Here is a 235,508-nt window from a genome sequence, read left to right on the forward strand (position 1 = left end):
AAGCATATAAATATATATTAAAAACTGTGTTAATCTGACACAGCATATAATGTTTTTCACACTGATCATTTCATCGTCACTAATCATAGAATAGCAGTATCCGAGCCAGGTGTATGGAGCTTGTCTGAGTTAATATCCAAGCAAAAACATGTCTCCCTTCTGTGTGATATCCTGAATCCTGAGCCAGTTAACCTGATGGCTGCATTCTTCAAAAAATAGCAGGGGATCAGTTATTCAAAAGTCCCTCTCTGTATGTGGGAGTGCTTTAAAGGTAACCTGGGTTGTGTTTAAATCATTGCTGCGTCCTCAGAATGGTGACTCAGTGGCTGCAAACATGAGGGTTTGTAACTAACAGCATGTTGGCACAGATTTGAGGAATTCTGGTATTTTATGTTCTTAAAATAATACACTGTTCACTTTCATATACCTCCGATTTCCCTAACTTACGATATTTAAACCTAAAACAACAGTGCTACATACAGTAGTTAGCAAATACATTAAACATCTTTAACATCACAGCATCGTTAAAACCTTTAAAGCTAATGTGTTAGCACATCTGGGGAATAAGTCCTAAATTACTTTCTTTTAGCTGTGTGTTGGGTCTCTACTGACCCCTGAGGGAAATATGTGGCTTTCCACTGTAGCTGTAAAATGTATCATGTGGTCACCAGCTAGTTGATAACTTTGCTTGTTTGCTGCAGGTTCTGGACAGGTAGTGCACAATGAGTTGTCAAAGAACTGGGCAGCCAAAGAATGAGCTGAAACTCACTGTCAGGTGTTGAAAAGTGGATGAGAGCTCCAGATTCAGCTGATAATTATCTGCAGTTAATCAATGAAATCGATCCATTCCACATTGTTTTCACATTGTCATCTGATGTAAAATATGGATTATAGCCACCTTAAGGACAAGTGTAGCATTTGAAACTGATAAATGGAGAATGGCTAGATGAATGATGTCATTTTCCATGTTTCATTTGTTCTTGTTCAACAAGGTGGTGATGTTTTCTCCATGCAGCCTTGCTTTTCTCAGCACCTGCATGAGTCAAGTGAGCGTAGTGTATTTTCATGTGATTACAGGTGTCCCCAACATCCTTTGCTGTCAGGCTTCACACTCATTTCTCAAACAGCAGGAGCTAAAGGTTTGTTTTTGAAGGAAAAGTCACGGAGAGAAAAAGCTGTCCCATTTGTACCCGAGTCAAAGTCTAACACCAGTCTGTGTATGCTCACTCAGGGAGTTGGTCATGACATTACTGAGAGCCATTTAATTGGGAGAGTGTAATCAACATGTTTATCAGTTTGTTCTTGGTCAACAAAGATATTTGCTTCAAGACTTTGATGACTTTATCAAGCACAACACAGTCTGTTTTGGGCACAAAGGGTAATGCTGTGCTGAGATGACTAACAGCTTTCTTTGGGCTGTCAGCTCATGAGAAAGCATGAAAATGCTACACCAGATGGATGCAGCATGAAAATATGCCTTTCAATGCATTTGCCACTCCTGTAGTCATCACTATAGCTTCTTGGCCTGCTGCACTAACAGCACAGGAGCAATCTGCCTTGTAAGAAACACCAAAGTACATCCGACTGAATTTGTTCCTCCTATATCCCCTGGTTCCAGTGTTCACTGCAGGGGGAAACCAATCCAATCTCCTAGGTGTGATAAAGGTTGGGCCCTTGGAATAGTTGACAGCTAACAGGGGAGAAATAAGAGAAGATTAGTCTACTTTTTTGTCATCCACCCTTTCTTTATGTGTGGAACAAAGTGTCATAGTTAATTGGACTGGATCCTGGAAGCGGGGTCAAATAAGGCAGGGACAGGCAACGACTAAGAATTCAGTTTCCAAGGACTGATTTCAACAAGGCAGGAGAAAGTGCAATTGAGAAAAGACATTGATAGATAAATGGAAGTGTTTCATGAGAGGAAGCTTTGCTATCATGTGATACCCCAATGGGACGCTGGTGGACCAGTGACTCCAATGAAGATGGAAACTGGAGACAAAATAGTGTCAGTGGAGCACAAATACTCTTCTCTTGAGCTCTTGTCTCATAAGGACACATATTTTACAGGAACTTTCTCATTTAGCAACTTCTTTTCACACATAAACTCAACAGGTATTAAAATGCTTTAGCGCTGGTAGATATTATAAGCTGTACCCCCTAATTATTAAAAGTTGTGAGGAAAATTTCAATGAAGATAAAAGGTTATTCTGAGAGTCTTTTTGATTCACAATAAAGGTCAGATTCCCTGTCGACCTTAATCATGCACCGCATTGCTGTTTTCAAGCAAGGTTTACTGTACATTGACAAAACATTTCTGCAGTGATTAATGATTTGTACTGTGCTGCATAATGATTGTCGGTATTTACTTTGAGAGCAGCTCCAGAGAAAGCCTCAGCCTTCATAACTCATATTCAAGGTTGACTGCGAATATGAATTGTAAATCCATCAAGTGCCCAAGTGAAATTTGTAAGACAATGACTGCTGCAGTGTGGGCTTTAAATGATATTCACAGGAGGTTGGTATTTAGATTAACATAATATCGTTTGACTGGCTGCCAGACGCTGCAGGCATGCACTTGGGATGCAGGTAACAGAAATATTGCAGTTTTGAGTTGAGACTGATGCTCTAGGCAGATGGTTGGGACTGACAGACTTGGATCTGCACTTATTGGAGGCAAAAAGCTGCAGCTATTTTTTGTCCAACAAATATTTATTAATCTATAGTAAGAGCAACAAAAGCAGTACCATCTCACATTTAAAAACCTGAAGTCAAGCTATAAAAAAAATTACCAGATGATGGCTGGTGCTGGAGCTTTCAAGGCTGTGGTCACAGGTAAACACTCAGACTGGTTACCTGACCCAATACAGTGGCTGGGAATGAAACTTTATTTGTACTTCTCAAAAAAAACTGAAACAAACATCTATAAAAATGAGTGTTTATTTCCAAACTAGTGCCCCTGTTATTTTGGAAGCTCCACAGATCTTCCTGTGAATTAGAAAGGGCAAAAAACAGTGTTTTGTTTCACTCTCACCCCTGTGATTGCTTTGTTTTCAGTTCAACAGGGAAACTTTCAATGAATAAAAGCTCTAAATGATCACTGCACACTATCTGATCATCATGAGCAGTAAACAGACAAAATTAGCAAATAGCTACTGAACATAGTGGAGCATTTACGAGACAGATAGTTCCCATGGGATAATCAGTACAGACTAAAAACAGAGAAAAAGTCTGGTGTGTTTGCTAACAAGTTCACATCAGTTTCAAACGTGACAAATGCCCTAAGTGGCCAAATAATTGCAGATTTAACATGGCTATGATCCAAATTTGCATATTAACAATAGATCACATACCCACTTTGGTAGCTAAATAAAACAGAATTCTATTTAAATGTTCATTTAGAAATCTTTCACATTTTACATCTTGTTTTTAGTGTCTGATAAAGATTAACCATAATCATAATGCCCAGAACCAGAGTTCATATAACAAGACATTAGGAAAAAATCAATATATTTAATTTTTCATTTAATTCAATTAGCTAAATTTCTACATAGCAAAATGAAATTCTTAATAAATAATTAACCAAAGACCATAAATTGAGATGGCTTTTTGGACCCAGAGTCTGGGGCTGAGACTGGCTCTAGAATGAAAACCTCATGTCTCGCATTGCACTGCAGCTGCTGTGAATTTGAGTCTGCTGTTTATCTGTCTCCTTTTATTTCAGATTATTTAAATCCTATTTATATGTGCCTTATTATATTAGTTTGTGCTTCTGTTCCACTTTATCTTAATGCTATTTTATGCCTTATGTAAAACACTTTGGATTGCCTTGCCTTTGGAAAGTACAGAAATAAACTGAACTATCAAAAGATGCCAATGGATGCTTGGGAACCAGTTGGAAAGTGATAGCTGCAGAAAGTGGAGGATAGCTGCAAGAAAAGCATGTCTAAACACAACAAAAACAGGCACATTTTGAAAAACGACAAACAGCATTCATGTCTCACGGTGTTTAAAAGATACACTTTAGAAGGAGCAAGAGGTGTCTAGGGCAGAGGCCGGTTTATAGAAGACTGCATATTGGCACTGAGGTCCTGGGAAAAGACAGGATGTACAGCGATCACAACATATGGTAAATAAAACATAAAATCCCATACTTAAGGTATGTGATTTTCCTGTTAGGTGGGGTCAGGTAACAGCTAAACATGTTAGTTGATGTGAACTGATAATTTCTATCTGAACTGTAAGGCAGAACTTTAAATCAGAACTGTAACTGACAATCACCCTGTTAGCTTTGTCAATAATTACTGTATCTTTCTGACATGTAGATTACCTCCATGTTCACACAATGTGTCAGTAATCACTAGCAGCTTCTCCTGACAACATAATCGATAGCTACTTACACATGTACCCATTCATTCTTGACCACTGAGTACACATCATCCCTCCCTTTACCCTTGATCAGTGAGTTCATATAGGACTACACAGTGTCAGTTCAATGAATGTCAAAGTTTTCTTCATGTGTCTTCTTCCCAGAAAAATGAATGTGCATGCCACTTACTGAGAGATTACCTGCCACAATGTCAGCAGATTAGGAAAGTGAGATTTTACTGGGAAAACATGTTTTTTAATTAGTAAGAATACAGCAGTTTATGAACAGTTTATGATTTTTTTTTCTTGCTTTTATCAATAAAAATAAGAGAAACACATCTCTGGCACCACCACTTGCTGGATTAAAAATTCTCACCCGTTTTCATTGATCAGCAGACTACACAAGACGCGTGAAGGAGAGAGATCCACAGTAACAGGAAGTAGGGGGAGAGAGTGTAGAGACATAAGTGCTGATTGACCGTGACCTTGAGTTGTGAAGTGACGTCTTCAATAATAGAGATGCCACTTGGGATTTGACGAGGCAGATGATGGATACTTCAGGCTCAGCTCTCACCACATACACAGAAAAAGGTCATTTTTACACACACACATACATGGCGCAGTGGATGAGGTCAGCACTCATACTCTGTTCATTGGAGCCACTGAAGCCACGTGTTCACACTCTAACTGAACAAGTCCACACTAAAAGTGTGAGGAACAGCAGGTGTAGGTGGTTTGGAGTACCTGGGTCTAAGAACAAATCAGCATGGACCACTTTACCTGACAAACATGGTTCTTTGGGTTATGAAAGGGCAAGCAGTATTTAATCATCATAGATCGATAGATAGATAGATAGATAGATAGATAGATAGATAGATAGATAGATAGATAGATAGATAGATAGATAGATAGATAGATAGATAGATAGATAGATAGATAGATAGATAGATAGATAGATAGATAGATAGATATAGTGGCTAAGAGGATTATTGTAATAAACAGTCTCTACAGCAGATGGAGTTTATTAGTACATAGGAATAACATTTTAATCATTACTCTAAGTTTGTCAGCCCAAAATCTACAACTGACAATAACACTTATCAAGAAACTCTCTGTATCCCTATTATTCATGTTCAGTTTGTCGCTGCGCCTCATTTGTTTCATTTAAATAGTGTAGTAGAATGCTGAGATTTCACAGGATTGCTCTAATATTATAAATAATGCAAAACTATAAAAAATGCATTCAAAATGAATGATGATGGAAACCCTGAGCTTTAATTAATTGTACAGACACTGACATCTCTGATAGCACTGATATACAGATAACAAAATTATCATACAAAAGACATCTGAAAATACCAACAGAGAATATACTGTAACTCTGAGCAGTGCTGTGGGACAATACCCTTATTTTAATTTAAAAGAAATTTAAAATGTGAAACAAATTTAATCTCGTATTGGGAGAAATTAAAAAACCACAAAAGACGCCATGGCAAAGAAAGTTATGTTTTACATGGAGACTTCTTGGTCACTTGATGTAATTGAGAGAGGATGTGCAGAAAGCTCACACTCCATATTACTCACTTCCACTCCAGATCCTTTTGCTTTACAAGGTTTCATCTTCACAGTGTTATTGAGTCCTAAAACACACCTGCTCCCACAGCCTTGCTCTGCCACTAAACACTAAGTGGTCCAACATTTCTTTAAGACCATGACCTCTGTGGGAACTGTTGCTCCATTATAGCACTGCATAAAATTTTAGAAGGTCTAGTGTTTATTTTTTCAAAATGATGCTGTAATGCACTTTGAAATAGGTTAGATGTAAGAGTAAGTGTATTTCAGAGCTACCAATACAGTGACATTTTCACAAGCTGCAAAAAAAAAGCAAAATACAATGTGTTGTATTAATGTTACGAGCTTGCCTCCCACATGCAGCAAGGCTGTGAGATTACGGTTTTACATTATTTATTAATATTTTTTTTCATGAAAAGTCTGAGTCCATTTATAAAATAATGAAACACTAAATATCTGCGCTCCAGCTCGAGTGGATATAAACAGAGAACTAAAACCATCTATAATTTATTTGCACTAATTAAAATAAATAGTCAGTCAGCAGTCAGAGTAAGGCCTCAGTATGCTTCATGTGAAGTGCTGGATGGATCATTTTATTGTGGGCTCTGGTACATGCTAGCTTAGCATAAGGGTTGGATGTGAGAGGGCAGGTACCATAAACTGAAAGGGGGAAACAATCAATGGCTTATATTAAGCTAGCCATTGACTGTCAGTTAGTACCGCCAAACCGTTAGCTACTCTCTTTCAATACATGTTAAATACAACAAATGTGGCGTGGAATATTTAAGGATTTGACAGAGCTGGGCTCAGTAATGACGGCACAGTAACAGCCAAGATAGAGGTGATGTCATGATAATCCCTTAAATTAGTTCAAATCCTTTTAGAATTTAGAACCAGCTGCAAAAAAGGAAAAAGAACATTGGCTCAAGCAAAGAGAAAGTGTTGACACTGTGGAGCAAACATGAAGAGATGGGTGACTTTCTCCTAGTCAGCAGAAATGAAACTTTTTAGTAATATTTGATAAATGAAGAAAGCAGGACTAAACTGAACTTTAGGTTTAAAATTAATATAAGAATTAAACAGCATTCCTAATTTTTTAGCAACAGGTTTGACATACACCTGTCACAGGCCCTAGTTTGTATGAAGCTGAGGCCATTATCATTATCAGACCTAAAGATTCCTCTTTACATATTTTTAACAGCAACTGAAGCATCTTCTTTTGTTAGATGCCTTTCACACAGGCCTGCTGAAAAACAGAATTACCATTTCAGTTAGTCTGATGGTAAAACATAAACCCACTTCCTCTTTTGGATGCATTTGGGCTGCAAACATGTTGAGGCAAAAGCCTAATGAGGAAAATATTGTTTTTGGACAGTGTCCAACAAGGCCAATACAGCGGCTTGATGAACAGCACTGTCGTAGCAAAAGCATTAATGTGCAGGCTTTGGAGAATTATCATGAGGTTATCTTAACACCTAGTGAAATGCATAATGCCGATAGTGCTTGTTTATGTCACTTTGGGTTGTAATGAGAGGGAAATAATGACTCTCTGGTGTGGCTGGTTGTCGAAAAGTGTTCCAGTCTGAGAAGTTATGAGAAATTGACTGTGGAAGTGCAGAGCAACTGATAATCATTCAGTCCTGTGTCTCATATACATTCATGGATGAAGCTATTTACAGTGTCGAGTTTGTATGAGTGTTAGTGCATGACTTGAAACCACTGCTCATAAGAATGGAAGGCTGTGTGCATTCTTCTTACTGTACCCAGTATCTCCTGTCTGTAATTCTGTCCCTGGTGGGAACACATGCAAAGGCAGCATCAGACTACTCCACAGTGCAGCCATCCCATTGGACAAGTCTCTCCTGACTCCCCCTTCATCTCCCTCTCATGAAATGGAGACATCAGTGCGGCAGAGACAGCAGGGTTGCTGCACTGAGGCTTCAGTTACCTGCCAGCACATCTTCATTTTCAGCAGTCAAAAGTGAAGAAGTAAAGTGTACAGAGAGAGGACGTGAAGCTAACTTTGTGGAACCTTGACAAAACAAACAATGAGAGCAAGTTAACAAAAGCAACTGCAGAAAGAGAATAAAAGTTGATTCAAGGTAAAGAAAGCTAGAGTGTTCTGAAATTTGGGCATATAAAAGATTGTTTTGTATTATATCTAAAGACAAACTATATCTAACATGCTCTATTCCCAATCTGCATCTTCTCTCTCTGTCTCTCTGCTCTTGTAGATGTTGGATAAATAAGCAAGTAGTTTGGAGCCAGTGTGTGAAATGGTTCTTATCTATCTCTGCCATTAGAGAGTGGGTTCTATTAAAAAGCTTTGCATTATTCAGTGAGCCTGAGAGACTGATCATTATGGATTTCAGCCCTTTTCCACACCAGTCCCTGGAGTCCAGTGCGGCCTGCCAGTTGATGCATGCGCAGATCTGACCTTGTGCTCTGGACACTCTGTACACTGGAGTGGAAGGAGGAACAAGTGAGCTAGAGGTTGTGCGTATTCCCTGCCAAACACGAAAGATAACATACCGCAATCTGGCTGCAAAATTGCAAGTCTCACCAGCATACTTTGTTTCTGGAAAGACAGAAAGGATTTGTAAAAATAAAGTCAATTTTAACAATATCCCTGAAAGACTGCCACAATTTCAAAAGTTCCTGGCAACAAATTAGATTAGTTACACTCTGGAAAGCTCAGTAAAAACTGATTGACATCTAATATAATTTATCTCAGTGTTACAGCAGACTAAGTGGCAGACACATGGAGAGAATGAGAGAAAGCATAGCTGAACATATTGTACTTACTATACATGGGATGGGGGATTAATACTGAATATATATATACAAGCTGCTCATTTCTTACAGTAGCCTGATGGCATCCGATGTGGACTCTATCTGTGAGAAGCACTATTCAACTTGAACACTGACATTGACTTCTGTGAAAATTTCCATGCATATCCTGGGTCTGACAATAAGACATTGCCATTAACCATTAAATCTGATGTTTCTGGCCTACAGCCTGGCACTTTACTGATTACAACGAACTGGATCGATAATTAAACAAATTAAAGCAGACTGCTGGGTCAATTTTCATCCCATCTTAGCCAGCGGCCCCTCAAACAACATGTGCAAGTCTAGTGTTAAAAAGTAACAGAACAAAATAAAAGGCTGGGTAGAAATGCTTGGACTACACATTTGTTCCCTGTTTGATGGCACAGTTTTACGCAGCGCTCTGCCACACAGCAAGGGAGAAGTGATTTGTTTCATAGCAGGTGGTAACTCTTCAGTTGGCGGTGACTTTTATATTAAGAGTCCACTATGGGACCTACAGTCCAGTGGATGATGACTGTGAATATAGCCCATGGTTGCTGGCAGAGGTGAAGAAATAAGATGAGACAGAAGCTTATGGACAGAAGAATCATAAGAGAAATTTGACAGTTGTGTTTTGCCTCCAGGTTTAGTGAGGATCAAGTTTTGTGGCTCGGTTCTGTCAGAGGGACCTGGACGATGCTCTACTCTGGATGATGCTTCAATACACATTTGACATTCAGAATGTCCATATTGTAAATCTACTATGTTGATTTATTCTGTGCATCCAGTATCTATTACATGTCTGTCTATCCAGAGTTATCCCTCTTCGTTTGATTTTCCTGAGGTTTCTTCCAATTTATTTCTTTATAGATATTTTGGGGGATTTTTGAGGGTCTAAGGACATAAGGACAAAGGGTGGTGTGTACTCTACAAGCTGTGTACAGCCTCTCTGCTTCTTTTTCACTCACATGAGGGTTTAGGTAAATATACAACAACATAAAATAAAACTGTGCTTACTTACTTTGCCAGTTAGTGAGTGTCTAATTTTAATGACTGCAAGGCTTTTATGTTTAATTAAAAAATAGTATATAGTTTTACTGACTTAAAGTTGCCATGTGTAACCAGTGAAAGACTTAGCAGCATCTAGTGGTAACACTGCAGAATGCAACCTTCTTCTGAGCACGCCATCTCCCATTTTCACCACCTAATGAGAATTAAAGATGGGGGGGGGGGGGGGTGCTGCTGACCTATAAAACAAAAAAAGGTTTCCCTGTCTAGCTTTGTCTATTCTTGACCACTGTAGAAATATGACAGTGCAACATGGCTGCCTCCATGAAAGGAGACCTGCTTCTTATGGAAAAGACATGCCTGTAAAGATTAAGAAAGTGGAACAGTTGGTATTTTTCGGCTGCGATGGACAGGTGACCTGTCCAGGGTGTACTCCTGCCTTTCACCCAAAGAGACCCAGGGGTAAGGCTCCAGCCGGTCCCTGTGATCCTAAATAGGACTAAGATGGATGGATGGTATTTTTCGGCTATTACACACAAATGACAAATAACATCACGTAAATATACTTCCACTATTTATACATAACCCACACCTGATGTGAAAACTTGGTTAAAAAAGCAAAAATGACACATTAGTTACGTTAAAGTAGTGAGACCTTTTTGACTTGTGACCCTTAAAAGTCTGACATTACATCTTTAAATAGCTTTGTTTTAACAGTTTCAGGCTTACAAATGGGGCAAAGGCAATGTGTTGCAGAGACAAATTTATTTTCTTCTTATTATATATTGCTTTATGCACCTTGGTGCTGAATGTTTACAGATGGTTAGGCCTTACACTGAAAGATCAGATAAAATGAGTTCATGGTCAGGCAGTTTCCAAACAGTTTCCTTGCTATAGCTATCACTGCCATCACTAGGGGTTTCTTTATCCTAACATGATCTATGTCAGAGGGTTGTGTATCTTGTTTATTAATACCACAGTCGCGGGAGCAGTTATGTAACCGTGTGTTTAATTATTTGGAAACTTTCCTTCTAGCGCCTCCGTGTTGTAGTGGTGAGACTTGGTAGGCTATAACTGTCAGCACATCACAGGGATCCAAACAGCTCTATCAGGCTGTATACTTTGGGCTCTTTGACTGCCAACACTTTGTGTTTGTATGGAGGATCTAACGCAACTGCAACACCTGTAAGATGAACAACTCGTTCTCGCCGTAGGTTGTAGGGCAGATGCCAGTCTTGGGAAATTAGAATAATCAAGCGTCTCTGATATAACACAAGTAAACTGATTGAAAAAAAAAAAAAAACAATCTTCAACAACTCAGCAGCACCAGCGCAAAGTGAGAGAATCAGAAAGGAGCCCTGGGGCCACCGGAGTAACCCCACTGACAAGCAGAGGTTGTAAAACGTGTGAGCCACATTTTTCCACAGGATGTACGAGAGAGCGACCATGGGGTAGACTTCTCTAAGGTGCTTTCATTTAAGGTGGACCACTATCCTCGCCACGATACAGCTTCCAATTTGCCATGTGAAGCATGAAGGGAAGGCAACTAAGCACATTTCAGCATTTAAATGTGGATTATGGCGGATGCTGAATGTAGTATTCCCGTTTTCTATTTTTTTTATGCTTCTGCTCTACTATATTTCAGAAAGAAATGTTGACATGACTTTACCTGACAATTACTCCCCGCCGTTATCAGAGCCGTTAAAGGTGCATTTTATTATAATTAAAATGAACAATATATGCGTAATTCAGCCTGTTTTCAGTGAAATCCATGACCAACCATTTAAACACAATGGTTTTAAGTAAAAACTATTTCAGATAGTCTTTATGCACAGAAACCGAGATTTTAAGACTCCGTCACGGAAGAAAGGTCTTTGAAGGATGGACGTTTTGCATGTGACACAGTCAAACACTAATATATGGGCAACGAACCTAAAACAAACTGTATATAACAGTACCATAGAGATACTATACTATAATGTATCGTGTAGCCTGGTTTGTGCTAATCATCTTTACTTTTACTATGAGTAATGATCTGAATCCCTCTCCCACCACTGATTGAACCGTATGAAAGCTGATGTGAACTGGTCTGCATCACGTCTTTTTTTCCTTACAATGCAGGTTTAGTCCAACAGTCCGTAGCAAACAGTGAGTACGACCTTAAAAAAGGGGCTGGACTCTGTAGGTACAGCAGAACCCGCTGCCTCCCTCTTGTGATGCAGAGAACCTGCGCTGCGTTATGTCCGCTATATAAACTGCGCACAGCGGCCGGAGAGCACAGCCTCAGTGGACAGCTCCGTGGTGCTGAAATCTCAGAGACACCACACGCACGCTTACGCACACACTCACACACACTCCAGCCACGCTACACGCCTGGAACCATGGACGGATTCTCGTGGAAACTTTTTCTACTTTCTTGCCTGGTTGTTAAGGAGAGCTCCGCGCAAGACTTCGGACAGACGCAGTTTATTTGCACGTCGGTGCCCAAGGATATGGACTTGTGTACGGCTACGATGCAGAACAGCGGTCCGGCGGAGGACCTGAAGACCACGGTCATGCAGCTGAGGGAGACCGTGCTGCAGCAAAAGGAGACCATTATGAATCAAAAGGAGACAATCAGGGAACTAACGTCCAAGTTGAGCCGCTGCGAGAGCCAGAGCTTCCCGGCGGCGGCGGGACCCGGTGGGAGGCGGCCGGGGTCGAAGAACACGATGGGGGATGTGTCCCGGGGCACCGCAGACACTCTGGCCCAGTTGGGACAGACTTTACAAACGCTCAAACAGAGACTGGAGAATCTGGAGGTAGGAAAGTCGAGAAGTGCAGTGCTGACCCGGGTCAAAATTGTTTACATTTAGCTGCCCTGGTTGGTCAATTACAATGAGTGTTAGGCCTGTTCTGCAGTGCTGCAGTATTGTTCTGGCTTTGAGGAGTCTGTGCTTGGAACCACATGTGTAAATCTTTTAAATGACAGAAGCATTGTGTGAAGTAAACCAGCTGCGTTTTAAATCGTAAGACGCAGAGCGCACGCACAAACACATAGTAGGTAACGCAGTTAGGGCAGGTCTGTATGTGATCCAAGTGGACTAGAGGGAACATGTGTCAGGGAGTTTAGGAGCAGAGAAAGTCTTCCCTGTCCTCCTTTAACCCAGTGCTTGTTTCCCTCTGCCCGATGCAGCAATACAGCCGAGGGAACAACACCGTGCAAGCCAACAGCCTGAAAGATCTGCTCCAAAACAAGATAGATGACATGGAGAAGCAGGTCCTGTCCCGGGTCAACACTTTAGAGGAGACCAAACCTGGCTCCAGGAACGACAGTGAGCAGCGGAACAGAGTGGAGACCACGCTCACCTCTCTGCACCACCGGCTCACAGACCTGGAGAAAGGTGCGTTTGGATTTCAGAGCGCACACGCTCAGTGTTGCTTTTCCGCTATTCAGTGGGGCTCCATGGGCGTTCTCAATAAGATGAGGTGTAATTAATTAGGATTGGAAACTTAAGGGCGCCTCAGCCTTTATAAAAAACAGTGCTACAGTGCTTAAATGCTACAGCACTTATTTGGAATCGCTTACAGTGTCGCAACCTTGCAACATTGCGCACAGCTACCTTGAGCGAGGAGACAAGAACCGCATTGCTTTGCATATTTCAAAACCTGTTTTTCAGGTCCAAAACCTGTCAAACGCCCAGGTGATCCAACATGAAAACTGTGATTTCTTGCAGAGGTCAGAAACTTGGCAGGGTGCTCCTCGCACTGACGCGTTTTGGAGCATATATCAAAAGCCTGGTTCAGCGTTTCAACACGTGCAAATGCGCGTGCGTATGATGTATGTGAGCGTGACAGAAGGATAAGGAGAAGGCAGAGCCCTTGGACAAAAACGCGCATCAGACAAAAAATGATCGCAAAACAGTGGTTGATACAAAATCTGATAGAGGAGTGATCACTTAAAGGGTTCAAGCTAACTTTTCTAGAATTAAAATGGACTCGAATCACACAAATCTCATATTGTTTCACGAGTTCATGTATATAAGCATATGAGAGTTTATGAAGATTTATCCTCCATGCAATGTCCAAATATATAGGCAAACTTTAGAAATAACCCTCATTTCTATTAAAATGACAGTATCTGACTCACAAAACACTTTATTAACTGACCTAAATCTCATTTTCACACAAAGACTCCAGGCCAGCAGATAAGTTCCAGCTCACATTCCCCCTGAGAACTAACTACATGTACGCTAAAGCCAAGAGGAGCCTCCCTGAGATGTACTCCTTCAGCGTGTGTCTGTGGATCAAGTCCAACGCCTCTCCTGGGGTGGGGACGCCCTTCTCCTACGCTGTCCCGGGTCAGGCCAACGAGCTGGTCCTGATCGAGTGGGGCAACAACCCGATGGAGATCCTCATTAATGACAAGGTAATGGCAAAATGCGTATTTCCACATCTCTTACCTTTGCAGTGCATACCTGTGACCTTTACGTAGACTACGTATGGGGTTAATATGGAGAACTTACAGTGAGAAAAGCCTACAAGAGGCCACTCTGTGCTTGGATGCGTCAGAGTAACCTGACGAGTTCTCAGCACCACATGGGTTTTTAGGTGGGGAGTGACTCTGTTACTAAGGTGTGAAAGACAGATTGTTAACCGGAGAGAAAGACGTGACTTGGTCTCTGTCTCTGTTGCAGGTTGCCAAGCTGCCGTTCCTCATCAATGACGGCAAATGGCATCACCTCTGCATCACGTGGACCACCCGTGACGGGATGTGGGAGGCCTTCCAGGACGGAGTGATGCGGGGCAGCGGGGAAAATCTGGCACCATACCACCCCATCAAACCAGAGGGAGTGCTGGTCCTGGGACAAGAGCAGGTGGAGACACATTTTTTAAAGCAGTACAGCTATTACCCTAAACCCCCATACATATACTTGGAAACAGCCCTGAGCCAATTGAGAATGAGAGGAGATTAATGGTGGATATATTTATAAAATTAGATTGTGGAAACACAGAGAGGTGGCCAATAAAAGCTTTCCAATCTAATTAGTGAGTCATCATCCTGTTTTTTTTTTTTTTTTTACACAGATAATGTGTGTTATACACAGCCAGACCACACTACATTAAACCATGTCACGCATGCCTGTAAAAATGAAAGGTTACCAGACTGAAGTGTAGTAAAATCTTTTTAAAAAAATAGATTTGCTTCGGAATCTCACTATGCAGTCGCATCTAGATGGTGTGAAATTAATGGAAAATGCGCGTCTGGACCTGAAAACAATAGCCAACTTAATGATTAGTCGGGTAATAAATCAAAAGAAGCGAAGTGAGCATCTGTTTTGACAATTTATCCATCAATATAAATCGGTTTTCAAGCAAAAATGCCCAATATCTGATGGTTACAGATTGTAAAAGGTGAGGACTTGCTGCTGTTTTATTCACTGTACAATATATGATGCTGAATTTAATATTTTAATCTCGAATGATGTTTTCTAAAACATCTTAAGATCGCTGTTTAATGGTATCATATGTTAGGGACCCATGGCAGGAACAGACATTGTTGTATCCCTGATGAGATGACCTTCCATTACAGCAGCCCTGATGTTCAACATCTGTCTGCTTCCTTCCGCAGGACACCCTGGGTGGAGGCTTTGATGCGACACAAGCTTTCGTAGGCGAGTTAGCAAACTTGAATATCTGGAATAGGAAGCTTTCCATCGCCGAGATCTACAACTTGGCGACCTGCAACAGCAAAGCACCAGCTGGCAACGTCTTCTCCTGGACGGAGAGCAACATCGAAATATTTGGAGGCGCAACCAAATGGACCTTCGAGCCGTGCCGTTCGCTCAACTGAACTGCGCTCCGACTTTCAACAAAGGCCTCTCTGTATTTCTGAGCTTTTGTCGTTCTTGTCTTCATTTTGACGTTTGTTAGAGACTATTTGCGTTATTGGTAAGCTTAAATCTGGGATTTCTATCATTCTTAGGTATTTATGTGCAAAACAATACTTTTCATCTTGAGGGAAAAAAAAAAAATCTAGTTCGTCTTTGGAAACCTCAGTGAGAAATTATCGGTATCTGTTGCTCCTTTTGTTGTTGTTGTTTTTTTCTCGGACGTTGAGTTAAAAGCACACCTAAGCTTTTCGTTTTGGCTTATTTCGTCTTGGACTGGCAGCTGGCAATCTGCGCCTTACGTCTGGGCAATTCACATCCAGGTGAGGAATAACCACTCCCAGCCCACTTCCCCCACGGACAAGTGGGAGATTACGCTGTCCATCCAGTTCTTGTCAGTGTTTTGGCGCTGTGAAGTGATGTCTGACGCGGTACAGCTCCCTGCCAACCCACCTAACCACCCAACCCACCCACTCCCACCCCTCCAACCCCCGCCCACCTCCCCCACCCGTCCGGAACTTGCACTGTGACTGACGAAAAGGGACGCCGGGAGAGGAGGGGACGCTGAAGGACACTGCAAAGTCAGACTGTGGTACAAGCCAATCTGTAATCGCTGTTCGCTTCAAGTGTTTTCTGTAAGAATGTCGTTAACTTGCCAACATTGCTACAAAGCCTGGGTGCCTTGGGCTGGTACAAACATTCAGCACATTCGGTCTGTTTTCAGTTGCAATTTCAATGTTTACTGGTTTGTCTTTCTTTCTGAGGCGGGTTGAGTTTCTTGTTCTTCTGGTAAATGTCATTTAATTCCAGTTTGTTATCTGACATGACGTGTTTTGGCAGGTGTTTGTACTCCTCTGTATTAGGAATGTTACAGTATCTGTATAGTAACAGCATGAATGACAGAGTGCTGTGAAAGCATTGTTGAAATCTGCTTTACTATCTTCTCTGGGTCTGGGTTTTTTACTGTATTGTTATATGCTCCAAGCATGGCAAAAACTGAAAGATCAAGAATTTAATTTTTGTAATAAAATTGTGATACTTAATGTCACAGAGCATTCCTGGCTTTGGTTGTGTGCGTCAAAAGGGGAGCGTGATCACATATAATACTTCTAGCAGTGAAGAGGAGGAGCAGACTGCCATATAAGTGAAATATCTGAGGGCAGTGAAGGTCATAGAGCGAGGGCTGTGGGTGCCTCTGTGCAAGGACTCTTTTTAAACTGACTGCAGAAGAACCATCTCGCTGCTTTGCTGTTGCTGCTGTGAGATGCAGTGCATGCACTAAAGGCAGTGAGCTGTCAGGGGAGGAAAGTGCCTAGTCATATCAGCCTTTCAAAGGTCCCGTCGTACTGAGTTCAGCCTAAACTAAAACCACAGCACTTTTAAGTTTGACTCTAGATGTGAGTTCAGCCAGATGACCTGTTGCCGTGGCGTCAAACGGTTCCACGAGAAAAGATGTGTCACTGGTTACAGCTCTGCGTTTAAATTGGATACACATGTTGTATCTGAAGCATCAAGTGGTGAAAGCATTTGTTCTCCCTGTCAGCGGGCCTACCATCAGATATTTTACTTTCAGAAAACATTTCAGAAAAGCTTTTCACAGTGGGCAGCTATTTATTTTTTTAGTATTTTCTTCAAGAAACTCGCTGTCATGTTGTGCTGAATCATTTCACGTCTTTCATCACGCTGTGTTTTAAGTTCTGCTCTTCAGAGTTCAGCTAATAATGAATTCAGTGAGTGTTTGGGGTCAATTCATTTTTGTCTTAAGCTTGACCCTGAAATGGGCTTTTTTTTTTTTTTTTAGCTGTCTTTACATACAAACTGAAATCTCACCTGGATTATGTGAACTATTTCCAACTCGATTCTTTCAGCAAGCTTTTTTTATTGTTTAATTCTAAGTGAGGCACTGCCTAAACAGCTGTCAAACCTGACCTCAAGCAGACTTACTTTAACTCTGCCCAAGTGACATTTCAGCTACTTTCTGGCTGTCGCCTGACTTTAATATTTCCTCTGCTGTCACTGCTTAGATACCAGCTGCTTACACTTCAACTCTTTTGAACTTTGCCTGAAAATTCATATCCTGACACTGTTTATGATTCAATCAATATTTCCCCTGTGATCAGCTTTTATTGTCAATGTTCAGTTCAACTAGCTTTAATGTTTACATTCTGTATGATGGTGATAGTTCAACTAGCTACAGGGCAAGGCCTTAAACTAAAACCTCCTAGACTCATTTCAAAAATCTTACATTTTCATTTTTCAGTGCTTCAAAGTCAACTGTTTTTACTGTTTCATCTTGAAATGTAACTCTTATACAACATACTGGATTACATAAAAGGAAATATATTTACTTATTCATTCATCATCTATACCCGCTTATTCCTATTTATCTGCTGGAGCCTATCCCAGCTCTCTCTGGGTGGAAGGCAGGGGTACACCCTGGACAGGTCACCAGTCCATCACAGGGCCACATAGAGACAAACAACCTCACACACTCACACTCACTCCTATGGGCAATTTAGAGTCACCAATCAACCTGACATACATGTTTTTGGACTGTGGGAGGAAACCAGAGTACCTGGAGAAAACCCACACAAGCACAGGGAGAACATGCAAACTCCACACAGAAAGGACCCTGATGGGTTTTGAACCAGGAACCTTCTTGCTGTGAGGCAACAGTGCTAACCACTCATCCACCTTGCTGCTCTAAGGTAAATATTAAGTCATTTTAATTTATTTACAATGTTTGCATCTGCAACCGTCAGCAGAGAATGTAGTCTCACAGAGAAATACAAATTTCTAGGCCCCAGCAAGGTTATCTGTACGTTTTTGTCTTGCCCTTGAAGTGGATTTTCTTTAGCTGAGTAAGGACCTGCATGAGCATAATCTTCCACAGCAGCCATCAGCCAGGGTCACGAGCCTGTTGAAAGAATGACAAGGCATTAAGGCAAAGACCAACCTCTTGCAGCAACAATAAACATGCACAAACAGCAGAAAACAGTTTTATTTTGTCCCTTGGCAGATTACGCTCAAAAGAGCCATGACATTATTTTTAGAAAATACTGGTACAGCTGACAGATGATGATTGAGTACTGGCCATAGTGGCTGTCATTGTACTTCCAAGAATTTTCTTCCCATATTTATAAAGAAGTTTGTCTCGTCCATTGGCAACAAAAGTACACACTAAAAGCCTTAATATAAGTGGGCACATTGCGAGTCAGATTGTCATTTTTTGGTTTAGCTGTTTTGATGAACATAGAGATCTCATTAATTTGATGATTCATATTGACTAAGTGCACTTACAGTCACTAAAGATAAAAACACAAGAAAGAAGTATTTCCAGTGGGGTCCTCACTGTGCAACAAACATCATCACAAAAAGCAATACGCCACAAACAGATACATACCACACTACTTGGAATACTAAGAATAGCAAAGCAACAGGGCCTATATGTTCTGAGAGCCACTCATTACGGAAATCGAGTCATGAACAGCCAAGGAACCATCATTTCAAGATCACCTTGAATATACAGTATGTTTCAATGTACTCTAAATAATTCTGGGATTCATGGAAGTTTTTTTTTTTCACTTAGAAATATATTTTTACTTTTCATAGTCACATAATATATCCACAATGCTTTAAGACAGAGGTACCTTGTTTTTTTTAGATAGCAGAATGGCATACAGTATTGAGCTATAACCTCTGCAGTATGCCTTATGAAGTTATTGGGTAACCCATCAAATCTGGCTGCTTTTTTGGGGTGTTGACTTTCTCTAATTCCACTGTTACATTAGAGAAGGAGAGTGGAAATTTATTAACCAGATTCCTAGCCACCAATGAAAAGAATAAAAATAATTAGCCATTTTTAAATGTTTTTTTCTGATGTCACTACTGATATCCAAAGATTGTTATTTGATTTAGTTCTCACTTCTGAACTACACCGCAGGTTGATAAGGGATTTCTACAGTTTTCTTGGATTGTTCCTGCTTTCAGTAATTCAATCTGTGAAGAAATCCTTCTTGGCTTTGGAGACCATTTTTTGGACTAATTTTTCAATTTCCTAAACTTCTGAAAACTGATATTTAGCATGACTTGCATTTCTCAACCTTATTTCCTCTAGTATGTCATAATTTATCCATGCCTGCCATTTTAACTCTCTCCTTTTTTCATTAGTCCTAACTTATCCAGTACCACTTAAAAAAAAATCACATTATCTCAGGTTTACCAAATAGGGAATCCATCTAATATTTTAGATGAGCTGTTTACTCTATAACTGCTGAGTGAAGCGAGGCTCAGATGGGCTTCAGCAGGGGGATGACTGAACCATGGCTCATTTTGACACTACCACATGCAACACCTGTCAATGAGCATAGAGTCATAATCACTAGGTTTTCTTACTACACGCAGCTAATGCCTTGCTGGCGTAATGCTGCTAAGCCCTGAAAGACTATATTGCTGCAGCACAATTGCATTTGTACCCCATACACAGCTTGGTGAAGATTTTAAAGCAGACAGACTAAAATAGATCCAGGCAGCCTGAAGGATGATCTTACACTTTGTATACACAAAGATCAAGCTACTGCTCACATGTACGATCTCAACAGACATTACATGATGAAATGGTTGGGGTTATGCCTAGCTTTGCTGGAGCAGACAGTCAAGTGATTACAGTGTAATTTCTCCATAAAGCCTTGACATAAGCATTAGAAAGGTCGCATGTGAAGGACACTGAATACAAAGTAACCTCTGAAGGGTTTTTAGTAATTTTCTGCATCTAATCTACAATGCATTACATTATTACCATAATGCTAAAGCTTAGCAATGCTCATATTCTAGGATACTTCCTCACCTGGAAATGTAAACAGATGCTGTGGCTCATCTCATACTCGTTAATGCCTTTGTCACCTCTCGTTTGGACTACTGTAACTCACTCCTCACTGGTCTACCTCTCAAATCACTTCATAAACTACAACTTGTCCAGAACTCTGCTGCCCGAATCATCACCAGAACTCCATTCTCACATCATATTACCCCTGTCCTTAAACAACTTCACTGGCTCCCTGTGTCCTTCCGTATAAACTATAAAATCCTCCTTCTCACCTACAAAGCCCTCCACTCTATTGCCCCACCATACATCACTGATCTACTTCACATCTATTCTCCGCCTCGTACTCTCCGTTCCTCCAGTTCCACTCTCCTCTGCACCCCTACAGTGCGCCTGGCCACCATGGGCGCTAGATCCTTCAGCCACACTGCGCCCCGCCTTTGGAACATTCTCCCTCATCGCATCCGGTCGTCTCCGGACTTATCAACTTTTAAATCATCACTCAAAACGTATCTGTTCCGTATAGCGTTTTCCACCTAACTGTCTTAACTTCTCAAAGCAGCCCGTGATGTTCTACCACCCTCCGCCTATTTCATATTGTCTCATATTGTTTCATATTTGTTGTTCTGTCATCTGGGTTTCTGTGTTTCAATTTGCTTTTGCTGTACATCGCCCACTTCCTGGATGCTCCGCACTTTTGCCTTTACTTTCTGGCCCTCTGTTAATGCATTGTTGATTTTATTGTTGTTTTAATGCACTCTATGTATTTCATGCTGTATGCTTCCTTTTTCTCTCTGTAAGGTGACCTTGAGAGTTTGAAAGGCGCCATGAAATAAAATGTATTATTATTATTATTATCTAAGAGATTAGGTGGAAAGTGCCCCTACTTGACTTGTAATTACATTACCTTACTGTATATCTTTAATTAAAGTGACAATGTCACATTCAGAGAAACCGAATAACTGATGGGTATTTCAAGGAATTGTTTTGGGAAGCACACTTAACTTTCTTGTTGGCACTTAGAGCTGCATTGTTGCATTGAGCTCCTGGCTAATCAGATTCCAAAACACACTGGATCCCCACTAAGCCATTCAGCTGGCCCCACTCAAATCAAAAGGTATATATGAAGTCAGAACCAGGACATGGTTTGCTTATCTTAGCACAAAAATCCCCAAATAAATAAATAAATAAAAAAAATCTACCTAACAGCTTCACTAATTAACATTAAATCCACACAAATCTGAAGTGGTTTTGTTTTTGATAGAATTTTAGCACATATTTGTGCTAATGAGTGTGCTTAGGCTAACATCTCCTGGCTTCTCATCTGACTCTCAGCAAGAAAGAAAATCAACATACAGTATTTCCTGACATTGTATGTAAGTTAAAAATCAGAATGAGGATTAATAGTAAGAACCATTATAAAGCTCTGGAGGTTAACCAGGCCACACTCTACATACAAGGAGAAATAAGCACAACTTACCCAACAGCCAAGCAAGCTAAATTTCCTATCCATATATACAGTTTACAGCTAAAATTAGAAGCCAACCTCCAATCAACTACACAGTGAGCTGTCATCCATCAATAGATTCAATCAAATTCAGAATGAACTGTCATTGATTAGATTAGATTAGTTTCCATTGATTTATTCCATTTTCAAACATACTGTATGACATAACAAAACAGAAGGGCCGAGCATTTTAAAAGATGAAGCTCTCTGAGTCAAACCAAAGACACATGAGATTCATGGTGCTACATTATATCAATTTATCTGTGGAGATTGTTTTTTTCTTTTGGAGAGACTGAGTGGATGAAGACGTGACATCTTTCCTGACATCTCATTAATTCATAAGCTGTTCCCTGTGGCACAACAGGAATAATGGTTCAGTTCAGAACTGCAGCAGTTTCTCTTGTTAATATTGGGATGACAAAGCGGTGCCATGTAATGGGAGTTTTGGGGTTACCATGTTCAACAAATAAAAACTGACTTGCAACAGGTGCCTGAAAGTGAAGTACCAATATCACGCTTTCTTCTTAATAAAAGAGAAGAAAAAGACATAAGGAAATCCTCATATCTTTCTCTGCTCTCCTCCACTCTGTCCTCCTCCCATGGGGAGGGCTCTCAGAGACAGCGGGGAGTGGAACTTGTGGCATTTACTGATCAGCAGAAGCTTCCAGGAAGGATGCAAGGAGGATAATGAGGCTTCCTGGGATCAAGGTGGATATAGGCCACACCAGGAGGCAGCTACTGACACTAAAGTGTAATTTTCTTCAATATATATCCAGAACTTCACACATGTGAGTGGGTTTCACACACCCACAACAACAGTTTTCAGCTCAATACAAATCTGCATTTTCTTATTTTACCTTAATTACCTCTTTATGTTTCATCAGTTTCATATTATGTTGCTGACGAAGAGCGGCTCAGGTCTTACACTGCATGGTTGCGGCAGTACTAAGTATCTTCTATGTTGATGATGTCTGAGTGATGATTTTATAGTGAGCACATGATGCATATTTTTATATAAAGTTGTTTCAAAGTGGAGGTGAGAATGGGTCTGTGGGGGCAGTAAGAGATTTATTCCTTATCCCTAAAAGTAAAGAAATGTCTTTAAAACATCAGTTAAAAGCAAAGATAAGTGCAGCGGAGAATCAGCTAATGCACAGATGAAATTTGAAGCACACTGAAGTTCATCAGCAGGATGCTTTGTCTGTGTGTAGCATTGTACTGTAGCTACAAACAACTTCACTGTGGTCGGTTTGCTCAGCAAAATTATAATTTAATCCTCGTTTGAACTCAGAGCATTTCCTGATTGTTTTGATTGATCTTTCCACCTCGTATTATTATAACAAGCTGATTGATTTTGCTCATTAACACTCTTCACTCGGCTGTAAGGGCTGGTCTGGTCTGTCTCCCTCAATTAATCATCCACAAGTAAACTTTGTGAAGGAAAAATAAAAAAGATCTTCTTCGAGGTATCAGTATTTATGTGAGTTTAACTCCATCCCACACAAGTCTGAACAATCTAAACAGTTTAGGCCATTCTCCGAGATGTGGCAGCCTTTTGAAGTGCGTGTTTGATGTGAAATCCAACTGAGTAATAACTGAGCTCTCCAGAGACGGAGGCTCTTGCCCGTGGTTGTGGGACCACTCAGGTGTTTCCTCTCTCTGTCTGTGATGCTTTTCTCCCAGGAAAATCATTGGACTTCTGTATTAAGTGTGGTTTTCATGAAAATTTTAAATGATTTTTCAGCTCAGTTTAGTTTTTCAAGGGACCAGTATTGGACTGTGTAAAGTTTTAGTTCAAACAGAAAGAAGAAAAAACATTAATGCATCACCAACTCTGCATCAGCTCCCACCACCACCACATCCGATCTGCTTTGATTTATTAATGTGCCTAGCCCTAACCTACTGCCACTTACCCCTCGCTGAATCCTCAATGAAATATGTATGGCTGATGCACGACAACAGGATGTCAAAGAAGAAGCTGGAGGAAAACTGAGGTCGGTGAAGGGGAGGAGTCATCGCCTAGAGTCCTGACCTCATTTAAAAGGTCATCTTGGGTGAACTCCCCTGAGGAAACCAGTCTGTGAGGCAGACAAATATGAGTGAGCTTGGATCTGGCACAAGGTTACGGGTATTAGTATTGTGCTGTAGAATAGATGTGTTTACTGATCTACTGCTCCTGAATTAACATATACACTTACTTATGTCAGCACTGACAGCAGTTAATAAAAGCTGAATACCAAATATAATACAGACCTGTATTAACAGACATAAAGTGAATTATTATGCATATAAAAGTAATTCAAAATTACAGTGAATACAATAACAACTTAAATCATATTTTAAAAATATAAAATTGATATTAGCACCAAAAGTAGAATACCATTGAACATAATCAAGAAAATAATTGAACAACAATCTGTTGTAAATTTGCTTAAAAACTGGCCCATGAAAAAAAAAGTACATTTAATGTTGGTAAATGAATGTCTTATAATGGAGTACATGTCATGGAAGTTCTTAAACTGGGTTAAAAAGTGAATAAATGATTCTCTCTGTTGGAGAAAAGTACTGAGATGCCCTTGAGCAAAGCACTTAACCTCTAGCACATAGCTTTTCCACAAAAAATAAATTATATAGCTGGGAGACAAATTAATTACCTTCAATACAATTATTTCCCTTTTATGAACTTGACTTCATGAAAGGCAGATATTTATTAAAAGTATAATATCACACAATGGAACAAATATTTAAAGTATGTACTTTTAAAAAATCTTTGTGAATTGGAAACAGCAGTTTAATTCCTATACAATGTAAGGGACCACCACTTCATGAGAGATGTGACCCTGCTCTTTCTATTTCTATTATTTGATTATTTTATTTGATAACATGTTTCAGAAGCCTGCTATATATTTTGTTTAGGGTCTCACAGGACTAAGCTTACAGTGCATGGATGTCACTGCCTAGCTATCTTTTCAGTGTACACTGTATTTGTAAATTCATCAGTGTGTGTGTCAGTTATAGTTACATCTTGTCAATTGTTTGGAAATCTGTATTGTGCAATTTGGCAACATAATAATAAATAATATATACATTTTGAGCACATATTCTGTCATAACTGCCAGGCTTTTGATAATTCAGCAACAAAACTAATAAAGTCAATAAAAGATGTTTTTCTTACTATTAGCTGCTCTAAATTGTTTCCAGATTAATTGTGGATCTAAAACAATTCTCCCAGTAGTTCAATTAACATCAAAGGCAAAAATCATTTGCACAGCTATACCATTTAGTTTCATTTGCTAGGCAGATAATCATCATCACTGGTAATCATATATTTATATTCTAATCAATTACTTTTGTAATAATTAACATTATAATAGCTAATAACATTTCCTCTATGAAGACACCATGAATTAGGCTTTCATTAGAAATGCAAAAACTGTGACATGTCAGTTAGACCAAATCAGACACTTAGTGCTTGTGTTTGTGAATATATATCAAAAATTAATAAAACATCACCTTATGAAGAAGTAATAAATACTAGTAAGTTACATTTCAGAACAGAATATAGGTTGTTTATACATACATATATAGATTACTTGTATTTATTTACAAGATAAATTATTGGATCAGCCACAATGACTGTGAAGATGATAAAGTGCACGCATCTCAGTAAAGGGATGGATCTTTGTAATTGAACTTCTTATCAGTTCCACCTAAGGCAGTGTTCGTGACATACCAATTTCAAGTCAAGGTTAACTTATTTGTTTTACTTTCAGCCATGCCACATTTATAAATAATAAAAGTTGTAAACAACAACTTTATTGGTTATTTTAAGTTAATACATTTTTGCTTTCAGCTTATGTTATGACCATCAGTAGCAACAACTCTAGGGTTGCCAAAAGAAATCACTCATAAGTCACAATATCAGCAAAAATAAATGTTAGTAAGTCATTAAGAAATGCACATTTATTCTCTTTTTAATAATTCATTGACACTGCTGTTTAACAAGCCATTAATCACGGGGGGTATCTTATTTTTTAATTAGAAACTAAGTCTGTAGTAATTAATGAAAGGCAGTTGCAGTGATCTGTGTTTAATAAAATGTTAAAGACATTTTAGTGTGTACATTTTAAATGGGTGAAGAGTCACTGGATGTTTTTTTCCTATATTTTTAAGTGCTATTTAAAAAAATAACCAAAGAAAGTTTGCACAACCTGGCAACCACAAATGCTGTTCTTGTTAAAGGTCCTTAATATTTTGCTTGGTATTTCAAATGAACATATAATTTTCTGTTAAAGCTAGGAACATTTATTATTATTGTACATGAGAGATATCTGTGTTTATTTATTTATTTATTTCAAATCTGTTCTTCTCACTGGCTTGAAGTAGTTGGAGTTCAGCTGGGAAATGGTGATGTCACGTATTTTATTTCATGCATTATGAACTCAACTAAGCATGCACATGTTCACCCACCCACTCTTCTTACTTTCTCTCTTCTGTTTCCTCCCTAGTGGCATTTTCTCCCTCTTTGTTTCACTGGGGAACAAGTTACAACCCCTATCTCACAGAAATGTGCCATCCACAAGAGAAGACCAGTGAGGGGGGGGTCAAGAATCTTGCAGTGGTCTGCTGCATTGAGAAAGGCTCCAAGACGAGGATGAAAATGAGGTTCCTGGTGACTAGCAGGTCAAAAGAATTGAGGTGATCCCCAACACACACACACACATTCTTGCATAGCTATCTTTGTGACATAAACTCATAGACATAATACTTTTCCTAGACCCTAACCCTAACCCTAACCATCACAACTAAATGCTTCAACCTAACCCTAAATCTAACCTAAACCTAATTATAACCCCAGCCCTAAAACCAAGTCTTAACCCTCAAACAGGAGTCTGAAAAAAGTGAGGACCAGGAAAATGTCCTCACTTTTTCAAAAATGTCCTCACTTTGATAGAAATATGCTAAAAATGGTACTCACAAAGATGGCTATGCAAGTACACACACACACACACACACACACACACACACACACCAGTACTAAATTGGGCTAATGAAATGTGGAATGAAATGTAAATAGGACAGTGTAACCTCCCATGTGGGGTTATGTACCGGAATGACTACATACAGTGGCAAGAAGAAGTAAGTGGACCACACTTATGAATATGTTTGTTTACATACAAACATAAATACATACATACATATGTTTAAAGTTATGAACAAACACAATATATTCTACTGAGTAACACAATTCATCGTATTGTTCATCAATCAAACAAAAATTAGAGGTGCAGCTTAGGGCTACTTTAACCTTTAAAACAATCCTCAAACATTTTGGGCCTGACATTAACAAGCAGCATCTGCTGTTGTTAACTATTCCTCACATATATCACATTTATATGTGAAGACTTGATTTGGACAAACCGAGAGTTAGAGTTAAAATATTTCCCCAATTAAAGAAATTGTTTAGAACTTTAGCTGATTTCAGTTGTGCATGAAACTGAGGTTGAATTGTCTGGAAAGAATGTGTTGCTCTACATATTTTGTGAACGGCTGCTGTATTACCTCAACACAACCCTAAACATCCAGGGCCTAAAAATAAAGCTGAGTTACAGCAGTTCTGCCACAGAAGAATGGTCCAGGGTTGTACAAGAAGTGCTTTTTTTAGGTTATTGCCGCCAAAGGAGGTTCAACCTGTTATTAAATCCAAGGGTTCACTTACTTTTCCACCAGCACTGTCAATGTTTAATGGGTGTGTTCGAAAAAGACACATAAGTGCATCTTTATACTGTCACCTGTGTAGGCCATCCAAAAGCTTCGACTGAAAATACAAAGCTCCTATCAGAGCACTGTCTACAAAAGCCTTACTCATAAATCGATTCTTCAGCATAATCTGGATATGGTGGGTTTGTGTGAAACATTGCTTAAACTAAATGTTTTCTTACCATTAAATCACACTTTCTCACCAAGTGTAATAGTGTCCATTTTGCTTGGGGCAGTAAGCATATTGGTGGTGTATACAAACCTACTTTCAATTAAAATGCTCAATTTATATGTAGAGTGATCTATTAGCAGAAATGGAATGTAGTATTCATAAAAATATGTTGACATTAGTCTGTGATCACTGGAAAACACCAACCGTTGTATTGGTCTCCTTTCATGGAGTCAGCCATGTTGCACTGCCACTTTTCAACAGTAGCATAGTACATTTTACACATTGCACCTTTAGCTTCCAATTTTGCTAATACTTTTACAACTTTGAATATCTTGTATACCATCCCCATCAACTATAAATTTCTTTATCCAGTAGGCCATTCTACCCTGTGGCCCTCTGCAGACCACCTGAAGAATTTGAAGAAGTCAACTCTGTTAGACACTGTGATGAGATTCTTTTTATAGTTGCTTTAGGTATTCACCAGAATATGACCCATGAAGACCCTCCAAGCTCTTCTGTCACTCACTGATATTTTTGGCTTCATCCTCTTTGTGAGCTTACTTACTGCAATAGCAACACCCTTGACCTGATTCTATGCCAAGAGATAGTGGGCTCTGATCTGATTGTCCCTTCAGACACAACAGTTGTGTAAGACCACTTTCTTATCAAACTTGAATCATGTCTTAAACAAAATTCTGTGTAGTCTCTTGGAATGAGTTGCACCTCATAATACCAAACCTAATTTACATCCTGGTTTAGTGAGGAAACAAGTGCCCTCAAAGGATAGGGCAAGTCATTTTCAACAATCCACAAACAGAGACTAAAGCCAGCAATGAATTGCCTATACTCATGCTTAATGCCTGTCGGCCTCCAACTTGGCTTAGCTTATTTGACTGTGCCTTAGACCTCTGTTTTTATTCAGGGGTTTCTGTCTGCTGGCTGCAGTGCCGTTTTCTGTCATGTCCCTTTCCACTGGAATTACCTGCCTGCTGACCAAAGACACTATGTCTCATTTGAGGCTATTAAAACCAAAAACCAAGCTTTAAACTTTACACCCAAAGACCAGCTTTATACTTGTCACTATTCTCCTGTCGAGGGGTTGGTCTTAGTCTCAGTGATTCTACTAGTTGTCCACTCTTTCACTCAGGTTCTCTGTGCTGGGCCATCCTGAGGGCTCTCTCTCTGACTGTCTTTCAGATGTTTGGACCTGGATCTTCAGCCTCCAGGAGATGATGTCTCTTCTTTGTTTCTCTCTCTCTCTCTTCCTGCGCTCACATTTTACTTTCCATTGTCTGTTTTCTTCTTTCTTCTATGTGCATGGATTGTGTGCTTGAGGTTTGCTTATTGTGTCTTTGTGTAGTCTGTCCTTCTTCAGGGTCTTTGCCTCTGGGGGTATCATGTAGCTTGGGTCTTTTTGGCAGTACAAGGAAGTTGGTCGCCCTCCTGGATATATTGTTTACAATCTCTAATTTTTGTCATTCTGACTGTCCATAGTGGAGTTCTACTATGACTACTAGACACACATCTACAGCATTGCATCACTGTGTCCTGAAAGACGGGGCATTCCTCTTTCTTTCTCCAGATTTTGCTTCCATTTTTTCCCCCTGAAAGGGTCAGAGGACAGACGGTGTCATATACTGTATAGATCAGAGAGCCTCTTGAGGCATATGCATGATTTGTGACATTGGGCTCACTCAAAGCAAGAAAAAGAAAGAGGGTGGATGAAAGTAGTGCAAGTGAAGTAGAGAGCAACAGAGGAGGTAACAGAAAAGACACTGGACGAGTCTCTGAAAGAGTTAGGATGAGAAGATTTGAATGGGAATGATGGATCAAATTGGGCAAAAGAAGGAAAGAAAAGGGTTGAAGGAGACACAAAAGATTGTACAGAGAGGCAGATGAGGTTAGTGTGGCGGGATGGCCACTGGGTATACATACTGTACATATTCCATCTGTAAAGCTTCTTTTCTTAGGAAACACCAACTCCCACTCTTCACTTCAGCTTTCCTCTTTCTGCCTCTTCCTCCCCACCCCAGTCCCTCTTGCCTTCTCCCCCCCTCCAGCCAAAGCAACCGCAATAGCAGTATGAATAATTAAACAAGCCTGAATCGGGATTGAGAATTTCTGTTGCGGTTGCGTTTGGTGGTGCAGCAGGCAGGGAGGCATTCATGACAGAAACAAAACAAAAATCACAAACACAATCTCTGACTGCCGTGCCTGCTTCAGTATCAATGTCAGAATATCCTTGAAGACATCTGAACACACACTATTACATGAACATGGCCAGAGCTTGCACTCAGTGTAAACAGCCCATGTTGCTGTCTCACTGTGGGGATTTAAGGAAAGGAGAATATTCGGCTACAGCTGTACTGGAGCTTTTCGCAGCCTTGTATGACATTGAGCTGATGTTCAGAGTCAGAGCCCGCAGGAGAGAAAGAACAGGCAACATTTGATATGAATACTTTCAAGCAAATTTTTGCTGGAGGGGAATCGGTTTTCCCAGAGGTGAAAAAAAAAATGCATGTACAGGATAAAAATTAGAAATATACTGCAGTAGATATGTATGTATGTTATATGTGAGAGGGGAAAAAAAGAGTACTGCAGTGAGGGAGGGACAGAGATGCTGCAGTGGATGTGTATGCATAGAGTATGTGTGTACTTGTGTGGACCAAAAAAGCGCATAAGAGTACCTGCATAAGTGCCTGTGAGATGAGGAAAATGTATCTGTGTGTATGAAAGAACAGGAGGGTGTATCTGTAGGGTGCTATCAGGCTAGGCCAGAGCTACAGCTACAAGGTGTGTGTGTGTATGAATTTTTGTATATATGCTCCAGTTCGAGCTTAATTGGCCCAAATCTGCCATTCAGTGAGCCCAGTTCCTCACCCTTCCATGTGGCCTCCTGGGAGAGAAAGAAATAGGCGACATATAACACTAGCGCTCTATCTCTCTCTAATACACACACACACACACACACACACACACACGCACACACACCTATTCACCTGCCTCCATCTGGGAACACAGCCAACGGATGTGAAAAGTAATTAGGTTAACAGTGAATTGTTTAAATGCATATTCACAGACACAAAACACACACACATAAGAACACACACCTTGATGACATAACATTTTACCTGACATATCCAACGGTGGTCTGGGAAATACAGTTTCATTAAAATTGGGTACAAATGATCAGTGTGCAGGACTGCATCCCTGTGCCACATTCTGAGCTGGATGGACTCAAAAAGTATCCAGCAACACACCAGGGGGAAGCTGAGGAAGGTTTAATTTCAGCTGTTGTCATGTTATTGAATAAGCATTATTAATGTACATCAGTCCCATATATACAGTATAGGCCACCAGGGCCCTACTACACCTACTGGAGGCAATGAGAGTCAGCAATCAGTGAGATCAGCAACATTAGCATTGACATAAACCTAGTTCAGGAGATTGTTACAATCAATTAATGTGCACCCATGGTCTGTAGTGTCCTGTGGTGGCTGTAGAGAGACATAATACAAGTCATAATCTTTTCCAAACCCTATCCACGTAGTTTTAATGCCTAAACATAACCAAGATGGTTTTAATGCCTAAACATGAGAGAGTAGTCTTAATGTCTGAACATAACTGAGTAGCTATAATACTTATTGTAAGGGGGTAACTTACATGTTGATGACAGTGAAGATCTATGGGATAATAATGACCTACTAAACCTTTCAGTAGGTTCCAGAAGGTGAGTTGGGATCTACTGAGCCATAACTATAGTCTGATAAGAAGCCCAAATTGGATTTTGAATAGTATGACAACATTTCAACTGCGTGTTAACTTTGTGCAAATATCTTCTGAAGCAGTGTGGGCAACAGCCAGGAGAGAGCCAATCATAATGATATTAATTCCAGTAGACATTAAAACACAAAGTTGTTCATTACATCAAAGAATTTTAAACAAAATGTAGAAGCAGAGAGTAGTGGGTTTGGTTTCCCTGTTCGCTACAACGTGTCTGAGTTACCTGGATATTAAAAGGAAGAACGACATGTGGAAACAAAGCATCGCCATTGTTGGTGTGTTTGGCAGCGGCAGATTGATCAACAAAAAAAACAAACAAAAAAAACCAAACAAAAACTGTCCAGTCAGAGCAGAGTATGTAAATGACATGCTCAACACAACACAACCCCAGAACTACAGATTCATGAGACACCGGATACTGACAACTGCTTTGTATCCATATATGTGAAAACCCTAAATTAATGGTTATTTGCTTTCATTCCTTTAAATTGACTTGCTGTTCACTACTTGTCTAACCATAACTCTAACCTAACCTTAGACCATAACCATAACTCTGATTTCCCACATGACATTGGTGAACAAAAAAGTTGAGGGATCGGTTATTATTCTACATAATATGATGTAATTTCCCAAACAGTTGGTCTGAGTCACATTTATTGTGAAGCAGGCTGTCTACAGGCTGTCTCACAATGCATCCTAAAATAATTTTTTTTCAGTCAGTTCCTTTCAAGACAGCAAACCTAGGTTTGGAACAGCTTAAAACTGCACAGTGTGGTGGAAAAACAGTCGTCAAAGTTGATGCAGCAGAGCACAATCTGGACTTATCCTGGATTCCAGATCCCATGATGACTTGAGTGGGTCTTTAATTTAGATGCTCCCTGCCTGTTACACAGCCTGGTCTTTCAGACTCCATGCCCACAGTTTGTAAGACTGTCCAGCTGTAAATGTGCAGTCTTTAAGTCCAAGTTGAGGTGAGATCATCAGGGTTATTTTCTAAAACTCTTTTAGAAGTACATCAAATTGGTGCAGCATGAAAATGAAAGCAAAATCTCAGTTTTTGAAGGGGCCTTATTAAAATGCTGGTTGCATACTACCAAGTCAAATCAAACTAGTAGGGGGCAGCGGAGCTAGCTAGCCCACCAGTGCTGCTATAATACTTTACTAATGCCCTCACGGCAATAACCATCACTGCTGCACATTAGTCGTGATGAATGTTCAGTTCAACATTATTCATCTCGGCATAAAGCCTTACTGGCAAAGATATTGTTTTGAGCATTGCTACTGCAGCAAAACATTACATAATATAACATATAAATAATTTGGAGTTACATAAGCAGGCACAGAGCAACTTTTTCTTGGATCTGCGGCTGGGGACTGAGAGCTGGCAGATGACGCTGGAAACGGACAGAAAAAAGAGAATCAAAGTGATGATTCAGCAGTTGAATGAAAACCAAGCAGAAAGCCATGTGGCTGTGAAGCTCACAATGACAAAGCAGAGAAAGGCGAGGCTTCAATTACAACCTTGAGGAAAATACTTAGGTTCTCCTCCGATAGATGAGCTCCATGCTAAGAGACTGAAAGAACATGAGAGGAGAGAAAAAACAGGTGAATTGGACAGAAGAGGAAGTGGGAGAAAAGAGGAGAGTGCAAGGAGGAGAAAAGAAAACACAGTCCATACTGATATGTATCTAATGTCCTGTGCTCACCAATGCATGTTCTTGTGTAAAAGCCATTATTACAGTCTTGTGTTGGAGAATGAAATTATAGGGTTTTACAATGAGATTTCCTGCATTCCCTTAGTGTTTTACAGAGGCATCACTGTAGCTAGAATATACTGTTTTCAAGAAACTGCAGTCACTCCATATATTTGCAATTTTCTGCATCCTAAAAAGCATTAGGAAGCAATGTCTATTGGTAAAACAAAACATTGCATAACAATTTAGAGCTAAATGTTTTTCTCAAGAAAACCTATAAAATGACAACGCAACTGTAAAAATAATCCTACTAACAATTACTGCCGTAAGTGTGATATGGCTTATTTTGTGCCGCTGTTGTTCAAAAACTATTCACACTGTGTGCGCAGTAGTTAAGTCAATCCCCTACACTGTCCTGCTGCTGTAAATATTCAGTACAACACCATATGCATATTAATCCACATCCAATCCAAACATTTTCTTTTTTAAAAAAAAAATTTCCATGTTGGTGACTTTGAGGGTTCACCTTGTCCCTCAAAGGAAAAGGGTCTGAAAAGCCTTTGAGTCATGAAAGCAGACTAGAGCGTTTTTAGTTGAGGTCAGACATTTGACACTAACATAAACTGTATCAGAGGGGGCCATGCAGCTCACAATGAATGTGATCTGCACATTAATATTGTGACTGTATTGACAGTAATATTATCGTGTTGATTGAAATGTTTTAAAAATGTGAGAAGTCTAGTGTTATATTGTTATGGAGTGAGGTTTAGTTCCAGTTTTGGACTTTTATTTTGGTTAGTTTCCTGTTGTTCTCCTGTGTCGATTTTGGTTAGTTTTATGTTCATTAGTTTGATCAGTTTCACCTGTGTTAGATTAGTCCTTCTTTCTGAGTGTATTTAGATCTCCCGAGTTTCTTTGTTCTTTGTTGGAGCATTAACTTAATGTATGTGAGTTACCTTTGTTCAAGGATGGTGTAGTTTAGTTTAGTTTTGTGTTTCGAACGCTGAGTAGCGAATCTGTTTGTACCCGCCTGTACGCCGAGTGGCGGAGACATTATGTACAGTGTCTTGCCCGAGCCTGGTCGATCCAGGCTTAATAAAGCTTGTGTCTGCACTTGGGTCCTCTCCTCTCCTCCTTCATCACCATCACCAACCACATCTTAACATATATTAAAGTTCCATTACAAGTCAGCCAAAGACAGCTTATGCACAGCAAATGAACCACATGAAATTAATGATCCCTAGCAGTCACAAAGCGATTTAGAAATTTTATTTAGGTACATGCACTGAAGTCTGAAAGGAAGACAAATAATAAAAATTAGCGAAAACATCCAGTCAAGTTGCAATCACCCTCTATGGAAATCAACATGTGTCTACAGTGTAGCACCCTTTGTCAAGACAGCTCCACATAGGTTAAAGGTCAACCGATTCCCTGTCGGTTTCTCCCTGGCCTTCCTACCAATTACTGCAGTGATATCCCAAGGAAAGACAACTTGAGCCCTATTCATACTGAAAAAATCCCTTGCCTTCCTTTAACCACACACAGGTACCTCGCAACTCATTAAAAGTCTTTCTTCTGGTCTGTACTCCCCACCTAAGGGAATTCTGAGAATCTCTTCTGCATTGAACTGGGTCTCAAACTGATCCTCACATATAGGCAGGGGAGTCTCCTTATCAAGGTATTCACCAACATGCAAAACATATCCACTGCTTTGCAGCTGCATGCATTTTCTTGGAAAAATACCTAAAATGAGCTTAGCAGACACATATTACATGTGTAAAAACCAAGAAACAGTATTAAAAAGTAATATTTGTATAAAAAACAAGTGAAGGGCGGGTTTAAAATGTAAACTTTAAACACAGTAACATATAGGTTACTAATGTAAACATTAATACAACTGTATTTAATTCATGTGAGTCGGTTCAAGGGTCTTGGTATTGAGCATGCTCCCTCACTGTCAGACACTCAATGTGATTAGTTAGACCTGCGCATTTTCTGCTATGACAAGTTAAAATGTCTGAAAAAGATCACAAATATACATCTATTACAAAAGCTTTTATGTTGGGGGTGGATGTTTTTATCACTCTGAATCTATTTTTCTCCTAACCTTAGCAAGTTTTTTTGAAACCTAGTCAAACCTTATAGCAGTTACAATCAATATGTTTGGGTTTGGATGAAATCCATTTACAGTATGTACTGGATGTCAAAATGTCACTTGTAGTGATAAACCCACCTGACTCTGCAGTTCCCTTCAGCTTCATTTAATGCTTGAACATCTTTTCTTTTATTGTTCTGGTTTCACTGTTACTGCTCTCACCACCTTCTTTTACATACACAATATGCAGCTCTGATAAACTGTATGCACTGTATGCTACTTGTCCAGCATTAAACAGCAGAATTAGTGACTAACTGATGGACATCATGGGGTATTTAGTAGGTAAGTAGGTAGAAATGTCTCTAATGACATGGATGGGGGCCAAAAACAGAACTCAAGAAAGAAAGATATTTGTACTTACATCATAAACCTGGTCCTGGTCCTGTTTTTTTCTGGAGTTTTCCCTAACCTCCCACTACCCATCTGGTCTTCTGATGGACATTCCCTCTGACTCTGCTAACATGGCCTCATCCCAGAGCAATAAATACTGACAGTCTCCTGAATGACAGTCAAATGCGCTACATACCGATCCTAACCTACACCTCCACACCCTAAAGTTCAGTTTCATGAAAGGGCACACAAACTGTCAAATTTACATCTAAGTCCTTGTATGATGGGCTGCACAAGCAATATCATCTGGCTGATAGAAGCTTTGGATCAGGAAAGGCTGCTATGGGTCATTGTGGCAGCCAGTGACAAATTATGTATTTTGCCATGCAGCACTTGTTTTAATCTGCTGCTGAAAACTCATTTTCAGTAGTAAAAAGAACATGAAAAAGGACCTCCCAAAGTCCTCTGGTATTTCAGTATATTTCCACCACAATTATTGTCAATTTTACTTAATTGTCCTTGTGAAACACAGATTGCACCTGTACAGTCTCAAATTATACATCATCTGCTAAGAGGTAAACAGCAGCATGGGAGCCCTACTTGGGTGCAGGAGAGACCACCAGGAAACAGGCAAGGATGCAGATCAATCTCTTCACCAAACAGAATCCCTAAATGGATTCCTGCACGAGACCTATGGGGATTCTCAGCTGGTGTCACTTGACACACTAATACAGGTGTCACTTGACACACTAATACACACAAGCACATATTAAACCTGTACATGAGCAAACAGTGCCCCTAATGCATCAAAGATCATGACCTTCAGCCAGAAAGGCACAAAGGGAGGAGGTGTGTTCTTTCTGTTCTTCTTCTGTGTGGTTCTTATATGATGCAGTTCCTATCTCAGCTCCTTTAATAGTCATCAAGCTGAAAACCACCACGAGGTCCAGGTATACTGTAGCTTTTCCAGGGGAGAGATACCAACAGACAGTTAATATTTTATGTCTGCTGAGTCTTTCAGTGCACAAAGACCTAGGGACCACATGAAACTATTTGATGATCAAACCAACGAGTGGGAAATCAGCTGTATGAAACCCCCCAGGACAGAAAGGGACTGAAAGCACTATATCTCTTCATTCTCTTGGAAGCCAGTCTGCCAGAATTGGAAATTGCCAAACAAACAAGCAAAGTGTAAATCTGTATCCAGTCTCTGTGCTGCTGTGCAGTTAAGCACATATGATAGCACGTGTGTTTATTCACCAACATACTGACCTGAGAACAGGTAAGGGTTAGCATTATGCAGAACAGAGGAAGAATCTTTAGACTCAGAGCAGAGACAAATTTAAGCCATAAAGATAACGACTTGACTGATCCAAACTGAGCCAAGACCCACAATTAGAAAAGAAAATCATCTTAAGGCACTTTACATAGAAACCCATCAAATTCCTTTTGAGCAACCACTTGGTGACAGTGGGTAGGAAAAACTCCCTTTAACAAAAGAATCCTCCAGCACAAATAAGCTCAGTTTGGGCGGCCACCTGCCTTGACCGGTTGGGGTGAGTGGATCGAGAGAGAAAACAACAGCAAAAACAACAACAACAAAACACAGGACAGCATCAACCACTAAGAATATAAAAAATAATAGTAGGCCTTCTGTACTGAAAGAGCTTGGTCAAAAAGATGTAAACAACATTGAAACACAACTTTGAAAGGAAGGCCGTCGTTTATAGTTTTAAAAATGTAGATGTTGCAGTTCTGTTATGAAGACTTGGGACCTCATTCTGGGTTTTTGCACAGAATGAAAACCACCGTTTACAGCACAGACACGTTCTCAGTGGAAAAATCCAGTATCAGAGTGGAAAGCAGGAGAAATGACAAGTACTATGACCTATTCTCACATACAAAAAGATATATGAATATTGTAATACCACAAGTTTTGTCATTTGACTTGACACTTTACCTCCACTTTGTGACTGATGGCATAATTTGATGGCGTCCTAAATGACAGAAGACTTGGGTTAAACCTATTACATCTGAAATGACCTGATTGACTTGAGACTTGACCAGTATCTGTTTGGATCAATGTTTAAAGGGCAGTATTAACCCCTCTCTCTGTGTGATAAATATTACATATGACATTGGAAGTTTGTGCCTGTTTTCTAGAGGCTATCAGAGGTAATTATAGGAAATGTAAGAAATCACAAACTGATGCAGAAATAGAGGAGAGCGGTTAATACACAAAGAAAGCAATGATTACAAAATGCCCTCAGTAACTCACCTTTCTGGGACTTCTTTAATCTCTCATTTGCTTCTCTACATCTTTGTTTCTCTTTAAAGAGCTAAAGAAATTCCTCATGCTGCTGCAGAAGCCTGTGCAAACTTTTGCTCTCTATCTATGTAGCTCGTCTGCGCCAATCAAAAGAGAACTGAGCACGCTTCTCTCTACAGCCTGCCAGCATGGCCCTCACTCTTTCTCACTCAGCAACGTTTGTTTGGCTTTGCTGCAGTGAGAACATTTTCAAGGGCAGCCATACTTCTGGGCAACTTCTCATTTGGCAGAACGTGAAAACTTAGACAGATTGACCTCTTAAGCTTTTCTTTAATTCTTGTCCCAGGCTATCACAGACTGTTTCTCCTCATTACGTAAGGTATGATACAGAAGACAGGTGTCACTCCTCCCCATATTACTGTATTGTCCCAGTATAGTCCATTGATGCACTGTTTTTCTATGATTATAAAGATCAAGGATATGGCCTTGTAAAAAACCACAGGCACAAGTCAGAAAATCACTTTTTTTTTTAACAACAAATGAAACCTGCAGCAAGGGACAGCTAAAAAGCAATTAAAAAGCTCTAAGATGTTGAAAAGAGGAACAAATTGTGACATTGATTATCAGTTCCTTCCTGGCCAGTGAAGTACACAATCAAAGCAGAAATCCAGTTAAACAGGTCTACTAAAACAGCCATATATCATGATGTTAAATCCTGTAGCTTTAACACTCCTTAGTGATTAGCTTTTTTACCTTGTGAATAATAGAGAGAGGGATTAGAAATGACTTAGACTTTCAGTGGGTAGAACATAAGAACACATTCTGTTCAAATGCTGCTGTGGTAAGTTGCTGTTATGAGACAGCAAAAAGCTTTCAAAGTGGATCAGAAAGCTTTGGATTCACCCCGATGAAAAGCATGCTGGATGGAACTGTGCTAAACAAAAAAGCACAGTTATCATTATAAACTGCAGATTGTATGTGCCTTATGTAAAAAACCTTGTCCAAGGTATTTAAGGACCACTGGGCACAGCAGGGACTGGCACCATAGGGTCTCCACTCAAATGACTCAGTGTCATGCGGAAAAAAGTTGGATCTGTACACTGTACACTAAGAGCATGCAGGAGGAAATTATCCACCCTCCTCCCTCGAATGTCACAGTCTGTCCATACTCTACAGTGTGGTAGTGTCCTACGCTCTATACATTGCTCTGATGTGAGACTAGTCTGAATTCTCCACAAGCTGATCCTCTGACCCCTCCTGTTGATCAATACTGCCCCATCTGACCAATGCTATTCCTGGCCACCATCCCTGCAGAGTCAGCCCCCTCCTGCCCTGCCCTTCTTTTCCGCTTGCCTCACTGGGACCGGCCTGCCACAGCGGTTCCCACTGCCAAGCCTGACTCATTTTCAGAGAGACACTCGGTGACAGCACATTATGCACAAGGCCTGTGACTGGATGTGCGATACCTTGTTTATTGCTCCCGCATGCGGCAGTATGGGAACAGCTCACATGTATGTGTAATTCGACACAGTTCACATGCCCCACAGATATTAACAAATGACCACTAATCTAAAGCAGATCAAGGACAGTAATGATTTATTTACCAGACTCCCAGTGTAAAAAAGCTGACTGACCCAAAATGCAATGAGAACAGTATATAAAAAGAGTTGGTCTGACCCATATCCATCTTAAATATGGGGTGAGTGCATAAAAAGACCCAGTTAATCTGACAATTTTGTCTTTGCCCTGACCAAAAAAGCTACGTTTTTAAAACCACGTGAACATTACTGCACTCTCTCTCATTCCCTCACACAATCACACAAACACACAAACGCACACACACACACACGCACGCACGCACACACACACACACACACACACACACAAAGGAGTTGTAGTGGTCCTCTGTAGCTGCTGGTCTTTAGAGTTCTTGAGATCCTTCACTGCATCATTTGCAACCTGTAACAAGAGCAGAAGAGATAAAGAACAAATCTTTCATACCAATAAAAATAATACAGCACTCATGTTACTGTGTCAACAATGTCCAAAGACAAACAACAACCAAACTGCAAAGCTTTAAAGCTCTTAAACCAGACTCCATCCAACCAAAAACAGATAAAATTGCCCTTGAGAGTCAGTGTGAGTGTGTTTGTTTCTCAATGTGGCCCTGAGATGGACTGGTGACCTGTCCAGGGTGTACCCCTGCCTTTCACCCAAAGAGAGCTGGGATAGGCTCCAGCTGATCCCTGTGAACCTAAATAGGAATAAGTGGGTATAGATGATTGATGGATGGAACATAATAAGATCTACAACTTCATCAAAATATGTTATCTGTTGTAATTAAACCATGTTATCTGTTATTATAGAGCAGATACCCAGCCAGAGGACCCTCACCCTGTGCATCATCTCAAAGTTGGACTTCTGACTAATTTTTCCTGTTAGAATAAAGAGAAACTTTGGTTTCAGGTCAGGTCAGTCTTACATATTTTTGTCAAAAAAATTAAGATGTCATCAGGCATTCTCAAAATATCTTCCTTTTCACATACCCCATCTCCTGGCACCTTCTGACAGGTCCAAACTTCTGTGGAGCTCATCTCATCAGCAGAGATGATTAAATTAATTAAAACTGCATTTACTCTAAATTGATTTTACTAGTACTAAAAGTAGAAAATGTGTCACTGTGAATTTCTGGCAAGTTATTTCCTACACTGTGATGCTTGATAACCCTGACCCGGATCCATTACATGGAAAGCTTCCAGATGAAACAGAAGAGCTAGTTTAACTTCAAGGTGAGTTTAAACCAAGGGCCTTGTCACACAGTAGTGTACACATAACACATGAGGCCCATCAGCAGCACCTGTCATTATTTTCCCCCTGCACAGGCCTCAACCTGCCTCCACAGTCCAGTTAGTTTAGGCAATACAGCGACACAACATGAAGCAATTTGCTCCAGATATCCACCCAGAACATTTTTAGTGCATTACAGAGGCAATCACCATCAGCAAGTAAACTGGAGGATAGTGACACTGAGTGACAGAGCAGCGGAGAGAAAATAGAATCAGAGACTGTGTGAGAAAGACATTAATAAAACAGAAACGAGTGAGCTGGATAGGGAATGAGACAGAGAGCTGTGATCATGTTACAGGCAACCATAGTGCTGGTCAAGGTGCTGAATCGGCAATAAAGGGACAGCATAATAGAGTTGTAATGGCAAAAGGGTGGACATTGCATGAAGCTGACCCAGGGTCAGTGTTAGAGGAAAGACCCCGAGGCCCTCAATGTGCAGCTGCAGGGGGCTTTCACTGAACCTGAAGTCAATATACTACAGGACATATTAGTTTGTTAGATATGGGAATAATATGTCAAGACTGGTGATTATGGAGAAATGTTATTAGTTCTTTTGGGATTTATGTGCATGTGTGTTTGATGACTCAAGTGGCCATATTGTTTTCTGCAAAATCATCTCTGCAGGTGGAGCCTTTAAAAATACACACACAGCACCCTGGAATCTGTCCTGGCACAACACAAAACAGCTGGGTTTGTTTCTCCTCTTTTGTTACGAGTCGCTTTGCAGATAAAAGCGTTGCACTATTATAATTAATACTGTTGCTTATTTTCTCAGACACCTTCACAATAAAAGCTATTCAATAATAAGAATGCACAATTTGTTGCTGAAGCAGGTCTGCATATTTCGTACTGTGGCTTTAAAAAGTATAACTTGACATTTTGTTCACGTTATTGTAGTGGAGAGAAAATTTTTAACAGGTTAATTTCAAAAACAAATCTTCAACACAATAGAGTGTGCAAAAGGTAAAGGGGTATGAATACTTTCTGAAGCCAATGTAAAAGCATTTCTGTGCTTTTGGCTTTCTCTGTTTTGTTTTATCTTTTCGCTGGCTTGAAGTGAGCTAAGTCAAACTGTAAAAGGTGGTGTCACAAATTTCTATGAACCAATTGAAATTTAAAATTTAAATCAGCATCTGCTGACAACTGAGGGTCTATTTGCTCACATTTTCAGGCTGCAGTCAATCAAATACCTGCTGTTAACTGAACGTTAACGCGACTGTTGTTTTTTTATGTTGAATATAATTTAAAAAAACTATGTGAGACTTGAAAGTTTCACAGGCCTTAATATACAATAAAATTGCCTTCAGAGTTTATTAATAAGTAATAAGGTGATTTACTGCTTTGCTGTGGTTTCCCCAAACGCTTCCTGTTGTCACAGAGTAAAGACACTGCAGCTGATCAGAACTTAGCTAATGCAGGAGGTGGGCGAACAAAGAGGAAAACACAGCAAGAGAGCATCACTTCCTGCTCTTGCATAAAATATCAGTCTGACAACCAGTGTAGATCATACAACAAAGAAAATTTCTGTTTCACAAAGAAACATTTCTTGTTTTTGTTTGTTGTAACAGATGTAAAGTTGCTTGTATGTCATGTTGCAAGTCATTGATTTTTAATGTGTAGAGCACACAAAACTGGAAAAAATAAAGTAAACCTCGCTTAAAATACACACTAATAAGAACATCCTCAATGTCCAGTGAGGCGTCATTCACATGTGTGAATGGTGACACATGAAATTACACGTGTATGAGAAATACCAAGTGTTGCTTTATGGAACCAAAACCTTCTTTAAAGGGCTTTGAAGGATTATGACTCAGGCAATTAAAGCGGTGGCGTGTTACTCTAATAGGTTATTATGCATCTTTTCTAATTAGATATATGACACGATGATGCACGAGGGTGGCAATTCAAACATTTTACTTTATATAATTATATATTATTAATCCAAGGATTACAAGCATGCAGCCCTAATAAAGGATTGCAGCAAGCAGAAAGTGAATGTAGCAGGCAATGTTCAGTATCACTGGGTTTCTTTGCTCCAGTCTTCCTTGTACTGCTGACAGCACACACCACATGAGCTCTGTGTTAAGAGATACTGTGTGATCTACAAAGTGCCACATTGTTGATGCTAGAGATAACTTTTAAATTGAAACAAAAAAATAAATAACTAATAGAAAAATACCAAACAGCAGAACCACATTATCCTGGATATGCATCCTGTGATGCAAAAATCTCTCTAACTTTGGTCATCTTCAAGCTCCAGCTTTTTTAGGATTTTTTTCACATGAAAGAAAACCAAGTGCTGCAACTGCAACAACATATGATTCCAAAACATTCTGTGCCTGAAAGAAACCTGTTCCTGGTTTCTATTGGAGTTTGGAAAGACTTGATGTTGCTGTTTGACTGCTGATATAGCCAAATACCCCAAAAAACTCAACATTTGATATATTCTTAGTGCTGGACCAAGGTATACTGTGGAAACACAACACAGCAATAATTTATGTGCATACCCTTGGCCACAAACTTATCTTGATGACATCCAACTTTTCTCTCTACCTTAATAAGTCTCTACCGACTCTGATCAACTGCTGGGTGTGGTGGCAGAGACTCTGCAAAGGTTTGCACTTGCACCTTTTGGGTCCTTGTCCAACAGTGAAAACTCACAGTCTGTTATGAATGGGCTGGATTACTGGACATCTCCTTTAATTGATATTCCTACTAAAATCATTAATGGACTGCAGCTTATTTGACATTATTCTCAGAAACCAGTCTTGGCTAGTCCTTACTTTTAATATTGAATTCCATTTAAGATCCTCCCACTTTTGTCCAAAGTGGGACAACAAATCTGCACCACAAATCAGACATCCTTGCCTAGATCATTCACATCTAAAGGCATCCATGTGCTCCATCTTCCTTGAGTTCTCCTCAAATCTTAAGGCCTTTAAAATGTATGGATCTAAAAATAGAGGGCCTAATACTTTTGGAGTATCCTTTTTAATTCTCCATGCTAAGAGTTTGAGTCTCCCCCTTGTTTGTAGATCATAAATGGCTAGTTTGTAAGAACAGTATGTATTTTATTTTGTCTTATGTTGGAATTGTGTTCTTTTAAATGCAACCTTTATATTACATTTATTGTCCTCATAAAGTACTGTAAGAACTGTGCTTGTGTCTGGTGCCTATGATTCTTGAGCAGTTCTGGAGGAAAAGAGAATAAGAAAAAGAAGAAAAGGTTTAATCTTTGACCTTCAGCAGCCAGGTGCACCATCATCTCTGCTAACCTGTCTGGCCCTTGTGTCTGCACTGGACAGCCAAGGTCAGCTTTGCTTTCATGGAATGCCACAGTCGAACTGCATGTCAGATACACAACGTAAACACTTTAAAATACTTTTCATTTTGTTTTACGCCTTCATCTTAAATATCTAACCATCTTAAATAATTTTTATCTTACAGCATGGTTCTAGGGACGGCAGTGTTTGTCTATTAAGTTCCCCACTTAATTTCTTTCCTTACTACATAGAGAGTATTTCAGTCCAAACTGCAATACTCTATATATTAGCGGACTGACATTTGTGATTTTTGAAAGATGAATCTGACTGTTTTTCATGATCAGCTGATCAATATAAGGTTCATCTGTAATTATAATTTCCTTATCGAGCTTTCACACAGAATGCGTCAACAGCACTGCGGCGCTCTGACAGTCTAGCTATTTTGCCAGCTCAGTGCAAACATTGTGTGGGCCATGCGTTGAATCTAGTGGTGACGTCAGCACATGCCTGTTCTGTCTGAAAGGGCCTTTATGATTTAAATTATGATCAAGAACCTGTACAGCATATCTTCAAAGTATGCCTCAACTGTACTTTATGTTTAGTGATAATGAGCAAACATTAGCATGCTGACAATGAATATGTTACTATTGTCACTGTGAGCATTAAGCTGAATTTGTCCTTCTGCATTACCAAATTACATAACATCTATGGTGGCTACACAGGACCAGAGCTTACACCCCAGGCTACTGCATAACTTTTGTGCACCTCCTCAAAAACCTAACTACATGTCAGGCATTGATGAAGACACCCCATGAGGAATTCAAGAACTGTGAGTGGCTGCTTGTGTTATCCTCTGCCAATTTGTGACGCTGGCGCAGTTGGTTGAAAGTGAAGTCAACATTGAGAAGACTCTTCATAGTCTTCTCCATCTCAGCGACAACATCCAACAACGCAGCTGTTCTGCAAACCTTGCACTGAATAAATGAAGATAAATACAGTGGTTACATGGTGGTAGTTCCATTCAATAATGAGACCCAGCAAAACAACAATGTATGCTACCTGGATGTAACTCCAGTTCTACAAATCTGTGTGCGAAAGAATGTAACCATAGTTTGTGCAATATGGCAAGCACACATAAAACACATGCATCTAGTGTTACAGAAGCAATATCAATAGGTGAGGGCGACTTCTGCATTTTTTAACAGATTTGATCTTTAAGTATTTATACTGTGACTTCAACATACTTTGACAGAGGGCAAATGCACATCCCTTCTTGCACCACTTACATGTACGCCAGTAATTAAAGCAACTACTCTGAAAATGTGTTCAAAATCCGTATGCTACTTTAGAGGGCAGTCTTGATATAGGATGACCCTATTCTATTAAGAAGCTATAATTTACATGATAGATCACTATATCAGCCTGCATTCCTCACACAGGGTTACAAGCTAATGAGCAGAACACCACTGGGATTTTGTGAGCTTGGTAGTGCAGGTTGAAAAGAGTCTCAGTACTGTTTCAGTCATAACAAAAGGAGTAAAGCCAACAAATAGAAAACGAAAAAGAATGAAACTCAAAGTACCACACAACATGCCTGAACAGATTTCAGCTAGCCCCTGGATTTACTAATGTGCAATAATAAATTTTCACATGGTGACACATCCACGGCCACATGCACACAGACACAGGAGGGTACTTCTGCAAACACACGCAATTGCACACAACCCTCACTGAAGTCAGCACATTTCTAGATGGCCAACAGTTGCTTAGCCATGCTGGTCAGGCTTCAGGCATTACAATAGTACTGCACATAATATGAACCCACATACACGCACATTCACAAAGCTGTAAACATTAGCAATATTTTCCAATTTCCTCTGCAGGGCAGATGGGAGAGCAGTAGATCTTCAGGGGGGCTGAGCCTTTTACTGGTAATAATCTCCTTTACACTTCACACTGCCATGGAGATGAATCATGGTGTACAGAGTCACTGTGTGAGAGGAAGAAGGAAGGGGGCCCTGATGTGCCCTGCGAAGGCTGGACTTTACGGTGTGTGTGTGTGTGTGTGTGTGTGTGTGTGGCTTCAGAGGAGCAGAGAGAGGCCAAGGACCCTGTTCAGATATTGTCAGAGAATTAAGTGATGCAGATAAGGTCACCTGGAGTTGTATATACAACCCTGCAGTTGAGTATGATTTTTAGGCAGACCACAGATTCTGAATGTGTTTTTTGAGCTGTGAATACAAATATTTTGGTCTTTCTTATTGAAGTTCAGAGAGATACAGCACTGCATATACAAACTATTACATACAAACTATTAACTAGCATTAAAAAATAAAAAAATAAAATTATGTGTTTGTGTGTAGCTGCAGCTCTGCTTTCTCAATTGTGTGGGTTCATGAAAACCTTTTAAAAATGCTCACACACCAATATTTGGCCTCAAGGTCTTTTCATTTCACTACAGATCCACACCACTTTCAACTTCATCACACATTTTTCAACCTTTAACTAACCAAACAGCAACCTGACTCATAGTGAGTTTCTTTCATGCTCAAGTTTATCTAAAATGTCTGATTCTCAAGTAAAAGCAGACAGCTGATAGACATTAACTATAATATAGCTGATTTATTAATGAATGTAAGGAAGAAGAGTATGAAAAACATTTGATTGGCCACATCACTGAAACATTTACAGATGCAGATGTGAGGGAACTACTGAGACATCAACCATGGCAAACTAGATTTTGGACTGTATGAGCTGATGCAGTGTCAGGTCTCAGGTCTCCTCTGTGTGACGTTAGCAGTGACCTCATTGGTGAGGACATGGCAATGTGACAGAGACAGACACCTGCCAGGGAGCTGGTTCCCAGGAGATTGCTTCCAACCTACGCAAACCGGTGCATGACTTATGAAGAAAAAGACAGTAACTCCTAAATTTATAGGCGACATCTGCAGTGTGGTGACAGGCCGCAAGTCAAGATCAGAGGCTGAGTTTTCAGAATTTGTGTCTTCATGATTCAAAATTACACCAACTGCATATTTCACAGGAGTTGACATCTGTGCTAAATATTTATGACAGACATTTACAGTCACAGTAATACTTGTAGTACCAGTAGATGTAAATTCATTTACTGAAGCAGTGAAGCACAGATACACCCTTGTACAATATTTTCTGGTAACACCAAAGTAAGCAGCAGTAACCAGACCCTGTTTTTGGCAGTATTAAATTCAACAGCTTGCCTGCTGAAGCCCAATGGCTCTACCCTCAAGAGAAAGTACTGCTTTCTATTCAACCAGTGGAAGTGAAAAGGAACAGTCTGCTGTTGTGATGGTTGACACTGAGGGATTTGTACTACAGCATATTTTTTTATAAAATATTCTGGTTGTTCCTGAAGGTTCATACTATCTGAATGTTGCACTGCTCATCACCCAGTGCTCAATAAACTAACTTTTCTCAGAACAATTTCTTTGATGATATCCACTAACCTCACACCTCACCAGTCTCATTTGACTGAAGTCTTCCTAAAAAACACAACACACAGTCCCTGCTTCCTCTCATCTGTCTGTCTCTCTCCAGTTTCTGCTCCAAAGAAGCTGCTTACCAACGGCCGAGAATGGCTTTGAAGAGATGCCCCCTCATACTGAAATCTGATTGGGTCAGTATGATATGATTCACTGCCTAGTCTGACAGCTGTGAGAGAAAAATAGAAAGAGGGAAAAAGGCAGTCCAAAAAGACAGAAAGAAAAAAATAAAAGATAGATGTAGATGGAAAAAGACAGGATGTCTGAAGCTGCCTGTCTGACATTAAAGCACAGGCTTCTTAAGGCAGCTGAGCCTTGATACTGAAGGGTAGGATGAGGGGGTGGAGATGAGATGAAGGGTCCCTTTGTTACATCCAGTCAGTGAAGAGAATTGACACAACATAACGAATAGTACAATCTGTGCACACCACTGCATTTTTAACAGCCAGAATTTACCAGTGCCTACAGTATGTACTATACATTCTGCAACTATGCAGCATTATCCCAGGGTGTCATTCATAAATTTATGAAGACAGCAGAAGTTTGCATACACAAAGAAAAAAAAAACATATTAGTGTGACATTTCAGTTCGAAGTCAAATACCAACATCACTGATTCACTGCTCATCCCACCACCAAATCAACTCTCTTTTACTTCCCTGTAGTAAAACACCATGATGCGAATGAGCTGTAGTGGCCTTGACGCATGAAACTGGATGCTGTATCTTCGGTAAACTCGTGGGCAATACAAGCCACCACCACTCATGTTGATCTACTCTGTAGCAACACGCACATTTCAGCTTATGAATAGCCTGGGAGATGGGGCATTACAGTGAAATTACAGTGAAAGGAGCCCAGGGGCCACAAGTTCTTTATAGTAAGTAATGACGTGCGTGCATGCGTGGTGTGTGTGTGTGTGTGTGTGTGTTTCTAGAGGGTGGGAGGTGGGATATAGTTACTACAAAGGGTGACAGCATATTATAGAAAAAAAAACATATTGAGCACAAACACATACATGCAGAAAGATTGTGAAATGTCAGTGAAGAAGCACATGTGTGTGAGCGACACTGGAGCTACTGATGTGTCTGGGCTGAGACGCGGCTGATGCCACTGATCAGCATGTGATTATTTCAGGGGCTTGAACCTGTGAACTGCATCCATTATTTCCTCAGGGGTTATGATGAGTGTTTGTGGGGATAAGAGTGTGTAATAGAATAACTGAATGGGAGCATGCACAGTAGAGTGTGGAGGAGTATTATGTGAATTAATATGACGGAGCAACTGATAGAGACAATAGTTAGAGAGTCGGCTGGACAAACTGATTACTTCTGCTTTTGAGTCCAAGTTCATCTTCTGCACTGACCCCTCCTAACACCAAAAATAATATACAAACATTGTTCAAATGGTTTATATTTTTAATATATAATCTATTTTTTAACTGTTTAAGTGTATTTTTGATTATATTTCCCAGAATGATCCCAATAGTTGTTTTCTGGCCATTTTCAGAGTGAATCAATTGAGTGATGAGTGAGTGGTCAATTGAAGGAAGAAAATCCTTTTTTTCTTCTTGGCTAAATAAGTGATCTAAATACTGAAAAAATACTAAATATGATTATTACTGCAAAAGGTTTGCAAAATAAAACAATACATTTTTATTATAGAATGTTAACTTGCTAAAATCCCCAAATGCCCAGAAAAATGCATAAAACAAGACCTCAGCAACCTCAATAGTAGTTTGACAGCTCGATAAACAGACACAGGCAGTCAGATGGATAATGTAGCTGGAAGAATAACCGTCTGTTCCTCTAGCTTCTGCAACTCCATGCTATCTTTCATTTAGTGTTTCTTTTAGTCCTCCAAAAAATAAAGCAAGTCCTGGGATTTTACTTTGTAAGGCTATACAACTACACAACCAGTGTTAGGACTGTCTTTTTTTTTTTTTTTCGCATGATTTTGAACTTCACACTTCATTTGATAATCCTTTTCATTTATTTGCTTAGTGATACAACAGGTAAAACTGATCAGCAAACTATGCTCTGTTGTAATTTTGCAATTAAACAAGTTATTATAGTGAAAAATTAAATTTTGCTGAAAGGTCAAATCTTGACTAAAAGGTGACAGCCCTATCCACTATAACACTACAGAAACCTACTGAAAATACCTTTTTGACTTGACACAGTTTTTGACTGAGCTGTTTCAGCTGGCTACTTCTGAGCTGTCTAAAAACGTCAACACTTCAGTCATCCTGTGTGAACACAGTGCGACCCACTGTCTTGCTGTTCGACTTGCATCTTTAGTCAGGCTATGATGTTTAGCCCATAAAGTTCTTGGGCTCATGGGAAACAGTGTTCTTTTAAAACATAAAGACTATAACAAAATTGGATACATTTTTCAAAACAGTTGTTGGGTTGGCATTTGGTTTCATCCTGTGACAATAAACACTCATGAAAACACATAAATAATGCAACATGGTATACAGGGGATTAACAAATGTAAAATAAGCTATGCTATCTCACACAGGCATTTGTGTTTTAAAAATCAAGTACTACCCCAACTACACTGACATACAAAGAGAAGAACGGGCACACAGAGCTCCATTCAGTGAATAATGCGTGGCTCAGTTCACTGAGATGAGGTGCTCTGAAGTGCACTGTGCAGCTGTCTATCTAATGCCCTCATTAGGATTATTAATATTCAACAGCGTCAGCCAACTTTGATCCATTGCACAAGTTCACAAAGACATTGAAATGTGTGCACAGTTAAACAAAGAAAGAAAATAATCGTTCTTGGGTATTACTGCTCGAAATCTCAGGACAGCAAACATTGTGTATGAGACTACACTCTGCCTGCAAACTTAAAAGAAAAAAAAAAAAAACAGATACAGGAGAGCCGAGTACACAGCACTCTGAGGAAGCCTGAGCCATAGTAATCAAACATGTCTAAATATTTTGAAAGGTGAATGCTGGAATGGGAGAGGAGTTTAAAGGAGGAAGCATGAAATATTTCGGCTAACATAATACTGACAATTTTGCCTTTCAGCCTTACAAGTAGTGAGAAATTGTAATGTTTTCCTGAGGCTGGCCTGGGGAAAGTGATGAGAATTGTGTGGAACCTGCGAATGTCAAATTTATGTCAAATTTAATCACAATACAGCCACTAGTTGTGGGAGATATCAAATGCAGAGCCATCACTGGGCAGAGCAGGTAACTGCTTTAGGTCACCAGATGCTGAGGGGCCCTCAAAAGCCCCACGTGCAATGTGTAGCAACAGGCTTGTGGAAATATATTTCAGCATAGAAAATACACCAAGTGATGCACAAGGTAATTACAGTTATACTATGCGGTTCCACACCTCGTGAATGATGACTGATGCCGATTCAGTGACACTTCTGAAAGTTTACCTGACCTGAATATTAACCGCAGTTACCACACCCAATATTGCGGAGAGTATAAAAAGGCTTTGCATAATTGTTAAAGACGAACGTTCTCCTTGTCTTGCATAACACTGGACAGAAACAGCCACAGCACCTAATCTAGCCATGGGGACATTTTACTCTGGAGCATGTGGATTCAACAAACTGCTAGACCAATGCAGTGTCATTGTCTCTTTCCAGTAAACAGCTCATACAATGTAGGGCCATAAAGTTAAAATTCTGATCAGGATGCAGCAGACGACTGGCAGAGAGCTCCTGAATAGTTTAATACACAGTTTGGTGTTACACAATAGAACTAAGGTGGAAATCTCATTAATGTCTAACGCCTCCAGTCAGTGCGAAAGGCTTCTGAGAGCGTTAATCCCACTCCTGACTAAGTCAAGCATGACTGCAGACTGAAGCACCTTACAAGAGGATCATAGAGGCTGATGGCAGTGGGGATGGAGTGACTAAACAGGGATGGACTTTGCACACCAAACACTCATGAAAACAAAAGCCCTGGTGCTGTCTACTGAGCCTCTCTTCCCTTCCCCTTATGTCCTTATTACCACACATCGGCCTCAGTTGATTAATTCTCTGGTTTACAGCCAGGGCATGTGAGCAGTTTACGCTCATGGGGAAGTGGATAGCAAGACACCTGAGTATGACTTCTGCGCTTTGTGCCAAGGCTTCTATTGGAGATAAACAAGGCCATTTGTCTGATACTGCAGCACCTCACCTGTCATTATAACTCAAGTGCCAGGCGATGTCGGCCCAGTCATCTATCAATCACACGCACGTCAAGATGCCACAACAGAACACGAGGCTGCTGGAAACAGCGGAGATATGATACAATGCCACAGAGACAAAATACAAAACACACACAGTGTCTTCTGTTTGTTTGCCTCGATGAATAAATACTCTACCCTATTAAAACATCCTTTCAGGGCATCATGCTTTCTTTCGCTTCAGTGCAGTTTATAATTTACCTTTTCGGATTCTTCTGACCAGAGTGACTGAACACAACAATGCTATGTCAGCATGGAAGGCAGCATGAAGGACTAAACAATAATAGCTAAACAGATCATCACAACTACTTTGTTTAAGACTGACATGAGTTGTCACACTGACTCATCCATCTCCATGCCCACAGTTTTGTAAGGCTGAATATCTGTCAGTATCTGAAGACTCAAGCCTAACTGTGACATGGTCAGGGTCACTTTCTCATACTTTCTAAGCTCCCTTCAGAGCCACAGGAGATATTACACAACTGCTTTCACAGGCTGAATAGCACTTTCCATAGTGACTAAACCAAGCAATTTCATTTGACAGAAAAAATGTTTTATGTTGTATTAACTTGTGGGTAAACCTTGTATAAAATGTTGTTACATAAAAGTTTCGACATATTCAGTTTTGTCCTTGTTTTTAGTTCATAGTTCATAGCTCTAAGCTCTAATTCTCTGGTTGACTGGAGGCAGATAATGGGGAGTGGCACCATGAGATGAATGATTTGTCTACAGTACGGTGAGCAGAAGCAAGACCCTAAAGGTCAAGGGGTATTTGACCTTCAGGTTCAAGTCTACAGCCCTCCTGTATCACATCATCTCCTACAGTATTTTTTTCACTGCATGGAAGTGTAAAAAAAGGTTTTCGCAATGTTGGGCTTTTTCCTCTCAGTTTCTTCAATTTCTAATTATTTTAATAAAAAATTCCTTTAAGGCACACGATGGGAATGTACTTAAAAACAAGAAAAAATTCTTTACGCATTAATGTCACACCTGAGCACTAAGTAGCCAAAATTGTGGATCGACTCTTCAGATAATCCTGTAATGACAGCAGCAAAATCAAAATGGCTTGAAAACTAAAGTGTTATGGCACAGTCCACCTTTTATTAAGAAACATACAAATAAGACCTTTCCCCGCTGTCATTTGTAAGACAGGGTGATCTGTATATAAACCCCAGGCTAACTATGGCAACTTTTATCTATGACATATCTACTACGACAAAAAACAGTCAGAGGAAAAGGTCAAAGACTGGTGGGAGCAAAGACACATAGACTGATTCACTTGTCGGTGTCCTTCCACAACTCTGTGTCACCTCCAGACCTTTCTCCTGACGTAGTGTCCTCTGAACCATCAGTGTGCAGCATGAATCTATGGCGTGACTCAACCCTTCTGACACAACTGCCTCGCTGTGTGATTTACAGTAACACCGGCGCTGGAAATGACAGCATTATTACAACAAGGTGCTGCTGGGTAACTCCATCGTTGTGTGTGAGCATGCTGATGCAGTGACACTGTTAGGTGTTTATCAGATAAAGGGAATTTTTTTAAGGGCCACACCCTCTTGGCCTTGATTGTTTTGAAAAACAGCATTATGAAATAAAACCCAGCACTGGAAAAATGACATTAAGAAATAAAAACTGCGCAATTTAAAAAGGAGGATTTGCAATGAACCATGTTATTGTGAAAATAAGCATAATGTAATAATATTTTATAATAATGAGCACCATTATAAGAAAATAAAAACAATATATAGTTTATAATAAAGAGCTGAATTGCATAGATGTGTTGCATTATTTTACAATTTGATGGTCATATTATAAAATTGCCTTTATTTTTTCACATCATGTGTGTAATAATTAGTCATTCCATAATGTCCTATTTATTTATTTAATTTTGAACACTAAGGGTCTCCATAGAATGCAGGGGGTTTCGTGTCATTGCATTTGATGACACAGCTTCAGTGAAAAACAAGGCAAGTGGTGGCAATTTATCAATACTTGAGCACCGTGAGGCAGAGAGAGGCGAGGCGACAGGCAGCACGACACTGCATGTTTTTCTGCGTGAGGCCAAAATCGATGAAAAATGTGGTTTCTCCTCTGCAGCAACGGGAAGACAGGCGAGAGAATGAATAAACAGAGGAAGAGAAAGCGTCTTTCCTGGCCACCTGCCTCTCTTACACTCTGCCCTTTTATCTCTTTTCCTATTATCCCATCATGTCTTTCTCCAATGCTCTACTTCAATGCATGAACACAAAATCCACACAGAATGTGGAGTCTGCAACTGTGCCACTCTCTCTACTGGGAGAAATGTGTGGATGGAGAACTATCAAGGCAATGGAGGGTCAAGTAATAAAAAGCAACAAACAAATAAACAAAACAAACAAAAACCAAAATGTCAGAGTCAGTTAATTAAAAAAAAAAAAAAATTATCTTGGCTTAATGTTGGTCTTCACTAGTTCAAAATTACTGTACTAATGACTCCATCTGCTAAAGTCTCAACACAAATCAGAATGTGCCAGTGATTTCATCTTGCTGCCAATTAAGGGAGGAGTCACACAGAACAGATTAGAAACAGCTGAATATATACCAGCTAAAAACTATTTTCATGAAGCCAAGCCACTGAAACCAAATGAGGGAACAATTAATGGTGGTGGTGAAACATGGACAAATAAGATAAATAAACAAGAGAGCAATAGGAGAAATGTCTGCTGGGATTCTTAAGTAGAGAAAAGTGTTTATTGTAACTCCAGCTTCCAATTCAACATCACATTGAACTGGGAGTATTTTCTAAGACTAACACATTCTTCCATACTTTATGTACAAACAAACAAAGAGGGGACAAATTGGGTGAGAAAAAGCAGAATGAACTGCAGTGATACACTCACATTTACTGGAAATCACTTTGCACTTCGTATTCAAACAGGATGTGATACAGAGAATTAAGGGGTCTTTGAAGAAAAACCCTGTTCTTCAAGTTCAGCTGCTTTACTGCAATTTCAGCAGCCCGCTGCTGCTAGAAATAACAGACTCTCCGTGTAGCTCAGCCTCGTATATTTGTTGTTTTCACCGAAAATGCACAAAACTGGCCAAAAGCATGGATTGACAACAATTATGTTCATTAGATAGTTGCCAGCTTTGTCTTTGTACCATTTAGTGCAGGGCAGGTAAGTAAGGTTTATCAGAACTTTCTGAAAACTGTGGACCCAAAAACCAAAATAATGAGCTAGAAGAAGATAAAACACACATTTCATATTACACACAGTCATTTGACCCATTGTTGACAGCTCTGGTTTAATAAAACCCTTTGCTTTTTCTTGCCAACCACTTCTGTCTGTTATGATGCCTCTGCCACTAAGGTGACTGCTGGGATTGGGGAATAAAAGAAGACATGGACAGGAGCACAAGCGATCAGACAGACAGACAGTGAGAGGCAAAACTGAAAGTGCATACAGCCAACATATTGGTAATAAGCCCTAGTTGCATGTTAAACATGTGGATGTTTTCATTTCTATCAGTGAGGTTTGTTTAAAACCTGTCTGGTTATTCGATCAGATCTGCCCAGTCTCTGTATAAAAGATGCAGTGCTCCCACATCTCAGCAATTAACTTCGTGAGTAGAATATTCTTAGTTCTAGGAGTGATGAGGAAAACTACCAAAATAAGACACAAGTTGCAACAAATCAGATTTACAGTGGGTACGGAAAGTATTCAGACCCCTTTAAATTTTTCACTCTTTGTGTCATTGCAGCCATTTGCCAAAATCCAAAAAGTTCATTTTATTTCTCATTAATGTACACTCAGCACCCCATCTTGACAGAAAAAAACAGAAATGTAGAAATTTTTGCAAATTTATTAAAAAAGAAAAACTGAAATATCACATGGTCATAAGTATTCAGACCCTGTGCTCAGTATTGAGTAGAAGCACCCTTTTGAGCTAGTACAGCCATGAGTCTTCTTGGGAATGATGCAACAAGTTTTTCACACCTGGATTTGGGGATCCTCTGCCATTCTTCCTTGCAGATCCTCTCCAGTTCTGTCAGGTTGGATGGTGAACGTTGGTGGACAGCCATTTTCAGGTCTCTCCAGAGATGCTCAATTGGGTTTAGGTCAGGGCTCTGGCTGGGCCAGTCAAGAACGGTCACAGAGTTGTTCCGAAGCCACTCCTTTGTTATTTTAGCTGTGTGCTTAGGGTCATTGTCCTGTTCAAAGGTGAACCTTCGGCCCAGTCTGAGGTCCTGAGCACTCTGGAAGAGGTTTTCTTCCAGGATATCTCTGTACTTGGCCTCATTCATCTTTCCTTCAATTGCAACCAGTCGTCCTGTCCCTGCAGCTGAAAAACACCCCCACAACATGATGCTCCCACCACCATGTTTCACTGTAGGGATTGTATTGGGCAGGTGATGAGCAGTGCCTGGTTTTCTCCACACATACCGCTTAGAATTAACGCCAAAAAGTTCAATCTTGGTCTCATCAGACCAGAGAATCTTATTTCTCATAGTCTGGGAGTCCTTCATGTGTTTTTTGGCAAACTCTATGCAGGCTTTCATGTGTCTTGCACTGAGGAGAGGCTTCCGTCGGGCCACTCTGCCATAAAGCCCCGACTGGTGGAGGGCTGCAGTGATAGTTGACTTTGTGGAACTTTCTCCCATCTCCCTACTGCATCTCTGGAGCTCAGCCACAGTGATCTTTGGGTTCTTCTTTACCTCTCTCACCAAGGCTCTTCTCCCACGATTGCTCAGTTTGGCTGGACGGCCAGGTCTAGGAAGAGTTCTGGTCGTCCCAAACTTTTTCCATTTGAGGATTATGGAGGCCACTGTGCTCTTAGGAACCTTGAGTGCTGCAGAAATTCTTTTGTAACCTTGGCCAGATCTGTGCCTTGCCACAATTCTGTCTCTGAGCTCCTTGGGCAGTTCCTTCGACCTCATGATTCTCATTTGCTCTGACATGCACTGTGAGCTGTAAGGTCTTATATAGACAGGTGTGTGCCTTTCCTAATCAAGTCCAATCAGTTTAATTAAACACAGCTGGACTCCAATGAAGGAGCAGAACCATCTCAAGGAGGTTCAGAAGAAATGGACAGCATGTGAGTTAAATATGAGTGTCACTGCAAAGGGTCTGAATACTTATGACCATGTGATATTTCAGTTTTTCTTTTTTAATAAATTTGCAAAAATTTCTACATTTCTGTTTTTTTCTGTCAAGATGGGGTGCTGAGTGAACATTAATGAGAAATAAAATGAACTTTTTTGATTTTGGCAAATGGCTGCAATGACACAAAGAGTGAAAACTTTAAAGGGGTCTGAATACTTTCCGTACCCACTGTATCCTTTAATAGCAGTATGAAACCGGCAAAGTCACAGAGGTCAATGCCAACGTGCACTGCTATTCCATGTGGTGACCAACACCTTACTAACACACTTGTGCTGGTTTTTCCATAATTTCTCACTTAATTACATATAAAGAGGAAACGTATTATTAAATCTTTGTGCCCCTGAGTCACTTTAACATGTTTTATTTACTGTCCCCTAAAAGCAGAGCTGGCATTGGAACTGTTTGCCCTACAGTCTGGGTCAGTCCTAGGCTCAGCACCCACACACAGCTAGAGGCTACAGGCACAAACTCACATACAGACTTGATAATAGATCAAACTTTGAGATTTTGGGTTGACTTTTATTTTCTAAATAAATTATAACAGACTAACCTCACCTCTGTCTCTGTCCCAATTAAGACTAACACATTCTTCCTTAAACGGTTAAAGCTAAATTCATCAGCAATAAAATGCTCCCTTGCTTGATTCTTCAATTTACTCAGGGGATTTGCTTTAAGACCAATTAACAAACCAAACCAGTTTACATCATGCTAAATAAATGAATGCATAAAGCTGAGCTCTCAAATGATCTAATAAATGTGCAGATAAGGACAGATATGATGTAAAAAGCATTCACATTTTAATCGATGGTTAATGGGTGGCAAAGACAGCATAGATCACACATCTATGTTATACAAATTATGTGCATGTTTCTCTGTTAATAAGCAAAACATGCAAACTGTATGGAAAAATTAATTGTATGCATTAAAAGAGTCTCAGGTGACACCTGCAAGGTTCTATAGAAATCAAAACTTTTGATATCAGCTTCATATTTAAAAGCAGGCACATACACACCACTGTCTGTGTGCTAATGCACTGAAAACTGCGGGGAAGTGGAGTGAATGGCACCAGACACCTTAATAAATGTAGACACCAAACTGTTCTGAGCTGCACAGCCGTGACAGTTCTGTCTATTTTTGCCGCCGTCATACACACTGTGACCCAACTTGTTAATAACTCAACCTTAACAGGTTAACTGTTAACCAGCCAAAGTGAGATGAGGTGGGGTCACGACGTTTTAAAAAACATTACGCAGACACTCGGTGATATGTGGTGGAATTGGTGTTTCTGAAATGAGGAATGAGGGGGCATAGGAGGCCAGTGAAGCATTGACTGCCTCTGCAGCACAGTCCTCCAGCTAATACTGATGCTGAATAGAACCTCCAGCAACAAGCTGGGTCCTTGTTCTGCTATAAGTTTTTAATGAGAGCAGCTGCTCCCGGCAGAGCTCATCGGTCCAACTTTGGGCAACATTTTCCATGGCATTTTAGAAATGTTTTTGAAAAGGGCAGCAAAGTTTGTATAACAGCATGAAGTTGATTGCAACCATAATTGAATAGCTCCCTAATGGCTTACAAAAAACCCATACAAATATAACTCAAACATAGTTCCAATCGAAATTGTATAAAAAACACTAATGAAAGTCTTAAAGTCAAGATGTTCAATTCCAGTTAAGATCTATCATCATCCCACTAGTTGCTCTGTGTTTCCTGTTTAAATAGACGGTCTCACCATAAAATTCAGGCAAAATCACCACAGAAATACTTATTTAAAACAACTTGTTCGAACCGCACTAATAGTTCTTTGTAAAAGAAAAAGTAGAAAATACATTTCCTCTTAGAAATATTTAGCTCAAAGCTTTTGCAGAGTTTTAAATTTGTATCATTTTGTTTGCTGATATAGACTTTAACTTCAGGTCTTATACAACCTTATTGAAGTAATGTTTTCTGTTTTCTGTTTTCTCACTGCTTGTTCACTGCGTGTCCTTTCAAAAAAGGTATCCCCGCTGTGTGTGTGAGGATTTGATGCTTTTCTCAAGTTTTATCTGACTGTAAATTGAATCTTTGGGGCTCGGGTTGTTGCTTTAACAAAAAACATCACCTTAGTTTCGCACAAAATGAAAAATAAATAAACAATGATAATATGTCAAAATAGAAAATGAAAAATAATGGTTTGTTGCAGCTAGGGTTGTAACTGTTCAACTTCTTCCCATAATTTCAATGCGGATGGTTACCTGCTTTGTGATGAGGGCATGTCAGATGCAGATAATATGATGACTGAGGAGACCACACCCTGTGTCATTATAAAAAGCTTCCAGATGGAGGTTTGGACCAAATCAAAGTTGTGTGCACATATTGCAGTGATGAAATATCCTTCCACCAAAGCATAACAAGCATGAGGTACCACTGTGGTGACCTCTGTGGTGTTTTGACAGCTCATGTCACCTGATCAACAGGATATTCATTAGTGCCTGTTGATAGCACCTGGGCCAGATGCTCCTATGAAAGTTTAGTTCTGTGAATCATTCTTCTCTCCTCTCTTCCTGCAGGATCGTTGTTGCCTGAGATGTGTTTTCTTCTACAACATACACTCACCAGGTTTACACTCACACACATCCAACATTACTGATGTTACTGATTTCCACACTCCTTTTTTGGGGTTTTATGCTCTGCTGATTTATGTAGCTTTGCTTAATAAATTAGTTTATTTGTTCAGTTGTATGGTGTGTCTTCTATCACGTTTTGTGTCTTTTGTATACTTTTAAACCGAATATTGCAAAAGAAGCCAACTTGTACATTTAGAGCAACAAAACAAGTGACAAGGAAAAGTCACGGGTCACAAAGTCATGTCTGAAAGTCATGATTACGTGGGTTTCTGTGAGGTCTTGTGTCTGTGGAGTCGCAGGTGTGTGTTCTCACAACCTGGCTGAATTGTCCAGTGTGTGTCCTTATGTCTGTGGTCTGCCACGTTTTTAAAATTAGTTATGATTTGAACATTTTTTTTGTTTTTACCAGCTTAACCGTGATTACCTCAGTGTAACAGCACACTGAGTCAATGACATACAGCAACTACACTCATTTCTTTATTCCAACGCTGCACATGTATAATAAAGAAAATGTTTTGGTTGTCTCTGTGTATCAGTTTTCTGTTGTTCGTATACTGGTTCCCTTGTATAGTACAAATCCAGAAACAACCAGCTACAGCATAACTCAATCACTCTAACCACTGATACATTTTTATTCTCTTTCCTTTTCTCTCATGCAGTCATTGATTTTTCCACACTTTTACTCTTTCTCTTCCTCCCCCTGCACCCCTATTGTTCGCCTCTCTTTGGATCTTCATTTCCTCTCCTGCTGGTCTATCTTTCATGTCTCTCTTTCACACAGGCAGCAACATTGTGTCGCTTCCTGTGCCACCCACTGACACAGCCGCTGGCTCACTGAGCATATCTGTAGATCTTCAGGTGAATGCTGGAATAAGTTCACCCATGTACTGTGAAGCTGAAGGTGGATTTTCAATCTTCTTGTTTTGTCGTGACACTTGTGTTTTTTAATTCAGATCTGTGTTCAGAATGTGTTCAAACAGCTCTTCAAAAAGAAAAATCATTGACAGTAATATACTAATACTACTACATACATAATATGTACATCAGCCACTTTCTTAGAAGCCTTCTCTACAGTCACGCTGTGTCAGCAACTATAGGAAGTTGACAAACTAAAAGAAAAACCAACATAAAGTGTGTGTGTGTGTGTATGTGTTGGGCCTCCACATGCCACCAGAGTTGTGCCAGTGCACCTTGGCATTGGCTCTGCAGGTCTCTGAACTCGACTGAAGGGATAAACACCATTTTTTCCACAGATAATCCCTTATTTACTGTTTTGATAATGACTGCTAAGACCGTCCAAAATCTATCTCAGGTGTTCAGTTCGGTTCAATCCATCTCTTTTTTTAATCCACATTTTACAAGTGAAGTCTAAATGCACAACTGCTTAACATATTCACTTAAACTATGACAAAAAACAAGGTACCCGACACCAAATAGTCTTTTTTTAAATGTTTAAGGAAAGTGTACTCAGAGAGATCTTCCAAGATTTGAGGAAAATCTAAATTTTGCTTTTACTCTTGAGAGTTCAAATGTTACAAGTCAAAAAATTAAAGAAAAACTCCATGGATTTTAAACACCAAAGTCTGTTTACTACTACAACTTGTGGAAAAAAGGCTCTATCAAGTCTGTTGTGTCTCTTGAGGGAACTGTGCAAAGTCAGATAAATGTCAGGTTGCATTAGCCACTACAAAGATAACACGCACGAATCTCTACACAAACTGTCAGCTGTCGTAGTGCATCGTGGAAAATTGGGGGTGGGTTCCAGCTATAACAAGGGGTAAAAAATGCACTGGTATAAAAAAGAATAGATGTGTCTGTCTCTGCTGCATCCATTTGGATTGTTTTTTTAAACTGTATAATGCTAAATCAGTCAGTACATTAGGAAAATACCTAACTAAAGAACTTTTATCGTCTATGGTATTAGTTTCATCTGACCTTCTGTGAAGTACTGAAGATAATTTTTAAGATATCCTGCCAAGACAGAGATAAACCTACCTAATTAGTGATCCATCCATCCTTATCTATAACACCATTTCCTAACCAGGGTGGCAAATGGGCTGGAGCCAATCCCACTTGACACTAGAGTACAGCCTGAACAGATCATCAGCCTGTTACAGGACTGACACATAGAGACAGACAAACACTCACGCTCACGTTCACACCTATGGGCAATTTAAAGTTGCCAATTAACCCACAAACACAAGGACATGAAAATTCCAGACAGAAAGGCCCCAGGCTGACCAGGGTTCAAACCCAAAACCTTCTTGCTGTGATAGTGCTAACCACTGCAACACCATGTTACCCCTTAATTAGTCATACTAACCAGAACAAACCTTCTTGGTAATGATAATGTAAATTATAATCCTGCAAAAATAATTTAAAGGAATAACATGAGTCAGGTGTAGGACTCACCCACTGTGCTATGGTACAGTGTGTCTGTGTCTGTCTGCCTAAGGCCTTCAGGAACCTGCAGCGGCTCTGCCTGCTCAGCACAAAGCCTGTCTCACTCTCTTTGCAGAGAGGTTGATCAAAGAGCGGGACGCACTTTGAGGATTCACCACATAAGCGAGCCATCCTCATCAGGATGAACACGGACATCCCATTATGCTTCCCAGTGGGGTAAGCTGAGAGCACACACAGCCTAGTGTGTTTGTGAGCAACTGTGAACAATCCAGTGAGTGTGAGCTCACACGAGCGGCTGCTCTTCAGCCCTGGATGCTGGATTCTGGACACGTCTGACAATTCTTCAGTTTGGAGGAGAGTAGCGAATGATGATGAGTGTTTTTTGAAGCATCAGAATGTGCTAACAGCCTGCAGCTTTGATCCATAATGAGGAAGGTAAGGTTGATCTGTGCAGTGATGCCTGTTTTTTTTTTTTCAGATGAGAATCACAGCATCAAAGGTTTTTTTCTCTCTCCTCATCATTGCCTCTGTCTTTCTGTCTGTGTCTCTGCTTAACCTCAGGCATCCACAGCTCGCCTCTGCCCTGTCCACGCCCCACCAAATATGAAGGGAAGGTGTCAGAGGCTCTTAAACTCTCAAACAAACTGAGGCAGGACGAAGCTGTGTACTGTCAATGAAACATCCCAACCGGATGGATGCGCTCCCATGACCTCTGACCTCCTTACTGACAGGGGGATAAAACTAAAACATTGTTTGGGGCCATGTAGACTACATGATGCATGGGTTTAATTTCATGATTCAAACCTTTCTCCCATGTTATTCTTTCTCTGTCCCTACTGTGCTCCTGCTAATAAGCCGGAAAGAAAATACTTTCTTTAAAAAATCCAGCCCATTCTGCAACGTCTTCCTACACTAATCTGTTATCCGATTGTTTATCCTCGTCTACAATAAATTTGCTTAGTTTAAACAGCAAATTAGATGAGAATAATTAGACTTACTACTAACACACTCAGCTTTACATTGGGATTTGGGGAAATTCCTAGATGAGTCACTTGCTGTGGCTTTTAATTCTATTTTAAGACTGTGTAAATCACTACTCTCACTGGGTGCCAAGGCACCACATAGTTATTTGTGTGCATGTATGTGTGAGTGTGTGCCCTGGCATGCAAGAACGCACACGTGTACGCCGTACATTTTGTCACTTACCTCATTCTTTGATTCCTGTACCAGCAGCTGGGAAGTGAGTGCGAAGGTATTCTCTGGAGTGGCAGTCAGCCTGCGGAAGAGGCGAGAGGAGGATGGGGATGGTGGGAGAGAGAGAGAGAAATGAAAGTGAGGGAGAACAAAAGTGAAACGTGGTCTATATTTAACAAGTTGCAACAAACTGCTTTCAGTTTCTGAGCTGTGATCAGAGGTGAGCAGGAACGCCCTTACACATATCTTCTGAAGTTCAAAATTAAAACGAAGTTCCTTGAAGCTGACGTTACACAGGACAAACTAACTCTTCAGTTTGCTGCCAAATCTGACAAACGACATAAATTACTGTGTACAAATGTCTCTGAGAAAGTACAAATAAAATACACATCATTATATCTTCAAAAGTCTTCAAATACACATCATTATATCGCAGTGCCCCATCGTGTGCCATCATTTAAACATCCCTCTTTATGATCTCTTTTTAAGCTTCCTCATATGACCATTTATTATCAAAGTTTTGCTGTGGGCTACTCGATCTTAATAATGGCTGGTCACAAGCCAAAATTGTGAGGATATGAGGCTCAACACAGGCAACACTCCATCAGGGCTGTGATGATCACTTCTGTCCTGAAGTGCAGGCATCTGATTTTCATGCTGGATACATTTTATAATGGAATAATTTGTGCAATTCTGAATGCATTTGTGCAAATGTGAATCTGTAGTTGCTGTAAGGTTTGCACTTGTCTTCAGTCTCTTAAACACTGAAGCCAAATGGCAGCGGCTTAGAGGTGTGGTTCACCTGCAAAAAATCACTGAAAAAGTGATGACAGTTTTATAACTAATAGCAATTTTGCTGGCAACAAATATCTTAAATTGGATTTGGTAGGTGCAGCCTTAGTTTGCAACTTGCAGTTCTCTCCCCCACAACAGTGTGCAGTCAGTGTTTTAGCTGGACGTTTTGTACAGTTGTCATTGCAGGACCTGGCTTTATTTTATTATTTTTTTAATTTATTTTTCTTCAGTACCTCCTGACATTTCTATTAGTCATTAGTCATTTTGCCTGTTCTACTTGGTATGGTAGTTTGACAGGGGAACTGTGCTCCTGACGTTTTGCACCGTACTTCACAAAAACCTGTTGGATTTATGTTTTGAAAATATATAAACAAATAAAGTAATTAATCAAGTCCCTGAAATGAGAGAAAGGGACAACTCTCCTAATATTAACTGCCATAATGACAAAAAGTATAAGAGTTTTTGTATGTGTCTTCTTCCCAAAAGCAGAAGCAGTAACCACCAGCTTCTGATCAAGACCATGATTCATAAATCTGGTCTCCTCTGATCACACACACATTCATCAGATGACAGCGATTTAGATGTGAATTGATGGGAAGGACCCATTTCTGTGTGTGTGTGTGTGTGTGTGTGTGTGTGTGTGTGTGTGTGTGCATAGAGTATGTGTTTGAATATCCACACAGATTTCAATGACAGTCTTTGTTTTATGAGAGAGAAACACATGGGCACCACAGAAGAAAAGCTTGGATATCAAAACAACCAAATAAAAGACGACACACACACACAGTGCAAATCCCAATTCTCTTATTTTATCATTCCTCGGTCCTGGGTTGACCTGGAAGTTGTTCCACTCAACCATGATAAAGGACATCCCAAAACTCTTATTTCTGCTATGACGAACGAGAAAGCTACTTGGAGGAGATATAACCCAGGATATATGAGTGCATCCATTGTGGAAGTCTGTTACAGATTAAAACATCACTTTATCAGAAATCAGTTTGTGGTTTGACACTGCACATTAAGGATCAGAGGAAAGGATGTCTCATGTCTAGAAAAACATGTTTGCTGGCTTCTCTGCCCTTGCTTCTTTTCTTTGCAGGTTACATCGATGGGACTAAGATGCAAGGAAAAGACACAAGTGAGGGGAAACATGGATGCAATTAGTGGAATTGGGACTTACCCACAGTCATGTTTCTATTACTTCAAAGAACATTACACTGACTTACATCATTTCCTGGAGACCTCCCCTAATAATATTAACCATAGCGACTTGTTGCCTCATCCTCACCCTTACCAAATCATCACCCTCAAATTTGATGGTTTCCATTATGCTTTTCGTCTCCAAAAAGAGAGCAAATCTCCAGAGTAAGATTTATGTACACACACACACACACATGCACACAGACCACACACTTACTGAATTGTCCCTTCAATGCGAGAAAATGATGAATAATACTTATTACGTTTGTTGAACCGTCTATATGTAAAGTGCCTCACTCTGGCAAACCCTGTTGAACCTGCAGTGACTAACAAACTAACTTGCCGTACTCTGGGTAAAAATACTCTTAGTTGATAGGTAGATCCAGGCAGAAGCTAAAACTGTATCGGAAACCCCAAAACAGAAGAGAACAGAACAGCAGGTTTCAGAGCGCTTATTTACATAATGCGCTAAAGGGGGAAAAAAAAATCCCCATAGCTACTTGGCCTGGGCTTACATGCAGACACACACACACAGACCACATTTAACAATAAGCCTGCACCAACCACCCATCCAGTCATGGCTTGGACACACCTGTAAACTCAGAGACCTTTTGTTCAGTGTCAGCAAAACCACACCAATGTGTACCATTTATCATGACAATATTCATTATCGCTGGATCAGCTTTTAGCCATGTTAGGTACAAGCTCCGACTGTCAGGTGTGAAACTTTGAATGAAAGAGGAAATAACTTTTACAAATGAAAAGCTGATTTAATACACAATTGCATTTTGCCGTTGTGCTATAACTTATGTTAAATGATCCTGTAACATTTATCCATATCTTCACTTGATCACTAATACTATTACTATGCTTACTTTATTACTATTACTGTTCAGCAAGTTGCTTCAGCTGTGTCTGAAATCACTCACAGTGTGGAAATATGTCCTTTATGTTTGCATGAGACTCTGACTACACTGGGCAGCTCTGTCAGTGACAGACTGCTCCATCCCCCGTGTGTGACGGAGCACAGGTCCTTCTTTCCTGCTGACTGTACAACCAGCACTGCTCCCAGAAGACCCCCAACTGACCTCATCACCCCCAGATCTGTAAATATACAATATACCTGAGTGCAATATTGTCCGATTTTACTTGGTATATATATATTTTTTTTTTTTTTTGTAAAAAGCTTTTTTTCTATTCTGCTTTTATTGCTTTATCTTTCGCTGTACTGGCTGCTGTGAAGATGTAATATTTCCTGCTGTGGGACAAATAAAGGTTCTTCTTATCTTATTTTATGATGTAGTACATTAAAAAATTACACAAGGATGTGATTGCTTGGATACTGTAGTAGAAAGTACATGTGTATACAGTCTCACAATGCAGTGTTCTGTGTCTTGCAGATGATTACGGATGGGATGTCCTGGAATACCTTCGCTAAGCGAAGCTAACAGCCTGACGGCCCCAGCTTTATACTGAACAGACAGACATGTTAAAACACCTGTCAAGAAAACAAATAAGCCCCTTTCACAGAATATCATCTATTCCTTCATAGCAAGAGGAAGTACCTGCAAGAAAGGAATTAAATGTTTAGACTCGTCTTTTCGCCAAATACTCTAGACCTGGCAAGCTGACAGAAATTTGTCCAATAAACAAACTAGCCTCTTAGCTCCTAGAACATTTATTTACAAGCCTGTCCGCTCTGTAATTGGACATTGCAGACCAGAACAAGAATAAACAGATTTTTCACTCTGTTTTGTCAGACTGACAAAGAAAAACTGTGGTAAACTAAAGAGACTGCATTGCTGCAGAACAAAGAAAATACTTAAGCCTGGTCAGTTCAGAACTGGTTTCCTCTGGCTCCGGTCTATGGAAAGGTGAGGATGCACAGCTGAACAGATGTGCATTGCTGGCTCTCAGCTGTGCTTTTGGTACATTCAGGCCATACACAAGTACATGCAGAGATGTCGGAGTCCTGGATTTGGTCCAGTAGCCTGGGGCAGGTCTTTATCCTCCAGGCTCTCAAAGCCCCTTAAGCCCTGAAGCTATGCCGGTATGCTCTACCCGCTCTTTTTTTCTATATCTCCTTCCCAAATCATTTTTATAACTCTTCTTCTCCGTGGAATCACCTTCCCTTTCTTTTCTTCTTCAAGCCAAATCTTTTTCATCACTCTAATCATTAAACTCTACTCTCCTTCATTTTCTCTCCTCCCCCCTCAAACCTCAATCTCACCTCTTATACCTCTCAGTAGCTCCCATATCCACCCCAGGGCTGCTCTTTCATCTCTCTTCAACCTTACTGCAACCTCTCTGTGGAGGTCCAGCACCAGTGGCTGCAGCGCCAGAATGTCAGACAGGTATATATTAACATTTAGACAGCCTTGGGCCTGAATGGGAACCCCGGTTGAAATCAGTCATATCCTCTAGGCACACTAGGAAAAGCCAACTGGTACAGCTGTCACTGGCAGAGCATCAGTGTCAGTCTTCTTCACAGATGTTTTACCCTGACGTGACTGTTTATGCATGCTTCTCTTCCTCTCTCTTTCTCTCACATTTTCATCTAAGACTTGTCTGATCCCTTCAAATTCCACCAAACATATTGTGTTATGCTGCCATCAATGTCAAGTAAATGTATTTATTTTAGCTGGTCCACAGAGAATCTGGTTTTAAAAGAACGACCAGGGTACCACTGCTACCACTGTGGCTGACACAAATTGTTCTCATTAATAATTAACTTGTCAGTTATTTTCTATAAAATATATTACAAAATGTCACGTAACTATGAGAAATACCCATTTTCCAGAGCTGAAGGTGACACTCTTCAGATTGCTTTCGTCTGACCAACTGTTCAAAACCCAAAGATCTTCAATTTGAGAACAACAGTAAATCTACACAATTGAGAGCCTGGAGCAATGTTGGTCAGTCAAACAGCGGCTCCACCACATTGGACCAGAATGAAATATATCAATAAATATTGGATGAATTGGAATGAACTTGGAAAATAAATCAAAATGATTGTGGTGGTCTCCAAACTTTTCCACTATTGTTGCCAGCAAAATTTCCAGTTTGTCCAACACTTTGGTTTATGACAAATACTGCTACAGTATGTTGCAGCATTTCTAAACAGTGGCAGCTTCAGCTCATGTTTTACTTGTGCTACATCCTTATAAACATGGTCTGAACCCTACTTTTATTTTTAAAGTCTATGTTATTCTATTTTACCTATGTAAATACCATGATTGCACACTGGACTTCCAAAATACAGGGTAGCTACAAGTCAATACTGTGCCTGAACTCATCCTATGTATCTACAAAAGCAGCAATACAGCAGAGATCCATGGGAGACTCACTACATTACAAATCATCATCACACTCTGCTAAACAACACAACAGAAAATACAAACTACTGACTATTCAAAAGATTTTTTGAATTTTCTTAGCCATCAACCCAACATAGAATATTATGTTGACTTTAAAGTGGTGTTAAGTTTAGTTGTGGTGTTAAGTTTAGCTCGCTGTTTTGATTTGGGCTTTTTGGGCTCACATAAACATTGTTTCCAGATGCAAGACTTCCAGACTGATAACTAACCATACCGTTGTACAGTATGTACTTATATTGCACTGTGTATTTGTTTTTATTTTCTGTCTGGCATTCTATCTATCATGTTTGTCCTTTTATTGTGTAAAATAAAAGTCCTCTTAAAAATAACGTCCCCACAGAGCAAAATCTGCAGTGTTAAACCAACACTCTCAGAGTTTGTCGTTTAATTAACACTGGTGATTTTGCTGTATATACAGCTACAAAGTGCAATTGCCAATACTTTGATACATGTCAGTAAAATATTTCCAGCCAACATAATTTTTTTCTGCCAAAGTATCTGATCCTCCAGCAGAAAGTTTTCAAACTATAGCTTAAATTTTATGTACCTAAATATTTATTATGTGCAGAGTCTTGCAGCAAAAATTAAAAGTAATTCTCATTCCAAAGTGGGAGCAAAGTCACATCTACTGTATAAAAGTACGGCGCTGTTTATCTCCACCTACATTCCTACAGTATCTAAGTGTTAGGGAATTAAGTAAGTTTAAGTTTACTGTTGCTGTAAGAAAAGGTAGAACATCATTCATTTAGGAAGTGCGTTATATTGGAATATAATCAAACAATCTGTTTGTTACAAAACATGTCTATGTTTGCAGTTTAGATGAACAGCAATATTTCCTCACACAAATTCTACAGTCAAACTTTGCAAAACTGAGGAAGACACAGAGAAGTGAGACATTATTATTCATTGCTGGGAAAACAGTGCAGAGATGAGGTGGAGCACAGTTATGGTGTGAAATCCCTGTTAGGATAATTTTTTGTAGTTAGTGCATCTCAGCAGACTGCAGTATGTCTGTTTTTTTGTCCACAGCCTTATTTGTGTGAATCTGCATTTGTGTGCATGTGCGTGCTGGCAAGCCTGGCTGTGTGTATGTGTGTGTGTGTGTGTGTGTTCGCTAGTAAGGGCTGTGTTTGTGTTACTGGAGAAGTGACAACAACCAAAAATACACTAAATCTACAGGCCTGAATTATTCAGAGAGTGAGACTGAGCAGCGGGGGGTGGAGGTGGAGATAGATGGATGGATGGATGAGAGATGGTGGTGAGAGGACAGAAAAACAGTATCATGAAGAAAAGAAATTTCGGGGAGATGGGGAAGTGAGAGAAAGTTGAAAAAGTGCAGATTTATTAAAAGCAAGCCACACAGGGGGGTAGCATAAGCAACAAAACACACATATCTACAAAAAGATACATTTGGTTAGGGTTGTTGTGGTACATGACAATTTCTTCCATCTGTCAACTAAAAAAAATAAAAAAATAAAAATAAAAATCTAAGCCAATAAAACAAGAAATCCTTGATTCCCACATAAATATACCCTGGTCTTAAATAAGTTGCTCACAAAACACACTGTATACTTCCTAATCCTAGTGCACAAATCCACACTCAAACACACACACCACACACACGCACACACACACTTTTAGGCAATGTATGCAGACTCCCATCGCTTATCACTCACATTGAAATTCCATCTGTTTTTGCACTCTGGGAGTACAGCTGTGGTGATTGTACATTCCTGTCTTCCTGCCTGGCATGCAGGATCAGGGGACGACTGGACTGAAGTGGAACTGAAGTGGGACTGGAGTATGGAACCATATTGATTGTTATTTAGCAGGTAGACTGTACATACGTGCTATGCATAGAGTCTTATAATACAGTGAAGGAAGATGTTTTTAGCTCAGGAGGATCTGTAGGGAGATGGTTTTAATGCCCCTATGCAGCCACGCAAATCTAGAAAACATCTGACTAAATATTGCGGTTTAAGGTCCTATAGGAACTGATTTTACAGAAAGGTATACTGGACTGCACAGAGAATCAGCAGTGCATAGGTGACTGCTGTAGAAGTAGAGGGAACATAATTAGTGACTTCCGCTCAGTACAAAGCACTCAGACAGAGAACAGAGGTCTGAAAACAGGCTGTTACTCTACATCCCAGTCAGCTCCTCCGAGTCCCATTACCAGTAGATCTCTTCCCATCAGTGGATGTTGAGGAGGAAGAGGGGGTGGGACTGAGACTAATAGATTTCAGCCTGCAGATAATGACCAGTGGACCAAATGTGGGCCAAGTATACACACATGACACAATAATGTACGGTACACCAAGCTGTGGGGTGAAAACCAGTGCTAGAATTTCCCTTGAAGTTTCTCAGAGAACAAGATGGCAGGATTTCATTCATTCATTCACTATCTATACCTGGTTATTACTACTCAGGGTCACAGGGACCTGCTGGAGCCTATCCCAGCTCTCTTTGGGTGAAAGGCAGGGGTACACCCTGGACAGGTCACCAGTCCATCACAGGTCCACACACAGCCTCACACACTCACACTCACTCCTATTGGCAATTTAGAGTCACCAATCAACCTGACATACATGTTTTTGGACTGTGGGAGGAAACCAGAGTACCTGGAGAAAACCCACACAAGCACAGGGAGAACATGCAAACTCCACACAGAAAGGTCCCTGCGAGGTTTCCTTGTTGCTGTGAGGCAACAGTGCTAACCATTAAACCACCGTGCTGCATAGCTTTCAGACAGTTTCCTGAAATTATCAGAGGGGGGGCTTTATTTGTGGCTGCATAGGGGCGTTCAAACAATCTCCCTACAGAGGTAAAAAACAACAGTTTTAGGCAGGTGTGAAGATTACTGAAAACTAAGAATGCTTTCAAAAATATAAATAATAAATGTTTATTCTTATCAATTTACAAATGTATGATCAACCAATTATACCAAACAGGTGTTAATGATCATCAATTTCACATGTAGGTTGAAACATAGTCATTAACTGAAGCAGAAACAGCTGTGTAGGGTGAGGAACAGCCAAACTCTGCTAACAAGGTGAGATTGTGGAAGACAGTTTCATGTCACAGGTCATACACCGTGTCAAGACAGAGCACAGCAAGATGCAAAGTAGATATACTGCATCACCAAGGTCTCTCCCAGACAAGGATTTCAAAGCAGACTGGGGTTTCAAGGTGTGCTATTGAAGTTCTTTTGAAGAAACACAAAGAAAGGGGCAAAACTGAGAATCGTAGAAGCAGTGGTCGGCCAGAGAAACTTAGTGCAGCAGATGAAAAACATATGAAGCTCATTTCCCTTCAGAATAGGAAGATGTCCAGCAGTTCCATCAGCTCAGAACTAGCAGAAACCAGTTGGACCCAGGTACACCCATCTACTGTCTGGCCAGAAGTGGTCTTCATGGAAGAGTTGCATCTAAAAAGCCAAACCGCCAACCTGGAAACAAGGCCAACTACGCACAAAAACACAGGAACTGTGCAGAAAAATGGCAGCTGGTGTTCTGGACTGATTTGAAATTTGAAATATTTAGCTGTAGCAGAAGGCATTTTGTTCACTGAAGGGCTGGAGAGCAGTGCAATAATGAGAGTGAAGCATGGTGGAGATTCCTTGCAAGTTTGGGGCTACATTTCTGCAAATGGAGTTTTGCAAATGGTCAGGATTAATGGTATCGTCAATGCTGAGAAAAACAGGCAGATACTTATCCATCATGTGGTACCATTAGGGAGGCGTATGATTGGCACCAAATTTATTCTGGGACAGGACAACAACCCCAAACATACAGCCTGTCATTAAGAGCTGTCTCCAGCGTAAGGAACGAGTCCTGGAAGTAATAGTATGGCACCCACAGAGCCCTGATCTCAACATCTAGTCTGTCTGGGATTACATGAAGAGACAAAAAGATTTGAGGAAGCCTACATCCACAAAGGATCTGTGGTTAGTTCTCCAGGATGTGTGGAACAATCTACCAGCCGAGTTCCTTCAAAAACTGTGTGCAAGTATACCTAGAAGAATTGATGGTCTTTTGAAGGTAAAGGGTGGTCACACCAAATATTGATTTGATTTAGCTTTCTCTTCTGTTCATTCACTGCATTTTGTTAATTGATGAAAATAAACTATTAACACTTCCATTTTTGAAAGCATTCTTAGTTTACATTTTTTCACATGCACCTAAAATTCTTGCAGAGTACTATATAAGGAAAATGTTTATTACCTACGACTTTGTTTTTCACATATGTTGACCTGTGTGATTGCCTAGACCAGAAGTGTCCAAACTTTTTTCACTGAGGGCTACATACAGAAAAATATATGAAGGACTGGGCCGTCCACTATAGGTGAGGTATATTGCCTCACCTCCAGTGTATTTAGTTAGTAAAATCAATCAAATGAAAAAAACATTACCACATCTCTCCATTAATGGGTTTTCATTTATTATATTACAAAAAGGCTTGGTAGCTTATTCTCATAACAGTGTCCTCCTCACCATAACAGGACGATGATTCCACCCGTCACAGTTGAGATTTCACAACAGTGTTCATCACATCGTCAAGCTGGACTGTCTTGGCACAGAGGCTTCTTCGTGGATGATACAGTGCATATTAACAGCCTCACCTCCACTCTCTTGCACCTTAGTGCACACCATAGATGCCATTGCTGGAGCCCCATCTGTTGTAAATCCACATAGCTTGGCCCATTTATGTCCCATCTTGCCAAGTGCAGTTGACCCACAGGCCATAGTTTGAACACCCCTGGCCTAGACAAACTGTACATTTGCATGGTGCTTGACCTGCATTGTACCCTTTGGTTAAACTAGCTTAATAGTTCACTGGAGTGAATTAGAAGTGTACCAACACTATCATCTTTCCACAAAGATCATAGGGAATTATAAGGAAATATAGCCCTGTAAAATAAGGGCTATTGTACAGCTGCTCACTGGTTGACATTAGACAGTACACAGTGACCTGTGAATGTCAAACAGAGCCTTGTAGAAGAAGAGCATACATGCTTGACCAGAGAGGTTACCTTCATAAACTGAAGGTGTGTACCAACATCAATCCCAGTAAACAGAACTAGACAATACAGGTATTTAGTGATGCTTGTTTGTGCACCTGAAGCACATCTGAGCTCAGTTTCATCATTTCAAGGCTTCTAGTTAAATTTGCTTATAAGTGGTTATGTATTCTAACAATGCTGCAAGCTTGAGGTCAACTCTGCTAATTAGAATGATCACACCAACACGAGTCAGTCCCACCTCAGATGAGGGCAGCATGCCAGTAAAGTAAAGTACTGTATAACTAAGATACTTCTAAGTTTTGAGGTATTAGTTTCTATGAGAGGCCCTGTGATGAGAGCTGCGATAGGCTCCAGCAGATCCCTATCCCCTGGTTAGGAATAAGCGGGTATAGATGATGGATGGATGGATGGATAGCTTCTATGAGACAACAAACTAAAACGCACTAAATGTTTTCTACAGGGATTGGACTAGTGATCTTTGGACTAACACAATATCCCTGTGATGTATCTGACCTCTACTTGTTCCTCTCTCACTGTCACAATAACCACAGAATAAAAAAGCAGAGAATGTCTGTCTGACTTCTACTTCCCATCACATGTTCTCCTAGGCTTTATCAAGTGAAGCGTGGGATTCAGAAGGAGGGTGAGAATTTAATGGTGTGAGGGAGCACAACTGAGATGGGGTGTGAATTAGTCTGAGCTCCCGTGTGTGTGTGTGTGTGTGTGTGTGTGTGTGCGCGCGCGCGTGTGTGTTTGTGCGCACGTGTGTGTGTTTGTGTGCGCGCATATTGTATGTGTTTAGCTTTTCCACTGTAGTATATAGAATTCTGCTGCAGTACATTCACACATCAGCCTTCACTGCAGAAACCTACCATGATGTCATCTTTCCCTTTCATCTTTCTATCTCGGAAAATGTGGAAGGAGGGGTTTGCTTCGCTCATGATGTAAGGTGAGAGGATCTTATTAAAGGGCAGAGACAGAGGGGTGTAGAATAAGGCAAAAAGAAAGTGTTCATTTGTTTCAGAAATGAACAGCCAGCTGCTCTGACATTATGGCAAAGCGGTAAATCATGTTACCTCTGTCATAATTACTGATTATTACAATTATTATGCCCCAAGTACTGTATGTTACAATCCAGATAAGAAAAACTGAAAAATAAATTACCTCTTATTATATTAGATACAGTTTATATAGCGCTAAAGGAGTGTGCATGCTTTTTGATTTAAAATGAAAATATCTACTGTATTTTCTCAGATTTACATACAGAATGATGAAGCAAACAGTCAAAAACACCACATTTTATACCTACATAAAACTATGTGGATGATAGAACTCCTTGATATCCCCAGCCAAATCAAAGCTACAGGAGGGCGATAAACAACAAATTCAGATGCTTCTCTCCAGGTCATAAGGGCTCTCTCAGTGGTCCACTAATGCAGCATAGCTTGACTTGCAGAATCTACAGGGAGTGATGAACCTGCTCTACCCATCTACAGTATACAGTAAAAGATTATCAGTACATCTCCTGGCACAAGCCTTTTGTGCTGTAAAAACCTTTCATTGTTAATACAGTACCACGCTCTGTTCACATGGATGCCATATCTGCTACACAGCCTGCTCCTCCACAGCCTAGTTGATGCCATTTAACACAACTCACACAACTACTGTACACACAACCCACGGAACATGGTTTGTTCCTGAGACCCTGGAAACATTTAGTCTCGTCCTGACCAATTGCATATGTCAATCCATGACTGACAACGCAGGGACATGTTCATTTGAGTGTGGACAACTACACATCTGTAATTCAACCTCTCTAGCCCATGCCTGATGTTGACTATGGTGAGCATCTGGCAGCTTCTCTTCTTGTCTCTTCAAACTTCAAAAACATGACTGTTATGTAATCTGGGGGGTCTTCCTGTCAGATAGACAGCCTTTTCACAGTTTTATCCACAAGTTGGGACTGAGGTTTCACAGGCCTGAGGGACATGAATCTTGTTCTGCTCACAAAAGAGCGACATAAACGGAGAGTTCAACTTTGAACATGACACTCAACAGAGCTGGATCTGTGAGGGTTTTTTTCTATGATGTCAGCAATAAAGAGAATAAAAATCTGTGGCAGAGACAGAGACAGAAAGCACAGGGCAAATAGGAAGATGGAGAGAAAAAGGGTAATGTGGATGTCAGAGAGAAACAAAAAGAGTTGCATGGACAGAAACTGAAAGAAGTGTCAGCAAATAGGCAGAGGCGAGTGAGACTGTCCCAGGTTCTCTGTCCACATTCAGTCCCTGCCGCTGCTGCCACTGCCACCTCCTCCTCCTACTCCTCCTCCTCCCACCTGCTAAACACATCACACTCATACTTTGAAGAAATAAACACACACAGGAGGGGATGAGTTAGCCACTGCTACTGCAGCTCCCCTGGTGAAAACTGATTTTGAGACGTGTGCATGTGTGTTTTCTGTGCACTGGAAGTTAAAACATGTCGAACAGCAGAGACACAGCACAGCCTAGCGGCAGTGAGGGGGGAAGAAAAGCCAGAGGTAGGAGGAGGGATCAGTGCAGAAAGTGAAAACCTTTACATTTTCACAGATTCTGGATGTTTCAACGAGGGAAGAGTAGCAGGTGTGATTTTACACATTTTTTAAAAAGGGAAAACCATATCAGTACATATCATATGAGGATAAAAAGTCAGGTGTAAGAAACACTCTGCACCTCTGTGACAGTTGTGGTGAGTCAAAGATCAGGACAAGTGTTTAAAACTATTTCTAAAGCTTTCTAAAGCAACAGCCTATCTAACAGCACTTCAGAAATCCTCTGCAGAGTTGAAGAATCTGCTGGAAGGACGACCATCTCAGCAGCTCGACCATCAATCAGGCATTTACGGTAGAGAGGGCAGACAGATGTAAAAAACAATACATGTGACACTTTGCTTGTTGAAGTTTGTCAACAGCATTTAAAGCACTCAAAGCCTGTGAGAAAAAATTCTGTAGTCTGAAAAAAATTGAACACCAAACCCTGCCAACCTTAGCAGCGACAGCAGGGACAGTGAGACTGTTCAGAGCATGAATGCAGTCAAACACAGAGAGGAAGTTAAGGAAAACCTGCTTCATAGTCCACAGGACCTGAGACTGACACTGAGCAGTACCATGAGAGAAATAAGGAGTGGTTCGACCGAAAGTTGCCAAAAACCAAAGCAGTCACCACAGACAGGTGGACAACAGACCATATTCCACTAAAAGTTTATGTTGGATATGGAGTGACACCGAGTTGTATAAACAAGCTGAGATGCTGCTGGACTGAAAAGTTTCTCAAAAACTACAGAATTATAGCATCAAAACTATTAAAGAGACAATAAAAAACAATCTGTGTTTTGTTTCATCTGCTCACTGAATCATTTGCTTCTTTGCCTTTTCTCCAGAACAGGCTTCTCTTCAGTTGCCCTGGCATTAACTCAACAGGAAGTACATACATGTGTCTGTGTGTGTGTGTGTGTGTGTGTGTGTGTGTCTGTCTGTCTGTGTGCATGTGTGTGTGTGTGTGTGTGTGTGTGTGTGTACGTGTTTGTTTGTACCTGTCTGATGGGTTCAGGGACCCGGTAGCGGCAGCAGGAGTATGTGAGGCGAACAGCTGTGTCCAGACTGATCTTGTGGCCGACCGACACGTACACAGGCTTAGAGCTCTTGTCCGAGCTTCGTAATGCCTGTACACAGAGAAAGGTCTAGAGGAACTTCTCAGCATTCAACTCTCTCAGATTGTGATTATCATACACTTTGTTGAGTCATGCTTTTAGCAGGGTGGAAATTATTTGACGTGAGCGGCAACAAAACAACATATTTGTTAAAAGTATGTGTTTTTATTTTTTTGTGCATCTGTCCTTTGCTGCACCTTTCCGAGCACTTTGCCTGAGGCAGCTGTGAGTGGGAAGCTGTCTCCTCCTTTTTGCAGAGCAGCGATCTGCAAACAAAAAAATCAAAGTCAAAAAAAATGCACAGCGTGTCAAAACAAATAGCAGTGAACTGAAACAAACTATTAACCTGCTGTGGAGGCTTCACACACTCTTCTGTTTCTCTTTAACCTCTGTGCAACTTGACTTTCATGTTCAGCTACGTTTCAAAATTATAAAATAGGAACAAACTGTCTGTCCATCCATTAAGAACACCCTCTTATGTTTAGATGTTTACAGGGATGGTGGGGGGTGGTGAAAGCGGTGGGGCACACCCTGGACATATTGTTGGAAAACTGGCGATCAGCTAACACAAAGACTGACAACCACTCCCTTACATGCCTTCTTATGGACAATTTCGAATCACCAGTTAGCCTAACCCAAATGTCTTTGGACTGTGGGAAGAAGCTGAAGTACCTGGAGAAAATGCACATAGTCTGGGGGAGAAAAAGATGGCTTCAGTCTGAGTGGGATTCAAACCCTGAACCTTCTTGCTGTGAGTCTGCATGTTCTCCCTGTGTCTATGTGGATTTTCTCCAGGTTCACCAGGTCCAAAGACATGATGTTTGGGCATAATTGGTGACTCTAAATTGCCTGTAGGTGTGAATGTGAGTGTTTATCTGTCTCAGTGTGTCAGCCCGTAAAATTTCAGCCAAATCAAACATGCAAATCACAAATATGACTTCCATACCAGATCGGTCACAGCCCCGGTTAACAACGACCGCCACTGGTGCTGATGACTTACAGGATGCCAGTGGAAATTGGACTATTGTTGGTCTAAGAAGGAGAGGAGGAAGGCATGTTCGTAGGGAAAGAGAGAAGAGGAAGAGCAGGAGTGTAGGACTTAGAGTAGGGACTTTGAATGTAGGGACTTTGTCAGGGAAAACTAGAGAGTTGGCTGATATGATGGAGAGAAGAAAGATGGATATCTTGTGTGTTCAGGAGACCAGGTGGAAAGGTAGCAAGGCCTATAGATTAGGAGCAGGGTTCAGGCTGTGTTATCATGGTGTGGATGGAAAGAGGAATGGGGTAGGAGTTATCCTGAAGGAGGATTTTACTAGGAATGTTCTGGAGGTGAAGAGAGTGTCAGACAGGGTGATGAGTCTGAAGCTGGAAGTTGAAGGTGTGATGTTGAATGTTGTCAGTGGTTATGCCCCACAGGTAGGATGTGAGTTAGAAGAGAAGGAGAAATTCTGGAGGGAGATGGATGAGGTGATTCAGGGTGTCCCTAGTGGTGAGAGAGTGGTGACTGGGGCAAACTTCAACGGACAAGTTGGTGAGGCAAACAGAGGTGATGAGGAAGTGATGGGTAAGTTTGGTATGCAGGACAGGAATGCAGAAGGACAGATGATGGTAGACTTCGCAAAAAGGATGGAAATGGATGTAGTGAACACATTTTTCCAGAAAAGGGAGGAGCATAGGGGGACATATAAGAGTGGAGGCAGGAGCACACAAGGTGATTAGGTCTTGTGCAGACGTTACAACCTAAAAGAGATCAGTGACTGCAAAGTAGTGGTTAAGGAGAGTGTAGCCAGACAGCATAGGATGGTGGCGTGTAGGATGACTGGTGGTGAGGAAGATGAAGAGGACAAGGGCAGAGGGGAGGAAGTTGAAAAAGGAAGAGTGTTGTGTGGCTTTCAGGGAAGAGCTGAAACAGGCTCTGGGAGGTCAGGAGGTTCTTCCAGATGACTGGACAGCTAGGCCTACAGCTAAAATGATCAGGGAGACAGGTAGGAGGGTACTTGGTGTGTCATCTGGAAAGAGGAAAGCAGATAAGGAGACTTGGTGGTGGAATGAGGAAGTTCAGAAGTGTGTTAAGAGGAAAAGGTTAGCTAAGAAGAAGTGGGACACTGAGAAGACAGAAGAGAACAGACAGGAGTACAGGGAGATGCAGCGTAAAGTGAAGGTAGAGATGGCAGGTGTACAGGTTGGCGAGGCAGAGAGACAGAGCTGGGAAGGATGTGCAGCAGGTTAGGGTGATTAACAACAGGGATGGAAATGTGTTGACAGGTGCCACAAGTGTGATGGAAAGATGGAAGGAATACTTTGAAGAGTTGATGGATGAGGAAAATGTTAGAGAGCACAGAGTAGAAAAGGTGACTGCTGTGGACCAGGAAGTAGCAAAGATCAGTAAGGATGAAGTGAGGAAGGTGTTGAAGAGGATGAAGAGTGGAAAGGCAGTTGGTCCTGACCACATACCTGTGGAGGTATGGAAGTGTTTAGGAGAGGTGGCAGTAGATTTTTTGACTGGGCTACTTAACAAGATCTTGGCGAGTGAGAGGATGCCTAAGGAATGGAGAAGAACTGTACTGGTGCCCATCTTTAAGAACAAGGGAGACGTGCAGAGTTGTGGAAACTACAGAGGAATAAAGCTGATGAGTCACACAATGAAGTTATGGGAAAGAGCAGTGGAGGCTAGGCTGAGGTCAGAAGTGAGCATTTGTGAGCAGCAATATGGTTTCATGCCAAGAAAGAGAACCACAGATGCAATACTTGCTTTGAGAATGCTGATGGAGAAGTACAGAGAAGGCCAGAAGGAGCTGCATTGTGTCTTTGTAGATTTGGAAAAAGCATATGACAGGGTGCTGAGAGAGGAGCTGTGGTTTTGTATGAGGAAGTCTGGAGTGGCAGAGAAGTATGTTCGAGTGGTGCAGGACATGTATGAGAGCTGTAAGACAGTGGTGAGGTGTGCTGTAGGGGTGACAGAGGAGTTCAAGGTGGAGGTGGGACTGCACCAAGGATCGGCTTTGAGCCCCTTCTTGTTTGCTGTGGTGATGGACAGGCTGACAGATGAGGTTAGACAGGAATCTCCATGGACCATGATGTTTTCAGATGACATTGTCATCTGTAGTGAGAGCAGGGAGCAGGTGGAGGAAAATCTAGAGAGGTGGAGGTTTGCTCTGGAAAGGAGAGGAATGAAGCTGAGCCGCAGTAAAACAGAGTACATGTGTGTAAATGAGAGGGACTCAAGTAGAACGGTGTGGTTACAGGGAGTAGAGGTGAAGAAGGTGGATGATTTTAAGTACCTGGGGTCAACAGTCCAGAGCAACGGAGAGTGTGGAAAAGAAGTGAAGAGACATGTGCAAGCAGGTTGGAACAGGTGGAGGAAAGTGTCAGGTGTGATGTGTGACAAAAGAGTGTCAGCAAGAATGAAAGAAAAGGTGGACAAGACAGTGGTGAGACCAGCAATGTTGTCTGGTTTAGAGACAGTGGCACTGAGTGTCATGAACTAGGACACGGTCGGGAGTACACTTCACCCACACAGGACACAGAAGTGAAGGAAAAGGGACTTTATTGAGCAAAAACAAGGCTAAACAAGAACAAACACTTGGCTAATCAGGGACAGGTCAAGGCAGGGATACACTTGGACATGAAACGTGAACACGAAGACAAAGACAGGGACTCAAGGAGACAAGGCATACGGGTCTACATGAAAACAGGAACGTGGGACAAGAACATGAACACTAAGGGGGACAAGGCATGAGGGTCTGGGTCACACACACTGAGGACTCACAGACCTAGGGGAAAACATGAACATGAAAAAGAGGGAACAAGGCTTGAGGGTCTGGGTCACACACACTGAGGGGACACACCAGACCAAAAGGGGAACATGAACATGAACGAAGGGAGTTAACATAGACAAGGTAACAAAGCAAAACTGGAACACATGAGCACACAAGACATGTTGAGAGCACAGACAAAAAACCAGAGCACTTAACACAAGGTGAAAATCCAAGAACGAAAACCCAGGAAGGAAATCCAAAATGTGAAACAACGAAGGCAAGGCACACTAGAAAACTCTTTCTCACTGGCAGTGGTAGGCAGACGACCTGGCGAGGAAACAGTGACTCAACAGAGGTATATGAACAGAAACAACAAAACAAGGAACAGGTGAGATAAATCAACTAATCAGGTCAAAGTAAAGTGAACCAAAATGAAACAAAACTAGATCCTGTCATGACCCTTCAAAGTAAAACCAAAACAGGAAGTCAAGAATACGGATCATGACACAGAAAAAGACTGGAGGCAGAGCTGGAGGTAGCAGAGCTGAAGATGTTGAGGTTCTCTCTGGGAGTGACGAGGACGGATGGGATCAGGAATGAGGACATCAGAGGGACAGCTCATGTTAGATGTTTTGGAGAAAAAGCCAGGGAAGCCAGATTGAGATGGTTTGGACATGTTCAGAGGAGGGACAGTGAATACATTGGTAAATGGATGCTGAGGTTAGAGCTGCCAGGAAGGAGGCCTATGAGGATAGTTGGTGTGGGTGAGGAGGATACAGAGGATAGGGTTAAATGGAGGCAGATGATTCGCTGTGGCGACCCCTGAAGGGAGCAACCGAAAGGAAAAGAAATCATATGCTTCATATTTATAAGTATTTCTTCAACGGGAACTAAAGTTTTGATCTCACAGTTGAAGAGACAGTGCAAAGTCATATGTAGTGATGCAGGCCACTGTTGACAGGTGTGCTGTGGGTTATGGGCCAGAGCGATGAAGGCTGTTTAGCTTCCGTGATGGATGGGGTGTCTGCTCTACTGTGACTGATTACAGCAAGCAGCCAGTGGGGAGACTGGAGTGGGTCACACAGGGCCTATGATCCCAGCTGGGATGAGGCCAACAATGTGTGCTTGTGCGTGTGTGTGCATGCGTGTGTGTGCGAGGTTTGGCTCATATGAAGCATGAGTAGGACTGAAGCCAGAACAGCAGAAGTCAGAAAGACAGAGCAAGTCATCAATAACGCACCAGTCTGAGTGCAGCAAGGCTATCAGTGAGAAAAGAAAGAGAGCTAAAGGGGGGAAGAAGAGATGAAAAGGGAGAAAACAATGTGATGTGGGTGGTGTAGGAGAGAATTGGGAGCTACACTGGCGGTAAAAACAGAGAGGAAGAAAGAGACACGGGAAAGACAAATACAGAGGACCTGAGATCTGAAGGATGCTGAGCAAAAAGGAACTTCAACAACGATGTTTTCCAAAGTGAATCAAGGACAAAAAAGAATAAATGAAACATTTTCTCTCTTTGAACCTTTTTTTTTTTTTTTTTTCGTCTTATACTCGGCACAGACAGAAACACAGTGCACTACCCTGTCTCTACTCAAGCACAGACGCAGTGCATTTACATCTGCTGGGCATTCATCCTCAAGTAACCCAGAGAGACTAGAGAGCAGCTGAAGATGAAGGGTTTTCTTCAAGGACACTTCAACAGGATGCATGTATGCTTTTTAATGGGCACAGTGGTTGTTGAGGGGACTAAGCATTTTTACCTTGACAAGTCATCTGGTCCAGTATTTAGTACTAAAGCAAAAAAATATATATTTTATACTGTTTTTTCCAGAGTGAAACAGGACGACAAAACACCACTCCTACGTCTGTCCTTAGAACCATAATCTTGTTATTGTCCATTTCAGCCTGCAAGCTGTAATAAAAAAGTATCACAAATTTCTGACAGCTAAACCGTCTTACATTTGGAAAAAAAAATTAAAGTGTCAACAAAATGTGGCAAAATGGCTGCAAAGCCAACACTGCTGGCAAGTATATCAAAATGCAACTAAAAGCCTTTATTAATGCTAATATAATTGTGTCAACTCATTAAAAATGTAACGAAAAAAAAAAAAAAAAATCTGATTTCACTCGATAATCACCTGCTTCAAATCTGTGATAGCATAAAATTAGTTGATTTCCATCTCATTCTTGCAAAGAAAACAAATAAATATATTTCCTAAAATTCTGAACTATTCCTTTAAGTCCGAAAAATGAGTACAGCCCAAAATGAAATGAGTATTTTCGGCAGCATTTTGAACACAGAACAACCTCACTAACTACGAGGCCATCCTGCCAAAAATGAGCAGAGATATTTCCACAATGTAGGCACACAATACTTTTCACCTAAGCATTATATTTCCATTTGAATTCCTGCTGCGTGCACCTGCACCTTTATTCTACACACACACACACCTTTATTCTGGAGGTCCACACATTAAATTACTGCAACAAAAAGAAAGTTCTGTCTGTAACCTTCAGAGACACCTCTCAAGCGACATATTGGATTTTGAAAAGTCTCTTGTGCTGGCAGTGTTTTTGGAAACTCTTTCTTGATATCTAATTGAGTAGCATTATATGGGAGCATGCACATAGATCCAGTGATGGCTAATCTTATTTCGAAATGACTAATTTCCTAAAATTTGGTACAGAGCCTAATACGTCTTGTGTTTCACCGAATACTTCACATCTCATTTCCCACCAAACAATCAAATGCTGAAGCTGGTGTTCAGTCGAGGCGTTGCGATTCTGTGCGTGCCTGTGGACAAATTAAACAGAGCCCCAGAGAGGGACAATTACATCAGTATGGACAGGCAGGAGTTCTAACATTTCATGCACAGCAACTGATTCAAAGCTACACGGAACAGCCCAAAACACTGTTGATGCTACCTGACACCGAAATTGAACATGTCCGAGCCACTGGGATTTTGGCCCAGATTGTATCCGTAGGTGTGTGTGAGACAACATTCCTCAGAGGTGACCGTGTTCTGTGTAAACAGAACGATCAGATTCCTCCCTGCAGCAGAGACAAACCAGCAATTTCTGCCACCAAAGCAAATAACACTAATTGACAGAGATGGATACACTCCTACAGAGAATTGAATTTGCATGTTACACTACTACAAAAGACTGTTGGGGTTCTAAACACAGTGTATTGCCTAACTGCTAACTGAGTTTGCAGCGGATCAAACGAGTACTAGAGTTGTCCACTCTTGGTTCCTTGGGAAACATTTGAAAAGCACTTGTCATCAGCATTACACTGCTCTGCTACAGATCACATCATCTACTGAGCTGCATATTGACATTTTCCTCTGGGGAAGAGAGAAAAAAAACCCCTTTAAAGTGAATCTAGATCCACATAGATAGTTATCAAAATCTGGTCAAAAATGCAAGTATTTACAAGTATAAATTGTGTAACAGCCTGAATTCTGATATGTATAGCAAAGACAGCATACACATCAAAAGTTTAGATGATTTTTCTTTTTTTGAACGTCTGTGAAGAAAGACTTTTTCTCCTACACCTTCCTAAATAACAAAAATATATATATTTACTATGTTTACAGCACTATTTATGAGAGCAGCCAGATGCCTGTTCATCAGGCAGATTTAACTTCAGCTTGTTTTTGTTCTTTCCTCAACAGGTCACTGAGGCTCCAGACTAAAACAGAGTGAACATTTGCATATTAATGACATCCAGATTTTTTGCTGTCCCACAGGTATACTCTGACCAATAGGTATTTGTTCCAGCTTGATTTGTATTCAAAAAGTCACATTAGCATTAGCCACACAAGGAGGCCTTGGCTTGCAATAAAAGTCACATTGTCAAAACAGGGTACAAACCAACGCACACACATAACAAATAGATGTGTAAGTTCACGTACACACACGTGCACACCAGTGCACACTGAAAGCAATTGAGGATTCTGCCCTTTGTTTTGTCCCTCCCTGACATTTCTTTGCATTTTTTTTTTTGAATAGAAAGAACAAAACACACAACCAAAAAAGTGATTACACTAAAACTTAAATAATTCAACTATTGTCACTTGTTAAATTTGGCAGCTCTTTTACAAGAGAAACATTTGCACACAGCTGCAGAACATCAACATCATCAGCTTTTTATCATGTTAGACTAATGACAAACCATGGAATCCCAAAATGAATAAAAGAAGCACATCTTTGTCAAATATTCATTCAAATCGGCTTAAAAAGCAATATAACATTAAAGAGGAGACATCTCACCTGTGACCGGTGCTCCTCGTTCTTACACACCCCCTGCACCTGCAGCAGGTTCTTGGCCACGCCCACACAGGGAAGCCCTGAAAACACTCCCAGATGACACGCCAGGCCGAACTCTGCAGTGTCCAAGCAGTGACAATCTCAAATCTAGACCAAAACATTCAGATAACCTACAGAACTTGCTGGGCTCAACTTGAACTATTTGCATGTAACATTTCATGACGTAAATTACTTGTTAAATTATTTGTCATGTATTACCTGCAGGCAAAATTGATGAACACATATTTAAAAGTGTGCATTATTGTCTAGTCCTCCCTCTCCGAGTCTCGATGTTATACACTTGCATATAGGAATACAGTAGATCAACATTATGAGAAATGGGTTTGTTTGCTTTCCTTATTAGTCAACTAATCCTATTATAAAGCAGAACAACAACCTGTAATAATCCATTTCTCTCATCCTGTGTGTCCAACTCGGCAATGCCCACTAGGTGAAGTGGGCAATCTGTTAATCAAAAACAACTAAAATTTAAACTACAACTGGACAACTGCAATTTCAAACAAGCATCACTCAAACAGAAGTAAAAGCTGGGACTACATTCAGTCACAGATTAACACATTCTTTGTTCCTGTAGTGAGCATTTCCACTAAGCACACGTTAAGGACAGTGCATGTGTGACTGACTCAAAATAAATAACAGTGCCCATGTTTGTGTTACTAAAGGGACATGTTCAGTGAGGTGGTATGGCTCTTTATAGTTATTTAGGACAATGGAGCTCCATGGCACAGGGGAATAAAATATATCAGGCCTTGGCAATACTGTTATCAGTCACTGTTGGTTTTGGCCTTTCCTTAAGATTTGTTGATAACAGAAGAAATGTAGAATATCACCAGTCTCCATCTTTTATGTAGGAGTCAGGACAAGGTTATTTTATCTTAGCTTAGCTTAAAGACGCGAAAGGGAAAACAATCAGGCTGACTACTACTGATTTTTTCATTGTACTCTCTGGAAAGAAACCTTCCACAAAACATAATCCTTCAATAAATCAAAAAGAAGCACTATCAGTTCAAAAACTTTCCCTGGGTCAGTACAGACACACCTGACTTACCTCTATAGTGGAAAAGACCATTCCCATCCACAAACACCACCTGTTGACAGGACACACAACATATATGCAACTGACACTCATTTGTCTTTAAATAGTAAGAGCTATAACTGTTAACAGATTTTTTGTAAATATAATGCATAGCAAAGAAAATGAGGCTTTCTTAGCCATGTCAGTTCCAGGTTTCACTGTCACACTTGAGGCATTTTTTTCATGTGAGCACTTTTTCAGGTATTTTGTACAGCATACATTTTAACACATCATATTAAAAAGGATTGGTGTAATGTGTGTGTTTGTCTAAACTGCTCATAAAAATGAAAGGAACACATGTTCATCAGTCTAACACCAAGTCAGTCCACTTAGGAAGCACAAGTGACCAGAAATCAGTTTCTGCGTTTGTGCAAATGAAAGTGACAAGTACAATGGAGATGCAAAAGCAAGACAAACCCCAAAAAGAGAATGGTTTTCTGTGTGGTAGTCATAGACAAATGCTCTCTCCTTATACTTCATGGCTGAATCTTCTCATGTTTTGTGTTTTTCTAGAATCCTTAATAAGGTTGCACAGATAGGCCAGTTACTCCAAGATGGCTTATATAGACGCAGTTGCAAGAAGATTTACTGTGTCTCCCACCACAATCTCAAGAGCACTGAGGAGATACCAGGAGACCAACAATTACACCAGGAGAGCTGAACAGAGCTGGAGATGAGCAACAATCCAGCAGCAAGACCGGTATCTGCTCCTTTGTGCGACTGTAAGAGCCCTACAAAATGACCTTCAGCAGGCTGTTGTGTGCAGGATGCTGACCAAACTGTCAGAAACAGACTCCATGAGCGTGGCATGAGGACTCAACATCCTCTTGTGCATCCTGTGCTCACAGCACTGTGCAGCCTGATTGGCATTCACCAGAGAATGCCAGAACTGACAGGTCCTCCACTGGTGCCTCAATCTATTCAGATGAGAGCTGGTTCACACTGAGCACACGTGACAGGTGTGAAAGAGGTGGAGATGCTGCGGTGAATGTAACATTATCAAGTAGAACAGGTTTAGTGGTGGGTCAGTGATGGTCTGGGGAGACATATCCTTGGAAGGCCTCAAAGACGTCCATGTCATAGCCAACAGTACTCTGACTGCTGTGAGGTACCAGAATTAAATCCTCAGAGTGACTGGTGCAGTGACAAAGGCATGGATGCCACTGGCCCTTATGTTCGCTTGACCTAAATCTGACTGAGCACCTATGGGACATTCTGTCTCAGTGTATCTGACCGCACCAAATAGTAACAGACTGTCCAGGAGCTCAGTGATGCCCTGATCCAGGTCTGGGAGGAGATCCCCCAGGACACCATCCACAGGCTCATCAGGAGTAGCCCACCTGGGAGTTTGGGAGTGCGTATAGGCACGTAGAAGCCATACACACTTCTCAGTCACATTATGTGTAGCTGTGATGAAATTGACACAACTTGGATGAATCTGTGATTTTAATTTTTCACTTTGATTTCCAGTGTGACTTTGAATACAGTCCTCCATGGGTTAATGGTTTTGGTTTCCACTGTTGTTGTTGTTCTAAAAAAATTATATAATGCACATTAGTGAAGATTTTCAACTTAAATAGTGTGTTCATCAACATAAAATGTGTGATATATATGTTCCTTAATTTTTTAGAGCAGTATATATTTTATGGTCATGACTCTGACTATTGTCTGGTTACATAGATGTAGAGTGTGAGATAGCACACTTTATCTGTATCCTGACCTTCAAAAGAATAAAGCTAGAAAGAGATAAGATCCTCACACTGATATATTAACTCTCCCTGCTCCAGTACATCAATGAATTTTTGCAGCCAAAGGTGATTCTACAGACATTTTTTTTTGGGAGCCATAAATCACAGAAAAAAAAAACTCACTTCAAAGTTTACAGATAAAGAGGCTACAGTGACTGCGTCTGTCCAAGGCTAAATGTCAGCTGAGGTTAAACCGTGTGTGTGTGTGTGTGTGTGTGTGTGTGTTTGTGTGTATGTGTGTACCAGTATGGCCATACCATATATTGTGATGACCAGCTTGAGTTTGAAACTATGGGAGTGAGGACATTCAAATGTTTTTGGGTTAAGACTGTTAGGGTTGGAATTAGTTGTGATGGTAAGGTGGGAACGCTGTATATCAACCTATGCTGGGTTTCTGCCACTGGGTAGACAGTGGGAGGAAACAAGGAGGCATATAGGCTGCAGCAAACAGCAAACAGAAATGAGTGGGTGACAATGAATGAGAGGTGATGTTTTGTGAAACAGCAAGAGAGGAAGAACAAAGGAGCTGTGTCACAGAGGCTGAAATTCATTCAGTGTTTTTTAATGACACCATCTGACACTGACATCTGACTGACTCACCTCATTCTTTTAATATAAGAATTCTCATTTCTTACTAATGTAAGAAAAAAAAATATCCAGCACACCAATGATATATATATATATAAAAATTCCCGTCTCACCCCTATGGGTGGTGTGTCTTCCTCAATCTCGGGTCCTCTACCAGAGGCCTGGGAGTTTGAGGGTTCTTCGCAGTATCTTAGCTGTTCCTAGCACTGCACTCTTCTGGACTGAGATCTCTGATGTTGTTCCTGGGATCTGTTGGAGCCACTCTCCCAGTTTGGGGGTCACAGCCCCGAGGGTGCCGATTACCACGGGGACCACTGTTGCCTTCACCTTCCACATCTTTTCTAGCTCTTCTTTAAGCCCTTGGTATTTCTCCAGCTTCTCATGTTCCTTCTTTCTGATGTTGCTGTCACTTGGGATCGCTACATCTACCACTACGGCTTTCTTCTGTTGTTTGTCCACCACTACTATGTCCGGTTGGTTAGCCATCACCTGTTTGTCGGTCTGTATCTGGAAGTCCCACAGGATCTTAGCTCGGTCATTCTCCCTCACCTTTGGAGGTGTGTCCCATTTTGACCTTGGGACCTCCAGCCCATACTCGGCACAGATGTTCCTGTACACTATGCAGGCCACTTGGTTATGGCGTTCCATGTATGCTCTGCCTGCTAGCATCTTACAACCTGCTGTTATGTGCTGGATTGTCTCAGGGGCATCTTTGCACAGCCTGCACCTGGGGTCCTGCCTGGTGTGGTAGATCCCGGCCTCTATCGATCTTGTGCTCAGGGCCTGTTCTTGTGCCGCTACGATCAGTGCCTCTGTGCTGTCTTTCAGTCCAGCTTTTTCCAGCCACCGGTAGGACTTTTCGATATCAGCCACTTCTTGTATCTGTCGGTGGTACATGCCGTGCAGGGGTTTGTCCTGCCATGATGGTTCTTGCTCTTCGTCCTCTGCATCGGGCTTCTGTTGCCTGAGATATTCACTAAGTATTCCATCGCTTGGGGCCATCTTCCTGATGTACTCATGGATCTTGGCCGCTTCATCTTAGATGGTGGCTCTGACACTCACCAGTCCCCGGCCTCCTTCCTTCCTCTTAGCGTACAGTCTCAGGATGCTGGATTTGGGGTGAAGTCCTCCATGCATTGTGAGGAGCTTCCTTGTCTTGACATCAGTGGCTTCTATGTCCTCTTTTGGCCAGCTTATTATGCCAGCGGGGTATCTGATGACCGGCAGGGCGTAGGTGTTGATGGCTTGGACCTTGTTCTTCACATTTAGCTGACTTCTTAGGACTTGCCTTACCCTCTGTAGGTATTTGGCTGTGGCTGCTTTCCTTGCGGCTTCTTCCTGGTTCCCATTTGCCTGTGGGATTCCAAGGTACTTGTAGCTGCCCTCAACATCCGCTATGCTGCCTTCTGGGAGTTCAACTCCTTCAGTCCTGACAACTCCCTCTCTTTGTTATCATTCGACCACACTTGTCCAGTCCGAATGACATTCCAATGTCGTTGCTGTATATCCTGGTGGTGTGGATCAGTGAGTCGATGTCTCGTTCAGTCCTGGAATACAGCTTGATGTCATCCATGTACAGGAGGTGGCTGATGGTTGCCCCATTTCGCAGTCGGTATCCGAAGCCAGTCTTAGTGATGATCTGGCTGAGGGGGTTCAGGCCTATGCAGAACAGCAGCGGGGACAGAGCATCTCCTTGGTAGATGCCGCACTTGATGGAGACTTGTGCTATTGGCTTGAGGTTGGCTACTAGGGTTGTTTTCCACAGTCCCATTGAGTTCCTTATGAAGGTTCTTAGGGTCCTATTGATGTTGTACAGCTCCAGGCATTCCAGGATCCATGTGTGAGGCATTGAGTCGTAGGCTTTCTTGTAGTCAATCCAGGCGGTGCACAGGTTGGTCTGCCTGGTCTTACAGTCTCGAGCGACCGCTTTATCCACCAGTAGTTGGTGTTTTGCTCCCCTGGTGTCCTTACCTATTCCTTTCTGGGCCCCGCTCATGTATTGAGCCATGTGCCTACTCATCTTAGCCGCTATGATGCCCGACAGGAGCTTCCAGGTTGTGCAGAGGCAGGTTATCGGACGGTAGTTGGATGGGACTGCTCCCTTTTGGGGGTCCTTCAGGATCAGGACTGTCCTGCCTTCAGTTAGCCACTCTGGGTGAGTCCCATCCATTAGCAGCTGGTTCATTTGAGCTGCCAGGCGTTCATGGAGGGCAGTTAGCTTCTTTAGCCAGTAGGTGTGGATCATGTCAGGCCCCGGTGCTGTCCAGTTCTTCATGTTGGAGACCCTTTCTCGGATATCTGCCGTTGCGATGGTTACTGGTTCTTGTTCAGGGAGGTTGCTGTGGTCTGCTCTCAGGTCTGCCAGCCACTGGGCACTGGTGTTATGTGATGCCTCCCTCTACCATATGTCTTTCCAGTATTGTTCAGTCTCCAGCCTTGGTGGGTCTGCCCTCGTGTTACTGCCTTCCCACTGAGAGTACACCTTGGATGGTTCGGTGGAGAACATCCTGTTTATTCTCCGTGCTTCTATTTCTCTGGTGTACCTCTTCAGGCGTGTGGCCAGGGCTGTGAGTCGTTGTTTGGCAGTCTCCAGGGCCTCTGGTATGGACGGCCTGCTGTATTTCTTACCCAACTTCATCCCCCTTCTCTGCAGTTCTGATAGTTGGCTGACTTCTCTCCGTGTTGCCCTTATTTTTGCCTCTAACCTCCTTCTCCAGGCAGGGTACTGCTCCTTGGTGGTGGAATGTATTCTGTGGCCAAGCATCTCAAGGATCACTGTTGCCGTGGTGTATATCAGCTTGTTGGTCTCGGTGATGGTCACAGTGGGGATTGTTCGTAATGCTGCATTCACATCTTCTAGTAGACTTTCAGAGAGTACTTCACTTAGTCTTGGTAACCGGCTGCGGAGGCTCCAGGTGTCCATCTTGCCTACGATCTTCACTCTCAGGTCAGCTGCTCTATATATATATAGCCAACACTTTTTCACACAGGGCCATGTAGTTTTGGATTTTGTTTTCTCTTAATAATAAAAACCTTCATTTAAAAACTGCATGATGTGTTTACTAGTTATCTTTGACTAATATTTAAATTTGTCTGATGATCTGAAACATTAGTGTGACAAACATGCAAAAAAATAAGAAATCAGGAACACTTTTTCATACCACTGTATATATATGTATATACAGTGGTATGAAAATACATATGTGCATATATATATATATGTATATATATCTATATACATATATATATATATCTATCTATATATATCTATATATAGATAGATAGATATAGATATATATATACACATATATATATATATATATATAAAAATATACACACAGATACAGGGATCATGGCTTAAGATTAATGAACTGTTGAAAGAAATGCAGAAATGCTAAAGTTGTAGCATGTAACATTACTACATTTGCATGTTAGCATGTTAAAGCCTTATGCATTTAAAGAACAGCTAAGTCCAGCTGAGGCTAACACAATACAACTAAACAACAAAAATAATAAATAAATACATATATATAGACAGACAGACGGACAGACGGACAGACAGACAGACAGACAGACAGACAGACAGACAGACAGACAGACAGATAGATAGATAGATAGATAGATAGATAGATAGACAGATAGATAGACAGATAGATAGATAGATAGATAGATAGATAGATATTCTACTAACAGTACCAAAACTGAATAATTTGTATCTTGTTTCTCTTACAAAAAAGATATAAGAGTTTAGGGGGCGCTACCTTATGTAGCTAACCGTTTCCTTCAGAAGAAAAGTTAATAAGCATATTTGCTGAACTACTGAGCTATTCAATATTAAGACCAATGTTAATCCACAATACATGCATAATGAGTCTTCCACACAGGTGCTAGTATGGCTGTGGACCCTCAAGCACAACTTGTAAATCATAGAAAAATGTTATGACTGCATTTATGGTGTTCTTAAAAAAAATGAGGAAATACTTCTGTGAAACGCCCAATATTACCCCACTAATGTGTGTGTGTGTGTGTGTGTGCGCGTCCAGAGGCAGACCTGAGGGAGGAGTGTGGGCTGGTTCTTCTCCAGCTGCTGCAGAGCCTCCACAAGGAAAGGGGTTTCTCTGAAGGCCAGAAAGCCTGCTATGTAGGGGGCTGTTAGGGTCACCATCTGACTGTCCTCATAGAGCAGCTGGCAGGACAGGGCAGAAACTCTGGTTAATATTTTATGATTTTTTTTTTTCCCAGACAACAAGGGTGGCTATGTGGCTGTTGACTCTCTGCCAATGAGTCTCTGGTCATCTAAAAACTGTAAAGTATTTCCTCATGGGTCCATCCATGGCCTTTGTGTCCTTTAAATTGCCCTTGAGAAGTACATTGAACTCCTCCCTCTTTGCTCTTTGTGACCTACCCAGTGTCAGTTCACTGTAGCAACAGCACTGGGTTTTAATACATGTGGCACATCTGTGGTTATAAACAGAGCTTAGAGGGTGCTGCATATTTTAGACAAATGCCTCCACCCACGAATATATGTAAAGGTGAGTATATAGTCACATACACAAGTGGTGCAAGATGTTCACTAACATGCCCCATCTGGCTCAAAATGAAACATCTGTTACTTCTTGTTGATTTAAAGCTGAGAACATATTCTGAACATCAGACAGGTTACTCTGTATAGGCTACCTGCTGTGTTCAGGGGTGGACACTGTTATAAATTAGTGTTACACAACTACCGCTACATGGTTTTGACTGCCAAAATAACTAATTAATGGTATTTTTATCTAAACTTTACATATGTTTTAATTCAAAGACAGATGGCTGTAATATTAAACAACACTACTACTACCATTTTCTAAGCTCATAATACCCTAACTCTTGTGTAGTGGTATTGTGAGCTTCAGTCTTCTGGCTGAGAAAAAAAACAAACAAACAATAGAACAAATATCCATGTGAGGTGTAGGCAAAATGTTCTAATATTTAGTGGTATAGCACAAGTCAGCTTCTGAAAACTATATTTAAGATTGGGAGACAGTAACTGTTTTGCAAGTCAAAGGTAAGTTTCAAGTCAAGTCCCAATTCAAATCAATATCTACACCAGTGGCTAAAGACGAATTATGCAAAAGCTCTGAATTGTGCACAGAGATAAAGCCACAAAGCCTCGACACAATCACGTTCTCTGATTATAGTTAGTTCTCATGTCTTTGACTGCAGTCATTCTTTCTTCTCCTCAGTTTCGTGATTAAACGTTGTGGCTTCTTGGACAGGAAAATATAATTGGAAAGAATTTCAATAATTGTGTGCTGTAGATTAGCCTATATAAATAAAACGTGGACAACAGAAGTACAACACTTTAGCCCCTTTTTCTGTCAAACTCAGCGGCAGTGGTCACACCGTACATCATGTTCCAAATATTAGTTTTTGTCACAAATGGCCTTAGGTGGCAGCGTTAAGAGTAAATTGAAAGCAAGCAGGGAACATAATCACATTATCGGACAGCATTTCTTAGCAGCATTTCATTAACCTCGCTGGATTCCATGTATCAACAATGTAGCCTGACAAATGTTATTAATTATAATGGGTTACTGTATATAATAGGAAAGTGCCTGAGCCCATGTTAATGCACAAATAATAGCAGGAAAGGCTACAAAGAAAAGTAAATGAAAAGAAAACTGAGACTGCCAAGGTCACTTCAACAACAACCAGTTTGACAACACTTGACCTGAAGCTGTTTTTCATATTAAACCACAGTTCTGGACTGTTTGATTCCCTATTGCTGGTCCTCCCGCCCTTCTCACACAATGATCCAAACACAACCTCACAAGGTAAGAACATCTCATTTGCATATTTACATCTTTACATAAAGTTGCTACGACCAATATTTTATATCAACAATGGATCAAATGACAATGTATAATATGAAAGATATCACTCGTAATAATCAGCCTAGAGAAAATTAATACATATTTCCTCCCCCCTCAGGTCTAGGAACCATTTTAGGATCTTTTAGCTCATTGTTTTGGTTTTGCAGCCTCAAATTTACTGTTATTGTTCATGCTCACTGATATCATGAACCTCATTTTCCAACCTAAGTTAAATAAGGTATTATAAACCTGCAGAACATTACCTGCTTAGTACCAACTAGCAGACAGAAAAAAGTTAGTGAGTAGCTGATGAACATAGGCTTTATACGCAGATAGGCAAATAAATAACAATTTGTGACTGCTGAGTGTATAAAGAGAACTGTTTGCTAACATATCTAACATATCATATCTATAAGCTATAAGGTTTCATATGTGTTATTGCTTGTTAGGATTTCTCCAAGGGGCATACAATCAGTCAGTGCAGTTTTATATATGGGCTAAATAAATAAGTTAAAATAATCTTAAAATTAAAAAAATAAATATCTTTTGTTGTGTAATGGCCTTGTGGAAGATAACAAAAAATATATTTGTCAAATCACCATTTGCAAGGTCATTTACTTCATCAAATGGCTCAATCCTGATCATACCTCAGTGATCATAAGGTTTCCCTGTAGCTAAAAGCTGTGACTGTGTGCACAAGGTATTAAGTATTCATCTGTTTATTCGTTTCTGCACTGCAAGTATACATACCAATATGAATATACTTTAGTAAAAGAAAAAATTAAGTTTTCCTTTTTCAGTAAGAGCAGAATCACATGCACAAAGGAAAGAGTAACTGACTCTATACTGTTTAAGACATGCAGATGTGTGACATTTCTATATTTCTGTAAAAATGAAGTTAATATAGATCCAAACTAACAACTCTAAGAGAAATAAAAACAGTTATTTCCTAATATTTAAATGTCCTGCTGATGCTGCTTTCTAAAAATCCAAATAAATATACTGCTCTACCCATTTTTGCCACTAGAGGTTGACAAAGTTCATTCATTCAATGATGTGAAGGTCCTGGGTGTAGTGAGGGGTCAGCTCACCTTCAGGTCAGGGTAGCTGAGTACCACGAGCTGGGCGCAGGCATTGACGTCATCACCTTTGATGAAGGAGAGGTCCACTCCTCCGACCCTCTCCAGCCCAGAGAAGTCCGGTTCCTTCTGCCAGTCCTCAGTGTCCTCTTCCACCACCTGCTGCCTTAGACGAGCCTGCTCCCTGAATCAGGACACAAGCAAATACAAATCACTCACATAACAATCAGTGCCAAAATATAGAAGGTACAGGGTACGTAATGTTTGGTAAACAAAGAACCCCCCACCACTGAAAATGGAAGAACAGGATTGGAGACTGCCATCACTCTGAAAGGTTTTTTATTACATGGCAACAATTTCATTTAAGTTATGAATGGTTTCTGCTGTAAATTTCTTCACCTTATGAATGTAAAGCTATACAAAAAATACATATTATTTTCAATTATAATCGATGAGCTAATGTAAATTTTAAAGAATTAGAGGTAGTGGGTATTTCCACTGAGGTGTTTAATAAGTTGAATACATTTCTGCAGTGAATTTAACCATGTTTTAACTTACCAAACCTTCTTCTGATTCCTAATCTAAAATTTCTTGTGCACAAAAGTTAAGCCATTCTATTTTGCATCCAGTTCTTATGAAGTAAGTAGTTACAACCAGTGACTCTATACTAATCTAAGCTGTGGGCTCACACACTCCCTCAGCTGGACATTTACAGCTCCACAGCACACACACACACACAAACCTCAGCCAGAGATGCCAGGCAGCATAACGACATAATATGGAATCATAGTGTTGTCACTGGCCTTGTCATTACAAACTCACAAATCAATGGCTGCTGAGGAGCAGTGGCACGGGCCCAGAGCAGCTGGCAGAGTTATAGCGGGGCAGGGAGACAGACAAGTGTAGCAGCATCTGTCAGCACCTTATGGACCACTTTTATGTTTGCTGCTTACTTCAGTAATCAATTAATCTGATTCTGACTAGTACCTAAAGTTTAGCATATAAATGCAGTGGAGAAAAAAGTATCGAATTTGACTCTGAAATGTAATGAAGTGAAAGTATCTTGGAAAGAAAACGTTGATAACTGACAGACATGAGTCTAAACCCAATGACATCTATATATGAAGACAATCACTGAAAGTGACAGTTCTGTAAGCCTCACAACATACGGTAAACCTGCCCTGTGTTACATCTGGTAGGCAGCATCTATTTACTCAACTTATTAAACACCCCCAGTGGAAATACCCACTACCTCTAAGATTAAAATGTGATGTCACAGAGTTATCTAGATTAAACAACAACAGTGTATTTTATTGAACTGATACTTTTTCCTTTTGCCATTGTGACAAATAAGTGCTGAAAATGTCAGCTGGTTAGGCTTCTGAATTCTGAAAGTGGAGCAATTCAACTTCAATGTCTACAAGACTGAAAGACAAACAGAAACAAATAGAATTTCCAGTAAAGGTCCAATGAAACAGGGGAGAACAGGTAAACCGGACAAGGAGACCAGAGATTCTCAGTCATTCACATCATGGTATTTTCCTACGTGATATTTGTTGGCGACTTGACTTCTGTCTGGTTGCTGAAAAACATTTCACCTCTCATCTAAGAGGCCTCTAAAGTTCTGACTGACTGGTGCAAAGTGCCAGTTTGACCCAATGAATTTCTCCTTTTTAAGACAAGACAAAGGTCCAAATACCAAAATCTGTTATAAGCAGAATCCAAATCTAAGAAAACCACACAAACCATTAATGTGCTGTTAAAGACTAGTTAAATGCATCGGGAGATTTTTGTTAATTTATGTGATCATTTGTATGAGAAATTCTGTTTTGGCATTTTCAGAACAGACTGTGGACTCTGATTACATTACCTACACAGCAGTTAGAAACATGACATGCGTGGCATCCTTTTATTCAGCCTTACTGTTCTGGCAATTTAACAAACCATAAATCAGCCTGGAACCCAGAAAAAATATACAAATCTTGAGTAATGACCACATAAAATGTTGAAGATGACCAGTTTAAGGTTGTGCAAAATATTTTTCAAACACGGAACATTTGAATCTCTGGGAAGAAACAGAGGATAAATGTAATGCTGTGAAAAGTGAGTATATTTATCTCTGGAAAGTAGACTGTGTAAAACTTTAGTGAGGTGTACTTAATAAACTGAGTTGTTTGAATAGAGTTGTTTTTTAAGAGAAATATCTCCTCCTGTGGAGCCACAGGGGCCAGTAAGAGAGGAGACATGGAGAGGGACAAAGAGAGCTTTAGGAAATAGAAGAGTACAGAGGAAGGATGAGATTAATTAATACGTGTTACACACATAGACTAAAGGTCTTAGCACTTGTTAGCTGCACTTTGGAAATAAGCTCCTGTGATAGAAACTGAATTTCCACTATGGGATTGAACGTTTATCTTATATTCTCTGCGTTTGATGTAGCATATAATTAACAGAACAGGCCTCTGACCTTTCCCACTGCTTGATCAAATCTTCTGCAGGAGCAGCAGTCATCGGTGTCGACCTAGGTGCAGAGAGCAGCCGCTCCAAGAGTTTACCTTAGAAAATCAGCCCACGGAAACAACGTGAACACAACCAGGTTGTTTTGCTTCCGTCTTCTGACGTCACCGCGGGGCGGAGTCATTGTCGTGCGTCAGTATGATGCTACGCAGGTAAATACTACCACCTAGTGGTTTAAAGGATAAATTACACAACTAAAAACAATGATACCTTGAAATGTTTTTAGGTTACTACTGTATTTTATGTAGTTCGGCTCATCCTCAATTCTGAAATTATCCAAACATTTTCCCAAAGCAACCAGAACCCTAGTAGCTGTAAGTAAAATTCAAATTTTTTATTTAAATTTTATGATATTGATACATTTATTTCACTACATTTTAGAGATACAAAGTGCATACTTTTGGCACTATATACAGCCCGATAATTTAGTTATTGACTACTTTGCAAATTCAGATCAGTAATACAACAACACATAAATCCTGATGATTAAACCCCATCTGTTTGGAGAAAAGTAAAAGAGGACAACACCCTCTCTGCCAGAAGCAGCCTCAACCCAGACCAAATTTGCCTCTTTCTGGGCTTATGTCTGAACATCACATACTTCTCATGCAGAGGTGAATTTTACAGACAGGAACACGGATGTGCCATGGGCTCCCCTGCATCAGCCATTGTTGCCAATCTGTATATGGAAGAAGTGAAAAGAGCTCTGAGCTCCTTCACAGGGATGGCACCAACCCATTGGTTCAGCTAAGTGGTTGACACCTGAGTGAAAATCAAAACCCGGGAAGTTCCAGCCTTCACAGATCACATTAATACAGTAGACACAAACATCAAATTCACCAGAGAATACTCTAAAGAGAACAGGCTAGCCTTATTGAACTGTGAGGTCATCAAGTCTGGTAGTAACTTAGAAATAGAGGTTTACAGGAAACCCCCACACATGGACCAGTACCTGCTATTTGACTCCCAGCACCTACTACAACACAGTCATCAGGTTTTTGAGCCACAGAGCAAGCAACATCCCCATCTCTATGGAGGCCAAAAGGAAGGAGGACACACACGAAGGCTTTCAAAATGGGCTTTCAATAAGGCAGCATCCACATCAGGCAGGAATACAAGTGACAAAGCTGAGACTCAAGATCTACAGAAGAAAAACCTGGTCATTCCTTATGTAGCGGGTGTTTCAGACAGGGTTAAAAGGATTTTTGAGAAGCATCACTTATCGGTTCACTTCAAACCCACTGACATACTGAGACAAAGACTAGTTCACCCTAAAGAACTGACATCAAAAAAAAAAAAAAGATGAGCAATGTAGTATATGCTGTCCAGTGTAGGGAAAAATGCTCAGAAATCTACATTGGAGAAACCAAACAACCACTTAACAGGACAATGGCCCAGCAAAGGAGGAGCAGCTCCTCAGGACCACAATCAGCAGTGCACCTCCACAATAAATGTTTTTATTTATTTGTTTATTTTTATTACAATGACAAATGATATGAATGGTCATACACTGTACAAGCAGCACTTGTTAAATGACTGGTATGTTGAACTAATGATCCTTAAAGTAAAGCTAAAGAGCTAATAAACAGTGTGGCAGACAATAGAGGACCAAAAGTGGCACAAGGTCATTGCACCACTGAAATCAGTGACTCAATTCATCTTAAAATACATAATGTACCTACAACAGGAAACAATGTCCTTAACATGGACATTATTACTAATGTACCTGAGGGCTTTCTTCTTGATTCTTCTTTTTTAATCACACCAGGATTTGCACCATTTAAACCCTTTTGCTGTGAGACATCAGTGCTAACCACTGGACCACCCAGCACTGCCTTTTTCCATCAAAATACAACACCCACACCCACAGAACTCAAAGTACATGGAAGCAAAACTCGGCTTTACAAAAAAGGAATTGCAATTCAGGTCAGTGAGGACATGATCTTCTCTGATCCTTAATGAAATCAGTGATGTGGCAAATATGAAACCCATTTTCTGATTAATTAACAATTCATTAATAAAGTGAATGTAGCCTGTGGCATAATGAAATGTAGTGAGACACACTGACACATTTTTTGAAATGTCATTAGACAATATGAACATTAAAAAGGCAAAACACTGAATTATAAGATTATAAGAATTATAATTCCTCTCACATAATGAAAATCTGCAAAGCCATAAGGCAGAAATGAATTTGACAAGTGCACATATTTCCTCATAATTCAAGTTTAATGTTTTCAAAAAATGTAAAGGCGCCATATTATTAATCCAAACATGTACTTTTACACAATTTTCTCACATCAAGGTACAACAGAAGATATGCAACATCAGAAAGGGAAGCAGAGAGACAGACAAATGTGTTGAACAGTTGAGACAAACAGTTATAGCCCTCATTTGTCAATGTGATCTTGATGAGTATACATGCTGTAAGAGCTAAAGTCAGAGACAGGAGACGAGGAAGGTTCCAGGTATTTTTAACTAAAGAAATTCAAGACAGTAATGTCTGATCTGAGTACAGTCCTTTAAGCCTACGGTTTCAAAGGTCCAATCTGCTTTCTAAGATATACACAATGAACTCATTTGAAAGCAAAACAACTGCAGTGTATAGATGATGAGTCAACCCACTGAAAAAACATGAACTAAGCATCTGTAAGAAATAAGCAGGTAAAGTTAGTTGTGTGGTTCTAGCCATGCTTCAGAATGAGAAGAGACCAAGAAGATAAAACACACCTGCCATGAGGGTCAAAGGAAGTGCTTAGCCACATCGTGGGCAGCTGTTTCTAACATTCATTCTTTTACACCATCATACACACTGAATAGCCCCCAGTCTGAGGAGGTCCTTGTTCTCAGTAAAGCATTTTATGTTATTGCAGTTTATTGTATATTGTTACCACATATTAACCCTTGACCTCTAATTAACAGTTAAATATAAGCAGTTTTACCAAAAACAACAACAGGCCAAGTATTTTCAGGAGAAAGCCTCTGACGTAGCTGCTTTATTTACTTTTTACTGTTAGCTGCACTTGGTAACCACGGCAACAGCACCTAATGACTCTTGGCACTGATCGCCTAAAGGAGTCAGATCTATGTGAAGTCATCAGTGCTTATTAACCAAATAAACTACTTAGAAACTGTTGCATGGATGTGTTGCATTTAGAAATGTTCATTTGATTCACACTCGCTCATTTATTATAGTGATAACCTTGAACAAAGCAGGTACGTCTCTAAGTGAAGGCTAAAATGGTATTTATTGACACATGGCTCTTAGAATGGCTATATCTTAAATAATAGATCTGTAAACCCAATCACCACATGAGCATGCAGTAACACACCACACCGCTTCACCCCATCAAGTAGGAATCTGTGAAAAACAATAAATTCCATCCAACACTAGCACATGTACAGTTTCAATGTCCGCACCATCAAATGGCGATCACAAAGTAACATTCATCCCTAAAGCACACTGAAAACTACATCACTCTGGAAAAGAAGAGGAGAATGGTGGCAGTTCTGCCCAATTATACGATGACCGTCCAGATTCAGGCATTTCATTGGTTAGCGAGTGCTAACCAAGCAGAAGAACATTCACAAATTAATGACAAGGCATCTTTTTTGACAACTTGAGTTTCTTAATTGTGCAGATGCCTGACAGAAAGCAAACTAACTGTGGTCAGTCCAAGTAATGATTACTGTATTTCTGAAAGTACAAGGATAAGAAAGCACTAAGGAGAAAATCTAGCAAGTTATTTTACTTTCTTTCCTGACATAATGGTAACGGAAACAAGAAATGATAATGTTGATACCACAGTTTAGCTGTTTACTGGCTCAGTTTGCCTCTGTGTCCGCCTGTACAAAACAAAGGTCATCTTGCGATCAGCACCCATGATCTTCCACAAACATCTTAATGATAAATAGAAATATTTCACACAGTACAAATTCAAACTTGTGTTATTGCTTCTAGCGGATTACTTCGCCAAGAGTCAGACCCAGGTCACAGAGTCAAATGTTTCTGCAGGTGTGCTAAAGCCCTGGTGAGACAGATGGGTGGGGTTTGCCACGCAATACAACAAAATGAATGACAGAAAGCTTACTCAGCCACAGGAAATGATCTCAAGCTTTCCATCAACTGGCAACTTTGTCAACTTCATCTGTATTGCCTCGATTCATTAAGCTCCACCCAGTCTGTAGCTCCATGTGGTTTGAAAGAAATAACATTATTTGCAGGTGATATCTGACCCAGGTCTAGTTAAAAGTTCATCCCACAAACCCACACTTGATCTATAAACAGTTCACCAGATAGAACAAACCCCTCTAGTAACAATATGGCAAATGTTGTAAATTTTTGCATGTCATCAAACATCCTGTGTTTTTAATATGTCGTTTTTTTTTGTTTTGTTTTTTTTGTATGTAACAGCACATCCAGTCTTCTCAGCCAACGCACATGTACGAGGTATGCGTCGTCTCAGTGTGGTTTATGTGGGTGTACAGTACATTTAAATGCATATATGTAACAGTGCCTCCAGTGTCTTTTCCGGTCTTGTAGCCCAGAGGATGAAAATATTGCTTCTTTGAGCTTCCAGTGCCATAAAGAAACTTCAACCTAACTCCTGACCTATAACCTTTCCACCCTGTATGAGACACGACGCAAACAAACATTCTGCTATTGTTTTGATTCAAACTGCTGCCTAGCAGAAATGCCAGGCATGAAAAATATGACCTTTGTGCAAAAATCAGCCCTTTAAATTGCCTCAGTTTTTTAAAATTTCTTTGTCTTCCGTTTGTGCAAGCATGCTTCAGTCCCATAGACACTGGCTGGAACAGAGTCCGAAGACAAGGAAGGGAGGCTGGAGGAGAGTTGGCTTCTTTGTTGATGGTAAGGGCAGTGGAAGAGGGGGATGATGGGTGGGGAGACTGGGGAGAGTCCTCAGCATCCAGTTTCTACCTGGAGATCATCGAACTAGACTGTGATTGGGTAGAAGAGGTGGTGGCGGCGCTAAGCTGAGAGAAGCCGCTGTGGCTCGACTCCAGACTGGTCATTGAGCCCCTGCAAGAGCAGACAGAGATCCAGAGAACATGTGAGTGGCAAAATACTGTACACCTCGGCATTTAATTTTATATGTATCCAACATTTGAGCAACCTCAGGCTGCCAGTGATTAAGTGAATGCTTTCAGAGTGCACGATTTGTGCTCATGATGCAGAATCATGCAGCCAAACAAAGCTCACAGGAGGGGGATTAATACACCCAGTGCGGCATATAACACTCAGGCTCTGCCATAGGCTTTAAAAACGGTGTATCGGGTAGAAAAGGGCTGATGTGTAGTATGGGTGATAGGTGTTTTTGCTGGAGTTCACAGTATGCTGTGTTGTGTTGAGGGCAGAACTATAATCACTCTGCCTCAGGTGCCAAACCAAAAAGCCTTTGGTATCTTGCATGTTTGAAGGCTTGGGTATCCATGGCAAGGCATGATCTATTTTTTCTATTTTCTGTCTTTTTTTTTTGCATTAACACCTCCATGCACGTTCAGGAGAGCTTTGTACTAGACTGGCTGATAGGTGCATTTATTTATTTTGATATGAAGTCAACATGTAAGTTTTGCAACAATCAAGACCATGTCTATAATGTATCATATACACCACGGGTTGTGTGACAAAATATCAAAAATCCATTACAGTATCCTGTATGAACAGTAAAAATAATACACAGCTATAATTGCAAAAAGGTCAAATTCTTAATTCATGATGACTTTCCCCATTTGGCATTAAATGTTACCAAGTCTTAAAGGAAAGCAGCATGAGACGCTATAGCTACACTCTGTATTTATTTTATTTAAAGAAAGCACTGTTATATTTATAAAACCCTATAATCTTTAAAGCAAATGAATGAAGTGATCATAATCAAGAAGTATTTAGTGGCAAATAGCAACTACATTTATTTTTGAATAACTTACATTTGATTGACTCTATAAACTGCTGTGTAAGAACTAAGAAAACTGAAAGTCCATCCGAGGTGTATCTGTTTGTTTTTGTCAGACAGAAACAGTTTTATTTTGAATTCTATAAACAAATAAGAAAATCATCACATTGAAGAAGCCAGAGCCATAAAATATTTTTGCTTAATAAATGACTTAAATGCTTAACTGCTCAGGACATCTAATATCCTGTCCATGTGCATTCACTGCCATATCCACATTAATGGAATATTCACTGATTACAAAGCACTACTTCTTCTTAACAAGCAGAGTTTGGGAACCTCATCCCTGTTGTTTGAATGCTTGAAATGTGTTTATAGATTCCTATGTAGGTACAATTGACACATTACAGACATGGCAAAAGAAACAATGTACTAAATTCAATACTGTTAGTCCTTTTTGGTGTTAGAGATGGTTAGAAATTTAAATCTCAACTAAACATCCTGTTAAATACTACAGGAATCAGGTGTATGGTTATTTAACGTCTGTTTTAAAAAGCAAAGAAAAATGAAATTGCATGTGCACTGTAAGCAAAATCAGAGGGAGATGTACAAATGGATGAGTATAGAAAAATATAAATGCAGGAAACTGGATATGGAGAAAAGGTGCATGTGCTGGAGTGTTTGCATGTAGACAGACAACCGTTAAGCATGAGTGTGCTGACCTTAACCCATTACAGCACTCCTAATACTGTTAGTCATGCAGTTTGTCTTATGCCAGCAAGTGGCTAAACATAGGTTAGGCTGTTTGCCTCAGTGCAAGGTTTTCTTCTTCAGTGTGAACAAAGCAACAACATCCTGTTAGCCAAGCTAAGCCAAACTGTAAGCAAGAACAGATGCAAAAAGCATCTCTTTGCTGCGTCAAAGCATAGCTGCCATGGAGAGCTCTTAGGGTTAGCGGCCAAAAGCAGCAATGGTGACGGGCTAGTGCTAACAAAAAAAAACAAAACAAAAAAAAAAAAAAGGGCAAACACTGAGCCACTTACAAACTCTGCACATCACAGCAAGCCGTTCTTCACAGGAAGAAGACAGAGCAGGAGGAAGGGGTTGTGAGCAATAGAATAAAAACGGATTGGACAAAAAATAATGGATTAAAGTAGTTTCCTAGGGAGGGAAGCATCCTCATTTCAAAAACTGGGGCCTAAAAACCCATGATGCTCGTAAGGTATTTCATGTCACAGTAGCAACATTACAGATTTAATCGTACGTCACACGTGGCACTGTGTTGCTGAAGGGAGGGGGGACTGAAAGAAGACAGGAGTGAAAAATGAGTAATCATGGAAGAACAGTGTTTGAAATTAAAACTGTCATGGTAAAACCTTAGAACAGCAAAAAATATGGACACATACACTATATGTTTATAGGACAGACAAAAATGTTTTTCTTTCACTCCTGCATGGTCAGTTACCAACCTGAAGTCCTCAGAGCCCAACACCTCAGTGTAGTACATGACTTTACACTTGTGCGAGGAGACCTGCAGGGTGGCCAACACATCGTCCACTCGGGGCAGGTTGGTGGCCGAGCAGGATGGCATGTTGTGAAACTTCCACTGGAGAATGTAGAAACCTGGCCACCTTGTAATATGAGAGCCCTGCAGAGAAAAGAAATGCATTACCCATTAGCTATGAGTAGCTGCTCAGGTCCCAAAGACTGAAACCCACTGAATATGTTTTAGAAAAATAACATGGGATCATCCATCCATCCATCCATCCATCCATTATCTATACCCACTTAGTCCTATTTAGTTAGGGTCATGGGGATCTGCTGGCACGTATCCCAGCTCTCTTTGGGTGAAAGGCAGGGGTACACCCTGGACAGGTCACCAGTCCATCACAGGGCCACATAGAGACAAACAACCTCACACACTCACACTCACTCCTATGGGCAATTTAGAGTCACCAATCAACCTGACATTCAAGTTTTTGGACTGTGGAAGTACCCAGAGAAAACTCACACATGCAAACTCCACACAGAAAGGCTCATGCTGGGTTTCGAACTAGTAACATTCTTGCTGTGAGGCAGCAGCGCTAACCACCAATCCACCGTGCTTCCAATAACATGGGACCATTATCCAGTAATCTGCTACTCTTGCATCTCACCTGTACGCTCTCACCCTCCTTGCAGGTGAGTGGGGACTCCACCATGCTGTAATCCTGCCCCAATGTCCAAGACTTGTCAATAAGTTGGACGTTATTGCCTCCTGGGGAAGTGATGCCATGGGCCCCGAGGGGGTCTTTACGAGGCAGCTGGGGGGCCCGCTTAGAGTGGTAGATGTTGAAAACTACATCGCCTTTGCACACATCAAAATCCCAGGTGATCACTGAGGAGGCATCAATGATTTCTATCAGCAGCTGGTTGGAGAAGGGGAGGAAGGCAGAAAATGGAATTAAAGAGATGTTTCAGGAGAGAACCACAAGAACAAAAGTCAAGAGAAACATTTGACCTCTTTCCTTAGATCCTATTTTCTTACCATACATCTTTTCTTTGACAGAAATAATGTCAGGACAAGTTGGCAGTGAACCTTACACTCTTTAATTCTTTAGTTTATATCAGTGATGAGGGCAGCACAGGGGAGCAGTGGTTAACACTATTGCCTTTAAGCAAGAAGGTTCAAATGAGATTCAAACCTGTGGCTATGAATATGTAGAATTTGCATGTTCTCTCTGTGTCTGTGGATTTTCTACAAGTACACTGGTTTCCTCCCACAGTCTAAAACATGCAGTTTGGGGTTCGGCTAATTGGTGACTCTAAACTGCCTGTGGCTGTGAACGCAAGTGTTTTGTCTCTATGGGTCAGCACTGTGAGAACCTAGTCAACCTGTCAAGGGTGTACCCTGCCTCTCAGCCAATGGCAGATGATCGGCGATCCTGGAAGTTCCAGGTGAAGCGATAGAGGGTGGAGGTATAACAATGAGAAGAGTAAGGAAATTAAACTCCGATTTATGTACTCTTTTTATGGTGGCCAATATTTGTTGTGAAATGTGGCACAATAGAGAACTTAGAACTGAGAAAGCTGTGAAGTTATAAGCTCATTATCAAATAAAAACTCTTTCTGCTTATGATGATGTATTTGTTGCTTGGGTATAAATTATGTAACATGACAGTGATAGCAGCTTCTCTTTAAAAGCTATGCCAAGTGCTCTACTATGTACGCAGGAACCATTAACAAAATCATCTACAAGCATTAACCACCAGATGGCAGAATTTTCGTGCACCAGGGACATCATGCCCTCTGTTGTCCTGCCCTACACTAATTTAAAAACATCATGCAGACTTCACACATTTACTTCTTACTTTGTTGCTCTACGTTCAGCCTCACCTCGTGTGGAGCTCCCTTAAAGATGCTGGCGCATTGGTAGATTGTCTCAGTCCACAGGCGAACATCCTCATTCTCAAGCTCCTCAGCTGTTCGGTACATGGATTTGGGAACCAGACCACCTTCTGGTACCTCACACTGAAGAGATAAAGCATAACATGGACATGCATGAGCAGAGACAAGAAAATGAAATTGGGTTAGTAAAGGAGATCTCAGTGTGTCTGGGGTCTTGTCCCAGAAAATTCACATTCTGAATTAAATTATATTTTCATATAATAACCTACAAGTTGAAGTCTTCCACAGGAACTTACCATACACTCTCCTCCCAGGAAGTCAGGGATGATCTCCTTGTCAATGTAGTCGACCAGGCCTCCAGTCCCCTGATAGTCATTGCCAGCATAGATCAGGAACTTCTTACGGGTGTTTTCATCAATAAATGGACTCACCTAAGGTCAAAAGCAGAAGTGAATATGGGACATGTTGTTTTGGTTGTTTCTTATCTATTCCAATGCAAAAAAAAAAAAAAAATGCATATGCATTTACGGCAATAACAACAGCAAGACAGCATGTGTGTTTAGTCTTGTGAATTTCCAATGATAGGCCATAGTGCTGTTATAGTGCACTGTGACATACTAATTTTAATGTGTATGAAAACCTTTTCACATCCATAAATGGTACTGTCTGAGGATGCCAACATATTGTTTGAGCGCACCAGTGTCCAGAGGACAGGGAAGACTCTAGGAGCTCTCAGGATAAGCAGCCTTCCCAGAGTCTCTGGGTAGTTGGCCTCGACGACCTCTATGATCCTCAGCAGTGCCTTGACTCCTGGGCGCCACAGGTGACGCATGTTCAGTCCCTCTAGATCTACCAGACATGTCCAACAGCTACAGAAGAGGAAGTGAGGGAATTAACTCATGCTACAAACACAAACACAAACACAAACACACACACACACACACACACAACAGGGCTACAGTCTCTTTCTGAGTTAAGGCTAGCACCTGTCACCCTGAAGTGAGGCTTAATTGGTGAAAGCAATGCTTGCTCTGCCCATTCCACATCCTCCCCTTCCCTACATCTATTCTGGCTAACAGCTGTGATGTGACAGCCATTCATAGCTCAAATGCCTTCCTGCATGGCTCTTATCCCAGCCACCTCGTCCTGTTCCAGAGGGCTGACAGAAGACAGATATCTCTGTTCCCTGTCCCACTCACCACTGTGATCTGAATCAGTGCACTCAGAAATGAGCCTTGTGCATTCTTGCCAGTTTGGCAGAGATAATGCTACTAAGGACTCACTCATGGTATGTGCACCTGCAACCAAGCTGCAGCTACTGATCTGAGTCCAGCTAGCTTGCATAGTGCTTGGTGTTATAAAAGAGTCACACATTATACTGTATTTTCTGATGAAAATGTATATGTATTGGAGGTTTACCTGATGGGTCGACCAAAAACCTTGGTGTTCTCCTCACAGCGTCTCAAACCTTCCTCATTAATAGACAGCACCTAAAATGGCAAAACGACCTCAATAAATGAATGCAACTCAAAATGCAGTGAGAGAGGATAACACTTGGACCTGACCTATACACGTATTGATCTGCTAAAGTTGAAATGGGTTGCAGCTTGTGTTACATACATGTCTGAGCAGAGACTCCTCTCCGAGAGCACGGACCAGTCCTTTAGTGTCCATCTGGCCCAGCCTTAGGATGTATAAAGGACGACCATCTAGAGAAATAAAACAGATATTTACAATCATAGTGCTGAAATTCTACAAGGCTGCTTGTTAAATAGAAATATTTGCATTGTTTTCCTTTCTCTGTACACTGAGAAATGCGTTCGTGTTCTGTCCCTGTTGATCTCATAGAAAAACTTGTGGAAAGAATGAAGAAGAGAAGACGTTGGGAAGGTGTCACTGTTCGCTGATGTGGGAATGTAAAAGTCATTTAAATTGATTTATACTGTCAACAGTCACCCTCCATTCTACATAAGGAGTCCCCTGCATCCATTAATATGAGGAGTCCAAGTGGATGAGTATGTGTAGGCTATTTGGGAAACCAAGTAGTGCTGACAAATTGGCCTCATATTTAATTCACTCACATGAAAAGGCTGTTGGTGGCTAAGAATGACTTGAGTGTGTGTAACCTGATTCTGTAAGAAACTGAAGAACTAAGACCCTGCTCTAGTTAACAGCACAAGAATAACCAGCTCTGAGGTGGCCTACATAAGTGGATGTGTGTGAGTATACAAATACCTATGCGACTGTAACATGTTTAATTGTTCAATAGTTTTTGGACCCTCGGATTCAAACCTACCCCTGTCATGGTGGTGCCAGCCCCCAGTGTAATAGTCCTGAAGGACCTGTGGCGAGCTCCAGGTCTCCAGCAGGTAGTCCACCTGGTGCTGTTTCCTCCAGGTCAACGACTGGCAGAGGATCTCCCGGGCTTTGTCCATGTTGAAGTCCCTTGCCCGCAAGAAACGCAGGATGTGTTCGTCCTTAGGGATCTGAATAGTAAGCGGAGAATGTATTAGTTCATCTGTCAACAACTGACAATATAGCAACTAAACATTTGGTGTTGTATACCTCTGTAAAAATGACTACATTTGGGGATGGGCAGTAACCCTTAAAACTGTTTATGAGAACTGAAAATATTCCATTTTACTTCACCGTTACAAACACATCACCTTTCCCTTGTGCGTTTCCTGCAGCCATTTACGAAGTCTGATCAGACAGCTTTCCTGTAGGGGGGTCAGGTCACCTAAGTAACGTTTGATATAGTCAGCATCCAGCTTGTCTGCAGGAGAGGAGAGGAGAGGAGAGGAGAGGAGAGGAGAGGAGAGGAGAGGAGAGGAGAGGAGAGGAGAGGAGAGGAGAGGAGAGAGAAACTCCATTAATTCCTGAAGGTAAATTCAGAAACATCTATGATAATTCAGGCAAACACAAGAAAACACCTTCAGTGGAAATAAAACCCAACAGTATGTTGTCATTTATGTACTACTTCATTACTAGTTCATGGGTTACTTTCTAAACTTGCTTTGCAGTAAATTTTGTCATTCTTCAAAATTAACCACATAAGCAGTGCTGGTATTCATTTTGCCATGATATAGAGAAACACACCATCAGGTGTACCAGCCAAGATCTCAGTTAGGCTGTCTGCCTGAAGTGTGCTGCTGTCCTGCTTGGCATCCTGAGAGGCGCTGTCCTTGGCGTCGGTAGGAAGTGGTACAGAAACTGCCTGTGTGACTGCAAGTTTGGGCAGGTCAGGGGGGCTGGTAGAAAGACTGGTTGGCCTGGGGGCAGGCAGGGAAAGGGAGGGGGGAGCCCAGCGAGGCACATGGGTGACGCCTTCATCTTCTAGCTCTTTCAGGTAGTATTCGATGATTTCTTTGCCCTGTGAGATTTATTGTGAGAATATCAGAGACTGTGAATTCGAATAAATGTGATTTAACAGAAGAATTTGGAAAAAACAACACTATATCTTCTATATATGTACTGAGATCAAACCAAAAAAAGGCCAAGATGTAATGCATTCAACAATGCCCATATCGATTCTTAATGAAGGTAGATGACTCACTGTGTCTGCAATAAAAGACCCTTGTCCCCTCTACGAGATTATACAAGCTCATTTATGCAATCACACATGAGATGGACTGACTCATGCTTCAAAAAAATTTTAGCACCAAGCTTCACACAGTATATTGATGTGAGTTCTGCAAAAGCCATGTAGCACTCTTCATACTCTATAAAAATTATATGTCAATTTACATTTCATCCCATACGCAGAAAATTCAGAGGCAATATGCACATGTATGTATTATATGGAACATCACACACCTTTTTGATACTGCTTGCATATTGCTTCATAGCGACCTTTTCCACAGTGCTCTCAAAGCCGAAGAAGGATTTGATGTCCAAGCTGGCATTCTGCTCAAAACATGTCCAGTCCTCATTCTCTGGGTGAACCTGCATCAGCATAGACAAACACATACTCTATTTTAAACTCAATACACATGCAGAATCTGAGTAACTATGTTACTATGGTAACCACACACCCAGATGCACTGGATGATGACGCACACAGAGGCAGTTTTCACATTGTGCACAGCGAGTGGGAGTGTGTGTCAGTCTGTCCATATAAATTTAGCCATCCCTTTACATCAACAGTTTTGGTCTAAAAAAAAAAAAAAAAAAAAAAAGACAACATTGCAAAATGAAAGAATAAATGTGTTTCTGGTGTGTGGTGTAAAAGTTATGACAGGCAATGCTAAAAAGCACAGAATTACTGTGAGATAAAAAGAAAAGAAAATCATCAGCATTAGCTGGTCACTAGGATGAAGAAAAACACCTAAACATGTTTAATCATATTTTAATATTTTCTCGGTGTATTTTAACAAACAAGTTAAATATATTTATTTTAAATTACAGCATCACTAATTTTGGAAAGAAGTCAAATTCATTCTCATTCAATGCACAGAGCTGGTAGCTTCATTACCCTTGGTTACCAGACTATTTCAGCTTTAGCCCATTAGCTCTGTCTAGGCAAGCTGTCCATCTGGGTTACTGTTAGCACAGTGTGCTAAAACACACAGTAAGAGCCGCTATGTAGCCTTGGACCTAAAATTAGCAGACTAGTTGGTTGGAGGCTAATATGATGTGCTTGACCTCATTAACTCTGAGCACATCCATTCATGAATAGGCAGATCTGAAGTCAGAGTTCTGTGTGCCAGGCACAGGGGTGGGGACAAGTGAAACAGTAAGAAAAGCTGGTTTCAGATCAGTATTTTTGAGCATTCATCCAGAATGTGAAGAACTGAATAATTCACAGGGTGACATGGGCTCAGATAGCTATCAACATGCACAGTGCTAGTCTACACAGGGCTTTAGGTAGCAGAGAAGAGATTAGAGAAGGCACAAACACTTGCAGTGGTGTCTAGCAGCTTGTCATTCAGCAACAGAACAGCAGCTTAACAGAATGTGTGCATGCGTTCGTGTGTGGTGGTTAAAAAAAAAAAAAAAAAAAAAAAAAATCTTCAACTCAATTGGTTGAAGATGTCACACAGCCAGGATCAAAGTTTGAATTTTCTCTGGGGCCACCTGTACTAAAAATACACACCCTCATGTGGACAAGAGCTTGTACTAAACAGAACAGCGCTGTGTGCTACTGACCGAATAGCAGCAAGTCTCGTTGATGATAACCCTGTTGGAGAAGGTTTCATTGTGGGACTCAATGTGCAGAGTCCTCTCCTTTCGGTTCAGTGTGTTTTTCTGGATGAAGTATACATAGTCCACACCAGCAATCTGCAAAGCACATACACAACAAAAAAAAAAAAAGACTCAAAAGATATCACATTTAAATGCGAGGGCACTTAAAATTATTATATGTTTTTTTTTTTTTTTTTTTTAAAAGTCATAAACTGATGAAAAAACAATATAATACTCTTAAGGAGTGATGGGAGTTAGTAAAAGTCACAATAACTACAATATATTAGACTTGATATATGTTAACTGATGGTCTGACGAACAACATACCCTTTTGAGCAGCCGTGGGGCATCTACATCCAGGGCACAGCGGCGCTCAATCTTGTGGGTGGATCCGTCTTCGCTGGTCTCCTCGTCCACCACATCACTCGCCACAAACATGGGGATGAGGTGACAGGTAGGAAATCGGCGCTCATAGGCCTGAAACGAAACATAACTTGTCAACAGAGTAGCTTTTAATCGGGGAAAATATATCGTATAGTGTTCAAATTTGCTCCAGCGTCATCTCTCTGCATGCAGCGGAGAAAGCAGACAAGAAAAATCTAAAGGCAGCACAGAATAACTATTTCGAATTTTAAAAGGAGTTTTTTTGCAGATGCTATTTTTTTGCTAAACATGGTTATCTATCAAATGCTCTGAGAAGTTTGGTCTTTGGAAAGGATTTTCTTTATTAAGTCTACACTTATGTTTATTTCAGAAAGTTTGAATGAAAGGTTCAGGAACAAAAAGGACAGAAAAACATAGGGCCTTTCTTGTATTTCCAGATTACATAAATTTTATTAGAAAAAAATCTGATGAACTGTTTAACAATGCAAGTATTGGGCTATGAGAAACTGAAGAATCTGAATAGGAGGGCACAGAATAGGTGTGTGCAACAAGCAAGTCAGAGGCCAACCATAAGCTCCTTTAACCTTGCACCATTCTCAGTTGGGTTGAGCCACAGACTCACCTAAAGCATTTTATAATTCCTATATAATTCGCCTGTTGTTGAGTATTGCACAACAAAGGGTACAATACTCAACAACAGGCTCTATGCCTAAGGCACCACCTGGTTTTAAAATTAATTCAAATTAACAGGCAAATACAGGTCTGCCAGCTGTTATGCAACTGGGCTTTGGCTTACACGATGTGCGGAAGCACCCTTTTCTTGCTACTCTCTGTGTTGTCTCATCTTGAATCTGGCTGGCATCGTTTCATACCTTGCAAGTCTAAACACCAGCCTACAATAAACTGATATGAAGTCAGTCAAAATACTGAGCTGGTGTGGCACTCTTATGTCATTAAGCCTTGTTACATAAACCAAAAATATGTTATATGTCACAGCCACCATGATATCAATGATATCATGCAATGCAATGTCATTTGATGGATTTACGTTCCATACTGCACAACATCAACAGAAGCCCAATGTCTAAAGGCAAGAACAACAGGCTCCAATGACTAGTAGGCGTACCTGAAAAGGAGCTGTAACCAAACTGTTACAGCTAAAGGGGAAAAACACAAACTTGTTTTACCACTTAAAGCAACAAATACATCATTGAGTACAACTGAGCTATAAATGCACACAAGGAGGTATGATTTACTTTTACAGCGTAAATGCTACCCAGGTACTTTTGTACTTGGCTTACATTTGACTTACTACTATTGAGAACGGGTATAAAGAAAGCAAAAGCATGATGCATGATGTACTATTGGGAATGATGCAGTGCAATAATATCACCTGCAAATCTACCACTTCATCTGGGACATGGATAAAACTGTACAGTGTGCAAAAGTAACAGTGACAGCAGAGATTTAAGCCTAAAAGTTAAGAGAAACGACAGACTGTGAGTTCAACTAAAAGACACTTGCTCTCTGACAAAGGAGCTGTGGTCTGTGAAGCAAACAATAACCCATATGTCTTTGAGTTCCTATGAAAACCATGAGAACTAAAGATCAGTGTCTGAAATATGATCAAATTCAACAAAGCTGAATACAAAGGTGAAGTCTGAAGTTCTTAACCAGATGAACCTATAATGAATGTGCAGCTGCAGTTTATCTTAATGACTAGCTCAAAAAAATCTCACTGTGTTTAGAACATTTCCAAATGAACAGTAGGTTTAGACCTCTTAGTATGTTGAGCTGCTGTTGTTTTGTGTATGAATAGGGAATCGGTGGTGTTCAGCAGCTCCTGGTCTACTGGTGCCAGGGCTGCCCTCCAGCCACTGACTGAGTGAATGCTGAGCTCTGTTTTTCAGGCCTGATGCTCTGGAACACTGGGTGCAGGCCTTTTACTGCCGTCAGCACAATAGCACTGACTGTAAACATCAGTTTCCCCCATTAAAAACAGCCATATGTCAACAACAAATGCCATGTCCTACCCAACACACCATCACTTTTTGCTCTAATAATAGGCTTACATACTATATACAAAGACATGGTTTACTTTACAGTAGTAATGAACTGCTAAGAGGAACAAAAGAAAAAAAAAAAAAAAATCTCCATAAGAGGCTTGTTCTGCTTTATGAAAAACCAAACAAAACTGTTATCTGTTATCTGGCCATGGCACAACTGAAAATAGTTTCACTCTTTTGGTATTGAAAACAGGAAACAAGAAGGTCATACAGGTTATTCCTCAAAAGGGGAATGTAAGGGCTTGCTACAGTGCCGGTTTTTCAAAATGCAGAGTGGTCACCCTTGATCATCTGAGTGGCTTCTACTCAAACTTTCAGCAAGGTTGGTATTACTAACAGCTAACATTTAACTGCAAAAACTGAAGTAAATTAACTAATAACAAACAAACAGAATTCTGTCATTCTGTCACGTCGAGCTCTGATATTCTTTGGTGTTTACATAAGATCTTGTTTTAGTTGACAAACCTTGAAGCCACTGCCCATCCAGGATATTTGACCTCTAACAGGATCTACTCTACATTCACGTAGAGTGAAAATGCCCGTCATGAAGTGTTCTGCAGGCATGACTAACAATGTGCAGTTAAATGCAAGTAAAACAACAACGCGTCAATATTCAGGTCATTTGGCATTTATCCAGATCATTACTTAAGTCTATATTGACCTACCATTTAATATTGGTAAACCACATGGAAGCGTATAATTGAGTACTCCATTAAGAGCTTTTCATAACTTCCTTCTTGTCTGCACAAACACAGAGAGGAATAGAGCTGTTAAGTGGGATGATGGGATACTGTGGAGGCACCTGCTGCAGAATTTAATAGATTCAGCAGTAGGTGGATAATGGCTCTAATGGTACATAACTGGCCCAGGTGTGTGCCAAAAATAAACAGAAAGCTATAGCTTCAACAGGCTGTACAGCCAACACCTGCAATGCTCCATTCACTTCAGTGAACATGTAATCTAGATTTCCTCATAACTTCTCTGTGAACAGCGGTTTAATAATAAACACTCATGTTTGTACATGATACCACCCTGTCATGTAGTCAGTCTTTGGGAGTACTTGCATGCACTGATAACAACCCAAACAGCCATGGTAACCAAACTCCACCACAGTAAATATGCATTTGTCCTTTACATTTGCCCTTCCCTAGAATCCTGTGGCACAGTGAGACAAAAAAAAAAGTTTCCAGAGTAGGTTAACCACCGTTTACCTATGTAAACAGACTGCGAGAACATCATCTTCCAGGCCCTGTGGTAATATCAAACATTCAGACAAACCTCAATTTGCCAATACATGAGTAATAGTTTCTGGAATTTGGCTGGAGATTTGTATGTGCTTTCCAGGGAAAGAAAATATAAAAACAATACACTATTACTTAATCCCTTCCTGCATTCTCTCTTTTGACAACAAGCAATGTGTGCAAGGCTCATGGTATGGAAAATAAAAACAGATTCTGTTCAGGAAGTGAGATTCAGGAACTGCAGGAGCTCCAAGGGGATACATGATGCACTTTAAGACTTCACACAGCAACATGGTGCATGTATATGTGTGTAATATAAGACTGGGTGAGAAAACAAGATTATTGGCAGGCAGCCTAGGCAAGATCTGTGTTGAACTGGTGGCATAATAAAAAAAAAAAACAAACAAACATAAAGCACAATCTAAACAAATATATAAAAAGAGCTCTCTAGGACATACTAAGTTTATTGAAATCAAATTTTTAACATTTGAGAGTACATCATCTTTAATCTAATCCTGCAATTTAAGTACCTAAGAAATTAGCAAAACTAAAAAGATTATTTCATGAATTAAGTTGACAAAGAAAATTTACATGCAATTATTATGATAACCAATACATTTTTAGATATTTCTCTTGGGTACATCACACTGATTTAAAATCTTTTAAAACTCAAATAATGCCATAAAACACAAACCCAAATCATAAACAACACACAATAAAGCAAAAGTCAGTATACTCGTTTAGACTGCCCAGCCTCAATATATATTCATTTATTGCTTATCCTCCCAGGGTAACAGGGAACTGAAGCCAAATCTAGCTGACATCGGTTGAGAGGCAGTTTTGTCCTCCCCGGACAGGCATGGGGAGAACAACATGCAAACTAATGAAAGACTCGGATTCAAACGCGGAATCGTGTAGCTGTGACAGTGCTAATCATCACACCATGCCACACAACCTAACATTTGAACTTCTAGTATCAAGTGGCAGCATCACTTTAATTGCCAGCTGTAGTAAAAGTGCAGAATTGTGCTGTGAAAAAAAAAAACAATAACTATACCCAAACAATGTAAACAATCATTTACAGGTACAAAGTAGAGCAAGACAGAATTGAATTCACTCAGAGCTTTGCATTTACTCTCATACTTTATAAGCATTCTGTCAATGCACATGAGAGGTAACGACTGTGGTTAGAGTAGGGAACTGGTGCAAGTCCACCAATGTACTGCAACAATATTGTGCAAGAATATAGCTAGAAAAGCTACAAAAAAGCTACAAAAAGAAACACCCTCAGCCAAAAGCAGGTACTGTTGAAAACTTCAGCTCTTCATAGGAAGTAGAGAGACACAAGTTGCTCAAAGATGAAATGACTAGACCCAGTAAAGGTTACATAAACTTATATTTGGAATTAATATCAATTTCATTTACACAGAAAAGGACAAAATGCCAAAAACACCAAAGATGCCTTGGTTGTGGTCAGGCATCTTAGATAACACCTTTGCCTCTCTAGTCAGTAAGAGAGGGGTCAGTTTGCTAGGGGTAAGAAGAAAATCCTTGGCTTTTAAGTCTCCTGGGAGCAACACTCTGACCGGAGAACACTTCCAACTTCCTCAGTAGCGGTGCCATATCTCTGGAGCTTATGAAAATTGTTGTGTAATAGAGATGACAGCCACCCAGAGGTCAGCCTCTGCTATTTCTATCAGCTTTTTTTTTTTCTGGCAGCTCAGAAGATAAGAACATTTTGGTCGAGGGCATTTTTAAGATTAGGATCCTTTCAGCTTAGAGATGAGGGCAAACACACTGTCAAAGCAACTACACAAAGGATGAGAGACAGCAGTTGATCTGGTTGGATCTTCTAAGTCCTCATAGGAAATTAACAAAAAGAAAAAGGACTAACTACTGTTGTACACAGAGAATATGGGACACCAGCATGCGTCAGCAAGTGCCTCCCAAGATGCTTAGTTTCCAGTGCAGCATCTTTGAGTGTCTCACACATGCAGTCACAGAAAAACAACACCCTACATTGTCAAGAGTGCTACAACACTTTGGTCTTACAGTGAAACTGCCCAATGATGTTTCCCCTTAAATTTAATAATAATTCATTGTCTTGACTGGTTTGCATTTAGAGTTGCTCACAGAAAGGGTGTCAGATCCACTGTCTGACAGACAAATGGGGTCAGAAGGACATTTCAGACTCTTAGGCCTACAGATTAGTGATCCACTCCTGGCCATCAGCAGAATGACAAGACAGATAATGTCATGACAGGTTGTCAAAGACATATAACCTGCTTCTGTAAATAAGGGTCCTGGCCCACAAGAGATGGAAACTGTATAATTTGAGGTGAATAGGTTAGGGTGACAGAGAATGAGGTATAGAGAATGGAGAGGAAAATTCCTCCTGGTTTTCATTTCAGAGAGCAAAGCTATCAACTCTAAACTAGGTCACTGACAAGGACTGGGGAGAGCAGGAGGAAAGTTATAGGCTGTTCTTATAACAACTAGCAGGTTATAATACAGTCAGTTAACACAGGTTTTTCAGGGCACGAAGGATAATGAGGAAGATCTCATCCTTAGTGATTTAATATTGAAACAAAGAAGAAGAAAAATCTTTGTATCAAATGTCTGTATTTTACTTCTTTACATTACAGTTGCTTCATATGCCTACAGTTTAATCCACATATAAAACAAGCCATGGTTTTAGATTTCTTAGAATGGCAGAGATAGTTTATGTAACCATGCATTTAAGAATCTCTTCACACATTAGCAGAGGCATCCCAATGACTCCTATGCTAAGAATAAAACATAATTCTAGTCATTTTCAGGCTTTACTTTAAGATATAACAATGGTGGTAAAAGCTCAGTTTGGCCAAACAGGGTTTTCATCAACATTGGTTTCACTATGACTCATCTGTTGAATGAAAGTGCACAGCATACAATGCATTTGAGTAGAGAGCCACAAATGTGAAACCACTCTTGGGGAAATAGCCTGTAATGTATCCTGTGATGTATCGGGACTTTCCATGTACTGTTCTCCAACCAGTTAAACAGCTTTGAATGCTACATGGATGTTGTGGACACCACCTTCTGTGTTGCTATAGCACTTATTTGTTGAGTAATTAATATAGTACCTGCTGTACTTAAAAGTACACAATTGTTTTGAACTGCATTCACCAAAAAAGTTGGTGATGGAAACTATTTATCATAGCAAATCACTAAACTACCTAAAGACAAATAGGATTACACATTTTTCCACCCCTCAGTTCCAAACGTATCTGAGCTTAGGTGTAGATTGGATATGGGGTAGGAGAGAACAAGCTCCCAATTGAAAAGATTCAACAATAGAGCCTTTGGTTTGTGCATGCCATACCACCCACTTCTCTCCTTCCAGTGATCTCACTGTCTGCACTGCAATAGAAGAAGTGACTGGAACAACCAACTTTAAGAGACAAGAGACAAGTATACTTAAATCTAAAGTCTTAAACCTTGGTGAGACATGTCATATGGTAAACTGTAGGGCAAGTATGACTGAATATGTGTGTGTGTGGGTGCGCACCAGGAACTGACAACACCAGTAGAATGGTCATCTATCAGCTATCAAAAAACAAGAGAAAAACAAGAAATGATTAACTATTTGCCAATATATATATTTCTGCTTGTGCAAGGCTTACTGAGACATAACTGTTAAAGTACGCTTCAACTCTATCAGCTCACTAAAGCATACAGGGCTGTTGAGACCCTGATTTGGCCATGCTGTCAAATGATGAAATATATAAAACAAAAATTCTTGGTGGAATTGTACCTAATCTGAATCTGGTGGAATCTGCTTATTGTATTTGAAACATTTCCCAGACCCAGCTGTGAACAGAATAGTGTCAACCACAAATCTGTGCTTTTAAAGCTAAACACTACATCCATGCATCCAATTTCTATACTGCTTATCATGAAGCACCCACGGTCATAGGGGCTGAAGCCAATCCCAGCTGACACCAGGTGAGAGGCTTGGTACACCCTGCATAGATTGCCAGTCTGTCTTTTAACACTACAGCATGAATTATGTTTATGTAGATGGTGTTACCCCAAATTTGACAGTTATTACTATCAACAATCAAAATTATTTCGTGCTAACATAGGAAAATGTGTTTAAAAACAGAACCAACATGGGATCACAATATCTGACATCAACCACTGTACAGATTTATGTGAATTCCTCATGAGCAACGAGTTATATAACAGCAGCATCACTGCCATAATGTTTTACAATAAAGGAAAGAGGAGTGCTGGCATTGCATTTTCACCATTACAAGATTCAGTTATTTTATTAACTGTGATGACTGTATCATTGAGTGGTTTCAGTAAATGCTGCTGGAGCTTCCCGACAGGGAAACTGTAATTTTTGATCAGTGCTCTAGACATTTAAATTAATGGACTGATCTATTTGTGAGTACAGGATGTGTATGAGAATGCCTACAAGTCTCAAGAGAAAAGAAACAGAGCTATATATTAAAAAAAAAAAAAAAAGATAATATTATTGTGGGTTGTCTGTTATCTATCTATCACACTGCAGAGTGGTTCTTTCTGACAAACCTTTCAAATTAAATACACAGGAAATCCATATTTTTGGATAAATATTTGTGCCTTCAATTGGATAAAAAAGGATAATATGGTCTTGCTGTACATGTTTAATGTATGAAATAAAAGCAGGAAGAAAAATCTTTAAGCAGCCTGATGTTCAACCACACACAAGCTGAGGAACATGGCAGAAAGCTACACACACACAGTAAGATTGTCACAGGATAGTGTACCCATCCCGTAGCTCTCACATATATCTGCGTCACTATGGACTGCCAGGCTGTAGCATGACTGCAGTGAGTGTATGTCTGTTTAGATTCATCTGTGTCTAGCAGAGTAAAGCACCGAGAGAGGGGAGCTGTTGGGGCAGCATCCTTGCAGCAGGAGACAAGCTGAATGAATGTCCTGCTGATCATTGAATGAAATCAGCTCTAGAATTTTCTCCTCGACTCCCGGAGTCACGTGGTGGGGGTGGTGCTACAGATCTCTATTAATGCTGTTTGAAGCAGCACGCCAGCTCTTCTCCCCGAAGGCAGGCCATAACTATTCATTGTTTTTGGCAAAAAGCATCCAGTCGAGTAAGTGAATGAGACGCTGTGGAAAAGCTCTGACAGATTCATTCAGAATAATTGATGGAAATTCACTGAATCAGAACAGACAGGTGCAATGTTGGGAAAAGCTAACTAGAAAAATTAACATTTACAGCTAAACCAGCAAACACTTCACGGGAGTAGGCATACTCGATAAAATCTCTCTCGAGGAACTCTGTCTAAACCATGGTCCTTTTAATAGACCACATTCTCACGACAATGACAAAATTAAGAAAAAGGCCAAATTCTCTATTAAAGCAAGTCTAACATGAATGAGAACCTTTTCTTGTGCACTGCTCCTGACATGAGACCACTAGGTGACATGCCAGCAGCTCAAAGATTAAGATTAAAGCAACAGAGCCAAGCCCAGGATGCTTCAGTGCTACAATTGGGCTGCATAAACCTTAATCAGACCTGGCTGTAAGTGGGTCAGTGCATTGTGGGACAGGACAGCACTCTGGCAGGCCCATGAAGCACTGTGCTAGGCTACACAGACGGGGGGGGTGGCAGCAGGATGAGCCAAGTTTAGAAGCACTAGCTCAGCGATAAACAAGCAGAAAAACAATGTGTTGGTGTCCAACACTTGGAAAAACCTGCTAGGAATGACCCAAATGCAGTTATAGCTGGCGCACAAATAGTTGATTAACAAATGATGACAAAATTAATAGGATCAGAGCTCCAGCAGCAGAAAACCAAACCTGTCAAAATACTGCAACTACCATCCATACATCCATTTTCTATACCCGCTTATTCCTTAACCAGGGTCACAGGGATCTGCTGGATCCTATCCCAGCTCTCTTTGTGTGAAAGGCAGGGGTACACCCTGGACAGGTCACCAGTCCGTCACAGGGCCACATAGAGACACACATAGACAAACAACCTGACACACTCACTGTTATGTGCAATTTAGAGTCACCAATCACAAGGGAGAACTCCACACAGAAAGGCTGGGTTGCGAACCCACGACCTTCTTGCTGTGAGGCTTGCTGTACAAGATAAATACATAAAATGAAACAGGAGTAAAAGGCAACACATAAAAGTATCCAATAAACCATACAACAGATAAAATCAAAACAAATTAAGATCAGATAAATAATGTCAACATTTTAGATTGTGTCAAAGGCCAATGAGAACAAGTGAGTTTTAAGAAGAGATTTAGAAACAGGTAATGAGGCCTGTCTAATGTGTATGGGCAGCTCATTCCACAGTTTGTTATGTCACTGCATAAGCTTGGTCCCCTTTGAGCTTATGTTTAGTTTGTGGATAACTCATGGGCAGCAGGCGATCTCAGCGACCGGGTTGGAGTATATGCATGCAGGAGCTCAGGGAGGTAGGGCAGGGCAACACCATTCAGACAATTAGAAGCAAAAAAAAAAGTTTAAGATGGACCCTAAAGCACACAGGCAGTCAGTGAAGTGAGGATAAAACCAGGGAAATGTGCTCATATTTGTGTGTGCCAGTTAAAATATGTGCAGCAGCGTTTTGAATGAGGAGCAGTCGAGAATGGAAGACTGACTAACGCCATAAAGTGCATTACAGTAATCCAGCCGTGGGGTGACAAAGGATTGGCCTACGGTTTCAAAGTGCTGCCGTGTGAAAAAATGCTTAACTTTGGCCAGTTGCCTCAGGTGGAAGAAACTAGACTTGACCACTGATCAAATTTGGCTGTCAAGCTTAAGATCAACATCCATTTTAAACCCTAGATTTAAGATTTCAGGTTTGGTATATTCTGACAAGTCCGTGGTCTACTAAGTCCAGTATTGGGACCAAACACCAACACCTCCGTCTTAAATGTAAGACATTCAGAGCCGTCATTTTCACACTTGTGTTGGTTGGTTGCCTCCTCAATGAACTGACCACCATCACCATCAATCTTTGATATAAAACATAATCTGGACATTGGCCTGAAGTTAGCAAGAACACATGGGTCTAGCACAGGTTTCTTGATAAGTGGCTGCACTACTGCATGTTTAAAATTTCTGGGAACCACCTCTGAAGTTAAACTGCCATTAATTATGGTAAGAGCAGATGGACCTAATGTAATGAAAACCGGGACGTTAGAAGTCCAGAGAGCCTGGAAGAGAGGCCGCAGGTTGTGCAGATACATGCCACGCTGCCGCAGGCGAGGAGACCAGGGATCATAACACACTATGGATGGGGAATTACATCTAGGACTGGTAATATGTTCTTTCATGACCTGTCACAAGGGCTAAGGATGCAAGTAAACATGGTAATAGTTCAAAGATCAGGTCCCTTGCCAGCTATGACGGATGTCCAGTCATCTGGACTCATCTGGGATGGCTAGTCAAACACTGCACATGAATGTGTAGCACTGTTGGTCCTGTTTCAACACTCACACATATACAATAAGTAGACAGGATCTGAACTGAGCTAAACACTATTTTTTAGTCACAAACTGAGGTCCTTATCTATGTTACAAGTTGTTACAGAGCAAACAAAAAAATTACACTTCACCTGAGTGTCAAAGGATGTGTCTAAGAAGGAGGTGTGTGTAATGTACGCATTCTTTTTTCTGTCACATGCGTGTAAACATTGAAATTCTGAGAATCTGAAGTCACATGGTTGTAGCCCAGAGGCTACTCTACAGGCAGCCAGAGCTTAGTCTAACAAGTGCCACTTGGCTAGTGCCAACACACTTTCTCCTTTTCCTTTACAGCTTATTGTGGCATTTCTGTTTAGTTCTCTAGTATCCGGCTCTATTTCCACATCTATTAGCCAATGCCTTTTATTTTATGTTATGTCTCTGGTTACTAAACTGTGTGTCTATAATGCTTTTGTGAGTCAGTGTTTTAACACTACAAGGTTTTACTGGCCAAAGAGATGTTCTGACTTCTATTATAAGGCAGTCCAGTTAGCTTTGAAAGCAGTCCATTGACATGCAAACTTTAGTCTCTGACGTTTATGTGCATGTTTGTATTGCTGCCACTTATGAGGAGGATTTAGTCACTAAGCAGGAACTGGTCCTTGTTACTGACAGTGCCTTCAAGTCCAGCAGGCATTACACTAGCATGGCACATCCTGTTCTATCCCCTGTAGAAATTCTACTGGGACATGGGCAGAACCAAAATGTCCTCATGGATTAGTTACTGGGCCACAAGTTGCCATGGAGCACATTAAGCTAAGACAGGCTTTGATTCACTAATACCCTCTCTCCGTCTCATGTGGACTAATCTGGGAGTTCAGCCACTAAGGAGGAGTATTGTCTTTTAAGCTTAATGATAACAGACAGTGCCAAGTTAGCAGACATTTACTATTCCAGGGTCAGTCAGGCTTTTATTTCTCTTGTGACTACTGAGGTCATTTTTCATCAGCGGATGTGTACCAGAAGCAACTGTCCCTTTATGCCTGAAACAACAGTGAGTGGGCTATTGTGTGGTGCCTTTGACATTCCTCTGCAACTCCCAGAGGACAGGCTCTGAGACTGGACTGCTGCGATAATAGCAGCAACAGCATCAGCTACACTTCCTGTTATTGAGATGCGGCGGCTGACTCAAGGGACCACTGTGGCTAAGGGTAATGTGAAAACTAACAACAAAAAAAAAAAGAAAAAAAAAAAACATACTCACACAAACAGCTCCTGTACTTCCTTAATACAACTATACTCCCTCTCAAAAACAACAGACCAACCTAAGCGTACACAGCCACCAATGGGCACAACTTTCAAAAAGATGAGAGTGCCACAGACTGAGTTAATGGTATATACAAAGGAAGTTCAGAGTTTCCTATTAACATCCACACTGTAGATGCTGTGGTGTGCATTTCACCCTGGCGCCATTCTAATCTAATCAGCAATTTCATGAGCTGGCCTCTTAACTAACATGCATTTCTCAACACCAGGCATTTCTGCAACAAATCTTTAACTGGAAAATGAAAGTACAAACTTTAATTACATGTCGAATCTAGTCCCCTAAAGTTTATTTGTACAGCTCTTAATTACTGTTGCAATCCCAAAGCACTTCATAATACCCACAAGCCAAAAGTAAAACAATACCAAACTACACGCAACATTTGATTAATATTTTGTTTTCAATTTATTTTCTTGGCAATGATGACCAGCAGGCTCCAGCAGATCCCCATGACCCTAAACAGAATAGGCGGGTTTAGATAATGGATGGATGATGACCAGATGTTTCATTTTTAAAAGACAAACTTCATTACTATAAACCTTACATTGGTACATTCTTTTCTAGAGCAGGCCTTTCATAATTGCAGTAAAAGACACAGACTGTCAAACCCTCCAATTGGATGTTCAACTGCCAAGTCATGAGAGAAATATCAACAATGGGAATATTTAAAGTAATATGTTCAAAACTGGGTACAGTAATCACTGCAGAACAAAAACTAGTTGAAGGGCATCCGAAATCCCAGCCTAACCTATGCAACCATGCATGCAAGCCACAGCAGTGTTCACCAGAGGTTGAAATACTTTGAGAGCACCTACAAGTGAGCCGAGTGTCTCCTTGAGGCCAAAATGTAGAGAGCCTATATTTCATCTAGATTAAAAGAATTCATTTAAAGGCCTACAGAGGAATGTAGACTTGTTTTTGTATGGGTATTTCAAAGAACAGACAGTATCCAAACAGAGTCAAGTAGAGGCAGAATACCAAATTCCTCAAAGCACAATGTCAACTATAATCCCCTAACAGACGAACGGGAAAAGCCATTACTGGCAAATATTTCAGACAGTCCCTACAGAGGAACTAGAGAGAGGAATAACATGGCTGAACTAATCTATGGCCCAGTATAGCAATGCACATGTTCTTCAGGACTTCTCTGCATTATGCCTAGGACAGCTACACACTGAAATAGCTTATTCTTGTCAGCACAGTTGATAAACAATACACTACATCAAAGCTTCATGGTGGTTTTCCTCAAGTGCAGGATGTTGTTATACTACTATCCTGCAATGTTGAAAGATCTGCTATAGAAGAGAAGTGAAAGGGGAAGAGATTTCACTGGGTTTTCAATAAGAAGAGCCAGCAAATCCTGTGACGCACCATTAAGTCTGCTCTGCAGTGTCTGCAAAAGAATTCACTGCAGAAAAAAGTCACAAAGACAGGAAAGAATACAAATGCACCACACGCAGCTTCAAACTGACCGAAATGTACAGTCACTTTCCTCACCTGCTTTCTTGTGTTTTAACTGTTAAATTATACAGTAAACACAAACATTTTTTTCTGTATCCAACATCCACCTTATACATCGCCCAAGGCTATTTCATTAGATTTGTAAAAGTGAAAAATCTACAAGAAGCCCATGAGGTGAGTAATCTGCAAGTTAAAAATCATGTAAGTCTGCTTGTTCCTATTACTATTCTCCCCTTTGGCTACATGTGTAGACCCAGGTATAAGTACCTCTATTAATACCCAGTCATTTGCCTGGTGCTCAATGCAGCCTGCATTAAGGAGATTTAGTTCTCCTGGACCTTCTTGTCAACCCTGTGTAAAGCTGATTCCATTTAAAGAAAACAGCACGCCTGAAACCTGGCATGCTAAAAGCACATGACAGACTGCTAAAACAAAGCACTTCCCAAATAACTTCCAGGTGATCAGAGCTCATTTAAAAGAATAAAGCAGGAATGCACTGCAGAAATAAAGCATCTTTGACTAGTTTGGCTGAAGCTGACAAGCACAGAATCATTCCAGGACACTGCAGGGATGTATAATACTGACACACAGCAGCTGAGGTCAAAACATTTCTGCGTAAACCACCCATCCACAATCCATCCAGTGTGTGGTTCATAGTGTGGTGTGCTATAGCTTGTTATTGTTTTTTTTATTTGTATTTAAAAAGAAAATGCATCTCACTTATACAACATGGACATTATAATAAAAAAAAATCTTCTTTTATTATCTTTCACACCCAGTGTTACCATGAAACTACAGCAGAAGGAGACACTACACTACAGAGACTCTGTCAGAGATTTCTATTTGCTGGCTTCTGGAGCATTTAGTCAGTGAACCTTGCCTAACATCCGCTCATCCACTGGGTGGTGAGCATAAGTGAGAAATGTGGGAATAGCCAGCATAGATGGCACTGGGAATGCTGTGGCAAAAAAGTTATTTAAAACAGAGTGAAAAGCAATAAAATGAACATACAAGTATGTGCTCAACACAGGCACTCATGCCTGAAAGTTAGCGAAAATAAGTAGGGAGGCAATTGCTCACTAAGAGCCATCTAGGGCACTGAATGTTTATGCTCTTATTGGACGACCACAACCTAATCTGCACCTCTGTTTGACTTAACACAGCCATGGTGTATATTCAGATGCTGAGTGTGAGGATGCACAGCACCTGACAGGCTCCAGGTCAGTAAACAACTAATAGATCTAAAACCACAAGATGACAGGAACCTTTACTGGGCAGACAGTTTCAGAAATTCACATGGCATAAGTGAGTATGTGTTATTTGTGTCACGGGGGTATTAGCTTATTCTTTACAGCTACAACAACTTCTAGCTAGGTAGTTCCCCTGCTACAAAAGAAATTCAGGCTTGGATCTGTTTCTATAATTGAGGACATTACTTGGAATGGTTATTTTATTGAATAAAACATGAAAATAAGCCACTTTCATAAAGGACTAGCTGTTAATCATTAAAACAATGATCAACAGGACAAAAACAATACTGACAGTAAAGCTAACCAAAACCTAAGTCAACCCAGCTGTGGACATTACAGTGGTGATGCTGGAACATTAAGTAGGCTGCGTACATTGCCAGTCTGTTTTCAAAAACAGAATTATGAATCTGTGAGAAATAACATGCAAGGTGTCTAATTCAATGACAACCTTACTGAGGGTCACCTCAGATGCCAGCCAGTGTTACATAATTTTGCATCTATGCACTATTCATGGGAATAAAGGGACTGCGACTGCAGGTAAAGTCACTTACCGCCATCACCAGCTCAAAGGGATGCTTGTACACCCGCACAGGTGACTGATACTTCTGAACCATGATGGGGATTACAGTAACACCAACAACCTGAAAAATAAATCAATCAGAAATTGAAAGAACAAGTAAGATATGATCACAGTAATTTGTGATAATGACCTTTACAGCAGTACAGCAGCATTGGCCCTACAACAAGAAACTGTTTGTGTAATTAACTAAAGGTGTGTTTTGGCTGACTGTGTGTGAGTGCCTTTGTGTGTTGGCAAGCAGCCCTGAGAACAAGAAAACTGTGTATAGTGATGGGTTGCAGAAGGGAACTCTCCTGAGCCGTGACCGAGGATCTCAATGATCAGTGGATGCAGCATTTCCTGCTCATTTATCAGAGACTGTACCACTGCAATGGCTTTTCACTGCAAACTACTGGGGATATAAACAGGCTAAGTTTAACTACTGTATCTGCAGCAATCCAGGTCACAGCTACATAACAACAACACATCATCTAATGCTAAATAACACTACAGGTGCAATTCATAATGTGCAAACTGCACATTCCACATGCTGGAGCAATTGAGCTGAGGCTAGAAAACAGGATAAGATGGCGTGAAAACATCTGGAATCCTCTAGTCATTTGAAAATTTGTAGTTAAAAAAACAAAAAGCATGTATGTTTTCATGAACCAAGCATAATGTGGTGTAAAAACAAAGATTCTGTTTACTATAGGTATGTTAAAAGGAGTGCAAAATATGGCTTGAACTACACCTTCTGTTTTTTGTTCAGCATGCTGAAACCTGTTTGCAGCTCCTGCTATGCTCTGATGGGAACATGGCTGCAAGGAGGGTGTGAGCTAACCTCCCAGTACTACTGACACAGGGATCAGGGCAGGCAGACTAATAATACCCAGGGTAAGATAGAAGCAACAGTGTTCCTCCCTAAACACCACATATCCAACAACTGCTGCTGCCATACATAATTACCGTCATGGTTCCAGCTCTGTCGTCAACTTTAAAAACATGTCGAAACAAGACAATTATTTTAGTAACCTATGTGTAAATGAAATGTCAGAGTACGTAACATTCAGCAGTATGTTTCTTTCTGATTACATTATCAAGTCTAAGTGACTGGCATCTGCTACATTTCTGTTGTCTAATTATCTTGCTCAGCATTTATGTGTAACTTAATGTGCGAAATCTTCCCAAGCTTTTGTCCCATGTCACTTAACGCTACTTTGCCAGCACCGTGTTTGAATGACTTCTTGCCATTTGTTTTGGTATTCCGAGAATTGAGGTCCCCGTAACAGGAAGGTGAACATTAGACCCCAATACTCGGTAGTATGCAGCGGTAACTGTTTGGGTTTGGCCAAGGCTGGGGTCTGATTAAGCATCATAACATGCGGCCGGATAAGCGTTAAGGTGTAGGTTAAGTTCATATTAAGATAAGGGGGAAACAGACTTCACTTCCCCCAGAAATAGACTCGCGAGCCGTGGGCTAACAGGGACCAACTGCAGCGTTAACTCACCCAAGCCTGGAGAAATATTATGATTTCAATCCCAAAACGTTAAGCTTCTAGTTGAAAAAGAAAATGCAAATGAAACTCAGTTATAGATATTATGTTTTAAACACAACCACCTCAATAGTGGTTATGCTGCCACGCCGATTTGTTAAGGTTAGCTTACACAACAACCGCGCTGGCTAACTGAGACTAATCCGCAAGCTAGCGCTAACTTCAGCGTTACAAAATTGAAATAAATCTCACAACTTGCGCTTACCGGTGATTCAGAGAGCTGAAGAAGTCTGGACTGATTAGTCTAGTAAGTCGTTGTTTCTTCTGAAAGGGATATCCGAGTGAACTCTTGCCATTCCCGTCCTTGGCTCTTCACTTCGCCGGGTCTGGGTGGTGAGCTGAAGCCCGCAGCTAACTGTTAGCTTTAGGGTGCTAGCTGGCCATGGTGTCGGAGTAAGTACAGCAAACCGTCAGAGCAGTCCTCCTCACAGCCCGGTGAGAGGCACAAATTAAATTCCCTAGACAATCCACTGTTACTGACGCTTAAGCAGATGAAGTGCGAGCTCCGGAGGACAGTCTCCCGTCTGTCCTCTGCTGCTCTGTCAGTCATGCCTGTGATGCTGTTTCGCTCCTCCCCGTGTTGAGCTCGGTTTGCTCCACCTCTCCGGGCAGCGCAGCGCTGAGTCCATAAAACCCCCCATCCGTGCGCTGCCCGGGCACATCTGTTCCAGCGAAGGACAAATGCCACAGGGCATCTATGAGCAATGCAAATTTAGTCCTCAAGTTCCGGAATTATAGTTTTATTCTCAAGAATTTGCAGTTACATCGCGGTCATAAGTGCTGTGCAAAGCTGATCCGCGGTTGATTGTGCAACCAGCTCAGATCGCCAGATTAATATGTCTGTCATGCATTAAAACCAAAGAGCCTACATCACCAGGGGGACATCATATTACTAGTGAGACCGACACTGAGTTAATGCTTTTCACCATTAATATTAAATTTTAATGCATTTTAGCATTAGGAGACAGATTTTTTTTACATGGTCCAAACAATAATTCAAATTCATTATATTATGGAGCATCCACAGTCATAAATTTCTCATAATGGACTATATCTGCCTTTTAAATTCCCATGTTACAGTGTCTCACGCTTTGTAAAAAATATTGCTATCCAAAGCCAAAGTAAGAAAATATCGCTTGGGTTATTTCATTAAACTTGTTACAGTTAATGTGAAGTTATTTGTGAAGAGGCTGTTCAAAGTTTCAGTAGTTTTAAGTGACACCAAGGACATGTCACCGTTGAAAATTACTTCCAGAGGAGAATCTTCAGTTTCATCTGCCCTCAAAAAGGTGTGAGCTTGGAAAGATGCCAAATGCCTTGTGTAAATGGAGACAGTTTAAAGCCATTTTAGGCCACAGGTAATCAATACTGGTGCTGGTGTCTGATAGTTACTGTATCACTAACATGAAAAACAAGCTTTACAATATCTAATAAATAGTATGGGCCCACCTGAAACACAAGACCTCTGCTGTTGTTGCAAACAAATAAATAAATAAATAAATACATAAATAAATAACAAGGTGCCAGTTGCTTTGAAATTAACACAACTGAAATGAACTTGATCACAACATATTAAACCCATTTATAGTTTGTAGGTTCTCTATTAGAAAGCCTTGACGTGAGCACCTACATATGCAACATTTGTTGGTAAATGATACTTCCTTCAGAACACATGACTGTCCTACATGAGTGTTTCTTTCCTGCTGCACAAATATGTCTGGACTTTGCTGTGGCTTATAAGCTTCTGTTTAGGTCTCAGAGTGAAATACACTCACATCCTAATTATGTAAGCGATTTAGCAGCAGTGGCAGTGGATGATAGCATTAAGGCGATTGTGTTTCAAAGGGCAGGCTATTTCAGTGTGTGCAGCTTATAGCAAGGTCTGCCATCAACAGAAGTTTAAAGACAACAGCAGTCACATTACAAAGACTAATTAAAAATGTTATTGAATGGTAAGCATAATGTCTCTCTGGAGAATTTGTTTATGAAGAATGTGGTCCATTGTGAATCCATTACAACAAAGTAATGCACCATTCATTGCCTTGCCAAGAAAACAGGATGTAGTCTTAAATATCACAGCTTTTGGCTCAGTTTAAATCAAGGTCATTGCGAAAGGTCGTCGTATTGTGTGCTGTTCAGTGATTGAGCGTGGGTGAACTTCATGTTTAGTGTGTGAAAACGGAACAAAGGCAGAGGTGGTTTCTTCCCATCCCTTTCTTCCCCCCATTTTCCCTGCACCCTATAATTACAGTGTTTGCTAACAGCTGTTAATCCCATTTCTATTATAAGCATGAAGTTGATCTTCCAGTCATTTTCTACACTTAAGGCATTTCTAGGCTTATATGTTTTGATACGTGATCTTCAGATCAAGGGTTTGAAGTGTCTGAAAAGCATTTCTCCTCACTGTCACTAACCATTGTGAGTACTTTCTCCCAGTGGTTTCTACATATGTCTTCTGTGTCATTCTTGCTGATGATGGTAAAATCAAGCAACCACAGCCAATATTTTGATGCGTCTCATTAGCTATGCAAAGCTAGATCAAGAACACGTGTTCTGACTGAAATATATAACAGTGGCATCTCATAGTGCATCAATGTGTTTGTCTAAAAAAAAAGTCTGAAAACATTTAAAATGGATATGCAGTGTCCTCTACAGGGCAGTGACTGCAATTACAACAAGAGTTGACTGACTGTTGTCTCCATCCACCAATCCTGGTTCAAAACTGGACAGGGGCCTTTCTGTGTGGAGTTTACATGTTCTCCCTGTGCTTGCCTGGGTTTTCTCCAGGTACTTTGGTTTCCTCCCACAGTCCAAAAACATGTATGTCAGGTTGATTGGTGACTCTAAATTGCCCATAGGAGTGAGTGTGAGTGTGTGAGGTTGTTTGTCTCTATGTGGCCCTGTGATGGACTGGTGACCTGTCCAGGGTGTACCCCTGCCTTTCACCCAAAGAGAGCTGGGATAGGCTCCAGCAGATCCCTGCGAACCCTAAATAGGAATAAGTGGGTTCAGATAAAGGATGGATGGATGAATGTTGCTGTTCTTTCCTCTCTACTCTATCCATTTACCCCAACCGATTGAGGCAGATGATCTAGATCTAGATTTTGGCTTTAAAACACAACAGTTTGATTATCAGAATGGTTGCAAAATCATTTCTTTCATTCAGCTAAATAATCATTGCAGCTCTACAGTCAATACACATAATTTCAGTACTTTTATCAATACTTAAACACAGCCACCAGGTGGCCCTAAAAAATAAAAAAAATGAACAAACAAACAAAACAAACTCTGAATGTCCAGGTATTAGATGTAACATGTAGAGTGCTGCAGTGGCCTCAGCAATTTGCTGTCCACTTCTATTTTACCATGAAGCAGTGACTGACATTACTGTTGACATGATCTCACCCTAGTTGGACAGACACAACAGTATCCTGCAGGTGTGTATGAGCAGAGAGCAGCATGTGTACAGGAAGTGGTTTTGAGAGTCTCACAACCCGATCTCGACAGGAAGTACAGCTTTTGACAGGAAACTGATGTTAACAGTCAACAGTCCGCACACCCACAGGTAGCTGATTACAGACCTTATCGCCCTTTTAATTTGGAACTGCTTTACTGATCATTAATCTTAAGAGCCCATTAGCAGTCACAGTCTACACCCTTTCGTGGAAAAAAAATATTTTTTGTTAGAAAACAAACATGTTAATTATGTCATTTTAAATAACACAAAGTAACGTCTAAACAAGGGACATATGATCTGTTACTGGATCTTAATTACTGATTTACAAACATTTTCTTACAGGAGTCTTGATAAATAACAGAAAACAGATAATGTGTTAGACTGGAAATTGTGTGTCCTTTAAACCTCTTCATTTACCTGAAACCAGAGCATAAAGTCACATTTCTCATACTGGGACAGACATGACTCAAAAATGAACACAGATGCTTTGAGGTGGAGGTGGAGCTGAATATCAGCATCAGGCCTACATTGAATCGTGCTCTGAAAAGTGCATGTGTGGACATATCTTTAAGTTGGATGATTGCACAAATAAAATGCTGATTTCTCTAAGAAATGCTGCATGATGGGTTCAGTTTAATGTGACATCAGACAGGGTTACATTTGGAGGACATTAGAAATAAAAGCAGAACAGGAAGTGAGGAATAAGGGAAGTATTAAGTGAAATATTAAGAACAGACAACAAAGTGACATTTCTGTAAATAGGTGAACTTCTCTGTGTCACTTCACAAGTAAGCAAACAGCCTGTGAACGGGAGGAGTTAGGCGCTGCTGCAAAGCAACCACAGACAGAGCAACTGATCTCATGTTGTTGCCGGATACCGTTTTGCAAGACAGGAAACGAGAGAAGCTTAGAGACAGAACCGATGAAGGCAAAGACTAGTTTGGCATCCTTAACCCAGACAACAATCACTAAGATACTAGGAAGTCAGAAGGAAAACAAGATATTTTGTGAAGTTATTTGAATTTTAATTTTGTTTAATCAACCCTTGAGTGGAGAGACAAAAATCTAAAATGGGCACTGAGGAGAAAGATTCAGAGGCTGCAGCTCAACAGCCAATAAAGGAGAAGGGATCGCCAGAGAAGGAGAAGGAATCTCCTGCGGAGCCGCCACAAGGACAAACAACTGAGGCTGCTGACCCCCTCAACACGTACCAGTGGCATACTGGCTCCAAGGGAACGCTCAATGAGGTGAAAGGTGAAGGAGAAGGAACAGCAGCCTTTTCTACATCTACGCTCGATAAGATTCAGAAGGCCTCCACCAACAAATGGACAAAGATGCAAAACTGGCGTAAAGCCCTGAGCGAGGACACTGGAGATAAAAATTCATCCAGTGGAAAAGGTGGAGAGGGAGCCAAGCCGGATAAAAGTGCCGGAGGAACCAGAAAGAACCCCTTCAGAAGGGCCCTGTCTGAGCCCCCTGGGTCACTGTTTGCAACCCGGCCTTCTCCCTCCAGTGGAGCCAGCACACCTAATGCAGCTTCACCCTCAGCTGCTGCAGAGGCCTCAGGGGTCTCCTCCACAGACACTTCTCAGAGAGGAGGTGGAGGGGCACTCCTCAAAAAGTATCTGAAGACTGTGTCCCAGAAGCTGAAGAGGCCCAGACTGCAGAGTCGGTGCAGCACCCCATCATTACTACCAGGTGATTCCATATAATCTCAAAGTACTCTCAAACTTGATTAACTCTGTTAAGTTTATTACTTTGCAGAATTTCAAATTGTACCTTGATCAAGTAAATGATTGTTTTTATATTTAACATGGTCAAAATGTGAACACCCACATTTAAAATGCTCTCAACAATGTCACATAGCCAAACAGGCAATATGGTTTAAGCCTGATTTGCCTTTTTTGGATGTAGGATCATTCAGTGGGTAAGTGTGACCTTCATCACACGTGGTAAATACAGCTGTAGTACCATTTATTGTATTTCAGCATTTAGTCCCATATTAGCCAAACTTTAAGACACCCTAAGGAAAAAAAAAACTTAAAAAGGGAAAAGGTACTGAAATTAATCAAAAAAGGCATTATCTGCGAAACAGTTTCAATGTACTGAAGACTTCCTGGAGTTAAATTATGGCAACATTTAAATGTATTAATTTACCAAGAAAAACTACATTGTTGTGAATGTTCAAATTGGAGATAAATGGAAAACAAATTTTGAACCTCTCTATTTAAATCCAAATTTCATGCAAAAAATAAATAAATAGATCTCAGAAAAGCTAAAGGTCACTGAAAGTCAAAAAACAGACATCCTTGGGTTGTGCTATCACTAAATTAGAGCTTCAAGCCTTTACCTGCCAAAAATGTAAATTAAATATCATAAAATTAAATAAATATGCTTCTCAACCGGAAAAAGGTGGCTTGCACTCTCCGGCTCGGAGGAGAGATCCTGCCTCAAGCGGAGGAGTTTAAGTATCTCTGTCTTATTCACCAGCGAGAGAAGGAGGGAGGAACATGAGTTCTTGTTGTAAACATAGTTGTAGTAAAGAAGGAGCTCTTGAGGCTCTCGCTCGGGATGGAACATTTCACCAGCAAGACACAATGTGATAACACACAACCTTTAATCTTAAAATCACTCCAATTGGAAACATCCCCACTGAAGCGAAAGAACCCAAAGCTGAAGACATGGCAAAAAAAAACAAAAATGGGTAGCATGGTGATAAAATGTTTAGAGCTGCCACCCCCCAGCAAAAATGTCCCTGGTTCAAATCCCCCTGCTGGCTCTGGAATTTCTGTATTGAGTTTACATCTTCTCCATGCAGTTTGGAATTAGGTTATCTGGTGCCTCTGTGTCAGGCCTGTGATGGACTGCTGATGTGTGCAGGGTGTCGCCTCTTACCAGCTGGGATTGGCTCCAGCCTGCTGCAACGGAAAATGGATTCAGATAATGGATGGATGGATAAACAAACCAAATCCACTGTTCATATAACAAAATGACCCCATAAAGGGGTAGAAAATTTCAACTAAAAGCCTATAAACATAATTCTTAGGTGTACAAAGAAAGAAAATATTTAATAAATATTCTTATTTATTTTTCAGTAAGGGCAAACTCTGCCAGCTGTTAGTGATGCTAGCCGGCCCTTCATTTTGAGTTTTTTTGGCCAGCATCTAAGAACTGAAGTGAAGTTCAGAACACAAAGTTGCCACAGACTTTGGGCCACAGGTGACAGCATGGCAGACTATCTGAACACAGAAACAATAAAGATTTACAACATGAAGACATGAAGTCAACAGTCATCCAGCTGTAAAAAAGACAGAGGCAGAACAGAGAAGATGCTGCATTTTAATAATTCATAAACAAAAAAACAAATCTTATTTATTACATAAAATGTCACATATATTTTACTGTAGCAACATCGTATTGTCTATCAATCTTTAATCCTGACCATAGCTTTGATTGTTTTTATACTAGCAATTACTTAACTGTGTATTAATCTATAGATGATTGTGCTTCAGCAAAATGCTAATTAGTTTATCTATGAGGCTTATTAAAAAGGAGAGTTTGAAGTATATGCAAATGCATGTTGAAAGCTGTACACCAAGAAAAAAAACTACACACAAAACTACAGGATGTGTGCATCTCATCCTGATGGGTCATCAAGAGAAAGCGATAGCATCGGAGGCTCAGGCAGCTAAAGAAATGGGAGTGGACAAGTGCTGGGGGAGATGCTATAATCCCATAATTACCAAAACTAAGAAAAACAAAGCGCCAGCATATGTAGAATCATATGAATAAGATTGATACTCCAAATGAAGATAAACTATTTTCTTAATATTTATTTTGGAGAATGTATTTAGTATGTGATTGTATTATTTAAATAAATTGTTTACAGTAGTGTATACTTCTGTGCAAGTTATGTAGTGATGAATATCAACTTGAGTCTGTGCACATATCCACTTGCATGGCAGATGTAGGTGAGGCTGATGTGGCACTGGGCGTACCCACTGAACTCCCGAGACTACAATGGGCCCCCTCTCAGGAGGTCCCCTTATGGGACATTAGTAACTGTTGCCTTGAAGATGGACAAATTCTCATTTCCACAGATGAAGAGGTAATAACACGAACACACACACACCACTCACCAACTCATCATGGTTCACCAAAAGTCTATTACACCTACAGTGGAAATATTTTAAATTCAAAATGTGTGTGTGTGTGTGTGTGTGTGTGTGTGCGTGCGTGCGTGTGTGCGTGCGTGCGTGCGTGTGTGTGTGTGTGTGTGTGTCTTTCTCAGCCAACGATGTGGACCCGAAACCGTGTCAGCAGCTGTGTGTCCCACCTCAGCATGCAGAACCTCATAGATATTGACACAGGTTAATACATCTGCCACCCACATATCCACACACACTATATAAACTTGTATATATTTTAAGCAAAAAAAAAAAGAACAAAGCTATGTCTTTCTAAGTGAATGTTACGCAAAAAAAGCCAAGCATGACAAGCATACCAGCAACAGTACTTACATCACACTAACACTAACTATGATCCTGTAGATAGTCAGAGGAAATAGCTGAATGTTTAAACTTGCGAGTGACTGTCAAATTGCTTCCTCTACGATTTTTGGAAAAGATAGCATCAAGCCTTGGTGTTCTAGCAGTCGAGTGAAAACTCGTAGTGAGAATAGTCGGTAACTGCTTCTGTTCAGCTTTGGCATTTTGGTAAGAACCAGTTCTCAGCTGGAAGTGACTAATCCTGCATCGATTTTGGCTGGTTGGCTTGGTATCATCTTCAGCATATCTTAATGAAGAAAGGAGGGCAATGTTAAAAGAACAAACACTGAAATAACAAGACTGTGACACATCTCTGAACTAAATGATGGGATTTAAACGCTGGTTTGTTTGCGGTGGGGCTTTAGGTAAGCACAAATAATAGAAATCTTTCTAATAGGACACATACATTGATGCAAATTGGTATATTCACAGCTTCGACTTTAAAGTTTTCTAAAATGGGCATTTGAAACATTAGCACAGTAACAGTAACACAAATAAGAGAAATCGATGACAGAATGTAACTGAACATGCAAAGTTTTAAATGGGTTTCTTAAATAAGAATGTTTTGTAGTGAAATACGTACAATTAGCAATTTTTTACTTTGCTGCAGCTCCATCTAAACCACATCCTCTATGGGCTCATCTGAATGTGTTTGCTAATATCATAACCTTTACTAATGTTTCCACACTTCTGTCTTTTTCAGCTGAAGCTCAAAAAGGCATACTGGCATGGCTTTTAAAGCAGTGATAACAGAAACTTCTCTTGAGATTTTTGAGAAATGTGTTTAAACTCAGGGAGTGACAAGTTTCTTGGACACAACCTATTCAGAATGACATAATAGCTAGAAACAAAATATTGATTGCAGACCCCTTTAATGGAAAAAAACAATATCTCTATGTGTTTAATTGCCTTTGGTTGAAGTAGTTTTTGTTTCATGGTTGTGAAAAACATTGGCATGAAAGGATATTTTCAATATCAAAGTGTGACAGTCCACTTATTCCTCTTTCCTTAGAATGTAGCCCTGACATCGTGGGTCTACCTGGTGGCACTCGACCAAAGAACCAAGATGGGGGTGTGAGGGTGAGTAATGTACACACAAGAGATAACATTTGTTCTGCTTGCCCCCCACTTCCTTTCAGAGTAATGCATACATGTCCTCTTATGTCACGCCTGCCTCCTTCATCCTTAGGCACTAATCAAGCGTCGACGTCCCGAGAACAAGACCAAAAGGAATAGCAACACCCAGCAAAACTCAATAGGATTAAACAAAGGAAGCAGGTATAGTACATTGTGTCTGTAAAGTACAGTACTTGGGTATAATCTAGTATTTGCTTGATACTCCAGGATATTGGAGCTGAAATGAAACCTTGCATATGAAGGTTAAGTCCAGAAATAAAACTTAATCTAAGTTTTGGTTTTGAGTGTATTAAATTGTTACATTGTTTTCCAGCACAGCACAACAACATTTGGAGAGTGGGGGTGGCAATTAACAAAGGCTTATAGCCACGTTATAGTACAGTCACAAACCAAAGTACAGGCCAAATAAAAATTTTGAAGTGATGACGAGACTAATTGTAAAATTAAGGGATCTCAATTAATCTCAAGTGGGGCATGAAGCTATACCAACACTCATCCTTTTGAATATTTTAGTAGCTGTTAATATATTTTACTGGGCAGTGAACATTTGATCTGCTGTTGGTCTTTGAGGTGTCAGTGTATCAATATCAATAGTGTATTCAATAGGTAGTAAAAAAAAAAAATTAAGCAAATTGTATTATCTTTGTCAAATCTTGCTTTGTTTATTTTTAAGGCACTATGGCTCCCGGGAGTCTGTCTCAATTCCAGTCGGTGGACTGGGGAGTCTGGATCTGAGTGCAGACACCAGCACTGTCATCAGGCCAGTCCACAGCTCCATTTTGGGGGAGAAGTACTGCTTCGAGGTACGCTGTGATTTGTGTTTGTGTGATCCTCCTTCAGGTTCCTTGAAGAGAACCCAACAATGCTCATTGGTTTGTCCAAAAAGAAATGTGTTATGCCAGTAAGATTAACAGTCTTGTTTGTTTGTTTGTTTGTTTGTTTGTTTTTTGCTTACAGGTGATAAACTCTGAGAACACCCACTGCTTTGGCTGCTCATCAGCTGCTGAACGTGACCGTTGGATTGAAGACCTGAGACGGGCTGCCCAGCCCAATAAAGTAAGCCACTGGTCATTTATTCCAAAAAATATTTATAATATAATATTTGCATTTATATCTAAATGCATTAATGTTCACAGGATAACATTGAGCGCACTGAGAACTCCTTGTGTCTGTGGGTAAATGAGGCCAAGGATCTGCCACCCAAACGGCGTTATTACTGTGAGGTACACCTAGATGGGACCCTGTTTGCTCGGACCAGCAGCAGAGCTGTTGGCAAGCCAGCTAACCGCCCCAGCATGGCAGGGGAAAGCGCTACTGGTTCTTTGGGGGGCATAGGAGCCAATGGAAGTGGGACTGGAGGGTGTCAGCTATTCTGGGGTGAATTCTTTGAGCTAGACAACCTCCCCTGTGTCTCCCAAATCACTCTGCATCTTTTCCGTGACGAAGACCCAAAGAAAAAGCGTCACTCCAGAGACGAGTCCATTCTCCACCCGCTGGGCAGCGTGGCCATACCTTTAGCTGATATTCAAGGGAGGACCTATCAGGAAAAGTGGTACCCAATTACACCATACAAGGCCTCAGGCACAGCGGGAAATAAAGAACTCCTGGGGCAGCAAGCGTCACTCCGCATCAGGGCCCGTTTCCAGAATCTGAAGGTCTTGCCCATGGAGAAATACAAAGAGTTTGCTGAGTATGTGACAGTGGATTATGTGGAAATGTGCAGGAGCCTGGAGCCACTTCTGAGTGTGAAGGAGAAGGAAGAGCTGGCAGGAGCTCTGGTCCATGTACTGCAGAGTATTGGGAAAGCCAAGGTGAAAAAAGTTAACTTCATTATAATTTTGAGATCCCATGTTGCGAAAATATTCAAACACGATGTGAAAAAAATACAACAAAACAAAACAAAAAAATAGGTTTTCTGAACTGAATGTGATTGTTGCAGGAGTTCCTCGTTGATTTGGGCAGTGCAGAGGTGGAGCGTCTTGGAGAAAAGGAGGCACTGATCTTCAGAGAGAACACACTGGCCACCAAAGCTATAGATGAATACATGAAGCTAGTTGGTCAGAAGTACCTCATTGACACCCTGGGTAGGACAATAACTCAATGACAAAGGTAGCTTCCAATTTGTTTGTGCTTTGTTTAATCCAAACTCTTTGCATTAACGCCACAGGGGACTTTATCACCCGTCTTTACTCATCCACGGAGAACTGTGAAGTTGACCCCCGTAAGTGCCCTGCCTCTGAACTGTCAAACAACCAGAAGCACTTGAAGGAAACCTGTGAGGAGGTGGTGCAGAAAATTGTTGAGCTCCATGGGTGAGAGAAAAGAGCTCATAACTAAAAGAAACATAAAATAACAAATGCATAGGGCAGTAGTAAAGTTTAATTCACAGAGCTAATGCTTGACATGTTCTTTGCCTTCAGACCATTTCCTGAAGAGTTACACAAGATCTTCTCCAGCTGGGTGGAGTTGTGTGAAGACCAGGGAAGAGCAGAGATTGGCCAGCGTCTCATCTCTGCTTCTCTCTTCCTTCGCTTTTTGTGTCCTGCTATCCTCAGTCCTTCTCTTTTTGGTCTGACACAGCCTTATCCAGAGCCAAACACCCTGCGCACCCTCACCTTAACTGCCAAAGTCATCCAGAATCTGGCGAACTTCACCCTGTGAGCAACTTCTTATCTGTGTAGACAAAGTCAAATACACAGTTTGATGATTGTGATCATTTGTACCTGATAAAAACAAAACTTCTGATCCACTGAAAAACACTCTTGAAATGTCAGTAAATTAAATATTTGGTTCTGATTCAGGTTTGGTGAGAAGGAGGAGTACATGCTCTTTATGAATGAATTCCTCCAGCAGCACTGGGATGGAATGAGGGGTTTTCTACAAACAGTGTCCAATGTAGACACTTATATTCCAATGACTTCATTTGATGGCTATGTGGATCTGCCTCTGCGCTTGGCTGTGCTCCATGGTCTGCTGGTAGACATCATCTATCAGAAGGACCAGGTAGGATGGAAACCAATGGGTTCTGTTTCATACCCAGTTGATTTCTCTAAGACTAGTTTCTGATGACATTAGAAGGGAAATGTTTTTACAGCAGTTCAGAGAGGCCACATTTAAAGGTGGAATGTAAAGGTGACCACATAGAGATTAGATGCAATGATCTTCTAAATGTAGGGATCAGATCTCAAATTGTAATGTACATAGCCAGATGTGTGGAGGGTGGAAATAATCCAGTGTATGAACCTCCCTCTATAGCTCTCTTCATGTTTTTACACAACTACTTCTGTCAGCTTTAATGTGAACAAGTCAGTGTGGCACTATAACTATCTATACTTCCATCCTCACTACACTAACCAACCAGTTTTATGCAACCCTTACATCCCTCACAGAACAGGTCTCCAGCAGAAATACAGGGCGCCTAATGTTGGATATCTGCAATTGGACATTTTCAGTTCAAACTAATACTATTCTGATTGATGTCTGCATGCACAGCTTGCCTTAAGGGCATTTGCCTTATTTGTACAAGGTGTGTGCTTATTATTTTACTAAATGGAGCCATATGCCAAATGTTTCCTCTTCAGGACACAATTGACAAGCTGAACCCCCTGCCTTCAATTCTGAACCAGATAACTGAGTCACTGGGCCCTGAAGCACCTCGGATCATAATCAGCAGGTGTGTTGAAGTTCTCTATCTTATTTGACTGGTCAGCAACGTGTTGTATTACAAATGTCGACATGGTATTTTCACCCGTTGCTTAAGCAGGCTCGTTTTTTTGCAGCCAAATGGGACAATCCAAGCCAGTGTATGTTCCCCCTAAAGACCTGGGCAAGTATAGTCCTCACCAGTCATCCCTCCAGCAGCTTCCTGTGGACTCCAAAGGCCTACGAGATGGGTATGATAGTTTGTGTTTGTTGTTGGGTTCAGTCACTGTTGCCTTTTGGATGTCAGTAGGTATTATTGGTATTTCTGACTGCAGATCAGTCCTTCCAGTCAATTTTTTCAGTCACTGGCCAGACTGAAGCTATTCAACCATCTGACAACCACTGTGTACTGACCACTTGACAATTACCTTGGACACCAATTCTTATAACAATGTGCAATCAACATATAGCTTCATGTGGGTGACTGCAAAATGTGGTGTTAGTGAATGACAGGTAGTATAACGTTATTAGTAAACAACACTGACTGGCTAGCCTGGTCAGCCAGTCCCACACCTTTCTTAGTGAAAGAATGTGGAGTTCTTTGAATAGAATAGGAAAAGAGTTAGTCTGGCTGGCCAAGCTGTTGACTGGCAGGTATCCATTAGTCAGGGCATGATATATTCAACCCCTTATGAGAAAAGGCAGTAGAGATATAAAATGGCTTTACCCACGAAAGTAATTTTCAACATGCCATCCTCTAATTCACAGCACTTAATGATTAATATTTGAATTCAACAGGGACGGCAGAGTTCGAAGAGAGAGGAAGCCAGTGACCAGAACTCAAAGTGCTCCACACAGACGTCCCGGTCATGCCAAACATGCATTGAAGAGGCAGACGAGTTCTGAAGCTCTGCCAACATCTGACCATGAGCAAGAGATGGGCCCCAACCAACCACTTATCTCATCACCAAATACTGTAAGTTCATAGAGGAACTGGAAAGTGAGCTTGGCTATTTCAGTTACTGAGCTCATATCATGTGCTCTTGCCACTGCAACGCTGAAATTGTTTTAAAATCAATAATGTACAAATTTTTTGACATTTATTTTTAACACAGATAGAATGACTGGCATGTTAATTGGAGGGAATCACGTCGATAATCTTTTATCTTTCAGAGTGCCAGCATCAAACGTCAACCTGCACCAGTGCCTTGGATCATTGTCAGCCAAAACAGAGAGTCAAGTGAGATAAAGACTGAAAACGAGGAGTTCAGCGTACTGGATAAGGTATGGCAATCCTGCTACTCTCTAAAGGGACATACAGTAATTCTGTCTGTATACACTTCAAAAAATTTTAATGTATGATTAACATAGCATACTCGAGAGCTGTCAGAGCTTCGTCTGGGGATAGAGCAGGTGACAGAGCGCGAGCTGGACATGGCAAAACGCCTAGAGGACTTTATTAACCAAAGTCAGGACCAGAATGCAATGCTGCAGGCTGAAGTGGAGGAGCTCCGGCACCTCCTGACTGTAAGAGAAGAGCAACTCGCCAGCGCCACCTTCAGGTAAGATTGTGGTGTTGAACAGTAATGTGCATTTTCCATTTTTTAGCAAATACATTCATCTTTTTACTAAACTGACACTTCATTGTGTCTGCATTTTATACTTACTATCTATATGTGTATTCTTATTATAAAGTATTACACATGTTTATGATCAAATAATGTTTTTTCTATGGTAAGCATTCCCCTTTTTATTTGTGTTTGTATTTAATTGTTATTTGTTATAAAAAGTGTTACTGAAGCTGTTAATTACTAATTCTATTAGGACCAAGAGTGGAATGCAGTTAGCTAATGAGTTATTAGTAATTGTCACAGTTTATCCAGAGCCGGGTCACGGGGGAAGTTTGTCTTATCGCTTTTTATAATTTATTATCAGTATTTTCAGTTTGCATCTATATGAAAATCTTTTTATCCTTGTCTGTCACAGGTTAGGTGTGATTGAAGAAGAAAGAGAAGAGGATGAGAGGAAGTTGAATGTTGCCATAGCAGCTGCCGAGCGGATGAACATACTGGTAAGACTGGCCTCATAATTCAGTATATTTAAACCCATATCAATCGGCACTGAATTTGAACCAACATTGACCATGTCTGTATGTTTCATTACTACAGATAGGCTAACTTGTTCTACAGCTTCATTTCATTAAAACTTCAAAAATAAATGTTTTGCAGCTTTATAACTGCCCCCATGACAGACACATGAAAGATAATTAAATAGATAAAAATACTACACATGGACCCACAAAAAAAACTGGATAATGCAGCAAGATCCCTTTAGTGACACTTGATCATGATCTTATGCTAATTTGAGGTCCCAGCCAACATTTTACCCAACCTGTGGTGGAATAGATAATAAATCATCAGGAAAGCATCTTTTTTGCAATTCTAAGGTACTGTGTTACTGAGGAGATATTGTAGTAGAAGCCCCTTAAATGACAATATACAACTGTTTAACTGCACAGACGAATGATTGATTCAAACATATTGATGGCTGTTTCAATGTGCTTACAGGAAGAGCAGTTTGCAGACCTGCTAAGGGACCTTAACCAGCTCACTGAGGCCTACAAAAGTGGCCAAAACAACACACAGCATCCTGAAAAACCACATATCAATAGCAACTGAATCTTGATTAAAAAAAAAAAAAGGGGATCATTTTCAGTTTCCTAATTTTGTATAAATACAGTCACGCTTTTAGTTTCTTGATTGGATGTATTTAGTTTTAGTTTGTAAACCTGTTTCGCAGGTGAACATAAAACCTACAGGATTTATACGTATTTCTGCTTTTACTCTAGCTCATTTACAGACATGTTGGACTTTTAAACCTTTCTGAAAAATAAAGTAAATACAACCCTCAAGTGTTTCCATGTATTCAGCAGCATGACACTGTAAGTGCAACAGTGGTGCAAAGTAAATGTATTTACTGATACTTAAGTACTGCACATATAGCGTTGACATTTGATAGCTTTGCCTTCACTGTTGCCATCTCAGCTGTCTTATTTGGACTTGGGTTACCTGTCATCTGGAGCTCAAAGATCATTTATCTTATAACTATATCAGATGAAGTGTGTTTATACTGGGAACAAACAAAGTCGGGCATATTTGCTTTTAAAAATAACCAGAATCCATACATGCATTATATTAGGCAAATTATTTTTAATAAATAGACTCAGAGGATGAACTTTGGCAAGGTTATATCGAAGTTTTACTTGCAAGGAGTAACAGTCACACAGCACCTTAGTACAGCATGAGGGTCACTAGCTGCTTACAGCCCAACACATCAGTTTTCATGGTAACAAAAGGGAGGTGATTCCCACAGAAATACATCTGGGCCCTTATCAAATAGGCAAGGTTAGAGCAAACTGTTCTCACAGAGCGAAAATTATATTTGCACAATAGGTCACAGGAGGGTAAACATTTTAAATTTCTTTAACACATTATCTACCACTTATCAAAGTATAGTCTCAATCCTAACCCCAGTGTCGCAATAGGCTAGACCCAATCCCAGCTGATACTGGGTGAAAGGCAGGATACACAACAGAGAGATCACCGGTCTATCACAGGGATGACACACAGAAACAGACTCCGCTAGGATTTGAGGTTTTCATGCTTGAATTCAGAAAGAAGCTTGACAGACGGACTAAGTTGTATTGTGTTTATTAAGCACAAATGAGAGGCTGTGATAGAAGTTCATACAAACATGGTAACAATACAGAAAATTAACATACAGTTCTAAGACACCACAGTATGACTCAACTTCTCACGAACACAAACACACAAATGTTCAGCTTAAATATCAAAAAGGCAGAAACAAGTTAGAAACCAGGCTTCAGGTCATAATTAGCAAACTAAAGGAAGTCCATGAACAGATAAGTAGGAGCAGGTTCAGGAAAAACAAAATGAGGCTTATTAGTTCAGGTCCAGCATTCAAATGAACTCAGAGTCCTGGTCAGGCACACAGAAACCAGGTCAGCTAATCAGGAATCAAATTAGACATTCAAATATCAGGTTACCTTTGGAAGTCTGAATTAGTTCATCAGAAATCACATGACCTTCAGAGTTCAGGTCTGGCATTCAAAAGTCAAGTTATAAGGAATCAGGTAATGCCTTCACAGCAGTGGTGGACAAAGTACTCAGCTTCATTAAGTCAAAGTACAGAGCTTCCTGGTCAAATACTACTCCAATAGTTCACTGGACTGAATAATACAGTTTACATTAGAATAACTAAAGATGTGCTTGTACAGAATCAGTAAATGGGAAATAGAGGAAACTTTAGTGAAAACTAGAAGTCGCTAGGATTTAAAGAGGTGGCACAGTTCTAATGAAATCAAAACAACCATTTTATTAAAACTTTGCTGCAGCAAGTCTAAGCAAAGTTAGTACTTAATTGTTTAAGTATTGAATATTAGACTATTCACATTAGAAAAACTGGAGACATGTTTAAACACTAAACTGAAACAAAAATTAGGTCTAACCCAGGACTCATGTTAAATGAGAACGAAAAGACTGAACCAAGTCTAAATCATTACTGCCACACACACACAGCACAAACTGCGTATCTGAACAGGATGTAACCAGTATGGCAACACCAGTGGGACAAGCCTTCTTCTTGGCGGGTTGCAACAAGCAATCAAAGGTAGATATCGTGACCTGCTTCCTGTACCAGAATGTGTATCTTTAGGGCGTGTAAAGTGGGACAAACCACATGCAAACAAACAATGGACACAGTCAATTTCTCTGCAAAAGTAACCAATAACGAGAACCTTTGTATAAATGTAGTGGAGTAAACAGTACATTTATCTTTCAAATGTAGTAGAGTAAAAGTAAAACGTTTCCCCCAAAAACACTCCTCAAGTAAAGTACAAATTCTCAAAAACTGTACTTAAGTAAATTCACTTCATTACTTTCCACTGCTGCTTCAGAGTCAGGTGAAGTCCTGAGGAGTCAGGTTAGGTTTCCATGAATTAGGTGATGCCTTCAGGGAACAGGTTAGGCTATCAGGAATCAGGTTAAGTCTTCATGAGATGGGTACTGCCTTTAGGAATCAGGTTCTGTCTTCAGGAACGAGGGGAGCTCTTAGGTATCAGGTACAGCCTAAAGGAATCAGGTTAGGTCTTTAGGAAACAGGTAAGACCTTCGAAGCTCAGGTTTGGCATTCAGGAGTCAGATAATACCTTCAGGAATCAGATTAGGTTTTCAGAAAACAGATAAGGCATTCAGGGATCAGGTAAGGCCACCAGGAACCAGGTATTGCAGTCAAGAATCAAGGTGAGAGCTTAGGAATCAGATCTTGGTCAGACAGAATCCATTGCAGACAGGCCTGGATAGTGATCACCATAAAGTGCCATCACAATCTGGCAAAGGTGTGTGGCTGCAGACCTGCTTTTATGCAAGGAGCCACAGGTGCAGCAAATCACGATGATCACTGGTCACAGATGAAGTCAACCAAAACCAATTAAATCAAATTGCCAAAACTAACTAAGGGGGAATATGGGAAGTGAAATACCAAAATAAAAGTCTGAGGCAGGAAGTCCAACAACCTAGGATCATGACAGACTCACACTCACATCCACACCCACAGGCATGTTTGAGTCACCAGTTACCCTAACTGACTGTATGTGTTTGGACTGTGAGGGGGGGGGGACATAAGTACCCATAGAAAGCACGTGCAGACATGGAGAGAGCATGTAAAATTAACACAGGAAGGCCCCAGGGTCAAACGGGATTCAAACTAATCTTCTTACTGTGAATCACAGTGTTAACCACCACATACCCCTAACAACCAGGCATTAAGGTTTGTATTTGAAATGATGCTCACACCTCACATTTTCATTTCTAAATTACCTGAACTGTTCAGGTTCATTAATAGTTTCTCAATCAGAAAAATCAAAGTTTTTACCAAATGCTTGATAAAGCCAGCAGATCACAGAGACAGTTTGGGTGTAGCGCCCAGTCACAACCCAGTTACAGGGTCATTTTGACTAAATAAATATTGTAAAGGGAGTGAATTGCTCCATAAATTAATGCTAAATAATGCTCCTGTTTGGAGGACAAATCAAATAAATGCAAGTTTTGTTTGTTGAAATAAATGTGTAATGTTTTTTTGTAAAAAACAGTGAGACCACTGACATTTCAAATTAATATTTCAAAATTAAGAATGAAAAAATAAAAACAAATGATTAAATTACATATTTTCTATTTTTTTTTTAAAAAAAGGATGTTACCAATTAAAAAACATAAAATTATTCCTCATATTGTTCGTGATAGGGTGGTAAAAGAAAGGCTCCCATGTCTGAATAAATATGATGTGAATAAGGATTGTGTGGGAATAATGTTTGAATGACTGACACATCTTTCATGCTGTGAGTTAAAAAGATGAAAAGATGAAAATTATGAAACTTGCAAAGGAAATGGCGCCAGTTTCACAGAATGACTCTTTAGGCAAACATCTGCCCTGCTGACTGTGACGTCAGCCTTACTGTGGTTGACGCCAGAGAGAGGGGGAGAGAGAGGGAGTTGCACTTTGCCTCTTCCTCTTCATTTGAGTCAACAACGACAGCAGGACAACGTCCTGTTTGAAGCTAAAGTCAAACATTACCGACCAGTATCCGACATCTGCCCTACGCTCCACGACTCAAGGTATTGTGGGAGATTTTCTTAAACGTGTTAGCATTTTACTTGACGCGCACCTTTACCATTTGTTGGTGTTGGTGTGTATTTATTAAAATCTTTACGCATGCTAATACCTCGTCTTAAGATACGTGGGCGACCTCTGCTTTATTTAACACTTGTGTTTTGCTACCAAAATACGCTAAAGTAGAAGAAAACAGTTGAATACAAATCGAAACACTAGTTTCGCTTTCCTGCACTTGACAACTTAGGTTTCGTTTCTTCGTCGCAGCCTCATCTTGTCGCCATGGCCGAGTTGGAGGAGAACTCGTTTTCTCTGATGAGCCTGGAGGATGACCTGACCTGTAGCATCTGTCTCAGCACCTTTAACTGTCCGGTGACCATCCCCTGCGGACACAACTTCTGCCAGGACTGTCTGCTCGCCACCTGGAAGGAGTCCTACAGCTGTCCCCAGTGTCGGACCCTGTTTCCGATCAAGCCGGAACTGAAGAAGAACACGGTCCTCAGCGCCGTCGTGGAGACTTTCATGGTCAAGGCGAGCAAGAATGAGGCCGCCAGCCTGTATGGAGAGGAGAAACAAGCCGAGAAGAAGGATGCCATTCGCTGCGACACCTGTATGGAAGCTGATGCGGCCCAGACCTGCCTCACCTGCATGGCCTCTTTCTGTGGGGAGCATCTGCGGCCCCACAGGGAAAACCCAATTTTTCGCAGTCACCAGCTGAGTGAGCCTGTCGGAGACCTGTTGGATCGCATCTGCCCGGACCACCACAAACTGATGGAGTTCTTCTGCAGTCAGCATAGCCGCCCAATCTGCAGCTTCTGTCTCCAGCAGGTCCACAAAGGCTGCTCCTTCATTTCTCCTGAGGAGCAGAGGAACCTCAAAGAGGTCAGTGTGTGCCATATAGGTGGTTAAGGTTTTTGATTTAAACACACTCATATGAAACATTCTCTAACTTTAACCCCTTCTCAGAAAAAAGCACTGAACGTAACTTTGTATGGGTTTCAGTAGTCCTTTTTAAAGTGAATCTGTGAAAAATGAATCACATCTCTCTGTGAACTGTGTCGTTGCATAAATGAACCGAATGTGTCTCACTTGTAGTCTGACCTGAGAGGCAAGTTGGGTGTGCTGGATGGGAAGATTATGAGGAATGAGACTGTTTTATCTCAAATGCAGGACTTACAGAAAAAGCTGAAGGTGAGTCCAAGTATCTGTTTTGACATTTCCAGTATTCTACTCCATGTAAATTGTTACCAGTGATTCCTGTTCATTAGCATTCTGCATTATTCAAGCTATAAAGGGAAATGTGAGGTTCTGTAACGAAATTATGAAAGTGCTTTACATCAAATATATAGATGCTCACTGTAGTTTAATTCAAATGATTTCAGATAAGTCGATAAACTCTGCTAGGATCTCCTCGTTCATCCCCTTTCACTTTCTTGGATTGCTACTTTGGAGTCCTTCATTAAACATGAACATAAGATATTTCTGTAATCAAGAGGTGTTTTCAGTGATAACGCATGTTCTTATTAGAGGACTATGACAGAAAGGAAGAGGTGACCCATTACTCGCCTATAAATTCTTTCATGGCTCTTTCCTAGGAAGCTGCGATCAACAGGAAGAAAACGGTGGCAGCTGAGTATCAGCAGATACGGGACATGTTGGGCCGAGAGGAGCGTGATGCTCTGAATTCAGTGGACCGAGAGCTGGAGAGCGGTCAGAACAAACTCAGGACTCTAATGAAGAAGTTCACTGAGAACATTGACAACATGAGCAAAGCTAAAGAAGATATCCACAGTCAGCTGAGTCGTTCCCAAACACAAGCCTTCCTACAGGTTAGACAACTGCAATTATCACTCCACATACCTCATTGCATTGTCACACAGTGATTTCGTAACTTTACTGCCAGCAGTAACAGCAAAACATGATACACATTGATTGCTATGCATGACTCAGCTATCTGGAAACTGATCTGAATAACTAATGTAAGAAAAGCAACAGGTGCAAAGAAGGTATAGAAATATGTTTCAATGTAAAACAATACCCCGTGCATTAAGTAAATGTGATGTAATGCTATGTGTGGGTCTGAAATTATTGTCTGAAGCTGTTTTCTTACACCAATGTCCTATATGAGCTCTCCTTAATCTAACATTTTTTATTTTTAACGTTTTAAGTAGCTGCTTTTTTTCAAATGAACAATAAATATCTTAATATCCTGAATGCACACATCCTCTCAATAATAAACCAAACATCACACTGCAGCTGTATTCATCATTCCAATAACTGATGCAGGTTTTGACTACTGTGTGCCTCTCCTCACAGGCATCACTCAACCTGCCCCCAGCTGTAAACTTCGAACCTTACGCCCCAAGAATTAACCTGGACTCCAAAAAGGTCACAATGACACAAGGCTTTGCTGTTGCCCTGAAGGTGCATCTGATAGAGATCCTTAAACAGCCACTGGAGTCCAGACTACCAATCATTAAACCAGGTAAAATATGTAGGTAGATTTATGGGTTGGAAATCATACAGGTGAAGATGTTTTAAAGTATAGTGAAGTCAATCATGTCTGGTTTCATTGCAGACATTAATGTGGACATTGCAACTGGTGAGTGAGTAATGTGGGAATCGCGTAAAAATATTGCTCAAGTCGGTGCTGGGTTGAGTGGTGGTGGGTTATTGGGTTAATTGTCCAAAAACCATGTGGAAGAAAAATATAAAATGAAAAGATGATTCCAGTGTTACAGTTATAGTGTCTGGCATAGTGTATGATATATAAATATATATATTCCTATGGGTGGTGTGTGTCTCTTCCTCAATCTCGGTTCTTCTACCAGAGGCCTGGGAGTTTGAGGGTTCTTCGCAGTATCTTAGCTGTTCCTAGCATTGTGCTCTTCTGGACTGAGAGCTCTGATGTTGTTCCTGGTATCTGTTGGAGCCACTCTCCCAGTTTGGGGGTCACAGCCCAGAGGGTGCCAATTACCACGGGGACCACTGTTGCCTTCACTTTCCACATCTTTTCTAGTTCTTCTTTCAGCTCTTGGTATTTCTCCAGCTTCTCATGTTCCTTCTTTCTGATGTTGCTACATCTACCACTATGGCCTTCTTCTGCTGTTTGTCCATCACGACTATGTCCGGTTGGTTAGCCATCACCTGTTTGTCGGCCTGTATCTGGAAGTCCCACAGGATCTTAGCTCGGTCATTCTCCACCACCTTTGGAGGTGTGTCCCATTTTGACCTTGGGACCTCCAGCCCATGTTCCTGTACACTATGCCAGGCACTTGGTTATGGCGCTCCATGTATGCCCTGCCTGCTGTTATGTGCTGGATTGTCTCAGGGGCATCTTTGCACGGCCTCCATCTGGGGTCCTGCCTGGTGTGGTAGACCCCAGCCTCTATCGATCTTGTGCTCAGGGCCTACGATTAGTGCCTCTGTGCTGTCTTTCAGTCCAGCTTTTTCTAGCCACTGGTAGGACTTTTTGATATCAGCCACTTCTTGTATCTGTTGGTGGTACATGCCGTGCAGGGGTTTGTCCTGCCATGATGGTTCTTGCTCCTCTTCCTCTGCATCGGGATTCTGTTGCCTGAGATATTCACTAAGTATTCCATCGCTTGGGGCCATCTTCCTGATGTACTCATGGATCTTTGATGTTTCATCTCGGATGGTGGCTCTGATGCTCACCAGTCCTCGGCCTCCTTCCTTCCTCTTAGTGTACAGTCTCAGGGTGCTGGATTTCGGGCGAAGTCCTCCATGCATTATGAAGAGCTTCCTTGTCTTGACATCAGTGGCTTCAATGTCCTCTTTGGCCAGCTTATTATGCCAGCGGGATATCTGATGACTGGCAGGGCGTAGGTGTTGATGGCTTGGACCTTGTTCTTCCCATTTGGCTGACTTCTGAGGACTTGCCTTACTCTCTGTAGGTATTTGGCTGTGGTAGTTTTTCTTGCGGCTTACCAGGAAACTGGTAAGTTTGATCTGTCCAGTTTAAAAATTTTTGTAGGAAAAAAAATGAAAAGAAGTTTATAACACAACAAATGCTAGTTCAAGTATAACCAGTTTTCATCAAACTTGTTTTGTCTTTGGCTTGTTCTCTTTTCAGAGCCACAGTGGCCTTCAGGAAATTTCCCCAGCTCCTACAGTCCAGGACCAGGTTCTCAACCCAGAGCAGAACAAAAGAAAAGAGATCCAAGTAAGAAAATGTCAACTAGAGCTTGAGCAGTATGGGTTTTTCTATGGCTGGTGCCAATTTTTATGTCATTACTTTCTCAACTGTTTCCTAAAAACAAAAAAAAATTCCATCTATGGAAGAACAGATTTCTCATAAGTGAGGGTTTGCCCAACGCTTCACTTCACTGTCCATAAATAAGCTTTCTTACTGAATTTTCATTTTTGATTTTTGAAGGCTTTAGATTGAAAACTTACTTTCTTAGTTAGCTTCTTGATATGAGCAGTGTGGTCCCACTGAACTTAAACACACTATTCTATTACTAAGATTTTTTTGTAATTTTCTTCTTTTTTTTTTTTCATGTGGACAGGGCTCAGATGGAAAAAGGTGACATCACACCACCTCCAATCACTGCACTAATTAGTTTTGGGTTAAAATTATTTAAGTTGTTGGGCTATTTGTCCTGACAATCAAATCTGATGATGATCTCACCACTCAGTCCACTCACTCATGATGCACATTAGCTGTAGCATTGGTTTTGGACTGTCAGACTCTCAAAAATAATTTTTCTAAAATCTAAAATCTGTTGCTTATATTGTTATGAATATTTAATGTTATGAAATACGCAGAGGCTTTAACAGTGCTTCGAAATTTTCACTTTACTCATGAAACAACTGATTATGCTTTTTTTTCTATTAGAACAAACCAAAAAAGATTCCCAGACCACTGAAGACAAAATGGAGAATAAGACTCTCCCACGTTTGATGGATAATCTGTTGGACTTTAGTGGGAAAGACAAACCCAGTTGCTCTTCCGCAGCTGAGCCCAGTCAGACACCAGGTAGATATGCATACCCATCACAGTCGAAGCACGTGAAGATGGCATTGTTGCTTTTTTTAATAACAGTATTCCACTAATTTAATGTTGCTTTCATCGCATGTTGGACTCACAGTAGAAAATAGTGACAATAAAAGATGAAACTCAACGTAGCAGAACAACATATTTTTTCATCTCATGCATTTTTGTTTTGTCAAAACTTGTCTCTACATTACCCACAATGCAGCTTGTTCATGGGCAGTAAAAGATTTGGGGGTGTTATGCTAGTAGTGGCTAATGTAGCCTTGACATTCTAGCCTCAAAGAAAGATGAGAAGCAGGCTACAGAGGTCTGATAAGCTCATGTTTTTCTAACACCACCCAGTTGATGCTGTCTCAAGTGACACTAGTTTTTTTTCACATTTGCAGTAGGTCTCCAATCCACCAGTTTTTTTTTTTTTTTTTTTGTGAAAAATCCTTGTTCCTCTTTTTGTTTCTATAAGTCTGCTAACAAATGGCTTACTTTCTTGTGTTATAGAGACATCTAACATTCCCTCAAACATAACATCTGCTGAAAAAAGAAGCGAACTTCTGAAATGTAAGTTTAACAGGTGCCACACCCACATACGGTAATAGCAACCATGTTTGTTATTTGAATGGTCTTTCTTGTTTTTTAGATGGCACAATACTCATTTTGGATGCAAAGACCACCCACAAACGCATCACACTGAGTGAGGGCTTAACTAAGGCCGCTGTGTCCGATGAGCACACAGACTACCCTGACTGCCCTGAGCGGTTCACCGTCTGCTCCCAGGTGCTTGCCTCCAAGGGTTTCTCTAGAGGGCGCCACTACTGGGAAGTCCGACTGAGCAGCAGCAATTTCATTGGTATTGGCTTGGCATACGGCAGTATTGACCGCAAAGGTCCCGCCAGTCGACTGGGACGCAATGCCCAGTCCTGGTGTGTTGAGTGGTTTAACGTCAAGCTGTCAGCTTGGCATAACAACAGTGAGACCGTGCTGGTCAATCCCAATCCAAAGCGTGTAGGTATACTGTTGAATTGTGAGGAGGGCGTGGCTACATTCTACAGTGTGGCAGACAGGGCTTATCCCTTCCACACCTTTGTGTTCCCCTTTGCTGAAGCTGTGTATCCAGCTTTCTGGATTTTCTCAAGTGGCTCGTCCATTTCTTTGTGCAAACTCCAGGCATGAGGAGCATATGCACATATATTTGCATATTTAGGCACGCACCACCACACATAAAGTCAACCATTTGGTCTCATAACTACCAATAAGGCAGAATAATACTGCCTTATTGGTAGTTGTATTTATAAAACCAGCTTTACCTTATTACAAATGCTCCACGTCACGGTGGTGGGAAGTTATACCCAACTTCCCATGGTGCAGCCGAATTACAGTTTGGGCTGTAAAATAAGTCAAGTGAAATGATCCCAACTCTTAAAGCTTACTTACTATATACTGCTAAGTACCTTTCTGTTTCATCTGCTTTAACCAAGAAAAAGAGGGCAAACAGAGGATGATGATGGTTATGGAGAATATTAGTACTCACCTTCAAGCATCACATATGGAATGGATGTCAGGAGTCATTGGCATGTCATAGCCAAGGCCATTAGCTTTTCCCATTAGCTATACTAGCTCTGACTTACAGCACTCAAATTTGCAGATATGTAACCACAAAAACGAAGATTGTAGAGCTTGATCCTTTGCAGGCTTTTGGGGGGGGTTGAAACAGTAATTTCAAGTCTATGGAGTATATACTCAAATATATAGACAATGCAAACTGTAAACCAAGGGATTATAATGCTCGTATAATGCTATTATGTATTTGTCTTGTGTTTATAACAGAACACACATAACATACACTGTATATAACTTGTGTATGCTGGTGTGTGTCCTGTATTAACTGCAGATAATTTATTACACACTGTACAATTGTTACAAAGTGAATATATCACTTGTCACATGTTGGTACAGTGTTTTGATATCTGCATATGAGAAACTTAGTTTTGGATTGTAAAGGAGTGTGGCCATTAGGTCATAGGGCTGGGCGGTATGACATTTGATCTAAATATGTGTTTTCATATCAGTCAATATTGTAATGAGACATGATGTTTCTGGTAAACTTGAGCTTAAAACTCTCTAAGAGCAGATTCTGGAAATGACTAACAACCGTATGGGCTGCATAACGTTAAAGGTTTCCTCTGAAGGAGTCTTCATGCATTTATTCCACCAGAACAATATCCTGAGGTGTGTTTAGCTATCACAGCTAACCCTGTTTGTACACTTGTCTTTTCCTAGAGTTACCATATGATTGGCTAGACATAGCTCAGTAATATGATTGGCTTTTCATTGTATACAGGCAATGTACCCTCTAGATAATGTTTTGAGGCATCTTATTCTCATAGCAGACATTTTTTGTATCACCCAGCCCTTATATGGTCACTTACTGAACTATTTGACTGGTTTAGCTGATGAAGAACAGATGTCACATGGACTCAGTCTTTATCAAGTCCTGACAGTTTGTTTTAATAGCATACCTCCACGGTCCTTGGCCACATTTTAAGCCAAGATGTCATGCTTGCATGGTAAACCCCATAGAAATAAAGGCTATACTGTTTTATTATCTATGGTGGTCAAGAAGCCATCAGAATACTCTACTTGGCTTTTCAATAAATGGTAGGAGGGTTGTGAGATATATTTTCACAGGGGTAAATTATTTGTTGTGATACAAAGTTTACCCCAGCCTGTAAGATGTGCTTGCTGAAGCACAATGGTGGCATTAGTGTCAATGTTTTGTTTTTGTTTTTTGCCTGGAGCCACGAAAAGTTGGACGAAGCTGGAGTCCATTGTGTCATAATGTGCACACTGATCACTTTTAAGTGATCAATATCAGCATGTTATTCTTGCAGGTGCTAAGAAATGTAAGATCAAAAACATATGGGTTTCATGGAGAAGAGATCCAACTATGCAACATATTGTACAAGAAAGTGAAGTAAGCTGTTTTTAACATGGTCTATGAGAGTAGAAGTACTAAATACACTGTATTTATGAAGAAGACACTGCTGTCCAGAGTGACTCAAATGAGAGGCTAGTGAAGGTTCTGAGATGATCTCTGCTGCAGTGATCGAAGTTATTCACTGTTGAATAAGCGAACAGATCTCTGGACGGCATTTCTGCCAACGCACTGGTAATTAAAGGCACAATGTAAGACACACAGAAGCTATGAGTCTATATGGTGAAATCTGCTGTTTTCACTATTTGCCATAGCTTATCATCACAATGGGGAATTCTGGTTTGGGGCTTATAGCTTTGCGAAATCATTAAGAGCTTTCCCAAACCATGATGAGTGTCCAAATGGTGATATTGTGTTGTTTATTTACTCTTACTACCAAGCTTAAATAACATTGTAGTGGTGTTTATGCTTAACACAGAGGCAAGGTAAAGTCATGTTTATTTTGTGTAACATTATACTTGCTTCAATTATGGCTCATAAGAACATCATAGATTGACCATACTCATATGGCTCACAGATCATTTTGTTGATTGCTTGTTGTTTGTTCTTTGTCCAGTGCTGATGTTCAACTGTAATATTTCTCATTGTTCTTTCCATCAAATAGTTTCAAGTGTCTCTGTAGAGTGGATTTCACACAAAGTGTGCTGTCAGAAGTTAACATCAGCCTTTGTGTAGAATTTCACTGTTCATCTGTGAATTGCTGTGTCAGTAAAATAGATCAATACAAATTGCTAGTTGATCAGTCATGGCAGGTCTGGGGCAGATTTATTCTTTGTACCTAACAGTAGTACAATGTTCAAAAGATGATTATCCTGTTAATTATAAATAGCTTGCATTGTAAACCAATGATTGTTATTAATAAAGCTTTCTCTTATCATTTCTTGTTAAGAAGTCTTTTTGATAAATTGACACAACATTTCAACAGGCCTGAATTGGCTACTCTATAATACTATTGTTTACAGTGGAAACATAAATTGCTTTGCATCTTTGCCCATTAATAATACTAAATAAGCCATAATGAGAAAAGGTGTTTTTTCCTTTTGCAAATTTATTACAAACTAAAAACTCTCATTTACAAAAATGTTGAAACCTATAAGTTCCATTTGGCAGCAGGAACAGATTCCAGTCTTTTGGAGTAAGCCTCTACCACAACATGATGTGAGCAGTTTAATCCACTCGCCAAGCTCCATCGGACTGGATAGGAACTGTGAAACTATTCAAATATGTGATGTTCCAGAACAGGACTGTGCACAGACCTTTTGAGGGGCATATGCTGAAAGAGAAAAAAGTCACATCTTAATGATAAATAACACAATAGTCTCAAAAGCTTTGTATTTATTCTCTATTAACAATTATATAGATAATATATAGATATACAGGCTTTAAGGGCTAAGCCAGCAATGTAAAATTAATAAAATGTGGTCTTAGACCGCAAATGCATAAACTAAGTCTTTATAGACACTAGTGTTTCTTGCCTAAAGTTCACTTCACTGTCAAGACGACAGGGGGTGGAGTTATGAGGTTTGAGCAGATCCAACAAGATTTAGTCCCAAGCTCTTTTTAATACCTTTCATTGGCTGAATATATTTGTAAAACAGACAGACAGGGGTAAAGGGTGACCAATAGCATTCATTTATTGAAGAAAAAGGGGGGGAAAACAGCTCCAAAGGAGGGCACTATTCAAGGACAAGTGTGAGGACAAAAAGGGCATGAACTGTAGGTTGAGCCATACCTGTGCACGTGCCAGTTCCGCGGGAAAGGGACCGTGTCAGCGGGAGCGCGCGCAACAACCCCCTCCCACCCACACACACAAAAAGTCACGGGATATTTGGCTTGTTATTTCCTGGATTTATGTCAGTGAGCTGGGCAGATCACTAATGACGCAGAAGGTACGTGGGAACAAAAATAATTATTACGAATCTAAACGTACCTTTACTGTCGACTGATAGCACATTAAAACACCGGTGACATTGCAAATCATCAGGCTTTATAAAGAATTTATGCACTTGACAACTTGGGTTTCGTTTCTCCGTCGCAGCCTCATCTTGTCGCCATGGCCGAGTTGGAGGAGAACACGTTTTCTCTGATGAGCCTGGAGGATGACCTGACCTGTAGCATCTGTCTCAGCACCTTTAACTGTCCGGTGACCATCCCCTGCGGACACAACTTCTGCCAGGACTGTCTGCTCGACACCTGGAAGGAGTCCTACAGCTGTCCCCAGTGTCGGACCCTGTTTCCGATCAAGCCGGAACTGAAGAAGAACACGGTCCTCAGCGCCGTCGTGGAGACTTTCATGGTCAAGGCGAGCAAGAATGAGGCCGCCAGCCTGTATGGAGAGGAGAAACAAGCCGAGAAGAAGGATGCCATTCGCTGCGACACCTGTATGGAAGCTGAAGCGGCCCAGACCTGCCTCACCTGCATGGCCTCTTTCTGTGAGGAGCATCTGCGGCCCCACAGGGAAAACCCAAACTTCAGTCTCCACCAGCTGAGTGAGCCTGTCGGAGACCTGTTGGATCGCATCTGCCCGGACCACCACAAACTGATGGAGTTCTTCTGCAGTCAGCATAGCCGCCCAATCTGCAGCTTCTGTCTCCAGCAGGTCCACAAAGGCTGCTCCTTCATTTCCCCTGAGGAGCAGAGGAACCTCAATGAGGTCAGTGTGTGCCAGACTCACCCACAGACTGCAGCACTGTAATAATATCAACATCATATAATTATATTTGTCATGTGATGTATAATAACATTTAGAAATATGCCTGCTAGCCTGTTTCAGCTAAACTAGGCTAAGTGGGTGTTCCTGCTACAAGAAAAACATTTTTCTCCAAATCTGAGGTATTTTTCAACCTGATTGGTGTAATCCAGCATCTTAAGATAAGCAGTGTTTTGTATCTGTCTTTGAAGTCTGACCTCAGAGACAAGTTGGGTTTGCTGCATGAGAAGATGGAGAAGACTGAGGTTATAATGCTTCAGATGAATGAAGCACAGAGCAAACTGAAGGTGATCTTTCCCATTACATTTCCCACTCTTCAAAAAACAAACAAAAAAAAAAACCCCGCCTTGAGGAAACTAATGACTTATTCATCTGCATAGGTAACACAATGTAATTTTATCAGTCTGCTGGTCTGTTTACTTTTCCTTGTGTTTATGGACGGGTCCTCTATGGCCCATGCCTAGGATGGAGCAACCAAAAGGAAGGCAGCATTGGCAGATTTGTATCAGCAGATGAGAGATATGTTGGCCCAAGAGGAACGCAAGTCACAAATTGATGTGGACCGCGAGCTGGAGATCGGTCAGACGAAACTTCGGGATCTCATGACCAAGTTTTCTGACAACAGTGAGAAGATGAGAAAAGCCACAGACGATATCAACACTCTGCTGAGTCAGTCCCAAACTTTGGCCTTTCTACAGGTGGTATGACCATTGTCTCAGAAAGATGGAGTAGGACAGAGAGATACAGTAAAAACAGATGTTAAAACAGCCTCAGGACAAATAAGATGAAGTGACTGTACAAAAAAAAAACAAAAGTTGTCTTAATATTAAATATACATTTTTAATTGCCCTTATATAAAACCTGAGCAACCTACCTCTGTGGGTGTGCACCACAATGAAAACAAAAAATATGTATATTTTAAGTAGGGTTGCAATGATTTGATTAGTTGATGAACATGAAAATTATTTTGGAACTATTAATAAATTAATAAAACATTATTTCAGTATTTTCAAGTGAAAACATGAAGCGTTCTCTGGTTCTAGTATTTGAAAAAATGCTTGATGCTTTTCTCCACAATATGTGAAAATTGAATATTTTGTGTTTTTAAGACGTGAATATATTATAGGCATTTTCACTATTTCCTGACATTTTATTCACACACAGATTAATAAAGAAAATAATGGTTTAATGAATCAACAGTTAATCTAACCATTAATTGGAATTGGAATTTCATCATTTCTGAATCCCATTGGTAGAATTCAAAATAAGTGAAAAAATGCCTTCATATATTACAGCCATGTCTTGCAGAGCTTGGAAATAAACACATGGTTAAAAACTATGTCCCCTATGTTCCTCACAGGCTTCATTTGACTTGCCCAGGGTTGTAAAGTTTGAACCTCACATGCCTCGAATAAACCTGGACTCCAAGAAGGTAACAGCAGCACAGGCCTTTGCTGGTGCTTTGAAGGAGTTTCTGACAGAGACCTTTAAACAGGATGTTGAGGCCAGACTGCCAATAATTAAATCAGGTGAATATGCAGGTACATTTTAGAAGCACAATTTACATTTATAGAAGTAATATGACATAACAATGACCCCATCATGTCTAATTTTGTTACAGAACTAAACACTGGCGTTGCCTCTGGTAAGTTTGTGTGTGCTGTGTGCGAATGGATGAATGAGAGTAAAGTGTTATATTAATGCAGTCCATTTACCTTTCACAGGTGAAAAAGCAGTTCCTGTCTCAGAACCTGCAAGTACTGCAAAAACTAAATCTCAGTCAGAATCTGGTATGTTCATCTCTATAGAGGTATTGTAACAAAACCTCAATACACTGAAACTTCCATCCATTATCTATACCCACTTATTCCTAACCAGGGTCACAGGGATCAGCTGGAGCCTACCCCAGTTCTCTTTGGGTGAAAGGCAGGGGTCCACCCTGGACAGGTCACCAGTCCATCACAGGGCCACATAGAGACAAACAACCTCACACACTCACACTCACTCCTATGGGCAATTTAGAGTCACCAATCAACCTGACATAAATGTTTTTGGACTGTGGGAGGAAACCAGAGTACCTGGAGAAAACCCACGCAAGCACAGGGAGAACATGCAAACTCCACACAGGAAGGACCCTGACGGGTGTCGTACCAGGAACCTTCTTGTTGTGAGGAAATAGTGCTAACCACTCATCCACCGTGCTGCCCACATTGCAACACATAACAACAAAAAAAAAAATTCAAAATATATCTGCCCATATACCGGTGATCTGTCCAGAGTGTACCTGCCTTTTGCCCAGTTTCAGCCCGGACTGGCTCCAGGCAGAGAAAAACACAATGCAAAATGTGTGGGTTTTACATCGTGCAACATGTGTGATGATTCTCTTAAGTGTTTATAAAACACGTTCAAACACAGACATGCTTTAATAGGGGTCAAACACAGTAAACAATTTGAAAAGCATTTTATAACACCTACTTAAACACTGTACAACTGATCCTCTCACCTTTTCTATTTCTCTAGAGGAGAAAAAACAGCCCAGATCCCACAGTCCTGGTCGTTTGCCCATCCAGCAGCAGTTCCAGCCAGTAAACATATCGGGTTTTCCATACATGGAGCCACAGGCAGGCTGGAATCCATTACAGTTTGCACATGGCCATGGATATATGGCTCCATTTAGGGCAGGACCAAATACACGTAAGTAATGTAAAAATCTGTGTATTTTTTTTGTTTATTTATTGTAAGTATAAAACCATTATACGATTCAGTGGTAAGGACTTATCAACCTGCTGCACATGGCTGACAGAATCAAATATTTAGAAAGTCATTATCTATGGATACCATGAAAAAGAACAGTTTCTGCTTTGAATTGGCACTTGAAATGTTTAGTAACTTTTGCTAAATTTAATGGACACTTTCAGATGGACTGTGTAAGAACAAAGAGCAGCAGGTATGAGGGTAGGGCCAGTATGAGGTGCAGTTGTTTGGACTTTATCTGTTAGACAGCAATAAGTGTGTTTCATGTCTTTAAAGATGTTTTTGTTTTCATGTTTCCTCATACAGCCAAGAAAAGTGATACCAGCCACCATTTCCACAAGAGTATGTTATTTACCTTTATATTCCTTCTGCATTCCTAAATTGTATTTACTGCATGTGTTTGCGTGTCATGTAGGCTTGGTCTATGTATCTCTCAGACAGTATTGATATAAACACCTTAGAATAAGAATCAAAGCTTCTAAGTGTAATGTTTTGCTTCTGTCAGTTTTTGTTTCTGATAAATGATTATAAAAAATAATCTCCAGGGATGGATAGGAATGGACTCAGGTTTGTGGGGCACTTTCTAATGAAAACATCCTTTAGCCTCTCCCATGAACCTGCATTATAATGCAGGTGCAGGTCCATTATAGTGCAGGTTCTGAGTAACCTCTAAAGGCTTATGGAGAGTTTCATTTGTAATGGTGGCTTCATTATTTTCAATACTAACTACACCTTCAGATGTTCTCCAATGTACTACAGCTTTCAAGAGAATTCAGTTCAGTTTGAGTGCATATGATTTCAGAAAAGTCATCAACAGTTCATCAAGTGGCAGAACTCACACAGTGGGCAGACTATTAAAGAAATCATTCTGTGTATTTTCCCTTCAGAACAAGAAAAAGAAAAAAAGCAATCCAGTGGTCCAGGTGGACACAAGCCAGGAACGCCAGGATCTAATTTCCCTCAGAAAGATCATCACAAAAGCCATCCACCTTCAGCTAAACACCATCCCAGGCCTAAGAAAAATAACTAGATGCAGCAGTAGATGTTTTTGCATGCAGACCTGATATAAAGAGGAAGTGCATCAGGAAAATGTGGCGTTCAAGCTCATATGTGACATGTTTACTTGTAAATGGTTTACCCTCTTCAGTAGCAGTCGTTTGGAAGTAAACACATCTAATATTCAGTTTGGTTGAGTTCAGTATTGATTATATTAGTAAATGATTTATTTCTTTTAGAAACACACACACATACTGAGGTGAAAATCAGTGTGGACACACCAGTCCATGAAAATTAAAACAATTTATCTGTTTTTCATTAATCATCGGGCTTTAGAGAAAAGTAGTGGGAGGTGTTGATGGGTTTAAACGAGTAAATGATTAACACATCCCAGTATAATAATATCAATGGGATTATTTTATTTTACCAAACAGGCTAATATGATTTCTGACCAGGAATCATTGCAGCAGCATTAGTTTCCTCTCCCAGTCTTTAAGTCTTTTTTAAACACAATTTAAAATGCTGCTACGCATCTTTTAACCAGAACACGGAAGAGAGAGCACGACTCCTGTTTTAGCTTGTTTTAGTTCATTTTAAAATCCTTTTATTAGTTTTTAAAACTCTAAATGGTTTCGCCCCGCCCTACCTCATTGAGCTCCTACACACCTACTTTCCCTCCCGGTCACTCAGGTCAGCTAACCAGCTGACTGGATGTGCCGGGGATGCAGCGGAGGTTCAGAGGGGATAGGTCATTTGTTGTTGTGGGCCCGAAACTGGAATTCGCTGCATTTGCAGATTAGACAGGTCTTTAAATCTCGGCTTTAAGACCAACCTTTTTACTTTGGCTTTTAATCCAGTGTGAGATGTTGATTTTATTTTACTTTATTGTTTTATGTACTTTTAAATTTTTATTTCCTGTTTTTAATTATCCTAATGTTAAGCACTTTGTTCAGCAATTCCTGTTTGTCAAAATGCTTTATCAATAAAGTTGGCTTGGCAATTAAAAGAGAGACACGACTTATATATGAAAATATTTATGAGAATGTCTTCAAATTCAAAAGATCACTTCATTACATTCAGTTCAATTGAAAGCAGCAAATCAACCAAACCCACTTGACTGTTACTTCTACTTTGTGTAAACAGCTACATTCAACATGATTGTTACCAATAAAAACTTAGTTACCTGCCAGTTTCCTTCCTTAGCTTACAGATTGTACCAGAAAAAATGAGCAGATTTGAATGCATATAATATTAATGTAAGGATTTCAGTACACAGTGAGAAGTGATGACCAAGTGAGTATTAAATGCAAAAGCCCAGTGCTAATAGTTGGATGTCAGTCAAATGTAGCTGTATGACTTTGTTTCATTCAGTCTGCCTTGCAAATTAGAGAATTTCAGTGGTGGCACCAGACCAAAGGCCATGTTGTTGTGCAAGTGACAGTATCACTAGATGACAGTTTTTAATAGCCCACAGCTGCATTACCCAGGGACTGTGTGAAGTGCCTGGGTAATGCAGAAATACTTCACTGTTTTGAACTTGAGTCGTGGTGTTAGTGTGTGCCAATAAAACCCCCAGTTACAAGAACAAACTCAGTGCAACACAGCATTACAGAAATAACCACAGCTGTGGTAAACAGCTGGCAAGGTCAAAGGTCTAACAGAGACGTTCAATAGATGGTAATGAGACCATGAGCCCTGGTTACCCTGCATGCTCCAACGACTAGAACTGATCCCTGTTCAGCCCGATGAACACTAACAAAGCATAAACCATACTGATGACGCGTCATCACGTCCGGTCACTATGCACAGTGAAATTAAGATATTGCAAGTATCGCTGGGCTGCTGTCTTTGACTCTGGAACATATTATGCAACCAGATTCTGCGCAGTAGTGACCGAGGTGGAACCGCCAATCAAAGATGTCTAAAATATACCCGTTTTAATATTTTAAAAAAAGTCTACACAAACCTGCGTGATAATAATAATAAACAATGGAAATCACCTTAGGGAAATATGTCTGTGCCCCTTTCTAGCTCATGTCGCATCTGTTCACAGGGAACGATACTGCACCCAGCCACCAGGGGGCGATCGAGCGGCACTCGCTGCACTTCCTAGAGCTGTCACGTTTTCTCCATTGTTTTATATGACAGGATTTGGGCTACATTAGGGTAAACAAATGAGGAAGAATTTTTGGGATATATTTAACCACTACAGTTTAAATACGTTTTCTAAATTGAATTTCAACTTCATTCTCAACATTTCTATTTTATTGTCAAACTGCAAAATAAAAAAATCGTCCTCATTTTTTCATTAATGTGGCCCTAATAATCCGTCGTATTTATATACAGTCTATGGCACAAACTAACATTCTACATGGCTGTGAACGGGAAAAAAAACAAGACCACCCTAAATTGCATGATTAATTTCCCTACAGGGCTAATTTACAAAGGCTCTGTTGCATACACTATGCAGAGTACAGCAAAAATGAAAAGAAAAAAAACAAACAAACAACACAAACTAAACAGGTAAACTGATATCACATGAGCACTACACAGAAAAGTACATGTGGCACATGAAACACAGTGCATGCATGAGATTTGAGCAGAAGACTACATATGACCTGACTACATAAGCAATGTCTTTACCCTGCCACCTTGTGGTGACTATTTGGTAAAACACAAATCCTGAAGTGCAACAGGACTGCTGCATGGGACGACATATTCTCAGCAGTTTCCACTTTTCAGCAGTAAACAGTAACAATCAACATTATGGTTTTCCTAGGCAGTGTAAAGTATCTACCAGTGTAAGTGCCAAAACAGTGCAACACCAAATAAACAAGTGGAATCATGGAAAGCAGATGGAAAAACAAGATTTTACATGCAGGCAAAACGGATCCACTGAACAACAGATCAACTTGGCAGTACTTTCAAAGTAAACTTCAACTAGCCAGCCTGTTTCCTTTCTTACAGGAAAGTTCAGTATAACTGAAACACTGTATAGTGCAGCAGTTTGGCCAGCTACTTCAGACAGTGCATCATAAAGTAAAAAAAAAAAAAAAAAAAAAAAAAAGATCTTTGCCCCACCTAGATACAGTGACCTCTGAGCCTAAAAACACATTTCAAAGTCTTATCTTAAATGACAAATGCAAGAGATGCTAAAAACTATCAACACTGATGATCAGCCTGAAAGAAGAATTTAACTAACATTCTCTGCAATTTAATGTTTCACCTCATCAACCAGTAGGAGTCTGATTGCCTGCAGTGGAGAGGTCTGCTCTTTCTTTGTGCTTTTTTTTAAATAACATTACACTCATAGATAATCAAGCTTTGCTTGTATCTTCAGCCAAACCTGAACCACCTGATATGACAGTACTCTTCTCTCCTATATTACTTCACCATTTACAGTCGATTGAAACATGGCTTTAAGGGAGTCTCTTCAATTAAACCTGGACAACATCTTAAAAATGGCTCACTGACACCTGCAGTGCTGCACTGGGCATTCATTTGTAAATACTCTATAATAAATACAGTATAGCTGACTATACTATATCTATGGCAAAGGGGATTGTGCAATTAAACAGCTATCTATATCCATGATAGACACCTCTGTGCACTGGAAACTTCCTGAGCTCTGGGTTACAATAAAAAGACCAAAAAGACAAAAGCCCAAGTCTGGAATCTCTCTGATAAGATCTGAAATGATTACACATGAAAATTATAACAACGATTCTCATCAACAACAACATCACTGAGGACAAGGTGTGTTTAAAGAACTGAGGATGACTAAGCTCCATTTCAAACCAAGGGTTAATAGAAACTGGGCCAAAGAAAGAAGACAGAAACTTAAGAAGAGCTTCAGGTCAGATGATGTTAGGGGTGGGTCATGCACGAGTAGAGGTCGCCCCCAGGGACCTGGGTGAGTCGCGGGGAGTGGGGCTCTCTGCCTCAGAGGCGGTGGATTCATCATCGTCATCATCCGTCTGCTCTGCACTGTGGTACAGCATGAGGGCCTGGGTCTTATGGGTGATGGTGATGGTACAGGGGCCCTGGGCCCATGGCTCCCCATCCACCTGCATGGGCATCTTGGAGCTTTTGAGAACCAGCTGTCGAGGGAAGGGAAAAAACTTGAAACACTTGATAATAGAGTATATCCTATCATTAAGTGTCTTAATGATAGGGTATGATACAGGGTAATGATACTTACCACCTCCAGCAATGCTTCTCTCTGTATTTTGACTCATAAAAGCGAGACAAAACTCTGCTGCCATGGCTACAACTACATCCAACTTTGTCCATCCTTTAACACTACATGCTGCTGCTATACACATAAACATATCCCACAGTAATATTTTAAATTGCTTCATGGAGTGATTTACAGATTTACAGCAACAGGTGTGTGTGTGTGTGTGTGCAGTAATTACCAAAGCACTGACATTGTGTTACTCCATTTGTGACATTAATTCCATCGCGCTAGCAGCAATGTTCTATGTACATAACCACATAAGGTATTTAAATACCAGTGAAATTAGCTCCTCCATTTTTTTATGTTGTGATTCCTGTGGTTGCCATGGTCTCACTCAGGTGGCAGTGACAACCCATGCGTGTGCACAGCAGTGGCAGGCATCATCTCTCTCCTGTTGTTGTTTGAAAGCACTTGTCAGTTGCTGGATGGCTGCAAGTATTTCCATCCTTAAAATACGGAGTGCATCACCAGTAACTATTAAGTGGGAAGTGGCGTAAAAAGAAGCAAGGAAAATGTGCACACGCAGGAGCTGAGTGGTATATGCTTAATCAGATTAGTCAGTGCTGCAAGGAGGGAAATGGCAGTGAAAGCTAATTTGACTCCCTCATTGTCGCAAGGTGAGCAGGAAGCACTATGGCAGAACTGTGTACGTGTGTACGTGTGTGTGTGTGTGTGTGTGTGTGTGTGTGTGTGTGTGTGTGTGTGTGTGTATTGTCCTCACCCTGACAGTGTGGGCTTGTCCCAGCCGTACAGGGTTGGCCAGCTTGACCTGGATCTGGGCACAATGGAAGGAGCCAAATACAGCCACCACCTCCAGAAGACCATCATCGAGCCTGCAGGTGCCACAGGAAACAACACTGCTGCTCACAGTTGCCATGGTAACTTGCAGAACACAGGTCAGTAAGAACAGCAAAGCATTGATGAAACATAGTAAAACTTGCTTGTTTGTAATGGGCATTTGACATTTTTATGACTAAAAACAGATTGATACTGACATTCATAATTATCTCCAGCACAATGCCACTCACCGTGTAGGGGGGCAGGGTTCATCTCCCATACCCTCCCACAGCCTGCAGCCTCCACCCCAGTAGCCAATGTTACAAACTATGATGCCCTCCAGACTGGGCAGAGCAACTCTTTCCCCATCCAACTCCAGCTGTTCATCACACACACAGAGACACACACACAATTATATTGTTGGAAATAGAAAAGACACATTGTTGAAACACGACCAAAGGTGCATTTTTGAGGCCAAGTTTAAGTTTTAAAAAAAAAAATCTGGTAGCAATGTACTGTCCGCTATACATTTTTTTACATAAGCATAAAAAGTAAGATTCTGTGATTAGGAATTAGGACCACCTCAATCCTGTTAAAGTGTGGCCAAGATATGCACTCAACCATACATTTTACAAAATGAATGTATCTAGAAAACTAGAGTTGCTGCACTGCAGCTGTATGCTTCCAGCAACCAGCCAAGGTTCACTTTACATCCATGTTAACAACACTGACTATGACCCCCAAATTTGAAGAAATTCCACAGCTACTGTACCTCAATCCTCTTGTCCAGATCCTTACATTCCTGAACTAAACAATCTTTGGTGCCATACAGGAAATACACTGCCTGGGCAATGAGAGAAGTAGGTATTATTACAATCACTTTGTTTCACTAATGTTTCTGACAGAGATCAAACAGGAAGGCAAGCACACTCAAATTCAGTTGTGGTAAACATTTGCACAGTATTCATATATTCAAATATAGGGGGTCAGACCTTGTTGATGATGCGGCTGGAGAAGAAGGAGGGAGTTTTCTCGCGGTGTGTGTGGAAGTTGAGCGCCATGAGCGCATCGGGCCCCACAGAGAAGTAGTTGTTCATGGACAGAACCTGCAGAGGACAGGCAATAAATGCTTTCTAAGCATGTGTGTAAATGAGACAACCGTTGTCACTGCATACCTCAACATCCAAACCCTGATCACACTCTAACAATGCATCGGCTTGTGACGATAAGAGTGCATACGGACACGAAGTTCAACAAAGAGATCAAACTTACCTTTGGTTTACGAAAGTAGAGGCCTTTTGAAGCTATTTGCACTTTCCATCTGAAAACCATAATGTAGATTATTAGCAGAATAGAGATAACAGTATTTCTGGCCAAACACTGAAAAGAAAGTCTAAAAGGTTTTGTATGGCTTGTAGTTTTCGTTGTGTTTGTTTCTGTTTAGTTCCTTAAATGCTAATTTAAAGCCTTCTTCACATTAACATGAATAAAGCTCTCTTGTGGAAAAACAGGTCAACTAGAATCATTTATACTATAATATTGCAATCAGCCTGTAAAATAAGCACCACTGGTAGGTTTACATGAAACAACATACACTTATGCTCCTAAATTCTCAAGGAAAAACACACAAGTCAATACCCTCCTTAATGTTAGTGACGACTCTGAGATTGTTACACAAATGAATTTCACAGGTTTCTTCAATTTAAGACTTGAAATGTCATCACAGAAATAACAGCATCAAACCATGACATAACAGAAGATCTTCAGTAGTTTCTAACCAGAAGAACAAGTGTCAGATTAGTGTAACTAGACAGAGCAGAACAGGAACAAATAGTGGATCTTTGCAGACTCGGACATGGTTGAAAATACTTGTCCTAAATCCAAATACTAAAAGAAGTATAGCTGCCCCACCTGTCCATTTTAACAACTTCGGCATCAAGGACGTTGCGTAGAACCTGCTCCACAGGGATCTCTCCAGCATATCCAGCTCCCCAGCCTAGAGTGTTGGAAAGATCATTTCCTGTCCCCAGAGGCAGGATGGTCACCCTTGGGATAAACTGGTCTTGGCCCTGACAGAGGAAAAAAACAAGAGCCGCAGGTATATCAACTTCATGCAGAGAAATGGTGGTAGGTACAGTAGGTAAAGATGCAACTCAATACTGCAATACGAAAATAAATCCTCTCTCATTACACAGTGACAGTCTTATCTCACCTTTAGCTTCATAGTATCAATGGCATCCAGCACCCAGCCCACCGTTCCATCACCCCCGCACACCAGCACCCGGACACTACCAGGGGGCAGCAGGGTGCACAGCTGGAGGGCTTTAGAAGGTATCAGCTCGGACAGGTCAAACACCTGGAGGACAGATGAGAGGAAAGACCTGTTTCACTAATGTTCTTTTGCAAAAAAAAAAAGAAGAAAAAAAAAAAGATTTTTTTTGCATTGCAGCCTGACCTGCACAGGGTTGAGGAGGGTGCGAAATTCTCCCAGCAGTGCCTCCCCCATGTTGTTCCCACTACGTGTGTTAGCCAAGACCAACACTGGAGTCCAGCCAGTGCAGCAGGAAGACGCCAACTACAGAAACATGAGCACACAACACCAACACTGCTTAAAACATCTCTGAGACACCACATACAACCCACAGTATGAGCACACAGCCAGACTTATCCCCAACACCTTGCTATACTCGTCGGGATGCCTGCGGCGGAGCTTGTTGACACGGTAGAGGTAGTGAGGAGGGATGATGAGGCTGTGGAACTCGCCCAGGTCACACTGGGCTGCATCGGCCAGGCTATCCATGCAGTCGTCGTGCACTGTGGTCTGACACCACACACACCTGAAGGTGGGACAGAGAAACACACACCTATCACAGAAGAAAGGAAAGCAATAGCTGCTGCTCTGTGACACTGACCTGTGACCTGTGAGGGTGGCCAGGTAGCAGAGCAATTTATCTAATTCTAGATTAAAATGGAAGGTTATTGTGTAGTATTTTGATATGACAAGCCTAAAAATGCACGTGTTTACAGGTATGGCTATAGGAAACCATCTGATTGGCAGACTATACTCTGGAGCTATGAAAAACTGTCTTTCTTACGCACAAACACAGCTGCAGATGTAAGATGTATACAGAAAATTGTGACTCCTACACATATGCGCCTGTAGCACCACCTACGCTACCTGAAGTCGCACAGCTTCGGCTGGGACCCACACTGCTGTTTGCATACTGCACAGTAGCTGGCGAGTGGGACGTTTCCGCGGACCCAGCGGTGCCCCATTCCTCCATCAGGGCTGGAGGGCGCCATGATCTCCTTGCACGACAGGCTCCGGTCGGCTCGGCGTAGGCACAGCTCGTCGGCGCACACGCCGCAGCAGTCGCAGAAAGCCCCTTGCAGGATGTGCTGGGAACAGACGCAGCAGTAGGTGGGCTTGTTGAACAGATCCGTGTAGTGCCAGCCGTGCTTGCTCTTGCGAAAAAAATCCTTCATATGCGTTTTCCGCTTGGAGCGCTGGGCGCTGCACCACAACGTGATGATGACCGGGACGATGACGGCGAGAGAGGTCCAGAACAGCAGGGTCCACTCCTCCCGGGAGCCGCAGTCGTCCTGCACCTCGTCCCCCTCCTCGTTCATCGCTGCTGGACGGGAGCGGTGAGCGGGAGCGATGTGCGATGCTAACGAGCGGAAATCAGCGAGGACGGCTCTGTAAACAACACCGACTGGAGACAGGACGCACGCCACGCTTCCCCTGCGACACCCATATTTACAGACGCCAACCCGGCGCTGGCACTGACTCCAGCTCTAGTATAAATGTTTTTATCTGTAGCTGTGAAGACAAAACGACGTGACGCTGCGCTGCACTGCTAACCTAGCGTCAGCAGAGAGTATTTAAACGTCAAGATAGTTCACTGACAAGCTAAGCGCGCATGGCTAAGTGCGTACCCCCCACACCACACCACACCACACCACACCACACCTATAATACTCCCCTGAGTACTCCATACGGCCAGGTATGATCAGACGAATCTATTCAAAAGTGTGTTAATTATTTGTAGTAATACCACAAAATAGAAGCACTCATTAAGAGGTATTTAGATGTACTCCTCCATTCAAACTCGTATTTTAGAACAGAAAATATAATATAATATAATCAAAGGTAAAAATGTGCGTGTTCTGCAGTAAAATTACAGTGACAGGTATAGTGTAATATTGTAAAATGTACACACAGCATTTTATCGTGCTAGTCTGAGTAATGCTTTTATATCATGCAGTAAGGCGGTTTAGGCCCTGGGCCTCTCCAAAGAGCCACGAGATAAATAATATACTGAGAAAAAAAAAATTCTCCAACACAAATTTATGTTTTCTTTTTTTTTAAAAACTTTACTTTTAGTTTTTGGGGCTACGATTATCAGATAAATGTGGTGTGGAAAGTACAAAAATGAAATGTAATCTAAAAAAAAACACGAAATGAAATAAAGTAAAAACAGCAACAGCAGGTGAAGTACATACAGTACACTTCTCATTTTGTTATCATCTCTGATTTTACGCTCCTGACGTATGCCCCACAGTAGGCTGCGCATGCGCCGTGGGCTGCGACGTGAACGAGCGTGTTAGATAACCACACTAAGGGAACAAAAGCTTTTTATGCCCCAGAAATGAATCCTGATAACACTAAAAGGAAGCAATGACGTTTCATTTGGACGTCACTGTCAATCTGCCAATCCATGTGAGACATAAACGAAGGAAACGAGAAAATAGTCTTTTATTTTGGCAGAAAATTGATTTTAACAAACAAAGAAACAATGGCTTTGATATAACGTATATATTTTTAAATTAGATGCAACTATCTGTTTTTTTTCCTTTTCTTTTCTTTTTTCTTTTGTATTTTAAACTAAACACCTCCAGTTTGTAACAGAGGCTTCCTGATGCAACATTTGCAGTTACCAAGTTAAATCCAAAACAACCCCGGCGGCATAATCAGGATTTGCACCGCCATCTACTGGTCAGCCTCCTACCTTTCAATGGGCCTGGTGGTGTTGTTCCCTATATCCCTCCTTCTAAATTCCTCCCCAGTCATTTTGCAACCTTAGAGGTAAATATATGTATATATTCATTTATAGGCCTACACATTGTATTTCTATGGAAGTACATTCATCACCACTGATACAGAGCCATGTAATTTAAACCTGACCTCAGTGACACGACAGGTATGTGACAGTTTGTAGGTGACGTGCAACAGGAGGAGGAGAAACTCCCCCTTACCTCCTCTGGACTGTGGTCAGGAGCTCAGAGCAAAAAAGGTGAAGAAGATGAAGGAGCTGGTGGTGTATTTGCTCTGCCTGGTCCTGCTGACCGTCTACATTGGTAGGAAGCTCTCAAGGTTTGACCTGTGGTGCTGACTGAGTCTGTGATTTAGGACATTTAGGTCAGATAAGGACATAGAAAAATAGTGACTAATGGAGGGACTTGTGTAGTCTCATTTTGGATTGGTTTGCATAAATTAAATGTATTTTTCTTCTGTTGCATGTATAGTAACTAAATTAAGAATCTGTGTTGACTACTGCTTTTTACAGCTGTTATAACATTTTTTTCTGCCATATTTCCATGTACTACTTAATTTTTAACATACATTCTTACTTTGATCATAACCTAAAGCTGCAAAAATCATCACGATTGCTCATTCTTGAAAAGAAAAATGACTCAGTTTGGAGAATGTATGTGAGTGTTTTGCCACGTTGCTGTGTTGCTGTGTTGCTGCGAAGGCCCAGGCAGCGGCAGCAGCTCTGGCCTTGTGTTGACAGCGCAGGGTTCATTTTCACAGCAGAGCGAGCCAGTCTGGCTGCTTGCTGGGGTCACGTGCTGCACGGCCCTGATTCCCTGGGGAGTGAGGAAGATGAATGGGCACTTTGTTACCTTCCACCACATACCCTGCCTCCCAATACATGCCTGGGTTTAGAGAGAGGGAGACACAGACAGAGAGCCCTTGCACTGCAGAGGACAGTGTGTGTGTGTGTGTCTGTATGTGAGAGAGAGAAAGACAGAGAGCTGCTCCTTTGGGGCTGGAGTTGAAGGAATAAACAGCCTCACATGGACGAGCTAAACCGATCAGGTCAGCCACAGTCCACCAGCAGCAGACAGTGGTCAGAGGTTTATTCATGGGTCTGAACACAGCTTTCAGTGAGAGGAATGTTATCCTGATTAGCCAACACTCAGCTGCCAAGGAAAAGCTATGTTTGTAGCAAAACAAAATAACTGAGGCAGAGGTTAATCTTGGAGCAGACACTCTTGCTTTCCTGAGTCTCTCAAAGCAAAAAGTAAAAACTGACACACACACACACACTCACTCACTCACTTGCCTGAATGTTTTCTTCCCAACACTGGTAGAAGAATTAGAGTTAAACACTTTATCTCTTTGCAGTCACACCTTTATCTTTACTTCTCCCTCAGACGCCAACCCTATCATCAAGGAAAGCTTTGCTAAGCAGCTGCTCCGCAGCAAGAGGCAGGAGCGGCCAATGAAACCCGGCTACCCTGATGAGCCAATGAGGGTAAGGTTCAGTCAGAGCAAAGAGCACAGACACATTATATGAGGTGAAAACTGGCTTGACAATATTGATTGGTGTGTAGCTTTCTAGTAAAAGCTTATTTTGCGCTTAAGCAGCATATTAACGTAAAAATGCACGTAACACTTTTAAACTGCATTTTTCACATTTAAACTGTTTATTAATGTTGTTAATTATATCACCTTATATGATGATCCATTCCTGCTGGATTAAGAGTTGACACAGGTTAACATAGCTGTAATAACTTATAATAAATATGACTTTTCACAAAGTACAGCTTTAAAAATGCTATTAATTGTACTGAAAACCTATTAAACATTTCTTTATAATTACTATTATATACTATTATGGAAGCACCATCATACATATTATGAGTACTTCATTTGAGCGGTTACAGTTCTGACAAATACAAACTTAAATATACTGTATCTGTGTACAAGTATAAAGTGGAGTGTTCTACCTGATTATCAAGTGTTTATAAATGCTAAAATGCAGGGTCTTAAATTACCATTTGTCCCTATAGAAAATATTTGTTTACATCACTTTAGTATATTTTCATTTGATTTTATATTTTAATTTAATAATTTTGTAGTTTTTTTCACACGTTAAATCCTAATTGAAGTTAGTTATTTTTTAAAAAGCCTACTTACAACTGGCATGTAAACATTAAAATCAACTGAGCAACAATAGGTCAAGCACGATAACAAAGTCAGAAAGATTAATAAAAAAAAATGTACAGCCAAAAAACGTAACATAATTCATATTGTAAATCCTAATTATTTCTTGAATAATAATGTGGTTATACAGTAAATTATGTACTATGGTTATTATGCAGTTGGAAATGATTTTAGCTGAGAATTTTGCTTCCATACTGTAATAGATAAAATGATAAATGGCTGCAATTAAAAAACAAAAAGGCCAGGCTTCGTTTAGTATAATGACCACCTATTTTAAAACTTACTAAAACAGCAGTACATGCATTCATCTTTCTGCTGTGCTTTAAAATGCTTTGATTCTACCAACCATTCAACCATTCACGTCCAAGCATATTGCCCTGTGCTTTACTTGAAAACGGAAGCAGATGATTAAGCGTTTTGTTCTGACTCAGTGATTTCCTTTTCAGCATTAATTTCCATTTGTGTAAATGAAGGTAGCAAACCATATCAACATTCATCCGCTTTCATGTGTTGTTTCCTTCAGTCTTTGCTTTCCCTTCATTCAATAATGCACATGTCCTCCCAGGAGCATCTGCTCCACATGCAGGCCCTGGACCAGAGGGCCCAGGAGACCAACCTGGAGCACTGGCTGAACCCTCACTGCTATCCTCGCTGTGACAGGAACTACGGATACCCTGTCTAAAAGTTACAGAGGTTGCCCCAAATCTCTGCTTTCACTTCAAAACCCATATGCTGTTCATACATCCCCACAGTAACATCATAAGGTTTTCATTTAAGTTAGATTTTACCATCAACGCACCAACGCATAATTTTTATAAAATTAAATAAACAGACCCCAATACAAACATTTGGAGCAGCAGAATTATTCACAATTCAGAAAGACTCACACTGCTCTAGGGCCTGAGTCAAGTCACATACACCTGTAGCTCTTTTTTCTCTGATGATGTTAGCCTTTCTTTCTTGTCATACTGAATATATATAGAAACATTTCCTATGTTTCTGATGATGCTGTTGTTTTATTTTGTTTTTATTTGTCATTACTTTATCTCCACTTTTTAGCAAAACAGGAAACGAGTGCAACAGTTTCTGATTCAGACTCACATCATAAATATTTTTGCCTTGTTTCATTAGCTCTGTTAGCATGCTTAAAGGTTTTCTGCTTCCATAAAGGAAACATGCTGTAAAATAACGCCATGAGTTGCTCATAAAGCAGGATAAGCATATTTGAAAAGGTGGGGCTATATGCTGTAATAGTTTCTCATTTAAATTCGAAATAAAATTGAATATTTTCAAGATTATTAGTCAGAAGAAAATTTCATAACTTTTCAAATATAAGTTTTGTAAAATGCTCCACTGATGTAGAATATGTTTCTGTTTTGTCACTTTTCTTTCTCCAGCACCTGTGAATGAGAAATGTTCAGCATATATATGCAACATTATATAAAAATACAGGGTTCACAAATAGGCCTAGTGTTTTGCTGTATTTTATATTTCTCCCATATTTAAACACATTTTTGTCTTTACTCTTCACAGTAAAGGACCAGGATTGACAACTTGGACTCAACAATGGAAAAAACCCCCAAAAACCTAGAAAAACGCTCCCTCTCTCTTTCCCCTGAAATATAACGACCATGAGAGAACTGCTGAATAGATGGCCTTACTCTGTGTAGATTGCTGTGGTGTCTGGTATTTTCTTTCTTTTTATTTTCTAAGGTGTGTGACATGTATCATACTTTATGGAATTTCACAGAGAATATAATCAAAAATAAATCAAAATGCATGCTTGCCTGTGGGTTATTATGTATTTCCTTATTTATTAATAAGACAGGAAGCATACTGAAGACTAGAATTCAGCTTTGAGCCAACTCTTGTTATATATTTCCTATGGGGATAGCATACTGTAGCCTGTATGCATTTCAGTTTTGGGCAGTGACAGAAGGCATTTACCACCTCAAACATGAATGTGAAATTTAATTTATGTAGGACAATGATCTTGTGTCTTTTGATATCCTTCCATTATTTTGACGTTTAGACCTCTGAGCTCAGTAGCTGCTCACTTTATTGAAGGGCTGATATCGGTTAATGTAATGTAAGGTATGTCGTGTATAAATTGCGCAGCTTTGACGCTTATTAGACTCACACTAGTTGGACTTAATAAAATAGCAAGATAAATAAGGCAGAACCGCTCCTGCAGGAGTAAATAAATAGGTCCATCGGGCCTCGAACACAGCAGAAATAGATCTGTATTTCTAAAAGGCTCGAATACACATATATAGTTTATTTAAAACTAGATCACTGTAAAAATAATTCTTGCCCAGCAAACTAGCGCAGGCTCCGGCTTAAAAGCTCAGATATGCGGCATTGGTTCGTGCTATAGCTGCACGTTTATTCCCCTATAGAGACAAATAAAAAAAATTAATAAAAATAGAAAAAAATACAACACTCGGGTGCTATATATGAATATAATTGTTTCTTTCTGTGAACTGAAGTTTTCCTGCAGAAAGCATATTGAGCTGCGCGGCGCAGACATTTAAATTAGATATTCTCTGCCTGCTCCAGGGAGAAGGACTGCAGCGTGCTTTTTTTTTTTTGTGAGCTGGAATTCATGCAGGCCTGCTGCAGGATGGTAGCCAAATCAGCTTTTATATTCCCGTCCAAGCCTGAGGCCTTTTTACTTCTACTGTGATTATATCACACCAGACACTTTATTTAGAGGGTAGAAATTAATTTTTTTTCTAAGATTTCCCAGCGAGAACAGAATTCGAGCCCATGAATAAGACATTTAAAAAAATTAAAAAGTACTACAGGTTTTGGCAAAATAATTTCATTTATGGGCTTAGGTGTTGTATTTGAGATAAGACGGTTAAAGGCCGAGGGTAAAAACGGAGTTAAACAGGACAAACGCAACGAAATGATTTATTTATTGATTTATTGAAAAACGTCTAAAAAGCAATTTGTCACGAACATTGTATTTTCTTGTTACATCAAAGGTTCATGAACGTTTCTATGAAAATGTAAAATATGATATGTTAATGTTGGCATAAGCGCCTTGGGGAAACTGCCCGTGTTGAATTTATCAATTTAGCTTACAATTAGAAATGTTAAGACACAGACCCGGTCTTCAAACGCAACACAGCGGATTATTTTTAATACTTTTGAATTGAAAGTGCTTGAGTACATTTTTAAATATTAATCCTATTGAATTGAACATCGACTCTTCAGTCAAATCGGTTCAAATTAGAGAGAAATATTCAACCCACAGTGAAGTTATTAAAGCCTGGCCTCTCTTCTAACATTGTGCCAGCAAGAGCCGAGGCTGGAAGATAAAAGCATGAAAAAATACATTCTAGTTAGTTATGTTGGCAAAATAGTCAAATTCACAAGCTCTATACACAAAGTAGCCAGCTGCTGTAAAGGAAACATGCCAATGCATGATCTCAAATGAACTTCATTTGATTTGGTCAATACATTAAATAGATGTCCACTTTTATAATATATACATATGTAATTTGCCTTTATACATTACATACAAAACTGCTTTAAGAATCACACTCTGCTCTATAAACTTCAAAATAAGTCTGATGAAAGTCAGAAAATAAGGCAGGGCATAAAAACAGCAACCAAGGGATCATCTTTTCTCTCTGAAGAAGCCTTTAGACGTGCTGCTCTCCTTGATGGTGACAGTTAAGAAGTTGGCCGTCACATCTGTCACCAGGACCTTTTCCACATTACCAAGAGAAGGCCTCCACGTCACTTCATCCAAGTCTTTGTCAAGCCTGGTTGGGGATGGCCTGTCCAGAAAGTAAGGCTTTTCCATCTGTGGAAGCTCAGTGGGGGGATTCAGGCTCTGGCTCATTTTGGACTGGTGCTTGAATTGTGCAGGTGCCAGGTAGCTGGAGCCATCCTTAATCCTGTGTATGTCCATATCTGTCCTGTGTGGATGCAGGCTGCGGTCTGAGTAAAGCTGTCCCCGGCTGTGTGTATGGTGGTGATGATGATGGTGGTGGTGATGGTGGTGTTTATGGCTGTGACTGTCCGGATGTCTGTGACCCACCTCGACCAGCCTCATGTCCTTATCTCCCTGGAGCTTGGCCAATTTGTGAGGGCTGTGGCTCACCTGCTCCTCTGCTCTCCTCTTGTGGGGCTCAGGGACAGCAGAGCTAAAGCGGGGCTTAGGCTTTGGGCCTCTTTTTTTGGGTATATGGATAAGTCTGTCTGGACTGCTTTGCTGAAGGGGAGGCTGCTGTCGCTCACGGGTGCTAAACTGTAGCGGCTGGATACGTACGCTTTCTCCACGGTTAACTGTGCTCGGGGGGAAGATGGTGGGAACAACAGCTCTCAGGCCCTCTCTGGCCCTGGGCGTGACTACCGGCTCTGGAGTTGGGTAGGTGATGTGCATCCCTCGAACTGCCTCACTCCTGAACTCATAGGCCTTCCCTTTAACTTTGCCCTGAGCCTTTCAGAAAACATGAAAATTAGAGGGAAATTCCTATGCAGAATTACACTAAAAATGACACTGTTGCATATTATTATTATTTTAAAATGTATTAGTCAGCTTCACAGGCCTTTTTCACAGCTGGTATTCTGACTTCTCAAAGCACAGCTATGACAGTGAACCAACATGAACAATACTGGGATCCTAAAACTAAAGCAGCTAAAATGGAATTTGAATTTTATTATTCACATCTGTACTGTTCTTCTGTGACATGAAAAAAAAAAATGCTTTCAATAAAAAGCACTCAACGTATCTAACATTTTAAAAGGCGAAAAACTAGTGGCATGCAAACATAAATAAGTATAACAGCAAACGATTCCCATCGGGCCACTTGATTTGTTGGTGAAATTCCACCACTCGGATTTTAACAACAGTCCTGTCAGCGGAGATTGTGGTATTTAGCTCAAGATAAACTGTCGGTCATTAAGCAATTTTCACGGTTCGTTGTGCTGAAAGGCTGAAACCTCTGACTGACTGCACCGAGCCACTTTGATTTTCACTGGTTTATTTGCATTTTGAAGGATTATGTTATTACTATTATCATTATCATCACTATTATTATTATCTGAAGCATTATTAAAGATGTTTTAGTGTCAGTGGCTGTTTGTTAAAGTATTTCAAACAGTCTCTAATGTCCCGTTGGTTCAATACACAAGCTGAAAATTCGCACCTGTCAATGGACGCGCACAGTTACCATCTTCAGTGAGCCTTTTGGCATTTAATAGGAAATGAATTTGCAAGTGCTAAACCGCCAAGATGAAAAGCAGACTATAGCTGATAGCCTAGCATGCGGTGTTAGCATAGAATTCATTACAAAAAGAAAGCCTAGACAACGTTGCTAGGTTTACCTTCAGCAGAAAGGTTTTGGGCTTGGGTCCTCTCTTCTTGGGCCCGTACAGCTCCCTTTCACGCTCCCTGTGGAAAACAGACACCCATTTTGAGTGTCACGGGAGCAAAGTGCACCATATATTTATTGGACATGTTAACATTCACTGGCTCTGCCCGTGAAGGCCAGCCCAGTCATCTCACCTCTGCTCAAAAGCTGCAAACAGGCGGGAGTCCAAAATATTCTCCTCTGGTTCCCAAGTGCTGTATCTGTGAATTCAAACATTAAGTCAGAGTGAGGAAGCGAGCGCTGTGGATGGTCGTAGCATTAGCATGTAAGCTAAAATCTCCATCGTGCTGTACACCACAGTTTTAATCCGGCTGTGTCGCTAGCTTGGGCGAGCTAACGACAGCCACACAGCCGACACAGTCAAGACACCGCAGCTGCGGGTGGAAAACATGCACAACACACCGCGTCGCAGGACTTACTTGGGAGACCAGCCCTTCCATTTCACCAGGTATTCAATCCGACCCTGCATGCCATCAGAAACAAACAGAACGACTTCGTTAGCGTGCAGGGCAACAGTAGTATTAGAGTGCGATGTTGGTGCTTTATTCAACGCTGTGGAAGAAAAGGGGACATGTTACATCTCAGTACCTTCCTTATCCTCCGCTTGATGATCGACTCGGCGGCGTACACCCTCTCCCCGACGGCAGACAGCTCCATGTTTACTCCAGTGCTACCTACCGTTAGCTTGGTGGACGGTAACGTTAGCAGAGCAGATATTTTCTCCAGTCCCAGCCACTCTGAATTCCCGACAGACCATAATACTCTCCCGAATAGAATGGACGTCAGCGCAATTTTTTTACACCGTTGCTAAGGAACCGCAGTCGGTGGAACCTCTAGGAGAGCGCCCATTGGTCGAGCCGTTGCTACGTGCTCAGGTTGCTAAGTGAGGGGAGGAGCCTGTGTGAATTCTTTAAGGGGGGGAAAATGGTGGCTTTTTCCCCGCGCGCGACTGAATCATTTCGCGCGAGTTATGCGTGATATTAAAAAAAAAATGCACGTGATTTCAAAAGCAGTGTACTTTTACCCAAACGTCAGTGGCGACACGCGAATAGAGGAACTATGAAATAACTGCTTCGTGCTTTATGCGACAGCGCGAGAAACATACATGAGACATCTCTCATTTTCGTTGAGTCTGTCCAGCGCTGTGTGTATCAGCTAAGGCAGAGGTTTTTCTATCAGGACATAAGCGCACAAGTTGCGATACCTTTGTAATCTCGTTATAAATGTATCGCGTGGCTGCATTCATTTCGTTTGTTTTTGCTGTGTCAGGCCAAACGCAGAGGGATCGGTGCACTGTTTGAGTCAGGCAAAGGTATAAAGTATTTATATTATTTGTTACTGCTCCTTTGGAAGAGACGTTTCTAGCCTCACTGGGACTTTTGCTTGGTTAAATACAAGTTAAATAAAAAAAAAAAACAAAACATCTTAACGCCCCATGTAACTTAACTATGAAGGTAACGTTTTGTTGTATTCAGCTTATTTGCTGCCTTACATATTTCGCTTTGTTGTTTAGAATATCTTCGCACCATTACAGACCTCACATATAAATCAAAGACCTGACGTTTATTCTAAAAGGAGATGTGGGTTGAGTGAAACAATAATAACAACAACACTTTAGCCCGGTGAAACAGCAGTATTTGGGATTTCTGTTAGTGCTCAGGTTTTGGGATGTAATTTATAGACCGCTAAAAACACCAAGCTGTTCTCACGACATGCAGACATCTGGCAACGGTCAGGAAAGCTTGTCTAATTTTTTTTTTTTTTTTTTTTTTGCGTTAGCCTATGGCACAGGTTCGCACAGTGTTAGCCAGCCAGCCCCTTGCCTGCAGTCACTCTGATTTATCTCTTCAACAAATCACACGAAAATCTGCTTGTGTGATTTCTAAATTGTTGACAGATTTTTATGTGGGCATTTTTTCTTTCTTCATTTTTTCTGGCAATGATCTTAACTAAAATGCGGTAATTATCTCCAATCTTTCATTAGGTCTGTGCTTGTTTTTAATGTACCAGCCAACGCATTTACAGATGGTGAGCCCACAAGAAAAGAAGAACGGAAAACATTTAACCGCTTAAAAGTTTTATCAAGAGTGATTTCAACAACGTTAGAAAAATATCTGATAAAATCCTCGATAGTTATTCTTTTATTCTAAAAATACGGATTCACAAAGAAATGACTGCAATCCGCAGGCCGACACACCTTTAAAATCCAGACTAAAAACACTGTCTAAGGGCTTACTCTGAATGAACGTTATAGGACCCCTGGGCTGAGAATAGGAATATTATCACGCCTTATTATTATCATTAGGTTACTAAAAACAACCTTATTTAAGTTGGAGAATTCAAGGCAGATAATCTGTGTTTGTTTAATTATCATGACTTATAAAGGTGTACTAGGCCTATTCCTTTTGCTTAACCGGATGCTAAAAATGTTAAACTATTCCTTCTTCTTTCATTTAATTTGTCAGCTGAGAACAGGATTTCTGCATGCAGCCTGACTCCTCGGATGTTTTTGGCCGCTGTGATGACTGTTAGCTGTCACAGATAAATACCATTATCCCGTGCTACATTCATTTAGACTCTTTTCCTGTCCAGATCCTGAGAGAGATTACCCTACAATGCCCAATGATTAAATCTACTGCATTTATTGACTATTTATTGTTTAAAAAAAAACAAGCAGTATTTTCTTACACAAATGACAATTTATTCAGAATAAAAATAAATAAAAAAAACTACATTGAAATGCGGGAGACCTAATCAATAGAAAAATGCTTAAACATATAGGGTAATTAGTATTTGATATTTGAAAGGTAACCTGTCCGTGTGTTCGTGTGACTGGCAGGAGGCTGACTTTCTGAATGAAATGTGCGGTCAGTCCCTGAACAGCAGACTCCCAGTGCAGCTTTATTAAACAATTACACATTTAATTCATCTTATGAAGGTTAGGCTTGCAGTGTTTTTAAGCGGAGAGGAGAACTGACCTTTTCACTAAATAATAAAAACTTGGGAGGTAGCCCCTCTGAACGGATTTTTAATATAAAGACAAGAACAAGCCGCACTGATCCAGGTAGGCTACAGCCTGGCCCGGGTCATAGGCTACATGCAGGCTATATTTCTTTATTCAATAAGAGCGAAAAGATTAAAACAACAAAAAAAAGACCCGGTCACCACGACTGTTCATCTTTTCTGATCAACTTATCATCATTATTAGAAGGTCCATGTCAGGAACTTTACAGCAGGTTATTTGTTTTAAATTCAACTACTGCTTGTTAGTACAGTAGAAATGTGCTAGGGTGAGGTGTCTAAATAGTCTTGATATAAAAGGCACAGTTAGTACCATTTGTCTTATAGGTGCTGGCTGATATGGCACCGTTCGTTTGCAGACAGCAGTGCGTCGGCTTTGGATGAATTTCCGCACACATGCTGCTTCTCTGGCCATCACATTCTCAGCCCATTTAGTTCATGCACATTCCTAAAACTGGGATTTTGGCAAATGGGACTATTACTCCGGAATTGAGTCTATAGCAGGAAAAAAGGCAGAGTCAACAGGCTCTCTAACCCACTGTGAATACACATTTTATTTTGGAGGAGACACGTTTTAAAATGCTTTACACCTGGGAGGTGTACAGGCTGTCACAACAAATGCAAAGCACCTCTCTGATTTTTAGAAGCCTACGTTAGCATATTTATGTCTTCATGAGAGGAGACGTGTCTGACATGGTTTTTGGGGCGTTGTAGTTATCGATTGTGAGTCTTTGAATTTTTCTTCGCCGCGTTTTTTATGCATGAAGGCGCAGCATGGATAGAAAGGGAAGATGGGTGCACCTCAAACTCTGGATGCGATTGGTCTCGGCGCGCCTGCAGTGCAGCAGTGCCGCCGCCGTTAAAACACCATTGGTTGGCTTGTATCCGGGCAAGAGCGGATTCCGGTGTGCGCACAAGCGGGAAAACCCGGCCACATCACAAAGGCAGTAATATGGAAAACGCAGTAGTATGGAAAAATATAAGGTCGAGAACCCAATCAATCCGTGAAATCAGGTCTGTGTTGGGAGAAATAACTGAGGTGTGTCGATGAGCACAACCAATAAAAAATTCAAGTGTATTCTTTTTTCTATATCTCTGGTGACTTTCTCTTGTAACCATCCCTGTCGGACCTCAATTTAGTTTCACATATTTGACTCATTTATAGGTAAACAGCTAATGGGAAGGTGAGGCAGGACAGGTAGTCTAATCATCACGCGTCCATCGGTTTCCCAGAGTATTTACATGAGACTTTACGAGAGCATTTCTTTCCCATGACTTCACTCAAATGTAGCCGTCCATCTGAGCTACCGATCCCCCAAAACGCCCCAGACACAAAGGCATGTGCGCAGTCTGCGGGCTGGGGAACCACAAATTAACGCGCACCGAAGACACGGGCATGTGCCCACTGTTCATTTCACGCACACGCACTCCAACTAACTTAACACCGCAGAAGCTGCAGGGGTGCCTCTGCTGAACGAAGACCTCACCTGTGTCCTTAATGGATCACTAATGCGTCCTTTAACGCTGCACGGCTCGGGGCTTTATTCGCTTGTCTCTGTGTTACTAAAGTGCTTAAAGCTGGTTGATCCCAGTTGATTAGTGAGTGGAAAGGAAGCAGTGTCAGCAGGCACTCTGGGCACTGCCCTGTTTGTTGCAGCCAGCTCTTTTTATGTCCAGTTAGGCCTAGTACCTATGACGACCTACCAAGGCTGAAGGCTCTGAGGGAAATCGGCTTTGTGTCAGTTTTTTTGCAAAGCTGTCAGTGTGGAGTAAGTGGACAGAGTGTATCCATTCTCACAAAATAAAGCAGCTCTGTAGTTTAAACTACTTTGCGCTGTCCTCGCACAGAAGCGTAGCGATTTTTGTATTGAGCCCTTGACAGTTAAAATGACTGCAGGCTGTTGGGGCACAGTAGAACTACTCACAATTAAATAAAACACGCCTTAACGATCGTGTTTGAGGAGAATGTTGTATTTAAGCCTCCTTCCTTATTCAACCAGTGTGACTTGATTTGGAAATCCCTGTTGATCCCTGCTGCACAGTGAGCACTTTACATTTCTGTGAATCTGTAAAGTGTACAGGCCTACACTCTGTGGGATAGCCCACATGTCCGGCTCTGCATTTATAGGCCCACAGTGGCCCTGTTAACAACACCAGCCTCATGTAAAACGATTCCCTCTATGTATCGGTGATTTTGGAAACCAGCTCACGAGCTCATCCTTTCCACACCCCACGGTCAGGGAACATTTAGGCCTAACTCAGTCATGCATGAACATTTAACATGAGCTTTTCAGCCGAAAGGGAAAACGGGAGAGGGTGGATCATCGAAAAAGACGCCTTAGTGCACAATTTCATCCATTTCTTGTTTTATTCTAGGGATTATATAACCAGCTTGTTGGGGAGTTGCCTTTTTTTTTTTACCTAAAGAGACCGAAAGCAAACAAATCATGTGACACTTTGAAAAATGATTAGTCTGAAAACCTGAGGGGAATTTCCTGATGGAGCGTGTTGGTTGGTTTTAGCTGATATTACTGGGCGGCTGCAGCAGCTGCGAGGCGTTTCACAGCCGCGGTAAGAGAAGAGAGCGGATGGAGTGAAGAGAGGACAGCCATTTTCTGTGCCGTGGCTCACATTAACGCGTGCAGAGCGCGTTTTTTTATTGGCGGGCTGCAGCGGAGGAAATGGTCGGGAGGTGCCGTCTCTGTCGTTTCGGTTTAGTCGAGTTACGCGCAGATACACGCGTTTTACGCCGCCGGAAAACGCGGACAGGCTGTCAGGGTCCGCAGGCAGAGAGAGGTCACAGACAGAAGCTGCAGAATCCCCAGCTCCTCCTCTGCACATCTTTCCTTTTTAAAGCTTCGCCCTGTAGTTTTCACAGGAACAACTACTGGCCGCCTCGCCCATGCACTGAAATGTAAGAAATAGGAAACCGTGGAAACATGCAAATAATAGCCCGTGTCGGAAAAAAAAACCCGAACCTGCAGGTCAAGCAAAGAAATCAGTCGCCTCCTGCTGCGTCTCTCACCGTGACAGCCAGATTTACTTCAGGAAACATCTGACATGAACACCTGTTCACGGCCAAAGTATGAGACTTAAACAGCTAATATCCTCTTCAAAGACGCGTTCAAGTGTCGGCTAAACCACAAAGCAGATCGGATAGATTTTTGTTACTATCTGACCTAATGAACAGCAATTAGGAACAATTCATAGCATCTTCCCCCTTTTATTAGCTCGTCAGAGTCGATGTTAAACTCTTACTACACAAGTGTTATTTATCCAGTAACCAAAATGAGTAGCGTTGCTTTTAAAGAAATGAGTGTAATTGTTAAAGTGGTGTAAACCAGGCTTTGCTCCTCATATGTACAGGGCCTGGCCTGCAGCTACAATGCAGCCTGCAGGGTTAGACGATGGTCATCTGAAAATAAACCCACAGGCTCTGTAATAATCCTCAACCTACACACAGCCTCAAATAGACACGCACTGATTTAGTACCTTCAGAGGTGAGGTTAGCTATTTAAGAGCTTTATGGCTCTCGCCCTTACCTACATAAAATCTCCGTGAGATGCCGAGGTCACGTTATATGTAGGCACAGGGCATGACGTCTCCTTTTCTGAGGCTGGTATGGGATTACAAAGCCTACTGTAAGCATATAGCTTATATATATATATATATATATATATAAACAAAACAAAGAACAAGTTCACATGTCACTTGCAAACAGTTTTATTATTGCAAAACGCATCATAGGAAGCCTTCACTTTTTGGTCTGCACACAAAACATAAAAACTGCAGCTGATCAAAGTTCTCACGGGGCTGGTCCTGGCCCCTTTGGTCACACAGTGCTGACAGGGATTTCTTTTTTAGACAAAAAAAAAAAAAAAAAAAAAAAAGGAGGGAGGGGTGTATGACAAGGGAACAGATCTGACAATAAGGTGTGCTTTGACATACTCCTACCTTCCAATTTGTTGCAAAGGTTTGTCTAAATAAGACACAAAGTGGATATATTTTCTTACGAAAACCCATTTAGTCTCCTCACACAGGAAGAAGCTGGATCATGGAGCACCCAGCTGGTGGCACTAATCTGTTGGATTACGCAGCTCATCTGGGGGTGTTAACACAGGTTTGTGACTCACATTGAAATAAAAAAGTCATTTTAGTGTAGGCTATTTTAAAAGATAAATAAATGTGGTCGTACTGTCTTAATGGAACTGACTTGTGCTTAGTAGCAGATCTTGTGATAAATGACAAAAACACATTAATGTTAAACAGAGACCAAATAATAGGAGCATACATCAAACATTCACCATTAGTAATCTTTCGTAAACACCCCTCTTCCTTTTTAGCAATGCAAATCACATTTAATGACAGAAAGGTGCCTCATTTTTTTCTTTATCTGCTTGTTTAAGTATGCCTAATGGCATAATCTGTTCAAGCGCCATGCATCCATGTTTAAATTTGTCCGTCTGTTTGCAAACACACACTCACACACACACACGTATACACACACTAACAGTGTCATTTACCATCAACTCAATAGAATTTTCTCCCTTACAAAATTCTCCAGATAGCCTACATTTGTTTGACATTATCAGGCATGTAGACAACTGAGTGTATAAACCAAATTACACCCACAGATAAGAGAAGCATATTTACAAGAATTAAGTGCATCTTCAATTGAAGTTCCTGTGTTTATTTTATCTAATTTTGCTTCAACTTAGAAACTGCTGAAATATGATACTGCATGTCATAAAATCTTCAGAAATAACAACAGAGCTTATAAGAAGAAATATGCAAATAATGCAATAAAAGGTTCCTTTTTTTTTTATCTGAGCTATACAAAAGGAAAACGACATTAAGGATCATTTGTACATTCAAGCATCTGAAAATACAAATATATGTAATGTACATTTATACAGGTGCGGTATCCAGCTCTTGTTACACCATTACATATTCCTTAAACGTAACTGTTACACAGTTTGTAGTAATGTCTGTGATGATGATATTTCCAAGGAAAGGTTGAAAAGAGGGAAACGCCGCCTCTTTTGTCTTCTCATCTTTAGGCAATGACTCAACTTTTTCCTCCTCTGCAGTTTTTGGTGTCTCAGTCTGGGCCTGTGTGTCTGTTTCTGCATGCGTCCGTGTTTCATCCTGTGTTAGAATTTGATCCTGTGTGTGTGTTGTTTCTTGTGTGTGTGTTGTTTCTTGTGTGTGTGTTGTTTCTTGTGTGTGTGTCTTAGGCTGGGTCTCTGTGGAAGCTGCAGCTTTGGGCCTGGACTTGATGATTCTCAAGTCAATAGGTTCCTCTTGATCTGCGTACCCACAGTCCTGCAGTCCTGTGTGATTTTTTTGTCCATTTTGGTCGATGCTGATGCTTTGGGTGGGAGAAGAAACTGTGTCAGGAGAACTGATACTCCTGGAGCTCAAAAACCTCTTAGTGCTCTCATGTTCCTCTCTGTCTGTATCAGAGAGGTGTCGCTTTAGTCCTTGAAATCCACCTTGGTTTCCTCTTTTGTCCCGTGAGGACAGAACTCCTCTATCCAAAGGCAGGGAGAGCAGATTAGTCTTGGTTGTCAATTGTAAAGGTTGATCTGCTGGAAGCTGCTCCTGACTCCTGACCGTGACATGTTTATCCTGCTCTGTCACAGTTGGCTCCATTTCAGGGGACATTTCCTTTTCTTTGGGGCAATCTCCATTAAATCCAGAACTGGGGACAGTTGGGTTGTCTTTGGGTATTTTTGAAAATCCATTCATGAGACCAAGCTGCTTGACAAGCTTCATCTTCTCAAGGTGATTCTCCATGCTGTTGCCATTTCCCTGCTGTGGCTTTTCAGTCGTTTCAGAATCAGCATTTTTAATTTTAGCAGCTTGCATTCCATTTTCCATGTACTTGCTCATGACAATAACGATCCGTCCATTCTTGTTTTTGTTCTTCACAATCTTTAGCTTGCCGTTGCTAACACCATTTGACTGTGGTGAAGCATCCTCTTTAGGTTTTACTTTCTCTGGCTCCTTGTTCCCATTGAGGTCAGCTGGAAGCTTCTTCAGCTCCATGGTGATATCCTTCACTTTGGTCAGACAGCCTGAGTCCTTGTCCCGAATCCACTTTTGCTGTAGCACTGGAGGCAGGTTGTACCCTTTGTTGGACAGCTCCTGGGCTTTGACTTCTTTGGGTTTAGCAAATATGGGCTCGTGCACTTTGAGGTCTGGCTGGTAGTGGTGGTGCTTCTTGCTGTTGAGCTGATAGTAAAACTTCTTGCCATTGGTCTGCTGCTCAGCCTCACGCTCCATGCAATGCGGCTGGTACTGGTGGTGCTTCTTGCTATTCAGCTGGTACTGTTGGGCCTGGGGACGAAACATCTGGATGGGGCTGGTCTTCTGGCAGCTCTCCTCGTCTGGGGACTCCTCATGAATGTCGGCCAGAATACTGGATCTCCGAGCAAATGAAGGGACCTGTTAAGCAAGACATTAATTGTTATTAGAAATAAACAAAATAAAAGTCATTGATTATTACATGATGAATTAGGAGCTTTCTGGCAATTAAATGAGTATTTCAAATAAAGGGAACCCCTCTGGGCAGGGAATTTGATAAATGGTTTAAACATCAAAAGTATCTATACGTGTGTGTGTGTGTGTCAGGCTATAACAAAAAGCCCTATGAGTTTTAATGAGACAGTGCTTAGAACGTGTGAAGAGGTTCTTCTGAGGGCCAAATGATTGCAATGTTTATTTCAGAGGCCATAGTCTGCATTCACACAGCCCTCCTAGAGCTCCTGTGCCGCTCTTTCAGCCACCGGGCCGGCCATCAGAATGACATTTCAAACTGTCTCCTGTGGCTGTGACCTCAGCTCGGAGGAATGTCACTGGCTGCTTTGTGGCCCGTCATTGACTTTAGTCCATGTGTTACCACCAACACCCTCCTGAGAGGAACAATAGTACTCCTCTGAGGGGTTCCCCTGGCCTTTTGGACTGGTGATTGATGCACAAAATGTACGATTCACAGTCATTTAGCTACAGCTGTTAGGTAAGGGAACTCCTCCCTACCTCCTAGCAAATTTATTGTTTGTAATAAATAATCCCATTGTTAATATACAGGCACTCCAAGAACCTAAATTTAAAAGGGGTAGTCTGATTTGACACATGCTGAAGATCACTTTCTCATCATGGGGGTTCTACTCAGCTTGTAAAAGCAGTCACATAATGCCTTTGGAGGGAGTTTTTCACAGTCTGACAAATAATCCCTGATGACCTCAGCTCCAGTGTAAAATGCTACAAATATATAGGATAAACCTTAAATTATTAACAGAAGGTAATGAGTTTGAAGGTCAGAGGTTTTAAAAAATGCTTCTGAATTGTTTAGGGTTCATCATTTTCAGAATTTGACCCATACTTGGTTCTAAAAGTCAGGATTGTTTCAACTTTCACCATTATTTCTTAAATCAGCCTCTTACTTATGAGTCTTCCAACTTGATGGATGTGCAGCACTAAATACCTGGAGTGCCACTTTAAATCTACCTCATTTGTGAGTTTTACATTTTTTTTTTTTTAAACAATATTACTTCCTGGATTTTGAGATCAAATTATCCATTAAAATGGAAAAAAACATAGCTGTCATTCATCATTGCCACTGTTAATAATCAAGTCAAATGTTAAGTATCATAATTTCATTACCTGAACCAAAAGGTGCTTGGGCTTTGGTCCTCTCTTACGATATCCCATCAGCTGCTCTTGACGTTCTCTGTGGGAGAGGAAACCGACAGCCAATCAGTGAAGCCCTCTCACTGCTGAGTTGCTGTTGCATGGCAACAACATCAGAGGTGTCCTCCTTGGGCTCAATTAAAAAACAGTGTGCCCATGTTACAGGTAGGAGTTACACTAAGGTGAAATTCATTCAGTGCCTTGAACAGTGGCAGACATTTCATTCCACTGTTAACGTATTTTCACATCTTTCTTTATGCATCAAATGTTACCTCATTGCACTTGCCCTTCACTGCTACAAAAAGCTAAACACAAGCTTCAAATAAGGAATTCTTTCTCCTTAAATGACACCCAATATTCCCTATAACATCTGCATCCAGAGCAGACACTGAAGGCCATCCCCTCTCTGACTTTCCTTAGCTTTTGTCAGTTTCCATGCAAGTCTCTCCAAGGCAGTAACTCAATACCGCAGACAGGAGTGATGTCAGTCCCCTCCCCCCACCTCCTCCCTCACATCTAATTACAATGACAACTCAGTGTATTTTCATAGCCTGGCATTCAGACGATTTGGCTCCCCAGAGAGACATGCAATTAGTTTCAATAAAATCTCTCCCCTTTAGAAAGAGGGAGGTAATTGCAAAAACAGACGCAGAGTGATGTCGATGTTTTGCTTTAACGGCTGACCTGTGCCTGAAAGGTTGCTGTAAGCAAAAACTGAGGGAGGCTCAGAGAAAAGCCAGTGACAGTTTAACACGCCATGCATTTAAGAAATTCAGTTACACTAGCCTTCAGACTGAACTGTCTGGTCAGTCATTCAACGGAGTCTTTAGCAATTCGCCAAGCAGCTAAAACCGTGGACACAGGGCTCTTTACTAATAGAGAACATGAGGATGTTTAAATTGTGAGATGGTGCATGCGCCTCTGATTTACAGCAACTACTAAGCTACTATTTAATTCCCTGCTTACCTTAATCTACATTTCCTTTGGACTGCCCACTAAATCATGATCAGATTAAGAAAAGATGTGTACCATAATTCCCAAACCCGCACAGAGTGATGTATGTATGCGTCCATATTCATCTGCTGAAGGAGCACATTTTCTCTGTGCTCACCTTAAATCATAAGACATGTAGCTGCAAGCATGAAATAGATACATCAAGACTGTCATTAACATTAATCTTGGTCCAGTATGCAACTGGCAAAAGTGTGATGTGGAAGCTTGAAGTCTCCAGTACACATATACTGAATATTTACTATTTTGTGTACAGCAGTTAAACTTTTGAAATTACCAATATTTGCCTATTCTGGAGTAGAAGTGAATATAACTTTAATTATAAATAACTGGGTAATTTAAGTGTCTTTGGGAAATATATGAAACATATTATTACTCAATGCCAAGTATTTATAGATTTATCATGAATCATTTAGGTAGAGGCTATTCCAGTTTTTAATCAATCAAAGCAATGGTTGCATAAAGTCTGAAAATAGCCATTTAATCTAACAGAGTTTCTGTTTTGTTAAGTTTTTCATTTTGCATAATCAATAATCATTGGTTTATCAGCTAGCATAATTGGTATACAAATGACAGCACTGTCCTGTGGGAAATGGTGGGACAACAAGTAGCACTTAAGTAAGAACAACCTGATGCCAGCACTCAAATAACCCAAAATATCAGAGTTTGAGCTGGTATCGCTGACCTGAGTTTAACTATACCCTAAACTACTGATTACACCACTGTTAAACCTAATCCAAACCCCAAGGCACTGAATTTCTGCACCTTTGACTGACACACTATGTTTTTTGTTTTCAGTTAAGTGACCAGGCTGCATAGTTGCTGACTACAAACATACTGAAAGTACCTCCTTTAGGCATGTGGAAGGGTGACAGACAATCCCAACACCGAGTCAGGAACAGGAATAGTAGGACATGATGAATACAAACCTGTTTATTCATCTTAATATGCGATTTGTGGACTTTGTCACCTGTAAGGCTGGTTTGTCTAAATCTAAACTTACCTGTCTTGGAAAGCGACAAGCAGTCTTGGATCCAAAATGTTTTCCTCTGGTTCCCACGTGTTGTATCTATTCAGAGAGGAGAAGTTGAAGGGTGAAGACACACTGATCTGTCAAATGACGTTAATAAGCAGTGGCTGTGGAGAGGAGGTGATTTCTGCATAAAAATTACCCTCAGTCGGGCACAATCAACTCTTTGACATATTAATTCTGGCCTAGCTCATGAGTAAACGACATGCTGAGACACGTGTACTCCCTGTAGATGCAAAAGCATTAAATCATTAGTAACTTTTACGCGCGGGTGAAAGGGAGGAGGAGGAAACTATAATGGCCCGGCCTCCACTCAGCTGTAGATATATGGGCATTTCTTAACCATGGGCTTCGATTATATACATGTCTTCTTTGAATTGGCACACTGGGGATTGCACTCATTGCAAAACCACATCCATCATCGTGGCCAGCGCGTCCAAAGCAAGAACGCGCAACCGCCCATATGCGCGCCCACGCTCACGCGGATGCACACATTAAAACACACACACACACACACACACACACACACACACTTCAGTTTTGAATACTGCGTTGTTATTATGAGTATTATGCTAGTAAGGAGACTTACTTTGGAGACCATCCTCGCCACTTGACCAGATACTCAACCCTCCCCTGTGCATGGAGAGAAACGGTGTAATCAGCATAACGTTACTTTACGCAGCAAGAAGGCGCTCTGCATTGCACTGTCATCTCATGAATTGTATAATAAAACATAAAAATGAGTAGTCCTTGAATAATACAGAAGTCCAAAGTGAACCCATCCTCATTTCGGTGTGCATGTGTGTAAAAATGTCCTTCATTGCTCTTGTGACTAACCTTTCTGCTGCGCTTCTTCTCGATGCTCTCCACCGCAAAGACGTGCTCTCCAGCGGCGGGCAGCTCCATTTTCCGACACACGAGAAGCGGTTCCTCTGTTTTTGTTTTCCTCCCTGCTTTTGGTATCCGACACCTTGCTCTCGCTTTCAGGCCGTTTTCCCCGCTCTGCTCCTCTGATGGGAAACACAAGAGCCCCCTCCTACTCCTATGTTCACTGTGCCTCTTCCCTCGCTTTCTCCCTCGGAGAGACTCGGTCTGCTGGCGAGCTGGAGCTGCAGCTAGAAAACACTTCATGCAAATAGCTGTTGGCTTAACGTCAGACGAGGGGGAGGTAAAAGGGGCGGGTGCTGTTGCTGTGCTGCTTTTTGTGCCTGTCGGAAAAAGTGGAATCACGACTTCGATGGGGTATATATATAAAAAAGAAAATGTCAAAACAAAACTAAACAAGCAAAAATGCAGCTTCTATGGACATGACACAAGAAAGAACCAAATTTTCTTTGAAAAATGATACATTAAGGTGTTTTACCATAGACTAGATTTTACTATAGAGCACAAAAACCATGGTAACATCCAACCACCCATCATCTATACTATACTATGCTATACTATATTATTCCTATTTAGGGTCATAGGGACCTGCTGGAGCCTATCCCAGCTCTCTTTGGGTGAAAGGCAGGGGTACACCCTGGACAGGTCACCAGTCCATCACAGGGCCACACAGAGACAAACAACCTCACACACTCACACTCACTCCTATGGGCAATTTAGAGTCACCAATCAACCTGACATACATGTTCTTGGACTGTGGGAGGAAACCAGAGAACCTGGAGAAAACCCACACAAGCACAGGGAGAACATGCAAACTCCACACAGAAAGGCCCCTCACTGTTTGTGAACCTGGGCCTTTCTTGCTGTGAGACAACAGTGCCAACCACTCAGCTGCCCCCCATGATAACAATTGCTGTAAATATAGATTACATGTGTAGTGTAGTGTAATGTTGGCTGTTGTACTGTTTGGCACTATAAACTAGATAATTTCTCGTTTTTCCACGTTGGGTCTGTGTGTCGCCTTTAGGTAGTGTGATATCTACACCAAAAAACACAACATATCATTAATCAAGACATCAATCAATACAGAACATATTCTTTGCTCACTACATATATATATTATATATATATATATATATATATACACATACATACATACATATATATCTGAGAAAATGTACCAGTGTATGAAACCAGCTGGTCATGTGTTTTATTGGAAAGAACCCCTACATATACTTCTTCATTGACACAGCAATTAGCACCATACATGACTACATTGATAATGATCACACAAGAAATCTTTAAAATGTCCAACCAAATACAGGTAGCCTACATTTGCGTCAGGTGGATGCGTGACTTCGGGTCTCAAATGTACGAGCTGAAACGAGACACTGAAGGCAACATCTTTCCCTCCCATGTAGCTGGATGTGCAGCGAGATCTAACTGAAAGAGGGTGCTGTGAAAAAGGACAGCGTTTTATCTTAAACCGCAATGGCCCGAGTGTCCTGCACATCAGCTCGAATTTAGCAGCTTGGCGAGACCTTTTGCTTCATTTTGTATTTTCAGTCACAGCAAATGGCACAGAACATATTTATTTTCCATCACTACACCCTTAGTCCTAAACCCAACGTTACCGAGCCACCTAAAATGAAGCCTATTTTGAGCGGGGACAAATTGGAAGTGATAAGATAATCAATAACAGAAACCGATTCTTTCACCATTAAAACTCACCACAGGCCTGGCCACCGTCAAGGCCACACAGCCCGTTTGACATTGATTTATCACCGCCACCATAACAAGGCCTCCTCTATTACAGGGGATCCCGGTGAAATAGGAAAACAAATTCCCCCTCCATGCTCTTCTGGCGTTGGATAGAGCCGCCTCTGTAGGATGTAATGCGGCATGAATCATTGCCTGTGTAAAGTTAAATTGCGGACAGAGCCGAGCCGCAGTTATGCGCATTACAATGAATAGATTTCCATATCCTCTGTGCGTCAAGGTCACACAAAGAAATGACATGTCAGATGACACCGGGTCACTGGGATTTTGTGGCGGATTTTTTTTGGGGGGGGGGTTCAGAGCTCACACTTGTGTGCCATCAAATGTAGGGTTTCTAACGCCGCCGGGTTTAATTCCAAATGGGTTATTTCTGTGTGCGGAGCCCGTTGGGGACCCGGTTCCGTTATCACTCGGCACTAGGCGCGTGCGGACACCATGCACGTTATGAAGCAGTCGGGGCTTGACCATGGGATGATATACGTGCCTTTGGCCGCCAAAGACTTTTTGTTGGAAATGGCGGCGGTTGCATTTTGGTGAAGACTGAAAATGGTAATATAAACTGACCAGAGAAGGGGTTTCAAATCACACACCCAGTTGTTAACTGCTACTGGTTTACTATGTATCCATCCGTTAATTGTTTCCTACATTACAATTACACTAGGATTGCATTTTCGATCCATTTATTTCAAAAGAAAAACCTTTCAGTGTCTCTGCAGCTTTTCATGCATTGTTTCAGACGGGTTGGACCAAATAAAATTCAGCAGTGAACGGGTTAAAGTGCAGGGCTCCGCGGGCTGCAGCGCTGGCCTATGGCAGAAAGGCACGACTGTCTTTCCTTATAAGGCAATAAGCGCAAATCGGCGGTGAAATCTCACGTGAAATGAAGGAGCACGGCGCATTAACACGAGCCTGTTGGCTTCAGACACCCTGTCACACGCACGGGTCTGTCAAATCATCCGTTACTATGCGCCGTTTGCCCTCTGCAGCGGGGCTCGCGCGCTGCATGGTCGTCGCGCGCGTCCGGGCGCAGCGCGTGGAGCCCGCTAATTCAGCTGCGTCATTCCTAAATGAACAGTGAGCACGAGAGACACGGCCCTCAATTACAAGACACGGGGCTGCCGAAAGAAACAGCGGCCAGGGAGCTTCTTCATCAGGCGACCACAACACGGTCCACATGTCACCTGTCTGCCCCTCCGCCAAACACACACACACACTTATCATATCAGCTTATCATATCATATTAAAACTGTGCAGCAACTGCAGGTGATGCCAAAGGTTGATACAGCGCTCACGCGACAGTTCTGCCTGCAGCTTTGGAACATGGCACGTGCACCAGGGGCGGACGGAATGTGATGCCGCACGTGCGTGTGTTATTAATGGTACGGTGCGCAGAAAACTTCACCTGAACAGCCTCACGCGACATCACACGTTAACAGTTTAAGGACAGCTCGCACAGACGTCGAGGTCCAGCTCCGAACGACGTCGTGTTTTTGAAGCTGTTTTCAAGCAGTTCAGTTTGTGGTATTTCGATAAAAATGAAGCACGTCGTAGGGGAATTATTAAAAGAAAACAAAACAAACCACCCAAAACGTGGCGCTCAAGCGAGCAAACAGGTTTGGTGTCTTTTGAGAACAGGTGATCAACAATTAATCTACAGCTCATCTTTCCCTCAGGTCGTTTTTCTAGAAAAATAGAAGTTCGAGGGTGGTGTTGCTGTTACTTTCCCAGGAAAAAAAAAAAAAAACCAAACCCAACAAAAACGACTATCCCTTTCTGGCTTCACTTCGTGTTGTAATTTATGGAGATAAAATTGGTGTAGCGCAATGTGCAGGTGCGAGCTGCCACATCGGTGAAACTTCTGCTTATAGAAGGACTTTCCCTCAGTAAATGCAGCACGTGACAAGAGAAAACCACAGGAAATTACAGACAGACAGCTTATTTTTAAATATTAGTTTCAGTGAAGTCATTAATCCCCCCCCCCCCCCCCCCCATTAATACTTCATCACAGAATAACGATATTATAATTGGAAAATGAAGCCGGTTATTTACATTAAAGGCTTTTTCACCGCTGGCTCTTCTGTAATTGTTTGCAGAGTCACGTTTGTTCAGCCTTAAAGTAAACTTTACACCTGCAACTTTTACAAGTTAGATGAGACAGTGATGTATGCATTATCTCACCTTGGTTAACTAATCTGAAGCATATGTTGGCTCTGTCCTTATGTTTTTAAGAGGAAGGGAAGATTGATGGTTATTTTGAACAGTGACATAGTGAAATTACTTAAAATGTTGGTGACAGGACCTTAAGGTGAAATGCACCAAGCTAATCTGAGACTTTCTGCTTTTAAATATTTTCAGAATCTATGCCAGAGGAGAGGCTGAGACAGTTCTGTGCATCACAGTGACACGGAGCAAATGTTATGTGCTGGCAGTATTCACAAAAATACATTTTACTAGACTAAAGAGGAAGTGAAAACCCTTGCTCTCAAAGGGTTTTTTTTTTTCTGCATGTACAGGCAGGAGGAAGATGAGAGGTTATGTTTATGGACATCCAGGGATCCGGGGATCCAGGGATCCATGGATCTGATGACGCCACAGCTCTTTCTGTGAGTGAGGACATCTGACTGAGATGATATTTCCACGCAGGATGAAATGAGGCCCTGCCTGTGTCACAGCACTGGACTACAGATCAAATGACAGCAGAGGAAAAACAGGAGGATGAAGGGGAAACAAAATGTTGTGAAAGGAGTCGATTAGAAGAAGTAAGGAAAGCAGAAAACACACTGTAGATCTGTAGCTTCGAATCAGAAATCCCATCTAAGGACCTGACAAGGACACTCACATTGTCTAAAGCATAATGTTTATGTCCCCTAACCTTTGTAAGTGATTTTACCTAAGTGGTATTTAACAATTAAATGAATAGATTTTCCATGATCAAAGTTGAATTATAATCCCCATGATGACATTTTTTACTGAAAACAGCTGGGTCCAAGACACAGCCAATTTTTTGTTGCTTACTTCCTCAAAGTATTGGAAAGGAACATGCTACTAAAAACATATAATGTAACCAACTGAAAGGTTTCAGTTTGTTGTTGTAAAAGAAATAATGGACTCTGTTATGGTACCCACATCAGTCCAGACTCCTTTTCTGTTTTTTTTTACATGATTTTAATGATTACATGTGCTGCATTTTTTCCCCCTTCTTAAATGAAATTTAGTCAAAACATGTTAAATAACCTCAAAATGCCCAAAATTTCAGCTGGGAACAAGGCGTTCTCATACAGTTGATGGAAATTTGACAGTTTAGGTTGAGTCGGGTAAATGTTATTTTAAGCACACGAAAGTACAAAAGGTTACAGTTGTGGTCTTTCTACGGTCACGGATGAATAACCCAAACTGTCATCAGGCTATTTTACTGCTCACTTTGTTTTCAGCTGGGACTCACAGCAACAGTTTCACCTTTTTTACAGAGATCAAACAAGTGAGTCACCACTGAACAACAAGCAGCTTTTAAAGTGTCCGAGACAACAGCTTAGACTGCGCTCACTGCACACTGTGCTGGTCTTAGCAGTAACAGACATAAAGAGTGAAAAAAAAGAAGACCTGGCTTCATAATGTTTGAAATCAGAACCATATTTGAAATTATTAATAAAAAGGGCGACTGCTGCATCACAAGACACATATATGTATTATTTTTAGCACATTGCTTGTTAGAGAATTTATACAGGAGACTCTTTGTCATTTGTAAAATGACATGGTGGAACTTTTTAAACAAAACAGTGAAATGTATGACAGAATTTCAATGACACAAAATTTAGTATTCCATCTTTATTGGATGGTTTAGGGAATAGCCCTTTATATGCTGTCAGTATATGCTGTTATGTGATAAAAAAGTAACACAAATGTCTGGTGTCCAAAATGAGATACACAGAGATGTGCTGAAAATGACAATGATTTCTACACTGATTCAAACAGCAGCAGTATGTCCTTACAGCATGAACCCACTGTAACGTCTCATTTCTCCAGAGAGTCCTCTTATAAGAATGATGAAAGGAAACAGTATGAAATCAGATTCTTTAGAGCTGCTTTTATAGAATCTGATTTCCCCCTGCGTGTCGGTGTGTGACAAATGTTTTTAAGATGCTGAGGTGACAGAGTCAGGGATTCACTGGAAGTCACACTCATTATCTGCTCCTTTGTGTATAATTGAAGAGGTTTTACAGATGCACAAAGCCAGCCTTGCTCGTAAATCACCAGAATGCAGTTGAAGATTCAAGATGCAATCCTGATATTGAAGTTATTTTTGTCTGGAAAATAATGACGTAGGAGTTAATAGGTGCACATGACTCATGGGTGAAACGAGTCTCATGGGAGGTTTAACTTGAGCTCCCTGAAGAGTCCTCCTGCTTGCGTCAACAGGGCTCCTGCTCACGACACAAGCTGTTTGCGTCTCCTGTGCATCTAGAGTGGGAAGGGGAAAGATGTACCCTGGCCTTACTGTGACTCAGACTCCCTTCTAGACGTGTAATTGATGAACGTGTGTTTTTGTGTGTGTGTGTACGTCAATGGCAGGTAGCAGCCGTGAGTGTCTCAGCAGTGACTGCTGTGCTTGGTGACTCACAGTAGAGAAGTCGACATAATGGATCTTGCGCTGCATAGTGACGCGGGTTAAGCCTCCCTCATATATCATCTGATCATGCGCAGACACAGAGACAGACACACACACACACATGCACATATTAAAACAACTGATCCAATCTATGAATTTTCTGACGATATGCGGTCAGTGTACAGTTAACAGTGCCTCTCCCAATCTGTCTGACTCACACAAAATCAGCTGTGCAAGAGTCCACAAATGTAAATATTGACTTCAGTGTTTGTTTTATGACGCCAATCAGCAGCAGGTTCCATTACTAGCAGAAAATGACAGGATGTCACATGGACAACAACAGGGTGAGCCATCAACCATAAACATATAAATCTGTGCAAGGGCATTGCACCTTCTGATTCTTTGCCGGCCGAACCTCTGATGCCAGTGGTGCAAAGAGACAGCAGCATAATTATGTATCTGGCAGTGGTGCAGATGACATCAGAGGGTGAGCAGTCTGGCCTTGGACAGGTCAAGAAGAGAGTAAATACACACACGCAGACACACACACACATATATACAGAAGACAGTCACACGTGTATAGCCAGAACAGGCAGGGAATTCATTTGGTTGGCTAAAGTCCTGGGAAAATAAAGGCACGTGAGGAAGTTATACAGAGAAGTGCCAAGCAAAACATGTCAGAATGCAAGGGCCAGCTGATTTAAAACTAACAGTGAACTAATGTGAATGTGAAGCTGGTTCTGTAAAATGCTAAGAGAAGTCAGTCTGGACTCTGTTGTCTTTTCTACTGACATAAAATTTCAAGAGGTTTTGTTTCTTTTTTGGAGATCTGTGACATTTGCAAGTAGGTATTTGTAGGTAGGTTCATCAGTCAATAGAGTAATCTTTATCCTAACAATTTACCTTGAAAAAGTTGATCAACTTCAATGTGAAGGAACTGAAGGAAGCAAATAAAATTCTTGATAGTGTGGAAAGAAATGAAATGCTGCCGACTCTACAGGATGTGAGGGAGGTGAACAGATGAACAGATGTCCACCTTACAGTAAAAGGGCCAAGCTATCCGGACCAAAAATGTTTGAGATGACAAGAACAGAACAAAGAAAAGTGACTGAGTCTGCGCACTGACAGGGAGGAGTTTGGAGGAGCAGGTGGAAGATCATTGGCAAGCACTGGACATATGGTGTTCAGTGTGGACACAGATGAGATGCCTACAGGAATAGCTAAATGTGAAAGAGGAGGAACCTGTCCAGGGTGTACCCCTGCCTTCCACCTGAAAGAGAGCTGGGATAGTGTCCAGCAGATCCCGTGACCCTGATTAAGTAAAAAAGCGGGTATAGGAAATGGAAGAGTAGGCCCTCAAGAGGAGAGGTGGAGCCTAGCAAACAGGTGAGGTGGAAAAGCCTGTACAAAGGTTCATCATCAGGATCAGGTCCTTCTAAGACAAACAATGGAATTTTTGAAACGGTGTGCAGATACAGTATGTGGAAAACCAAATCTTATGCTCTAAAGAGAATGACCCAGATGAGCTCTTCTTTAAGTAGGAACCCAGAAGAAAGGAACATTTAAACAATGACCTTGCTGCTCAGAGGTTCCTAAAAGACTGACTGAGATGTGATGCAGAGATTTAAAAAGGAGAAGAAGAAGGTTTTCAGTTATTGTAAGTTTAACAATTACAATGGCAAGTTGGCTGGAGAGAAGTAGATGGACCTTCCCACATATCCTGTTCTGAATAAAAAATTCCCACCCCATCCTCCCCTGCTACACACAGTATTACAGTAATCCCCTCTGATTCATATTTATTGTAACAGATCTTTAAAAATGTGAAGTATGTATGTCTGCATAGCTGAAATTATATACAGTATTAGGGCCCAAGCAGCTGCTTAGGTTCTGTAAAATCTGAGAATGAAATTTATAATATTTTTTGAAAAAAAAAAAAAAAATTCCAGAAAATAGCTGAGGACTGTGCTGTCACATAACACCAAACTGATGACCTATATTAGGAGGAAGTGCATTGTGATCAACTTTTAGCTTGTCGTGTGTGTGTGTACGGACTGCTGTTTTGACCTCTGTGGTTTGCAAAAACTGAAAAACTTTTCTATCTAACAGCACTTCGAAATGCAGATCCTACGAGGGCGTAGTTGGCAGAGTTTGTAAATCTATGACCATTTCTACCTTCAGTTCGAATGCTTTTGGAAAACGTTCTTAAACTAAACAGTGTCTATAAATTTGCTAGCATGATCATCTTATCCTTAAGATGCTCTTGGAAAATAAGATAGTTGCATATTTGGCAGCAGTGTTTTCCCGACCACAGTTTTGAGGATGGCACAACATGTAATGACCACATCATTATGCTATTATACTATACTTAAACCACTGTAAACATTTTAATGTGAAAAGGACTGAGAAAGGTTTGACTTTGATTCAGTGGGGCACTCCAGAGATTTGAAGATGTGACTCGTGAGAGGGACTTTAAAACACAAAATTGTCAGAACTCCAACAATAGAGGCCCAGATGTCCGAACCTTTAATTCTTAGGATGGGTCAGGAGCTCAAATGCCAGAAACTGGATTTCCCATAATGCAACTTTAAAGCATATTAGTTAGATTAGTTTTTCTCTTCCTGATAAATGCCCTCATCTCTCACTATTCATAGTTGACTCAAATTAAAATTGTGGTCAGATAAACCTGTCTGGGGTCTTGGGCCAAAAATGTATTGCTGGTTTGGGGCTGGTGTTCAAGATGGCTGACCTTATCTGTTTCAGGGGCCATCATGTCTTTGGTATGTACCACCATACTTTACCTTTACTTGAGTTTTACTTTTAGAAGTTTAATCAATAGAGGAAATTTTCTTTTGATGTTCTTCTTAGCAAAGGAATTGGTTCTTTGGCCCCTTATTGATTGCCATGCCCATTTTAATATTGAAAGTCACTTCAAATGTGGAGAAGGGAGTGCAGGTCTTGGGCTCTTTTCATAAAGATATGTCAGTAAACTTCCATTGTACTGACCCTTCTTCAAGGCTACTTTTTGAAATTTTGAATAAACTCAAAAAAGCCAGCAAACTACTGCCCCTATGTTCACACAGCTGCCAGGATGCTGGTACTAGAGATGAGATGCTTAATGAGACATCTGATGTGAGTTGTAACTCTTCATTCACAATACAGAGAGTGAGGTGGACTTGTAAACGCTACGTCTCATCACTGCATGTTGACCCCGCCCCAACATACTGGCACTGTACCTTTTATAAAGAACAGGCCAGGAGGAAAAAGTAAAACTCTAGTATTGAATGGCCAATGTAAAGGGGGCTTTTGATTCACTTGGACTGACAAGTAAACCTGTTTTTTCTTGTTTGTGTTTAGGTCTGTTAAAATTGTTTCTGCAGTCATATTCAACTGTGGTATTATCTTGTAGTATAGAGCACACTATCAATCTGCAGTTCTGAGACTTAAAATAAATGCCAAACACTGTATGTCTGCGTGAGTGTGTGTATCTGGTTGTAGACTTATCTGAAATCTTGCCTGAGAGGAACTTTGATGCAGGCCACATGAGAGGATGCTGATATAGTAGTGGCCTCCCTCCTAGCTCCTCTGGCAGCCTGCTTCACAGTCAGGGCTGCTGGAGAGACAGCTGGAAGCCAGAGCTACTGTGTAGGTTGATGAGATGCCAGACTGGAGATAACGGCAGGACGGCACTGTGTGAGGAGACAGGAAGAGGAAAGGGAGGTGGAGGAGGACGGCTACCACCCTCAGTCCTCAGGACATAGCCACATCACACTGAATCGATACAAGGTGAGAAGTTATGGTGTGTCTGGTGGGCCTCGGGCAGGACACAGAGAGGGAGCTGGAAAATGGAGAATGACAAATTAGAGAAGGAGAAGAGCAAAAGTAAATTTCCTCTTATTGTTTTTATTGTGTGTGTGTGTGTGTGTGATCAGGCGGAGTAAATGTTAAGGGCAGCCTGCAGCCATGCTGACAGTGCACTGCAGGGGGTGATTAGGGCTGTACCATCCATCTCACAGGACGACTACAGCAGCAGTGCGGCAGCGGCAGCAGCAGCAGCAGGGGTGGAGGTGGTGGAGTGAGAGAAGGGGCCTGTTTGGAAGACATGACGGAAGGGGGGGATTACGAACCAACGTTGATTAGCTGGCAGCTTAACGACACGCTGAGTTTTCCATCTCATCGTCAGCACATGACCTGGGGCTGACTGGGGGAAATGAAATGGTATTTTTGATTATTTGTGGAGAGGGAGAGAAAACAGAGGAGGTCTGGTAGCTGGGACATGAATATTCAATTCTGACAATTACAAAATGTCCTACTTAGATAAAAATAAGTGAAGTGACACTTGACTGCTGTGAATGCATTCATTTTGTGTTATTTATATTCAATAAATGATTGGCTTATGGGTATAACTAATTTACATTGAATTTCTTTTTGTACATTCCGCTATGTGAAAACAGACTACAGTGTCTAATATTTAAAAAATACAGTTAAACAATCCTGATTTTTATGTTAAGTTGCTTTTTAATGAAAACTTTGCTAAGATCAGGTCATGATTTATAGAAAGCCTTGGCCTAATAGGACACCTCTCCTCTTATGTTACTGAAACATCATATAGGCCCCATGCAGAACACTTCAATCAATCAATCAATCAATCAATCAATCAAAATTATTTATTACATCCTTAAATGAAGATATAAACAAAAGTGTAGTATTCTCTTAGAGCAGAGAGAAAGCTTCACTGCCAGGATACTGCACAATGCCAATTCATTGTTCTGTTATTTTTTGTGAATATGAGTCACTGCATTCATAAGGGCTGTTTTTATAACACCAGTGTTCTGTCACACATTTTATTATGAATGTGATTGTGGGGTGCTGGTGACTGAGTGTCGTGCTTAGGAGGATGAATGGCAGTGGCGGCTCTGCGTTTTCTGCCTCATTGCTTCGAAATGACTCTCCCAGTGTCATTGTCAACGAGCGTTGGGAAAGGGAGGATCTTTATCTTTTTTTTTCTTGCTCCTTTCTCTCTCTCTCTCTCCCGCTCTATCTGTAGTGTGGCACCTCTGTCTTTTCTCTTTCACTTCACCCTCGCTCTCTCTCACAGAGCAGGGACCCCCACGTCACTGCTTCCCCTGAGCCGCTGGAGAATCTGGAGTGGGGGATGGGAGAGAGGGAGGAAGGGAGGCTGAACAGATAGTCTGCTGCGCTTGTGGGGAGGCGGTGGAATTCTGCAGGTTGCCACAGTGAGCCAGTCGATAGCACATTGAGCCACTTAGCTGCAGCATGCACAAATGCTTTCTCTGCCCTTCACCTGTCAGACTGGGGAGGAAAGTGTGTGTGCGTGTGTGCGTGTGTGTGTGTGTGCCTGTTTGTTGTGTATCTGTAATGTTTGCTAGGCTCCACTTTCCTTAGTTACTGTTGCTAAGCCTGTCAAGCTTTCTTTTATAGCATGACACCTACACTGTGCAGCTTACAGTGGTAACAGTAGCAGGTTTATCATTCAAAATTCACAGGAAGTTTTAAAACAGTACCCATGAGTTGGCTGCAAACTTTATTTTTCGCTTAGAACCCTGTTCTGGGGATGTGGAAATACCTCACCAACATGATGATAAAATGTATTTCTCAGTATTTTCAGAAAATATGATGAAAATGAACAAATTAGTTACAGCATAACTTGTCCTGGTTAAACTCCCTAAATCCAAAATAGAACCACAAACATTATGTCATACTAAATACTGGTTTAGAAGACTTATCCAACCCAGCCTATCTCCTTATCCCAAATTAGCCTTTTTAAATTTAAACAGGCAACACACAATGATGAATGTTTGACGCACGTCCACCTGCACCTATCGTTGTGTACTGCAGTGTCACAAATCATGTGCTGAGAATGAAGTCTAGGTGTGCCATGGGATTCTGTGACAACCACACACAATGTTTTGCAAAATTTTGCGGTGACATCTCTCCCTGGTTTAAATGGGTGTGTTGCTGATGTTAAGTTTCAAATGAGTTCTTTAATTCTTTTGTTTAATGTTTCTTGATTAATATAATTTTATTGAAAAAAGGTTAGAGAGTGCTACAGAGTGATAACACATTTTATAGAAGCTATTTTGTGCTGATATGAATACAGGTGTGCCTTGAGATTTTTGCTTGGCCTTTGTTGTGTCTTTGGTTTAAAAACCACTAATCGTCTGTATGTAAGCCAACACACTGACTGTATCTTGGCTTGACAAAAAGGTGTAGTGGCCTCTATACAGCGTCTACTCACCTCTGGGCAGGTAGATTTACATAACATAATAGCTATAGATACACATCAAAACACATTTTGCAGAGTACAGGCAATCTTGTTACAGTCCTTCATGTACAGCATCAGTGGCATACTGCAAACAAAGAGACATTTGTTCCCTGACTTTAATCTCTTGGATAGTGCATCACCATAGACAACATAACTACCCGTGTTAAATCAGCAGCACCAAGCCTAGGGAGGCATGCTGCTTGAAGGACAAATTCAGGGAACAAGTGACTCATCTGCTGATGTTCCATAACCTGCATGCACTACAGCTCACACAACCTTACATGTGACGAAGTGACACAATGATTACACCAATAACAGGGAGGAGTGAAAGATAAGTACAACACTAAATAACATTACACTGCGGTGCTGCAGCTACAACAAATATTCAGATGCTGAAAGTTGCATTTCTGCAGCATAAAAATACTCCATTACAAGTAAAAGTCTTCCATTTAAAAAGTAAAAAGCAAAAGTAGTACTATTTATAATTCATACAAGTGCCTTCGTGACTTATATTTTCTTAACTTTTATTATTATCGATAAATGAAAGCGTAAGAAGCACTAGGCTTCTATAGTGGGTTAAGACTGAGTTAAGTTTGTACCTTTTGAAAACAGGTGCGCAGTACATGTTTTATCAGCTCTTTTTTTTTTTTTGGTGTATAAAATAAAACTGAAAAGAACTAAAGCTGTCAAATAAATACAGTAGAGTAAAAACTAAAATATTTCTCTCTGAATTCTTGCAAAGCAGAGTAAAATAAAGTACAGTACACGTACCTGTAATTTATAGTACAGTACTTCTGTCTGTGTGATGCATCAGATGTGTGCTACTGGTATCAATTCGCACAATGAAAATGCTTCATAATACACAGTGACACAACAAGTGTGAGGTGCACAGAATAATGATATTCCAGCCTCTTAATATTGGAAAGAACATTAGGTCATTAGTGTCATCACTAAGCTAATGAGAGTGACTCATATTAAAGCAAGTAAACACAGTTTAATGCAGTCCCAACACTAATGCTTTTATGATTTTGATCTCAGAAAGGTTAAAATAATACACCAGCCTTCAATATATAAATGTTGCTGTTACTACAGGCTTATACACACAACTGTTATATTGAAATCTCCAACACTTGACAAACCTGCTGTGCTTAGTTATGTTGGCCAAGCTACGACTGGACAGGGCTGTTCAGCTTGTGTTTAATGAACAGTAAATTACATAGCACTCATATACACAATAACACACACAACCCCCCCCCCACACACACGCACATATAAACACACTAGTCTGCGTCTATTATCCACCCACCATCAGCAGCAGACAGGAAACAGAGCACATTCAGTAGGTTGAATTAATGTTCAGTGGAAACTTCACATCTATGTGTCATAAAAACAACTTGTTCGCCTCTGTTTTTATTTTATCTCTTATTGTAAGTGTCTATGTACCCATATGTGCTTGCACTGTACCTGCATGAATCCTTGTCTTTTGTCTGTTATGGGTTGAAATAAGAGTCTGATCATAATCATAATACGTATGTGCAATTGTGTTTATATGAGAGAGAGAGAGAGAGAGAGAGAGAGAGAGAGAGAGAGAGAGAGACAGTGAGACCTGCTAACTCGTCCAGTGTCATGCAAATTATGAGCCCCAGGCCTGTGTGGAGGAACAAGGCCATTGATTGGAGTACCTTGCACTGTTGCTGTGCACTACTCAATGATCTCCTGTGGGGGAGCAAATTTGCTTATTGTGATTGAATTTAATTTTTTTTTGAGTGTGCTACACAGCATAGGGAAACAAGACTGAAGGGTGAGACCAAGGACAGACACAACACAAGGTATCTGCATGAAAGCATAAATACGGCTGCTATGCTGAGAGGGATTTTGAGAGCCATTTTACAGAGAAGTGTTCAACTACCTACTACATTTTTTTTTTACTCCTTATAGGGAAATATTCTTTAATTTTCTTATTGTCAGCAAGCCACCCAATAGATCCCTGCATATCCAAAACCTGATATGGGTTGATCCATTGAGTTCAATTGTTGTCTAAAAAGTATTAAAAACACCTTAATTGGCCACACTGTTGTACTAGATACCATGTTCCTTGAATGTCATAAGTAGTATATTTTGATTTCCGCACACTGTTGCCAAAGCATGCACCAAATCCACCACAGAATAATTAATGAAATGCAGCATTTACTCATGTTATAAGTGAGCTGTTTTAAAGAAATTACACCCAATAGCTTGATCTCTTTAATTTTTTTTTTAATTTGAAGTGTTATTGGGGCTTCAGCATGTAAAAATCACAGAGCTAACAAAAATCAAGTTGATGCTGTAACACTGATAAGACAATACAGAAGTGCAATGGATAAATATTTAAAAGAGGGAAGAAACAATCTGTGCAGTATTGCTGCTTTCAGTGCCCTTTCAGGGCTGCCACCTCTCTGCTGCTTCTATTAATCACTGTTCCTCACGGGGCTGCCCTCAGCCCTCTCTTCTCACCAACTGTATTCAACTTGACCTTTTCCTTCTCTTGGCTGCTTCCACTCAGAACCCAGGAGCCTTTTGATATGTGGGAACATTTTCTCTGACCAGACATCTCGTACCCTTGGTTACACTTTGGAGGATAGGAAGGGGGTAGAAAGGAGAAAGTGGCTGTGGATGGGTGGGGTTAGGGTTGGAGTTGGATGGTGATGGATCAAGGGGTGAGAGAGACAAAATAACAGTGAGATGGGGAACAATTTGCTTTTCATTGGAAAAAAAAAAAAAAGAATTCGGGGGATGTTACCTTGAACCTAAACTCGTCCTTTAAGAAATTAATTAAGGTTTTGGGATTTCTGCTATTTTTCATCACTGAACTCCAGTTTGAGTCTTGTTATCACTATTTGCTTTGCTTTGAGAAACGTAGATAACACAGGGATGTGTAACCAGAGAGAGAGAGAGAGAGAGGGAGCTTATCAGAGAGAAAATACAGTGTTAGACCTTTTTAAACAGGCATTAGTGTGAGAGATGGTGAAAAAAATTAGATTTGATTCAGTGGGAGATTTTCACATTACACTTGAATTTCATTCTGAGTAAAAGAGCTGCAGAGAGATAAGAGACGTGCAGGAGAAGGAGATGGGACTGAGGCATTAATGCCAAATTAGCAGGAGTGGACCTGAGAGAAATTAAATTTGATTCAGAGGCTGTGGGAGGAAAAATGGGAATTATCCCTCAGATCTGTGGAAAGTATTGGATGGACGAAGAGCGAGAGATGGAAAAGGGGAGAAAAAAATGAGAAAGGGGCTGTAATAATAAGGAGGAATTTTGTAAAGAGAGATGGAGAAAAGCTGTTTTGCTTTGGCACTGACTTTGTTGTATAAGTCATGCTCTCCATCCAACACTGTGCTCAACTGCTCACCTCTCCAACCCTACTCCCAATGTGTTAAAGACCCTATAAATAACCCACAGTCCCATCCACACATACAAAAGACAACCGGACGCTCTCCTGCTGCTGTTTTATTTCTGTGCTTTCTAGTCCGTGCTGCTGTATGGAGTCAGAGGCTGAAAAACATCATTAAAAACCAATAGCTTCCTTTTGACGCGCGCTTCATCCTCCGCCCCCTACACTGTTGTGTGTTAATCATGTTAAACAACACAGTGTTTGGCTACAGCACGTTCCCCATAGGCCCAGAACAGGTGGCCATTAACAGGGGTCAGGCTCATTTGGGGATCAAAAGCTCGTTGGGAGCAAGTTCAGTGTTGACGAGGAACATAAAAAGTGGAGAAATAAACATCTGTTTAAAGGTATAAGAGCACAAAAGACAAACATACAGTACACAAACAAATGTATGCAGGGAATGCATACACATTTACACACACACATACATATGCAATAAATGACTGAATACTCTGTCTGTACAAAAGCCAGCAGAGAGTTGGTGAGGGGCCAGAGAGGGAGGGCTGCCTGCAGATTCATAACTTAGAGGCCTTGTGCAAATCCACACAATCCAAAGAAAGAGAGAGCGAGAGGGAGAGAGAGAGAGAGAGAGAGGGAGAGGGAGAGAGAGAGAGAGAGGGAGAGGGAGAGAGAGAGAGAGAAGAGACCAATCTGGCAGCCCACATTTACTGGACACACAAACATACGTGCACGCGATTAATGGACACAGATAAACATGCAAGTGCTCGTGAGAACACACATGGGAATGAACATTTAGAGACAGCCATAAATATGGACAGACACAGTTTCATGCACACTAACACACACAGAGTGAAGGAGAGAGGGTGGCGTGGGACCAGGAGGTCTTGGCTGTGTCTGTTCCACGTGTCTGAGCTGTCCTTGGGTTTCCGGCCCTCTCAGAGAGCCTACTGATTTATGAGACGGATCACTGCGCATAGGTGTTTCCAGTTGTGTGAGATGAAATAGAAAGGTAATGTTAGAACAGTGCCACTGCTTTGGATTGTTGCAATAGTAATAATACATGCAATACATATTCGTGCATAAAGCAAGCATATATGTCCACTCCTATGTTGATGCGAGGTTTAAGGTACACTTACATAATCGGCATAATGTGATTCATTTGCGATGAAATGCAAGTTAACTATGGATAATTATGTGATTAATGGCTATATCACTATTGTTGCATTTCCTGCAATTAATCTGTCCAGTACAATGTTCTTGTTCCAACCTAGAAATCCACAAAAATAAGTAACAGGTTGTTATAAAATGAAAGATCCAGAGAAAGCTCTTATATTCATTGTCCATTTAACTGCTTCAGTTTCAGAATCTTTGTTATGCCAACTCTGACTCTTTGGCACAACTGAACAGGTAAGAACAAAATGCTTTAAAAACAGACATACACTCATATTTTATCAGTAAAAGACTTAGGGTAAGTTAAATTCAGCAGTGAGATTTATTATCATAGAAGTTAATTATTCTGTCAGACAGTAAGGTGATATATTCTATCATCAGCTGGGAAATGATTTCTCATACCTACAAAGCCAAGAATTTAAACTGCAAATTATCCCTCTACTCTACTCAACAGTCACCTACTTTAAATCAGCTGTGGTGTGTGTGTTTTTAGTATACTGACTTTATCCCTGATGGCATGCATGCCCAGGGGGGTTTGGACAAACCAGGCCGTACTTTACATGCATTTTAATTTGTATGCTGTGAATTTCTCTTTGATATACTGGTATTTCTCATTTGCAGCATGTCAGTGGAAATCTCTCAAATTTGCATATAGTATCGTTAAAACAATTTTTCTCTGCTTTGCGTACAGGATCATTAAAATGAGCGACTATTTGCATAAGAGTGTAATGTGCGGTGTGTGCATGTAAATAAGATGTGCGTTTCGGAAATGTGTGTGATGTGTCTCGGTGTGTGTGTCAAAGAAGGGCCATGTGTTTGTTAGTATTTTTCCACAAGGGGTTTTTTTCATCTGTATTCAGGTCCCACACACACACGGAGTCATGCAAAGGGAGAAGTGTTCAGTGTAGAGAGTGAGAGGAGCAGTGAAGCGTGAATTATGGATTTTGAAGGATTTCCCATTCCTGCAAGAGTGTGGATATAGTGTGTGCGTAAGAGAGAGAGAGAGAGAGGGGTTAAGCCAGAGACTAAGTGAAACAAAGCAAATTAGGAAAGAAAACGACAAGAGACAGTGGGGAAGAAGAAAGAAAGCAAACGTCTGAGCAGGTAGCAATAGAAAAAACCCCGAAGCGTCCTTGGATTTTTACTTTAGAGAGAGGAGCAAGTGGAGAGGTGAGGGCAGGTACTCTTGACCAGTTCAACACCTCTTTCCACAACTTTGTTGTTGCACCACCTCTCTCTGTCTTTTTCCCCTCAGGCCAGTGTGTGAAACGGTGGTGAATGCTTAACCATGTGTGGCAGTGGATCAAAACATTTCTCTGGTGGAAGCGTTTTAACACAGACAGTAAAACTGTGGATAGCTGATAACCTTGGTGCACGTCTACCCACACATCTGTTCTCGTTCGCCAACATTCACAAACACATATCTATGGTTACAGACAAGATTTAGTGCCGCATGTTAACTGCCAATCTAAACACATTCCGCTCTTCGCTGTTGTTCTCATCTCCTGCACCTTTCTTTATAATGTTCTACTTTTCTTTAAGTGCACTTCCCAACCCTTGCCAACACACACACACCCACACCCACACACACAGTTCTCCCCTTACAGTCACACTCAAGGCCTCGCAATACATCAGGGTGTCACTGCTGCTCGATCCCAGCAGGTTATTCCCTAGACACTAGTACACACACACATAGAGTCATGTCTCACTATAGTTGTGAGGACACTCGTACACATTTTGCATTCCCTGACCCTAACTATCACAGGTAAATGCCTCTTACCCTAACCCTAACCTAAACATAATTCTAACCTTAAACCCTAAGTCTTAATTGTCAAAAAACCATTTGAAGTTGTGAGGACTGGGCAAAATGTCCTCACAAGAATGGTATCAGTGTAAAATGTGTCCACACAACCATAGAAAGACGTGTATACACACACACACACACACACACACACAGAGCACAAGAGGATTCTTTATGCCCTTAACAGCTGTCTGCAGGGTTGCTGCATATTTTACTAACAGTCACAGCTGAAGGCCAGGTTGTCCCAGGGGCAGGTAAATGAAATGTTTTTTTGTTTGTTTTTGAGGCGAGTCTCCAGCAAAATCTCAATGTAAAATGTGACTAATTCTAGAAAATGAAGGTGGGCTAACTCATCAAGGATGGACTTTTCATCTCATCTGTCATATACAATTTTAGCATCCATTCATATTTGCATACCTGAGGTGTCTAAAACAAAACACCACCAGGTTTTTCATTTTTGTCCTCATAAAACACTTGCAAGGCTGATTTGTTGGATATATGGCAAGACTACGTGTTTTATAATCAACACAAGTTCTCCATGAAGTCACCATTTAGTATCACTTCAGTCCATCAAGCTAAAATTTGGTGCACTTGATGTTATGACTGTGTTAGTGTATTGGAAACATGCAATAACAAAAAGACAAAAGGGTACCCTGATAGCACTAAGTAAAAAAATAAAAATAAAACGTCACAGTGATAACACAGACATCCATGAGCTCTGAAGGGTTTCGAAATGAATTGGGATATTTCGAAAATGTTAAAAAATACAGGCACAAATGCACATAATCATGAAGTGAAAACCATTTGCTTAACGTGGTCAATTTGTTGGAAGTATCTCTGACTGAACTTTTGGTTTTGGACTGTTGGATAGTGGCCCGCTATGTCTGTTGATAATCCAGCTTTGCTATGGATGCATATCAGCTTGACAAGTTTAAGAACTTAAACATATTCATTTCCAGCAGCTGAAGCGGCACAAATATGCAGAACAATCCATGCATATTGTTTTTTAGCAGCGCTGGAATGAGGCTTGATTTTCACCACTCGCTAAAAACCTGTTTGCTGACAGGAAACTGTAACAGAGAGCTTGTAAAAATGTATTCGTACATGATCCACTGAATGGCAGGGCATATTATATGTCACTATCAGCAGGTGTTACTTAATTTCTGCCAATAGCACTTGAGTAACAAAACCACACATCCCATAAACACACACTCACAATGTTTGTTCTGTTAACAAAGCTACATAGACAGAGTGTTTCCCACTGCTGATCCAGTGTCATTAAGTACACAGACAGTCACATGAACACTTGTGCACACACATGAACACACACACATCCACACACACGCAGAGCATATTCCAAGGCTTAAGGAAGATGTGACTAAACTTTGCCTAATCCAGTGATACCTACACCGTGTTCACATTACATGCTGAAATGCCCCAAATCGGATTCTTTCCCCTCCAAGTGACTCAGATCTGATCTTTTCACAGATGTGGGAACAAACCGAATTGGATGTTTTCAAGCTGGGACACTTGCATATGTGGTCCAAGTTCCAATTTATATCTGATCTCTGACTCTGCAACTGCTCTCAGAAGAGTCAGATAGGGATTCATGTGTTTGTTTAGCGTCTCGCTCCTCTGCACATATCGGCTGACGTCATCATTCTGTGTTGGCCCCTCACAGAGCAGTAAAAATAAACATTGAGGAGAGCAACAGCAGTGACGAGGGTCATTGGGGAGACCAGGACGTTTCACATTTGAAGGACATTTACGGAGAAATGGCAGAACACATTGTAACCAAGCAGTTTTTTGTAAAAACTGTGACTGTCATGTAAATGATGATGTTGTTATTCCTGTATGGCTTGTGTGGCTTATGTCTCAGTTAAATCTACTCATGCTTGGCAGTTTGTGAATTAAACAGTGAAGAAATAAACTGTGACTTTGACCAAGTTTAAAAAAAAACAAAACACACCACCCACACAAGTAAACTTTTAGCTGCTCCGTTTTATAAAGCTGATACAAAACTATGGGAAGTTTCTGATGACTCATAACTGAATTTTGGCAAAACTTCCACCATCTTTGATGCAGGAAACAAAGATGAAATTATGTTAGTATAAAAAAATGAAAAGAATCAAAACAATGTCTCAAATTTAAATAAATACAAGACTGAAAGAAAAATCAACTTGAAGTAAAACACTGAATTCATGAACAGTTTATGCTTTAAAAGCGACCTTATTTTAAAGGCAAAACACAGAGAAATACGAAGTACACATAAAAACTGGATATAGACTGTAAGGCTGCATCTTTTTTGTTGTTTTGTGTCTTTCAGTCTGGATGCTCTATATAGAAGGGGTCTGCCCCAGGGGCCTATTTTCTTATAATCTGCCCCAGAGTCAAAGTACACACAAAGTATGTTTGGATAGAGAAATCAGCACTGAAAGTTAAAATGTGACATGGGAGGATTAAAAAAACAAAGTGACACTATGGGATGGATAACAAGTAAACAACAAACCCCTTTATTAAAAATCTGAAAACTCACATATACATCTATACTGTGTGTTGTTTTTGTCACAGAGGATTCCTTGTCTCACGAGTCCGTAAAGAGAACAGAGCTTGTGTGTTCGTGTGTGTGTGTGTGTGTGTGTGTGTGTGTTGAAGGTAGCACGTTCAGGTGAGTGAGAACAGTGTAAGCACAGGTCTGGATTGAACTGACCGGAGGCAGAGTTAAACAACACGGAGCAGAGTCATCGACTGCAGCCTTCATACTGGATGAGTCCCCAGTTCCATTGAAGCTCTCCAGAGACGGGTGTGTGGTTTGTGCTTGTGGCTGTGTGTGTGCGTGTGCAGTGGAGAATAATAATCATAGCCCCTCAGATACACTTCAAACTCAGCCAGACGTGACATCTCTAAACCACAGAGAAAAGTGTGTACATGTGTGTCTCACTGTGTGCGTGTGTGTGTGTGGACATGACGGGGGAGGCGTCTGTCAGAATCCCTGGGAGAAACAGACTGTTCTCACAGCTGGGGAAAACATTGGACAGGTCTGCGCGTTGCTGTGTGTGCACGTATATCTGTGTGTGTGATTCACGTGTGTCCTCCCTCCTTCCTCTCTGCTCTATTTACTTCTCTCTGTGGGCCAACACATCATCCAGAGAGCTGGAACCACATGACTCTGCTGGTTGGAGTCCACTGCAAGTTGACACTGACTGTTAAATAAACCTCATGTGCAGTGGATTTTTATCTCAATCTGCCGTGATAAGAGTTTTATCACAAATCTGTGCCACACCTTATCCTGACGCTGCGAACAAATGTGCTGACAGCGATTTGTTGACTGAAGGTATAAAGGTGAACAATATGGTGCGAACCAGGAGACAAGAGGAAAGCACAGGGGTCACAGCGACACAGCAGTGTGCTTTTGATTGGGCCCAAGTAAAGCATAATGTGTACTTTATTGATCTGATCATTGATCATTTTGTTTTCACATGGCTCCATCATGGAGGTCAGAGGGCACAGCAGTGTCATAGGAGTTTATGGGGAGCCAGTCTGAGGATGATTCAACCAAGTTATCAAGATAACACACAAACACTGTGTTCTAACACACAACATGTTTGTTAACATAGTTATTTATTCCTGTGACAAGGGTGTCTAAAATGAAGTAAACACTGTGCTATTAATAATGAAACATACTAATTAAATGTAAACTATGGATGTAATTCAACATTATAGTTCACACAATAATATCTGCAGTATAAGAATTAGTATTTAAAACAGTCAGAAATACTAAATACTTCATTTACATTTTTTAATTGCTGCTTTCAGACTGTACAACCAGCACTGCTCCTACTAGACCCCTCAGCTGAGCACAACACATATAGACTGTAAATATACAATATACCAGAGTGAAATATTGTCCACTTTCACTTTCTGTATTTTTTTCCATTCTCAATTTCTTATTGTAAATACCTTGTTTTTAATTTTTTTCCTATTATGCTCTTATCTTGTGTGTTACTTGCTGCTGTGACAATGTAAATTTCCCTGCTGTGGGACAAATAAATGTTCTTTTTATTCTTATTTCTTAAACTAAATTTGTAGGTCTGCTAAGGGCAAGACACGCTGTCATCACACCCGCACACATTATTTCCTATGTAATCCTGCACACATAAGGGGACCACACTTGCCAACCTTCACAATTTTCCTGGGAGGCTCCGTTTTTCACTACCCTATTTTCTCCTGTGGTCAAAATTCTTCTGTAGTTCTCCCAATTTATTACAAAATTCCACATCCTGTTCCTGTACAGGGCATCGTAAGTATATTGTCTCCACCTGAACAACAATACAATGCATGCCTGTGCCATGCACGCACCTCCTCCTGCGCCTAGCGAGATGTGGAGAGCAAAAGAAAGAACTACCCATGTAAAGTTACACTAGTAGTGTACATAAAAATGATTTTGCAATGTATTAATTATTTTATTTCGTTCTTTAAAAGTTGCCAAACTGTAGATAATGTCTCTGAAGCTCAAAATTTCATTCACCCCCCTTGATTCTGAAATTCTCCCTATTTTCTTGGTCAAGGTTTGCAAGGAACGTGCATCAGGACATGCTTTCTGTCCTACTTCCCCAGCACCAAGCATTTGCTACACTAGGCATGGCAGAAGATCACTGTGAACATTATTTCATGTTGGAAATATCTTTACCTGTGATGTTATTCACAAAACTCACTATGGCTGAAGAACTGAAATACTTGTTTATTTTGGTAGCCCACTGAATTTGTGCCACTACCAGTTTGTGTCACATGATGCAACATCCAGTACTGCAGCCAGTTTGTGTTGCCCTTTACTTGTTCAATAGTAAGTCACTAAGTTTTGTCTGCTGTGAAAAACCCATGGAGTGGTTTTGCCAGAGCTTGTTCTCTGAGTGTGTGGGCTACCAAAAGAAGGAGCTAAAAGACGCCAAAAATCTTTGTAGAGCTCTAATGTTCAGGTGATAATCCACTGTCCCACGGATCAGCACTATGAGTAACGCTTTTCAAATTACACATATATAATCTAGAACCGCTTCAAATATGAAAATAGAGATTATCGCAGCTTTAAACATAACTTTTCAATCATAGGGATGTTAACTATCTTTAATCTGCCAGTAAAAAATATAAATACAATTTTTGGACTTTACATAAACACACCACTGTGCTCAGTGACCTTGTGGTTAAACACACATCTGGCTGAAGGACAGTCTTACAGCCCTACTCACTTTAGCACTACACAAACAAACATGCTGTGCATGCTCAGTAGGAAATCATACTCAAACACATAAACAGACTCTCTATAGTGTCAGTGCAGAATCACGTGCACACATACGCACTGGATTGTTTTCTGAAACAACACCAATGTGTGTAGCGATTCATGTTCAACGCCCCGGTTGTCTTCTTCTCTAAATCATGTTTTATTTCTTCTCCCTCTATCTCTATCCCTCCATCACTGTTAGTGATGACTCAGAAAAGCGGTGACTCACAGCATCCTCCAGGTCTTACAAACACACACACACACACACACACACACACACACACACACACACACACACACACACACACACACACACACTTCAAAATCTTTTACTGGAAGCAGGTTCCCCTTTTCAGTCAGAGAAATATTTTAATTTTTTTTCCCTGGTTCCCTTTTCTCCCCTGGACTCTCTGGGGTATTTTGTATGTTTTTGTGTGTGCATGTGTGTGTGCAGTTCTGTGTGAGTCTCTTTTAGTGTGCGTATGTGTTTGTAGTTAATTAAAGTTGGGAGGAGAGCTTTGCAAGAGAGAATAACAGCCAAAGGCTGTTACTTAAAGTAAATAGGCAGAGGTACAGTCACATGTAGAAAGCTCATACAGACACGCACATAAACCTCTTCCATGTTTTAACTAACTGTTTATACTGTGTGAGTATGATTTACTGCATTGGGATAGTTCAAAACAGTAATGTAAGTGTACATTGTTTAAACTTGTTCTGGTTGTTACAACTTACAAAAAAGCAGAGAAACCCTAAAATACACTCATCTCACCTTAGGATAACATATAAGACAACATCAGAGCTGAGAGGCTAAAGGTGTGACCTTTAACTCTGTCTGAGTTTAGTTCACCACAGCTGAGTGGTTGTGTTGTAGCCAGCTTGGTAGACACACCAGCGTGCAGCTGTTCGACTGGATGTTTGTCTCTTTTTTTTAAGAAGTGACTTTTCAGACTTACAATTTTTCCACCACGGAAAGTCCATTCTCAAACTTTTTATTATTTTTTTTTTTTACAGTATTTGGCTCCATGTTTTTATTATGGCATGAAAAAAGAACTGCACTCTATTGGAAAAACATGAGATAGCTAAAACAGCCCATTAGGCAGAGTTAAATTACTTCCACCATGAACACCGTACAATGAGCCAACGCTCCCCCGAGAGGCGATCGGTTTGACCACAAACCTCAAAAATGTTGAGGTAATCATAATGTGTAAACCATTTTAATGAAATACACCACACCAAACATCATATATCACAGCTGAGGGATCTTAACCTCAGAATAAATGTCACAGAAAGCAGTTATGTGGTATGGTCAACTATAATATTATTACTAATACTAATAGTAGCTGCAGGTTTCAAGGTCTTGGAAGACGCCTCAGTGAGAGTAATGCTATAGTTTCGAGACTGTGTGGCTTGAAATTTGAAATTAAACCAGTTTTTTCTTAATTCTTGAAAGGATAATGTGAATAGATTGTTCTCCTCCTTTAACAGAAATTCCCCTTCTCAAGTATCTCCCCTTTGCTCTCATTCTTATTTCCATCTCGCCCTGCAGGCTTTCAGCCCTTTGTTTCAAACTAGTGCTTCATGTACTTGGACTACAGGTCTGCTTCACTCTGAAAGAGTGCGATTATACATTCAAGCCCTGTGAAGGGTGGGATATTTTGTGTGTGTATGTGTGTGTGTGTGTTTTGTGTGCGTGTGTGTGTGTGTGTGTGTGTGTGTGTGTGTGTATGTGAGGGTGTGTGTGCGTGTGTGTGTGTGTGTGCATGTGTGTGTATGTGTGCGTGTGTGTGCGCCACTCTGCTTTCAGTGAGAAAAGAAGGGGAAAAAAAGAGAGGGAGAGAGAAGGGGGCTTTAACATGCAAATCCCTCCTACTGCTTCATCTGCCTCCTCTCATATCGTCCATGGCAACATGGATACGGGCCGTAATGAGGAGGACACACAGGTTAACAGCACTGAGCTCTTTCAATGGGTGTAGTTGACATATCCTTCATGTGTGCACACACACACAGATCAGCGTGTTATCAGAGAGAAATCAAGGAGGTGTATGTGTCAGCTTAAAGCCGTAAACAGACGGCAGCAGGACAGGATGATTCGGCCGATAAGCCTCATTGGACTGTTGGCAGCCTGAGACTTCACTCACTCACTCACTCACTCACTCACTCACTCACTCACTCACTCACTCACTCACTCACTCACTCACTCACTCACTCACTCACTCACTCACACACAGAACCTCTGTCTGTCTCTGTTATTTGACACTGCTGGGCTGATTTTGATTTATGAGCATATTAGTGCCATTACCTGAACACGTGTCATGGCGGTGCTTTACTAAGGAGGTAGGAGGTCACGTTTGACTGCACTTACACGTATACACACACACACACACACACACACACACACACACACACACACAGACTACAGCAGTTGAGTTTAGTAAATGGGGAAGAGGGTGAATGGTGATTTTATTTGGATTGATTGCAGGTTGGTTGAAAGAAGGCCAACTTTATACTTGTCAACAAGTTTTTTTTCATAGTTTAACAGTTATTTGCAAGAGCCGTTACAGTCAGCAAATTGAAGTTTAAACTGAACATTAACACGGATGGTTCTAGGCACTAAAGAGGAATATACTGCATGTAAGTGTTAATTACTGTCGAAGAGCACCAGGCTCAGGATAATCCAACCAAGGCAGGGCCAGTTACACATTTTTGGTTCACATCATCCATCTATCCATCCATCCATCCATTATCTATACCTGCTTATTCCACGGTCACAGGGATCTGCTGGAGCCTATCCCAGCTCTCTTTGGGTGAAAGGCAGGGGTCCACCCTGGACAGGTCACCAGTCCATCACAGGGCCACATAGAGATACACAACCTCACACACTCACACTCACTCCTATGGGCAATTTAGAGTCACCAATCAACCTGACATACATGTTTTTGGACTGTGGGAGGAAACCAGAGTACCTGGAAAAAACCTCACATCATTGTGTATCCAAAAAAGAAAGAGTCATCACTGTTTAACAGTGGACCTACAGTATGTACGTGATCTGGAAGGTTCTTGCTATTTTAGTTTTTGTAACATCTATAATGTTAAGTGGTTTTGGCTGTACTGTTTCACTCTGCATACTGCCAGTGTCTATAACAATGTACTGTAATATTATTTATAAAGAACAGGGCAAACAGGGCTATATGAAAATCATGACAAAAATACACAGAAGTATGAATTTAGGGATTATTAAAAAACAACTACTCAAAATGATAACATCCAAAGTCAAAATTAGGAGATCATAAATCAAAATTTTGAGATTGCAAGAAAAGATTGTCAGAATAATTTGACTCATGATCTTATAAATTTCTTTTTATTTACATTGTGATCTAACTTCATATTAGAATCATGACATACTAAATAATCTTTTATTCCATAAATTTGACTTCAGTAATCACCTAGGTTTTAATTATTCAATAAGTCTTAAAGCTATAGAGACCTCTTTTGTGAGAGACCTGAGAACAAATAACATAAAAATAAGGCTAAAATAAAATCATAAAACATTCATTACACACACACACACACACACACACACACACACTCAATTGTGACTTATTATCGCAATGCTTTGTATTATATTGTTCCTCCCATTTTTGTTGTACTTAACATTCAGTCTATTTTTTTCCTTTTCCTGGTGGAAATAGTCTTCTATATAAATTACACGGTTGCATGCTTCTACCACTCAAATTGCCTATAACTGTTTAAACCCATATATTCATGTAGTGAAGACTGAGGAATTTAATAAAATATATTAAGTGTAAGTGAGGTCACAAGGACCTGAACCTTTGACCACCAAAATCTAATTGGTTCATTATTAAACATGAAATCGATGCTTGAGCCAAATCTGGAAAAATTTCCTCAAAATATTCTGAAATACCACATTCATGAAAATGGGATGAATGGACGCATGTATGGATGTAGGGGCAACCAAAAAAACATAATGCCTCTGGCTATGTCACTGGTGTGGAGGCAAAACAACATCCAAGGGTGGCAGAATAGAGTATGAATAAAAAGAAATTTAATAGAAGCTGTTACAAGCACACAAGTCAGAAAGCAGGCACACAAAGCAGGCACATAAATGCACACATACTATCACATATGGGCACTTCTGATTTTGCACTTTTTAAGAGGCAGATGTCACTGTTTTTGAAATAAGGCACCTGAAATAAATTTATCTGACCACCACAATTTTTTGCAGGCAGCTCTGACGCCTCTGCCTCCATTCAGACATTAAAACATCAAACACCTAGACCATGACAAGCGCACACATACTGGGATTCGGACATGCTAAAACAACAGCCTGGCAGCTAGCAACCACAACAGTGGTAATAATGAGGGTGCAGAACGGCGCCTCGGGCTGTCCCTCCAGCCTCGGTGGTGGACGAGGTCTGGCTGTGGCTCCCTCAGTGCGTGGGGATGCATCACTGGAATCATTTAATTCATACCATAAACGTGACAGGGTTAATGAGTGGCAAAGAGAGCCTGGGGACTTGGGGGGGGTGTATGTGTGTGTGGGTGAAGAGGGGTAGGAATTGAGTATATGGGTACAATGTTTGCACGTGTGTTTGTATTAGGAAGGGTGTGAACATGATAGGCCAAGGCCAAAGTGCTCTACCCTGCAGTCACAAGTAATGCTCTTTAATTTTGAGTCTGGATGTTCTGGTGAAAACCCTGAGAAATGGCTGAATGGGAGCATTAGTGTTTGGTCTATAAGTGTGTGTGATAGGTGTATGTGTGTAGAGAGGTGGAGAGAGAGGAAGAAAGAGACGGTTCAGACATATCAGGTTCAGGGGTAGACAGATGGTGAAGCCTAGGTATAGTTTTTGTTTTTTTGGTCATCACTGGTTCTAATTACCAACAGAAGCCAGACACACACACACACACACACACACACACACACACACACAGGTCAATACACACATGCTCACTTCTTACATGTATTCAAACACACCTCCAACAGTCGGCTGTATACACAGACAAAAAAAGCGCACGCACGCACGCACACACACGCACACTGAGAGCTGTCATTCTGTGCTCACAGTAACAACAGACTGCGATCAGACACCAACAGAGAGGAGAGAGTGGGAGAGACAGAGGAGTGAAAGGAAGGTTAGGACAGAGGACAAAAACACGGCACTCTGCAAAGGAGAGAAAAATGAGTGAGGACTAAATTGGTTGGGTGGAGTGATAGAAGACGGAGAGGAGAGCGAGAGGTGATGGTGATGGATGAGCAAATGGTGGGCACATGGTGGAGGAGCGAGGAGACAGAGGAGGGGAGGAGGTGATGTGATTCGTAGGGTCGGAAGCACAAGAAGAAAAAAAAAAAACAGCTCAAACCCCTCCCTGCTTCTCCATTAATACACAGTGCAGGCTTTAAACACAAGCACTGATTGTCTCTGAGGCGTGCAGTTTACACTCGCCTTTGCCCCAGACGATTAAATCAGGCATCAACACACTGCACTGCTTTCAACACGTACATGCACGTGACTTTTTCCTCTGGTGAAGAAGGTGTCCATCTCTGTCAAAAAGGCAGCAAATCAGGCTTTGTTAACCATTTGTTTGGTTGCAGCAGGGAAGAAAGTGTTTTAAGTCTCAAGATGATGTGCTCTGGTGTAAAATGTAGACCACTCATATGTCAAGAAAGATTTTCTCCTGGGTGCTAAACGTAAACCCTGTCATAAATGTACATTTTCAAGTTGGAGTCATAAAAACAGCTTATTTGCTTCATCAAAGCTCAGGCTGTAGCCACATTAAGACCACCAGTGGAAAAAAACAAAGGCCTCCACCTCCCCCTCCTCAGCCTCTCCCCCTCCATCCGTTTGTCCCCAGGGACACTATCAGGACATGGAAAGGTCAGAGGTCTGGTAGCACCTCAGCAACCAGACACACACACACACACACACACACACACCTGCTTACACGAGGCACCTGCAGACAAAAACAATCATCTCTGTTTGTGTTACGCTTTCACTGATCATTCAAAAAGCTCTCATTTAAACAGTTGGGGATCAGTGAGTCACTTTGACCTTAGTTTCTCACTTTTTCAGTAATGGCACAGCAACAGTCAACATCATTTCCATTTGTCTTTGTATTTAATTTAGAATTTAGACTTTTGAATGGGAAACGTGAATACTGGAATTCCTACAGAATCCTGCTATTTCTGTTTTGATCATTTTTATTGTGGAGGGAACAGAGCAATGAGTCAGTATTACCATTACAAACAACTTACCAAATTAAGATTGATTTTTCTGAAAAATACAGTAAATACCAAGCAATCTCTGTGTCACCGCTTTGGAAGTATTTCCAGAATCCCAAACAAGTCCCTGTGCTGCACAAGTAAAATATATGTTTACAAACTGAGCACACTGTTTTAAAGGTATTTCCAGAATCTTTCCTGTCCTACACCTGGAAATACCTTTAAATCAGCAGTATTTTTCAAAAGAGAGGCATTTATTTTTCATAAAATTGGATGCCATCTCCAGTATCTCTTTTAAAGGAAGGTCAGCCAAGAGAGAGACACACACTTACTGACGTCATGAGGGCTGAGCTTCTTAATAAATGCACGGCACGGCTTCTTAATAAATTTCCCTTAGTAGTGGAAATCCCTCTCCTGCATGGTCATACCCGGGGGAAAACACAGCAGCAATTTAAAATGGACAAACTGAGATGAACTGGCCCTGTGTGTAAATGCTGCGTCTCAGATCTCAGCAGTTGCACTCCCCTTGACTATTTTCCAAAAGCAGTTCCAGACTTACAACGCTCAGGAGTGTGGAGAGGAGCTTGGTCATTGGTTTTTACTGTTTATAATTTACGACTTCCTTACATTAAAGCCCACTGCGCTGAGAAATGAAATCTTAAATGATTACCGGTAGCCTGGCTGCCTTCTGCATCCATATGTTTCAATATTTCTGGTGTGCATACAGCAGGGCCTTTACTGTTTCAGTGTCGTCTCTCTCTCTCTCTCTCTCTCTCTGTGGAGTTATTTGTTGCTTTAACATGGACATGAATTTGTTTCACACCGTGATGTTCACTCACTCTGTGTTTATTATAAAATCTATTTCTGTAGTTTTGCTCTGTGAAAGCATTAGTCTGTGTTTTCCTGGTTTGAGATTAATGATGATAAAAAATCTCTCTCCCTGTTGTGGTTTGGCTCCAGAGGAACAGACCCCCTCTTGGCTGATACACTATCTACTTAAATAACACATCTCATTAAGTCTGCTGACTAATGAGGTGATTAGCCTTGGCTACCAGTAACTAGCATTAGTCTAGCGTGGCGTTAGCGGCTCTCTCCGAGGGTTTAAGCACAGTGATTCAGATGGAATGGCTAATATGGCTGGTGGTTCAGGCTTTTAATTGCCTCAAAGCTATTACAACTAATGTGCAGATATGTGAAGGACAAATTCCTCTAATTAGCCTCTGTTAATGTGTTTGCTCGCAGAAATATTAGTGCGTAACGTCAGCAGCAGGAAACACAGAGTAGCAAGGAAAAGCTGGGTGCCCTGCTTTGGATTAAGGGGTGAAGAATACGTGTTTCAGGAGCTCTTTGGGAAGGATGACTGGGGGTGGGGGGCTCAGCAGCAGTGAAGTGTGCCACAGCTATTTATAGGCCCAGTTGATTGCAGATTTATTCTCCTGGGAGGGAGTAACTTGGAATTGTGTGTGTGTGTGTGTGTGTGTGTGTGTGTGTGTGTGTGGGCCGTGGGCCGTGGGGAGGTGCAGGTTATGAAGAAGACCCTCTGTGGGAGGAACAGCTGTCTGTCAGGAGGAATCCGCCAGTTAATTTCCTTTGGGGAAGAGGCAGAATTGAAGGCTGAGACGAGAGTCTCTGGCCAAAAAAAAAAAAAAAAAAAAAGGTTGTTTGTCTTTATTTTGGTTGAATAAAATCAAATACCCTGTCCTTTGCGCTAAAAGAATTGAATTTTAATACTGTTGCAGCCAGCGTTCATCTACAAAATGTCAAACATGAAACTTCTTTCCAGGTTGATGACTGTGCATTTTTAAAAATCAGCAGATGTTTTCACATAACTGTGAAACTCCTATAAACTCCCATAGTATTAACTCAATGTAACTCTTTCTTCAACTGAAATCCCACTGAAATATTGGCTCTTTATACTTAACTATACAAAATAAAGGCCTTCCTCTTTCGTGAAAAGGAGACTATTCATCTAAAGAGGATCATTTGAGCTATGAGTTTCAGGTCAGTATTAAAAGACAGTGTCACCATTTACTACACGCTGTGTTGCTGCACAGTTTTGTGTTTGTGTTTTTGCTGTGGGCAGAGCTGCATGTGTAGGTCCAGGAGGAAGAATAAAGCAGCAGAGTAAACAAGGAGGTGCAGGAGGCTGGATATGGCTCTGTTTTGACAGGGGGATGGGAAATACTGCGGCTGGCACTGTGTATGAGATGGATTCCTGACTGCTGGCATTTGACAGCAGTGGGCAGGGCTAGAGGGGAGGAAAAAATAAAGCTGATGTTGACACAGTTAATAAAAGCAGCATATACAGAATGTGTACGTGTGTCAGCGGCACATTTGCGTTGACGTGATTGTGTGTTTTTGTGAGTTCCTATCACTTGTACTGAAATCTCATCCTGCTTCTTATATGTTTCTCACATGGTTTCAGAAGACAAGAGCCCATCTAACAGAAACAAAGAGCCAACAACAGCCTCAGAATTGTTGCACTGCTGTCACAGTAGCTGAATCATAAAAATGACTCAGGCTTAACCCCGTCTCCTCCTGAACTCTGCGGACTGAGTGGCAGATGGACGGTGCCAAAAAATGTGAACAATGTCAACGAGCTGGACGCTGGTTAAAATGAGCCATTCAGATGACAGAGTTGGTTAAAATTAAAGGTCTGAGGTTTACAGTGTGATCTAACGATACACTATTTTGAAATGTTTCGTAAGACCAATTCAGAATTTCTTCATTTTCAAAATGAATTGGTTTAGGCTGTTTATGCTATATGAAGGGTAAGCAAAATATAGGCTGATGCTGATTGAGCCGGTAGTAGTGATGCCAAAACTGAATGACACACACTTGAAGTTTTGGTTTTAGCTGGTTGAAAAGGTTCTGTGTTAAACAGTTCAAGTAAAGCTGAAGAACATGTGAGCCCACAAAAATGTGATCTTGAATCAGTGCAGTTTTAAATTGCAACAGTAATGAGCACTTACTGACCTGTAAAAACACGCAGCACTGTGGCTTGTGGGAGGACAAAAAGACTGCTGTTTACAGTGACAATGACAGGACTAACAAACAGTGTTGCACAGCTCCACACACGTTTATACAACTATCTTTATGAGGACATTCCTTGACATAATGCATTCCTTACCCCCCTTAGCCTAATATGTACCATCACAAAATAAAAGTCAAACCCCAGCCCTTACTTTACCCCTAACTCTAACTTTACTTTAACATCGAATTCTAATCTTAACCCACAGATTTGGAAGGTGCATCAGATAACCAGGACCAGCCAAAATGTCCTCACTCCCTCACTTCACTACACACATCATGCTATCCCAGAGGACCAGACCTATGCTTGCATGCAGGATCAGTGTGTGCTGAGCACCACCTGGCATTGATGCTGATGATAGATCGCATGAGTCTGGCAGAGGCTCCTCAGAGTGGAGCAACATGCCAGCCAAGCCACTGCCAACAAAGGCAGCGTTACAAATACCTCACATTAGGGGAATTATGTCTTTATGCACCATCCAAACAGGCACATGGGCGAGACAATAGTGTGAGAGAGATGGTGTTTCTGTTACAATTAGCCGAATGTTAATCTGTTTTTCCTCATCTTTCTACTCTGACTTCATGCCTCATGGGCATCGGCACAAAAAAAAACCAAAAAAAACAGCACTGTAATAGAGAAAAGATCAAAGTACTGTCTGCAATCATCCGAAAAACAAAAAGGCTCTGGAAAAACATAAATTTGTATTACAGAGCGACTTTAGGGGAATGATGAGCAGACACTGAACTGTGTGTGTCTGCACACTGTAACATCCTCTCTGTATTAGCAATGTCTGGAGATGTTATCTTTACAAATGCCTAAACTCAGTCTTCCCTAAGCTGTAGAAAAAAATACTAGGATGCACTGTAACACACACACACACACACACACAGAATATTCCCAAATAAACAAGTATAGGTGAAGGTTTCTCACCCTTCATCTGAGTGCAAAAAAGACCTGCTGCCCTTTAAAATGCAATTTCCTGAAACAAGACACACGGACCAAATTGGGCAGTTTTTTCCCTTTCCTGCCCGCCTATCACAGAGCTCATAGAGCTCATAGAGCTCTGTGAAAACCCTGGTCGGGCTATCCGCAGGCACTTTGGCAAGCATGAGCATCTAGTCTATTTTTCTCAGATAAGGAGGAAGGGGGTGGAGGAGGTGGTGGTAGAGTTTTTGTCTACTCAAATGAGAGGGAAGGAGAAAAACAAGAGGAGTGGTGGATAGCGAGAAAGAGCTAGGTAGTTCAGAGGAAAAAGCAGAGGCTGATGCAGTAATGTGTGTGTGTGTGTGTGTATGTGTGTGTGTGCGCATGGGGGTGGGGTTGGAGAAAGAGATGTAAACAGCTAATCAATCTGAATAGAAGCGAGACAGGGGTACACACAGCAGAGCAGAGATGGAGATGCACAGATAGACAGATGGGGACAGGCAGGGCGGGCCTCTTCTTCCTCTCTCTGCACAGCTGGCTGTGACTGGCAGGCCGCCGGCTTTCCGCATGCACCACTCTCCTCACCCCTCTCCCTCTGGAAGTCCTATCTGCCCATCTGTATGTCTGGGACTTGGCAGGGGATATAGGTGGTGCTGGGGCATGAGCTCAAACAACCTCTGTGTGGTCAGACAACTGCCTGCCCGGTCCTTTCCCTGCAATTTGAACTCGCACTGGAGTCTTAGTGTGGTTATGTTTTTGTTTTTCTGTGGTTGGGGGGTCTCAGAGGAGGGATGGGCAGAGCCTGTGAGGAGAAATGAACTCTCACTGCAGTTCAGGTACTTCCCACAGACAGGCAGACAGGAAAACACACCTCACACACCTGTTTCTATTTTTTTTCTGTTAAAGTGACTTGAAATTTTCTTCCAAAGTCTGAGATCAATTATTTAAAATATCAAATGTAGTGTGATCTTTTAAAGATAAATGCTGATGTGGTTTTTTGTTTATTGGGGAGGGCTGTGATGGGGGGTTTAAAGGTTTCCTTTCAAACAAGAACACATGACCTTTAACATGGTGCACCCGCTCCCACTGAGAACACACTGACTGAAAGCCCAGTGGACTTTCATAGCCTGAAGAGTTCCTATTTTTGCAAGCTAAATTAGGAACCCAAAAATGGCACAAGGGGCGGCATTATTGTCCCATTTTTCCTATAATAACATTTCTTCTTTGTCCTTTGAAATCTGAAATCGATCTTTCAGGTCACAGACGTAATTTATCCTCACTTTCAAAGTACAGTCCTGCTGCTTCGGCACCACGAGACAGAACGTACCAGACACGTCACAATAACACTCCTGCATTTACTGCACTTGATGAGAGGAACAATTCTAGCACTTAGGAGTTTAAATGGTGCTCTGTGATGACTCTTTACAGACTGGCTAAATATTTACTGTAACTGACACCTCACTTGGTGCCATGCCTTTGGGACTCAACAGAAAATTTCATGTGCTCCAAGTCTAACTTATTTAAATGAATGTGTCAAGAATATGTTTGTGAGAGAACAGGCCTGTAAAAGTTTGCCAAAACAGAGCTCCAGGCAAATCTACCCTAAAATAATCCAAAACGTCTTTAGAAATGTGTAGCCTTACAAGGTAATTCAATTAGTCCTGTAATTTGACTCGCACATTTTGTGAACTGAAATGAGTACAGAACGGCTTACGTTTCAGGCATTTCAGGTGTAAGTGATGATGAATATGATTAAAAAAATATATCATTTTAAATTATCTTCCATATTCTACAATGACTATATTAAGAAAAAACCCTCACACTGGTTGAAAGCTTTGAGAATTCAAGATTTTAAAGCACGTCAATTCTGTATACTGATAGAAGTATACTGATAGATAGGATTTGTTACAGTTTCTCCAAATTCTCTGAAATAATAAAATACTAACAAAATTGATTTGATTTAAGCCATTCATTTTAGATGCTTCCTATTTCAAAAGATGTCTAAAACAGTCAAATAACTTGGGTGGGTTCAGGTCTACTTAGACCTAACAAAAGAAATATCTTAAAAAATTAGGCTGAACAATAGTCAGAAAAAAAAAACGACAAGAACAATATTAGTTTAAATGGCATGCATCAGGTTACAAATAATTTAAAAATCTTTCTTTTCTTCTTTAGACTTGAGTGGACTTAAATCTAAAATCAACCTGGAAAAAGCTTGATGTAAGGTCATGGACAGAAACCCTGTGTTTTGCTCACTGAGTGAAGCATGAGGGTGTAATGACCAAAAGCGTACAGTCAGCAGAAGCAATTATTCTGAGTATCAAACAAACAAGCATGCTAGGAATTAATTCCATTCATACACATCCAAAGGTAAAATTACCTTTGATGAGTTTAGAGCTCATTTATTCAAAGTATGAACCTGAGGAATGGCTGTGTCTGTGCCTTATAGTTAATGTGGGAGCTGCAAAACCTTCTCATATTGTAACTGAATACAGGCTGTTGAAATAACACAGCTTTATTTTGAAAGCCTGAATAAACATAAGATCTAACCTAACTCTAACTCGCTTTTCTTTCTTCATGCAGTGGTTTGCCCTGACAGTGTTTACAGTCTGGAGGTCAGGGTTTATACACCTCTTTATGTGCCACTGTATCTGCATCACGGTAGATTTACAACAGGTGGAGCAGCTTGTATCGACTTGGCACGACGCCTGGTCAGGTTGACGGCACATGTGACAAAGCAGAGTGTAGCTGCCTCCGTTTCAATTTGCACAGTTAGTGAAAACAAACATCAAGCAGAGCTACTTCATGTCCGCTCATTACTTCTCGGATTGTATCACCCTGATACTGATAATATGCTTCTACAGGAAAATGTGTCATCATATTGCGCTGTGGCTGTTATTGCCTTTTTTCTAATTTAGTAATTGACTCGTATGGTGGTGTAAAGGCCACACTTATTTCTGTTTATTTTTCACATTTCCCCTCCAGGAGACATTTAACGTGTCTCATCTCCTAAAAAGGAAAAATAGAATGGGATTGCCGGCTGCATTTTAGGAGCAGCTCTCATCTGTCATGCAGTGAAAGGACAAAGGGAAGCCCTTCGCTGCCTCTCCCGTTGTGCTTTACTCTGCTGCTATGATGGCATTTACATGTCAGCCAAATAAAACAGCCTATTTACATGTGAGTGTGGCTGACATACTGTCATGAGGCATCTCTTTATAGGCACAGAAGGCAGGCACAGTGATTTATTGACTGCATGTCCTGAGAGGCCACGCATTAAAATCTTTATTTCATGTAGGGTAATCCAAAGACCGTTATTTTAAACATCCATTAATGCAAATGAAGCATTTTACTCTCACTAAAAAAAAAAGCTCCACAAGCATTTGAATTTTTTCATCATCTAAAATGGAAACATTATAAGGACTTTTTATGAGGTTTGGAAAGCACAGTACAGTCAACTTCCTCCCACTTCTCAACACTGCTATTCTTTTAGGTAATCAAAATTAAATAAATAAAAAAATGAAATAAATGCCACTTGTATTAAATTTTAAAAAAAAAATAGTATCTGTGCAGGAAGGTGTCAGGACTGATAATCTAACTTCAGACATCAGCTGGTTGTCCACCTACCCACTCTCCCTGGAATAACCATCAGGAGCACAGAGAGTCAAAACGGCTGCTGCTAATATGGTAAAATCATTCATTTTTTTGTATCAAATATAATTATTTAATGATTTGAATGATCTGTGCACCAATTTATTAAAACACTGAATTGAAAATATGGCCATGAAAGAAATAGAACCACAACCAGCAGAAAATAAACAAAAAAAAAAAAAGACATGAAATATTCAGAATAATGATATGATATGAAAAAGACAATGCACTTTCAAATGGATCAGCTGACAGCTTAAAGGTGACCCCCCTCAGTAAATGCAGACACTGTGAGTGTGTTTTGGTGTGTGTGCCTTATAGGAAAAGCTGCAGTGGCCGTGTATGTTTGAGGTGTGGGATACAAAGTGAGCAAGAAAATACATGGAAGACATTAAAAAAAAAGATGAAGGGTCAGGATGGGATGGAGAGAAGGGAAGAGAGAAACAGGGAGGGAGGGATGGTGGCTTTTCTTTTGTCTTGAGCTGCAGCCTGTTTCATTAGCACACCAGCCAGCTCTGCTCCTCCTCCTCCCCCTCCTCATCACTGGCTCCCCAGCCCCAGACGGAGAGCACGGTTACAGTCCTAATGGTAGCTCTGTATTCATTATCACCTCCGCATACGCCTCCACTCCCCCCTCCCAATCTGCCTGGGATGGGGGGCTGTCGTAATTGATAATTAAAGAGCAATAACACAGCGGTCAATGCAATCTCACTGCAGGAGTGTCTGAGACCCCCACCTCTCTCTCTCACACACACACACACGCACGCACGCACGCACGCACGCACACACACACACACACACACACACACACACAGAGCACAAAGCTGCACTGATCATTGTGGTTAACCCACTGACGACATGTATACACTCTTATAGAGAAACACACACACACACATACAGAAATATGTCATCTCTTGGTAACACAAACAGAACAAACCTATGCACAAGTTTACCCATACAGGGAGCAGAGAGGAACAAAACAAAGAGACACGTGCTAATCTAGCAGTGTAGGCGGATCAATACAAAGACATGTAAGAGAGGCCACAGCTTTATTGATTATGAATGTGGTCTATTCTCTTTCATTGGCAGTGCCAGTGCTTGTGTAGGACTTATTAACATCTCATTAGTCAGCATATTTCATGAGCCATAAATACCTCCAACAATTGCTCCTAATTAAAGTTCTGCTGATATTCATCCAGGACACAATAAAACTGGATTTTTGTCAAATGTAATAAAAGAAGAACATAATGTTTGTGTACGTTTGGTGTCTGGAAAGTGAGAGTACATGTCAGAGTGTGTGTGTTTGTTTGATCAAGCCATCATATACAAACCCCATTCTGTCACACAGAGAGACAGACAGAATTCATTACAGAGGGCGAGATCCTTCCGTCTCTCTCTCTCTCTCAATCTTTCCTCTTGAAACTCGTTTAGTGTGGTGGTGAGGATTCAATCTGCTGCTTGATGTGATACGTGGGATGTAATTACAGAAAGAAAGAACGAGGCAGAGCTTCCCCTGATTAGAGAGAGGGAGAGAGAGAGAGAAAGAGCTAATGATTATGTATGTACTGTACAGTACGTGTCTATGTGGGAGATACATAAGTGACATTTCTTCTGCTCTATAACACTGTGCATTTCTGTCTAATATAAAAGAAAGCATACTTTAGATCAGCATACGCTGATTTAATATTTCTATACGTTTTGAACTATGAACTTAATTTACAGCATGTCATCAACCATTCTTTTTGCTCCTGAATATACCATCTTAAATAGTTTAGTTCTGTTCGTAGAACTACAGAGTTTGTACAAAACATCTGTACAAAACGTAGATCCCAGATTCTACACATTTTGTGGGGAAAGCAGAAGAGAAGAAACAAGACTTTTTTTGTGATTTAGAATTTAGTTAATTTTTTGCTAAGGAGGCCAATACTTGCAATCATAGTAATAGTAATTATAACTGTAATAATAGTAATAGTAGTACTATTATAGTTGAGGGATTATGTAATGTTGCATCAGA

At 40.9% G+C, this 235,508-nt stretch overlaps 10 protein-coding genes across 18 annotated transcripts; 5 read left to right on the forward strand and 5 right to left on the reverse strand.

The window, feature by feature from the left end:
• The first annotated feature begins 12,050 nt into the window (after nucleotides 1-12,050).
• Nucleotides 12,051-15,693, forward strand: LOC113128413 (neuronal pentraxin-1). The gene is made up of 5 exons (XM_026303731.1): nucleotides 12,051-12,557; nucleotides 12,932-13,139; nucleotides 13,929-14,164; nucleotides 14,433-14,612; nucleotides 15,368-15,693. The coding sequence occupies exons 1-5, from the start codon at nucleotides 12,138-12,140 to the stop codon at nucleotides 15,587-15,589; spliced, it is 1,266 nt and encodes a 421-aa protein (XP_026159516.1). The 5' UTR covers nucleotides 12,051-12,137; the 3' UTR covers nucleotides 15,590-15,693.
• A 23,877-nt stretch (nucleotides 15,694-39,570) lies between these two features.
• On the reverse strand, nucleotides 39,571-98,411 carry LOC113128026 (endonuclease V). Of its 2 annotated transcripts, none has more exons than XM_026303059.1 (9): nucleotides 98,277-98,411; nucleotides 95,822-95,993; nucleotides 92,927-93,061; nucleotides 86,513-86,552; nucleotides 85,408-85,484; nucleotides 77,575-77,643; nucleotides 77,261-77,389; nucleotides 63,305-63,374; nucleotides 39,571-40,077 (listed from the first exon to the last, which is right to left on the reverse strand). In XM_026303059.1, exons 1-8 carry the CDS (start codon nucleotides 98,318-98,320, stop codon nucleotides 63,306-63,308), a joined length of 735 nt encoding a protein of 244 aa, XP_026158844.1. In that variant the 5' UTR covers nucleotides 98,321-98,411; the 3' UTR covers nucleotides 39,571-40,077; nucleotide 63,305. The 2 variants fall into 2 exon arrangements, with proteins under 2 accessions (XP_026158844.1, XP_026158843.1); XM_026303058.1 differs by having other exon boundaries at nucleotides 85,408-85,520.
• Nucleotides 98,412-100,813: 2,402 nt separating this feature from the next.
• Nucleotides 100,814-130,704, reverse strand: LOC113128046 (SEC14-like protein 1). Its single transcript, XM_026303089.2, has 16 exons — nucleotides 130,332-130,704; nucleotides 128,566-128,655; nucleotides 113,137-113,286; nucleotides 112,774-112,905; nucleotides 111,442-111,570; nucleotides 110,725-110,998; nucleotides 110,292-110,401; nucleotides 109,922-110,111; nucleotides 109,246-109,334; nucleotides 109,045-109,115; nucleotides 108,323-108,494; nucleotides 107,922-108,056; nucleotides 107,614-107,748; nucleotides 106,395-106,646; nucleotides 105,708-105,886; nucleotides 100,814-103,370 (listed from the first exon to the last, which is right to left on the reverse strand). The coding sequence occupies exons 2-16, from the start codon at nucleotides 128,626-128,628 to the stop codon at nucleotides 103,265-103,267; spliced, it is 2,187 nt and encodes a 728-aa protein (XP_026158874.1). The 5' UTR covers nucleotides 128,629-128,655; nucleotides 130,332-130,704; the 3' UTR covers nucleotides 100,814-103,264.
• A 3,614-nt stretch (nucleotides 130,705-134,318) lies between these two features.
• rasal3 (RAS protein activator like 3) lies at nucleotides 134,319-145,820 on the forward strand. 2 transcript variants are annotated; one of them, XM_026303503.2, is made up of 19 exons: nucleotides 134,319-135,281; nucleotides 137,549-137,691; nucleotides 137,875-137,953; nucleotides 139,143-139,210; nucleotides 139,320-139,408; nucleotides 139,941-140,070; nucleotides 140,225-140,323; nucleotides 140,404-141,078; nucleotides 141,207-141,351; nucleotides 141,435-141,579; nucleotides 141,688-141,924; nucleotides 142,069-142,270; nucleotides 142,849-142,940; nucleotides 143,047-143,160; nucleotides 143,708-143,885; nucleotides 144,083-144,193; nucleotides 144,281-144,471; nucleotides 144,896-144,980; nucleotides 145,477-145,820. In XM_026303503.2, the coding sequence occupies exons 1-19, from the start codon at nucleotides 134,654-134,656 to the stop codon at nucleotides 145,585-145,587; spliced, it is 3,522 nt and encodes a 1,173-aa protein (XP_026159288.1). In that variant the 5' UTR covers nucleotides 134,319-134,653; the 3' UTR covers nucleotides 145,588-145,820. The 2 variants fall into 2 exon arrangements, with proteins under 2 accessions (XP_026159288.1, XP_026159289.1); XM_026303504.1 differs by lacking the exons at nucleotides 134,319-135,281; nucleotides 137,549-137,691; nucleotides 137,875-137,953 and adding an exon at nucleotides 138,108-138,495.
• Nucleotides 145,821-149,448: 3,628 nt separating this feature from the next.
• LOC113128747 (E3 ubiquitin/ISG15 ligase TRIM25) lies at nucleotides 149,449-158,490 on the forward strand. 3 transcript variants are annotated; one of them, XM_026304281.1, is made up of 10 exons: nucleotides 149,449-149,601; nucleotides 149,864-150,478; nucleotides 150,692-150,787; nucleotides 151,192-151,425; nucleotides 151,913-152,081; nucleotides 152,175-152,198; nucleotides 153,690-153,779; nucleotides 154,455-154,595; nucleotides 155,109-155,168; nucleotides 155,248-158,490. In XM_026304281.1, the coding sequence occupies exons 2-10, from the start codon at nucleotides 149,879-149,881 to the stop codon at nucleotides 155,778-155,780; spliced, it is 1,947 nt and encodes a 648-aa protein (XP_026160066.1). In that variant the 5' UTR covers nucleotides 149,449-149,601; nucleotides 149,864-149,878; the 3' UTR covers nucleotides 155,781-158,490. The 3 variants fall into 3 exon arrangements, with proteins under 3 accessions (XP_026160066.1, XP_026160068.1, XP_026160067.1); XM_026304282.2 differs by having other exon boundaries at nucleotides 149,471-149,601; nucleotides 149,844-150,478; XM_026304283.1 differs by lacking the exon at nucleotides 152,175-152,198.
• Nucleotides 158,491-159,320: 830 nt separating this feature from the next.
• LOC113128748 (E3 ubiquitin/ISG15 ligase TRIM25-like) lies at nucleotides 159,321-165,074 on the forward strand. Of its 2 annotated transcripts, none has more exons than XM_026304284.2 (10): nucleotides 159,321-159,491; nucleotides 159,641-160,255; nucleotides 160,504-160,599; nucleotides 160,777-161,010; nucleotides 161,673-161,841; nucleotides 161,934-161,957; nucleotides 162,037-162,102; nucleotides 162,833-163,006; nucleotides 163,373-163,408; nucleotides 163,954-165,074. In XM_026304284.2, exons 1-10 carry the CDS (start codon nucleotides 159,480-159,482, stop codon nucleotides 164,094-164,096), a joined length of 1,569 nt encoding a protein of 522 aa, XP_026160069.1. In that variant the 5' UTR covers nucleotides 159,321-159,479; the 3' UTR covers nucleotides 164,097-165,074. The 2 variants fall into 2 exon arrangements, with proteins under 2 accessions (XP_026160069.1, XP_026160070.1); XM_026304285.2 differs by having other exon boundaries at nucleotides 159,322-159,491; nucleotides 163,960-165,074.
• A 2,040-nt stretch (nucleotides 165,075-167,114) lies between these two features.
• dgke (diacylglycerol kinase, epsilon) lies at nucleotides 167,115-172,975 on the reverse strand. Of its 2 annotated transcripts, none has more exons than XM_026304286.2 (11): nucleotides 172,258-172,974; nucleotides 171,757-171,916; nucleotides 171,535-171,654; nucleotides 171,292-171,435; nucleotides 170,991-171,148; nucleotides 170,352-170,400; nucleotides 170,072-170,185; nucleotides 169,852-169,923; nucleotides 169,331-169,458; nucleotides 169,024-169,135; nucleotides 167,115-168,162 (listed from the first exon to the last, which is right to left on the reverse strand). In XM_026304286.2, the coding sequence occupies exons 1-11, from the start codon at nucleotides 172,707-172,709 to the stop codon at nucleotides 167,941-167,943; spliced, it is 1,731 nt and encodes a 576-aa protein (XP_026160071.1). In that variant the 5' UTR covers nucleotides 172,710-172,974; the 3' UTR covers nucleotides 167,115-167,940. The 2 variants fall into 2 exon arrangements, with proteins under 2 accessions (XP_026160071.1, XP_026160072.1); XM_026304287.2 differs by lacking the exon at nucleotides 167,115-168,162 and adding an exon at nucleotides 168,379-168,958 and having other exon boundaries at nucleotides 168,997-169,135; nucleotides 172,258-172,975.
• A 1,409-nt stretch (nucleotides 172,976-174,384) lies between these two features.
• On the forward strand, nucleotides 174,385-178,389 carry c1h17orf67 (chromosome 1 C17orf67 homolog). Its single transcript, XM_026303983.1, has 4 exons — nucleotides 174,385-174,440; nucleotides 175,524-175,624; nucleotides 176,882-177,009; nucleotides 177,850-178,389. Exons 1-3 carry the CDS (start codon nucleotides 174,386-174,388, stop codon nucleotides 176,996-176,998), a joined length of 273 nt encoding a protein of 90 aa, XP_026159768.1. The 5' UTR covers nucleotide 174,385; the 3' UTR covers nucleotides 176,999-177,009; nucleotides 177,850-178,389.
• Nucleotides 178,390-179,228: 839 nt separating this feature from the next.
• Nucleotides 179,229-182,492, reverse strand: cbx8b (chromobox homolog 8b). Of its 2 annotated transcripts, none has more exons than XM_026304491.2 (5): nucleotides 182,295-182,492; nucleotides 182,126-182,169; nucleotides 181,841-181,906; nucleotides 181,660-181,726; nucleotides 179,229-180,772 (listed from the first exon to the last, which is right to left on the reverse strand). In XM_026304491.2, exons 1-5 carry the CDS (start codon nucleotides 182,361-182,363, stop codon nucleotides 179,945-179,947), a joined length of 1,074 nt encoding a protein of 357 aa, XP_026160276.1. In that variant the 5' UTR covers nucleotides 182,364-182,492; the 3' UTR covers nucleotides 179,229-179,944. The 2 variants fall into 2 exon arrangements, with proteins under 2 accessions (XP_026160276.1, XP_026160275.1); XM_026304490.1 differs by having other exon boundaries at nucleotides 182,126-182,258; nucleotides 182,385-182,464.
• Nucleotides 182,493-188,601: 6,109 nt separating this feature from the next.
• Nucleotides 188,602-195,959, reverse strand: LOC113128646 (E3 SUMO-protein ligase CBX4). 2 transcript variants are annotated; one of them, XM_026304125.1, is made up of 6 exons: nucleotides 195,301-195,959; nucleotides 195,053-195,096; nucleotides 194,437-194,502; nucleotides 192,396-192,462; nucleotides 189,960-191,177; nucleotides 188,602-189,923 (listed from the first exon to the last, which is right to left on the reverse strand). In XM_026304125.1, exons 1-6 carry the CDS (start codon nucleotides 195,592-195,594, stop codon nucleotides 189,663-189,665), a joined length of 1,950 nt encoding a protein of 649 aa, XP_026159910.1. In that variant the 5' UTR covers nucleotides 195,595-195,959; the 3' UTR covers nucleotides 188,602-189,662. The 2 variants fall into 2 exon arrangements, with proteins under 2 accessions (XP_026159910.1, XP_026159909.1); XM_026304124.1 differs by having other exon boundaries at nucleotides 188,602-191,177; nucleotides 195,301-195,949.
• Between the last annotated feature and the right edge of the window lie 39,549 nt (nucleotides 195,960-235,508).

This window comes from Mastacembelus armatus, chromosome 1 (assembly GCF_900324485.2).
Source record: "Mastacembelus armatus chromosome 1, fMasArm1.2, whole genome shotgun sequence".
Classification (NCBI taxonomy): domain Eukaryota; kingdom Metazoa; phylum Chordata; class Actinopteri; order Synbranchiformes; family Mastacembelidae; genus Mastacembelus; species Mastacembelus armatus.

Bases quoted from the DNA above. Each gene is read 5' to 3' on its own strand.
- LOC113128413 (XM_026303731.1), top strand. From the start codon at position 12,138: ATGGACGGATTCTCGTGGAAACTTTTTCTACTTTCTTGCCTGGTTGTT. The intron at 12,558-12,931 runs GTAGGAAAGTCG...TGCCCGATGCAG, and splicing joins AGAGACTGGAGAATCTGGAG to CAATACAGCCGAGGGAACAA. The intron at 13,140-13,928 runs GTGCGTTTGGAT...TTTCACACAAAG, and splicing joins GCTCACAGACCTGGAGAAAG to ACTCCAGGCCAGCAGATAAG.
- LOC113128026 (XM_026303058.1), bottom strand. From the start codon at position 98,320: ATGACTGCTGCTCCTGCAGAAGATTTGATCAAGCAGTGGGAAAG. The intron at 95,994-98,276 runs GTCAGAGGCCTG...GTCCTGATTCAG, and splicing joins TTGATCAAGCAGTGGGAAAG to GGAGCAGGCTCGTCTAAGGC. The intron at 85,521-86,512 runs GTAAGTCAGGTG...TGGACACTGCAG, and splicing joins TGGTCTTTTCCACTATAGAG to AGTTCGGCCTGGCGTGTCAT.
- rasal3 (XM_026303503.2), top strand. From the start codon at position 134,654: ATGGGCACTGAGGAGAAAGATTCAGAGGCTGCAGCTCAACAGCCAATA. The intron at 137,954-139,142 runs GTTAATACATCT...CTCTTTCCTTAG, and splicing joins CCTCATAGATATTGACACAG to AATGTAGCCCTGACATCGTG. The intron at 144,981-145,476 runs GTAAGACTGGCC...ATGTGCTTACAG, and splicing joins CCGAGCGGATGAACATACTG to GAAGAGCAGTTTGCAGACCT.
- dgke (XM_026304286.2), bottom strand. From the start codon at position 172,709: ATGAACGAGGAGGGGGACGAGGTGCAGGACGACTGCGGCTCCCGGGAG. The intron at 169,459-169,851 runs GTACAGTAGCTG...TGTGATGAACAG, and splicing joins ATCTGGACAAGAGGATTGAG to CTGGAGTTGGATGGGGAAAG. The intron at 169,136-169,330 runs GTGAGTGGCATT...TGGCACCTGCAG, and splicing joins GAACCCTGCCCCCCTACACG to GCTCGATGATGGTCTTCTGG.
- c1h17orf67 (XM_026303983.1), top strand. From the start codon at position 174,386: ATGAAGGAGCTGGTGGTGTATTTGCTCTGCCTGGTCCTGCTGACCGTC. The intron at 174,441-175,523 runs GTAGGAAGCTCT...CTTCTCCCTCAG, and splicing joins CCTGCTGACCGTCTACATTG to ACGCCAACCCTATCATCAAG. The intron at 175,625-176,881 runs GTAAGGTTCAGT...ATGTCCTCCCAG, and splicing joins ACCCTGATGAGCCAATGAGG to GAGCATCTGCTCCACATGCA.
- LOC113128046 (XM_026303089.2), bottom strand. From the start codon at position 128,628: ATGGTTCAGAAGTATCAGTCACCTGTGCGGGTGTACAAGCATCCCTTT. The intron at 112,906-113,136 runs GTATGTTGTTCG...TGTGCTTTGCAG, and splicing joins CCCCACGGCTGCTCAAAAGG to ATTGCTGGTGTGGACTATGT. The intron at 109,335-109,921 runs GTAGGTTTGAAT...TTATTTCTCTAG, and splicing joins CTGGCACCACCATGACAGGG to ATGGTCGTCCTTTATACATC.
- LOC113128748 (XM_026304284.2), top strand. The intron at 160,256-160,503 runs GTCAGTGTGTGC...CTGTCTTTGAAG, and splicing joins AGCAGAGGAACCTCAATGAG to TCTGACCTCAGAGACAAGTT. The intron at 161,011-161,672 runs GTGGTATGACCA...TGTTCCTCACAG, and splicing joins AAACTTTGGCCTTTCTACAG to GCTTCATTTGACTTGCCCAG.
- LOC113128747 (XM_026304281.1), top strand. From the start codon at position 149,879: ATGGCCGAGTTGGAGGAGAACTCGTTTTCTCTGATGAGCCTGGAGGAT. The intron at 150,788-151,191 runs GTGAGTCCAAGT...GCTCTTTCCTAG, and splicing joins ACTTACAGAAAAAGCTGAAG to GAAGCTGCGATCAACAGGAA. The intron at 155,169-155,247 runs GTAAGTTTAACA...CTTGTTTTTTAG, and splicing joins AAGAAGCGAACTTCTGAAAT to ATGGCACAATACTCATTTTG.
- LOC113128646 (XM_026304124.1), bottom strand. From the start codon at position 195,594: ATGAAGTGTTTTCTAGCTGCAGCTCCAGCTCGCCAGCAGACCGAGTCT. The intron at 195,097-195,300 runs GTTAGTCACAAG...CTCCATGCACAG, and splicing joins AGAAGAAGCGCAGCAGAAAG to GGGAGGGTTGAGTATCTGGT. The intron at 194,503-195,052 runs GTAAGTCTCCTT...CTCTCTGAATAG, and splicing joins TGGCGAGGATGGTCTCCAAA to ATACAACACGTGGGAACCAG.
- cbx8b (XM_026304490.1), bottom strand. From the start codon at position 182,463: ATGGTCTGTCGGGAATTCAGAGTGGCTGGGACTGGAGAAAATATCTGC. The intron at 181,907-182,125 runs GTAAGTCCTGCG...TTGAATTCACAG, and splicing joins TGGAAGGGCTGGTCTCCCAA to ATACAGCACTTGGGAACCAG. The intron at 180,773-181,659 runs GTAAACCTAGCA...GTTTTCTGAAAG, and splicing joins CCAAAACCTTTCTGCTGAAG to GCTCAGGGCAAAGTTAAAGG.